Here is a 222230-nt window from a genome sequence, read left to right on the forward strand (position 1 = left end):
AACTAGCTTCTCTTCCCTAATACCCTTGTGGTACATCCAAAAACTAGCTTCTCTTCCCTAATACCCTTACGGTACATCCAAAAACTGGCTTCTCTTCTCTCATACCTATATGGTATATCCAAACACTAGCTTCTCTTCTCTCCTACCCTTGTGGTACATCCAAAAACTAGCTTCTCTCCTCTCATACCCTTGTGCTACAACAAGGGTACATCCAAAAGCTAGCTTCTCTCCTCTCATACCCTTGTGGTACATCAAAAAACTAGCTTCATTTCTCTCATACTCTTATTGTATATCTAAAAAGTAGCTTCTCTTCTCTCATACCCTTGTGGTACATCCAAACACTAGCTTCTCTTCTCTCATACCCTTGTGGTACAACAAGGGTACATCCAAAAACTAGCTTCTATTCTCTCATACTCTTGTGGTACATCCAAAAAACAAGATTCTCTTTTCTCATACACTTATGGTACAAAAACTAGCTTAGCTTCTCTTCTCTCATACCCTTGTGGTACATCCAAAAACTAGCTCTATTCTCTCATACCCTTGTGCTACAACAAGGGTACATCCAGAAACTAGCTTTTCTTCTATCATACCTTTGTGGTACATCCAAAAACTAGCTTCTCTTCCCTAATACCCTTGTGGTACATCCAAAAACTAGCTTCTCTTCTCTCATACCTTTGTGTTTTTTCCAAAAACTAGCTTTTTTTCTCATGCCCTTGTGGTACATCCCAAAATTATTATTATTATTATACCAGATTTATATAGCGCCCTTTTCATGATCAATTTCACGTTCAAAGGCGCTTTACATAGTTCAAATGCAGCCACACAGGGCGCATAATTCATCCTCTGCTAGTACAGACACAGAGCGATCTGAGAGGGAAAGAGTGAGACAAATCCCCAACGACAGAGAGATCAGAAATCAGATACAGGCTTGTCCGGCTAACTTAGCCTAGCTCGTTGCGAATAGAGAGTCTGGTTCTTTAACGTGCCCAGTGTATAGCACTGATTCACGCAAGGATTGCCTGGGTTCCTGACCAGTACACCTCTAGTTGGGTGGGAACCACTGAAAAGCGTTTCTGAAAATTCCCGAGTTGCTGCCGGGGATCGAACCCCCGACCTCAGGATTGGAAGGCCAGTGTGCAAACCACTGAGCTATCCGTCCACCCAAAAGAAGCTTCTCTTCTCTCATACCCTTATGGTATATCCAAACACTAGCTTCTCTTTTCTCATACCCTTGTGGTACACCCAAAAACTATTTTTTCTTCTCTCATACCCGTGTGGTACAACAAGAGTACATCTAAAACCTAGCTTCTCTTCTCTCGTACCCTTATGGTACATCCAAAAGCTAGCTTCTCTTCTCTCATACCCTTGTGTTTTTTCCAAAAACTAGCTTTTTTCCTCTCATACCCTTGTGGTACATCCAATAACTGGCTTCTCTTTTCTCATACCCTTGTGGTACATCCAAAATCTAGCTTCTCTTCTCTCATACCCTTGTGGTACATCTAAAACTAGCTTCTCTTACCTCATACCCTTGTGCTACAACAAGGGTACATCCATAAGCTAGCTTCTCTTCTCTCATACTCTTATGGTATATCTAAAAAGTATCTTCTCTTCTCTTATACCCCTGTGGTACATCCAAACACTAGCTTCTCTTCTCTCATACCCTTGTGCTATATACAAAAGCTAGCTTCTCTTTTCTCATACACTTATGGTACAAAAACTAGCTTAGCTTCTCTTCTCTCATACCCTTATGGTACATCCAAAAAATAGCTCTATTCTGTCATACCCTTGTGCTACAACAAGGGTACATCCAAAAACTAGCTTCTCTTCTATCATATCCTTGTGGTACATCCAAAAACTAGTTTCTCTTCCCTAATACCCTTGTGGTACATCCAAAAACTAGCGTCTCTTCTCTCATACCCATGTGGTTCATCCTATGGTACACCCAAAATCTAGTTTCTCTTCCCTAATACCCTTGTGGTACATCCAAAAACTAGCTTCTCTTCCCTAATACCATTGCGGTACATCCAAAACCTAGCTTCTCTCCTCTCATACCCTTGTGGTACATCCAAAAACTAGCTTCTCTTCTCTCATGCCCTTGTGGTACATCCTAAAACTAGCTTCTCTTCTCTCATACCCTTATGGTATATCCAAACACTAGCTTCTCTACCATTTTACGTCTTTGGTATGACGCGGCCACGGATCGAACCCATGGTCTCCCGCACTGGAAGCAGGCGCTCTATCTCTAGGCTATCGAGGCGGTAAATACTGCTAGGTTGAATGTATAACAATATATATAATGAAATGATGCATTACAAAAAAAACACAAGTTATTGCAAACGCAGTATCATTTTCAAAGCTATTAGATTAATGTACTTGCTTGGATTATTGACCAATTTTGACAGGAATTAGTGTGATCAAAACTCTACTTGCGAGTATCACGAGGTCAGTTATGACTATACAAGTTAAAATCAATGCTCAACTGTGACCTCATCCGATTTTTTCGATACAAACTATGTATATTTATTGTTAAACTAATGTACCTTGTAAATCAGAAGTGTATTAATGCATGTTTAAGCATACGGTTTGTCAACATTACCATGGATTTTTCATACTTATATATTTAAAGTCCAAATGCATTTCCTTGGACGAAGCTATATACAGCGGACGTATAGCAAATTCTCATGAATCTTGTGGTCTCATTGACAGAACATTCCACTCGACTGGCTACAAGAGTTTACATACATCACGCAGTCATGTGAAAAAGGAGCATTTTCGCCGAAGTTGTCAGTGGGAAGAGTGTGTTACGTTTTTTTCCGGAAAGACGTTAGAACCCAGATATTTCACACAGATGCTCCGAAAAGATACAGCTGTTAAACCAAATGAATAAAGCTTAAGTTTATTCACAAACAAAGACATTTGCGTAAAAGTTTGGAAAATTTGTTAGATTTTTCAGGAGTGAATTACTAAAAATATGACGCTTGTATTCAGACCAGAAGTTGTAAATGTAGGCCATGTCCATTCCTTAACAAAACTGCCGAGTTGAATTGCAAGGACTGGCTTCGTATCAATACAAATAAATGAAAACCTCTACTTACCCATTTACAGGGCGGGGATATTTCTCCAGCGGGCGTGGAATTTGTTGTAATATTATACCTAACAGTGCATATGGAGAAAGAAAGGTGGGATGGAAATGGTTTGACAGATCGTGGAAACTAATGACACAATTTGACAGGTGGAAAATGACTCTTGGCCATATTAAACATGTGCTGTTATTTCTATCTTCAGGTTCGATTTTCTTAAACAGGCTCTTCTATATTGTACCATACAATACAAAATGGCATAATTTTACGGCAAAATTGCCCGGGAGCCATTTTAAAACTAGATGTGCCATTATGGCTTGGAGTGGTCTGTAGGACCACATTCGCAACAGATCGCATTTGTAACAGGTGTTACAAATGCGATCGCATATATAACAGGTGTTACGAATGAGATCGCATATGTAACAGAAATCAAGCACATTTGTAACAATTTTTGAGACAAATGTGATCGATGCCGATTTTTGATGTGTCATCTGATCACATTTGTCACATGTCATTTTCAATCGGAAAAATGAACAAAAAAGTGCATTTTTACATCTGAAACACATTTGTAACATATTTTAGCTCACTTGTACGAAGTGACAAAGTAAGCTGTTGTGATCATCTTTTGTACGTCGTCCGTCGTCCGACCGTCCGTCCGTTCACATTTTTCTTGTAAATACGATAAAGACAACATTATTTTATTATTTGATTTTGACAAAACTTGCACAAACTTATATATACCTATGATATCTCGGTTCTTTTCAAAAACCAACCATATCACCTTATTCGTCTTAGAGTTATAGTCCCAGAGATGGCAATAATTACTGATTTTAGCTTTGTGAACGCGATAGAGACCATATTTTTTGTTTATTTTGACTTAACTTGCACACAACTTATATATCTATAAGATCTCGGTTCCTTTCAAAAACACTCGCATTGCATCATTTGACTTGGAAATACGGCCCCTGAATTGGCAATTTTGAAAACAATACTGTTTTTATCCTTGTCAACACAATGGAGACTACATTTGTTATTTAATTTTTATTAAACTTATGAACGATCTCACTTCCTTTAATAACGGCCATATCGCGCCATTCGTCTCGGAGTTATGGCTGAAATGGCAAAATTTGCTTATTTTAGTCTTGTGAAGACAATAGAGAGAGAGACCATATTTATTATTTCATTTTGACCAAACTTGTATAGAAGTTATATATCTATAATATCTCGGTTCCTTGCGAAAACCAGCTATATAGCACCATTTGTCCTGGAGTTATGGTTCTTAAAATGACAAAATTTGTTGACTTTAGCATTGTTAACATGACAGAGATCACATTTGTTATTTGATTTTGACCAGACTTGCATTGAAATATTATATTATTAAAGTCTGGCTTTTTTCTTCGAAGAGCAGCCACATCAGACTATTTGTCTTAGAGTTAGGGCCCCTGAAATGGCAAATATCGCAGATTTAATAACATGTATAATGTAGTATTACTCATGTGAGCGATAGTGGGTCATGACGACCCTCTTGTTGATTAGAGGGATATTTCCGGTCAGGTTAATATCTTGTTACAGGTTTGTTATCTGGCAATTAAACTTGGCAAGAATACAGTTATCATGACTGGTCTGTTCATAGTACCATGGTACTACATGTACATATCACTTATAAATTTCCCATATCGGTTTTGGTTTGTAAGATTTCATTTTTACTAAATGCATATGAATATGTATGATTAAAGGGGAAGATGCACACCACAAGCAATCCCTGTTCAACTTTTATAATCGGTAAATCGCTTGCTGATTGCTTCAACAACAAATAAAATGCACTAAAATCAAGATCAAGGCATTCTCAGCTAACACAGAAGTCTTGTAAAAGCTTGTTTCCGTAGAACACCGTGTATATATACATTTATGTATACTTTAAAATAGTGACTAGCTTGGCTATTCTTAGACTGCTCATGGCTATTGTTCTGATCCTGGTGTCGTCGGCGTCCGCGGGTTCGCTTCAAGATAGGTTTTTCGTTTTCGTTTTGTTTATCTTTGTCAATTCGCATTGCATTAAACATCAAAAATAAAAAACAAACTTAAACTGACGACAATTGATACATCAAATGAAATATGTCCCATTTAAAACCCTGACGTGAACTCTATTGGATTATATTTAATAAGAGAGTTTTCTTGCCAGGCCTGGTGTCTGCATTCGGGCCGGAATTTCCAGAGATATTGTGTTTCTCATCCACCCAGTTAAGACTTTACGTGTATCGGTGCGGTTTACCTGACCCGTAAACGAACGTACGAGTGTAAACTCGTATATGAGCCAGGGTATATTTTCAATTGAAATTAATGGGAAGAACTAACCATCGGCTAGAGTGTCAAGGGAAGAACGTTCGAGACCGGGTGAAAGCTACTCGTATCTGTTGCGATTTTCGCCTATCGGTGCTGTTTCAAGCTGGGAAGTTGTCAGTTACTAACAAAGATACTGTTGTACTGATTTTAATATTATTGACATTTTTATTATCTTTATCATCATCATCATCTTCATAATCATCATCATCATCTTGGACTGGTCCGTTGTAGGATCAATGGTAAGATTATAACTGCCCTAAACTGTATTACCTAAATACTGTTGAAAACAGGCGCTCTGAATCCAATAAACAAACATAATATTCATCAAAACCATTCTACAGGGTGCCAAAAATTTGAGACGTTTGCAGTAATAAGTGTAATATGATCACTACAGATTGTCACTAAATGGTGGTTATTTGTACCAAAGTATTTGGAAATCTGACTAAAGCGAGTTATGATCTGGACACAAACGTATATATTACAACAAAATAACAAAACAAATCTTAGTTCAAAGCTGTGACCTTGATCTTGGATATAGCAACATGGATCATGATCGCAACAAACCTTCTATCCATGCTGATCATTTGTACCAAATAATTTGAAATCTAATTATGCATGGGCAAGTTATACCAAGGACAAGAACCTATATATAACTGCACGAACGCACAAACTCCGCTATTTCACGGCGGGATTATAATAAAAGAAGGCCTATTACCTCTGAGGCGGGCTCAGTGGGGTGAGGGTAATAAAGAATAGAGTGTAATTTCTTAAAATCTCATAGACATTAGTCTGCAGCACAAGATCGGACCCTAGACTTAAGGCTAACGACTCCGTCCATGACAAGTTATATATAATTTGTCCCACGACATAGCAACTTTCTGTTTCTCACCCAACTTGAAACAGCAGTCTGGATAACGAAAGATAGCTACACATGTTGACGCCACCGGGTTCAAACTAGTGACCTGACCCTGTATGTCTACATTTCAGCTAGTCGAGGTAACAGTAGAAGTAGCTGAAGTTGTAATCATATTATAGTGGTAGTGGCAGTGGATGCAGAAATGATTATAAGAACTGAGCCACGTCACGGGCATTCGGACATTTTCGTGATTTTCCGGAAAGTCTATATTCAGGCTGACCTGTGCATTTATACACCTGAATTAGGGTCAGAAAATTCCATATTCAGGTAGAATAAGCCTTCTTTGAAATAACAGCGAACGGTGTGTTCCCGTGATCGGACTGCGTGGATGTACAGGCTGATCTGGGCCTGATTTGGGCCCACAATGGTTGCAAAGCCTCTAAGATTCCCGAAGGCCCATTTTCTCATGATGCAGCTCAAATAATTTATGACGTCGATGACAACGAACTTGTGATGGTGCTTATGGCAGTCATTTAATGATGTTGCGATGGCAACCGACTGATTGAACATTTGCAGTATAAAACTCAACATGATACATATGTGCTTCTCATGTCAACCCCCATGTTGGACAAACACATTCGTAACACATTTTACCTGTTACGAATGCGATCGCATAAGTACTGTTACAAATGTGATCTGTTACGAATGTGGTCCTACAGTGGGAAGAACAAATTTTAACATAATTAGCGAGAACGTTTCTCCGATCATAAAGTGGTTTAAGTCACACTAGTATAAGTTTGAATGATATAAATTCATATGATTTTCGCTGTTTTAATGCTGTATAAACGTTTCTAGATCAACCCTTAGTGTCCTTAGTGGGTAAGGTTCTGTTGTCACAATCATTTAGATTATCCATTTAGATGATATATAACAAAATGGTTGAACTTGATTAGTCTACAAAATATTAAGAACTGAGATGGATACTATAACAGCTGCGTCAGTTTTATAGCCTGAATCAAATATCATGTTTTACATAACATTTTTTGAATTTTCGTAATATATCAGATTTTTCGCCGCCAAGCTACTCAAATGCAGTTAGGATCAACGTCAATAAATGTTGAGTAATATCTCTTGGACTTACCGACCTATTGTGTTACGCCAACTCATATTGTTAATGAATATAAAAAAATCAAAGCCTTGAGATGTCTGGTGGTTGCGGGTTTTGCTAGATTTATTTTCATTTCAAATGCCAATCTATAAATATACATGTATAAGAAACAAATACTAATGTACCTCATATCTAAACTCATAAAAAATGTAATAAACTCTGCCTGACCTTACATGAACTTAACTTAATTGACAGCTGGAAGTCAGTGATGTAACCATAAGCTGGAATCCCTTATCATTGACAGATCTTATATAATCTAAATGGCCAGTGTGAATGGATAGAGGATGAATAAGAACTGCTTGATCATTGATAATTCATCCGCATTGTTCATGAATGGGACTATTTTGTGTAGCACATGAACATCCTTTGGATGTGATTTGGAATCAAATAAAGATGCTACATGATTGTCAGAAATACACTTAACTTTAGTAGCGGGATAAACCCGCAATCAAAAACAAGTTGAGGTAATGAGTTCTCAAATTTGACCCAGCTGTACAACGTTTGAAACTGCTCTGCAAAATGGGCCACATTTGTGCACACGTAACGTAAAACGGTATTAAGGATAATATGATGCTGAAATAAAACAGGTGTGTTTCAAGCATTATTAGCTCATATGAATTTAATTTAAAACTTGCACCCTGTGTTGTAAAGCTATGTATACATACAGTACAACAGAAATGACAACGATGTCCTGTTTAATATTTTCATATGATTTCACGTGTGTACTGTATTTAGGTTTATCAGTTTCTCTATCGAGATTAACTGATCAAAACAAACATACAACCTGTACTAGAAAAGACGATGTACTAACACGTCAATTTGATATCGAGTACCTTTATCTTGAGTGTGAGACCTTGGGATATCTTATGGTTATAATTGCAATCATAAAGTATTAAAGATAAATTCAATATAAGTGCTATGTAGATAGATTTGTTATATAGTAAAAAAAGTAATGAAGCAACTACGGACGGTGATAGTGTTTGCTTGCTTAGGCATGGCCTGCTGTCATATTTGTCTCATAACTCCAAGACAGAGAGGAACAATGGATATATCGATGGTATGTGTTCTATAATACGAAATAAACGTTGTTGTAGGGAAATAAACGTTGTTGTAGGGAGGCACACTGGTAGTGCCGGACCCCGATCCATTCTAGGTTCGATCTTTAGTGGTGGGAATTGTGGCGTCTACAAAACATCAAAAGCGGAATTTGGGTGATCGGACCTGGTGTAATTCACTGAAAATTAAAAATGTTTTAAAGTTTAATTTTCTTGAAAAATTTGAACGAACATAGAGAATCTTTCTGGTATATTTATGGTAAGTTTTCGCGCATTTCAGTTTTGACTCCTAATGAGTAAGTGATTGGGATATTTATGACAACAGTGGTCATTAGGTTTTTCTTTTCTTTTGCAAATAAGCTGATATACTTACAGCCAGGAAGTCCAACTTGTACCAGACATGCGGAACCGTGTGGCGGACAAGACATCGAGACGCCAAAGGTCACGTATATGGCGGGAGAATCCGCATTCTTCAAATGGCAACAGAACCTGAATCATTACGAATCTGGTTATCCAGGTATTTTTACGTCCACACAATCAATCCTTTTTTTTTGTCGTTTTCATAATTCTCTGATACATATACCCTCTGTCGTTTTCACATTTCACTATTCCCCTACCATCTGTATTTCCCCTACCATCCGTCGTTTTAATAATTCTCTGTCACCCACACCCTCTGTCGATTTCAAAATTGTCTGGTACCAACAACATCTGTAGTTTCCATAATTCTCTGTTGTGTTGCCAGTACCATCTGTCGTCTCTGATACTCGTTACAGCTGTCGTTATAATAATTATCTGTTACCTATACTATCTGCCGTTATAATAATTCTCTGTTACCTATACTATCTGTCGTTATAATAATTCTCTGTTACAGGATCTATACAATCTGTCGTTATAATAATTCTCTGATACTCATTACAACTGTCGTTATAATAATTCTCTGTTAACTATACTATCTGTTGTTTTCATAATCCTCTGTTACCTATACTATCTGTCATTATAATAATTCTCTGTTACCTATACTATTTGTCTTCATAATAATTCTCTGATACTCATTACCACTGTCGTTATAATAATTCTCTGTTACCTATACTATCTGTTGTTTTCATAATCCTCTGTTACCTATACTATTTGTCGTTTTCATAAATCTCTGATACTCATACCATCTTTCGCTTTCATAATTCTCTTACACCCATTCATAATTCTCTATTGCCCCCACCATCTGACGTTTTCATAATGTATGGTATCTATATCATCTGTCGTTTTCATAATTAATTCTTTGGTATCCATACCATCGATCGTTTTTATAATTGTCTTGATACATTTCGTTTGTTTGAAGAAACCGATTACTAAAGTATATTATTTGCTGTTTGACTTCACGAGTTTGATATTTAATATAGAAATATAGAGGGTATTCAATTTTCGTATTCTGTAGCTGCAAACAAACTGCTTTAACAGTATTTCAATTATGTGGCGGGCAGTTAACCGGACCAGTGTTTCTGGACGCCATACCGTTTTTACTGTGATCTCTGTAAATAACAGAATCTTCCCCACATGAATCAAAGGTTCGGAGGTAAATGTCTTCAGTCACTCATTACAGAGAACATACATCTCGCTCGGGATTTGAACCTATGACTTTCTGATTGGAAGCATCGTGCTCTACCCATTAATTTAACCGTGCAGGCTGTGTTGCGGTCCGAGAGGTTACATCGATCAGATCAAGAATATCACATAATGTTTTCCTATGCAAAGATCTTCAAATTTCCCTTTCAGGCTATATGGACATCGGTATTGCCCGATCAGAAAATAGCACCGACTTTACAACACTGGCGGTTGTCACAGATAAATATGTCCACAGACAAGATTATCAACAAAACTTTACTGTAGTCGTAGTAAGTAAAATATTTTGGACACTTCACTTTTTATTCTGTCTTTAATCACAACAAGGCTAAGTCTGCACAGTTTTATGACTAAACATTAGTTTCTATTAGATTTCAACGCAAACATCGCTTGAGAGAATGATATGAAAAACATTATATCAAAGAGGTCAATTTACAAAGATATGAAGAAAAGGAAATGTCCGCTTTTGCTACCAAGTGTTGTTTTATACCGAAAAACACTTGCTAACATAGAAAACGTAATGTATAAATATAATTTACGACCAACCACTTCTTTTCACGTTTTAATTGCGATTCCAGAAAATACCAAGCATTATGTGTGATCACTGCGTTGTGCGCATGCGTTATAACGCCCACAAACCTGGCGAAACCACTTTTCTGCAATGTGCCGACATCAAAATATCTCTTGGCTCCAAGTCCCACGATGGTCTCAAGTTTTCTCAGAACCATGAAGAAAGCCGAGCTGACAAACAGAAACTGTGGCCATTAAATCGCGCACTGCGGTTACGGAAACTTCACCAGAAACTACAAAAAGATGATGACACAGAAAATGCTATGAAATTATACGGTATTGCATACAATCCATTTGAACCCCAGAGGAGTCACTATATATCGATTGACACTATGTCTGGCCAAACCGAAATGGTCAACTCCTTCAAATTTGGTATCGATGCTCCAGGTACAGGAAACAACACCAAAATGTTCTTATTGGATGAAGTGCTGTCAATAGATTACGGAAGAAACACAACCAACTTCTTAGTGCATGAGACCGGAAGCAGAGATGATGTTGCAAAGCGACTTTATGTTGTTGGGACATATAATGGAAGTCTAGTACAGTACACAGATTTATTCCAGTTCAGCGGAGGAGCTATCAATGGTCTGTCTTGGTACACGTACGGAACATCGGCGGCATTTAGAATACAACCGGCGGAGACAGCGAGTAAGTTGTTTGCATGTGCTTTTGCGTGTTTCTATTTCGACCAATAGACTTAACACTCATTGAAGCACATTTCTGTCCTGTCATTGTGTTTTACGTGTAAAACGGGTAATAAAAAGAACAGCCAATGGAACACAGTGGATTTTCGGAAAGAAACAAGTTGCTGATGTAATGCTAAGTTATTAAATAGTTTCAAAACAGCGGTTAACATCTGAAAGTATAGAGATCTTATCAGATTTCCCTAGTACTTACTAAACTGACTAATTATAAAATATGCATTTCAGATAATTGGTATTTCGAGGTTGGGATGCTGGTGGATGGAGGTTATAAAATGGCGGCTCGTATCCCCAAGCCAGAGGGTCTATATGTCAATTTCCAATGGTTCGAGACAGATGTGAACAATTATCACAGGACCTACACTTTGATGGGAAATGAGAATGCACCTGATGAGCTGAACGCAAGAATATATATCTTTGATATTTACGATAGGTATAATCCGATGTTTTGTCCCTTGCTTTTCTAGCACAAGTAAAGGTTATTACTATTGAAAGGCATCGAGCCCAATGGCATTACATTACATTTCTGTGTAAGCACCAGCTCAATATTAAATGATTTAGAAAAACATTTAAATGTTTATTTAATGGAAAAAAAGAAACGACTTGTGCATTATATATACCGCCGATGTGACTAAAAAGGGAATCAAAGACAATATACGATAATATTATACGTACACTATACGACTGTAATGTGCAAAAGTATGTTTTAAAGTTCAATACCTTCCTAACAGAAATAACAATTCAAACATTTCAAAATTATTGAAGTATTTCTATAAATAGTTAACTTTTAATATGACTTCACAATTTTCATTGTTTTATAGTATTTTCAGTAAGTTTGTCAAGTACACGGAACTAGATGTCTCCAAATATACATTTATGTCTATGCACTCATATCCCGGAAGTGGTAGGTACCGCACCCATTTAAAACCATACAACAAAATAGTTCTCTTCATTTGTGTACTACTTCCTCATCAGTAAAAATGGGGGGAAAACAATATTTATTTCAAGCTGGCTAGACAACAGGAAGTTTTCAGTATAGTTTTGATTATAACTTTTGATCACTTAACTTTTCCTCCCGGACATATTTTATGGTTTAACTGGGAATTTTTACATGGGATTTTAACATCACCACATAAAGAAAGAGTTAGTTTATATGAAAATCTAATTTTTATTATGCTACAAAAGATGTTCATTTTATTGACATATGCCTTTAAATCCGGAAAAGGGCTGCAAGCAGGAGTCACACTTCCTACATGATTCAAGTTTTTTAATGCGATACTATAGTCCTAGAACGTATCTATTTTGAGGTATTTGAAATAATGTCCGCTCCCGAAAATTGGACAATAACTATGCTTTTCGTTCATTCAATCTTTCTTCTACGAGTACGCTATATATGCAACTTTTGACAGAAATGAATTGTGAAGTGCTTCTTTATTTACATTTGTATATACGTGTACACTTAGATCATTTTGCTCTCATTCCTCGTTTTACAATTACATATAAATGAAACAGACGGCATGAAGATTTTATGAAAACAACTCGTTCATTCTATGATTTAGTAGTGTTCAAATATGTTCATTTACATATTTTTTCAATTTTTCCTTTTGTTAAAGGGGCCTCCGTGGCCGAGTGTTTAAGATCGCTGACTTGAAATTACTTGCCCCTCATTGATGTGGGTTCGAGCCTCACTCGGGACGTTGAATTCTTCATTTGGGGAGGCCATCCAGCTGGCTCACGGAAGGTCGATGGTTCTACCCAGGTGCCCACTCTTGATGAAATAATGCACAGAGGGGCACCTGGGGTCTTCCTCCACCATAAAAGCTGGAAAGTCGCCATTTGACCTATAATTGTGTCGGTGCGACGTTAAACCCAACAAAATGAATAAATAAATTCCTTTTGTTTAAGTTCGCCGCATACGTATTTTAGTCAGTTTGCAGCGTAACTAACGGCTTGAATAATATAAATCTTAAAGTTTTGTTGTAATTGATAAATCGCTTTAACGTATTACACGGGTTTCCCTCGCTTTTATTATTGAAAGTTATGTTTTGCTTACTGTGTTGTATTCATAAAAACATGTTCATAGTTATCACTTTTATTATTTCTAGACGAATTATACGCATTTTCTCCTGGTCTATGGTTTGATGATCCGCATGCTTGGTATCTAGTCGCCATTAATCCAATGTCAGGAGAGGTTACGAAGAAATGTGACATTGCCCCACCTGGTAAAGTGCAAATAAATACGTTTTTTTTTTTCAGCATCATATTAATACATCAGCATATAACTAGCGTATTAGGAAAAAAGTCAAACGATATATGTTTACACTAAGCAAAATAAGTAACCGGTCTGTGCATTTTATCATTCACTTCAAAAGAGTTCTAAGATATCAGAAAATTTTCACTGAATTTTGTAACATCTGAAAAATGGACTGCACCAAAATAGCACACACAATATTGATATAATCACACATTTCTGGCATTTGTATGGAACAAATAGATGTATCCAAGCAAAGTCGATGAACGTAGACATTACCAAATCCAAGTGATTCAAATTCAAAGTTGAAAAGCCGACAGGGCAGATGCTTCAAGTGGCGCTTTTCGTAGTTCTCAGAATGTATTTTTATCCATTGAAAATTTAGACTATACTACATGCTAAGACAGATCAGTGGAACAGACTATTGAAAATTTCAACAGCTGTAATTGTTTCGATTAAAAACTAAAACAACCATTCAATAACTAATAAGCAAAAAAAAAAAAAAAAAAAAAAATACGCTGATAGAGAAATTTTCATTTTAACAAGAATTCTTCTTTACTGTGCAACGACTAGTTCAAACATTTGTATAAAAGGGAGGTAATTTCAAAATTTTAGATTTCAAAATGCTCCGGTTAACTGTATTACATTGTAATACATGTTACGCTTTTTCCACTACAATAACTGATTCTCAGTTCAAATAACCGGAAAATGTAACATTATGCAAATAACCGGAAAATGTAATATTATGCAAATAACCGGAAAATGTAACATTATGCAAATAATCGGAAAATGTAACATTATGCAATAAGCATTAGTAATAAATTTTGCTTTTACAGACTATTTTACAATTGTGAAACAATGAGTGATTAATGGTCTTAGACCACATGTGATCATTTTGCAGTCTCCACCAAAAATTAAAATTAGGAATGAATTATCATCCTCTGAAAGATATATTTTCGATTTGAAAATATGGCCGGTTAGAAATTTTGTTGAGTGTAGTACTGAACACAATCTGACTTAAGTACTTGATCTTCTAAACGAAGATCTGAGAACGACCCATTCACATTCGTCTTCAGTATATTTTGGATTTCCAGTATTGCTATTTTTATTTTATCCAGTCAGACGACTTGTTCGAATGTCAAAGAGTAAGAAAAATATCCAGTCATTCCAGGGCTCGAACCCGGGACCCCCCGCTTACTAAGCAAGTGGCCTACCGACTGAGCTAACCGGCTATCTGATACATTACGACATAAGAATTGTAAATATGAAAAGTCAAGACTACAGGTAGATTTGCAAGATGTTGTAAGTTAGGCTCTGATTGGCTAGCGAAAGGGTCGTCAGAACGAGGCAATGAATAGGTCGTTCTCAGATCCTATGCGTAGCGTAATAGGAGATGTACTTTAATCAGATTGGTACTGAACATATTTTCGTGGTTATATACGACCTTCAAGTATATTATTAAAACAATATCTATGAAAACAATCTATGTGAATATATACATATATATTTAAAATTTCTCACAACGGAATGTTTAATATCACTCAGATGCTTAGCGTAAGGTGCGATGTCATTAGATAGCTTCGTGTTAACTTTATATTGACTTGCCCCGTTTAATGATTATTATTTTGTTTTGTCTTTCAGGAATATTTCAACGATACTATGGAGGCACGGTTAACCAGGGATCCACAAACCATGGTGGATATCTGTACCACGTGCTACGTGTAGACGGCAGTGATGCAGACCTTATTGTGAAAATTCATCCTGGAACTTGTCAGATGACATTCTCAGAACCCACAAATCTAAGGCACATACACTCTCTTCAGATGCCAGCCATGTAAAAACAGGACAGAAATTGTGTAATTGGCTAATAAATAAACTTTTTTTTCGAGCTGTACCATGTGGCATTATCTTATGTCTGGAAATAGTTTATGAATATTTTTCATATTGTACGCACAGTTTCTTTCCATCGTGCTTTATACAAACTGTTTTCTGATTAAAACACTTCTTTTATCTGCAGTTACGTCGTCGTCTATGCTTTCATTGCCTGCTAGTTAGTTACTGCGATAATTACTGGAAAGTCGTCGATCAAGCATCTTTGGAATTAACAGAACAGAACATAAGTTTTTATTTCTAGGAATTGAACCGAAATTCCTTTTCCAATCACACAAATAATAATAATATACATCCAGATCAGATAACAATTGCATAACTAAATACATTTACATCACAACAAATAAATAAATTCTGAGAGTGAAAAACCATACTGACAATGTATTAAACAGCTCTCTTAACACGCGCTCTTTTACGCCCGTGAAAACTGACATATTATGTGATCACCAGAGGAGGTGGGCAAGGAGGGGGGAGGGGACAGGGGCCGGCAGTGTCCACTAAATTGTCCGCTCTCTATCTTAAGCAGTTCTTATCCAGAATTCACCAAACTTTGTCATAATGTTTATGGGCATAACATCTCTGGTAAGTTCGGTAACCAGCCGGATAATCCCAATCACTATTGTGTTATGGCCTTTGAAATACTTAACATTGGGACAATTGACAGTGTCCAGTTAAAATAACTTCAGCAGTTCTTATCACTAATCAGAATATTTATAGGCAGATTATCTCGGAGAAGTGCGATAACCAGCCAGGTAGACATTGTTGCTCTGAGTTATGACCCTTGAATTAGTCAGAATTTAGAAAACTAACAACTATTCCGGTAAGTTAATTATAACATTTAAAAGTCGACAGAAATTTGTTGTGACGACCGTACATTATGACAGAGTTAAGTTTAATGAGTTTTTGACTGCCGGAAGAAAATGCGAATAAAAATATACCACATATGAATCACAGGCTATCTTTAGCGTACATTTTTTCTCTGTGTAACGTAATTTGACACTTTAAACTAACTTAGAAATTGCAAGATGACTACTTCAGCTTCTTATTTTAAGTGGATTTTGTAGGGCCGAATTACTTCAGACCATATTGTTAACGGGATTTTTTATAAAATGTTTATGACACTAGATTGAAATGTTTGTAAAATGTTTGTACGGAAAGAATCAACATAAGTTGATAATTTTTTCCTTCCTCGTATGTTTGTTCCGTTTGACATACATATGCAATGCATCATGCTTGAACACTTGTCTTTTCTCTACAGCTGAATTAACAGTCATACTTCTATATTGCATCATTTGCTGATGTTTCCCTGATTTAAAAATAAACAACTGCATAGCCACGCCATTCTATAAGTAGTTGGTGAAATTTGCATACTTTTTCCATTATCCCAGTGTTTTCGGTTCTGAAACACTTGAACTGTTCTCAAGTGTTTCCTTCTTTTATCTGTCAGTTCACCACAAAAATAAAAATACCAGTATTTAAAGTACAGATATTTCCGCGAACATCAAAATATGTACTGTTAAATGACACACAAATTGTCTAAGATGCTTAAGAAGTCTCTATTGTTGAAAATACAAATCTCACGTTTTGAATTACAGTTTTATGTTTCCGCTTAAAAAACGATAATATCTCAGATACATTAATAAATTCGATTATAAATGATATCATCATGTTTAAAAACCACAAGATGCAACGGTTTTATCATAACTAATGATGCCATCAAGTGCAGCTGACCACACGTTTTCGGTGTTTCAAAGTTTGTGTTTTAAAAATTGCGAGGCAAGGAAGATTCTTGTAAATATGATTAGATGTTTTTGCTACTACCAAAATAACATTTAAACATATCTTTTATTTTGACTTGTGGTACAAGTTACAGTGGTTCCAAAATTTTAGAGCCTATTTTACCGTCATTACAAACAGTTAATAAAAATTTGAATTACCATGAGCCGAAAGAGCGAAAATCGTAGAAAGGAAAAAAACTGGACAATTGATATCAACATCAACATAAAATTTGAACTGATTTGCACAAAAATGTATATAGACGGATTTACAATGGGATTACATAAGGGGTCACGAGGGTCAAGGTCACCGTTAAAAAAAAGTAAAAAACAAAGTTTCAGTCTGCAGTCTCAGTATGTTCCATTTCATTATTGAACTATGCTTTTGTATCCGCATAACAAGAATTGAAAAGAAATTTGTAATTGGTGCATGTTAACAAGCTCACAGTAAAATAAAGAATGACTGCAGATATGAACAAGAAAATTGAGATACTTTTATTACAAGGCGCCAAAGAACTTAAAACGAAAGTAATACAAGAGCTCGTTTGCACAAGGAACAGAAATTATTTGCTCACTGTAAACAAAAGTTCTACTGTTCTGGTTCAATGTGACCATGACCTTTGACCTTCTGACCTCAAAATCAAAAGGGGTCATCTGCTGGTCATGATCAACCTCCCTATAAAGTTTCGTGATCCTATGCCCAAGCGTTCTCAAGTTATAGTCCGGAAACGGTTTAACTGTTCCGGGTCACTGTAACCTTGACCTTTGACCTACTGACCTCAAAATCAATAGGGGTCATCTGCTGGTCATGATTAACCTCTCTATCAACTTTCATGATCCTTGTTACAAGCGTTCTTCAGTTATCATCCAGAAACCGTTTAACTGTTCCTGGCCAATGTGACCTTGAACTTTGACCTAATGACCTCAAAATAAATAGGAGACCATCCTCCCTATCAATTTTCCTGATCCTTGGCCCAAGCATTCTTGAGTTATTATCCGGAAACCATTTAACTGTTCTGGGTCACTGTGACCTTGACCTTTGACATAATGATCTCAAAATCAATAGGGGTCATCTGCTGGTCATGAACAACTTCCCAATCAACTTTCATGATCCTAGGCCCAAGCGTTCTTGAGTTATCATCCGGAAACGGTTTGGTCTACAGATCGACCGACCGACATTCGCAAATCAATATACCCCTCCTTCGAAGGGGGGCATAATAAATGGAGGAAAATGTAATCAACAAGAAGAAATATTGGTTTTAATTTTTATTTCACGAACTGTCAACTGTACATATAAATTTTTCATATAAAAATAAGACGCGCAATAAAAATCAGAATTTAAGCAATCAAAAAATGTGGGCAAGTAACACTAGAGTAGACTATAATAGACTAAGATAAGAACTTAGAGACGCAAGGGAAATTTCCACGAAAACCAGGTTTTTCTTAACGTATTTTTTGACCAATTTTCTAAGTAAAATATTCTTATCAAACGCACGAGAGGGTCGATATATTTGATTTACTTTACTCGCCTAATGATGATAAATAGGTGTACAAAGTTTCAAAGCTTTAGCTCTTAAAGTGATCTTAACAATAAATACAAATAAGTACAACAAATAGCTCTTAACTAAAAGATAAAGAAATTATAATCTTAATAATAAACACTAATAAGTACAATAAGGGACATAAATAAGACAACATGCATCAGAGTTATCTTTGAACATTTCGTAGGAAACCCGAGACCAACCTTAAATAGAATACATACTGTACTTCGTGTTAAGATGATAATCAGCGCGTGAACAATGTTTTTTGGACAAAGCACAATCTAATGGCAGTGCAAGCATCTGTTCAAAAGAAATTGATAAAGTAGGAAAGTATAGTGCCGGTTAAATCCATATGAAGCGATTTTCACAGCTATACAGACACAAAAAGGCTAATGCATTCGAAAGAACCATACTTGTACCTCTATAAACTGGTACACGGTTAAAAAAGACCTTTCTACGATGTTTCAACTAGTTAAAATAACAAGAGCTGTCACAGGAGACAGCGCGCTCGACTATTTCGATGCTGGATTGTGAAACTGGGCCCATCTGAGGAAACTAGAGCTGTCACTGGAGTGTTTAATGACTCCAATTGTGGATGAAGATATTGCACAATAGCCCGAGTCTATGTCAAAAATATCAACAAAGTAATAAGAGAGGTAAAGATAAAATGTATCAAAACACTATATAAGTATATCCTAAGCAAAAAGGGGCATAATTCATTAAATATTGGTGCCAGAGTTATGCACCTTGTGTCATATAGTGTGGGTGATAATGTTGAACAACTATTTTAAGTTTTAATCAAATCCATTCAGTAATAACAGAGACAGAGTGAAAGTGCATCAAAACTTTAACTAAAATTCTAAGTAAAAAGGGGGAATAATTAATGAAAAATTGATGCCAGAGTTATGCACCTTGCATCATATGGTGTGGGTGATGATGTTTAACAACTATTTTAAGTTTGAATCAAATCCATTCAGTAATAACAAGGACAGAGTGAAAGTGCATCAAAACTTTAACCTAAAATTCTAAGTAAAAAGGGGAAATAATTCATAAAAAAATGGTCCCAGAGTTATGCACCTTGTGTCATATGATAAGGGTAATGATGCTGAACAATTGTTTAAGTTTGAATCAGATCCATTCAGTAATAACAGAGACAGAGTGAAAGTGCATAAAACTTTAACCTGAAATTCTAAGTAAAAAGGGGAATAATTCATGAAAAATTGTGCCAGAGTTATGCACCTTGTGTCATATGATGTGGGTGATGATGTTGAACAACTATTTCAAGTTTGAATCAAATCCATTCAGTAATAAGAGAGATAGAGTGAAAGTGCATCAAAACTTTAACCTGAAAATCTAAGTGAAAAGGGGGGATAATTCATGAAATATTGGTGCTAGAGTTATGGCCCTTATGTCAGATGATGTGGATGATGATGAGGAATAAGTATTTCAAGTTTGAATCAAATCCATCAAGTAATTACAGAGATAAGTTGAAAAAAGAGAAAGTGCACCAAAACTTTAACCAAGGTGGGGACGCGGAAAGACGCCGACGCCGACGCCGGGGTGAGTAGGATAGCTCTCCTTATACTTCGTATAGTCGAGCTAAAAATGGCTTCCAGATTGTTAACAAATTTTCCTATAAATTGACCTAGTCAATCCGTTTTTGATCCCAGATAACTCAAATTCGAAATCCGACACATTATTAATGGAAGCATTATGGCCAAGATTGACCTCTAGCCTCAAACTGCCGGCGATATGCACAACTTTGGTTGGTACTGATAACTCCTGTGATGTTTCGTTTAAATCCAGCCAACAGTTTGACCTGTGAAAGCCGGACAAGATTCTTCTATTTTTTTAGCTCTGGCGGCCATTTTTTGCAGCGAAGCAGAAAGTGCCGGCGACATGCACAACTAAGCTTGGTACTGATCACTCCTGTGACGTTTCGTTTAAATCCAGCCAGCACTTTGACCTGTGAAAGCCAGACAAGATTTTTCTATTTTTAGCTCGGGTGGTCATTTTGTTGAGCGAAGCGGAACGTACCGGCGATATGCATAACTAGGCTTGGCACTGATCACTCCTGTGAAGTTTCATCGAAATCCGGCCAGCAGTCTGACCTGCGAAAGCCGGACAAGCTTAATGCGGACGGACAGACGGACGGCGAAGGCAAAAACAATATGTGTATGGGTAGACATAATAATTCTAAAGGTCCAATACTAAGGAAAGTGAACATTTTAATTTCTTTTAAAAAGCACAGAAACTATTTCATTTTATTGGAAAATGAAAGTTGGTATGTAGAAATTCGAAATAAATCGCAGTATATGTATAATTATTTTTCTATGAAGTATGAAGAAAGTTAAAAAGACCTGGGGGTCATTTTGTCGATTCACTGAAATTTCAACATAATACACATACATTTCTTTGAATTCCAAAGACCTTCTGTAAATTTTGACCTGCTAATCTTCATTATTTAGTGTCTTGCAGAAGTCTATGCACTTGCTATGAAAAAAATTGCCAACTCACTTTCCCTTAGTATTGGACCTTTAACGTGGGAGGTTATTTCTAAGGCCACGGAGTTTAATTGGCCAGCTTGAAATGACAACAGCTTTCGAAGTCAGCCGCTCAGTCAAGTGTGACTTACCAATTTTAAGTGTTCCTTCTCAAGAGAAGACAAAACAAGGAGCTGCGTTCATTTATTTATTTATTTATTTGGGTTTTACGGCGCACCAACACAGTATAGGTTATACGGCGCCAAACAGGACTACAAATTTTGGTTTCACATCTCATTTACATCGAAATAAAAACATAGGTATGGAGTCAAAATTTGTATACCTGCTGGAATCACAGAGTTACAGCAAAACCAAGTGTTAAGACCCTATTAGTCGCCTCTTACGATCATGCAAGGGTAAGGCAGTGGTTCTAAGCTGCGTTCAATAAACGCTTGATGCCCCCGGTGGCATCCTTGTCGATACCAAGCAACCCAAGTCCAAAACGAGGTCAAGTTCAAAGTCAAGGTCAAACTGAGGTCAGGTGACGTCTGAATATGAGGAATGGTCACAGGTTACACAGTTCTGCATTAGTATCAAGTCATTCTAGTAAGGGGTATTGATGCTAGACGAAACGGTCCCATTTGGTTAACCTCGTACGGACGGACGGACGAACAGACAGGACAATCACTATATGCCTCCCGCATCAGTCGACGCCGGGGTCATAAAAAGGTCCATAATTCTCATAAAATGTAAGAGTTATGGTTCTTGACCTACATACTAAATCTAAAAATAATAAACAAGTGTACAAAGTTTCAAAGCTACAGTTGTTTTAGTTTTTGAGAAAGGTGGACCAAAACAAAAGTTTTAACCAACGCCGATCGTGTGACAATACCTCGTAGAATTTTTTTTAAAAATCAGACGAGCTGAAAACAATTATCAAAAGGAAACCATCATGTTCATATGCTAAGAGACAGATAATTGTTTTCATTGATGTATATTTAATATTACTTTTTTTCTCTATAAAACTTTCATACATCCTTAAAAATGTGCAGAACTTTGTTTGCGAAGTATAGTAAATACTATAGACGTTCGTGTTTATACCTTTGTTCAAAAATGAAATTACTGCAAGTATCTGCAACACATCTAAAAGATTTAGGGCATATGAAAGTATCTACATATGTAAAAATATTAGAACTGTCAACAAGAAATAAGAATAGCTGTTGTTTAATTCTTACTTAGGTATAAAATACACTGGTTTCTTTCGCCAGCAACATAAACATAAACAAACACGTATATATCATAAACAAATGTACACTCATAAACCCGTATCTACAACAGTGAGGAACTCTGGAGCCAGTTGTTCGAAACATTAACAGTTGATTATGCTAACAGTTGATTAACTTTTAGAATAATGTTTCGTCACTTTAGAAAACTTAGAAAAACAAATGTATGACTTAAGGATTACAAACACTAAAACATCTTTACAGTTAAATTAAAACATCATACAAGTGTTTCCCACCAAGACTAGTATTTTTAATCAAAATATAACAGGCGGTTAGTTTAACAGCCCGTTAAAGTTTCGAACAACTGGGCCCTGGACGAAAACTGTGAAACTGCTGACAGAAGATGGCCATAAAAATTTACAACAAATACTATAAAAGTGCAGATATTTTCTTTATTCTATGCAAAACAGAAGGTTATTTTATTATGTTCTGTTCATATTTTATGGGAGTCATCAAACGTGCTTTTTAATACAGAAGCAAAAATTTGTAGATTTAAACAATGTTTTATTCACACTGCACAGTTTTAACAGTACAGACAAAATAAGGAAACAAATATAGCATGATTACATATTTACAGCCCAGTTTATGATATACATGTACAAGAATCAGGGATCAATTCCGTTGTTACTTAATCAGAAGTGTTGTTATATGTAAAATCATAAAAGTAACTGTACAACATTAATAAATACTGGGATATACATCAAACTGTTAGTTCGTTCTAGATTCTAATATCAAATGCAACAAAATACAACAAAGTATGTGAAATTTATAAAAAATAAATTGGAAAGTCTTCCTGCGCTAAAACGTTATGAAATTCACATAAAAAATTCCGTAATATGATTAAACAAAATACCGATATACCAGATGTAGTAGATGACTTTTGTTACTTTTCTGGGAGAGGGTTTTATAAGGTTGATAGACTTTGTGCCAAATCCCGTTGTACACTATATATTAAACGCAAAAATATATTATTAAACTAAACCCAACACATATCATTATGTACACATATCACAGACTTAATTAACTTTCAATCCTTCAGTCAGAACAAACAAGCGAAACAAGAATATCATAATGCAAAGACTTGATAAGTTTTAATGTAAAACAAAAACGTACTTCTATACGTAACACGTAACAAAATCAAGCAGGTTATTACAGGTTAGTGGTAAATTGTATTTACACTGGCCTGCAAGTTTGAAACAATGTGCGATTGCTGCACTCTAAGAATGAGGCTTTTCCAACTGGATATTGGCTAAATATTTCTTTAAGATGAATTTTACACAAAACATCTGAATTCTGAAGATCAGTATCCTGAAAATGCATACATGCTCGCCCTCAAGCAATGCTAACTAATCACCTCGCCGCCTGCCTTATATAAATACAAGTCAATGTTTTTTACGCGAACTAATTTCTTTTGATAACCTGATAGCAATCTGTCATTGTTTTTTATTACAAACCTTAAATCTTTCAAAACGTACAAAGAAAGGAAACGCACTTATTCAGAACATATAAAACTGTTCGCTCTGTATAGATATAATTCTGTATACTCAATCAGCATCGTTTTGACTAACTTTAACATGCATAGGTCATATGAAACAAGTTAAGTATTTACAGGTGAATAATTCATTAATACAAAACATGTAACTCAATACGTTCCGTTAAAGGCAACTATATTAGTATGCGGTATTGTATTATATGTAATATGGCCACTTTCCGATTTTTTTATGGTTGATGAACACCCTAGCTGTCCCTCCAGTCATTATTTCACCACAGTCAGCATCCTTAACCACTTGGCCAAAGAGACTATGTGTGATACTGTTTCCAATAGACCACAAGAGATGAATATTCCGAAAGTCAGATATCCACTGGTAACGCAAGATAACACACGTGTAAATATTCTTTCTCTCCATAAAAGTTTTCATAATACAACAAAGCTGAAATTCTATTCTATTTATACACATGAAAGTCATATATTACAACGAATCTGTAAACTGTAAACCAAGTAGTGTCTCCGACTCCCACTTAGTTATGACTTCATCATAAATCCCTATTATAAGTCCCATAAAACTAATAAAGTCCTTAACAATGAACCCTTTTATAACTATTCCATTATGTACAAAGAACCCCTTTTATACTAGCATTTAAGTATTGGCAGCAGATCCCCCAAATATGGCATGCTAACCCATAAAGGTAGGCATCAGCTAGATAGCCTAAATACTATAAACTACTATAAATAACCAAACACAATTGTCCTTAATCGCTCAACTGAGTTTCAAAGATCAAAACAGGTAATAAATTTGGTAAATAGCAATACTGAAACAAGATTGATCCGTGTATGCCAAAGTTATGGTCCCGACAAAATCGGACGGACGCACGCACATACACCGACCCGCCAAAAGTGACGACCATATCGAGCTCACCGCAAACTTACTTTGAAAGAGGGCCTGTTTATTCCGAGAATTGGATTTTCGAAATATTGTATATTTATAGCCATATAGGGAAAACTAGCCCGGCCTATCTTTTTTATGAACAAAAATGACTTGAACAAAAGTGATAAAGGGTCACACAAAGAAAAAGTCCTTGAAAATAAATTCGTGCTCAGGTAAACTATAATATTCTCATTAACTAATGTTTTATTTGGCTAAGTGGGCTCCACTGAATATGGGAAATTTTGCTAAAATTTGAATTAGAGGGATCACAATAGCAGAGTTCTTCCTCCAGATAGAATATGTAAAAGAAATAAAAATTTACTTTGATTTATGCAAAAAAAAAAAAAAAAAAAAAAAAATACGTATCGCATTTGATTTATGCATGCATACAAGTCCTATCATAAAAAGCCGTAAATATCCATAAGATTGTTAGCATAGAGCTTTTCTCTGCTCAGCAGGATTACACCCTCTGTAACAGACTGACTGTGATTTGATGTCAGAAATAAACTTCGAAAGCAGTTCCATAAAATATTTTGTGACCCAGTATTACTAACAAACCTTTAGCTACTGTAGTATTTAGAACCCTTTTCAAGGTTTCTCAAATAACCGAATAACATACTGTTTATTACTCAAGAATAAATGTCCTAATGAATGTCAGTGCTTACGTAGTTGTGGGCGAGTAAATATAACATATTCCTGTTTTCATGAATTTAAATAGATCTGTTGAACAATATACTAATAGTCTCTATTAACAGAGGCATAAATTTACGTGTGACACTATCTACATTGTTCTTCCGATCTGAGAAGACACAATATGCATTTGTACTGTAAATAAGACTGTCCCATATATGTTTTCTGTTCGAGAAGAAACAAAGTACAACATATGATGTTTGTATACGCTTGTATTCACTATTAACTGCAAGTCATCAAGATGATTAGCGGAAACCATTTTGTCCAACAGATGTTCCCTGTAGCTCTAAATAACAAGTATTACAGTATCCACTTTTAGACGCATTACCAAAATTGCTACAACCAGTTCTTGATTTATTCTTACAAACACTACTCTTTTTACTACTTATTAACTTGTTGTAAGACTGTTCGAAAGAACCATCGTGAGGCGAACTATTCGCGACCTGATGGGTTGCAGCAGCAGCTCCAGTAACGACTTGACTTGTTCCGTTATGATGAGACGGTACTACTTCCGGTCTATGTCTTCTGTCGTGATGGCCGCTAGTTTCAATCCGATTTCTAGAAGTCTGCCTATTTGCTGTGGATGGTTGTTGGGGCTGTTGTTGCTGAGCTAAAATTTGACGTTGTTGTTCTAATGATGCTGGGGACATCGGCATGTATTGTGATATAGCACGCTCGTAGTGAGCTGAACATCTCTCCAGCTGGCTGGGATCCCCATATCGTGTGCAGTCTTTCTCTATACATAGTTTCGCTTTACTTGGTACTACAATAGGTACAGTGTGACGTGTTTCAGGTTGCTGATGTCCAGAAAGTATTGGTGCTGTGTTTGTAGCAGGGCGAGTTCTGCTCGTCAAAGGTGTTGTATGCCTTTGTGGTTGTACTAAAATTATGTGAAAAATTATACTGTTAAGTTTGCAATTTTGCAACCCCTATGTATTTATCACGAACCTCATTAAAAATTTGTTTCACACTTTACCATAACGACTTTTTTTAAACCATTCTTTTCTTTTTTAAAATCAAAACATTCACTCTATGAAAAATCATTGTCAAACAACTGATAATGTGCCATGAAATTAACCAGAAAAGAATGTACAGAAAAACCAATATTAGAGAGTATTCTGTAGCCTTTTTTATCAAAGAATTACCTTGTGCCTTAAAACACGACGAGCAATAGCCATTAGTTCCTTGCGATCCAAAGAATGTACAGCCTTTGGTTTTACATGGAAGTCCTTGCGCTCCAACTGAAAGCGACGGAGACAATTTACAAAACTGGTAATCAAATAAAACAGTATGACAAACTGCAGGTCACAAATACTTAAATATTCAATATTTTCAGAACGTGCTATAACCTGTTTCAAAGATGAAAATAACCAAAACTATTTTCGGTTCTTTCTTAGTTTTTGATAATTTTGATACACAATATTGGTCCTATAGTTTCTTATAAAGTATTTCTTTTGCGATTTTTTTTGTTGTTGTTGGATTTAACGTCGCACCGACACATTATAGGTCATATGGCGACTTTCCAGCTTTAATGATTTTTAAACACAAGTAAAACAGACAAATAAATACAAGAAAATGCAAATATAGATGCACATAGCTGCATGTATTAGCTAAAATTCTCGCAATGAACATTCAGGCATATCCATCAGATCTAGTGGTTGCAGTCTATCAGACGTTAGCCTGCAACATTTTCGTTTTTGTTGTGTTGAGCGACCTGTGGAGTTACCACTTTTTCTATTTCCAATAAATTTGTGTATCTAACAAAACGCTGACTCAAAATGACTATTACATTGCTGAATTTCCATCAAAACTATTATGCATATTACTTTGGCTAAAATGAAACACCCATGTAGCGTAAGCTCAGTGGAAGTAATCAGATAATAAACATTAAACGCCATACCTGATTTTCTATTTTCCGCTTTCGTTCTGTCAGCCTGAAACCTCTGCAGAACAGCGCTACAGGTGTCGCATAGTTTTTTAGGTGGATAAATTAAAGCATCACAGGTTGGCGAAGCACATTTTACTTTGTCCCTAGAGCTAACAACCACTGGATTTAGCTTTTTCATTTCTTCTTTTGACGGAGCTACAGGACTACACGACGGATATGCTGTAGATTCGTTAAGGTTGCTTCCAGATGGTGGCTGAGTTTCTGCTGTTTCAGCGCTCGGTATTTTTCTAATACATGTATAACAAAGTCCTTGTTCAGTGTCGGTGCGGATACCATCGCATCCAGGTGTTGCACAAATATATTTTCTTGCTTCTCCACTCTGGTATTTCAGTTCTTGTTCAGCTTGAAGACCTACAGTCATTGGAGCAATTAAAGGAGCCTGTGCACCAGTTTCGTCATGCTCAGTAGGTATAGATCGCATTGAGGCACCAGATAACGAAAACACACGAGCTTGGTCTGCCGTTCTTATATTTCCGGTAGGTCCACTGTTTAAAATCTTTTCTTCAGAAGTTGGAACTATATTCATTCCCACAGTCTGTGTGCGAGATCCAGTAAGAGAGTTGCACTGACTTCTATCGCCTTTCAGAAAACATGCAACACACTGTGTTGCCTCAGATAAAGTTATGCCTTCATTACAACCAGGAGTTCTACATTTAACTACTGCGGGTCCACTAGTCGGTGTATTTCCTGCAGGATTTCCACCTCCAAACAAGGTTAATTGGTAGCATGCCTCACAGTAACCACTGTTTCCCTTTAAAGCCAAGCTAGTACACTGAAGTGTAGTACACTTTTTATTCAGTACACCAGATCCAATCTGGACATCCATCGGTTCCGTTTGCCTCTGTGCCTCTGTATTCTGTGCCATCTGCAAATTTACAGGCACCCTATTACCTTGCTGAGGAAGTCTGGTCCCTGCTATGACTGCAGTTTCATCACTTGACTGCATTCTCATGTGTACATCTTGACTACTGCCTGGTGCCGGTACTGGGCTTGGGTTTGATCCTGATACAATAGGAATGGAAGGCGGAGGTGCTGTTGGTGCGGCATGAGTGGGACTACTAAAATTTGGAAAGCATCCATGACAGTAGGGATATGTAGCCTTGGAACACCTGTAAGAACAGTTCGGGTTATGACAGGTTTCGGGCATCATAGAAAAGTCTTGTTGCGTAGGTTGTCTTTGTGGTTCTACTTGTTGTGGCTGATGTGCAACCGTTCCAGTCCTCACAAACTTTGGGTAACATTCATGGCAATATGGGTATGTCTCTGTTGAACACTTAAACCCACAACCTGCATGACAATCTTCACCCATCATTGACAAGTCATGAAAATTTTCTCCCCTAGAGCCCTGTCTTGCTGGTACTATGCCCCCGGCAGGGATCTGCCCAAATGGAACTGCCTGTTCTGGCAAAATCGGTCGCCGTGTAGCAATCTTCCTTGCAGCCTCTTCCTGTCTAGCATACTGTATGGTAAAATCATTAAAACATTTAGAGCATAGATTCTGTGTCTCTGGGTTTGCAAAAAGTTCACAGCCTATTGTAGCACAACGTTTTCGTCGGTCATTTAAGCGCTCTGGAGGAACATCAGCACGCTGTCTATGGTGTGCAGGTGATCTTGGTTCTATGTTTTCCACCTGAAAATTAAATGGGGATACGGTTGTCTCAGGATCTGGGTCCATTAAACGCCTAAATTTTCTCTCACAGTCTTTCCTGCAAGCATCTACTATATTTACAGTCTCTGGCAGAGGAACCAAAGTCACTTTTGCAGCTGGGATACTTGTTGTTCCATAAAATACTTCTGTTGTATTAACATAATCCCGCAAAATGTTACTATAATTTGCTTCTTCATTAGGCATTAAGTATCGAGCTGGTAATGAGTCCATCTCCTTTGTAACTAATGGGATGGCTCTAACACTGGCATCACTATTATTCGGTGAAATATCTTCTTCAAAAAGTAAAGGAGCAAAATGATTCATGTTGTAGCCAATCACTAAAGGATTTTTATCACACTGCTCTGGCGGCCACTCTAAAGGGAGATAAATCCCATTTATCTGACTGTCCTGAATTGTCTCCCCATAAACTGTTCTTGCCATTGTATCTGCAAGCACTATGACAGGTCTTCGCAGCATGTTAGCAGATACATATAAATGAATAGACTCTAATGCTGTGTATGGTAGTCCATGACTCTGTGACCTTCCAAAATCATCTGTTGCTTTGATAACTGATTCCCATTCTTCGCTGCATTCCTAACATGAAAATAACCATACAGAATATTATGAAAAGTGTATACAGGTTCCAATATAGGTAAATATCTCATACAATTTTGTATACCCTTATGTCAGCTATATTATGGACACATGAAGGATGTTACGTATATATTATTTTTTGCAAAATTTAAGAGAGTTTAACTGAAAAATCATTTCAAACTAATCTATTATGTACATGATGTATTTATCCTTTTTTGTATCTGAAAAGCAGGAAGTTAGTATAATGAAACTCATTTTGGTTGTGATTAATAAATCAAACACCTTGGTGAGTGCATTCAATCATACCAAGTATTTATCATCGAATAAAATTAGACCAGTCCTGTGTATTACCTCAGAACATATCTGTTATGAAAGTAAACTCATTTTGCTTCTCATCAAATAATAACCTTTCACATGAAGAAAGCTCAGGAAGAATTTTTAAGCTATAATTTGGCATAAACGTAAATATACTCTAAAATGCAATAAAATGTCATAAGATTTTAATTTCATTAAACAGTCCTGTACCTGGCTTCCTTTCCTTTGCAAATATTGACATTATAAATAAAAGAACCAAACGCATCCTTGACAAGTAATACTAACTATTTCAATATACAGACCGGATGTAGCAATAATGCTACAATACATTTTTCCTCATGTACATAGATGTTCGTGGTATGCCTTCCCTATCTGATATCTAATAAAACTTCCTTAAGTACACAGTTTAACTTTTAATATATCTTTTACCAACAATTCTACAGCCAGTGATAATTTTCCTTTCAACAATTAAAGATTCTTGTTTAGAATTTCATTACTGCCTGTACTAAAATAAACATATAGTAAATATCTATGGACAGTGTAAAAAAAAAACATTTTATATAACAATGTTATTTAAACTAAAGCTTGCATTTTTAGCAAAGAATTATGTTGCTGTTGCAAATTTTCAAACATCAGTGGGAATTAAGCTATTTTTGCTGCTGTGACTGTATTTTAGTAAATTAATATCAATGGGTTCAGAGCTGACTTTACTCTACTAACTGTATCAAGGTAAACATCAATGGGTACAGAGCTTACTTTACTCTACTAACTGTATCAAGGTAAACATCAATGGGTTCAGAGCTTACTTTACTCTTTTAACTGTATCTAAGTAAACATCAATGGGTTCAGAGCTTACTTTACTCTACTAACTGTATCAAGGTAAACATCAATGGGTTCAGAGCTTACTTTACTCTTTTAACTGTATCTAAGTAAACATCAATGGGTACAGAGCTTACTTTACTCTACTAACTGTATCAAGGTAAACATCAATGGGTTCAGAGCTTACTTTACTCTTTTAACTGTATCTAAGTAAACATCAACAGGAACAGAGCTGACTTTACTCTTGTAACCGTATTTAGTAAACATTAATGGAAACAGAGCAGAATTTACTCTTGCAGCTGTTTCTAAGTAAACATCAACAGTAACAGAGCAGACTTTACTCTTGTAACTGTATTTAGTAAACATTAATGGAAACAGAGCAGAATTTACTCTTGTAGCTGTTTCTAAGTAAACATCAACAGTAACAGAGCAGACTTTACTCTTGTAACTGTATCTAAGTAAACATCAATGGAACCAGAGCTAACTTTACTCTTTTAACTGTATCTCAGTAAACATCAACAGGAACAGAGCTGACTTTACTCTTGTAACCGTATTTAGTAAACATTAATGGAAACAGAGCAGAATTTACTCTTGTAGCTGTTTCTAAGTGAACATCAACAGTAATAGAGCAGACTTTACTCTTGTAACTGTATCTAAGTAAACATCAACGAGCACAGAGCAGACTTTACTCTTGCAACTGTATCTAAGTAAACATCAACAGTAATAGAGCAGACTTTACTCTTGTAACTGTATCTAAGTAAACATAAACGGGAACAGAGCTGACTGTACTCTAACGGAATCTAAGTAAACATCAATAGTAACAGAGCTGACTTTACTCTTGTAACTGTTTCTAAGTAAACATCAATGGGTACAGAGCTTACTTTACTCTTGTAACTGTATCTAAGTAAACATCAACGGGAACAGAGCAGACTTTACTCTTGTAACTGTATCTAAGTAAACATCAAAGGAACCAGAGCTAACTTTACTGTTTTAACTGTATCTTAGTTAACATTAACAGTAACAGAGCTGACTTTACTCTTGTAACCGTACTTTAAGTAAACATTAATGGAAACAGAGCTGACTTTACTCTTGTAACTGTATTTAAGTAAACATTAACAGTAACAGAGCTGACTTTAGTCTTGTAACTGTATCTAAGTAAACATCAACAGTAATAGAGCAGACTTTTCTCTTGTAACTGTATCTAAGTAAACATCAACAGTAATAGAGCAGACTTTACTCTTGTAACTGTATCTAAGTAAACATTAACAGTAACAGAGCTGACTTTACTCTTGTAACTGTATCTAAGTAAACATCAATGGAACCTGAGCTAACTTTACTCTTTTAACTGTATCTAAGTTAACACCAACAGTAATAGAGCAGACTTTACTCTTGTAACTGTATCTAAGTAAACACCAACGGGAACAGAACTGACTTTACTCTTGTAACGGAATCTAAGTAAACATGAATGGAAATACAGCTGACTGTACTCTTTTACTGTATCAAAATAAACATCAATGGGAATAGAGTTGACTTTACTCTTGTCACAGTATCTAAGTAACCATTTATGAGAACACAGCTGACTTTACTTTTATAAATGTGTAAACATTAATCGGAACAGAGCTCACTTTGCACCTGTAAGTGTACCCTAGTAAATATTAATGGAAACACGTGCTAATATAACACTTGTAACTGTAGGATAGTAAATATTAATCAACACAGTGCTGATTTTACTTTTGTAACTGTATCTTAGTAAATTGAAAAAGCTGACTCTTGTTCTTGTAACTATCTTAGTAAACATCAATGAAAACAAAGCTGGTTTTGCACACGTAAGTTTCTTTGCAAAAATCAATGAGAAAAAAAGCTTATATTAGCTCTTCAGAAATAAATATTAATTGGAACACACCTAATGAATTGTAATGTAACTACTCCTAAGTACACATTAATGGATTAAATCTGGCATCATTTAACTCAACTTACCACTGTGTTAAGTCTAACATCAAATCTATGTAACTGGGATGAATTTCTCTGATGAAACATCCATCTTTTCTTGAAAGCTCCTTTTGGGTCTGTTACAAGGTTTACATATAACAATCTTCTCAGAAATAGTTCTGTATCTTCGATACCCCACATCCCTTGAGATACTGCATGAAGTAAGCAGTTTCCATCAGCTGTAACAGAAATCCTGTCAATTTATTACCATGATTGGACAAAGTTCCTTTTGTTATTATTATTAACCACACTCCACAGCTGTCATGTTTACCACAATTTAGCAAAGTTATCATGTTTTGCTGTTATTTAGCAACGTTGTCATGTTTTACCATGATTTAGTTACAGTGTAATATTTTCGCCTGATTTTGCATTGTTACACATGTATGATTTACCATTATTTAGGAATGGTGCAATCTTTTACCACAATTAGTAACATTGTCATGTTTCAACCATGACTTTGCACTTTGCAAAGTTAGCACATTTTACTAAGATTTAGCAAAGCTGCCATGTTTTACTATCATGGCATGATTTAGCAACAATGCCATTTTTTTACCATAATTTCGCAACATTGCCATGTTTCAACTATGATTTAGCAAAGCTGCCATGTTTTAAAAAGATTTAGCAAAACTGTCATGTTACACCATGATTTAACAAAAATTAAAATTTCTTCCAGCTGGTCCAGAGGAGAATCCATTTTTTACTATTCTTTATGTACAGCAAGTTAAGTTTAATTATCGTAACCACCAGCTGCCCATATGATTTTCTCCATCTAAAGAATATTAGTCCTTTTATGTTTCACAGGAAAAGACTCAATTCACTCCAATTTAAGAAGTTCTCCATGAAATAAACACCCTACAAAGGACCTATATTAAAAATCATATTTAACAGACTATGTAATTGGTAATTTTAGATGGAGATTGGGATAGAACTCTAAATCCCTGGGGTTTCATTGTCTGGCCCCTCATACCACTGGACCACTGTATCAGCTCTCTGTGTTCTCCTGAATCCAGTAGTCCTTTTAAACAGATATAGAACAAGTTCATTAATCCGCAAAAGAGAGAATTTTGCTGTCTTAACAACTGGTTCTCTAACTTGAAAATTATAAAAACAGATCAAGCCAAATCTGACATTGTTGTTCTTAAACATTACATCCTTTCATTTACAGCTTTAATACAATATCTACATAATAAAACAGATGAGAAATTCTAAAATTCTTTTGAAAAACCTCTTTAAATTCATGACAACAAAATCAATGAAGACGCTTTCGTCTTACTTCACTTATAAAGCACCTACTAGCAATATCTTTAGCCTTATATACCTGTTGTCCTTAGTGGCAGAACTGGTTTTGTTGTTCTGCACCAGTTGATTATCTCTACCCTTTCAAGGTCATCTTGCATGTCAAGGTCAACATACTTGTCCTTGAATAGATGACCAAACTCTTCTGGGAATTTCACCAAGGGGAGAAAGGGTATCAAAAATTTGTTGTATGTCCTGTAGTATATGTAAGGGGGAAAAAAGGAATCATAGTTAAACATGCATTAATACATGATAAGTAACATTAATATATACCGGTAACCATATTTATAAAATTTGCACACAATTAAAAATTGGAGATCTTGATATATCTATTTTATATAAATATGCAAAGCAGTATGTACAATGTATTATACAAGAAAAGCTGATATGAATTTTATCATGGAATTAGAGCACAGGTCAATTATCAAAAATTTTCCAAAATGGTTTTACTACTTCAAAAAATGTTTCTATACTATTTCTTTTATAACAGATGCATTCTATAAATTTAAACTGTCAACTACTGCAAAGTTTAATGCAAAACAGTAACTGTTATACTAAATATACAACAAATACATTATGTTGTTTCAGGCAGCATGATATATCTTATAAACTTCGTTCAGACCTCAAAATTGTGTAAGTATGTATGTATCACTTTCAAATGTTTAAAACAAATTCTATACAAAATCAAATAAGATTGAAAAAATGACAACTCAAAGCAACTTTAAATGCATATATCTAAACAACAGTTTACTGCTTCATACCGTATGATTATAATTTCCCCGTCTGTTTCTTTAACATCCCGCCGGATAGCCTGTCTCAACTGTGAAACCTTCTCTGGACATGCCTCTTGGAATTTCTCACAAAAACTGGTTTCATCATTACGATCCATGTTTTTTCTCAAGATCTGAAATATATGCAAGAAGAAAAACATTCTAAATACTTGTTTATTCGATATCCAATTTATGCCAATTTCAACATTTGATTATTCAACAGCTGTCAGTTAACCTTAGCAATGCAAACTTTCTTGATTCGGTACTAGTGCTATAAACTTATTCTGTGTAAGTAATTGGCAACATCTTCACAGGAAGTGGTAGAGAACATATAGACCTACTGAAATTACTGAGTTTGTAGGCAATCACAGTGAGACAGGTCACACAGATGCTCAAAAACAAAGTGATTACGATTTACAGAATGTTCAGTCCTTAAGAGATTTTGTTTTAAAAACTTCTGTAGTCAATTTTGTCAGTCATATAAAGTATACTACACTAAAAACCTAGATTTTAACCCGGAAGATTATGCTTATACAGTCAGACTTCATTCACTTGAACTCTGATAACTGGAATGTTAACCTTTGCTCGGACTCATCACCAAGTCAAGCGAAAATCCCTATATAATTTGTAATTTTCAATGGCTTCAATTAATGACAACTCATATTTTGTCATTCCCGTTGAGTTCGAGCAAACAAAGTTCCACTATATGAGGTATTTTTGAGGTAATGATTTTAATCAGACTACATAATGATTCAGTATATTCATTAGGTAAGAATATAGAGGACAGAGCAGCCCATTCAAAATATAATATACATGTAGAAAACATGTGTTGCACATGACTCTCTATTTTTGTTCTGTATTAAAGTGTCTGATTTTACCTGAAGTTCAAGTATTATGAACAAATTAAGATTTTGTCAAAGCTGAAATGAATTTATCTCAATTTGTTTGGCGTATATATACTCACACAAACACCAAATTCTTATCAAAAGTAAGTATATATAAATAGCATGAAATTAATAATTTCAAGATCACATGATAATAGATAATAATGATAAAAAATACACTTTCCCATGATAGAGTATCATAACTGACTAAAATAAACTGTATTATCACTAGCCTGGACACTTATTCATTTTCACTGAGCAACTGGTAATGCTGTGTATTCACTGGAAGTATAATGTTTTTTCTAAAAAACTGATTTTTCTAATCTTATTGCCAAACCAACCTGAGGGGTTTTTTAGCATTAAAATATTTTTTTGTAAAGCTACTTTGCATTGGGAATATTTGTACAATTTTGTAATGTTTGTATATTGATATACGTGTTCTTAAAAGTTTGATTATCACCCTTCCTTCTATACTGGATGCACTCCAAACACATATCAAAATCATTTAATGTTAAAGCTACAAACAGCTTTAGCCTCAGATTGTTCAGTTATCCCAATAACATGAATAAGTTATAACTAGTAAGTAATAACTATCAAATGGAAATTTTATTATACAAAGGAAATACTCATGCAATAATTAAAGTACAAAGCATTTTACAAGTTCTCCTCCATAAAGGGAGGTAATTATAAACTGTCACAAAATATAATAAAGACTATATTTCTGATAGGAATCTGGCTCTAGATATGAAATGGGTTTTTTTTCGTTCTTAAATCTCTGATATGATAACGGAAAACTGACTGACCTTCTTTATTGGTATTGTCATACTATTTCAAAAAAAATTAAGGAAATGCCTTAATTGTTACAGAAAAGATGAATCAAACAGTAGGGACTGTATCACGTCCAATTTGTTTCATGTGCCTTAACAGTTTTAATTCCCTCTTACAATAGGTAAAATGAAAGACTGGTCAGTCTCTAGGTCTGAAATCAAAACATTTGGAACACAAGGCAATATGCTACTTTAACGCATTGATGACCAATTTTTTCTTAAATGGAACATTTTAATGAAAAACATCATTTTTAACCCAATTTAGACGTTTTACCACTCATTTTTCCTGATTGCCCATTCTAGAATCAGTGGATAAAAATCACTGAGTAAATATACATATTTTGTTTAAATCAATAACAAATTAATAGCCAAAAATTATTTACCTGCAATGTGACTAAAATTTATAATTAAATTACTACAGTTTTACACCAAATATACATATACAAAATGTTATGTGAGCATTAAGTATTACTTGCCTTAAAACTAAATACTACTTAAAACTACTTTCACTACAAATTCTATCCAAATGTTAATATCAAAACTGATACAGTATATCAAAATTTTAACATTAATGATTAAACATTATAAAAAATGTTCTAAAGGCCTTTTTTCTCATATTATATCATAAAGAGCAGGTTCTTTCAGAAAATATTTTACTGTTATTTCATACTTAATTTTTTGCAAACTTTTTTCTAAGAATATATGATTCAGTTTTACTTTTAGACCATTATATAATAACTCAATCTTGATTGCTTATTTACTCTAATGTAATGGGGGAATCCTATGATATCAGCACATATTGATTTGTTGGAATTCACTTCCTCTTTCAAAAACATTTGCTAACCTATTCCACCTATTTTATTTTTCAAAAAGAAAAGAAACTGACTTATCTGTGATAATACGACAATAAATATTGGAATCTGTGTTAAAATAATGAATTATGTTACTTACTAATTCTCCATAAACCCTTTAAAATTTTGCATTACGAATCGAAAGTGTGATTTCCCATTGGCTGTCAAAATACTGGAAAATTATATGGGAATTCCCCAGGACATGACAAATTGGTTCTATATTACGCTAGTTCGATGGATATTTTTAAGAAGATTTGCTTGTAACCAGTCTACACTTGGAAAAGGGAGGCAACTTCGTAACGGGTCCGGAGTTATCGTCGGATATATTTTCTACCTATATTTTCCGGGTGTCTGCAAGTCATATTCAGTGTGTTTAAGAACGGTATTACATTTTAAAATTATTTGTTGTATGGAGGTGTTTATAATCCTTTATTTTATAACAGATTATAAAAGATTAGACGTGTGCCAGTTGAATCATTAACTGAAAGTTCTAAAGTTTCGGATGAGGCATAATTCGGACATTCCCTTGTCAAGTTACAGATAGATCACGATTAATCTATTATCGAATGCAGGCGTTGAAAGGGAAGCTGATTAAAGGCCTAGATTCACTACTATATAAGTGTCGCACCCCCCCCCCCCCCCAAAAAAAAAATTCCAATATACAACTCCCATCTTATCTGCTGCTTATCAGCGATTATGTAACAGTTACTGATAAGGGCAATTAGTAGTCCAAATAATTGTACTCAAGAGTTGAATATCGTTATATTATTTTGACTTGTCGATATCCGCCTCTTCTCTAGGTAGACAACGTAAAATATCAAAATGTAAAATCTGTCTGCCCGAGGTCTCATTATTTAGACTAGGCAATTAGCACAGCAGGGACCTCAACTAGACCATGAAGATGTGTGCTGTGGAGTTGAAAGAAATTAAAATTTCTTCTGTGAATGTGGAATGATAATAATAATAATTATTATTTTGATATTATATAGATGATAATAACTATTATAATTACTTTAATGTTATAATAATAATAATAATAATATATTACATATAGGATGATAAAAGATACAGTAATAATATTGAAAATAATAATGATAATAAAACACAAGTATATAGTGAAAACTTCATGAGTTCTTTGTGCTGAAAAAAAAAATAATATAGTTATTGTGTTCCATCTATACTCAATTTTCATTTTTAGTTTGTTGCCAAAAGTGACTTTTTTCATGCTTTGCTTTGTAACTTTGAAATGCACATACTGTTTTCAATTTTAGACAAATGTTATCTAAAGTATTCTGCCAGCTTTAGATGAGTGAAAGTCACTTTTTTTTCTAAAATATCACAATTCTCCAGAATGAATTTGAAAAAAAAACTTGCATATTTCTTTATGAAAGTTTCTGATTATTTTATTATTGTGAAAATAAGTTTCTGATTATTTCATTATTGTGTTTGATCAACAACATTTTTCTTTACATAGAAATGCCTAAAAAAACCTAGTATAACTTTAAATGTTATTATTTATTCATTAATTTAAAATAAATTACATTGTTTCCCCTTCTCACTAATTGATACACTTGAAAGGTAGACTGACTCTCCAATAAACAATGACTCTTGTTTATTGGAACCATACTGTGATGGTCATTAGCCCCCAAACTGTGCTGGTGAAGACAGAAATCCCTTGGCCCACTGCCAAAATCCATAAAATAGATCAAATGGATATGCATGAATGAATTAGTTAGATTAACCAAATTATCAGATTGTAAAAAGATAAGCTTAACTGCTTATGTTATTTTGTTGTACAGTCTTAAATAGACTATAAATAAATGTTGTATTGTATTGTGTTGTATTGTAGATGAGGTAACAGGACATCTAGCCTATCCACTAGGGTTTTTCTAGCCGTCCGGTAATCAGTGATAATAATGATTCTATTTATAAATTTAGAATAGTCTAATAAATCATAATATTAAATTGATTTATTTATCACATTTTGTATGCTTCCAAACATACCAATATTTACCTGTACACAAACACTAGTCTTAATTCAGATCAAATATTCAGTATATTTTTGATTTTGATTTTTCAACAGCAGGTAAAATCAGAGGTGTGACAAATATGATAAATGGCTAAAAAATCAAAATGTAGCAATAAATTATATCTAGTAATGTGTTCAATAAAGTAAATGTTTTAACATACTGACACTACCTTTATAGAAGAAATTACATAAATAAATATTTGTAGATACGAAACAAATTTTTTTAATTGTTTAATAATAATAATAGATAAATATGTAGAAGTTGGGGTAAAAACAATATTTTTTTGGAAAATATTTAATGACATTTTAAAAAAAAATTCTTATTTTTGTGATCATGTTTAGGGCATGCCATAATTAAGCATGCTAAAAGGGGATTTCTACATTTCTGTTTTCTTTCTCTGTACCAAATATTATGACTCGACACTTTATCTTTACCTTACCTTTGAAACTTCTGTTTGTCAAATATTTCTCGGGAGAACATTAACAACATCAACATAACTGAAACACTTTTGAACAATGAAATTTTATAAGCAGTGTCTTTAACATAAAAATTGATTATATGAAGGTAAGTGACTTATTATCTAAACTGAAGTATAATATTTTAACAGAAAAAGATACATATATTATTTAATAAATAGATTGATTACCTGATGCCTAGAAAAAGAACATAGGACAGGCTAGGGTCTGGTTACCAGCTGGCTAGAATGCAGGCTAGGCGTCGGTTACCGGATGGCCAGACACTTCCATTTTGATATTAGAAGTGTCTAGCATACCTATCCGAAACCTGTTAATGATTGTCTAGTATGGACCTCATTTTTCTATATATTGTGGGTAATTATGTCTCCCCCAGGAGACATATTGTTTTTGCCCTGTCCGTCCGTCCATCCTTCCGTCCGTATGTCACACTTCATTTCCGAGCAATAACTGGAGAACCATTTCACCTAGAACCTTCAAACTTTATAGGGTTGTAGGGCTGCTGGAGTAGACGACCCCTATTGTTTTTGGGGTCACTCTGTCAAAGGTCAAGGTCACAGGGGCCTGAACATTGAAAACCATTTCCGATCAATAACTAGAGAACCACTTGACCCAGAATGTTGAAACTTCATAGGATGATTGGTCATGAAGAGTAGATGACCCCTATTCATTTTGGGGTCACTCCGTCAAAGGTCAAGGTCACAGGGGCCTGAACATGGAAAACCATTTCCGATCAATAACTAGAGAACCACTTGACCCAGAATGTTGAAACTTCATAGGATGATTGGTCATGAAGAGTAGATGACCCCTATTGGTTTTGGGGTCACTCCGTCAAAGGTCAAGGTCACAGGGGCCTGAACATGGAAAACCATTTCCGATCAATAACTAGAGAACCACTTGACCCAGAATGTTGAAACTTCATAGGATGATTGGTCATGAAGAGTAGATGACCCCTATTGATTTTGGGGTCACTCCATCAAAGGTCAAGGTCACAGGGGCCTGAACATGGAAAACCATTTCCGATCAATAACTAGAGAACCACTTGACCCAGAATGTTGAAACTTTATAGGATGATTGGTCATGAAGAGTAGATGACCCCTATTCATTTTGGGGTCACTCCGTTAAAGGTCAAGGTCACAGGGGCCTGAACATGGAAAACCATTTCCGATCAATAACTAGAGAACCACTTGACCCAGAATGTTGAAACTTCATAGGATGATTGGTCATGAAGAGTAGATGACCCCCCCTATTGGTTTTGGGGTCACTCCGTCAAAGGTCAAGGTCACGGGCCTGAACATGGAAAACCATTTCCGATCAATAACTAGAGAACCACTTGACCCAGAATGTTGAAACTTCATAGGATGATTGGTCATGAAGAGTAGATGACCCCTATTGATTTTGGGGTCACTCCGTCAAAGGTCAAGGTCACAGGGGCCTGAACATGGAAAACCATTTCCGATCAATAACTAGAGAACCACTTGACCCAGAATGTTGAAACTTCATAGGATGATTGTGCATGCAAAGTAGATGACCCCTATCGATTTTGGGGTCACTCCATTCAAGGTCAAGGTCACAGGGGCCTGAACATTGAAAACCATTTCCGGTCAGTAACTTGAGAACCACGTGACCCAGAATGTTGAAACTTCATAGGATGATTGGTCATGCAGAGTAGATGACCCCTAACGATTTTGGGGTCACTCTGTTAAAGGTCAAGGCCACAGGGGCCTGAACATGGAAAACCATTTCCAATCAATAACTTGAGAACCTCTCGACCATGAATGTTGAAACTTCATAGGGTGATTGTTCAAGCAGAGTAAATGACCCCTATTGTTTTTGGGGTCACGCCGTTAAAGGTCAAGGTCACAGAGGCCTGAACATTGATAACCAGTTCAGATCAATAACTTGAGAACCACTTGACCCAGAATGTTGAAACTTCATAGGATGATTGAACATGCAGAGTAGATGACCCCTATTGATTTTGGGGTCAGTCTATTAAAGGTCAAGGTCACAATGGCCTGTTCATGTAAAATCATTTTTTGGAAATAACTTGAGAACCACTTGACCTACAATGTTGAAACTTAATAGGATGATTGGACATGCAGAGTAGATGACCTCTATTTATTTTGAGGTCACTTGATCAAAGGTCAAGGTCACAGGAGCCTGAACAGTGACTTGAGAACCACTAGGCCAAGAGTGTTGAAATTTAGCGGGATGACTGGACATGCCAAGTAGATGATCCCTATTGCAGCCAACCATCAGTGTCTCTTCGACTTTCGCTCCTGACCCCTATTGACTTCTTGCCTATAGGACTTTGCATTAGGGGAGACATGCGCTTTTTTACAAAAGCATTTTCTAGTTTACATTTTGAATTTGGTTGCAAATGACATAGCATATAAGATTTAAGCAACCATCCAAAAAATTTAACGCTGTCCTTATCGTCCTATTAGTTGCATTACCTGCCTGCCAGAGTGGGTATTCTTTCGTTTTAATGACTCATTTGGCGCATTCTGAAGCATTTGATAATACAAAAGTTTTGGAGTACTAAAACATACAAACATTTAAAAAGAAGAAGAGTCTAGTCATCCAATAAGTGTGGGCAGTAAGCCTGTGTTTTAGGAGTCCAGTAACCAGACTCCTAGCCTGTTCTCTAGGGCTTTTCTAGGTGTCTGGTAATCAATTTATTGAAGACTGACGTATTTTTCCTCTAAAATACTATATTATACTTTACTTACAATGTAAGACTTTAGATATAAGTTATTTATATCTGATAAATATTTTCTTTTAAAAATAGTGCTGCTTATGATGTTACTGTCATTGTTTAAAAGCAATCCAGTTTTATTGTACCCCCATCCAACAAAGTTGTAAGGATGGATATACTGGTTTCAGGTTGTCTGTCTGTCCGTCCGTAGACACAGTCTTGTGCGCTCCAACTCTCCTCCTCCCCTTGACACAATTTAATGGAACTTCACAAAAGTGATCAGTAACAACAGTAGTTGTGCATGATGCATGTTACGTTCTTTCAGAATTTTTTTTTTGCAGAGTTACGGGACTTTGTTTTTGGTTACTTATATACATAGACACAATATTGTGCACACCAACTCTCCTCATCCCCTTGACACAATTTAATGAAACTTCACACAAGTGATCAGTAACAACAGTAGTTGTGCATGATGCATGTTAGGTTCTTTCAGAATTTTTTTTTGCAGAGTTACGCGACTTTGTTTTTGGTTACTTATATACATAGACACAATCTTGTGCGCACCAACTCTCCTCATCCCCTTGACACAATTAAATGATACTTCACACAAGTGATCAGTAACAACAGTAATTGTGCATGATGCATATTAGGTTCTTTCAGAAAAAAAATGTGCAGAGTAATGGGACTTTGATTTTTGTTACTATACTATATACATAGTCTGCATATACAATCTTGTGCTCGCCTAATCTCCTGAGCCCATGCATACAATTTAATGAAACTTAACACAAGTGGTCAGTAGTAACCCTCATTGACATGGTGCTTGTTAGTTTCTTTCAGAAAAAAATCTGCACAGTTATGGGACTTTGTTTTTTGTTAATATACTATATACATACAGTCTGCATATGCAATCTTGTGCGCACCTAATCTCCCGAACCCTTGCACACAATTTAATGGAACTTCACACAAGTGATCAGTACCAACCCTACTTGTGCATGGTGCATGTTTAGTTCTTTTAGATAAATATTCTGCAGAGTTATGGGACTTTGGTTGTTTGTTACTATACTACATACATAGAGTCTTTATACATACAGTCCACATAATTGTGCAATCTTGTTTGCGTCAAATTGCAATGTACTGAGTCAGTGCATGTGGGGGGTACATTCATCACCTTCAGTGATAGCTCTAGTTGTTGTTGTTGTTGTGCCAAGACAAATTTAGATGAATAGAAGTTTCTATGGTGATGTAAAGATAGAAGATTTGATGTACAGAAAGTAATGAGAAATGTTCGAGAACCCTCTTTTAGCATGCTTATGACATGCCTTACAAATAATCACGAAAATAAGTTGCTTTTTTAGCTCACCTGTTACAAAGTGACAAGGTGAGCTTTTGTGATTGCGCGGTTTCTGTCGTCCGCCCGTGCGTACGTGCGTCCGTCCGTAAACTTTTGCTTGTGACCACTCTAGAGGTCACATTTTTCATGGGATCTGTATGAAAGTTGGTCAGAATGTTCATCTTGATGATATCTAGGTCAAGTTCGAAACTGGGTCACGTGCCATCAAAAACTAGGTCAGTAGGTCTAAAAATAGAAAAACCTTGTGACCTCTCTTGAGGCCATATATTTCACAAGATCTTCATGAAAATTGGTCAGAACTTTCACCTTGATGATATCTAGGTCAAGTTCGAAACTGGGTCATGTGCCATCAAAAACTAGGTCAGTAGGTCAAATAATAGAAAAACCTTGTGACCTCTCTAAAGGCCATGTTTTTCATGGGATCTATATGAAAGTTCTTCTTGATGATATCTAGGTCAAATTCGAAACTGGGTCACGTGCGGTCAAAAACTAGGTCAGAGGTCTAAAAATAGAAAAACCTTGTGACCTCTCTAGAGGCCATATATTTCATGAGATCTTCATGAAAATTGGTCAGAATGTTCACCTTGATGATATCTAGATCAACTTCGAAACTGGGTTACGTGCCTTCAAAAACTAGGTCAGTAGGGCTAAAAATAGAAAAACCTTGTGACCTTTCTAGAGGCCATAAATTTCACAAGATCTTCATGAAAATTGGTCAGAATGTTCACCTTGATGATATCTAGGTCAAGTTCGAAACTGGGTCACGTGCCATCAAAAACTAGGTCAGTAGGTCAAATAATAGAAAAACCTTGTGACCTCTCTAAAGGCCATGTTTTTCATGGGATCTGTATAAAAGTTGGTCTGAATGTTCATCTTGATGATATCTAGGTCAAATTCGAAACTGGGTCACGTGCGGTCAAAAAACTGGGTCACGTGCCATCAAAAACTAGGTCAGTAGGTCAAATAATAGAAAAACCTTGTGACCTCTCTAAAGGCCATGTTTTTCATGGGATCTGTTTGAATGTTCATCTTGATGATATCTAGGTCAAATTTGAAACTGGGTCACGTGCGGTCAAAAACTAGGTCAGTAGGTCTAAAAATAGAAAAACCTTGTGACCTCTCTAGAGGCCATATATTGCATGAGATCTTCATGAAAATTGGTCAGAATGTTCACTTTGATGATATCTAGGTCAAGTTCGAAACTGGGTTACGTGCCTTTAAAAACTAAGTCAGTAGGGCTAAAAAAAGAAAAACCTTGTGACCTTTCTAGAGGCCATAAATTTCACAAGATCTTCATGAAAGTTGATCAGAATGTTCACCTTGATGATATCTAGGTCAAGTTCGAAACTGGGTCACGTGGGGTCAAAAACTAGGTCAGTAGGTCAAATAATAGAAAAACCTTGTGACCTCTCTAAAGGCCATGCTTTTCATGGGATCTGTATGAAAGTTGGTCTGAATGTTCATCTTGATGATATCTAGGTCAAATTCGAAACTGGGTCACGTGCGGTCAAAAACTAGGTCAGTAGGTCTAAAAATAGAAAAACCTTGTGACCTCTCTAGAGGCCGTATTTTTCATGGGATCTGTATGAAAGTTGGTCTTAATTTTCATCTTGATGATATCTAGGTCAAGTTTGAAACTGGGTCACGTGCCATCAAAAACTAGGTCAGTAGGTCAAATAATAGAGAAACCTTTTGACCTCTCTTATGGCCATATTTTTCAAGGGATCTGTATGAAAGTTGGTCTGAATGTTTATCTTGATGATATCTAGATCAAGTTCGAAACTGGGTCATGTGCCATCAAAAACTAGGTCAGTAGGTCAAATAATAGAAAAACCTTGTGACCTCTCTAAAGGCCATATTTTTCAAGGGATCTGTATGAAAGTTGGTCTGAATGTTCATCTTGATGATATCTAAATCAAGTTCGAAACAGGGTCATGTGCGATCAAAACTAGGTCAGTAGGTCTAAAAATAGAAAAACCTTGTGACCTCTCTAGAGGCCATACTTGTGAATGGATCTCCATAAAAATTGGTCAGAATGATCATCTTGATGATATCTAGGTCAGGTTCGAAAGTGGGTCACGTGCTGTCAAAAAATAGGTCAGTAGGTCAAATAATGAAAAACATTGTGACCTCTCTAAAGGCCATATTTTTCATGGGATCTGTATGAAAGGTTGGTCTGAATGTTTATCTTGATGATATATAGGTCAAGTTTGAAACTGGGTCAACTGCGATAAAAAACTAGGTCAGTAGATCTTGAAATAGAAAAACCTTGTGACCTCTCTAGAGGCCATACCCTTGAATGGATCTTCATGAAAATTGGTCAGAATGTTCACCTTGATGATATCTAGGTCAAGTTTGAAACTGGGTCACATGCCTTAAAAATAGGTCAGTGGGTCAAATAATAAAAACACCTTGTGACCTCTCTAGAGGCCATACTTTTCGTGGGATCTGTATGAAAGCTGGTCTGAATGTTCATCTTGGTGATATCTAGGTCAAGTTTGAAACTGGGTCAACTGTGGTCAAAAACTAGGTCAGTAGGTCTAAAATTAAAAAAAATCTTTTGACCTCTCTAGAAGCCATATTTTTTAATGGATCTTCATGAAAATTGATCTGAATGTTCACCTTGATGATGTCTAGGTCAATTTCGAAACTGGGTCACGTGCGATCAAAAACTAGGCCAGTAGGTATAAAAGTAGAAAAACCTTGTGACCTCTCTAGAGGCCATATTTTTCATGAGATCTTCATGAAAATTAGTGAGAATGTTCAGCTTGATGATATCTAAGTAAAGTTCAAAACAGGGTCACGTACCTTCCAAAACTAGGTCAATAGGACAAATAATGGAAAAACCTTGTGACCTCTCTAGAGACCATATTTTTCAATGGATCTTCATGAAAATTGGTCAGAATGTTTATCTTGATAATATCTAGGTCAAGTTCAGAATTGGGTCACATGAGCTCTAAAACTAGGTCACTATGTCAAATAATAGAAAAAACGACGTCATACTCAAAACTGGGTCATGTGGGAAGAGGTGAGCGATTCAGGACCATCATGGTCCTCTTGTTAGCTCACCTGAGCTTGAAGTGCACAAGGTGAGCTTTTGTGATCGCCCTGTTTCTGTAGTCAACAATTTGACTGTTAACACTCTAGAGGTCACAAACTTGGTCAGAAATTTACCCTGACAATAAAATCTTGGACAAGTTTAATATTAACCTGACAATAAAATCTTGGACGAGTTCGATATTGGGTCATCTGGGATCAAAAACTAGGTCACCAGGTCAAATCAAAGGGAAAAGCTTGTTTCCACACTAGAGGCCACATTTATGACAATATCTCTATGAAACTTGGTCAGAATGTTAATCTTGATGGTCTTTAAATCAGGTTCAGATCTGGGTCATGTTGGGTCAAAAACTAGGTCACCAGGTCAAAAAATCAAAGGAAAAGCTTGTTAACACTACAGGCCACATTTATGACTACTGATATATCTTCATGAAACTTGGTCAGAATGTTAATCTTGATGATCTTAAGGTCAAGTTAAAATCTGGGTCATGTGGGGTCAAAAACTAGGTCACCAGGTCAAATCAGAGGAAAAGCTAGTTAACACTCTAGAGGCCACATTTGTGATCATATCTTAATGAAACTTGGTCAGAATGTTAATCTTGTTGATCTTTAGGTCAGGTTCAAATCTGGGTCAAAAACGAGGTCACCAGGTCAAATCAAAGGAAAAGCTAGTTAACACTCTAGAGGCCACATTTATGACCATATATTCACAATATGGGTCAGGTGGGGTCAAAAAAAAACTAGGCCACCAGGTCAGAACAAAGGAAAAGCTTGTTAACAGTCTAGAGGCCACATTTATGACAATATCCCTATGAAACTTGGTCAGAATGTTAATCTTGATGATCTTTAGGTCAAGTTGGAATCTGGGTCAAGTGGGATCAAAAGCTAGGTCACCAGGTCACAAAAGCAAAGAAAAAGCTTGTTAACATTCTAGAGGCCACATTTATAATTGTATCTTCATGAAACTTGGTCAGAATGTTAACCTTGATGATCTTTAGCCAAGTTCCAATCTGGGTCTTGTGGGGTCAGAAACGAGGTCACCAGGTCAAATCAAAGGAAAAGCTAATTTACACTCTAGAGGCCACATTTATGACCATATCGTAATGAAACTTAGGCAGAATGTTAATCTTGAAGATCTATAGTTCAGATTCCAATCCGGGGCAGGCGGGATCAAAAACTAGGTCACCAGGTCAAATCAAAGTTAAAGCTTGTTAACACTCTAGAGACCTACATTTTGTAATTTTAAGTTTGAAACTCATGAGAATTGATCAGAATGTTTGTCTTGATGACCTCTAGGTCAAGTTTGAATCTGGGTCATGTGGGGTCGAAAACTAGGTCACTAGGTCAAATCAAAAGGAAAAGCTTGTTAACGCTCTAGAGGTCACATTTATGACTGTATCTTCATGAAACTTGGTCAGACTGATAATCTTGATGATCTTTAGGTCAAGTTCGTATTTGGGTCATGTTGGGTCAAAAACTAGGTCACCAGGTCAAATCAAAGGAAAAGCTAGTTTACACTCTAGAGACCACATTTATGACCACATCTTAGTGCAACTTGGTCAGAATGTTAATCTTAATGATCTCAAGGTCAGGTTCCAATCTGGGTCAGGTGGGGTTAAAAACCAGGTCACCGTCAAATCAAAGGTAAAGCTTGTTAACAATCTAGAGGCCACATTTATGACTGTATCTTCATGAAACTTGGTCAGAATGTTAATCTTTATAATATTTAGGTCAAGTTCGAATCTGGGTCATGTGGGGTCAAAACCTAGGTCAAATCAGAGGAAAAACTAACACCATAGAGGCCACATTTATGACCATATCTTAATGAAACTTGGTCAGAAGAATTAGGTGAGGTGAGTGATACAGGGCCTTCAGGGCCCTCTTGTTTAAAATTAAAATGTCATTAAAAATCTTCCACAAAACATTATTGTTTCACAGAAGATCTACATAAGTTCTGTTATTCAAACAGCATTAAATATGTGTACATGAATATTTATTATGCCCCCCTTCAAAGAAGGAGGAGTATATTGTTTTGCAGATGTCTGTCGGTTGGTCTGTCAGTAGGTCGGTCGGTCTGTCGGTATGTAGACCAATTGGTTTTCCGGATGATAACTCAAGAACACTTGAGCCTAGGTTCATGAAACTTGATAGGGAGGTTGGTCATGACCAGCAGATGACCCCTATTGATTTTGAGGTCAGTCAGTCAAAGGTCAAGGTCACAGTGACCTGGGACAGTTAAACTGTTTACAGATGATAACTCAAGTATTCTTGGGCCTAGGATAATGAAAATTGATAGGGAGGTTGGTCATGACCAGCAGATGACCCCTATAGATTTTGAGGCCAGTAGGTCAAAGGTCAAGGTCACAGTGACCTGGGACAGTTAAACGGTTTATTGATGATAACGCAAGAACACTTGTGCCTAGGATCATGAAACTTGATAGGGAGGTTGTTCATGACCAGCAGATGACCCCTATTGATTTTGAGGTCAGTAGGTCAAAGGTCAAGGTCACAGTGACCTGGAACAGTTAAACGATTTCCGGATGATAATTCAAGAAATCTTGGACCTAGGATCATTAAAGTTGATAAGGAGGTTGGTCATGACCAGCAGATGACCTCTCTATTGATTTTGAGGCCAGTAGGTCAAAGATCAAGGTCACAGTGACCCAGAACAGTTAAACGGTTTCCTGATGATAACTCAAGAACGCTTGTGCCTAGGATCATGAAACTTGATAGGGAGATTGGTCATGACCAGCAGATGACTCCTATTGATTTGAGGCCAAAGGTCAAGGTCAGAGTGACCCGGAACAGTTAAATCATTTCAGCATGATAACTTGAGAACGCTTGGGCTTAGGATCACACAACTTAATAGGGAGGTTGATCACGACCAGCAGATGACCCCAAGTGATTTTGACGTCAGTAGGTCAAAGGTCAAGGTAACATTGACCCAGAATAGTAGAACTTTTGTGTACATTTACCAAATAATTTCTGTTCCTTGTGCAATTACTGAATGCATCAAGGGGGGCATTTCATGTTCTACGAGCTCTAGTTAAATGTACAGCTTGCATAAATGTAGTATCAATTTGATAGAACCTTCACTTTACATAATATGTCTGATAATAGGGGTATTTCAACAGTTAACCTTACGTTTTTACTGATTAAATACTATAATTAAAAACAAACCATCAAGTTTTAGGTCTGAATTCAGCCTATAGTAGTTCTGTACAAGTAAATGTTGCTACCTTAATTAAGCAAACAAAATATGATATGTTATATCAATTCCTTACTCTATTCACATAAAAATTTATTCCCAGTTGCCTAGGGAACCTTTAGATGATAGGCCAGGCATCTTTTTATCTGACAGCTAGACACTACTTTCAGAAAAATTATCATAAATGCCTTCCATTATTTATAAGCATCTGCCACAAAATTATGTCTTCCAGATGTAGATGTAGCTGTTTGGTTGTCTGTTACAAAATTTGTCCATGCAAAGGTCAAAGTCACACTTGGAGGCCAAAAGGTTTTGATTTTTTTCTGTCTGGCCCATTACTCTGTTATCCATCAAGGGATTTTAATATTACTTGACACAGATTTCCCTATAATGAGACAATTTGACATATATACAACACCAATGACATACAGGTTATGAAAAATACTATCAAACATTTACCCAAATATTACATAACAGTTACCACATCCATTCAAATGAAGCAGTATGGGAGGCATGCACTTTTTCAGAAGTAGTCTCTAACGTTACGTTCATACATCTTTCTCAATTTCAGGAAATGATGAAGTTGGCTAAGGCTATCCAGCAGATTCTTTACTACATCCTTACTGTAATTAGCTGGATTGTGACACCTGTAGCCAGCGCAATATTCTCCTGGATATATGATGGCTCCTCTAAGGTTGTACCCCCTGTTGAAGATGATGTCTTACTTCAAAGTGCTGTAACTCTTGCAAGAAAAATAAGGTCAAGGGAGGTAAAAAAGATCTTTTAAACATATTATATTCCTTGAGATAATTTCATTTTTTTCTGCAAGTGTTTAGGAATTTATTTAAATATTCAACCAGTATGAAATATATAAAAAAAAATTAATTTATTATGGTTGAAATTTTTGTTCATTTGATCCATGCTGTCAGAGTAAGAAGCTTTTTGATAAATTAAAATGGTAAAAATTTATTTTTAGTGGCTTCAAAATTGATATATTTTCACTTTGCTAAAATCACATCAAAATAAATTATTCAGGTATTCAATAAGTATGATATAATCTATACTGGTTTAATTACATGATTGTAAAGCAGAGTTGTGGAAACTTCCATTTAAATCTGATGCATTTTGGATAGTTGAGGGCAGTGGATGTAATGGAGAAGTATATAAGCCGAGTGACAGAGATGCATGATCATCTGAACACTGTTGTAGCAAGAAGGTTCTCTGAGGCGAGGGAAGAGGCTCAAGCTCTAGATGAGGAATTAGACAGGAAGGCTGCAGATGAAAAGTTCTCAGAGAAAAATAAACCTCTGCTTGGTGTTCCACTGTCTGTCAAAGAAGCATTTTGTGTCACTGGTAAGCCACTTTTTGAACCCGTTTACCAACTTTCCTAACACCTTTTGACAGTTACTGTGATCTGATTATTAAATTAAAGTACATTTTGTATTTTATTATTCTTTCAAATATGGAATATAATAGTCACTTGCATCAGGTCAGGCCCTTTTATATTCACTGAAATTTTAAGCGTTGTACATGTCAGCTTCAGCTTTCAACTATAAACTAAAATCTAAGAAAAACTCTCACTTAATTCTCTCAATATTACTATTCCTAGAAGCTTGATTGCAGCACATACAGTCAAACTTTGTTCACTCAGACTTAACATGACCAGTAAAATTTGTTCAAGTTATCTGTATTTCGAGACATGAACAAAATACATTATTTAGGAATTCTCGGGACTCAACATTGAGTTTGAATAGGGTAGTGTACAAATTATCTGAGTATGAGCAAATGTACGGTATGGTATGGTATGGTACGGTACGGATCGGATCAGATCAGATCAGAAAACATTATGTATAGCTATTTACCAACATTGATAACAAAACAAGTAATATGCAAATCAACACAATGTCATATATTTCACAACATTGGCATGTGCATAATAAATACATGTTAAGACCTGTAAGAATTGCGCTAATCTTGACCAAAGGCCTAAATACTTCTCTGAAAAGTGACAACATAAAACCCAAAAGGAAAAATAGACGCAACTGTGTATATTTAAGAAATATATTAAAAAATCAACTAATGTACATAAACAATCATTATTGTCTGTGTTGTTGTTTGTCTGAAAGAATCTTCAGTGTGGATAATACCTCACCTTGATGCAGCTGAACTCAAATTTAAAGATGATTCATGAATTTGCTGATAATTTTATGCAAGATTTTTGGAGTCAACTAGTTTTTTTGAGAAATTTACTGTGTTTCATTTCAGGAATGCCTAACTCAGGTGGTCTTGTATCTCGTGGTATATTCCGAGCAGAGAGTGATTGTCCAGTTGTTGGCAGGTTGAGAGAAGCAGGAGCTATACCATACTGTATGACCAATGTTAGTGAACTCTGTATGTGGTATGAGTCAGCTAATAGACTTTATGGGCGCTCTAATAACCCCTACCATACTGGGAGAATTGTTGGAGGAAGCTCTGGTAGTGTACTAATAATTCTCCCAATTCTTTTAATACTGGCTTTGTTGAAATATTTGTTAGGTATTTTCTGTATTATGTTCTTTAGAATGCCCGTTTTATACCTTCACATTTTATTTCTTCATCATGTGCAAATTTTGTCTTTAATGTTTGAGGATTCGTGTATAGTATATTGTAAAATCATTGATATTCTTAAGTGACTAATTTTTGTAGTTGCATCAGTTCAAACTGGTCACGTGGGGTCAAAAACTAGGTCACCAGGTCAGATCAAAGAAAAAGCTTGTTAACACCTTAGAGGCCACATCTATGTCCCTATCTTCATGAAACTTGGTCAAAATGTTTATCTTGATGATTCCTATGCCAAGTTCAGAACTGAGTTAAATGGTATCAAAAACTAGGTCTCAGGGTCAGATCAAAGGAAAAGCTTGTTACCACTCTTGAGGCCACATTTATGACCCCATCTTCATGGAACTTGGTCAGAATGTTTATCTTGATGATTCCTGGGCCAGGTTCGAAACTGGGTCATGTGGGGTCAAAAACTAGGTCACCTCAAATCAAAGGAAAAGCTTGTTAACACTGTAGAGGCCACATTTATGACCCTATCTTTATGAAACTTAAGAGGGTTATCTTGTCTTCATCCAAGGCCAAGTTCAACAGGTGAGTGATATAGGTCATCATGACCCTCTTGTTTAGTACAATAATAATGTCATGCATTTCATTTGTTTATTATTGACCTCCCTTTAATATGATCAAATATTTCATTACATTTTTATTAGCCCACCATCATCAGATGGTGGGCTATTAAAATCACTCTGCGTCCGTGGTCCGTCCGTCCGTCATTCCGTCCGTCCGTCCGTCCGTCCGTCCGTTAACAATTTCTCGTTATCGCATCTCCTCAGAAACTACTGGGGGGATTTTGACCAAACTTTGTCAGAATCATGTATTGGTACCCTAGTTGTGTCCCCCTGAAAATCAGACTGGTTCAACAATTTATGAGTGAGTTATGACCCTTTGTTTATTTCAATATTTTACATAGATTTATATAGGGAAAAACTTTGAAAACCTTCTTATCCAAAACCACAGAGCCTAGAGCTTTGATATTTGGTTTGAAGCATCATCTAGTGGTCCTCTACCAAGATGATTCAAATTATTTCTCTGGGGTCAAATATGGCCCCGCCCTGGGGGTCACATAGTTTATAATGACTTATATGGGGAAAAACTTTGAATAACCCCTTGTCCAAAACCACAGGGCCTAGGGCGTTGATATTTTGTATGTGACATCATCTAGTGGTCTTCAACTAAGATTGTTCATATTATACCCCTAGGGTCAAATATGGCCCCGCCCTGGGGGTCATATGGTTTACATAGACTTACATAGGGAAAAACTTTGAAAATCTTCTTGTCCAAACCACAAAGCCTAAGGCTTTGATACTTGTAATGTAGCATCATCTAGAAGTTCTCTACCAAGTTTGTTCAAATTATCGCCCTAGGGTCAAAAATGTCCCCGCCCCAGGGGTCACATGGTTCATATAGACTTATATAGGGAAAAGCTTTTAAAATGTTCTTGTCAATAACTACAACATTCAAATATGGACCACATGTATATTTTTGAGTGGCAAGATGAACCTTGACATGAGTTGACCTTGATTTTGACCTTGTGACCTACTTTCACATTTCTGTAGCTACAGCCTTCAAATTTGGACCACATGTATATTTTTGAGTGGCAAGATGAACCTTGACATGAGTTGACCTTGATTTTGACCAAGTGACCTACTTTCACATTTCTGTAGCTACAGCCTTCAAATTTGGACCACATGTATATTTTTGAGTGGCAAGATGAACCTTGACATGAGTTGACCTTGATTTTGACCTAGTGACCTACTTTCACATTTCTGTAGCTACAGCCTTCAAATTTGGACCACATGCATAGTTTTGTGCACTGGAAAAATCTTTGACCTTGATTTTGACCTAGTGACCTACTTTCACATTTTTGAAGGTACAGGCGTCAAATTTGGACCATATGCATAGTTCCATGTTTCAAAATGAAATTTGACATTGATTTTGACCTAGTGACCTACTTTCACATTTCTCAAGCTACAGCCTTCAAATTTGGACCACATGCATAGTTTTTGTACCGAAAAAAACTTTGACCTTCACATTGACCTAGTGACCTACTTTCACATTTTTAAGGTACAGGCTTCAAATTTGGACCACATGCATAGTTTTGTATTCCGAAATAAAATTTGACCATGATTTTGACCTAGTGACCTACTTTTACATTTCTCAAGCTACAGCCTTCAAATTTGGACCACTTGCATAGTTTTGTGTACCGAAATGAACTTTGACCTTAAGATTGACCTAGTGACCTACTTTCACATTTTTAAGGTACAGGCTTCAAATTTGGACCACATGCATAGTTTTGTATTCCGAAATAAAATTTGACCTTGATTTTGACCTAGTGACTAGCTTTTACATTTCTCAAGCTAGAGCCTTCAAATTTGGACCACTTGCATAGTTTTGTGTACCGAAATGAACTTTGACCTTTACATTGACCTAGTGACCTACTTTCACATTTTTGAAGGTACAGGCTTCAAATTTAGACCACATGCATAGTTTTGTATTCCAAATAGAATTTGAACTTGATTTTGACCTAGTGACCTACGTTTACATTTCTCAAGCTACAGCCTTCAAATTTGGACCACTTGCATAGTTTTGTGTACCAAAATGAACTTTGACCTTAAGATTGACCTAGTGACCTACTTTCACATTTCTGTAGCTACAGGCTTCAAATTTGGACCACATGCATAGGATTGTGTACCGAAACAAACTTTGACCTTGACATTGACCTAGTGACCTACTTTCACATTTCTCAAGCTACAGCTTTCGAATTTGGACCACATGCACAGTGTTGTGTATGGAAATGAAATTTGACCTTGAGGTAGTCAATAAATCTTGAAATTTGGAACACTCAAAAATGGCACATTGGTGGGCGCCAAGATCACTCTGTGATCTCTTGTTTCTTTTTGCTTACGATTTTGAAAATAAAATTGCATTAAATCTTGAAAATACAGATATATTAACATTTGAAATTATTCATCAGTTATAGATTTCCTGACATTTTCAAACTAAATACCTCATCTAGAATTTTATGAGATATAGTTATGATTTATGAATAGTTTTAATATGTCCCCCCCCCACCCTTACTTTGAAGAAGATGTTGTACTGGCATGCAATATGTTTTGTGAGAAATGTCCTTAAGTGGGGGACATGGGTAACTCTTACAGTTTCTTGTTCTCTGAAGCCAGTTGCATTTTTTTCCATCTGAATAGATGCTGATACTACAGTAAGGTTTTGTCAAGCAGTTCAGTGCACATTGGTGGTAGATAAATGTAAAATGTTACAAATTTTTGGATTTCACTCTGTTTTACAGGAGGTGAGGGTTGTAATATAGCCTCAGGAGGAGCAGTTGTTGGTATTGGTTCGGATATAGGAGGTAGTATTCGTATGCCTGCTTTCTTTAATGGTATCTTTGGACACAAACCTTCAAGAGGTGAGTATGTATAAATTAACCTTGTAAAAAAAATTAAAAAATTTAACAGTATATTTTAGACATTGTTACTAAGGGGCTAAATAACTGGCTCCAGTGAAAGATGAGAATAGAAAGTACCAAAATTAAGTTGGATATAAGGACAAAATTTGATCAAGGTGGACAAATGTTCCTTTAATTTTGTTTAATAAAAACTTCAGAAATTAAACAAAGATGAACAGAAACTAAGATATTACAATTTTAAGATGACAGTTATCAATTCTTAAATGGAATGGAGTGAAAATTTGGATATAGTAAAAAATATTTAAGGGTGGTCAAATCAAACAGGAGGGGTTTTGTTCAAAGGGGTTGTCCATACTCCATAAAAGTATACTGTAAAATATGAAAAAATGGGGAAAACTTTATGAGCTTTGACAAAAACACAGATTTTTGTTTAATAGTCTGAAATTTGACTGTTCTTATTTATCTCAAAAGTACAGTATAATGTTAGGTTGAATCACTTCAGAAAACCCATACAGGTGTTGTATAAGGATGTGTGATTGTGAAGCGAACAATATTCAAACCTCCAACCTCAACTAGACAACAGCTGTCCTTGTGGTGTATGCATGTCTATAATCAATGAATCATTTACTGTGGGATTGTAATTAGAATTTACCAGTTAGCGATTTTGGTTTGTGATTGGCAATTTTCTGTTACAGAAACTTGTAACAAAACCACCTCCAGTTGGCAAAGGAAGATAGTCACACTTCAAGACCACTAACTAGGTTCAAAAACAAATATTTAGTTGTAAATTCAGACACTTTTGAGCATGTTGAGTGTAACTAGTACTTTTGTGCCCAAAATATTTTTCTAGTTACATCATCTAGGGTCTCCCAGGTAATATCATTCATTATTCGTGTTCCTGCTATTGTAATGCAAAATGTGTCATGTAGACTTGTACAATTTAAAGTCAGAAAAGCAAATTTACCATTCGTTTGCAGGGTTAGTACCGAATGATGGCCAGTTTCCAATAGCAACAGGTAAAGATAGAGATCTGATGAGTACAGGACCTATGTGTAGGTACATGGATGATATTCTGCCCATGCTGAAAGTAATGGCAGGCTCCAACAAGCAGGCAAACCTTGGAAGACAGGTATTTTTAATTTCATGAGCCTAACATTTCATGGTTTCAGTCAAAATGTTAATTTTGTGCACACACACAAATTTGTGAATTGATCATTGTGTACTTGTAAGAAAATGAATAGGAATTCTGTACTATCGTTAGGACTGGATTGGTTAAACCATGAAATCCACAAAAATTAGTTTCCCTCGGATAATAATGATTCAACAGTATTAATTCACAGAAATATTTATTTGCTTCTCATAAAATATTAATTAGTGCTCGTGCTTTGTGCAGAGTTATTTTCATTACTGTTAAATTTGCATTCAAATTGCAACGTCTAGATGAGGAATCTGTGCTGCTGCACCATTGCACCCTAATATCTGATGGATGTTTCCCTTTATAAACAGAATTATGTCTCCCTGTTTGTGGGGGAGATTGATTTTGTGCAGTCATTCAGTTTGCCTGTCCATCAGTTTATATGAAACTTTATTGGATTGGTAAGTACCAAGCCCAGCTGTGCATATTTTATGGATTTTTTTGGTTAATTTTGGTGTAGTTACAGGCCTTTGAGAAAGTATAATACCCTCAAGAAAATTGACCAGATGCCGGGTGTCAATCAAACTAATAAATCGATAAGCGATCAACCAATCAATGCGCTTGATTCGACGCACACCTCCAGACGGTGGTAGTGTAAATATTACCCTCCGACATTGCGATCTCGACACCGATAAAAATAACTGATAAATTCCTTTTAAAAATGATTATATATACAAGTAAACTTATTAGAAATGGTAAAAAGGTGTCAGTAGGGACTTTGCAAGTCCGATAGTCGCTTCCCAGAACGCCTAGATTATTCCTTTTCCAAAACCTAAGTAAAGTTTTGAGAAGTATTTTCGCTGGATTAAGACTTGTGGACGTCCTCACAGACAATTGAAAGTGGATAAAATCGACGGAAACTACCACATATTTGTTTATACAATGGTATAAATATATCTAGCTTTCACTTAATTCACATTTGACCCGGGCGCCGTGCGATAAATTAGTCTAAATTTGGCATCGTAGGTGGCTACGAGCTACGGTGTATGTGTTCACATTAAATACGGGCATCGTGCCATATCTTCTTTTTTTTACGTGCTGAAGATGACCAATATATATAACCATCTGAAAAATGTTATGCCATATAAAGGCCGCCGCACGGAAATGATGTGGCCGGGCGATGATTGCTCAATATCCATGCAATTTCATTCAGTACTGCAGCAAAAGGAACCTTGTGGCAGCTCTGCGAGTGCCGTGCGAAGGTCTCAGGTGTCTACAATCTCCGTACGATTTCTTTTAGGCACTTTGTCCACGGAATATCGTGCGTTGGCTGCACGATCAGCGCATGGCTTCCTAACGATGCCTGTGGGGAGATTGTGCAATGCCACCTACGACATGTCTACGGTCTACGGGCTTTCAATTAATTCAAATATGTATAAATTTTCGCTAAACAAAGTCGTAGAGGCTGCGGAGCCCGTACGAAAATCGCACATCCATACCGCCCTCCCCCCTCCCCCATCCCCACCCCACTGCCTCCGCAGTCACACAGAAAGGAGGATACGGGCAGTCTACGGGTTCTGCAGACACATCGTAGGCCATAGATAAACTAGGCATTGTTGGTTTATTTCTCAGCCATAGCACTTCTTATTGGGCATTTACATAACGAGAAACTGTGAAGAGAAAGTGCCAAAATGTTCAAGTAGCAAAAATATGAACTAAAAGTGCTACATTATTCGTGCCCAAACTTTTCAGTTGCCTCGATCAACATGTACGTGAAAAGACATCGGTGATGTGAATTCTTTTTAGGTTGAGGGAGAAGGGCTATTTATACCTAAAATGTAAATGTATCATTATCCTTCAATGCATTTTTTCCAGTTTTGCACACGGGGCATAAGTACTGATAGAGTACAAGTCGAGAAAATACTAAGGAGATATCAAACTGAATGATAAACAAATATTTTTATAATAATAAAAACACGCATAAACTTGTCAGTGATTTATTAAAGAAGCAACACAAAATTTTCAACAATAAATATCATCAGTAATTGTCGTCGTGTAGCCTTCTTCCGTCTTCTGAATATACATGCTTTCTCAACTAATTCCGTCCCCGAATGTCGGAAAATCCCAAAACTATCAATGTAAGACTCCTAACAGTACTTTCTCGAAATTCATCTAAATGTTTTAAAGACACATAATAAGACAGAAATTTCTTGCCAATCTCTTCAGAAATATCGCGTAAAGTAGCAGCAGCAGCCATTATCGATCTAAATGTCGGAGGTTTAGTATTTTGTGGTACCACGTGACCTGTAGGCGGAGCCTGGCGTCTGGTCAATTAAAAATGCAACATCCATTTCTTTGTAATACTTGATGCTTGATCTTTTTCATATGTGCACAATGAGCTCATGTTGTAATTCATGCAACTACCACAGGTGAAACTCATATTCCGTTAAATTTTATTTAACTATTTATTATTTTTTACCTATTTTTAGCTTGACTATACGAAGTATGGAGAGCTGTCATACTCAACCCAGTGTCGGCGTCCTTACGCGTCCGCACTTTGGTTAAAGTTTTGATGCACTTTCTCTTTATCTTTGTTATTACTTGATGGATTTACTTCAAACTTAAAACAGTTGTTCCTCATCATCACCCACATCATATGGCACAAGGGTCATAACTCTTGCACCAATATTTCATGAATTATCCACCCTTTTTACTTAGAATTTCAGGTTAAAGTTTTGGTGCACTTTCCCCCTATCTCAGTTATTACTAAATGAATTTGATTCAAACTTAAAATAGTTGTTCAACATCATCACTCACATCATATGACACAAGGGCCATAACTCTGGCACCATTATTTCATGAATTTTTCCCCCTTTTTAGCTCACCTGTCACAAAGTGACAAGGTGAGCTTTTGTGATCGCGCGGTGTCCGTCGTCCGTGCGTCCGTCCATAAACTTTTGCTTGTGACCACTCTAGAGGTCACATTTTTCATGGGATCTTTATGAAAATTGGTCAGAATGTTCATCTTGATGATATCTAGGTCATGTTCGAAACTGGGTCACGTGCGGTCAAAAACTAGGTCAGTAGGTCTAAAAATAGAAAAACCTTGTGACCACTCTAGAGGTCACATTTTTCATGGGATCTTCATGAAAGTTAATCAGAATGTTCATCTTGATGATATCTAGGTCAAGTTCGAAACTGGGTCACATGCGGTCAAAAACTAGGTCAGTAGGTCTAAAAATAGAAAAACGTTGTGACCACTCTAGAGGTCACATTTTTCATGGGATCTTTATGAAAGTTAGTCTGAATGTTCATCTTGATGATATCTAGGTCAAGTTCGAAACTGGGTCACGTGCCGTCAAAAACTAGGTCAGTAGGTCTAAAAATAGAAAAACCTTGTGACCTCTCTAAAGGCCATATTTTTCATAGGATCTGTATGAAAGTTAATCAGAATGTTCATCTTGATGATATCTAGGTCAAGTTCGAAACTCGGTCACGTGCCTTCAAAAACTAGGTCAGTAGGTCAAATAATAGAAAAACCTTGTGACCTCTCTAAAGGCCATATTTTTCATGGGATCTGTATGAAAGTTGGTCTGAATGTTCATCTTGATGATATCTAGATCAAGTTCGAAACTGGGTCACGTGCTGTCAAAAACTAGGTCAGTAGGTCTAAAAATAGAAAAACCTTGTGACCTCTCTAGAGGCCATATATTTCATGACATCTTCATGAAAATTGGTCAGAACGTTCACCTTGATGATATCTAGGTCAAGTTCTAAAGTGGGTCACGTGCCGTCAAAAACTAAGTCAGTAGGTCAAATAATAGAAAAACCTTGTGAGCTCTCTAGAGGCCATATTTTTCATGGGATCTGTATGAAAGTTAATCTAAATGTTCATCTTGATGATATCTAGGTCAAGTTCGAAACTGGGTCACGTGCCATCAAAAACTAGGTCAGTAGGTCAAATAATAGAAAAACCTTGTGACCTCTCTAAAGGCCATATTTTTCATTGGATCTGTATGAAAATTGGTCTGAATGTTCATCTTGATGATATCTAGGTCAAGTTCGAAACAGGGTCATGTGCGGTCAAAAACTAGGTCAGTAGGTCTAAAAATAGAAAAACCTTGTGACCTCTCTAGAGGCCATACTTATGAATGGATCTCCATAAAAATTGGTCAGAATGTTCACCTTGATGATATCTAGGTCAAGTTTGAAACTGGGTCACGTGCCGTAAAAAACTAGGTCAGTAGGTCAAATAATAAAAAACCTTGTGACCTCTCTAGAGGCCATACTTTTCATAGGATCTGTATGAAAGTTGGTCTGAATGTTCATCTTGATGATATCTAGGTCAAGTTTGAAACTGAGTCAACTGTGGTCAAAAACTAGGTCAGTAGGTCTAAAATTATTAAAATCTTTTGACCTCTCTAGAGGCCATATTTTTCAATGGATCTTCATGAAAATTGATCTGAATGTTCACCTTGATGATATCTAGGTCAGTTTCGAAACTGGGTCATGTGCGGTCAAAAACTAGGCCAGTAGGTATAAAAATAGAAAAACCTTGTGACCTCTCTAGAGGCCATATTTTTCATGAGATCTTCATGAAAATTAGTGAGAATGTTCACCTTGATGATATCTAGGTAAAGTTCAAAACAGGGTCACGTACCTTCGAAAACTAGGTCAATAGGTCAAATAATAGAAAAACCTAGAGACCATATTTTTCAATGGATCTTCATGAAAATTGGTCAGAATTTTTATCTTGATAATATCTAGGTCAAGTTCAAAACTGGGTCACATGAGCTCAAAAACTAGGTCACTATATCAAATAATAGAAAAAACGACGTCATACTCAAAACTGGGTCATGTGGGAAGAGGTGAGCGATTCAGGACCATCATGGTCCTCTTGTTACTTATAATTTCAGGTTAAAGTTTTGATGCACTTTCATTCTAACTTAGTTATTAATGAATGGATTTGATTCAAACTTAAAATAGTTGTTCCACCTTATCACCCACATCATATGACACAAGGTCAATAACTCTGGCACCAATTTTTCATGAATTATGCCCCTTTTACTTAGAATTAAAGGTTAATTTTGATGCATTTTCACTATATCTGAAGTTATTACAAAATGGATTTTTTCAACATGACACAAGGTGCATCGCTGTTGCATCAATATTTCATGAATTATGCCCCTCTTTTTGCTAAAAATTATACTTAATACAGGGTTCCACTGGCCCTGATTTTTTTTCCGCCACAAAATATCAAAGTCAATGACACATAGGGGGAGGGGGCATCCAGGGGGTTGTATTCTCTAATACACTGTGCATGTTGCAACAATTTGTCATTTTTATAGTTTTTTTTCATTATTTGATTGTAAAACTCTTATGGGGTGGGTGGGGTTAGGGGGCTCTCCCCTTGGAAAATTTTGAAATACAGGCATGAAATGGTGGCCTCTGGTGCATTTTTAGGTCCAAAATTTTGAGGTAATAGAGAGGTTAGTACCCTTTTGATGAGGGGTGGGTGGGTCAGGGGGCTTTCCCCCTGGGAAATTTTGAAATACAGGAATGAAATGGTGGCCTCTGGTGCATTTTTAGGTCCAAAATTTTGAGGTAAAGGAGGGTTAATACCCTCTTTATCAAAGTGGGGGGGTCAGGGGGCTTTCCCCATGGAAAATTATAAAATACAGGTACATGGAATGGTTGCCTCTGGTGAGTTTCTTGGTCTAAATTTTGAGAAAATATTATTATTATTCCTTTGCCAAAATAGTAGGGTACTTTTCAGCAAAAATTAAAAATACATTTAATCGGAAATTGGGGTCGCGAAAATGTGTGAAAAACGAAAAAAAGGCAATCAAGACTAGCATTATTTATAAAATGAAAATTAATAACGTATTTTCTATGACCAGGGTTAATTTTTACCATTGATTTCTGCTTGTTTACTGCAGTTTTTCATTGGAATTTGCCAAAATCAATCTACGATCATGATTTAAAAATTATTGGAAATTATCGCGGATGTCCCGTCAGTTGTTCATTCCGAAGTTTTGCTACAAAATATAACTTTGAAACGGCTACTTTGATACTACTTTCGTGATTCCGCTGGTTAAAACATTGCCGCGAAATTATAACTGATGTGCGTTTTTCATTTAACACAAAGTCTTGTCATTGCCTTTTACGTCAGTCTGTGAAATGTGATTTTCATTTTTTTTGACGATATCAGTAATTACTTCAATCAACGATGACGTGTAAAGGCGGAGCTAAATAATTTTGCCGATAAAATACGTCACGTGTTCTACATCCAAAGCTGTCATTGGTTTAACGCATGTTTAAATTAAAGTCAAAGATCGAGAGACACGTGGCAGCGTTATGTAATGGATGTCAAATCGCTAGTCCCTCGGTTGGTGACACGCTGTGTATAGTGTTTTATGACGGAAACGGCCGCGGGTAATACTGATTTTTAGGCTAGATAGAGAGTACTTAAGACAAAGAAATACACATTTTAAAAAATACATTTACGGCTAAATATTTTTCCGCTACTTTTTTATTTTTTTCGCCATTGGCGTATTTGGCGAATTGCAGCTGAAACCCTGTAATATTTACTGTTTTGGTACACTTGATCCTCATCTCTCTTATTACTTAATACTTTTGACACAGACTCAGGCTATTATCCAATATTACATCCATGTTGGAGTCATTAAACACTTCAGTGACAGCTCCAGCTTCGTCAAATGTGCCTAGTTTCACTATCCAGCATCGAAATAGTCGAGCGCGCTGTCTCCTGTGACATCTCTTGCTTTTAAAGTGTACACTTTTATAAATGGTGTTAATATATCAAATTATTCTTTAATTCCTTACTGTATATACCTAATTTCATAAACGAATTTTTTTTCAGTGTTAAATATATTTAAGGTAATTTTGTTCAAACATATTTTGCAAGGTTGATGTGTCCCAGTTATGTGTTTATAACATTGTGGATGATGGTGGTAGTTTACTGGTGTCTAAAGTTGATACGCAGCTCAAACAAGCTCAGGCTAAGGTTAGTATTCAGATTTTTAGCTTGACTATACAAAGTATATGGAGGACTATCCTACTCAACCCAGCCATCTACGTCAATGTCGGCGCATTCACACCTTGATTAAAGTTTTTGATGCACTTTCTCTTTATCTCTGTAATTACTGGATGGATTTGCTTCAAACTTAAAATAGTTGTTCCACATCATCACTCACATTACATGTCACAATGGCCATAAAACTTGCATCAATATTTTATTAATGATTTCCCTTTTTACTTAGAATTTTATGTTAGGGTTTTGAGCACTTTCACTCTATCTCTGTTATTACCAAATGGATTCGATTCAAACTCAAAATGGTCATTCCACATCATCACCCACATCATATTGCACAAAGTCCATAACTCTTTCACCAATATTTCATGAATTATGTCCCTTGTTTCATAGAATTATGTCTCCCACGAATTGATTGACTCCTGTCTTTGTGTGTGTGTGTGTGTGTGTGTGTGTGTGTGTGTCTGTCTGTCTGTGTGTCACAAATCTTTTCCGATCTCTAAGTCGAACATTTCTCATCCAATCTTCACCAAACTTGAACAAAATGTGTTTGCCAATAAGTCCTCGGCCAAGTTCGATAACTAGCCAAATCGGCCCAGGCACATCGGAATTATGGGCCTTGAATTACTGAAAATACTAATGCCAGTGATACAGGTCTTGGTGCATGTCTGTCACAAATCTTGTCCATGCTCTAAGTCGAACATTTCTCATCTTATGTTTGCCAATAAGTCCTCGGCCAAGTTCAATAACTTGCCAAATCGGCCCAGGCACTTAGGAATTATTGTCCTTGAATTACCGAAAATACTGATGCCAGTGATACAGGTCTTGGTGCATGGTTGACTCAGAAACATAATGGAGAAGAAATGCCAATCTAGATGATTACTGTGAAATCATTAATATTCGTGGGGGATTAATTTTCGTGGATTTCGTGGTTGAGTCAATCCACGAAATTTAATCCCAATGAACAAGTGAAATTCCCATTCATTTTATGTTCAAAAGTTGAAATCCACGAATTCATATCCCCACGAAATTGCCATTCTGACCAAAACCACGAAATTTCATGCCCACGAAATTAAATGATTTTACAGTAGGCAGTTGTGGGAGACATGCGCTTTTTTCAAAAGCACTCTAGTTTCAGTTTGATTCGATGCACTTTTACTATATCTTTGTTATTACTTAATGAATTTGATCACAACTTTATTTATGTTCAGGTGGTACATTTCCTGGAGACGTCATTGGGTGCCAAGGTGAAGACCATTAGTATACCAAAGTTCAAGTTTGCTGTAGATATTTGGGCAGCTAAAATGACCACATCAGGTGGTACAACATTCTGCGAGTACATGGGGTATGAGGGACCAGCCATCAATCCACATCTAGAATTCCTTAAGTGGTGTATTGGTCGGTCTAAACACACCTTACCAGCAATTGCCCTCGGCTGTGTAGAAAAATTGGACCATCTATTAGAAGGGGTTAATCGAAAGGCACTGGAAAGTTTTGAGAAACTTGAGACAGAAATGAATGAATTGTTGGATGAAAATAGTGTAATAATTTATCCGTCTCATCCGAAAGTAGCACCTTACCATAACCAACCGTTAATGTACCCCTTCAACTGGGCATATACAGGATTGTTCAATACGCTTGGACTTCCAGTGACCCAGGTCCCATTGGGTTTGAGTAAAGAAGGACTGCCCCTTGGAGTACAAATTGTAGCTGGTATGAACCAGGATGCAGTCAGTATAGCCGTGGCACAGGAACTAGAAGATGGTCAAATTGCTGGCTGGGTTAACCCTGGCACAGACTCATTCTAGTCTTATTTACAATTTTCTTAACTACTTAGATATGAAATAGATATTTTAATGATAAGTAGAAATTATTCTATTATTATTTATTTACTCCTTATATCAGTAATCACTTTTAGATCAATCATTTAGGTTTTTTTTTTCACAATAGCTTGATCTGGGATGTTGTATTCGGCTCGAGTAAAGTTTTCTGCAGTTGTAATCATAGAGGTACCGAAGGTGATCCAGCTGTTGCAAATTCCACAAGAGCTGGTTGCATCCCAGATCTAGCTTCTTTTTCTTTGTCAAGCACACCTGTGATGAGCTCAAAACAGCCATCAAAAAGTGACAAAGTCAAAAAGTTTTGTGTTTATGTGTTAGTGCATGTGTCCCTCTGTCCAGTTATGCCTTGCCATAGCTTTATCATACATAGAGCATTGTTCAGTTTGACTATTCGAAGAACAGGTAAAACTGTTGCTCTCAGTTGTGTGTCAGCATCTGTGTCAAAGTCTATGTCCCATTTGGTTAGTTTTTGTTTTGTAAGCTGGTAACTTAGTAACGGATTGTAACGTAACACAATTGTTCACTGTGACATGCATTGCACGGGTTCTATAATTACTTTTTTGTTTTACGAATTTATGCCCATTTTTAAAGGTGATAGAGGTCACTTTAGGTCTTGTCAGTGTTGTAACTGTATGGATTAATATTTTTAATTGGCTGTATTAATTGAGTCATTGAGGTGTTGTGTCAGCAAAGAATGGACTTGACATTGTTGCCCTTTGGACATTAAAGTTATATCTTGTTGTTTTTGTTCTAGCAAACAATTACTATTATTACATGACTGTATTCTATTGTTTCTCTGATTGGCTGAAAACGGTTTGAAAAGTAATGAGTACATATCATATCAACTTATCTTTGGTTATAAATAGTAAGAAAATTAAAATAGATCAAAGAAGGTGCTTGGAAAACCAATATCAACCTGATTTGGTCTAAATTGATTCCTTATTTCTTTATTAAAGATACAGTTATAATAATAAGACTGACTATACATTTATTCATGTAATAAAACAATTATTGACTTTTTCATAGGTTGATATCAACCTTCGGCTCAGTGAATATAACTCTTTTCGGGTTGATAAATCCTGATGAATCCTATCAACCTATGAAAAAGCCGGTAATTGTATATAATCTGAGAACTGTTTATGTGTAAAATGAATGTTGATGAAAGTAGACCAGGCAAACAGAATTCCCATCTAGTGCAATATTGCTATTAAGTTTTCAGTCTATATTTATTTCTGTAATCATGCTATACTTAAATAGAGTATTATAGTATATAATATTATATTATATGATCATTATATGCTATTAAAGACCTCATAGACTGTTGTAAGAAAACCTTGTTTTATTAATAGTAGGGATGGCAACAGTTAACCGGTTAACCGAGTACTAGTTCGGTGTTCCGAATATCAATTAAGAAATTTAGTAATCGAGTACTCGGGGAAAAAAAAGAAGACTAGATACATTTCAATTTTAACGTGGCCGTTTAAACGACACCAAAGTGTCTACCTGTCATCTTTTCGATCAGTTACCCGGATTATACAAACACGAAGGTGTGAATTGATGCACAATAGTCAATTATACCCCTGACAGGTAACACGTGTTTGAAAAATCGTGATCGCTGTAAATTGTAATTATGCCGCTTATTGCAGTACCGCTTATATCATAAACAATTAGAAAATCACACTACATCTTTGTTCAAACATTACAATTAGCAGTACATCATAAAGAACATATCCTTTATAATTTAAAAAGTAAACCAGTCCAATTTTATGCCAACTTCACAGTTTGCTTGCAGTTTAAAATATAGCATAGCTGACAAGAAACATAAAGACACATTTTTTTTGTGTTTTGATATTTCTTACATTATTACTTGGACATAAAAAGTTACTTGTAATATATCAATCAACTGTGATCATCTGTGTTGGTTCTACATTCTCAAGTTTTCCCTTTAGCACAAAGTAATTATTATGTCTCCCCAGGAGACATATTGTTTTTGCCCTGTCCGTCCGTCCGTCTGTCCATCCGTCCTTCCGTCCGTACGTCACACTTCATTTCCGAGCAATAACTGGAGAACCATTTGACCTAGAACCTTCAAACTTCATAGGGTTGTAGGGCTGCTGGAGTAGACGACCCCTATTGTTTTTGGGGTCACTCCGTCAAAGGTCAAGGTCACAGGGGCCTGAACATTGAAAACCATTTCCGATCAATAACTAGAGAACCACGTGACCCAGAATGTTGAAACTTCATAGGATGATTGGTCATGAAGAGTAGATGACCCCTATTGATTTTGGAGTCACTCCGTCAAAGGCCAAGGTCACAGGGGCCTGAACATTGAAAACCATTTTCGATCAGTAACTAGAGAACCACTTGACCAGGAATGTTGAAACTTCATAGGATGATTGGTCATGAAGAGTAGATGACCCCTATTGATTTTGGGGTCACTCTGTCAAAGGTCAAGGTCACAGGGGCCTGAACATGGAAAACCATTTCCGATCAGTAACTAGAGAACCACTTGACCCGGAATGTTGAAACTTCATAGGATGATTGGTCATGAAGAGTAGATGACCCCTATTGATTTTGGGGTCACTCCGTCAAAGGTCAAGGTCACAGGGGCCTGAACATTGAAAACCATTTCTGATCAGTAACTAGAGAACCACTTGACCCGGAATGTTGAAACTTCATAGGATGATTGGTCATGAAGAGTAGATGACCCCTATTGATTTTGGGGTCACTCTGTCAAAGGTCAAGGTCACAGGGGCCTGAACATTGAAAACCATTTCCGATCAATAACTAGAGAACCACTTGACCCGGAATGTTGAAACTTCATAGGATGATTGGTCATGAAGAGTAGATGACCCCTATTGATTTTGGGGTCACTCCGTCAAAGGTCAAGGTCACAGGGGCCTGAGCATGGAAAACCATTTCCGATCAGTAACTAGAGAACCACTTGACCCAGAATGTTGAAACTTCATAGGATGATTGTACATGCAAAGTAAATGACCCCTATCGATTTTGGGGTCACTCCATTAAAGGTCAAGGACACAGGGGTTTGAACATTGAAAACCATTTCCGGTCAGTAACTTGAGAACCACTTGACCCAGAATGTTGAAACTTAATAGGATGATTGGTCATGCAGAGTAGATGACCCCTATTGATTTTGGGGTCAGTCTATTAAAGGTCAAGGTCACAGTGGCCTGTTCATGTAAAATCATTTTTTGGAAATAACTTGAGAACCACTTGACCTACAATGTTGAAACTTAATAGGATGATTGGACATGCAGAGTAGATGACCCCTATTTATTTCGAGGTCACTTGATCAAAGGTCAAGGTCACAGGAGCCTGAACAGTGACTTGAGAACCACTAGGCCAAGAGTGTTGAAATTTAGCGGGATGACTGGACATGCCAAGTAGATGATCCCTATTGCAGCCAACCATCAGTGTCTCTTTGACTTTCGCTCCTGACCCCTATTGACTTCTTGCCTATAGGACTTTGCATTGGGGGAGACATGCGCTTTTTTACAAAAGCATTTTCTAGTTTACAACTGTATCCAACAAAAGAATGGTTTTGAAACATTATATCATTGCTTACGGGAGGTGTGGTAAAACAGCTAATGATTTTGACTTATCTCCCTTTATTAGTGAACAAAGGCTAAATACAGCCAATTCTTCCCTGTTCTGGTTACGTACACCACTTTTAACGAGTAACCGGGTACTCGATCGAAAAAATCGGCAAGTACTCGAGTACCAAAATCGTTACTTGTTGCCATCCCTAATTAATAGAATTCACTGTGCAACTCTGACAGTATTTAATATATTTTGTCATGTGTACACACCAGTTTAGGGTATAAAATTACCTCTCTGATTTAGGTGTTCAAATTTTGTTTAAATGTATATTGTATAAGTTTGGATACTTAGATGAACATTTACAAACATGTATATATATATATACACGGATGTTGTCTTTCAATGTATAGGCAATCATTTTGTATTTGAATTATTGCTATCTTTTTAATGCCATGTATATTTTGTGTATATTTATATTGAGTACATATAGAACAAGAATGGTATGTTCCTGGGTATACTTAAAGGTTGTCATGGGATGGCAACAAATAGCATTTTCAGGTACTTGAATATTCAGTCAACCTTCCAAACCAACATTCAAATATTCAGTCATCAACTAATCAACAAAGGAACTCAAAGTCTTACGTGTTTAACATACCCTGATGAGTGGCGCACATAAATTCTGCTTTCATGTACACCGGAAATGATCTATCAGTTTTATTTCTTGCATGTATGTAGCCTCTGTGTAAGTAAGATTCTGTCTACACAAATTACATGTAGCTGATTTCTTATCGGATGATCATGTGAAATACTTCCAAACGGGAGATGGAATAGGTAGCATTTTGACATTAGATTAATGTCATAGCTTGAAGAATATTTTCAATCAAATAAGGTGTTATAGACTGTATGGGAGTCTAATGAGGGCAGTATAAAGAAATATTTGGTTTAAGTACGCCACTTGCCTGAATATTGAGTAATCATATTAATTAAAATGTTAATTACATTAAAATGCATTTATTTATGCCATTTTGCGTAAATAATTTTTAAAGTCACATTGATTGGATAGTGTGATTTATGTCAAAAGATAAATATGCATTACATTTGACTTGTTTTTCTTAAACTACTTTTCAATATTTTTCTTCAGTCAAATGCACCTTTGCTCAACTCTTAAAGTCATAAGACTGAGTGCTGTCTGATATTTTTTAATAAACAGGAGTTCCCACCTTCCAAAAACAGTTCTGATTTGTAACCAACTTGCATCATTTTTTGTGGCAATTAAAGTTTTCTTAAGGCAAACAATTAGTGGTATTAACTACAGAGTGCACTGCTATCACCACAATCTTGGTACGCTAACATACAAAATGACACATGTAACAGCAGCGGAAGTCCTTTTCAGGCATATTTATAATGAATGCTGGTTTTTGCAACATTTCTATCATTCATTTAGCTTTTATTTATTTGTGATGATTTTTTTTTTTCGAATATTCGAATAGTGAAACAGTATTTGAATATTCGTGTAATGAACGAATATTCGTATAATTGTTGCCATCCCCAGTTTTCATTTATGATTGGGTAGCAATTTTGTACACTTTTGTATATTGTATTGTCAGAGATTGGTTTTACGAACAATGACTGATACAGTGAAATCCCTCTAAATGGGATAGCCTCCTGACCAGACTGAAAATTCCATTTGGAGGGGTAATAACTTAGAGGCCTGTACTGGTTCTTCCCAGGAAAGACGGTTTCGCGTGTATTGGTGCTATACACCAGGCACGTTAAAGAACCAGACTGTCTATTCCCAAAGAGCTAGGCTAAGTTAGATGGACAAGTCTGTATCTTAAAAGTTCTCTCTATCTGTTCTGGGGTCTTTGTCTCACTCTGTCCCTCTGGTCAGATCGCTCTGTGTCTGTACTAGTAGAGGATGAATTTCGCGCCCTGTGTGGCTGCGTTTGTTATATGTAAAGCGCCTTTGAACGTGTTTAACATGAAAAGGGCGCTATATAAATCTGGTATAATAATAATATTACTAGGTTTAATGGGGTTTTGTTGGTGGAATGTGTGTTACATTACATAAATAGGTAAACAACTACCAAGCAGACTGGATCATTTTTAGCTCATCTGATTTTTTTAGAAAAAAAAAGATGAGTTATTGTCATCACTTGATCGTCGTCTGCGTCGGCATTGCCTGGTTAAGTTTTATGTTTAGGTCAGCTTTTCTCCTAAACTATCAAAGCTATTGCTTTAAAACTTACAACACTTGTTCACCATCAATAGCTGACTCTGTACAGCAAGAAACAAAACTCCATCAGGCTTTTTGCAAGAACTATGGCCCCTTTTGGACGTAGAAAATATCAGATTTCTTGGTTAAGTTTTATGTTTAGGTCAACTTTTCTCATAAACTATCAAAACTTTAAAACTTGCAACACATGTTCACCATCAAAAGCTGACTTTGTGCAGCAAGAAACATAACTCCATCAGTTAGGATGGGTGTCTGGTATTCAGGGGTCCTGGATTAGATGGGTTTCACTGTATTTAATTATTTTGTCCCATCCAGAATATATGTTAAATTTTCACTCAAAGTGTTTTTAAAATCCTTGTTGGCCAACCAAGACAGCCTTATTTAAGCATAAGTGTAAATTTAATAAACATATTTTGCCTAAGGAATGATATGAATATAAGCACTTTTGTATTAAATTTGTCTAATATTTGCATTGACAAGTATATATTTTGCTAAAATTCATTAGAAATGCAAGTTTATGAAATTATTATTGCCTCCCTTTGCCTATCTCGGTTGTGCAACCAAGATAAATTGGAAATAGATGAATTCCAGAGCTACATGATGTTTTAAAACTTGCTTTTTGTTTCAGGTAGTTTAATTATCACAATATTTATCGAATGCAAATGTAAAACTAGAAATTATATTGAAATCTAAAGAATAGTCAAATTTTTTAATACCTTTATATTAAAGGGAAGTAATTACAAAGTTTCATGAAAAGTATTAAAATACACATTTCGAGTAGGATCTTAACTCTATGTAAAAGGTCTTTCTGTTCCTTAAATAGATCTCTAACAAAATATATGGAAAGTGAAAAATGTCATAAAATGTTGCTGGAAAGTGATTGACCACCTTAAAAACCTTGTTTGGTATTATCAGATTGTTTTATAAGTCAGAACTTTCTTACATTTTTACCTTCCAACATAGTTGCACTACAACAACTGATAGCATGTGCTGTTTTTCTTATCTGTTAGTGTGAAACTACTATCTAGATAATAGATTAGAAATTATGTGTCTCAATCGTTATTTTGAGATATGATATACTGCTGCTTTACCCATGCTTGTCTGTTAGTATTGATGTCAAAAAATGGTTTGTTGTTTGCATAATCAGTATGAGCCACGCCATGAGAAAACCAACATAGAGGGTTTGCGACCAGCATGGATCCAGACCAGCCTGCGCATCCGCACAGTCTGGTCAGGATCCATGCTGTTCGCTAACAGTTTCTCTAATTACTATAGGCTTTGAAAGCGAACAGCATGGATCCTGACCAGACTGCGCGGATGCGCAGGCTGGTCTGGATCCATGCTGGTCGCAAACCCACTATGTTGGTTTTCTCATGGCGCAGCTCATATTAACTTTTCATTAAGTCTTATAATCAGTCTTTTTGTAATTTTATTTTTGATGGGTTTAGCAAAACATTGACACAGTTATAGGTCATATGGCTACTTTCCAGCTTTTGATGGTGGAGGAAGACCCCAGGTGCCCTTTTTGGCATTATTTCATCACAGGTGGGCACCTGGATAGAACCACTGACCTTCCGTAATTCAGCAATTCAAAGTTATATTTGGTAAAATATTAAGGAGCTTTGATCAAGTCCTACCAATTAAGTTATATTGCCTCTTATGCTCTTGAAGGGAGGCATATAGTAATCACTCATTAGTAGTTTGTTTGTTTGCATCCAAACCATCTATGATTTAAGGGATTCCAACAAAACTTTACATCAATGTTCAGCATGATAAGAGGTGTTATGCACACAATGCAGATCTTAACCTCCCCCAAACTAAATTTCTTGTTGCAAACTATCGGCCCCTTTTACCACAAGTAGTAATATAGGGAATGGTGATATGACCCCACTTTTGTCTTGATTTTGACATGACATCAATACTGACTTTTCTCATAGTGCACACTTAAAGTAAAAGGCTACACTATGAAAATATTGTAACATGATGTTTGAATAGTATTTGACAAGGTCAAAATTTAAGACTTTGTATATCTTAGTGCTATTGTACTGCTGACTTTTACAGAAAATGAAATAACCATTGATTTGTTAAGCTGGTCTTTACTTGAACTTTTTTGTGTTAATATTGTTATAAACAGACTGTGATACTCATGGGAACAAATGTTGATGTAGCGCATGTATCTTCTCAATCAAAACTAAAGAAGATTGGTTGACATTCACTGATGTTAAAGATGCAAAATGTAACATACATCAGAATAAAACATGTAAACTGGTGAAAATAATGAAGACCAAACAAAAAGAATACAACTGACATAATGAGTTATATGGCATTTTGCAAATCTGACATTGTCTGTGATTTTTGATAATGTCATTACCAAAAAATGGAGGTTGTGTCTAAATTATGTTTAATAAAATGAGATATATTATTTCAGTATTTAGATTTGAATTAAGTAATATGATTTTGAGTTTCTGTGACCACATCAAGAAAGTATTTAGAGGGAGGAAATAATATGTCTTCAATGTATATTGTATGATTTTTAGCTGACCTGAGCATAAATTGCTCAAGGTGAGTTAATGTGATCACCCTGTGCCCGTGTTGTTTTATGCCTCGTCCGTCAACAGTTTGACTGTTACTCTAGAGGTCATAATTTCAGCCCAACCTTAATGAAACTTGGTCAGAGCATTACACTTGGTCAAACCTTGGACAAGTTCATTAATGGGTCATTCGTCGTCAAAAACTAGGTCACTGCTTAATTGATAGAAAAACCTTGTTAACACGCTAGAGGCCACATTTTCTGCCTCATCTTTGTGAAACTTCGTCAGAACGTTTGTTTGTATGAAGTCTAGGACAAGCTCATAACTGGGTTTCTGAGGACCTAATCTAGGTGATTAGATCAAATCAAAGGAAAACCTTGATTACACCCTAGAGGCCTCATTTTCTGTTTGATCTTAAAACTTTCTGAGAATGTTTGTCTGTATGATGTCTAGGTCGAATTTAAAACTTGGTTATCAAAGGTCAAAACCTAGATCACTAGGTTAAATCATAGAAGAACCTTGTTAACACTCTTCCTGTTAAAAGTTTCTGAGAATGTTTATTATGGCCCTCTTCGAAGAAGGAGGGGTATATTGTTTTGCAAATGTCGGTCGGTCTGTATGTAGACCAATCCGTTTCCAGATGATAACTCAAGAACGCTTTAGCCTAGGACCATAAAAGTTTATAGGATGGTTGGTCATAACCAGCAGATGACCCCTATTGATTTTGAGAGTAGTAGGTCAAAGGTCAAGGACACAGTGACCCAAAACAGTTAAACAGTTTCCGGATGATAACTCAAGAACGCTTGGGCTTAGGATCATGAAAGTTGATAGGGAGGTTGATCATGATCAGCAGATAGCCCCTATTGATTTTGAGGTCAGTAGGTCAAAGGTCAAGGTCACAATGACCCGAAACAGTTAAACAGTTTCCGGATGATAACTCAAGAACGCTTGGTCCTAGGATCACGAAACTTGATAGAGAGGTTGAACATGAACAGCAGATGACCCTATTGATTTTGAGGTCAGTAGGTCAAAGGTCAAGGTCACATTGACCTGGAACAGTTAAACCGTTTCCAGATGGTAACTTGAGAACGCTTGGGCCTAGTATCATGAAACTTAATAGGGAGGTTGATCATGACCGGCGGATGACCCCTGTTGATTTTGAGGTCAGTAGGACAAAGGTCAAGGTCACATTGACCAGTAGAACTTTTGTGTACAGTGAGCAAATAATTTCTGTTTCTTGTGCAATTACTGAATGCATCAAGGAGTCATTTTGTGTTCTAGGAGATCTTGTCTCTATGAAATTTAGGTCAAGATCAAAACTTGCCTGCGGTCAAAAACTAGATCACAAGGTCAGATCATAGAAAAACATTGTTAATGCTCAAGAGACCACATTTTCTGTTTGAAACTTTGTGAGAATGTTTGTCTCTTTAAAATCAAGGATAAGTTCAAAAAAGAGTTACACGAGGTCAGAAACTAGGTCACTAGGTCAATGAAATCTAGGAAAAGTTCAGAATTGGTTAAAAACTAGGAAACTAGGTCAAACCATAGAAAAACCTGTTTAACACTCTAGAGGCCACATTTTCTACTTGATCTTCATAAAACATTGTCAGAATATTTGTCTCTATGAAATCTAGGTCATTAGGTGGTAAGCATTAGGTCGCGTGAGCCATACAGGGCTTTTAGGGCCATTTTGTTTAAAAAGAAATACTTGCTTCTGTGATTAAAGAAACTCTACTTGATTACTTAATGTATATGCTTAATGCCAACAATTTGCTTCCACAGAATGAAAACTAATTACTAGTAGATAGCAAAATAAGGATAAATACTAAGATATGTTTTTTGTTGAAAGACACAAAATAATATGTGTTGCTAAGTAATGCCAGATGTTTCTGTTTGCATCTACTTTAAGCTCACCTGAATTTTTTCAGTGTGAGTTGATAGTATAGTTGGATAGTCTGGTGTCCTTCATCCTGTGTCAACATGTCTTCTGAAACTACTTGTCGTAATTACACCAAAGCTAGTCTGCAGCATCCTGGTATTGACCTGTCTCAAATTTGATCTAATGTTTTGCCTTGCCCCTTGTAGGGGCCACAAGAGCTAAATTTTAAAAAATGGCTTTAAACAACTTGTGAACCTCTGAATGGATCTTCACCAAACTTGGCCTTTTGCATCCTTGCATGGACCTCCCTTAAATTTGTTCAAATGGTTCCTCCTGGCCCCTTTTAGGGGCTGCCAGAGCTAAAAAAGAAACTCCTTTAAACAATTTCTCATGAACTGTCTGATAGATTTTCACCATATTTGATCCATAAAGTCCTTGTAAGGATCTCTCTCAAGATTGTTCAAATGGTTCCACTTGGTCCATTTTTGGGAGTGTCAGTGCTAAAAATAGAAAAACCTTAAAAAAACTTCAACTGTATGTATTGTCACCAAATTTGGGCTGTTGCATTTATGGCACAGATCTCTCTGAATTTGGTTTTGCTAACATCATAACAATCAAGTAGTTCATGAGAAGTAGTTGAAAGATAGATATAACCAGCCTCTCAAGTTTGTTCTAACAGTAACACATTTTTGAGCTGCACAGCAAAAAAGGAAAAGAAAAAAAACATTTCAATTACATTGCCAGAAGCAAGGTCATATGGTCTAGGTTCTTCGCTGATGAGCTACTTAGGCCTATTTTGGCCTTTTTGTTTTTGATATAAATGTGTAGGTATTGAAAGTTTTATTTATTTATTTATTTATTTATTTGCTGAAAAATAAATTTTGTCTGCTAATGATTTGCTGAAATAAATGTCTACAAAGGATTATTGTCTGTGTTTAGTTAATCTTTTAGCAATTCATTCTCCAATACAATGAATTCTACAGTAGGGATATAAAAAGTTTATTCTTTGTGACTATACATCATCACATTTTCCTTTTTATACACCTTTGAAATGGGATGTATTATGCGATCACCTAAGACAGGCAGACGCACCCTCATAATTTGAGCCATTTTTATCTAATATTTTGTTCATAGTGTTTATGGGCATAATATCTCGGAGGAATTTGATATCCAGTCGATACTCCCAGTCACTCTTGAGTTATGGCCCTTGAATTCTACTTAAAACTGTAAATTGAGTGTCCACTTACTTAAGTAACTTAAGCAGTTCTTATCCAGTGTTCCCCAAACCTTGAATTAGTCAAAACTGATGTAACTGACAACTAGTTTGCTCAATAAGTAGAGTATTTTAAAAAATGTAATTTTATGTGCGTATAAATTGTGACAGCTTGGCACTCTAGTTGGATATCATATCAAACATACAGATGTAATAGAAGCAGAATTAGGGAAGGAGGTAGACCAGCGTAAAAAAAAATACTGAACAGTCGATATTGATTTTCTCAGTATTAACACGGCGTAAATACATGTGTTGAAAGAATTGATTTCAATTCAAAAGCAGATATAGTATCAAAAGGTATATAATACATAAGTTGCATTAAAATTTTATATTTAACTTAATTTAACCATAAACACCGTATTTGGTAATGACTATATTTGGACAGGACGATGGGAGCAGTGGACTAAACGGCTGACCTCACTGAAATGCAAATATTCAAATGCTTCACAATTTATACTATTTTGCTCATCTCTATCTAAACGACAAGTAAAATTCCCATTTAATTATTTCTATTTTTATGTGAAGTATTTGAACACACCCAGTAACAGAAAAAATCGATATATATATTTACATGATATATTATACAAGATTTATATAGCGAATTTGTAATTAGACGTTCAGCATACATAGGCAGTTACTCAGAGCGCCAAATTTATCCTCGGGGGCGATCTCGCCAGAAGAAGCCAAGAGTCTGAAGAGAGAGAGAGATACCTGCTCAGCTAACTTATCCTAGCACTTTGCGAACTATAACTTGCCCGTGTATGGCACCAATATACACGAAGCCGTCTTTCTTTGGAAGAAGCAGTACTGGTCTCTTCAGTTAGTTGGAGACACTCAAGAGCATCTAAGAAATTTCCAGTACCTGTTCCAGGATTGGAGCCCTGAATGTCTGGATTGACAGTTAAACGTATGACCACTAAACCATGTTCACAGGAATACCCTAAAAGATGATACTTTTCAGTAAATTTTACTTACCACTGTTTGAAAATGGCTCTTTTGTTCTCTTCTGTGCTATTTAATTAAAGTTAACATATGTTGCATGAAAACCAATCATGCAATATTGACGGGATATGAATTGTTAACTTGTAAAACAATTTATTGTATCGGTAAGATATTGATTTGAACTTTTGTAATCTCGGTCTATAAATTGATCAAATGTATATGAAAAATCTGTAAAAATATATGTATAATGTAAAATATATATGGTAATTTCTCAGTCAGAAAGATTAAATTTAAGTATTAACTGTCAACTCTCTTGCTGGTACGGACAAAATGGGTAAAATTTTACTTAAATCACTGAGAAGACTTGGAATAAAGAAGAATTTGTTTTATATGTAATACGTCACTGCAATTACAGTGAAAAATGTCACTGGTAGTAAACAACAAAATAAGCTATTTAAATAAAACATGAATTAAAAAGAAAATGTGTGTTTTACATATATCTGCTTCCGGAATATAAGAGGATCTTCCGGTCTGTCTGTCTTTTCTGCCGCTATATGAAGTTTTTACTGGTGAAAATCGCAGCAAAAATTGAAGAAATCGCAGACCATAGCAACAGAAAATCAAGAATTGTACGCACGAACAGAACTGTTCGAACAAATCCAGCGACTGTATGCAAGATATTAATTTTCAGTTCTGATATGTACGAACAAATGTGAGAACTGAAAAAGAATCTGTATGCATTTGGAATATTGTTCGTACGTACGAACAAATCTGGGGACTGTATGCATTTGAAAAATGTTAAGACATCCAAACAATTTCTAAAACAGCCTTTCTCAGTTCTCATATTTGTTCGTACGTACATACGTACATAATCTGTATATATTAGCTTACCCTTTCTGTGTGTTACTCCTTGAAACATAAAAACTTCCGTTAATCCAGTTTTGTTTTTGTGTTTTATTTTCGTGCAGTTTTTGTCAAAAGCTCCCAAATTCTGTATCCAAGCTTGTTGTAAAGTATTCTATTCCAGTTCCAGAGTAACAATATTGATAACAAGTTATATTAATAATAGTTTTAAGATGTTACTAACATGTATACAAATATGAGCGGATAAAACAAGGTTAGTGTTCCGATGTGTATATCGACTGGAAATTCCTTAGTTTTTCCCCTAAACCTATTTTCGTTTTAAAAAGACGATTTATATTACGGCTGTTAAAATGCAATTATTTCGTTTAACCGTGATCTACAGCTAGAAACAAGTCCTAGGAACCTCCCTGACCGAGTGGTTAAGGTCACTGACTTTGTATCACTTTCCCCACACCGATGTGGGTTCGCGCCTCACTCGGGGCGTTCAGTTCATCATGTGTACCAAATAAAATAATTTATGGTGGGGCACCTAGGTCTTCCACCACCATCGAAGCTGGAAAGTCGCCATATGACCTATAATTATGTCGGTGAGACGTTAAACCCCACAAAAAAAAGAAACTACGCCTGTTTGAAGGAGTAACCTTGACATAATTTTACTCATCCCGATAACAATACAAACAGCAACCTAATTGTAAAATGTTTTGATATTTGATACCACTGAGGTCAAATACGTATTTTTTATTCAGGTATTGCATTAATGATAACTTAATTATATTTATTCGGTGGAAATGTAGGTTACTATTACTTTATATTAAAGAAGAGTGCAAACATAATAGAGGAATAGTGCAAACTTCGTGCAGTCATGTCAGAAGAGTGCAAATATGACACGATATGGAAGAAGAAAAGTGCAAATATGGAAGGAGAGTGCAAATATGGCAGAAGAGTGCAAATATGGAAGGAGAGTGCAAACATGGAATGAGAGTGCAAATATGGAAGGAGAATGCAAATGCAAATATGGAAGGAGAATGCAAATATGGGTGGAGAGTGCAAATTTGAAATTGAAAATTCAAGGTTCTTTGGTCTGAGTTCTTTGATAACAGTGGCAAGTTAATATTATTGAGCCCGGCCCTTGTCTCACATTTAATCATTTCTTTCAATGCCTATACGGAAATTGTTCTACGTCTGTTATATTTTACAAGACTTTGACAATTGTTGTGTTATATTGGTCACTGTTCTTGTTCATTAGAAGATAGAATTGTTAAATTTGCAAGGTATTCCTTGAATCATTTCCGAAAGGGTTTCTTTTAAAAAAGCTGTTTTAAGAAAAAATCTACAAAAGTTTACAAGTTTACAAGTCTATATGACCTGTCTCTAGTTTACGTCAGAAATATATTTACTTTCAGTTCAGGCAATTAAAGCAGGACATTAATTCAGATCCTCCCTTCTAATTTACATATTTACCATCCGAAACCTAAAATTGAAATATTCAGAAAGACATTTTGTAAATTGGAATGTTCTACCAAATTACCTTTAAATGCACCTTGAGGTAGACTATTCAAGTCACTATATGTAAAGTGGAGCAATAAGTTCAATTTTTCATATGATGGTGTTTGTATATCTAATACAACTCTTTGACTTTTGTGGCTACATGCCTGTTGAACCTTTTTTCCTTCAGAGGTCGTGGATGTACGTGAATAAGCGTAAATGTAAATATTTGTTATATGAGAACCTCAGGGAAGATTGATTTTATCACATAGGTTTTTCCTCTTTAAAGAAAGGCTTTATTATAATTATTATTATATTATTTTTATTATTATTATTATTATTATTATTGCAAAATTAAGTTTACTTCTGGGCTCTTTGAAAACAGGACAATACAATAGGACCTTGCTTTACTCCTGGGTTATTTGATAACATCGGCAAGACAATGTATAAATAAGACGAAATGAGCTGAATGCGCGTGCATATGAGTTTATGACACGAATATTTTTGCCTCATCCCCAGATATTGGTACTATTTTGTAGGAAGTCCGTATATAGCGTTGTATGTAGCAGGCTGACATCGAAACTGTATCTTATGCCTATGATGTGCATGACTGTACGTTAAAAGTAAAAGTAACGCTCACATTTAGACAAAATGCATGACTTTGTATAGTCACAAAATGAGAAAATGAAACATTCTGTCTGGCTCTGCTTTTACTTTTGCTATGAAAGCGGATTTTGCCTTCCTGTAAAGGCAAAATTAGGTACTTCCTATATGCGATCAAAAACTTGTTATGTACATTAGCCAACGTAAACTTTCCAGTTTATCATTTAACATATCTATATCACTCATATATCGGGATAAAATTCAGGTATGATAATGAATTCTATGAAAAAAAACCGGATTAACACGCAAGGCCTGATACCGGTTTTATTTTGTTTGCTTCTATTCAATTACATAGGGATTATCCATGTGAAAACTTAGATAAACCAGACGAACATTCAAATGCTATATGAATTCATTTTTTTTTTGAAACGTAATTTGATATGCAAAAGCTTTTCACACTTACTCTTGTACGATTTTACATATACCTGCCATCATTTTGACTGATGTTGTTTATTCTTTGCACTTTTAATTTTTTGTCATTTTCCTTAAAATATAAGTATTTAAGCTGCCCATAATGTATTATGATATATGTGGACCATTGCGGAGGCATGTCTCCAGCTTTACTGAGCTTTCAAAGCAATCCATGTCAGCTTAAATTCACTTTTTATTTCATATTTTCTCCTAACTACTTCTCATTTTGTACCACTTGTAAAATGCATAATTATATAAGTAAATCATACGGTATTTATCATAACTGAGATATGACCTGTGGTCTGTCTGTCTGTCTGTCTGTCTACCTACCTACCTACCTAGATCTATATTTGTCCGTCCACCATGCCCACTCTCCCCCTTCTTGTCATATAGGTGCGTATCAAGATAGTAAAAACATGAAAGAAGTGATTTTGTAAATGGGATATATAAAGATACCTTTTCTGTCACACTTTTCCTATCTACTAAAATAATTCGCCTTTATCGACCCGGTTAGGCCTATTTAAAAATCTATTCAGTATCAGTGAAATTAGGCGCTGTTTATTTAACGTGAACCATTGATCTTGTAAACTCTTTGCAGTTATTTTACACGTAAAAGGGTCGAATCCTTACTTTTCATGAAAATGGGGAAATTGCTCCTTTTCGGTAATTTCCGAGCGGCAGACCATGAAGCTACGTCCATCGGAAGTAAATAAACACAAAACGAACTACCTGAATTGAGTAGGTTTATTTCAAATATACATGACACAGTAAAAACCCTTCGGTTTTTCCGCATAAAGGAAATTTGGAAATTTTTCGTGCACGTTTTAACTGCATCATCAATTGATTGTATTAAACGAAAATGCAAACGTGAAACAGTTTAAAGGTTATTAGTTCTGTAGTCACATGTATAGGATAGACAACGAGTGCTGTTGTCTACGGGATATATACAACGAGCAAAGCGAGTTGTATATATCCCGTAGACAACGGCACGAGTTGTCTATCCGACTTAGACCACGTGACATAAAACACTGCAATTATTGAAAACTCTCCCACGCGTTCTATATAAATTTTTATAAGAGTAATATCATCTTTGTACCGTTAGCGCTTAATTGTCAGTAGGGCATATGAAAGAATGCAGGTTATTTGTATAAATTCAGTTTTACTCAAATACCGGATATACTAAGATTTAACGTTCATTAACACTTTGAGTCATTTGCAGTCACAAAATTCATGCTAAACAGTTAAATATGGATTTCTCAAAAATACTCAAAATTGGACAATTAGTTTTGTGAGGAGTTTGCATGTTGGCGAAACAGGATGACAGATACGTTGATTCAAGAAGATAGCCAGGTTATTTATTTATTTATTTATTTATTTATTTAGTTAGTTAGTTATTTTTTTATTTGTTTACTTTGTCTAATAGGATATTGTTAGTGCGTAGATGCTCGTAGGACTACGAATACCTTTTACTATATCGTGCCCTCCTTGTAAGAATGACGTAGTTGTTTTACTTTCTAACTGGGCCAAGTTGTTCGAAACTTTAACGGGATGTAATTTAGTTTAGTTTAGTTTAGTTTATACTAATTTGTTTTAGCTCGATTGTGATGAAAGCTTTAACTGTTTAAGCTTATTGTAACCACTCTCAGGTCCGTTTCCTATGAAAACTAGTGCTGGGGTCATATGAGAAGTCATGGTCGTGACCCCAATGATGCTCGAACCCACGACCACTGCATTAAACTACTAAACTAACCGCCTGTTAAATTTCTATTCAGGATACTAGTCTTTTTGGGTGGGAAACACTAGTATGATGTTTTAATTTTACTGTAAAGATGATTTAGTGTTTATAATCTTTAACAAGTACATTTGAGTTTTCTAAACTGTCGAAATCTACTGATAAAGTTAATCAACCGTTAACTCAGTCGCCTGTTAAAGTTTCGAACAAATGGATCCAGTTGTTTGCAAATGTAAAGATCGTGCTGACATGTTTTTTTTTTATAACAAGTGAACATAAAAGGTTACAAATGATGGAAACGTTTCAGTGAATGTGTAAATTAAGTTTTTACCAAGTTGGTTCCACACTACAAATATGTAGTTTATTGTAATTCAATTTTATTGATATCTAATAACATGGGGTCATTTTTACGATATTAATATTTAGACGTTGTCAACTGAATTTACCTCCAAGTCAGTCTTATTTTTTTTTATCCCATTGATAACTGGTGAGAATATTGCAAGGTCATTTAACTCCGGCGTTAGCCTGTATTGTTAGATAGTAAATTGACACGAAATTCACGCGTTTTTGCCTAAGTTTCCCCCGATATATATACAACGCTACTGTTGTATATGAAATATAGACGGGTACAAGTCTGCTTTGCGATTGGCTATTTACGGATTATCGTGGTCTAATCATATATAAACATCAATATAAAGCATATAAACAATAGCATTAAAATCTGTAAATGGGCATTCTTTTGTTCAGATTACAAGAGACTTATACATGTACAGTTATAAATTGTACATTTGAGTGGAGTGAGGGCGATTCTGTCATGTTTATTCAAGGCTGTTGCAATTTATTTAAAAAAAAGATTGGATGGTCTGTGCTGTTTACACTCCTAAATGTTTTGAGTGTTAAGAATGTTGTAAATGCACATGGTAAATATAAACAAAACGATGGCTTCTTGAAACTGTTCATTAGGATGGTAATCGCCTATCAAGTAACATTTTCATTGAAACACATCCAAAGAAACTTACTATTTTTATTGTTGACGGTTTCGGTTACAAACTGCAACCTTCCTCAGAACTGTCTCACGACTGACTGACTTCGTGGATCGTCGGGAATTTCCGCCACTTTTCGACATTGTGGCGAAAATCGGGTCGTAGATGTGGGAGAGACTATAGGCCCCCTCGTCCCGGTTCATGGCGGATCCTTGAATACGAATGTGCATTGCTTCTTTTATTTGTCTAGTCCTTGTGTCACCCTCTCTTTCAACTACGCGCGAACCCTCCTAGTCAATAACGTGATTTGTACAACTGATGTGATCTGTTATTGCACTTTTGTTGCATTCTGTTAAGGATTGCTTTCATTCATTCCTGGTGAAACACCTTTTCTCATTTTGATCACAATCTTTTTTATGTTCCATCTACAGTTACATACCGGAATGAAGTTGGAGATTGTAGCAGAGTTGATCTAAAGATCTACCTGCCTACCTACCTGTCCGTCCGTCCGACGCAGAGATAATCTACGGCTTATATCATTTAACCCTGCCAACTTTGATTGTATGTATCAATATGATAACCTACTGGCGAAATCAGCTAATCAGATATTAACTGAATTAGTTATTTATACATATGTATTTTTCTTGGCTAGTTTTCCTTTGAACACAAACGAATCAAAACAATTTTTATCTGATTAACACTAATATGGCTTAAGCCAGTTGATAATCCTATAACAAGTTTGGTGCCTCTAGACTTTCTAATCGAGAAAATCGAAAGTTTGTTAATTTTGTTCAGAAAAGTATTCGCAAAATGAGGAAACATTTGCTTACTGATATTATCAGATTTTGTTCCACACACCAGTGCCCGGGAACGTGATTTATAGCAAAATAAACAAATATTTGTTTTGTTCGCGGTTTTATAATTGATGTTATCACATAGGAAAAACTGTCAGACCTTAGCACCGCTCGCCAGTGCCATGCAACGTGACTTATAGCGGAAGTTGCACGGGCTCTCTGGAAACATGCTTACTGAACTGTTCCATTTTTTTGCGATATCATATAGCAACTGCTTTATCTGTGAGGATCAAATTTGAAAAACAATTGAATGAATATACGAATTATAATACTTTAGTCTTCCCAACAGCGAGGAGCATGCGGGCTTTTACAAACCGGCACATAGAATTACTGTTTGATCCAACAGCTTGTTTTTAACTAACATTAAATCGTCTAGTCCCTTTGTCATAAATTTTATAACTTAATACGGGTCAATATTATACTGATAAGAGCTTTGGTGCATATTCATCAATATGTTGATACTTTGATTTCACTGTCAACATCAGCGGACAGAAATAAAATATGCAAACTACAAAGGAACCGGTGTAAGGCATTTCATAATATGAAGACCCATAATTATAAGTGTTGAAATTTTGAACTGCAAAAGGCTGACAAGATTTTTTGTTTTTGGTTTTAGATTCAATTATCTAAAGTGCATGCAAACTGATCCAAAACATGGGTATGATAACAGGTGAAAGTTCGCACGACTATCCTTGACAACAGCCTGATTTTAATGTTTGTGTTATTGAAAACTAACTACAAAATTGACTGGGTTTTTTTCGTACAAAAATACCGGTATACTTAAAGCAAAAAATGCAAAGTTGTTCTGATTAATGCCGTCAGCTATATCGCCTTAAGTCAAATTAATAAATGAAAGAATTTACATAAACGGCTTAACAGTGAGACAGTTATGAACATTAGAATATTTGATATAAATGACAGCCAGTTTGCTTCCATAGCAACAAATTAAATGTAAGATTTTAACTGTATTTTCTATATTCTGTAGAAAATCTTTGCTTTCAGCTTTCAGAAAGGCAATTTTAATGTTTTACATCTTACCCACAAAAAAAAAAAACAACTTAAATTAATCTATCAAATAACATGGTAATTGTGCAAACTACATTTATGATATGTTGGATCAGAAAAACAGCAAGTAAATGCTTATATTAATTCCTTTCCATATAGTTATTATATACTTTAATGAAACAAAACAAGAAATACACCATCATGATTCGCAATCTTTCTATTGACTGCACTGCAAATTTGACGTGATTATGATCAAAAAGTCACTTACACGAGCCCGGTGCACGATAATCGTACTTCAATGACGTTTACGACGTCATGACTTCGTCGAGATGCTTTCATTACGTTTGCATTAATTAATACTTGCAAATTTCTTTTATTAAATTTTATAGATAATAGCTAAGTCATATTAATTTGTTAGGTTAGAATACTGAAAACAGTATGAACAATTATGACAAGCATCTGAGACAGGATACGCACTGTGAATAGTTGGTCTTTATGCAGGACGTCAATGATTGAAGTTAGCGTCGAATCATGAATTCTTTGTTTTCTCTCTCTATTTTCGCCGTCTTTTAGCAATTCTGGGTCATTTGTGAATCGTTTGTACCACTTGAAGATCAAAAACATTTGTTGTGATGTCTGATTCATTAGTTTATAAATTCAGTTGGTGTTTGCCAACTTATCCACATGACTTAAAAACTGTCTGATTAGCTGTGCAAGCAGATAACAAAATAACATGCGTTATAAACAACTACTCACTTAGTTAAAACGTTGTTTTTTTCGCCTCCCACGTCCGAATGACGCCATACTTTCTGTGCATTTAAAGCAGGACATTAATTCAGATCCTCTCACCAAATTTACATGATATTTACCATCCGAAACATATAACTGAAATATTCAGAAAAAAAACTTTATATATTGGAATGTTCTACCAAATTACATTAAATTTCATCTTGAGGTAGACTATTCAAGTCACTATATGTAAAGTGGAGCAATAAATTCAATTTCATATGATGGTGTTTGTATATCTAATGCAACTCTTTAAGTTTTATGGCTACATACCTGTTGAACCTTTTTTCCTTCAGAGGTCATGGATGTACGTGAATAAGCGTAAATGTATATATTTGTTAAATGAGGACCTCAGGGAAGATTGATTTTATCACATAAGTTTTTCCTCTTTAAACAAAGGCTTTATCATTATGATTTTATTATGATTTTATTATTATTATTATTATTATTATTATTATTATTATAGTAAAATTAAGTTTTATTTCTGGGCTGCTCTTTGAAAACAGGGCAATACAATAGGACCTTGCATTACCCCTCGGTTATTTGATAACATCGGCAAGACAATGTATAAAAAAGACGAAATGTCAGACTCTTCGAATTGCTACTAAATGAGCTGAATGCGCGTTCATAGATCTGATGTAAATGAGTGTATGACACGAATATTTTTGCCTCATCCCCAGATATTGGGACCATTTTGTAGGAAGTTCGCTTGTATGTAGCAGGCTGACATCGAAACTGTATCATATACCTATGACGTTATTAGGTTGAAAAATGACAAATAAAAGTAACGCTCACAATTAGACAAAATACATGTCACAGAATGAGAAAATGAAACCTTTCTGTCTGGTTTTGCTTTGATGAAAGCGGATTTTCCTTCATGTAAAGGCAAAATTACGTACTACCTATAGGCGATATATAACAGCCAACCGTATAACATCCAACCGTTGCAAACTTTCCCGTTTATCATTTAACATATTTATGCCATTCATATATCGGGATAAAATGCATTTATGATAATGAATTCTATGAAAAATAACCCGGATTGATAACATTTATTTGCATTTCTATTTACTGTATCGACCAATTCGAATTCCTAAAACACACGCAAGGCCATGTGCGTGAAATTAGCCAGAGCAGCCAGAGTAGCCAGAGTTCGGCCAGAGTTCGGCCAGAGTTCAGCCAGAGTAGCCAGAGTTCAGCCAGAGTTCGGCCAGAGTTCAGCCAGAGTAGCCAGAGTTCAGCCAGAGTTTAGCCAGAGTAGCCAGAGAAGTCAAAACTCTGGTTACTCTGGCTAGCCAGAGTAGCCAGAGTTCAGCCAGAGAAGTCATAACTGTGGTTAATCTGGCTGGCCAGAGTAGCCAGAGTTCAGCCAGAGTAGCCAGAGTTCAGCCAGAGTAGCCAGAACTCTAGTTACTCTGGCTGGCCAGAGTAGCCAGAGTTCAGCCAGAGTAGCCAGAACTCTAGTTACCCTGGCTGGCCAGAGTAGCCAGAGTTCAGCAAGAAAAGCCAGAGTTTGTAGGATGTTAAAATGTTCTGGCTACTCTGGTCAGCCATAGTATCCAGAATAGCCCGAGTCACCTGGATTTTATTTGCTTTGGTTAGTCTGGCCAGAGTAGCCAGAGTTTCTATGATTTAAAGAGCAGGCAGAGTAACCTGGTTCACAAAACATTTTCCGTCTTAGCTGAATTTGATTATGAAACTTAATATGTAATTTCTATCTAAATAGCATGTTTAAACTGAATTTCAAGTTAATTACTATTTTTAAGTGGCTATTTAGAGTAGCCAGAGTAGCTAGAAATCTGGTTAATCTAGAGTAGCCAGAGTAGCTAGAACCCTTGTTACTCAGGCTGGCCAGAGTAGCCAGAGTTCAGCCAAAGTTCAGCCATAGTAGGAAGAGTTTCTAGGATTTTAACATGTTCTGACTACTCTGGTCAGCCAGAGTATCCAGAGTAGCCCGAGTCACCAGGATTCCTTTTGCTCTGGTTACTTTGGCTGGCCAGAGAAGTCAGAGTTTGTAAGATTTTAACATGTTTTTGCAAATCTGGTCAGCCAGAGTAGCCAGAGTAACCAGGTCCCATGTTCACAAAAGTTTTTCAGTCTTAGCTGGATTTGATTATGAAATTTAATAATTGAGCCGTGCCATAAGAAAACAAACATAGTGGCTTTGGGACCAGCATGGATCCAGACCAGGCTGCGCATACGTGCAGTTTTGTCAGCTTCCATGTTGTTTGCTTTTAAAGCGTATTGGACTTTGAGAAACTGTTAGCGAACAGTATGGATCCTAACGCTCAGGCTGGTCTGGATCCATTATGGTCTCAAACCACTATGTTGGTTTTCTCATGGCACGACTCATATGTCATTTCTATCTAAATAGCATGTTCAGAACTGAATTTTAAGTTAATAACTATCTTCAAGTGGCTATTTAGAGTAGCCAGAGTAGCCAGGACTCTGGTCACTATAGCTGGCCAGAGTTCAGCCAGAGTTTAGCCAGAGTAGCCAGAGTTCAGCCAGAGTAGCCAGTCCTGGTTACTCTGGCTGGCCAGAATATCCAGAGTTCAGCCAGAGTAGCCAGAAACCTGGTTGCTCTGGCTGGCCAGAGTGGCCGAGTAACCAGGATGTCAATTGCTCTGGCTACTTTGCTTAGGCAGAACAGCCAGAATTTCCGAAATGTCCATTGGTTCTAGCTACCTAGGCTAGCCCGAATAGCCAGAGAAAATACTGTAATACCTATTGCGAAATGACCCTTTTGGTTCTCTCAGGTTTGATTTTTGAGTGTTTTATATATATCAAGTGATTCATAAAACGGACTTCAAAGAATTGTCTTATCTTTTAGACTGCAGCCAGAGTAGCCAGACGTTCTAGGATTTTAATATGTTCTAGCTAGTCTGGTCAGCCAGAGTAGTCAGAGTGACCATGATTTCATTTGGTCTGGCTACTCTGGCTAGCCAGAACAGCCAGAATTTTCGAGATGGCCATTGGTACAAGCTACCCTGCTAATCAGAAATAGCCAAAGAAAATACAGTAAAACCTGTTGCCAGAGTAGCCAGATTAATCAGAACTCTGGTTACTGTTGCTGACCAGGACAGTCTGTTTAATAATTTTCACATAGTCTGGCTACTCTGGCTGGCCAGAGTAACCAGAAATAACTGAAATGCGCACGGGTTCTGGTTACTCTGGCTGGCCAGAAAAGCCAGAGAAAATACAGACAAACATGTAAACTAGAGCCATTTTTAAAATGTATGACCCTTTTTCATAAAAATCATATTATACATGATTAGGCTGCACTAACTGTTGTATATAATTATAATGTAAATAAAAAGTTAGACCTGTTGCGTTTTGTGTGTGTGGTATATGAAGGCTGAAATTCACAAAGATTAAAGCGGACAGGTCTATATATTTATGGTAGATTGAAAGTCTTTAAAACACGCCTAAAAATATAAAATAACAACAACAACAACAAAGAAACTGTAAGACGGCATGATTTTCGAACAAAGTTAAGAGTAACACGAAACAGAAAATGACACTTTCCAAAAAAAAAAAAGTAACAGGGTATATGCAAAGGCTGTTTGTTTATATATACTCAGCGTCACTGAAAAGTTACCACCATAATGACCCTTATATTTTAAAAATCGCACTGGACTGTGTTAAAGGTATAACACGACTACATTTTTGACGCAGCTGAGACGTCACTGGTGTAAAGATTTGTCAAATTCGATTAACTCCATTTGAGGCACGGGCTGCACTTGCAAAATGACTTTTTCCAGCAATGTTGACATGTACGAATTTTCTATCGCAAATCATTCATCGCACTTAAAAGTTAGTCGACAGACTAAAAGGAATACGTCAAAAAACCCAGAATATCCTTGCTAAGAAGGCCACGTTTAAGGCACGATCAACGCCATCAGGCCATTGGCATGGTTGACGCCGAACTTTCATGTCGCGAAATTGCACGTCGTATATGCTGTTCTCACCTGAAAGTCATGAAATGAGTTAGGAGACATGATCAGACAGGGTCTATGAGTAATAAACCGCGCACAGGCCATGAAAAAGTGACGTCGATATTGTATAAATAAGTAAAGAGGTATATATTAGGTGGTAACTTTTCAGTGACGCCGAGTATACATTGTAAATAATGCTTAGGTATGTTTTCTTTTTCTATAATTGTAATTATACAAAGTAGCCTGCAAGGTCTGTGGCAGAATATATCAGCATTGATATTTGATATTACAGCCCACACCTAATTTATTTTGAACTGGTAGGCGTCCAGGATTTTGGACGTTTTCAATCCACTACTTTTGAAAATATTTTAAAAAATATTAAATTGACTACTAAGATACAAAAACAAAATTTTGATATTCCTTCAAATTTCTTCAAAAATGACTTTAGTTTCAACGTACCTCAAATCGGGTTGTACAGTTTTCTATAAGCTTATACAATGCATTTCCAAATTCATTGTTCTCAGGACTCTTAATGTAAAACTAAGAAGTCGTAAAAACATTGCGAGTCCGGATATTCAAGGCTATACTATACTAGTAATATGCCTGTATCATGTCAAAAGGTATTTTTCGATACAAGTTCTTAGAATATCCTTTAGCAGTTTATACAGGTCCTGGCAACTTATTTATTACACACGATGTCAACCATCCACACGATAGCTACATTTCGGTTGCCCATGGCTAAAACCAAGTTACTAATTGATATATTGCAAATACCATTTTGTATGATGTTGCACCTTTTTGAGAAACCTTGTTTAAATAATTCCGCCTCCATTGCTCAGTGACTAGAGCGTCTGTCATCTAATCCGACCGTCGCGATTTTGAGCCCTGGCGGAAACGGACATATATGTGCCTGCCATGTTGGGGTCAAAATTACATCATGGCGAATAAAGGCTAAGCCCGGCACGGCACGACGATTAATGGAGCACAATTTTTAAAAAAATTTTGTCAATGTTCAGTTTTGAGCATGCCTTGAAAATAGCGTTGTCATACAAACAGTACAGATATTTCCCCATAAGTACGATGTTCCGTTTGGACAGTCATGACTTTTTATCTAATACTAAATCGTGATGCACAATGGTACAATGACGAAAACGCGATGGCACGATGATGAAACAACGGTTGTATGATGGTGAAAACAATGGCGCGATGGTGAAATGTCGATGTAATATCGCGTTTTCACCGTCGTGTTTTCGTCATCGTACCATCGTGTTTTCATCATCGTACCATCGCATTGTCACCATCCGGAGGTCATGCGCAGTGGTACAATACATGTTTCAGTAAAATACAGGCTTGATACAATCTCATTTTCACATTGCAATTTTACAGTTTTATTAAACAGAGCACTGAACATTTTGGAAAACAACAGAATCTAAATGGTAAATTTCTTCTCTCAAAATACATTTAGATACATTCATCTATTGTTGACAAAAAAAAATGTGTACGGGACTACGCATTTCTAACTGGAAGGCTATGGTACGATGGTGAAACCACGATGGTACGATGATGATAACGCGATGGCACGATGGTGAAACCACGATGGTACGGTGATGATAACGCGATGGCACGATGGTGAAAACGCGATGATATGATGGTGAAAACGCGATGGTACGATGTTGAAAACGCGATGGTACGATGATTGAAACGCGATATTACATCGACATCGCAAAATCGCGATTGCAGCATCGTACCATCGCGTTTTTACAGTCGTACCATCGTTGTTTCATCAGTCGTGTCATCGCGCCATCGCGTTTTCGTCATCGTACCATCGTGCATTGCGGTTTAGTATTAAATAAAAAGTCACGATTGTCCAAACGGAACGCCGTACGTAACAGTGTGAAAATGGTGAAAAGTCAAATTACATTACTGAACAAAATTAATAGGTAAGACTAAGTCAGATTAAATGATATTTAATAGTTACCATTATATATTGAGTGACCCTCATACACTATACTTAAATTTTTTAGCTCTTGTCACTGTGTGAGGTTTTAAGATCAACTTTTGTCTTGTCTATCAGATTGAGTCAGGCTCTTTGACTGAACTCGGTACTTATTCCATTTTGTATTGTGAAACCTTAAAAATCTTCTCAAGTATCGCAAGACCCAGAGCTTAGGTATTTTGCAAGAAGCATTGGCAAGTACATCTCTTTCAAAATTGTTCAAATCATGGACTTCGGGGTCATATTGGATCTGCCTTGGGGCTATAAGTTTCATATAGAGTAATATATTAAATCCTATAAAAATAGTCTTATTTTCCTTTAGGCCCAGACTATATATATTTTGTATGTAGCATGGCCTAGTGAATGCCTCTCTTAAAATTGAGCAAATCATGTCCCCTGATATCAAACTTGCCCCCGCTTGTGCTAATGAGCTTGCAAAGTCTTTCAGGAAAATCTTTTAAAATCTTCTCATAAGAATTGCAATGACAAGAGTAAAGATATTTTACATGTTCAAACCAATACCCCAGAGTCAAAATGGATCCTACATAAGTTTTACATAGAAAAAAACATGATATACTTACATAGCAAACATCTTTCAGAGCCACAAGGGTACTAGTAAGAGCTGAAATAGTTTGCATGTAAATTAGCAAAATTTATAATGGAGTTCTTTCAAACTTGATTGAATCACCACCCCGGGGCAATATAAGTCTCTCTCTGTGGATTATCAAGTATACTTTTAATCTTATACAATATAAGTTTAAAATTTCCAGAATACCCAGAATTTAGAGTTGACAATTACAAATTGTGAATTTTTACTATGACTGTCATATCCCACAAAGTCCAGGTAAGCGATTCAGGACCACAAATGTCCTGTAGTTTATACTGATATCCTAAACAATTTCAGTGAATTCCATATAACTTTGAGTGTAAAAATAAAGAATATTTATTTGAAGGCTTCTTGTTTTGTATTTATTTAACTTCAGTGTTTGCCTTGAATTTGTACCAAATAAATTAACTTGAAGACATAACGCTAATATAAAGAAATTGAAGAATAAATTTTTCATACATGTTGACAACAACCAATTCCTGAAATTTGCATATTAAAGTTGTGGAAGTTGACGAAATGTTGACATGTGAACACATACACTTAAAGCGGCTTAATAACGGTATTTCATCTAAACCCTTGGAAAAAGGTAGGTACCTGTGGCATGAAATCAAAACGCAAAATGCCATTCAAAAATTGATTGTGGTCACCTTATGCCATCAGACAATCAACATTCCATGTTGTATTAACTCGGTATCACTTGTGTATGAGTATGAAACGATACTCACTGTGTTCGGATTAAACAGTTATAGGACTGCTAAATGATAAGACTATTCTTTGAAGTCCGTTTGATGAAACACTTGATACATGAAACACTAAAAAACCCTGAGGGTACAAAAAAGGGTCATTTCGCAACATGTTAAAGCCTTAGAAACTCTGGCTACTCCGGCAGAAGTCCGTTTTATGAATCACTTGATACATAAAACACAAAAAAAAAAAACAACCCTGAGAGAACCCAAATAGTCAACAATCTTCTCACGCCTTTCCAATATAGCTTCCGTTCCAAACATAGCTGTGAGGCTCACCTATTATCCTTTAAAGAAGGAAATTTTGACAATATCCAATCTGGAAACAAACAGGTCTCATTGTAATGGATTTCTAGAAAACTTTCGACAAGATTCTCTATAAAATCGTGAAACTTTGTGTCGATAGAATCTCTCTATCCTGGATTCAATTTCCTTAGTAACCGTTCTCAATCTGTAGTAATTGAAGGCTCACACACTTTACCAGTTCTTTCAGGGGATTCCTCAAGGTTCAGTGTTGGGTCCTTGTCTCTTTCTTTATTTTATCAATGACCTTCCTGACTCTGTTAAAGGCAGAATACGCTTATTTGCTGATGACACTATCATATACCTCAACATAGACTCGTTAATAGACTCTTAAAAGTTCAAGATGATTTGACAAAATTAGAATAATGGGAACGTAACTGGTCTATGGAATTCAATCCTGATAAATGCGAAGTAATAGGAATCTCAAAAAAAAAAAATCATCTTACCATATATATTACTTAATCAAGACCTAAAAACTACAGAAAATGCTTCATATCTTAGTGATGTCTTAACTTTGAAACACTTACTGAAATATTACATCTTCAAAAGCTAGTAACACTCTCAAATTTATACAAAAATGTGTTCAATTTTATAACAATAATATTAAATAAACTGCCTAAAAACATACGTTCGCCCACAATTAGAATACTGTAACACCATATTGCATCCATTGCAGAAAAAACTTAGTATATGAGATTATTATCATTATTATTATTATTATTATTACTAATCCAAATTTGTTGAGCGCCCATTTAATATAAAATATACGTTCAAGGGCGCTTAACTATTAAACATGTGACATATCGCAGATATGTAGGTAAATCTTAAAAACATGGCATATACAGTAATTAAACTGAAAGTGAATGATTTGATTAATGGTTATTTGTATAACATTAATCGGGATGCATGTATTCTTCTATGTTCCAGTGTCTGCCATTAAGTTTCAAACATTGATGTTACGCTGCTTTGGTATGAGTAGCCAGAACATGTTAAAATCCTAATAAAGTCGTGTTACTCTGGCTGAACTCTGGTTACTCTGGCCAGCCAGAGTAATCAGACTTCTGGCTACTCTGGCTGAACTCTGCCTGCTCTTGCCAGCCAGAGTAACCAGAGTTCTGGCTTCTCTGGCTACTATAAATAGCTAACTGAAAATAGTTATTATCTTGAAATTCAGTTTTAAACATGCTATTTAGAAAGAAATAACATACTAAGTTTCAAGATCGAATTCAGCTAAGACTGAAAATGTTTTGCGAACACGGGACCTGATTACTGTGGCTACTCTTGCTGACCAGAGTAGCCAGAACATGTTAAAACCCTAGAAACTCTGGCTAGCCAGAGTAACCAGAGCTACTTTAATTAACCTCTTGAAAATAGTTATTAACTTGAAATTCAGTTTTAAATACGCTATTTAGATAGAAATGACATATTAAGTTTCATAATTAAACTTAGCTAAGACTGAAAATACATGGTACCTGGTTACTCTGGCTACACTGGCTAGTCTGGCTGATCAGAGTAGCAAGAACATGTTAAAATCCTAGAAACTCTAGCTTCTCTGGCTAAACTCTGGCTACTCTGTTAGAAACAGCCAGAGTGACCAGAGCAAATGATATCCTGGTGACTCGGGCTACTGTTGCTACTTTGGCTGAACAGAGTAGCCAGAACATGTTAAAAATCTAGAAACTCTGCCTACTCTGGTTGAATTATGGCTACTCTGGCCAGCCAGAGTAACCAGAGTTCTGGATACTGGATGAACTCTTGCTTAACTCTGGCTACTCTGGCCAGCCAGAGTAACTAACCAGAGTTCTGGCTACTCCAGCTGAACTCTGGCTACTCTGGCTAGCCAGAGTAACCAGAATTATGGCTACTCTGACTGAACTCTGACTACTCTGGCCAGCCAGAGTAACCTGAGTTATGACTTCTCTGGCTGAACTCTGGCTGAACTCTGGCTACTCTGGCCAGCCAGAGTAACCAGAGTTATGACTTCTCTGGCTAAACTCTGGCTGAACTCTGGCCAGCCAGAGTAACCAGAGTTTTGACTTCTCTGGCTGAACTCTGGCTACTCTGGCTAGCCAGAGTAACCAGAGTTTTGACTTCTCTGGCTACTCTGGCTAAACTCTGGCTGAACTCTGGCTGAACTCTGGCTACTCTGGCTGAACTCTGGCCGAACTCTGGCTGAACTCTGGCTACTCTGGCTGCTCTGGCTTATTTCACGCACATCGCAAGGCCTGATACCGGTTTTATTGTGTTTGCTTCTATTCAATTTCATAGGGATTATCCAGTTACAATCTTAGATAAACCAGACGAACATTCCAATGCTATATGAATTCATTTATTTTTTTGAAAAGTTATTTGATATGCAAAAGCTTTTCACCCTTACTCTTGTACGATTTTACATATACCTGCCATCATTTTGATCGATGTTATTTATTCTTTGCACTTTTAATCATTTGTCATTTTCATTAAATTGTTTGTTATAAGTATTTAAGCTGCCCATATTGTGTTATAATATATGTGGACCACTGCTGATGCATGTCTACAACTTTACTGAGCTTTCAAAGCAATTCATGTCAGCTTAAATTCACCTTAATTTCATATTTCAGCCGAACTTGTTCTTATGTACCACTTGTAAAATGCATAATTATATAAGTAAATTATAAGGTACTTATTATAACTGAGATATGACCTATGGACTGTCTGTCTGTCTGTCTGTCTGTCTGCCTTCCTACCTATATCCGTCCGCCCGTCCACCACCGTCCCCACTCCCCATCTTGTCATATAGGTGGGTATCAAGATAGTAAAAACACGAAAGAAGTGATTTTGTAAATGGGATATATAAAGATACATTTTCTGTCACACTGTTACTATTTACTAAAATAATGCGTCTTTATTGACCCGAATATTTGAAAAATCTGTTTCAATATGAATTAGGTACGGTTTATTTACGCGAAACCCTGATCTTGTATGTTAATCGTTACTTTCCGGGAAAATGATGAAATTGCTCCTTTTTGGTAATTTCGAGCGGCAAATAAACCATGAAGCTTCGTCCATCGGAAGTAAATAAAACACAAAACGAACTACCTGAATGGAGCAGGTTTATCTTAAAAACACATACGGTAAAAACCCTTCGGTTTTCCCGTATAAAAGTAATTTGGAAATTTTACGTGCACGTGTTAGCTGCATACTATGCAAAGGTGAAATAGTTTAAAGGTTATTCTTATGAGTTCTATAGTCCCAGTCATCTACAAACATCCATATAAAGAATATGCCCAATAGCATTAAAATCTGTAAATGGTTATTCTTTTTTCACAATTACAAGAAACTTATACATACTGTTATAAAATGTACAATCAAACATTCAATTTGACTGGAGTGAGGGCGGGGGTTGTGGTAGTGCAGACGATTCTGTCACGTTTATTTGAGGCTGTTGCAACCTTTCTTTTTCCAAAATTTACTTTTTAATTAAATTTACAATTGCTTGCTGATATTATCACATAGATTTTATACTGCACACCAGTGCACTGAAACGTGATTTATAGCAAAATAAGAAAACATGTGTTCGCAGTTTTATGACAGAGGATATCACATATGAAAAATTGCCAGACCTTAGCACCGCTCGCCAGTGCCATGCAACGTGACTTATAGCGGAAGTTGCACGCGCTCTCTGGAAACATGCTAACTGAACTGTTCCTTTTTGGCGGTATATTTTATCAACTGCTTCGTCTGTGAGGATCAAATTTGAAAATCAACGTGTGTTTTGAATGAATATACGAATTATAATACTAAATGGTCTTCCCAACAGCGAGGAGCATGCAAGTTGATCCAACAGCTACATTAAATCATCCCTTTGTCATAAATTTTATGACTTAATTTGGGTCAATATTATATATTATAGATGATAAGAGCTTTCATTCTATTAAAGATACAGAAGACAGTCTGGTGTATATCTCGACTATTTATCCTTTTTTCTGGAATATGATTAAGTACTAGACAAACATGTAATGTTTTTTATTATATTTTAAAGAGCCCAACAACGGCGTTATTTTGTTTTCGTTATCATTTCCCCCGCAGAGTTTTTGTTCGTTTATAACTAGTGTATTCTGTTACCTTTCATAAAAGGGTTGCAGACATCAATTGAATAAAAATATTGTAGTGAAATTTTGTCAAACCTTTGATATTTGCATCTATAAAATATTGTTCTAAAAGTGTGCTGAATTAAAAAAGATACTTCTATCCATGTATGTTTAAGATTTTGGCGGTGACTGATTTCTATACAACAATCTAGTGTTTTGATTTTTACCGATTTGCTATGGCTCTGGTCCAGGTCATAACTTTAACACTGATATGGAACGTCTCCATACGGTCAAGAGCACGGTAATAGTTCAGTGTGAGCTATCAAGTTCATTTTTAATAGACAAAAGGGTTCATTAGCAACGTTGCCAGTACTTGTGAATATATTGTCACAGCTGTACACATGTTGAGACTGAGTAGATGACGCATTGAAATGTGATTTAGACAATAACTGACGTTCTTCTGATTTTATGCGTCTTGATAAATAAGATCCGGTCAGGAAGTTAAACTGTATTTCGAACACAGCGTTGCAGTCTCAAGGGAAACATGTTTATATACGAGGGCTGTTTAAAAAATAACGTAGACTTTTTCTCTACCTTTTATACACTTTAGTTTAAACATATTTTATTTCGTTCGATCAAATAACATAGTCATTGTGCATTTTAACTACATTTATGAAATGCTGGATCAGAAAACAAGCAAGTCAATGCTTATATTAATTCCTTTCCTTATAATAATTATATACTTAAATGAAGCAAAACTAGAAATACACCATAATGATTCGCGATCTTTCTATTGACTGTACTGCAAATTTGACGTGATTATAATAAAAACAGTCAGGAGTTACGCCTCCTCGAAAACAGTCACTTATCCGAACCCAGTCATTAATTTGTTAGGTTAGAATACTGAAAACAGTATGAACAATTATGACAAGCATCTGAGACAGGATGCGCACCGTGAATAGTTGGTCTTTATGCAGGACGTCAATGATTGACGTTAGCGTCGAATCATGGATTCTTTGTTTTCTCTCTCTATCTTCGCCGTCTTTTAGCAATTCTTGGTCATTTGTGAATCGTTTGTACCACTTGAAAATCAAGACCATTGTTAGGACATCTGATTCTTTAGTTTATAAAATCAATTGGTTATAAGCGCAAATAGACTGAAGTATTTTTATATGAACGAAATGCATTGCATATATAATATTGATAGGCACAAAAAGATACCATTAGATAAAAACCACATTACAGTATATAATTTGTGTAGCAGTGCTGACAATTTTGTGGCATGTATATTACATATTTTATTTACTTTGTATAAAGAAAGTAGACAAAGAGCACAGACAACCATGCGACAGAGAAGAAAGGACTAAATACCTACTGGAAATCAAATTTAGAGTAGACATGCGAAGAAGGTTACGGCAGCAAACATTTTTTTAAATTTTCACTTTGTGATGCGCGTTGCGGCATGCGCACCATCTGATGGGCGAAACCAGATCGCACATCTACATATTAATTGCAGTTAACGCATACAAGTTTCGATAGGAAATTAACTGGATAGTACTGCAACTTTATTCATTTTAAGGTGATCTTGTATCTACATCTACGGGGATACTCACAACAATCAATTTCTGATCATAACTGGGAGGTATAGATTACATACATACATGTATATAGATTTGTATAACTGATCTCAAAGGAGAAGGTAAAAGTCACACATATTTCACCTAAAATACACGTGACCGAAATTTACGATTTTGTTGCAAATTGTCATGTACAAAACGTTATGATGAGACGGGCTTGCATTGCAGTTGCAATTACCAGCTTCATTAACGTAAGGGTGGTAATTCTAGCATATCATATTAAAAATATTATACCATATTAAAAAAATGTCTACCTGCCCTACCTAGTGATTTCTGGGCCGTTACCCTAAAACAATTTTTTAGGCATTCGCTTCAGCTTAGGTCTGTTAAGTAAAGTGATCGGATTCATGGCGACAGCCCCATCTAGGTCTATTAAGTATGTTGACAGTTAGTGACCTATTTTTTAGCTTCAGTCTCCACTCACGAAACAACGAAACGAGTCATAGATGAAATAGCACAGCAGTAACGAATATTCGAGAGACCTATTTGTAGGAAGTCTGAATGTAGGCCGCAGACTGATATCGAAAATATATCGTATGCATATGATATGCATGGACGTAAATAATAAGGTTAAAAAGAAAATAAAACTTGCGAACAAGTGTAGACAAACAGATGTATGTTCAGTCACTGAATGAGAACGCTACTTTCACTTTTGGTATGATCCTTCACAAAAGCAAACAAAATTACGCAATCAAAAATTTTGAATTTATTACTCCATGAATAACTTTATCGGGAAAAATGCAGATCTGATGAAAATAGAAAACGTATGATAATATTTTTTCTAAAATAGAAAAGTGGAAACTCCACAGGTCGCTCAACACAACAAAAACGAAAATGTTGCAGGTTCGGTTTGATTGAGCCTGTTCATGGACTTTAGTGGAATGCATGCTACCGTCCACGCCCTGTAGCCCCGGTTTGAGCAGACCTCAACATTTACACAAACTACAAGTACAAAAATCAATTTAGAAACATCCGCAAATGTATTAAAACGGCGGTGCACATGGAACCTTCAATGATACACTACCGTGTAATTCCATAAAAAGAAGCGTATGGTCCCAAATTAAAATAATGGGCTTGTCCTAAACGAAAAAACAATGGCCTGCATATCACAGGAACTGCCAAAAGACAAAATTAAAAAGCAGGCAACCTATCCAAGGGGTGATTATACAATACCCAAAGCTATGAAAGCAGGAGTATTGGAACCACTCAGACCGAAATGTTCAAGCTGATAAACTAAACAGTACCAATAACACGACATAAAAGTCGTGCTGAACGATCTGAGAAGATCGAAATATAACAACCCTGATTGTCTTCAGATTCGAACTCATTAAATTGTAATTTTGTATAGGCTATATTTTTCTTACAATACTTATAACTTTAATTTTTAACATTAACATAATATTATAACTACATTGTGTATTTTGCTAATGTATGTGGTAGTTTGTACTCGTGTTGTAATATGTGGACCACGCGGAAACAATTCTTCGGACTTGAACAATTCATGTCAGTTAACGGCGTAAATATATGGTACTCATCATAATCATTATGATAAATGCTGTGAAGAGGTACACATAACCTTCTCTACATTTTATTGTAGTATATTGTATAACTATTGCCCAATGTCAAAAATTGTTTTAATTTAAGTTACTAATTCATACCTCTGTACATATATACATTATGACATATCTGCTGAACTACCAACACCTGTCTGTCTGTCTGTCCGTAATTCATTCATTCATTCATCTAAAATTACAAATCAGAATTAAAGTGGAGAATGTACCAGAAGTGATCTATACCTACCTATCGACATACATACATACATATATACATACCACTTGCCTACCTCTGGTGTCTCTGGGTAGTCTTTCTGTTCGAGAAAATCGACAGTTTGTTAATTTTGTTCAGAAAAGTATTCGCAAAATAAGAAAACAAACTTGTTTTGTTCGCAGTTATGTAACTGATGATATCGCTAGTGCCATGGAACGTGACTTATAGCAGCTGGATGTTGAACGCGCTTGAAACATACCTATTGAACTGTTCCTTTTTTGCGGTATATATCAACTGCGTTATCTGTGAGGATCACATTTGAAAATCAACGTGTGTTTTGAATGAATATCCGAATTATAATACTTTAATCTTCCCAACAGCGAGGAGCATGCGGGCTTTTACAAACTGGCACATACATAATCACTGTTTGATCCAACAGCTTGCTTTTGATTAGCATTAAATCGTCCCTTTGTCATAAATGTTATCACTTAATACGGGAACATATTATACTGATAAGAGCTTTGAGGCATATTTATCACTATGTTGATACTTTGTTGATACTTTGGTATCACTGTCAACATCAGCGGACAGAAATAAAATATGCAAGAAGCACAAACTACAAAGGCATCAGTGTCAGACATTTCATTATATAAAGATTCATATAGTTCGACAAAAGGCTGACAAGATCTTTTGTTTTTGGTTTAGATTCAATTATCCAATACGCATGGAAAATGATCGATAACTTGTACAGGTGATAGTTCGCACAACTATTTTTGACAACAGACAGAGTTTAATGTTTGTGTTACTGAAAACGTACTACAAAATTGACGTTTTTTTTTGTAATTATATACAGGGAGTAGGACGTAAATGGTGTCTTTCGGTGGTTTAAGTGAGAAAATTTTGTTTATCGGGTAAATATGGCGGATTCTGTTGGCAAATCATCACCTTAGGGCGGATATTTTGCCAAGTATGTGAGTATTTCTGTTACTTTGGAAACATTGCATGCGTGCATTCACTGACCACGCTATTTATCTCCTCCCGACAATTTACCTTGAGTCTGTACCTGGCGCTGTAAAAAGTTATTGAACGCTTCATAGTTCAAGTCCTGCTTCAACCAATATAAACAGCGGGACTGCATGGGTGACTAACCTTTCCGCGACCCACCTAGGTCCAAATCTAAACTCTTGTCTCGAACCAAATTTCTATATTCTTGAACCACTGCTTCAAACTCGAAGCCTAACAGTGTTTCGTTTCAAACCTTTGTTTTAAATCTTGTCTCAAACACTTTTTACGTTTCAGTCTTAAACCATAAGCTGAAACTGCGAACCGGACCAGTAGAATAAGACAGATACCACCGAAGCCGGAAATATGAGGGGAACTCGATCAAAGGCCAAGTAATAATTATGGCATGATTTTAATCATTTTTCTCCAAATTCTCTATTATGTTCACCATTGGAATTCCTCCGATGATCTGACCAAACTATGTATATATGTATTTGAATTTAATCACGGTCCATCCGGTCGTTAAAGCATGGTGAAACATTTTGTTTTGTAGAGTACGGACCGCCGACATGTCACCGGGCATGCCGTTTAAGAGAATTTGTGAACCCGAAAGATGAAGATAATTTACCTCTATGCAATTTCCATAGAGTATAAGCCGAAAAGTCCAATAACCTTTGAAGCCAAAATGGGGTACTGTTCACGGCTAGTGAAACTAAAACGACAGTGATCTGGGAGACGTTGTTGCATCATAATATAAAAAGGTAGCAAGGTCACCCTTACAGTTGCGGTTGTTGCTGCAAGGTGCTAGCTCCATCGCAATGTTGTTGTGCCCCTCCCCTCCTGCACCCTCACTTCAGCGTAGGAAAAACAAAACTCGGGGACTTCTCTCCATGCTGTATGGACGTCACCAAGTTCGTCATTCTTTCACAAAATGTCCCTGTTAGGGCCACTCCCACAGGGGACTCTTGTCCCAGTGATAGTGATTATTAGTTGGATGAGCGGTGGCTCGAGCTCACTACCCCTGGTATCGTAGTCGTAAACAAACTAAGATACGCTATGCGTTATTATCGCTAGCTGTAACCATACACCGCGTAAATAACACATTGATTGTGAAAGTCAAAAATCTTTTTTTGTCAGATGTCATACATATAACAGTCAAACTAGGTTGTGTGTAGGCTTTATAGATGCTATACATCAACGACCAGATGGATGCTTAACATAACCGATGATTTTAATTCAGTGATAAATTATACAATATGAATCAAGCTCATTTGGGATCCAGCTTATATTATAAATAAAATTCAATGAATATTTGACGTAATAGGTGTTAATAGAGTCGAGATAGAAAAATATCTTCTAAGTTTTTGGTCATAACGGAATAAAGAAACTCCTTTTGGGTTGTTTTACAATATAAAATATAAAATCAAATATTAACTGTTTTCAGATTCATTCAAAGTCTTGCTAAAATGTGATGGAGACAAGTCTATATTAAGATAAACAAAAACAAACGCACATGTTCTACACAGCTATTTTAGTAGGTCATAAACTTCCAATAATATCTGTATTATAGTATATAAATAGAATATTTATAGTCTATTTCAAAAATTACCCACAGTAAAGTGACTGTCAAAACTATTAATCGGTCAAGTCATAATGAGTTTCAACATAGGCTATATAATTGGTGATTACATTTTTACAACATTTCCCCCTCTCCCTCTGTTCTTATTACATAGTTTCCTTCTGTAAGCATTCAATTTTTTCACTCAGTTACTTTGAGCAATTGATTGTTACTTAATGTGTCTTATTTTCTTTCTCCAAATTGTACCATGCTATATGTAAACCTTTTTTTTTCTTTCCAATGTACACACAACAATCACCATGTCATGTGAATCTGTATAATTGTATCGCATTGTATACTCATATACCTGTACTGTTTTTTTTTTTTTTTGAGTTAATAAAGGTATGTTCTGTTCTGTTCTGTTCAAGATGTCATTCTGAAATAACTTGAAAGAACTATTACAATATCTGATCTGTCTAAATGGAACAACACCATTTAATTATATTTGTGGACTGAGCATTTACATGGACACTTTTTGCAAATAGTGCACCATCTGTTACACACGTTGTTTTCTATTACTTTTCTGATGTGCAGTAAAAAAGCAATGAAACTGTTACAACAATCTATTTATGATGTAGTCAATTTGCTTGTTTAAAAGAAAATTAATTGTAATACACACATATGCTTAAGTCTAGCAAAATTAAACTTTATAAATATTTTGTGATTAAAACCTGACCTGCCGTTATGAAATATTACGCACTATCTATATTTAACATGGATCAAACTGTTAGATATTTTACAAGTCTGAAAAAAATCAAGAAAGGAACCTGGCAATAGAAATAATGATTAATGAAACGATATAAAGATAAAACTAGAAGACGTTTTTGTAGAAAAGCACATGTCTCCCCCAAAGCATAGTAGAAATAAGCAAAGAAACACTGATTGCTGGCTTAATCTTTGAAATGCAATAGGGATCATCTACTCGGCATGTTGACTCATCTCTGGCCGAGTGGTTAAGGTCGCTGACTTCATTTGCCACTCACCGATGTGGGTTCGAGTCTCACTCGGGGCGTTGAATTCTTCGTGTGAGGACGCCATCCAGCTGGCTTTCGGAAGGTCATTGGTTCTACCCAGATGCCCACCCGTGATGAGATAATACATCTGGGGTCTTCATCAACTATCAAAACTGTTTTGTTGGTTTTCAATAATTTTAGCCCCATTTACAGTCAAGTTACAACCGGCTATATAATAGTCACTCTCATGATCAAGTTATAGCGCTATTTCATGTATCTTCTTTACACACTTTGAAAATGATGGAACCTCAGTATTGTTCATAAAGATGCAGCTGTTTGGTGAATGGGGTAGATTCTCTACTTCTGTTGTGGGCAGTGCGTATGTTCAGATAGGAACATGTTGCTCGGAATAAATAGCAACACATGCTGAGTTTGTGATGTGTGTTGCGTCATGTGCATCGTGTGCCCGCTGGTAACAGATCGAACGATTACAATCCAAAAGTCAACATGCCTTGCTCGTAAATATAAAACTTGCAAGCCAAATGTTCGTACAGGATATTCATATAAAGACAGGATTGCACATTTATAAAACATGAAAATCCATTTAGATTCAGTTGTCCGAAAGGCCATTAAATTTAACAACTCGTTATATTTGAAAACGACTCGTTAAATTAAACCTTTTCGTAAAATAATACTGAATCCAAATTTATCTGATCAAACTATTGTTGGTGTGTTTAAGCTTATTGATACAGGAAGTTTGGTGTCATCTGCTGTGCGTTAAGCTAATTTATTCATAATAAGTTGTAAACGGCGAAATGGGTGATACATGCTATTAAAGCAGATTGAGTATCTTGCAGCCGACTGACACAAGATTCGTAATTGATGAAGTCGTAAGAGAGTAAAAGATTGTCACACCTGTATGCCGCATGTCTGACCAAACACGTGACTTATAGAAGCTATTGCACGTGTTTACTGGTTACATGTTTACATAATTTGATCAATTTCTGCAATTTGTAATACGATATCCTACATAACTTAATTTTATCTTTCAGAATTAAATTTGAAATTTAAGTGAGTTTAAACGAACGGGAAGCTAGGAAGTGTGCCGATGTTTTCAAACTGTCATAAGGAAGCACTGTAAAAGGCAATAATAATGTGTTACTCATATCAATTAGTTACTTTAAACGAGTTTATGATTTTACTACTTACGGACAGACTTGTAAATCAAAGGTTGCTGTGTCTTTATCATACAGTGACCGCGGCGTCTCTCAAAAACTCGTACACTTAGTGAACAGATATACAATTATTAAGCAGGGTTGTGCCCAGTAGTCTTCAATAATGTCTAGTTTCTAAGTTTGTGTCGAGCATTTAAACCAATGCCTAGTCTTTAAGCTTGTGTCGAGCATCTTAACCACTGTCTGGTCTCTAAGTTTGTGTTGAATATCTACAACAATGTAAAGTTTCTAAGTTTGTGTCCTGCAGTCTACAATAATGTCTAGTTTCTAAGTTTGTGTCGAACATCTTAACCACTGTCTAGTCTCTTAGTTTGTGTTGAAAGTTTATGTCCTGCAGTCTACACCAGTTTCAAGGTTTTAAGTTTGTGTCCAGCAGTCTACACCAATTTCAAGTTTTTAAGTTTGTTTAATGTCAAGTTTCTAAGTTTGTCTCCAGCAGTCTACACTAATGTCTGTCAAGTTTCTAAGTTTGTGTCCAGCAGTCTACACCAAAGTAACCATATTTCTGTAGTTCTGTAAATCATAATATCCAGGTTGCTAAATTTAATCTCATCTATGTATGTTATGGTTCCTGGCTACACCCCCCTCTATTTCTTGTATTTGTACTTGTATTAAGGCTTTGGTCCCATTATTCCGTTGATGATATAATCAGGTTCCTAACTTAAATATTCACATTTAGTTCTTAAGGACCGCGGCTTTAGCCATGTCTATGATGCCATGCACGTTATTTATGAAATGATAAGCTAACTGGCTCTAGTCTCCTTTAGTTTACTTGAATATATTGACCATGTTCTTGGCTTCATTTTCTTCTAGTTAGTATAGTGTATCAGATTCTAGGCTATAGTCTCACCTAGTTATGTTACATGTATAATTTTCTGTAGTTTTGTTATGTATATTATAATCGCCAGGTTCTTGGCTTCAGTCCCCTAGATCTGGTAAGTATATTGCCAAGGTTCGCACCTTCAGTTTAGGTCTGTTAAGTAAAGCTTCATGGTGACAGCCTCATCTAGGTCTGCTAAGTATATTGACTGTTAGTGACCTAGTTATTGGCTTCAGTCTCCACTAGCTACTAGGTTCCTAGGGTTGTCACGAAACGACGAAACTAGTATTAGATGGGATAACATAGATGTAACGACTGACTGGTATCGAAATATATCTTGTGCATATGATATGCATTGATTGTACTTAATTACTTTAAAAAGAAAATAAAAGAAGTGAACAAATGTATACAGATAAATGCATGTATGTTCAGAGAAAATTTAATCCTTCCTGACGCTACTTCCACTTTTGTTTTGATGGAAACGGGGTTTCCTTCACAAAAGCAAACACAATTACGTGATTTATACAATCAAAATCTCTGTGTATAACTTTATCGGGGTAATGCAGATCCGATCAAGAATTTTACATTTTTTTCATAAAATTGTATTTATAATAGGTTATAGTTTTTTTAAAAATATATATAACTTAAAGTTTTAACAATAACATATAGCTATTATGAATTAATTGTATTTTCTTTGCAACATAAATGCTAAAAGTGATTTATATATTTAGTTTTCCTTTGAACAAACGAATCAAAACAGATTTTGTCTGACTTACACAAAATTTAATATGGCTTAAGGTTGTTGATAATACTATAAGGGATTCGGTGCCTCTTGTTCTTTCTAATCGAGGAAATCGAAAGTTCGTCAAGTTCAGAAAGTATTAGCAAAATAAGCAAGCGTTTGTTTTGTACGCAGTTTCATAATAGGAAAACTATCAGACCTTAGTACCGCTCGCCAGTGCCATGGGATGTGACTTATAGCAGTAGTTGCACGTGCTTACTGCGAACATGCTAACTGAATTTGTTTAGTTTTTTTTCTCTCTCTTTTTTTGTAGTAACATATATCAATTGATGTATCTGTAACATGTGTGTTGAATGATTAAAAAAATTGCAATACTTTAATCTTTTCAAAGCGAGAAGCATACAGGCTTTTACAAACCGGCACATAGAATCACTGTTTGATGCAACAGCATGCTTTTAACTAAAATTAAATTGTCCCTTTATTATAAAATTTATTACTTAATATAGGTCAATATAATGCTGGGCTTTGTGGCACATCCATCAATATGTTGGTCCTTTGATATCATTGTCAAATAATAGCGGAGAGAAATAAAATATGCAAGTAACACAAACTACAAAGGAAGCAGTGTAAGGCATTTCATTATGTAAAGATCCATATTATCATATAGTTCTTGAAAGTTTGAACGGCAAATGGCTGACAAGATTTTTTGTTTGGGTTTCAGATGCAATTTTTCAAAGTGCATGCAAAACTTTCCAAAACATGGGTATGATAACATATAGGTGATAGTTCGCACATCTATACTTGACATCAGCCAAATTTTGATGTAAGTGTTGCTGAATACTTACTACCAGATTGACGTGTTTCATACATATATACTTAAGGTAGTTCTGCACGTTTGATAAACCGGAAGTGATAGCGTAACTTCGTTTTTCCGGAACACGTAGAATAAAACCTGGATATGAAAATCATTTTGTGAATTAATGACAACCCGTGAGTAAATTTATTTCAATGACAATGTTACTATCTTTCTAAAGTTAAGATATGATATTAAAACATCTGACACGTTAAATAATTTAAAATAATGTCTTCAAATTATCTTGAAATTTGCGATTCACTTTAAGTATGGTTAAATATCTCAAAAACAAGCACACGGAACGATACATTTTATTTCACCACATAATAGACCATATGTTTATTTACGATTGTGAGAAGTTTCACTAAAATCTACATTGAAGAAAAATTTCTATTCGCGAAAATGTTATGAAAGTTGTGATTTTCCCGTAGACTACCATTATGAAAAATTGCGTGAGGTCCAAAGTTTTGAAATCAGTCTAGCAAAAATCAAGCACACGATCCTATCTTTTTTCTTTGTTGAATTCTCTAAGCATATTCTAAAGTTTTGAAAAATCAGGGTTGAATCAAATTCTACATTGTAGAAAAAAATCGATCCGAACGTGCAGAACTACCTTATAGCATGTTCTAATTTATGTTGTCTGCTCTATATCTTCTTAAATCATTTAAGTAAGTGAAAGAATTTTCAAAGTCGGCTAAACAATGTGAAAGTTATGAACATTTCTATATTTGATATAAATGAAAGCCATTTTGTTTCAATGTCAACATAAACGAAAGGGAGGCTTTAATTGGTTTAAACATTCACCTTTATTCTGTGAAATAACTTCTCTACTTTTCCCGTATTGTTTCGACGAAAAAACCATAAGCTAAGTCTACTCTACAAAATGAAAAACTCCTGACTAACTTTCTTCTCTTTCTTCTCTTGTCCTACCATCTGTAGGGGAAACGTCTAGGTATAAGTTACGTAACGCCACTGATATTCCGCCTATACGCACCGGAACATCTCTTTACTACAATGCCTTTATACCATCGGCTATTGGAACACACTTTCAAGAGATTTGCAAAATTCAGCTTCATTAGCTTCCTTCAAAATGCAGTTGAAAAATAACGCTCCGACATACCCTAATTATTTCTACACAGGCGATAGAAAATGGCAAGTATATCATGCTCGGCTCCGTACCGAATGCAGCTCCCTAAACCTGCATTTGTTCAGAAAACCATTTTTCCAACACCTCTTTGCCAATGTGGTCTTCCAGATAGTAACCATCCTTTCTTCTTTGAATGTCACCACTATGATGATATCAGAGTCCGTCTTCTTGAAACTACTTCCAACTATTGCAAAATGGAGACCGGAATCTCAGCGATGGATTTTCATGAGCATCTGTTCACTGAATGCTACTTGCTATACTGCTACCATTGACGATCAGAATGAATATATTTTCCTATTCATCCTGTTTCCATGTTTTCCTCTTTCTATGTTAATCTCATATAATTTACACAACAACTTAATAGATATATGTTTATCTCTCTTAAGTACATTTGTATTTTAAAAACTTTTGTTCTAATTTTTCGCTCATTAATTAAGGTTCTACTACTCCTACTTTTTTCCTTATTAAAATGTGTTATTTCAGACAAGACATTAAGCACTGCCATAACGTTTTTACTACAGTACTTCATTATAGGAGAAGACCCTTATAAGCTTTAGCTTTCGGATCTAATCCTTTTTCATACATTTATCTTCTGTATTGCGTAATGTAAGTGTGTATATGTTGTAACCATTGCTTGAAATAAAATTACGTTTAAACTAAACTACTTTCCTTACTTTAAGGAAGGAAATTATGATACTTTACATCTTAAACTAAATACAAAATAAGAAATTAGTCTATTAAAAAGAGTATTTGCCAAAACCATAATTTACCAGTGTGTAAATGACACTATTGTATATATTATATTATAGGCCTACCAGATTTATAACTATACCAGATTTATATAGCGCTCTTTTCATGATAAAAACGTCCAAAGGCGCTTTACATAGCGCAAAAAAGGCCACTCAGGGCGCCAAATTCATCCTCTACTAGTACAAACACAGAGCGACCTGACCATAGGGACAGAGTGAGACAAAACCCCCAGAACAGAAAGAGAGGATCCTTTTAGATACAGGTTTGTCCGGCTAACTTAGCCTAGCTGTTTGTAAATAGACAGCCAGGTGTATAGCACACGCGGAGAAGAACGAGTACTGGCCTCTTAGTTAGATTGGAAACTCCCAAGAGCATCTAAGAAATTTCAAGTGCCTGAATAGGGATTCGAACCCCGGACTTCTGGATTGACAGTCAATCGTAGTACCACCAGACCGGCGAGCCACTAAAATGGCTATCCCTATGGTTATTCATTTTCTTAATTTTAAACTGCAAAATATATTCAAACAATTCAGTTTCCTCTTCAGTAAAATTTGGCTTACTTACAGATCAAAATTTGCTATTTTGTCTATTTCCTATAAAGTACTTTCAAGTCAAGACTTATTTTTAAAAACATATACTTTTATATATTGCATTAAGAAATGATATCATATTGATAATTTATAACTACATCCCATTTTTAAAAGGTCACAAAAATACACATAAAAGTTTTCTTTTTATAAAACGAGCGAATTCCATTAATAAGAATACAGAGGTGTACATCTTCTTTCATTAGAATATGATTAAAAATCAGTAAAATATAAGGGCTTTAGATAGGACCCGTTAACGACGTTATGCCCAATGTGGTTATGGGACGATCTATGTATGAAAAGAATTGGAACCACTGCCTTACTCTTGCATGATCGTAAGAGGCGACTAATAGGGTCTTAACACTTGGTTTTGGTGAAACTGTGATTCCAGCAGGTATGCAAATTTTGATTCCATACCTCATGTTTTTATTTCGATGTAAATGAGATGTGAAACCAAAATTTGTAGTCCTGTTTGGCGCCATATAACCTATACTGTGTTGGTGCGCCGTAAAACCCAAATAAATAAATAAATCAACGACGTTATTTTCTTTTTGTTAACATTCCTAAACTCCTCCTTGCTCATAACTGTTTTTCGCTGTTCATTTGTAACTAGTGTTTTAGTCCCCTTTAAAAATAGGTTGAAGTCATAAAAGGAATAAAGTTGTATGATAGTACAGTGTAATTTTATTGAAATTTTGATATGTCATCAATCATGTATTCTTTTAATGTTACGCTAAATAGAACAAATACTTGTATTTATGTTTTTGATTTTGGCAAAAACAGTAAAATGGTGATTTGATCTAGCATTTTGATTTTTACCGCCCTGTTATCGCTTTGGTCCAGGTCATTACTTTACCACTGATATGGAACATGACCATACAGTCAAAAGCACGGTAATATTGCAATGTGAAATATCTGGTACATCAGCAGCTTACAAAAGTGCTCTTTAGCAACGCTACCAGTACTTGCGAATAAAGTGTCAAAGTTGTGCACATGATGACGCATTGAAATGGCTGCGTATGCTCATGACTAGATAATCACATGTGATCTTCTGCTTTTATTCAACTTGATATATCTGAGCTGGTGTAACTAATTATATAAGATCCAGTCCGAAAGTTTAAAACTGTATTTCGACCACAACATTTCAGTCTGAAGGGATACACTTTTGATATATCAAACGGTCACGTAAAATCTTTCTTAGAATGACTCTACTCTTGTCCAAAATTTGGCATATTGATAACTGAATAAGCTGTAATGATTTATTTTCCATTCGAAATAAGTATATTGGTCAAACAAAGGTGAACTAAGGGAAAAATATCAAAACATAAGCTAATTGACCTAAATTAACTGATAGCTAAGTTTCATGAAAAATGAAATAGTGTAAAGAGCTCTTATGTCCATAAAACAATTGTTGATTCAGGTCAACAAAGTTTAACTGAATCATCTACAGGTCACAACAAGTACATAGGAACTGTGGACAATTTTGATACTAATAAGTGCCACTTACATGGAAAATGCCAATAACTTAATAAAAGAAGACGAAAGTTCACTAAACGTTTGAAACTGAACCTAAGCACAATTGACTGTAACAAAACAGTTATGTGCGTACAAAACTGAGTATAAAAAACATATCATTAAGAGACGCTATGCATTATTATTGCAAGCTGTTGAAAATGTTATAAGCTGTAATCATACACCGCGTAAATAACACATTGATTGTGAAAGTCAAAAAAAAAATTCTTTTTAGACGTCGGACATATAAGAGTCAAACTAAGTTATGTGTAGGCTTTATAGATGCTGTACAACAGCGATCTAAATGTTCATTTTAATTCAATGATAAATTGTACAATATGAATCAAGCTCATTCGGGATCCAGATTATATTATAAATGAAATAAAACTTTGACATAATAATTAAATAAGTATTAACAGACGAGATACATACACTTTGTGAGAAAAATAACTTCTAAATTTCTGGTCATAACGGAATAAAGAAACTCTTTTTGGGTTGTTTTACAATATAAATATAAAATCAAATATTTACTGTTTTCAGGCTCATTCAAAGTCTCGCTAAAATGTGGTGGAGTAAGATGTCATTCTAAAATAACTTGAAAAAACTATTACAACATCTGATCTGTCTAAATAGAACACCAACATCCAATTATATTTGTAGACTGAGCATTTACATGGTAAAATTTTGCAAATAGTGTACCCTCTGTTACACACGTTATTTTCTTATTACCTTTCTGATGTGCAGTAATAAGCAATGAAACTGTTATAACAAGCTATTCCTGATGAAGCCAATATGCTTATGTAAAAAAGAATGAATTGTAATACACATATGCATACGTCTAGCAAAAGTAAACTTAATAAATATTTTGTGATTAAAATCTGACCTGCCGTTATGAAATATTACGCGCTATCCATATTTAACAAGGATGAGACTGTTAAAAAAAAGAACAGTTACAATTCTAAAAAAAATCAAAACAGAAACCTGACAATAGAAATAATGATTCCTTTAATACATGTGTATACAGGGGTGAAACGATATAAAGATAAAACAAGATGTGCTTGTAGAAAAGCACGCCCCCACCCCCCTACCCGCCTCCCGCTCCCCCACCCCCAAATCATAGTAGAAATAGGCAAAGAGACACTGATGGTTGACTCAGTCTTTGAAATGCTATAGGGGTCATTTACTCGGCATGTCCAATCATCTCATGACGTTTCAACGTTCTGGATCAAGTGGTTCTCAAGTTATGGATCGTAAACAGGTTTCCATGTTCTGGCCCCTTGGAAACGGGTTTCCATGTTCTGATCCCTGTGATATTGACCTTTGATCGAGCAACCGCAAACTCAATAGGGGTCATCTACTTTGCAATGTCCAATCATCCTATGAAGTTTCAACCTTCTGGGTCAAGAGGTTCTCAAGTTATTGATCAGAAACGGTTTTCCTTTTTCAAGCCCCTGTGACCTTGACCTTTGATTGAGTGGCCCCAAAACACTAGGGGTCAATTTCTTGGTAAGCTCTATCAACCTATGAGATTTGAAGGTTCTAAGTCAAAAGGTTATCGAAACGGTTTTCCATGGTTTGGCCCCAGCGACATTGCCTTTAATCGAGTTACTCCCAAAACAATAGTGGTCATTTACTCTGTAAGCCGTATCACCGTATGAAGTTTGAAGGTTTTAGGTCAAATGGTTCTCCAGTTATTGATCTGAAATGAAATGTGACGGACGGACTGACTGACGGACAGGACAAAATCAATATGTCTCCCTTAATGGGGAGGGGGAGACATAATTATGACATATGAAAGCCAGTCATCTCAATATTCGTGGGAGAACTGCCACCTTCCAATATTGACTCTGGTTAGTTTTGTTGTTGAATTGTACATGTATATCATAATTATGACAAGCAAAGGAGGAGTGTCTAGGCAAAAAGTCTTAAACACAACAGTTAATGAAAACTAGCTTCTTGTAACTTCTATTGTACACATTAAGTATGCACATTGATAAACAAAGTGGAAAATAGAATTATTTATCTAACACCTAAGACAGTATTTTTATGTATACATAATGGTAAAACAATAGATTGCTATAAAAGCAAGTTTATTAGGGAGGGAGTACCGTGAAAATAAACCAAATATTTGGCCGCTCCATGTATCCTGTACAGTTTTGAATAAATATACTAGTACTTTCTGAAACTAGAGCGCAACTTGATGGTTCCGACTAATTCTCCTGCGAGTAATTTTTGAAATAAAATAGTAATGATAGTAATAATGATGATTTGGAGAAAGTAGACCGACAAGCTTTTAGGGCTTCCTTCGATATCTTTTTACAAAGTATCAACAGAACAAACGTTCAAGCTATACTATTCTATATTGTTACTTTTAACTGCTTTGTTGGAGGGGCCTCCGTTGTCGAGTGGTTACGGTCGCTGACTTTACTTGCCCCTCACTGATGTGGGTTCGAGTTTCACTCGGGGCGTTAAATTCTTCGTGTGAGGAAGCCATCCAGCTGGCTTCCGGAAGGTCAATGTATCTACCCAGATGCCCACCCGTGCTGAAATAATGCATCTGGGGTCTTCCTCCACCATCAAAGAAATAACATATAATTGTGTTGGCACGACGTTAAACCCAACAAAAACGAAACAAAACTGTTTTGTTGGTTTGCAGTACTTTTTAGCCCTATATACAGTCAAGTTACAACCGGCTACATAGTAGTCACTCTCATGATCAAGTTATAGCGTTATTTCATGTCCCTTCTTTACACACATGATCTTTGTGGAACCTCGGTATTGAACTTCATAAAGATGCAGCTGTTGGATTAATGGGGGTAGATTCTCCACTTTTGTTGCAGGCAGTCCGTATGTTCAGATAGGAACATGTTGCTCGGAATAAATAGCAACACATGCTGACTTTGTGATGCATGTTGTGCCACGTGCGTCGTATGCTCGCTGGAAACAGATCGCACCATTGCAACCCAAAAGACCACATGCATTGCTCGTAAATATAAAACTTGCAAGGCAAATGTCCGGACAGGATATTCATATAAAGATAGGGTTGCACATTTATAAACTATATTTGGTTGTTCGAAAGGCCGTTAAATTTAAAAGCTCGTTATATTTGAAAACGTGTCGTTAAATTAAATATCTTCGTTAAATAATACTGAATCCAAATTTATCTGATCAAACTATTGTTGGTAAGTTTAACCCTATTGATATACGGGAAGTTTGGTGTCATCTGCTGTGCGTCATAATTAGTTTTAAAATGATTAAGAAAATTATTATTATAGAAATGTTTTTACTGCAGATGAGTATCATGCAGTTGACTGAGAAAAGATTCGTAATTGATGAAGTCGCAAGAGAGTAAAGATTGTCACACCTGTGTGCCGCATGCATGTGGTCAAACACGTGACTTATTGAAGCTGTTGAACGTGTTCACTGGTTACATGTTTGCATCTTCAATTTGTAATACAATATCCTACATAATTTAATTTGATCTTTTAAGATTACATTTGAAAATATTAGTGAGTTTCAACGAACGGGAAGCGAGAAAATGTGCATACTTTTTTCAAACATATCAATTAGTTGCTTAAAACGAGTATATGATTTTACTACTTACGGATAGAGTACGGGCTTCTGTGTCTATTTATCATACAGTGACTGTCGCGCCTCCCGATAAATCATACACTGAGTGAACAGACACACAACACAACATGTCCAGCAGTCTACACTTATGCCAAGTTTCTAAGTTTGTGTCTCGCAGTCTACACCAATGACTAGTTTCTAGGTTTGTGTCCGCAGTCTACACCAATGACAAATTTCTAAGTTTGTTCCAGGCAGTCTTCACTAGTGTCAAGTTTCTAAGTTTGTGTCCAGTTATCTATATCAATAACAAGTTTCTATAAGTTTGTGTCCAGAAGTCTACGTCAGTGGCAAGTTTCTAAGTTTGTGTTCAGTAGTGTGCACCATTGTCAAGTTTCTAGGTTTGTGTCCAGCAATCTACACTAATGTGAAGTTTCTGGATTTGTGTTAACAGTCGTTCGTTTTGCAGAATTCATTGGCCAACAGACACATGGCTGTCGATAGTTTGAAATTCATTGTAAAGAAGAACATCTGATTGTTGGCTTTCCTAATTCAGCTTTTAAACGTTATATAACTTTATTGATTAGACTGATGCGCGTCATTGAAGTGTAAAAAAGGACACAAGACTGTAAAATTTGAAAACAAGGCAACAATATAATAGGAAAAATCGCGTTCCGAGAATGTTGAAACGCAACACCAGTGTTTGTATTATATGAATGTGTATTTGACAGACATTTAAACAAAAAAAATGCAGTCAAACACAAGAACAAATACAAACAAATAAAGAAACACTGTGAGGCACCGAGCTTAAACGGTCAATGATAAAATACTACGTTGGAGCTGAAACAAAATTACAGTTACCGGTAAGTGATGCGCACCAGACTATAGACGACATAACTTAATATATGGGCCTATAAGTAATTGGTTTCCATATATAACGCACTAAGTATGGTACTATTTGCTTGCGCAATGTTTTGATGGAGGAGCATGATAGATCTAAGAATAAGAAATCTAAGAAAGGCTTGAGGTTGTCACAAGTTTTTTGGGTCTTTTGACATCACACATACAGATGAATCCATGTTTTTTTTTAAATTTTTGTGCTGAGATTATATAAATTTCATCTGGCAGTGTGTATGACATTGATTTTGTCAACCCGAGAGTTGACAATGTCATTGTCACACACGCTGCCATATGATATCTATTTTATTATACCGAACAAAATTAATTAATTAAGTACATAAAAAAGTTGAAAAATGTTTTTAATTCATTTAATTTAACAGTTTCATCTTTTCAACATCGTCATCAACAAGTTCATTGCAAGTGTTTTTGATAGTCAAAATATCTCCTTCGCGGGTAATGAGATTTTATCATTGTCGACAAAAGTGAGGTATAATAATCATAGATATAGTAATGTTTGCTTATTTTTTGCTTTGAGCGTTTAACTTGTAACGATTATTTTTATCAATGTCAGTGCAAACATTTCTTTAGATAGGAGAAACCTCTAACATAAGTATTATATATTCCCTTATTCCTTTTTTTTCTTTTATATTCATTTTCAATGCCTTTATCTTTTGACTTGCAGGAGTGATTACTAAGTTGAACTACATTCATTACACATTACAACTGTAATGAAATGTCCTGCAATGTTAACATACTAGATGTTAAGTAGCGGTTTTATCATGTTTAAATTGTGAATAAGGTAACTCATGGCGTATTTTAAACTTTTGGGCTATTGAGGCGGGTGATTCTACTAAACATTTGGGGAAAAAATTATTAGAAAATAAATGATTAACTATACCCATTACGCTTCCATTGGATGTGGCATTCAGGTCTAATGGTCAAGTAATGGATTTGCAGACTTTGGTCAAGTAATGGATTTGCAGACTTTGGTCAAGCAATGGATTTGCAGACTTTGGTCAAGCTATGGATATGCAGACTTTGGTCAAGTTATGGATTTGCAGCCATTGGTCAAGCAATGAATTTGCAAACTTTGGTCAAGTAATGGATTTGCACACTTTGGTCAAGCAATGGATTTGCAGATTTTGGTCAAGCAATGGATTTGCAGGTTTGGTCAAGCAATGGATTTGCAGACTTTGGTCAAGTAATGGATTTGCAGACTTTGGTCAAGTAATGGATTTGCAGACTTTGGTCAAGCAATGGATTTGCAGACTTTGGTCAAGTAATGGATTTGCAAACTTTTGTCAAGTAATGGATTTGCACACTTTGGTCAAGTAATGGATTTGCACACTTCAAGTAATGGATTTGCAGACTTTGGTCAAGTAATGGATTTGCAAACTTTGTTCAAGTAATGGATTTGCAGGCTTTGGTCAAGCAATAGATTTGCACACTTTGTTCAAGTAATGGATTTGCAGACTTTGGCCAAGAAATGGATTTGTAGACTTTGGTCAAGCAATGCATTTGCAGATGTTGGTCAAGTAATGGATTTGCAGACTTTGTTCAGATAATGGATTTGCAGACTTTGATCAAGCAATGGATTTAAAGACTTTGGTCAAGTAATGGATTTGCACACTTAGTTCAAGTAATGCATTTGCAGATGTTGGTCAAGTAATGGATTTGCAGACTTTGTTCAGGTAATGGATTTGCAGACTTTGGTCAAGCAATGGATTTAAAGACTTTGGTCAAGTAATGGATTTGCATACTTAGTTCAAGCAATGCATTTGCAGATGTTGGTCAAGTAATGGATTTGCAGACTTTGTTCAGGTAATGGATTTGCAGACTTTGATCAAGCAATGGATTTAAAGACTTTGGTCAAGTAATGAATTTGCACACTTAGTTCAAGCAATGCATTTGCAGATGTTGGTCAAGTAATGGATTTGCAGACTTTGTTCAGGTAATGGATTTGCAGACTTTGATCAAGCAATGGATTTAAAGACTTTGGTCAAGTAATGGATTTGCACACTTAGTTCAAGTAATGGATTTGAAGACTTTGGTCAAGCAATGGATTTGCAATCTTCGGTCAAGTAATGGATTTGCACACTTAGTTCAAGTAATGGATTTGAAGACTTTGGTCAAGCAATGGATTTGCAATCTTCGGTCAAGTAATGGATTTGCAACTTTGTTCAAGTAATGGATTTGCACACTTTGGTCAAGCAATGGATTTCAGACTTTGGTCAAGCAATGCATGGAGATTACACATTGTTCAAGTAATGGATTTGCACACTTTGGTCAAAGCAATGGATTTCCAGACTTTGGTCAAGCAATGGATTTACAGACTTGGTCAGCAATGATTTGCACACTTTGTCAAGAATGGATTTGCACGGTAGTTATTGCCATCAAGAATGGATTTGCAGACTTTGGTCAAGTATTGGATTTGCAACTTTGGGTTCAAGAATGATTTGCAGACTTTGGTCAAGCAATGATTTGCACACTTTGTTCAAGTAATGGATTTGCAGACTTTGGCCAAGAATGGATTTTAGACTTTGGTCAAGCAATGCATTTGCAGATGTTGGTCAAGTAATGGATTTGCAGACTTTGTTCAGATAATGGATTTGCAGACTTTGATCAAGCAATGGATTTAAAGACTTTGGTCAAGTAATGGATTTGCACACTTAGTTCAAGTAATGCATTTGCAGATGTTGGTCAAGTAATGGATTTGCAGACTTTGTTCAGGTAATGGATTTGCAGACTTTGGTCAAGCAATGGATTTAAAGACTTTGGTCAAGTAATGGATTTGCATACTTAGTTCAAGCAATGCATTTGCAGATGTTGGTCAAGTAATGGATTTGCAGACTTTGTTCAGGTAATGGATTTGCAGACTTTGATCAAGCAATGGATTTAAAGACTTTGGTCAAGTAATGAATTTGCACACTTAGTTCAAGCAATGCATTTGCAGATGTTGGTCAAGTAATGGATTTGCAGACTTTGTTCAGGTAATGGATTTGCAGACTTTGATCAAGCAATGGATTTAAAGACTTTGGTCAAGTAATGGATTTGCATACTTAGTTCAAGTTATGGATTTGCAGACTTTGGTCAAGCAATGGATTTGCAATCTTCGGCCAAGTAATGGATTTGCACACTTAGTTCAAGTAATGGATTTGAAGACTTTGGTCAAGCAATGGATTTGCAATCTTCGGTCAAGTAATGGATTTGCACACTTTGTTCAAGTAATGGATTTGCACACTTTGGTCAAACAATGGATTTCCAGACTTTGGTCAAGCAATGGATTTACAGACATTGGTCAAGTAATGGATTTGCACACTTTGGTCAAACAATGGATTTCCAGACTTTGGTCAAGCAATGGATTTACAGACCTTGGTCAGGCAATGGATTTGCACACTTTGGTCAAGCAATGGATTTGCAGACTTTAGCCAAGTAATGGGTTTGCAGACTTTGGTCAAGTATTGGATTTGCAGACTTTGGTCAAACAATGCATTTGCAGACTTTGGTCAAGTAATGGATTTGCACACTTTGTTAAAGTAATGGATTTGCAGACTTTGGTCAAGCAATGGATTTCCAGACTTTGGTCAAGCAATGGATTTACAGACCTTGGTCAAGCAATGGATTTGCACACTTTGGTCAAGCAATGGATTTGCAGACTTTAGCCAAGTAATGGATTTGCAGACTTTGGTCAAGTATTGGATTTGCAGACTTTGGTCAAGCAATGGATTTGCAGACTTTGGTCAAGCAATGGATTTGCAGACTTTAGCCAAGTAATGGATTTGCAGACTTTTGTCAAGCAATGGATTTGCAGACTTTGGTAAAGCAATGGATTTACACACTTTGGTCAAGAAATGCATTTGCACACTTTGGTCAAGCAATGGATTTGCAGACGTTGGTCAGGCAGTGGATTTGCAGACTTTGGTCGGCAATGGATTTGCAGACTTTGGTGAAGCAATGGATTTGCAGACTTTGGTCAAGCAATGGATTTGCAGACTTCGGTCAAGTAATGGATTTGCACACTTTGTTCAAGTAATGGATTTGCACACTTTGGTCAAGCAATGGATTACCAGACTTTGGTCAAGCAATGGATTTACAGACCTTGGTCAAGCAATGGATTTGCAGACTTTGTTCAAGCAATGGATTTGCAGACTTTGGTCAAGTAATGGATTTGCAGACTTTGGTCAAGCAATGGATTTGCAGACTTTGGTCAAGCAATGGATTTGCAGACTTTGGTCAAGCAATGGATTTCCAGACTTTGTTCAAGCAATGGATTTGCAGACTTTGGCCAAGTAATGGATTTGCACACTTTGGTCAAGTATTGGATTTGCAGACTTTGGTCAAGTAATGGATTTGCAGACTTTGGTCAAGCAATGGATTTGCAGACTTTGGTCAGGCAATGCATTTGCAGACTTTGGTCAAGGAATGGATTTGCAGATTTTGGTCAAGCAATGGATTTGGAGACTTTGATCAAGCAATGGATTTGCAGACTTTGGTCAAGCAATAGATTTGCAGACTTTGGTCAAGCAGTGGATTTGCAGACTTTGGTCAAGCAATGGATTTGCACACTTTGGTCAAGCAATGGATTTGCAGACTTTGGTCAAGCAATGGATTTGCAGACTTTGGTCAAGCAATGGATTTGCAGACTTTGGTCAAGCAATGGATTTGCAGACTTTGGTCAAGTAATGGATTTGCAGACTTTGTTCAAGCAATGGATCTGCAGGTTTGGTCAAGTAATTGATTTGCACACTTTGGTCAAGTAATGGATTTACAACTTTGTTCAGCAATTGGATTTGCAGACTTTGGTCAAGCAATGGATTTGCAACTTTGGTCAGCAATGGATTTGCAGACTTTGGTCAAGCAATGGATTTGCACACTTTGGTCAAGCAATGGATTGTCAGACTTTGGTCAAGCAATGGATTTGCAGACTTTGGTCAAGTAATGGATTTGCAGACTTTGGTCAAGCAATGGATTTGCAGACTTTGGCCAAGTAATGGATTTGCAGACTTTGGTCAAGTAATGGATTTGCAGACTTTGGTCAAGCAATGGATTTGCAGACTTTGGTCAAGTAATGGATTTGCACACTTTGGTCAAGTAATGGATTTGCACACTTTGGTCAAGTAATGGATTTGCACTTTGGTCAAGCAATGGATTTGCAGACTTTGGTCAAGCAATGGATTTGCAGACTTTGGTCAAGCAATGGATTTGCAGACTTTGGTCAAGTAATGGATTTGCAGACTTTGGTCAAGCAATGGATTTGCAGACTTTGGTCAAGCAATGGATTTGCAGACTTTGGTCAAGCAATGGATTGCAGACTTTGGTCAAGCAATGGATTTGCAGACTTTGGTCAAGCAATGATTTGCAGACTTTGGTCAAGTAATGGATTGCAACTTTGGTCAAGTAATGGATTTGCAACTTTGGTCAAGCAATGATTTGCAGACTTTGGTCAAGCAATAGATTTGCAGACTTTGGTCAAGCAGATGGATTTGCACACTTTGGTCAAGCAATGGATTTGCACACTTTGTCAAGCAAATGGATTTGCACACTTTGGTCAAGCAATGGATTTGCAGACGTTGGTCAGCAGTGGATTTGCAGACTTTGGTCAGCAATGGATTTCAGACTTTGTTCAAGCAATGGATTTGCAGACTTTGGTCAAGTAATGGATGAGCAATGGATACAACTTTGGTCAAGCAATGGATTTGCAACTTTGGTCAAGTAATGGATTAGCAGACTTTGGTCAAGCAATGGATTTGCAGACTTTGGTCTAGTAATGGATTTGCAGACTTTGGTCAAATAATGGATTTGTACACTTTGGTCAAGCAATGGACTTGCAGACTTTGGTCAGGCAGTGGATTTGCAGACTTTGGTCAGGCAATGGATTTACAGACTTTATTCAAGCAATGGATTTGCATACTTTGGTCAAGTAATGGATTAGCAGACTTTGGTCAAGCAATGGATTTGCAGACTTTGGTCAAGCAATGGATTTGCAGACTTTGGTCAAGCAACGGATTTGCAGACTTTGGTCAAGTATGGATTTGCAGACTTTGGTCAATCAATGGATTTGCAGACTTTGGTCAAGTAATGGATTAACAGACTTTGTTCAAGCAATGGATTTGCAGACTTTGGTCAAGCAATGGATTTGCACACTTTGGTCAAGCAATAGATTTGCAGACTTTGGTCAAGCAGTGGATTTGCACACTTTGGTCAAGCAATGGATTTGCACACTTTGGTCAAGAAATGGATTTGCACACTTTGGTCAAGCAATGGATTTGCAGACGTTGGTCAGGCAATGGATTTGCAGACTTTGTTCAAGCAATGGATTTGCAGACTTTGGTCAAGTAATGGATTAGCAGACTTTGGTCAAGCAATGGATTTGCAGACTTTGGTCAAGCAATAGATTTGCAGACTCTGGTCAAGTAATGGATTTGCACCCTTTGGTCAAGCAATGGATTTGCACACTTTGGTCAAGCAATATATTTGCAGACTTTGGTCAAGCAATAGATTTGCAGACTTTGGTCAAGCAGTGGATTTGCACACTTTGGTCAAGCAATGGATTTGCACACTTTGGTCAAGAAATGGATTTGCACACTTTGGTCAAGCAATGGATTTGCAGACGTTGGTCAGGCAGTGGATTTGCAGACTTTGGTCAGGCAATGGATTTACAGACTTTGTTCAAGCAATGGATTTGCAGACTTTGGTCAAGTAATGGATAGCAGACTTTGGTCATGCAATAGATTTGCACACTTTGGTCAAGCAATAGATTTGCAGACTTTTGTCAAGCAGTGGATTTGCACACTTTGGTCAAGCAATGGATTTACACACTTTGGTCATGAAATGGATTTGCACACTTTGGTCAAGCAATGGATTTGCAGACGTTGGTCAGGCAGTGGATTTGCAGACTTTGGTCAGGCAATGGATTTACAGACTTTGTTCAAGCAATGGATTTGCAGACTTTGGTCAAGTAATGGATAGCAGACTTTGTTCAAGCAATGGATTTGCACACTTTGGTCAAGCAATGGATTTGCAGACTTTGGTCAAGCAACGGATTTGCAGACTTTGGTCAAGTATGGATTTGCAGACTTTGGTCAATCAATGGATTTGTAGACTTTGGTCAAGCAATGGATTTGCAGGCTTTGGTCAAGTCACGGATTTGCAGACTTTGGTCGAGCAATGGATATGCAGACTTTGGTCAGGCAATGGATTTGCACACTTTGGTCAAGCAATGGATTTGCAGACTTTGGTCAAGTAATGGATTTGTTCAAAACATTTACACTTATTTTTGGTCGCTGGTGCTTCATTCATGGTTGATTTCCATTGGAGGTATTTTAAAGGTTTGATATCCCTATGTTGGTAGATATATTAAGGATAAGTATTTATTTGATAAACATACTTAACCCAGGGAAGTATATGAATATATGAACTGTTGTACTATATTTGTCAAAGATTTGCTTTGACAAATATATATTTGGCAGAAATTGTTGGTAAAATAATAATTACCTCCCTTCGCCTATATTATTGGCGCAACCAAGCTAGATTGACAACAACTGAATTCTAATGCTACACACAGCAGATACGAATACGTATATCATTATTAAGTTAAAATGTTGACGGAAGGCTCAGGTGTCTATAGTCCGCGAGACTAGGAAGTCTAAAAATAGATGAAGAAGTATGAACATATTACATTCTACTCAAGTATGCTTAAATTCAACTTTGTCATAAGTTCATCGCCTGCATTTTCATTTACATATACTAAATACATTTTGAATAATTGATGATGCAAGTTCACAGATTACATTCGAAATTGGTAATATATTTTGTACAAACACACCTGCATTTTACTATGCAAATTAGCAAATTTAATTTTAGAACCGTGAAGATAGAGATGAAACCGCATCTACTATGAAATGCACATTTAAGAAAGTTAAAAAAAGGCTTTCCCCTTCTGATTAAACTTGCAATAAGCTTATACACTGACGAGATATGAAAACGCAACAAACATACACCTGAATATATATTCACACTGGCCATAGCTTTATCAGATCAAGTGGTTCCAACGTTGTTTGAGCGGTGAATTTTACGCCGATCAGATGGAGAAATATGGCCGATACTACAAATTTCCGGCATTGTAAGTATGATTTAAAGGAATTTCTACCCGTTAAATAACGAATCAAATGAAAACGATGGGTGCACCTGGAGCGCAAGTGTGTCTATGTTTTAGCACATGTATCCATTTAGCTGAGATTTGTGCCGTTTATTCAAACACTTCTGTACAGTCCGGCGGGGGAAGGAGATTTTTGACAGTTTTTGACAATATCGCATCAAATATACTGTTAATCGGGAACAAGTAACTGTTAAAACAGTTTTTATGTAAAGGGCTACCTCTTAAAACAAAGCGTGTATATTTTTATAGAATTATTCAGGGTTATTTCTGAAAAATCGGCCGAAAACCTAATGCAACGCCGTTTCGAGTGGGTCGCTATGCAACGCAATCAAGTGGATACCGTTCTGTGTCTTACTTGCGAAGTCTTATCCGTCTTAAAAACAGTAATTAATGCCTAACAATGAATAAATTTAGAGAGTTTTATAGCATTATAATGATCCCGCCATTTCTAATATATTGTACTTTTACATTTTATGCTCGCTTAACATTTAATATATTTTTGCGGACATTGTCAAAAAACATCAACACAAAAACATAAAGCAAGGATGAACATCGAACAATATCATTAAGTGAATAATAGTACTAGTTCGTAAAAACAAGAACCAGTTCATGGATATTTATCTCCTCCACGAATGGTACTGAACAGCAAAATCGGGTTGACTCTTTAAATCAGTATAGTTACAGTTCGTTACTTTTTAGTCCCTTAAAACCAAAACATTGCGATTTCATTACTGAGTTGTTTTGCATTTAAGCTGTTCATACAAAATAAATAAAATTTGGTCCATGATAAAAGTATTGATCAGTTGTTTGTATATATTTTCATCCATATTGCTGGTGTAGCGTTCATTTATTTTCAGAGAGATAAATCACAGAGAACGTTAAAATTCGCCAGGGAAAAGACAATATTTTATTTGTCCTCCATAAAACAGAAAAGACGTAATAAACCTCTATGGTCGCCGTTCAAAAATGAAAATACAAATGAAATACAGACACCGATGAAAGAAATTAAACGGAAATGTAAAAGTACAATATATTAGAAATGGCGGGATCATTATAATGCTATAAAACTCTCTAAATTTATTCATTGTTAGGCTTTAATTACTGTTTTTAAGACGGATAAGACTCCGCAAGTAAGACACAGAACGGTATACACTTGATTGCGTTGCATAGCGACCCACTCGAAACGGCGTTGCAATAGGTTTTCGGCCGATTTTTCAGAAATAACCCTGAATAATTCTATGAAAATACACACTCTTTGTTTTAAGAGGTAGCCCTTTACATAAAAACTGTTTTAACAGTTACTTGTTCCCGATTAACACTATATTTGAGGCGATATTGTCAAAAACTGTACAAAATCTCCTTCCCCCGCCGGACTGTACAGAAGTGTTTGAATAAACGGCACAAATCTCAGCTAAATGGACACATGTGCTAAAACATAGACACATTTGCGCTCCAGGTGCACCCATCGTTTTCATTTGATTCGTTATTTAATGGGTAGAAATTCCTTTAAATCATACTTACAATGCCGGAAATTTGTAGTATCGGCCATATTTCTCCATCTGATCGGCGTAAAATTCACCGCTTAAAGAACGTTGGAACCACTTGATCTGATAAAGCTATGGCCAGTGTGATATTTTACTACAAAAAGCATCACCTTGAAATGTTCAACACATATACATCTCGATACTCTATACCCATTGTGTTCAAATTTAATCAGCACAACATACTGTAAACTTAACACAATGGGTAAGGATATCGAGATGTGTATGTGTTGAACATTTCAAAGTGATGCTTTTTGTAGTAAAAATATATTCAGGCATATGTTTGTTGCGTTTACATATCTCGTCAGTGTATAACTTTTTTACTACTGCTTACTCTAATTAAAAAAGAGCAAGGTTATATTTCAGTATTGGATATCTGGTGTCGGTAGTTGCGTGTGCCATGCCGTGAATTCCCAGTCCAATATTACCACTTTGTATTTTCGCAGTAGCGAACTGTGGTAAGTCTATATGTGCATGTAATTCTCGTGTGGCTACCGGTGTGTAACATTATCGTGTTCGCATTAACCGTTAATTAAAGGCTATAGCATTTATTTTTATCCATCGGTATTAAAGAAATTAGAAGTGTTAAAGACCCACCAATACCCAGTGGTCCACTTTTCCCTCTCATATGAACTTGGTGCAAATAATCGTGCATACTACTACTTTGATGGAATAATATATTTAGACATTAAACACATTGTCTTAGCCCTATATCTGTAAATTTCAAATTGTAACTAGATACTTGTTATTTCTCATTTCTTCATATAAAAAATGTATAATTACCATCATGGAAATACAAAAGATTACAGTTATTTTGTGGTGTGTCTTAAAGGTAACTTAACAATAGTTACTACTGACCTTGACATTTTATAGGGAAATTAAAAGTATATACAACTCTCAATCTGACTTAAGTACTATGCCCCAACGATAACTTGATATTTACAAACATGACTATAAATAGATTAAAATGGAACAAGGAATTCAACATTTTGCTAACATGTTACAATCTAAATATTTTGTACCAACTACGAATTAGCTCAGTGGTAAAACATACTGTCCATGTTCAACAATCTTTTGCCATGTGGGTTCGAAATTTAGCATCGACATTTAATTTTTATTTCACTTTTGCATAAAAAATAAGATTCCTTCTTGAGCTTTGTGGCAACACGACAGAGAGGTATCTACTGCGGTATGGCAGTTTATTATATATCAAAGATGATATTGATAAAATGCATGCACTTAAGCCATACAAATAATAAACATACTATTGTATTATATAAAGACATATATACAATACAAACCATCAAAGAAAGAAACAAAAATACAGAAGCAAAATTGAAAACGAATTGGAAAAAAATGAAATCTGAAAAAAAAACTCTTCAGGGTTCGAACCCATAAAACGATTCGCATATATCCAGTTGTTTTCTGCATTATACCCAACTGAGCTATGTTGCCATATACACAGTGGATATCTAAAATGAAAGAAATACTAATATTTGCTTGTCAAGTAATGTGTAAGCATTATGAAATGTTATTACATCAGTTATAGTAGTCGCAACTTGACCGCGATGGTTGACCTTCGGCTGATTATTCATATCGATTATTTCATTGTAGAAATAAAGGGTGATTAGGGTAGCCATGTATATTTATATGGAATTAGTTTGTATACAGTGCAGTATCAAAGTATGTATACTTACATTAGATCAGTTAAAACTTTCCAATACACTAATTTATAATTATACAAATTTATATTTCCACTTTCTCATGCAGCTCGTGTTTTACGTACACTCCTTTTCAATAATAGGTTGTGCCTCATTATGTATTATAATACAAAGGTCAACCATCTGGGTCAAGTTGCGTCATGAATTAGACTAGTCCTCGCGTTTCGGCGGGAATCACGGGGTACTTGATATTCTAAATGAAGATCTGAGAACGACTCATTCACATACGTCTTCTGTATATTTTGGATTTCCAGTATCGCTATTTTTATTTTAACCAATCAGACGACTTGTTCGAATGTCAAAGAGAAAAGAAAAAAATGCAGTCATTCCAGGGCTCGAACCCGGGACCCCTCGAATACAAAACAAGTGTGGTACCATCGGAGCTAACCGGCTATCAGACACATTAAGGCATAAGAATTGTAAATATCAAAAGTCAAGGCTACAGGTACATTTGCAAAATGTTGTAAGAGTTAAGCTCTGAATGGCTAGCGAAATGGTCGTCAGAAGGTCGTTCTCAGATCTTATGCGTAGCGTAATAGGAGATGTACTTTAGTCAGACTGATACAACTCTCGTAATATACTAAGTATTTAAAATTAAAGCTCAAATAAGAGCTGGCACTATTAGTGACTAACGCCCCCGAAGTCACGAAGTGTGAACAAAAATGCTACAGTTGTCTGTGCAAAATATGCCAGCATAGTTTAGGTATGACTCATTTTGCGACCAGATTAAACAAGTTCTCCGAAGGTAACCTTGATCTTGGAGCTAGGGTCTGGGTTTTGAGCATGGCACACCAGCTCATCATAGAGAAGAATTGTGGCAAGAAATTTCTGATGAATGGCAGAGTTATTGACTGCACAAGAAGGATACAATGTTAAGTCTAAGTGTGACTTTGACCTTGAAGCTAGGCGTCTTGGGCTTGTGTCTGATACGTCATTTCGATATAGGGGACGTTTATGCCATGTAATTTTAAAATCTCTTAATCGATGGAAGAGTTATGGAACGGATAAGAAACATACCATGTAAACTGTCAACCTCTAAATGTGACCTTGACCTTAGAGCCAGTGGTCTGTTTGTTATGCATGACACGTTTTCTCGTTATGAGGAATATTTATGCCAAGTAATTTCGAAATTCTTTGATGAATGACAAAGTAACGAACCGGACATGAAACAAACCCTACAAAACTTTGACTTGATTTCTAAGTGTAAACTTGATCTTGGAGCTGGGGGTCTGGGTCTTGAGCGTAACACATTACCTCATTATGGTCAACATTTATGCCAAGTTGTTTCAAAATACCTTCATGGATAACAGAGTTATATACCGGACACGAAAAAGATCCTATTAACCTATGACTTCTAAGTATGACCTTGACCTTGGAGCAAGGGATCTGGGTCTTGCGCATGACACATTGTCTGATTATGGTTACCATTTATGCTAAGGTATTTTAAAATCCCTTCACCGATGGCAGAAATATGGAAAGGACACAAAAACAGATCCTGTTAACATTTGAACTCTAAGTCTGACCTTGACCTTGGAGCTAGGGGTCTGAGTCTTGCCCATGACATGTCGTCTGATGAAGATAAACATTTATGCTAAGTTATTTGAAAACCTCGTGATGAATGGCAAAGTAACGAACCGGACACGAAACAAACCCTATTAACGTTTGACTTCTAAGTGTGACCTTGACCTTGTAGCTAGGGGTCTGAGTATTGCACACGAAATGTTGTCTCATTAAGGTCTCATTAAGGTTAATGTTTATGCCAAACTATTTCAAAATTCCTTCATGGATGGCAGATCGAATTACAGTCCGGACAAGAATTTACAAAATTACAGTAACGGACGGACGGACAAGGCGAAGTTAATATGCCCACCTTCGAGGCATAAAAATCAAAAACATACTGTACTATATACAGTGTAAATAAGAAGTTATTTGCTGTAACAACGTTAAAAGATGTAAGGATGTTTTTGATAAATAAAACCTGAAATTATCAATTGATTTTGTAAAATTCTTGAAATTCCAAATAACTTAATACTAACAAAATATATTATCAAAATCTGAAAAGTGGATTCCGCAATATTGCAAACTCAATTTGATTGAGACCGCATTAACTGTAGTTGGTTTATTTTGTACACTAGTCAGCAGTGTACATGTATCTAGATAATTTGCAATCATGCTTTGCATGGAATGTCACGGATCAGAGGGATAGACTGGCTATATTCATAACTACAACCCGGCAAACTGTATAAAATCTAAAGTGGTAGTATATTCATGGCATGTCATCAAGACTAAGCAAATGTTACTGTCATTATGCGAACAGAAAATACAACACAGTCTATAAAACAATACTTTAATATAACACAACAATTCTCCATACAATAAATATATTTCATGGCGCAGGGATCTGCAGAGATCAAACAAAAATAATATAATGCCGAAGAGATCAAACAGAACCAAATTTAGATCGAAGAGATCAAATAAAATATACCAAAGAGATCAAATAAAACTTAAGTCAGACAGATGAGATCAAGACCGACATAGACTCAAAACTTGTTCGTTTAAAATTAGACGTCGTTCAAATAACCTATCAAATGTATAAATTTAACACAATCTGATCAGAGAAAAGGAATATAACTCTGTCAATAATAATTTATAGGGGAAAGGAACTAGTAATCGTGCGCATTGAGAATGCATATTGCAGTTTATTTTAAATAAGAAAGATAGATACGTAACGTACCAAATCTCCCTATGAAAAATTATAAACTTTCTGAATGAATTCAAAGGAAAACGCCGTTCAGTTAAAGGATTATAATTCAACCAAAACTTTTTGGCCAATGCAAAAGTGTCTGCCTTACATTTGCTTTCATTCCGTATACGGAATTTCAATTTAATCTGAATGTATTTTTAGAGATGCGCTAAACAGTATTTAACTATTTTTATTTAAAACGACCATAGCCTGTCCAAAATATAAACGGTTCAACAATAGAATTCGTGAAATTTCAGCCACATTTTGAAGATTCTGTAGCAATTTTCTGTATCAGAAAAGCTGATAGCTTAATCATTTAATAACAGCTCCCTTAAAACTGACTAAACTGAAAATATACAACGGTGAGCAAATCAATTTAACACTAAAATGTCTAGACTCACTGACAAGGCACATACGACGAATAGTACATTTCTTGCATACCAGACGGGGATTTCCGGTATGTTTACCGGTGCTGGAAAAATCCATCTTACACCCCGGGGTGTAAGATGACTCTCGTGCTTTAAATGACGTATTATGAACTACATATATGTAGAAGATTTATGTAATTATTTATATTTTATTTCGAAAAACGGAATAAAAATCCAGTACCTTGACAGTTCCTCTTTGTTCCTGATAGTATATTTCTCGATTCAAAACACGTTATTTTATCAAAAATTCATAACGTTACGCTGGAACTGATAAAACAAAAGTGAAACTAAACATTGTTATTTGTCTTTGAAACGTCATGACGTCTTTCCTGTTCTCGGACGTTGATTTCTCGCGCTTTGTTTAAATACGCTGCTATAAGAAATAGTTCTAAAAAGAAAGCCGTTTGACTGATTTTATTTTTATTATTATATCTTGATATCGGTATGCAAGAAAAAGATTCTGTCACAGGTTATAGGTGCAGATGGGAATATCCGGCTCTCGGGTAACTGTTTAGGCGGCAACTCGGTCTCGTTACCTTCTAAACAGTTACCCTCGAGGCCGGAAATTCCCATCTGCACCTATAACCAGTGAAAGAATCTTATAATCTTAATGGTATGCGCAAATGAAATGAAGCAAAAAAGAAAACACGACGAGGTGCAAACTGACAGGAACAAAAACTTTTTACATTGGACAAGATTTTCTGACGAAACGAATGCAAGAATCATAACCCAAGACAAATGCACTGAAAATACCTCAATCAAATGGGCCAATAGACTATATAAAACATAACCACATTCAGATATAACTCCTTAGCGACCAAGAAGGAACCCTGCTGACATGCTTGGGACATGCGTAAAGGCACAATCCAAATAATAAACACAGGTAGGTTCTTCATAGGAAGGAAAATCTATTAATTAAAATAAAATAGGAAATATTGTTATTTGTCTATCGCCGAAAGAGAGTAAAAAGACAATCGTAGAACGCAGATGATGAATGATGGAGTAGAAAGAATACTGAATGAAATTCGGGAACAGAATTTCCTTAAACTTAAACATTTAGCCTTTAGCCTGCTGGCGGCAAGTGATTCTGCCTTTGCGACCAGTGCAGACCAAGATCAGCCTGCACATCATGGACTGCACTGTTCGCTATTCAGTCAGTAAATTTTCAGTGAACACCCATTCTAATAATAAATGGTATTGCCCAAACTGAATGATGGCCAGTCCATTTTAGAACTTTAGCAAGGTAAAGGTTAATTAATTTTCATATTACTCGGTAAATGGTAATTAAAGATAGTTGGAGGACATCAATTGCCGATCAGCGTATTGACGCTTGCTCTCTTCCATAGATGGAAACTGACTACGGCGTAAGCTTTCATTTCTTGAAGAAAATCAATGTTTTATATATGATGGTAAAACTATAGTTAATCTCAATTATGTCTACATGTAACTTGAACCTGTTGTAAATATAAAATGTACAATTCTAAACAAAGAAGAAATATGTATGTAAAAAGTAACATTTGAAATAAATAGTTTTGTAAAAATAAAACCAAAGATATTCAACAGAAACATAAAGAAATACTAAGGTTCGATCATTTCTTCGAAGCCTTCGTCAGCACTTTCATTCTCAATGTCGGTATCACTCCAGTAATCTAGATCACCTTGCTCTTCGATGACATCATCTTGACCTTGAAGTAGAGAGTAGATTTCCTCAGCAAGTGCTACAGCTACCTTGTAAGCTTCAGGTGAAAGTTCAGTTTCAGAGTCATTTTCCTGATCCTCAAACATTGGACTTTTTACAGACTGTTCTTCGAAATTACTCGAAATACCTTTGTTGTTTTTCTGTACACTGTCTGTGTTAGCTGTAAAAGAGCATTCTTGTACATTTTTCTCACATTTTGGCACAGATTCTGATTGTATTGCACACTTAGTGACGCTTTCTTTAGCGCCATTTAGTATCACATCAAAGGTATCTACATCGTTTTCTCTCTCTTGATTAAGCTTTGTACCGGGTAGTGCTTTATACATATCTTCTTCATTACACATTTGTAAGGCATTTCTGAGCATATGTTGCATCCGGAACAAACGATATTCTTCATAAAGATGTTCCTTTAGTCCTACAACTGTAGAATGATCTGGAGGTAACTTCTCTACTTCTGTAAGGTACCACAGTGCCTCTTGCGCGCAGTCCTTATATCCATGTAGGAACATGTTGGTCGGGATAAAAGGTTGCCTCTGCTGGCTTTGCGATGCGTATTGTGCCGCTTCCACCGGACGATCGGCTTTGTCAGGCCGCATGTGCTCCATCGAAACGTCCATATACATTGCACTGAAAGTACAAAAAACACAGTATCAATCAGGTGTTTGATAGGTATTTATGCCATGAAGGGGTGGTACTTTACATAGATGAATTATTATCGCCATATGATGTCCATAGGAAGGTAAAGGTCACACATATGTCAACTCAATTAAACGTGAGCCGACTTTGTTGAGAACTTTTGTGACATTCGGTATTTGCAAAAATGTGAAAAAGTATGTCACTGTGAAACGCGACCAATTATGATTAAAAGCTGTTGCCAGTTTTTCTAACCGTAACAAAACAGTACGCAAATAACATATTGGGTGTATTTGAATATGTTATAGAAGATATTTGTTTGTTTTAGTGCAAGATTGAAATATGAAGACCAGATGCAATATTTTCACGAATATGTATAAAAATGTAAAACATGGTGTTCACAGGTGAAAAATATTACCATCCCACATGTAAAACAAACACATTTTCTTTCTATTTCATGTGGATCTATTTGCAATTTACAATGGTTTCTGACCAAATTGTTCCCCGGCATATTTTACAAGCGCTAGGTCACATGTATTGCGTCATAACGTCACTATGTCAAGATGTCGCAAAATAGTTTTATTAAATTCCTAGATTCCTTTCATAGATCATGTATCTTTCTTCATGTTGGTGTAGGTATGTACATAAATGTACCATAGTTTCTACTATTAACCGGTGTATAGTCCAAAAGGTTTGCTTGATTTGAGAGAGAAAAAAAATTGTAATTTATTTCTGATGTCATGTAAAAAAAAACCACTTACTGAATAGTCAACACTATTGCCAGAGGTCCATATTCTATTGCTTTCCGATAAAATGTTGACAAAACTACTTGCACCCAATGGATTGTCGGTCAATAGTCAAGACTATTTCCCCAATGTTCGAATAATTGAATTCAGAACTAAAGCAAATAGTATACACAATGTATAATGAATAACTTGTCAGACAATTGTCCATACTATCTGGGAAAATAGTTTTGACTATTGTCAGTCAATTATTTTTTTAATATTGACTGGCAATCCATTCAATAAGTATTTATAATATAACATCATAAATAGATTATCACATATTTTATTTCGTCAACTGCAAACATGTGTTGACCTTTCATACAGAACAAACTAAGAACCGGCTATTTATATATGGAATCCTGAAATACTGTACACTTATCAAATGACTTGCCGGTCAACAGTCAAAACCATTTTCCTAAATGACTGCATTTGTAAATAAATATGAACATGAATATTTTAGCGTAAAAACATGACAACTTACAAAATGAAATACAGTGAAAACATCTGTCGAAAAGCCAAGTATAAAACTAGTAAAACAAATTGGTATTACCGGTATTACGATACAAAATGTATTCAAGTATTGTACTAAGCTGAATAAAATTAAGGTAGTTCTGCGCGTTCGGATATTATTTTTCTACAATGTAGAATTTAATTAATCTCCGATTTTTCAAATCTTCAGATTGTACTTAGAAAATAAGATAAATAAAAAGATAGAGTCGTATGCTTGGTAATTAGCTCGATTGATCTGAAAATTTTGGACACACATACAAATTTTCACAGTGGGAGTCTATGGGAAAATCACAGTTTTGATGACATTTTCGCGGTATTTTTTATACCATGTAGATTTTAATGAAACTTCGCATGATTATAAACTAACATATGTTTTATAATACGGTGAAATAAAATGTATAACTCGTGTGCTTGTTTTTAAGATATTTGATCTTGCTTAAATGGATTTCGCACATTTCAAGCTGATTTTGAGCCATTATTTGGAAATACTGAATGTATGTACAATGATGAGACTCAAATAAAGATTATTGTATATTGAACGTGTATCATATTTTTACCTCTAGAAAGATAGTTACATTGCCATTTTAATAATTTTACTCACAGATTGCCATTTATTAATGAAATTATTTTCGTTACCGTTTGCAGAGTCCAGATTTTATTTTAGATTATCCGGATAACTGACGTTACGCCATTACTCCGGTTTTTTTTCAAACGTGCAAAACTACCTACAAACAATGAAGGGCTTTCTCGGGGAGCAAAATATATACTTTGCATTAATCAAAAATATTCTTTTCAGATTTCTAGGACAAGAGAACTTCAAACTTTTTTTATTTGCGGAGTGATGATAGAAATGCGGTTTAAAGAAATTCGTTGTTTGATCAAGACAAACTAGAAAAATGAAATTCATTTCCAATCGCATGAACATAAATTCCCTTTAATGCATTTTAAATACAATTCGCTTTCGTACTAATTTATGAACTTTAAATTCGTTCAATGTGTTTAAAATCTGTTAGATGTAAAAAACCTGACTGCAGTTAGTTAGCAATTACTTCATCAGGGGTGACTAGTATTAACTTCATATATTTTGTATCATTTATTCGCCATTTCAATGAATTTCCTAAGCATAATTATAATTAACTGAAGGTTATACCTATTAATGCAGACCTTATGTCTTTAAGAATTTCAAACAAGTAACAAATAATGTAGGTAGCAGTTAGATATGAACGCATTTATTAACTTACTTACTTTTACGCACACTTACGATCTTAACTGTTGAGGTGACTTTTAGGTCCACTGAGCCGGATGCTTGTTGTCTTTGTATATAACAATTTGTCTGTAGTTTATGATATGCACATGCCACTATTATTGAACATTTACTTACTATTTAATTATTTACTGATCAAGAAAATGTTTACATTTTCTTTACTGACAGATCATTGTTTAGACTAGCTCTTAGACTATGATATATATGTTGTTGTTTTTTAAATTGTATTATGTAAATCATGTTTAACAAAGTACCTGTAGTGTACTCGTTAATAAAATTTCTGTTCTGTTCTGTTCTGTTTTTTAAAATTTATTTCTAAAATTGCGAATATAGCGAGTCTATATCCTAAGTGCAATATCACAATACTAGAATCAGTTCTCTGAGAAAATCTGCAAAAGGTTTAATCAAATATCTTAAATTTTTTAAGCTGCTGTGGATTGTCTTTTTGTGGGTGTTCGGGTGGGCGCGCAGTGTCATTGCTGATGGCGGTTTTTGTAGCGTACCTATGTGTTTTTAAAAGTGGCAAAAAATTCAATTGCTTTATAATTACATACAAGATAAGTATATCTTTATATTTTAGTTAATCGTCTTTTAGGGAAATAAATGACAATTTCACTCATGCTGTTTTGGTGATTTATTTCCATCATTTTGGAACACATATGAACTCACACCCAATATCGCAATCCACAGTATTGTAATTAACATATTGCAGGAGGTGGAAGGGAAGATTCAAATGGACTTGCTTTGTCACTATTACATAGAATAAAAGGAGAATCACAAAAAAAAAAACAGAAATTTTGTGACAAATTCTTTATTATCAGTCTAGTGGCTAGTCTATTAAGTACTAATCATTTCCGAACAATGGCAGCTAGATAGATTATTTATAATTGATATAGCCGAACGTTAAATTGTTCTTGGTCGATAATTAGTCCACTCATGTTTCATTAAAAAAAAGCAAGTCTAGTACGTGTTTTTTCGTGAATAATCGAAATATTATAGTGAAATATATCTGGTATTTTCACAGTGAAAAATATCAATTATACTTTTCACTGGTAAGAAAGTATAAAAAGGGAAAATTAAGTCAAAACATGAAATAAAAAGATTTTTTTTACATGTAGACCTAAGATTAAAATATCTTTTACTAGTTGCTATGCCCCTCGTGAAAATATTGCATCTGGTGTTCACTCGTGTAAGATATTTCAATCTTACACCGAAACAACAAATAATCTCTACTGATATCAAAGTGCTCATCTGCCAATTATAAATAACAAGTGTTGATATTTATCTGCTAAACTGCCACGTATTCTTAAATTATCAGTACCGATGCTTTGACAAAAAATATAAACAGGCCTATTCAAAAATTTGAAATCGGCCTTAATTTAACAGCTGAAAAAATTTACTTGTTAATTTAATTAGAATTGCACCTACCTGTATTTTATATGATATAACACAATATATTATGCTCTATCCATTTTAAACACAGTTGATTTTCTTTCTTTTATAAATAATCACAACCTTGCAAAGAAGAAAATCTAAACTGATATTCGAAATAAATTTTCTTTAATGTTTATTTCAGCAATGTATACACAAGAGTGATTGCATATCCAGCTAACATTTTACTACTATTTACATTTTCCATTATGTTGATTCACGCGTTTGAACGACAGATGTTTTCCCAACCGACAGCTGGTCCCTTTAACACGCCGGGTTTACCCAATAAGGGACAAAGGCTCGGTAGCGAACGCTCTATTCATTTGTGTGAAGTCGGCATATGTGAAGGAATTTAAGCGGGTTACTGTATCGATAGTATTGGAGAAAACTGATAAATTGACAATTTGTAAACCAACCCGTTGTTTGGGTAAACGATAAAAATCACCTTTGTTTGAGAGAGAGAAAAAACAGTGGTACACATGTGATACAATATTTAATTTAATGTAATCTCATTTTTAAAGCGAATGGAGAGACAGCCGCAGCTCAATCCGAATAAAACGTGTATGTATTACAACAACAACAGCAACAATAATAATGATAACAATTATTTACTGATACCTTGTTCTAAAAACAGGAAATTGTAGTCAATTCCTCAGTAAAACAAATAAATCAACTTAAGTTCACTGTTGAGGATAAAACACCACGTGTTCGGCTTGAAAATTACATGTAATTTACACAGTTAGTCATACCTACTTATCTTTTATAGTTATCTTATTAAAATATCTTTAAAGCATAAATTTTAAGTTAGCATAAACCCACGATATACAAAAAGCTACAAATAACCTTTTTCCCCATTTGAGACGCGCCATGAAAAAATCAACATAGTGGCTTTGCGACCAGCATGGATTCACGCACATCCGCGCAGTCTGGTCAGGATCCATGCTGTTCGCTAACGGTTTCTCGAATTGCAATAGGCTTTAAAAGCGAACAGCATGGATCCAGACCAGCCTGCGTAGCATGAATCCTGACCAGACTGCGCAGATGCGCAGGCTGGTCTGGATCCATGCTGGTCGCAAAGCCACTATGTTGGTTTTCTCATGGTGCGGCTCATTTTATTATTGTTAAAGTAACCGCGACGTATAAAAATACGCTTCATCATCCTTTTACTACGCAACCTTACTCTGTAGTAATCGAGCCCACTTTACCGTGACGGGCTTGACAAAGACCCGTTTTCTCATTTTTCATAATCATTGTTCAAAAGTTGCAGCTTTTTAAAACTTTTTCATGGAATAAATATTAACATGTATACTGTTCTCTATAATTGACTTTATTATTATAAAAATGACATATCGCAGATACATTACACATATTATACATAGCTATTCATATTTGAATTGTAAGAGACACTAATATACAGTATCTGCTGTACATGTTTAAATAACATATATTATTTATTGTGCACTGCAGAAACTGCACAAATTTATATTATGGAAAAAGACATACAACAGGGGGAAACATTTTCCCACAGACGTCGGTAGTTTAAGTGGCAGGCAATTTTAAATGGCAGGCAGTAGTTTTATGCATGGGATTTTAAATTGCTAATTTTGTTACATTCATTGTTAACGTAAATTGTTACTTTAAATACCGACACGGCTAATAAAAGGCTATTTAGGGAGCAGATGCGAAAGGGTCTAGTGTCACTGGGACCGTGACAGTTTGGGAACTTTGAAATTGCTATGTTCTTGCTCTCTGAGAAAATTTGTACGTCTCGAGCTCGCTGCTCATCCGCGCTCTTCTTTTTAGAGTCATTTATAACATTTTTTGTGTGACCTGCTATAAAACAGATCGGATAAAGGCGGTTTCAAGTCATATAAAACTGAATAGATAATAAATTTTGTAATTCCATTAAATCCAAACCCGCATCCAAACGTCTCGATAAGAATCCTGCTTTTTTCTAAAAGGACTGTCATAAAAGACCCGACTGTATCAGATTAGAGGATATATGGGGCGGGCACGCGAGCTGATTAACACTGATTTTATAAATTAACAGCAGTTGCGTATTAACTGTTTATAACTAAAGATATAATCCAAAATCAATGTTTTAGTCATGCTGCAGTTAGAAGATTGATATTTTACGACAAAAGGTTATATCTACCAATATTTTTAATGAAACAATACTACAACAACATAATTTCGCCTTAGGCTTTGAATTGAAGTTGTTTGGAAATATACTCAGCTGTAAAATGCATAGTGACACAATTTCCTTTGACATATTATTTCGAGCGTACGATATCTTATCTCGACCGCACGGAATATTAGGTCAAAATCGAAAAAGATTAACGTGTGCGAGTCCTAAACCTACCACCTAAAATATTAACGTCTTGACATGCACACTTACTGAAATACTTGCCGGACAATAGTTAAAAATGTATTACCCGAGGTTCGAAGGGTTTCAACTACTGACCGACGAGCCATTCAATAAGTGTTTTATTACAAGGGATCATAAATAGATTTCAGTCAATTCGTTTTAAAGTTCTGACTTAAGCCCAACAAAATACGGTGTCGAACATAACACTAACTAGGGATCGGCAATTTATATAGAATTTTACTATTTCAAAAAAAAAAAAAAAACCAATATCGCAGTCTTTAACGATTATGCACAGGAACTGTTAACTGTTTGCAGCAGCACGAGGAGCAGTGACTGAGCAATGAAGCCTATCCAGAGGTTGTGAGAATTATTCTCAATCCCCGTTTGCAGAGTCGATGTCACAGGAAGCAGTCGTCACCTCTTACGAAACATATATTTAGGAACTTTAAATGAAATAAGTATGTTAGTTTGTTTTGATTCTTTCCAAGTTGAACCCGCTTATGTGGTATTAACTTTTTGTAGTTAGTACTACTAGTTACAGTATTTGATGCATGTTAGGACCACCGCCATTTTGCACGCTGCTGGTATCGCGTCCTACTATAATTAGGAAGAATATGTCTCAAGGCGAGGCTCGCACCTACATTTAATGATTTATGAGACAAGCGATTCGAAGTCAGCAACAATGAACTCACGGCCGCAAAGACACCTAATGAAATAATCAACTGTTTAAATCCTTTTCTTATCAATGCTAAGAGAACAATGAAAAAAATCTAAAACGAGAGATATTCTACATTATTTCATAACAAAGTTTTACATATACGTCATAATGTGTGCACAACTTCTAAAACTGGCATTGTGAAACACCGCACACCTCGGCAGCAAATACTATAATGTTCAGTCATATAAAATGTATTCGTATTTTAAATACAATAGCACGAGGTATATACATGTGAATACTATCCCGTCTCTAACTCAGCAGTAATTCAACGTGCCAAGCAGGAACAGTCCCATATAAAATGTATACGGGTTTTAGACACAACAGCACGCGGTATTTACGCGTGGATACCTTACCCTAGTCTGGCTACCGACTAGATAATCTTTTTTTTTTTAGAATAAAAATCTGTAAATAATTCTGATTTCCTCAGTCCTGGCTCTGATTACCTAATGTTTTGAGAAGAAAAGGGACATAATACTACAGAATTTGAATAGTCTCAAGAGTTCTCTCCTATGAACAAAACATTAGGTCTGAACACAGACTAACCTTACCCATACCATCGATAATTGAAAATGATCTCATCCGGTTATGTAAGTCTCTAACTCAGCTGTAACTCAACGTGCCAAGCAGGGACTGTCACAAATGTGCGTCAGGGAGTGACTACATGTACACATTTAGCATTGAGGGTAAAATACGCTCACATTTGACTGTGTTCCATGGTATCTATGCGTTGATATTTTTGACCTGTGCAGACAATTATATTGTTAAGTACGAAAATGATGGTGACCTGGACGTAGAAATGGATTGATTTAAGAAATAAACCGTTTAGCTTTAACGATATAAAACTACTATCTCACATATTTATTTTTCCGTTCGTGACGTTCATAACACACATATGTATTTTCCACTTTTTCATTATATTTATCTGCTTGAAGCAAATTAACAGATTGGTTGAGATGCTCATATACAGTCTGAATTGGCAAATGCCCTCGCTATCCTTTTCCGACAACGCTTAACATCAAAGGATCTACCGGACAATAGAAGACGCGTGTGATTTAACTCTTTAATATGAAATATTTAACTAAACTCTTTTGATCTTTATTGCAGACAACAGTATAATTCTAACCACCATACGCGAAACAAGCAAGAAGCGCGTGCCCGCGTGCCACCTGCTCGTTTTGCGACCCAATGAATTGGCGCGTGCAGCTGATAATGGAGTCAGCCAATCGTGACACTATCTAGTTCATGCTACGCGGTACGCGATAAAACACTTCATGCGGGACCGCTCTACTTTAATGCATATTATGATATTAATTGATAAAGTACGCCTGTGTCGTGATTACGCACATTTTTACAACTCCTCCGAAAATATTCTGTTGGGAATATGTTTAAATATCAGGTGATAAACTTCCTTTTAAACTACACGTGTCTCAGTAAGATTTTATATGAAAAATAAAACCGTTTCATATCTCATACTGGCGATTATTTCCAGCTTAATTTTGCCAAAATTGCCGCATGGTTGTAAGTCGGAGATTTCTGTTCGAGACAATTAAAAGCTCTTCAAATAATACAATTTAAGCATTTATCTCCAAAATGAATTTTAAATTATATATTTCTAAATTGTATAAGACAATATGTGTAAACATTGAATGTTCAAATAACAAATATTAGTAAATAAAACTCTTCTACGGGCGTTATTCAGTAGAACTGGCCCGGCCTCTCAATTTCCAAGCTTCAAAACCTGTAGCATAACACCCAAAACGCAATAATTTTTATCACAGTATATACAGTGGAATCATTTATTGCAGAAACGCCAAAAGCACCATCACGGTCGGTTAGCTAGGCAGATAAACCACAACAAATGGATAAAAAAAAATGCGAATTCGACCACCGGCTATGTGTTTTACTTTTCCAGCAGAGAACACATTATCAACCCCCTCGATAGCCTAGTGGTAGAGCGTCCGCTTCGAGTGCGGGAGGTCGTGGGTTCGATCCCCGGCCGTGTCGTACCAAAGACGTAAAAATGGTACCAGTATCTCCCTTGCTTGGCGCTCAGCATTAAAAGGGAAACTGGCCTCTTCTCTCATACCCTCGTGGCGATGGATTCCATCAGGAATGAGGTGTCGAGAGTGATTCATTTAAGTTAAAAAACTTCCTTCACAATCGACCTAAAATAAATTGTGTGTAAACTAACACGTTATTACACTGGTCAGGTTAATTGAGAGAATTTCTTAGTTTATTCATAGTCATACAGAAGAAAATTATAGTCATTTCAGATTGTGCATCATGGTGTAAAGAACAGAAAATTTGCTTCGATTCCTGGCTTCAAAGCAGCCAACACGGAACACATCCCAAAGAAGGTATAAGTATTGTTTAGAAAAGCGGAGAAATGGGGTGGGAGGTCAAATCCGCAAGCCATGCGTTTTAACATTGGACCACTGCGACCGCACTTAGTCGTAACATTAAGTAAACCTACGAACAAAGTTGCAATGGAACCTAAAACATCAATATTTCCCGAACCAACGTTCTTAGTATTTTTGTGATTAAGTAAAATGTGTACATGCTCTTCTTATTTCTAAGTCTGACCGCTATCTATTATCGGTCGGAGGAATATTCAGGCTTCGAGATGCGTCATTTCTAACGTCGTCTCCATATATGTCGTCGCATTTATTTGTTCATTAACAACAATATTTTCTCTTTAATCCAGGCTTGATAACAAATTGATACCATTTATATAATATTCATAACTGTAGATGTAAATTGCATCGATAAATTTATATGCGCTCGTTCTTTCGCGGAATAATATTTCGTTCCTTAAGTCGTGCAATATTTCCGCTGCACATGTAATGCATATTTGTCAACAAAAATCTTATAACCTATAGATATCACCTGCATACACTCTTTCATTATATTGCCGGAATACCTGAAACTGAAAAACACTGTATGAACACTGTTTAATTTGCCGGGGTTTTTAAAGACCCACGTAGAAGCAGGTATTTTGTATTGAGAGCAGACTCGGTTTGAAAATGAAAAAAAAATGAAAGAAAAAATCAAAGGAAGCAAAACATGTACAAGGTCCTGCTGTTTGCGGATAACGATGCTATCGCGGCATATTAGTTTGCTACTACAATGTACGTACAGCGAATTCTTTGAACTCTTTAAAATGTTTGTATGGAATTTATTTCTGATGAAAAAATCAAAATGATTTCAAATTGTCACTTTCTGACAGGTTCCGTATTTAGAAGTCCATGTTGCAACTTGCAGATTCGGGACACATGTCAGTGTATGATTGCAAGGACAACTTCCGGCCCACTCCTTGGCTGCAGCGTAACATGGACCACCGACGTCGCTGACTGGTTTACAGTAAAACTGTCCTGTTTGTGTGGGGTCCTCGCAGCAGCACGAATTAGGTGGGCATGTACTGTAACGTGTGGATAGATTGGACATATTGCAGTCATGTGCCTGGAAAAGAGTTACACAAAGACATGAAAAAATTTACTCCAAAGTTCGCTACTTCTTGTCTTACTTGTTATTTTTCCTAGGTACATCTGATCACAGCGAAATATAACTTTTAAAGATATGCATATATTTAAAGAACTCCAAGTGACCTATAATAATAGCTTAAGAAGTTCAAAATGACCTTCTTCAATCCCTGGATCAAAACGAAATCACAACTTTGGTAAAGATTCTATAAAGAAAAGAACCCTGATAACAGGGAACTTCACTTGAAACATGTTTCAGAAGATTTTGTTCTTAAGGAGTTGCGTGCCTTGAATGCAAGTAAAAGTACAGGATTGGATGGCATACCTGCTAGGTTTTTAAGAGATGGCGCTGATGTTTTGAAATTTCCAATCACTTTTATTGTAAAAATGTCTATCTCTGAAGGAGTGGTTCCTTCTGATTTTCAAGCTAGAGTCAAACCTTTACACAAGAAAGGCAGTGCATTGGATGTAGGTAATTGTAGACCTGTCAGCATCTTAAGTATTGTTTCAAATGGAATCTTTTTTGACAAAGCACAATATTATTTATGATTATCAGTCAGGTTTTAGAAAGTCTTATCCTACAGATAGTTTTTTAATTCATCTGTTAGATACTATTAAGTGGAATACTTCAAAAAATCATTATACAGGTATGATAATGTTAGACCTTCAGAAACCTTTTGATACAGTTAATCATGATATCCTGTTTTGAAAATTAGAGCGGATGGGGGTCAGGTCAATTCCATGGTTTAAGTCCTATCTATCAGATAGAAGTCAGGGGGCCCCTCCTGTTCCTATGCTATGTTAATGACATGATTACTAGCATAGAAAAAGGCTGTAGACTTATCTTATATGCTGATGACAGCACAATTTTGTTTAGTCATAAAAATCCAGATTTTATTTCTGTCAAACTTGGTCAAGTACTGGAAAGTTGCTCAGACTGGTTAATAGACAATAAGTTATCCCTTCACCTAGGTAAAACAGAATACATTCTCTTTGGCCCAAAGCGCAAGGAAACTTTTATGTTCTGCACTTTTACAATGTCATTTTCATTATTCTTGTTCGTCCTGGTATGAAGATCTGAATAAAGTTTTAAAACACAAATTACAGGTGATGCAAAACAAAATAATTAGATTCATGAAGGGTTATTCTCCTAGGGATTCTGTTACTTGGCAAGATTATGTGCACCTAAATATGTTAAATGTTGAAAATAGAGTGGAGCAACTACAACTCAATCATATGCATAGAGTGTTTTATGGCAATTGTCCTTCATACTTGAGTGATAATTTTGTTAAAAGTTCCAGATCCACTCAGAAGAATTTTATGTTACCTAGTTTTAATAATAACACTAGTAAACAGATATTTTGTTATACCGGATGTAAGGAATGGAATTTTTTTCCTGAAAACATAAAAAAATATTAAGAATATTAAAACTTTCAAAAGTTTAGTTAAGAAATTTCTCTTGGATAAACAAACTGCAGAAAGTAAAAGTGACTTTGTATATTACTGATCTGTATGTGATATGTGTATCTGTGATAAATAAGTTTAACACACATGTGATAATGTTGATAACAACATACACTTTTTTGTAATGTATAAATTTTATGTAATGTGTTATGCATACTTTTAGTAATCCCGTTTTGTACCAAAATCTGGGTATTTTTTTATTTTATTTTTCCTTTATAACACTGTATCTTTTAGTAGATTAGCATGGACCCCATTAGAAATAAGCTTTTAGCTTAATGGGTTATCCATAGGTCTCATGCTTTCTTTAAAGTATAACACCTGGCTTAGAATTCTCAGTTTTATTGAAAAGTATGCATCTTACCCTAGTCTTAAATACAGATTTGTTTTTATAACCATGTAAAGAAATTGTTTTTATATGCTGTGTTTTTATATTTATTGCTTTGTGTTGTTTTTTATGCTATTGATCTTAAATGTCAATAAATAAATAGATAAATAAATGCTTGACTTATCAACTGTGTTTGATACTATCGACCATGAAATGTTTCTAAAACGCTTGAAAAAGGACTTCGAGATCATTGGTAAACCACTAGAGTGGATGACTTGTCTCAGTTAATGGCGAACTTTCTACTCCAGTCCACATGAAATACAGTGTACCACAAGGATCTGTCATAGGACCGACAAACTATATCATGTACACAAAACCCGAAGCTATGGACTGAATCATCACTTTTATGCTGATGACTCACAACTTTACTTGTCGTTTAAGCCAAAAAATGTTTCCTACCAACATGAAGCCCTATCTCGAATAGAGATCTGTCTCAAAGACATAGTTTCTTGGATGCATCAGAACAAGCTGAAGCTCAATACTAACAAAACGTCAGTCATTTTGTATCACACAAATCACACAAAAAAAACCAAAGATATCTGCGTGAAAGTAGGAACCCCTCGGATAAAACCAACAATTTGTGTGAAGAATCTCGGTGCTAGAATGGATTCAAATATGGTCATGACACATCATGTTAACTCTCTATGTAGAGCTAGTTATGCACAACTTCGGCAAATAGGCCACATTAGGCAGTACATCACAGCTGATGCTACCAAGTCTCTTGTGAACTCTCTGGTTACATCTAAAGTAGACTACTGTAACTCGCTGCTGTATGGAATTTCCAAAGACACACTGCAAAATCTTTAGTGTGTACAAAACACAGCGGCCCGCATCATAACCAAGACTCCGCGATACAATCTCATCACACAAATTCTTGAAGGAGTTGCATTGGCTTCCGGGTCAGCACAGAATTGATTTCAAACTCTTGACACATACATACAAAGTCATGCACAATGAATCTCCCAAGTACATTGTCGATATGCTGGACGTGTACAAGCCTCGTAGAGACTTAAGGTCGGCAAATTGCCCAGTGCTTTGGTTGTTCCGAGGAGTCGAACAGTAAAGTATGGTGACAGAAGTTTAAAGCATGCAGCTCCAAAGCTTTTAAACGCCCTCCCAGCAAGCATCAGAGATTCAAGCTCACTGTCCGCATTTAAAAAATCTCTGAAAACACACCCCTATCGCATATGTTATATAAAATAACAAAATGTTAAATACTGTTGAAAAATGGCGTTAAACCCAAAACAGACAAACGAACAAACAAACAAAAATAACAAAATCATGACAGGTTTGTTTCGTGTTATGAAAGGGATTGCTCTCCTTTAATAGAGTTGTGATTTAACGTTGAGCAAAATTTAAGTATGATCTTGTTTCAATTACTATTCCTTTTAAGCTTGTACCAATGTATTTGTATGTATGTGTTCTTTAATGTTTTTGTAAAGCACTTTTGAACGCACATAGTTTGTATGAAAAGAGTGCTATATAAATGTGGTATAATAATAATAATAAATATGAATGGTACATTACTCTACCCGTTAGCTAGTTGGTGACCAAATACAGTTCGTCAATAATTTGTCTAAAATAATATTATTAGTTACACGCTTTGTTGATGACCGGATAAGGGATATGTATACGCTGTCTCCAAAATTCCGCCTAATACGGAATTATTCGACAGCATATATCACGAATAGGTCACCAACAACCATGTTAAGATTTTATCTTGCCGACTACCCTTTACGTCCGCATTTCCTGAATTTGGACAGACATTACTTGTGCACTTAAAAATTCCATGTCTTGCCAGCTACTTTGTTTTTCAATACTTGCTGAATGGATCATAACTGGATAATCTTAACGGTAACTGGTCATAAAATGATACAGGCTAAATACGTGCAAACTGGTGGGTAATGTTATTATAATCAAAACATTTCGTAAACTAACATACCTATTTACTGTACAGACAATCATCTGATCATAACTTGTTGGGTTTTTTTTATTGTTTTTTTTTATATCATGCTTTGTTTATAGTTGGTTAGCATCAGCCATCAATTGCATAATGAGTTGTATTTTGACTGAGTCACAAAACACAAACGTTCTATTCAATAATATTGAAAACCTTTTGTTCCATCCTTTTGAAAGTCATCAGATTTCACGATGTCAGAAATGTCTCGAAATTTTCGCTTTCGTCCTATTTCCTGTTAAATCTAGATCAAATGATCCTATACTTACCCTTACCAGGCTGGACGCTATTGATTTTGCCTTTGCGACCAGTGTAGATCATGATCAGCCTGCACAACCGTGCAGTCTGATCATAATCTGCACTGTTCGCCATTCCGTCAGTATCTTTTTGGTAAGCACCCCTTTTAACAGTTTGAAAAATGGACACGTTCATTATAGAAATTTAGCAGGGTAAGGGCTAAAGAAAAGGTTCACTCCCTTGCCTTTTAAAGAAACAGTTGTAGTTTCTCAGGTTGATATTTCTAAGGTTTTTACAGAAATACAGGGTTTAGGGTTTCGTATGAGCAGAAGCGTTTCGATATGCTTTTTGCAATATAAATAATTTTCATAAAACTTAAATACATCTTGCATTGTACTGGTAAAATATTTATAAAAAAAATAGATCTAAATAGGCACGAGACGACAGTTCATAAGGAAGTGGTCTCGCGGAAAATAGTTCTTCTGTTTGATTGTGAATATTGACGAAGTTTTGAATGAAAAACCTGCAATAAATGGCTTAATTTAATAGAGAAAATATGAATTAGTAGGTACATGTACAATTTGACAGAATATCAAAATGCGCATTACATTACCTTTTGATAGGGCCATTTAGAGAGTATACTTCACACTTTGTTAAAGATGACGGAAAAAGAGCCGATCAACCCCATGTTTATTATGGCTGGAACTTTTTCTCTTGAGTAGTTCTGTTGAGTGCAGGTTTTTTTTGTTGTTTTCTTTGTGTGTGTGTGTGGGGGGGGGGGGGGGGGGGGACAAAATTGCGACAGTGTATATTTTCCATATGGAACATATATAAAAAAATCTGTATCTGCACTTGATTCGACTACGCCAGCGATGCGGCTGCCATTTTGTTTTAATCAAATTTCATGCCGGAAAATTACTAAACAGATATGGAATATATCTGGTCTGCAAGTGATAGAAATGCAAGAAACTTGTAGAATGCAAGATAATACTGAATATCATGTTGAAAAGCAGCAGCAGTTTACTTCTAATGGAGAAATTATTTGAGGTTCAAGAAGAAAACGTGCAAGTACATGTGCAAACTTGATAATGTTTCTACCATAAGTTTCTAGAAAAGTAGAAAATTGTTCTTACCAGAAATATACAACTGGCTGCGGTAAACGAATAAAACAAAAACAAAAGTTGTATTTTCGCCATTTTGTTAAACTACGTTCAAACAAAGATAAGAATTCGCCGTTAAAAACTAGGGTCCTGATTTAGAAAGTGTTATCTTAACTGGCATTTTTCGTAAGTTTTGGCAGTGCATATTGGCCAAATCTAAGATGAAATAATTTGTGACTCGATTATATATATAGAGGATATTACATGAGTGTCTTTTTATATTGGGTTTATTAAACGAGTTGAATAAAATAATAAAATGCGAGGCTCTGCCGAGCATTTTATCAATTTTATTTAACGAGTTTAATAAATTCAATGTGGAAAGTCACAAATATAATATTCTTTTCATCACATGTTAGCTTTTCCTGTTGAAACATCAGAATTTCTACTTTCTTTTACTACATAAACAAGTCAATTTGACCAACGTCTCCTGTACTATAAATGACGTCGACGTCAAACCTTTATTACACTACTAACTGGTGTATTATCATTTTTATGAAATGGCTTTATTACTCCGGCGACGTGAGTCATGTGATAAGTATGAATGTATGGGATCATTTCGTTATATATGGTTTAGATACAAAAGTGACAAATCAAATGGATGCTCAAGAAAAAGGGTCAAACTATTTTATTTTCATGCATCATTTCACCAAAGAAAATAAAAAAGAAAAACAACAATTTTATGACATGTTGGCAATGGTATTTTTCTCGCAAGTTGAGAGGAATTTTTCCGTCCTAAAATATATATACTCAAGGATCTATCCTAAACCACTTTGCACATTCGCCTTATCTGTTGAAAATTCTTCATTTGTAGACTCTGTTGTGTAGTCCAAGTTCAGATGACATTTTCCGAAATGGGAAAGGTGATGATCTCCGGCGAGATTGCTTTTACAGTAATAGTTCTGCGCACAAGGACACTCAAAGAACGACGGTTTGGTAACACATGCATCCCCATCTTGTCCGAAAGGCTTGCAGTAAGTCTCGGAGAACAAGTATGTATCTCGGACACAGCAATAACCATTCGGGCATTTACTGTTCACATCGTTCAGAACACAGGGAATCGGGTCCTGAAATATACATGCACATTTATTGATACAAGATTGGCTTTGTCAAGGGCATGTTCATTATTACTGCCGGCAAAAAAAAAAAAACATCTGATAAATATTGAAAAGCACAATTGTGGAAAGAAAACTATTTTTTAAAAGGTTTAACCTTTTTAGATTTAAATCTATCTTTCATTGAGTTGTAACGTTACCTCATGCCGAATCACGTACACATATTATACACGTAGCATAGAAATATCAAACATTTTGCATTTAGAAAGTCTCTTTTGTTTTTTATTGCAACAGCTTATTCTCAGTTTGCCGCTCAGCTCGGCTCGTCAGTAAGTCGCTTATAACGCATGGTAAAACACTCCATAGAAGCCTTCGGACTTCTTCGTTGTTTTCAAGCTAACATCCTGTCCTTATACTGACCGATCGAGACGGACAGGGAGATATATGTCTTTTTAAAGTTCATGTACTTGTGGATCGGGACTTTTGACTTACTTGCGAACGAAATGTGTGAACTTCGCGTAGATAGTGGTGTGTATACACGTCATTGTTGAAAGACAGGGTGGTTAGGATAAGGCTATTCACATAATGTTCATTTATCAAAATGTTCAAAAGTATAGGCAGTTTAGTTAATTTAAAGAGGGGAGAATTTACGATATTCGTGCTGAAAGACGGTGTTTTAAATACTTATTATTGTTCAATGATAACAACGATGGTTATCACAAGTTCCGTGTTCGTATGAATGGATGCGTTGTAAAGAAAAATTATCTTGGTCAGTAATTCAGTATCAACAGACTATAGAAGTGTTTCATAAAAAAAAAACTGACAGGGGCCTTCTACAACGTATTGTGACAGATTCTTTCTTTTGTTTACCTAGAAAAACATGCAGTGTATATTTACATAACGTGTAATTACAGAATTACATTGAAAAGGTCCTGTTATGGTCATTCTAGTATCAGTATGCTCATCGCGACAAGGCAACACGTTTTTGTTCTTGCCGCGTGGCTGTCCAGTTGTCTAATCCTTTTTCCTCACGACGTGTAATACTTAAAGACACCGCAGTGCGAAAATGATGGGTGTTTTGTTTTTCAAGGCAAGTGATTTTGTAATACAATTATCAATCAACATGTGTTTTTACCGAAGGACTGGTAATAAATCAATACGACAGATCTTTGATCGATTATATGGCATTAAATTGTGTGGATGTGAAGTTAAGTCAATGGATTAATTTAAGGATCATTATTAAGCAGACTTTGACAATTATTATACAGATGTTTTGGGCCTCCGTGGCCAAATGGTTAAGATCACTGATTTAGAATCTCTTGTCCCTCACCGCTGTGGGCTCGAATCCTTTCCTGGGCTGTAGACTTCTTTTACCGGTATGTGATGAAGTTTACAAGCTGGCATTCAGAATCTCGATGGTTCTACTCAGATGCCCGTTTATATCTGAAAAACTATAGCAATACGATTGACCATGTGACAAACTATGTAGTATACATGTAGTTATATACTTACTGTGTCGCAGAGAACAGTAGCCGTGATTGAAAAAGAAATTGCAAACACTCTTAATGCGTCCATTATTTTACAGCGTTTTAAGACCAGTAAAATCTAGTGTATTTATCTCTAGAAGCGCATGCGTCAGGGTGCATTTTACAGGTGTACAACAATTAAATAATCAACAAAAATATTTCGAGATACTCTTTCATGGATACCCGGTTTGTTTTTGGTATTCACTTGTGCCGGTATCTTCTTGTTAAGATTGAAATCATGAATCAATACAAAACACTGCGTGATGAGTTGTTATCTAGGTTCATACCGGTACAACTCGGCATCTACGGTTAAAAATGTTGTGTGTTTGCAAAACAGATAACGCTTGTATCATTTGATACTGCAAAAAATACGTAAAAAACGTAATAACTTGAATATGTGAGTATACAAAACGAATGTGAGATTGAAAATACAAAACATTGCGTAATGAGTTGTTATCTAGGTTCATACCGGTACAACTCGGCATCTACGGTTAAAAAAGTCGGTACAACTCGGAATGGATTTGAAGGCATCTACGGTTAAAAAAGTTGTAAATGAGAAACAAGTTTTGTATCGTGATGCAAGTTTATACACTAAATTGGCAGAGTATATCTAGTATTATTTGTTACAGTTGGTTACAATAACATTTTATGATAGTATGTGAGTTTGCAAAACAGATAGCGCTAGTATTATATGATACTGCAAAAAAAAAAAAGAAATTAAAAAAAAAAAAAAAAAGATAATGGTGGTATAAGAGGCTGCAAAACGTACTAACGTGAATACTAGAAACGAATTAATGCGAGTATGTTAGATTGAAAAACTAATAACTCTGGTACGTTAGACTGCAAAACGAAATTAAGCGTTTCTGGAGACATGTGGTAGTTCAGAAGATAAGGTTGATACTAGTAGAGAATGAGACCTGTAGTTTGTCACATTGTCATTACTTATAAACCGTCGACCTTCTATAAGCCAGGGGCATACTAGAAATTAGGCAATAATAGGAGATGACACGTTCTAACTTTTAAAGAAGTGTAAAAGTGCTTGAAAGGCGTTTTAGCATGTTTTATATTGTAAAAAATACGTGTATATAAAAGAAATAGTTGAATTTACCTTATTATAACTTTTAATTATGCTAGCTTTCCTCTAAATTTGTGATATTATGTAGATTGTTCAAGTTTACCTAATTTCATTAAGCCACCTTATATGAGATGAATGCAACGCTTCTGCGCATTATCATCGTAAGCTGTGTTATACTAAGAATTACTAATTTTCTCAGAAACTTGTATTAGAAAGGTGTGTTCCACGGAAACAATTGTCATAAATATTGCTTTTCTGAGATAGGTGCTACATCGCTAATGTTACTAAACAAATATCCATATATCCTTTCCGCACCTGTAACGAAATAAAAATTCATTTTGAAAGTATTTCTGAAATGTCTAGGTCTACAGCTCTCAAATACGGAAACATCTTACATCCGAGGCATATACTCACCCTTTCAGACAACATCAAAAAGGACCTTTTGAACGATTTGACGAAGTTCCAAAAATCTCCATATACCCTTGCTCCGTTACGGATCCCTGTGGGTTCGTAGATGAAAAGCTGACATGTCGTGCTTAAGTGTGTCTGTAGAGCTGCATTCATAATTAAATGGCACAATCAGTTTTTAGTGGCTGTACACTAATATTTATACTGTGTTTAGCTATGCATGTATACAGTGTATACTACTTTAAGTCTAGTGGATTGTACTGTCAATACATATAAACATTTTAATTTTATATTCATATATACTATATGTAGTAACTGTGCATGTTTTCGTATACGAAATTTGAATCTAATATCTTTAAGAGTTATACAAGTTGGAATTTTCATTATCGATGAACAGGAGTGTTGTTCGCTGCAAGCAAAAGTGATTTACTTGTAATAGTCGCACGTTTATACTTCAAAGTAAATTTTAATTAATTTTTGATGTTTCGCAAAACTTTTATCCAAAGGCATTCAAAATAAACAAGTCACTACAATTTAATTAACATATACCTGTCTGAAATATAGCAGTACATAATAAGGCAATAGCACGATTTAATTTCAGGAAATTTATTGTTTTGCTGACAATAACGGGAATATCTGGGACTTTTACGGTAGAATCATGTTCTTGAAAGTGAGTAGATCGGTTTTTTTATAATGTACCTCCTAAACTTGGTAGGTTTTCCTTTCGTACTTAACCAATCTGACTTAAGTACTTGATCTTCTAAACGAAGATCTGAGAACGACCTATTCACATACGTCTTCTGTATATTTTGGATTTCCAGTATTGTTATTTTTATTTTCACAAATCTATTTTTATTTGAACCAATCAGACGAGTTGTTCGAATGTTAAAGAGAAAGAAAAAATTACAGTCAGTCCAAGGCTCGAACCCGGGATCCCTCGCTTACAAAGCTACCGACTGAGCTAGCCGGCCATCTGACATCTTACCACATAAGAATTGTAGATATCAAAACCCAACGCTTTTTTAAGCTTGCAGAATGTTGTAAGTTAGTTTTTGATTGGCCAGCGGAAGGGTCGTCAGAACGAAGCTATCAATAGCTCGTGTTCAGATCCTAAGCGTAGCGTAATAGGAGGTGTACTTTAGTCAGATTGGTACTTAACATACTGAAGATTTTTATGACTTGTTTTTGTTTCTATTCTTCTATTCTTAAAGTATTTCTTAGAGTTGTGGTAATGTAACTTTTAAAACATTACCACAACTCTAAGAAATACTTCAAGAATAGAAGATTAGAAACAAAAACAAGTCACAAAAACTTCAGTATGTTAAGAAGCGGAAGTACCAAAGGAAAACCTACCAAATTTAGGAGTTACATTATAAAAATATATATAGAGAGAGTTTAATAAGAAACTACATAATTTTTTTATGAACTTTAAATCATATTATATGGGCTCGTCATTGAACAATGAATTGCTCGATAAGCTTTTAATTTCTTTTCTCTGTGTCAAATGAAAATACATAGTATAAGAACATTATACATTGGTATACATAAACTTGTAAATCTTTTTTTCCCCGTACATTTCAGATGCGATTGGTAGAGTTTATAACTGTGTTGCTGCTCGTTTTTTCGTGTGAAGGGAAAAAGAAGGAAAAGAAATCTTTGAACGTACGTATATAAAGTTCATAATTTCTAGTGGAAGCTTTGTAAAATCTAATTACTCTGAATTAATCTTTGTGTCATTTTTGAGACCTGGCCATACTTGTTAAAAGGCATATCTCGGTACATCTGTTACACGAAAGAACACGTCAAGTTCAAGTATTTTTCCATTCAGGTTCTGACATATAACGTATGGTTTACCGAGTCTGACATAGAGGCCATTACAACGAAAAAAGCAAGGAAGAAGAAAATTATCAGCGCACTGAAGAAATCGGACGCTGATTTAGTTTGTCTGCAAGAGGTGAGCCCTTAGAAAATGTCATAATGAAACATAATATAAATTATGTTTCTTCTTTCTTCTAACACGATCTTTTTTGTCTTGACAATTTTCTTCCGATCGATTCTATACAGGACGCAGTTGGAAGGTTTATTAGTAATTTGGCATAACCCCTTTGCTGATTATTTCATGAAAATTTGTGATGTGACTTTGTGTGTAATGCATAAACTATGTAATGAATGTATGCAAAGAGTTGTTATCAAATCAGTCCACGAATCACTATGCATAATACCGCAAAAACATCAACAAATTATGTGGACCAATTTACACACACATCAAGGGCAATTAAACTAGTGGTTAAGATGTCGGCCGCTCAAAGCGGGGATCATGGGTTCGAGTCCTACTGGGGTCACGACCATGCTTTCTCATATGACAACAGTACCGGTTCGTTCAGGAAGCAAACTCGAGAGTGGTTCAGATAAGCTTAAGACTTTCATCACAATCGAGCTCAAATATAATAGTATAAACTAAACTAATGTTTCTGATTTCATACGAGACCAACGTCGCTGCTGTCCAGTCAATATATGTGTAATGTTACATCATTTTATGAACGCTACAGGAGCGTTATGTTTGGAAATTGATTACTTGAAATTGTTTAATTTACGCCTGGCTTCCCAATTTGTATGTTAAGTAAAAACGTTTAATATCGTTAACATGCCTATTAATTAAGATGTATAAATGACTACTTATTTTAGGTTTTTACTGCACAAGATGTAGAAGATATAGTTGACGGCGTCCAGAAGAACTTTCCTTATTCATTCAGTGGCGTACATAAGGCTGTTAATAAGTTGCCGCCACAGAAGCTAGGAAAAAGACGTATGTTTCTTTACTCTTTGTGATGTAAATTGTTTCCTACACTTTAAGCTGAGAATCAGTTTGAAAATAATTTATTTCCCACTAAATCCAAGTATGTATTGATATATGAAATACAAGGGCCATTCTAAAAATAATGATAATCGCTCGCTTCCGGAAAAGTTTGACAAGCAAGAAATACGTGTTTTATCTAGATGGTACACGAATGACTCTTAATCATGCGAAGTTTTATTGAAAACCTTCCAAATCGTTTTGGAGATATTAAGTTTTTATCACTTGGCTGAATACATGTACATGTAGCTATGAAAAGCGAACAAACGTCTGAAAATAGAGCTTACATTAAAGTGCATTAAAGAACGTTGTTCTTTAAAATACATGCAAGGCATAAACTCAGTGAACTACATGCTTCTTGTTGGAAGGCTGCAGTATCAGAGAAAATAGTTTTCAGGTGGGTATGTAAACAAAAAAATGATCAGACAGTCCTTAAAGACAGGGGTGTCATGGTAGGCCCCAACAAGCAATGCCGTAAAAGAACATTGCTACTGTAAGACGTCTGATTGATGAAGACGCCATGTACATAGTATCCAAGATAGCGTCTTTTCTTGGCATGTCAACAGGGAGAACTCACGAGATTCTCACAAGGTACTTTGGTTTAAGAACGTTTTGTGTCCGAATCGTGCCTCGTGTTAACCGAACCGGAGAGCAAAAGTCCGTGCTATAGAAACGCTAAAAATGTTTCTAAATTTAGATGATGCACATTTCCACTCCTCCTAATAGGAGATGAGCGAGGATATACTTTATGACTGTTGACCAGTAATTGCAAAAAGAACTAAAAGTATCAAAATAGTTTTGTATTCCATCTTTTTAAGTCAATTTCTTGAATAAATTCATGCACAGTCAGGAAATTTAGTCACTAAAAAGTTTTAAAGAATCTGTTAAACGAAAATGCAAATACAAATGCGTTTTCGGACTGGTCTTCACGGTCTCCAGTTGATCCGTGACAACGCTGCGGCACACAAGTGTCATCGTTCAAACGTTTCTGAGTGATGAAAAAGTGGTACAAATTAATCATCCCGCTTATTTAACAATTCTAAGTCATTGTGACATTTTCCTCTTTCAAAGACTGAAAACAAGATGCTGGATGGGCACAAACATTTATCGAATAAAGCAATTGGGTGTGGTATTTTTCAGTTAATTAAGACAATATCAAGGGGAGATTAACCTGCAGCGTTCACCTGCATAGTGTATACCATGTTCCAGCACGATGGTCATTATTTTTAGAATGGCCCTTGCATTATGATATACATATACACAAAAATAGATTAACAAGGTAGAAAATTTATCAGATACTTATTCTAACGTTGCTATAGGTATTCGTTTTGACATTTTGTATAATATACAATTCAACATATTCTTGATTTTACATTTTTGATATTGCTGCGATTTCTGAGTGAAATGTTTTCAGCGCAAAACACATAACATATGTCAAAGCGATATCTTTGCTTCAGTAAGAGAGTTCTAGAAGTCTTGCAAAAAAACGGAAGTGAAACCTTAACTAAATGCTCTAATCGGGCATACATAAGCATAAATCACATCACATTTTTTTAATTGATGAAATGGCAACGTTTCCATTTTAGTAATGATCTGATAATCCCTATTTGATTATACATTTATTGACCCCTATTTGATTATACATTTATTGACTTATGACGAGTAAAATACACATATTAACCGAAACATAGGTCTGTAATTGTTATATTACATGCCCTTCTCAAATTCATTCCTTTGACTGGCCCATATTTCATACATATAAGAAAAAGTGATATCACAAGAGCTATTATCACTTTTGCAGGTCAATATCGCTTTTTGCGGACCCGCTCGTGCACTCATTTCGACCAATGAAATGAGCGCAGTTGAGAAGGGTATATAATATTAAGCCTTATTTTTCTCAGTATATATTATTGTTTTGAGAAAACGGGTTTGAATGAGTTCTTATTGCAAAAAAATATATATCTGAACATGCAGAATTATTTAAAATATATATATTTTTTGAAAATCTTTTGGAATATATCTGTTTATTTCGTAGTTTTATTCAATATATTAATAAACAAATTTTCCATTTCTAAGTAAGGATTTGCTTTTGTCGTTCAAGTATTCTTTTGTTTCTGCTTTTAAAATTATAAGAAATTCTGTAAAACATTACAAAGAGCGCAAAAATTGAAATAGAGCGCTTTTATATTACCCAGTTTTATGTTGTTCTGCTAATTTAAAGTTTCTTTTATTTGGAATATATACAAAAAAAATCAGTTGTTTTAATACAAAAGGTATCAAATGAGCTTATACTTTTTGGATTTAAAATGTAAATGATTTATGAATGCGTAGCTTTACAGTCATCGCCTGATACCGATGACCAATCAGTTCCTTTACCCTCCATTCACCGCCAGGTCAAAGGGAAGTAACTAACAGGGCGTTTGATTGGTTGAAAAAGTATATGGTATTCCGAGACAAATATTTAAGACGTAAAGTGGTCTCTCATTGGTGAAATATCTGTTGAATATGTTTGAAAACTGTTTTATTTCTTAAATTGAGGTTCTAAGCCGTGATTAATGGAGGAAAAAATATTTGAAGATGTATTTTGCTTGAAAATTTTGCTTGTTTTAGTGATATAGTATTTTCATGAAATGTAAACAAAAATTAACTGCCGGACTGGGGGTTACTGACTTGCGGGTGAAAAAAGTGCCCAAAAATGATGGCCAACATATATATTTCTGGCTGTTTTCTTTTAGGTCTTGAATAGTTCTTTCATCCTGGGTAGGTGGCATCAAAAGTTTAAATGTTAATAAAAAAGGGCTATAACCCAAAACATTACAATGTAAGTCTATGGGAAAACTGTAACTTCCCTTTGACCTAAAGGACACCGTGAATTGCTATATTGCCATGCCATGTGAGTGGCTGTAAACAGAGAAATACACGATGAATGTGTTTTATTTTCATGATAATGCCTCGTTTAAAACTTTTAAAACATAAAACGTGTCTTCACATAGATTTTTCATGAAAATTTATCATAAAAATGGGATTACTACTGGTACTGGTGTGACGTAGAGGTACTTTTCTGCCTCAGAAAGCTATATTGCAGCGTATATGCTGTTCTATGCATATTTATATGATTTCGACTGAATTTTAAGCTTATATATGTACAATTGTGAATACAGTAAGCAATAACTGGAACTAGATAGCTCTGTGTAAATCGGAAATCCGATAAATGAATATTATTTGGCAAAAGGAATAAAGATAGCGTTCTTTTTATAAAAAAAAGTATAAGCCCAGTGAATGTCTGAAATGATACTTCATTCTCATACATTTTGTGTTAATTTACATAATATTTAGACAAATCTGTATTTGAAACAGTCGCTGGTGTCAATTTTACTTTATTTTTTGTACTATTTTCGAAAAATGAAAAAGTACCTCTTTCAAAGTTTTATTTGAACGGTAAATAGGGGGCTTTATAGTTAAAATAACTGCTGATTTATTGAAATATAGTCACGTAATTGCGTCAGCACATCGCTCATTATGTGAGAAATACGGAATGAACGGTATTTAACCATAAAGGGAAACAATTTATCAATCGCGATTGACAATAGATGATAATACGAATCTGAATTACCTCCCTTTAATAGCAAAATACTTATTTTTTGCTTATTTTTATGATGTCCCGTTTATTTTGAGTGACTTAAATGACATTTTTCGTTAGATTGTGTTAACACATTGACGAAAATGCATGGTGCTTCCCCTGTAATGCATTTGTTCTTTTACAGAAACTGAAAAAGGCATTAAAAATGGTGTTCATTTGAGAATTTTCCTACTTTTATCCTTAATCTTCGGGATTACATGAAGATTTATGTCAATATTTTTTGCCAGTCTGATAAAACGTAAATATCTAACAGTGACATTACACTTTTAACAACTTCTGCACGTCATATTTTCTAATACAGGCTGTAGAATGTAGCATCAGCAGTCAAATTCCTACAATTTCTGGACGTCAGGTGCTTATTTTGACTGCTCCCTGGGTACATTTAACGTATATAGAGATTTCAATTTATTAGTTTTCTTGACTGTACCACTTATTGCTATAATCGTTCAGTTTTGATACACTCTTACATCCTAAAGTTGCCTGATAGGCGCATAAGGTGCAAAATCTATGAAAACACGCGATTTTGGTGGTGGGTGGGGTAAGAAATAGACCCAACGTCGACATAAATATCAGCGTATTCATGAAATATACACGCAAGCAATTAGACGGGTCATTTATTAGTTCGCATGCTTCATTTGAACCATATGGGTAAAATAATAGGAGTACGGTGACTGAAATATCATGAATTTCTTGATTCAAGTGAAATATTATCTCTAAGAATGCAGGCAGGTCCCGCCACCAAAATTTCGTCAGCGATTTTCAGCATATGGGTATCCGAGTAAAAAGGTAATCATATCTCAGTTCGTTAATGTTTATTTTATCATTCTGAGCAATATTTTGTTCATATAAAAAGAAAAAAAGTATCTCTTTAGGTCAAAGGGAAGTAACTAACAGGGCGTTTGATTGGTTGAAAAAGTATATGGTATTCCGAGACAAATATTTAAGACGTAAAGTGGTCTCTCATTGGTGAAATATCTGTTGAATATGTTTGAAAACTGTTTTATTTCTTAAATTGAGGTTCTAAGCCGTGATTAATGGAGGAAAAAATATTTGAAGATGTATTTTGCTTGAAAATTTTGCTTGTTTTAGTGATATAGTATTTTCATGAAATGTAAACAAAAATTAACTGCCGGACTGGGGGTTACTGACTTGCGGGTGAAAAAAGTGCCCAAAAATGATGGTCAACATATATATTTCTGGCTGTTTTCTTTTAGGTCTTGAATAGTTCTTTCACCCTGGGTAGGTGGCATCAAAAGTTTAAATGTTAAGAAAGGGCTATAACCCAAAACATTACAATGTAAGTCTATGGGAAAACTGTTACTTCCCTTTGACCCAGCGGAATATTACGTTAATATTTTCTCGTAGTGTGCTGTATAATATCCACTGCAGCCTTTTTATTGGTCACTTCATGATTTGATGAAAACATTTGAACAAATCACTATACACATAAACAGCATTTTAATTGGTCGGTATTTGTTTCATTCCATTGACAGGTGACAACAACGGAATGCTAGCTAATTAACCCAAAGTTAATACATAAGGCCATCGAGCATAAGGCCATTGAGGGTATCCGACAATGCTTTCACTGTGCTGTATTATATATTGCATTTATTTTTACAATCGATCTTGAATGACGTTTATTTGAAACAAAATAACTTTATTATGCGTTAAATATGAAGAAACTGAATTTTAATGTTTATACAGAGGATGATTGAATAGTTTGATAATTTCAATTTACTTCTTTATTGCATGACTTTAACTCTAATACGCAAGATAATTAGTTTTAAAATTGTTTTCTTCATCTCGCAAGTTCATTGATTTACTGGTTCCGTATGCTGATTTCCACGATTCAAAAGTACTTGTAAACACTACTAATTTGTGATGAAATAAGTAAACACATGGAAACAGTAACAAAAAATAGACCTTTTATTTCAGGACCACCCTGTGATTATACAAGACTCTCGAACTATATAGCATGTGCCACGAGTAACGGCTGCACCGTCACCACGGACATCAACAGTATTACGGCATGTGTACTTTCTAATTGTCTGCCAGAAGTTCAAAATATATTTCTAAATGATAATCAAGCATGTCGCAACTGCATAACTACTTCAAGTTTCAATATCGCCCAGTAAGTAGTGACAACAATATCTCAAGAACTGATAGCTCAATGCCTTGTATAAATAGACATACTCACGAGATAAGTTATTATGACCGTTCATTGTCCGTCGTACGTACGTACATACGTCCTATAAGATTCTTTCACTGGTTGTATATGCAGATCGGAATATCCGGCCTCGAGGGTAACTGTTTAGGCGGTAATGAGGCCCCCTGCCGAGTTACCGCCTAAACAGTTACCCGAGAGCCGGATATTTCCATCTGCACCTATAACCAGTGACAGAATCTTTTTCTTGCATATCGATTTCAAGAAATATTAATAAGAATAAAATCAATCAAATGGCTTTCTTTTTAAAACTATTTCTTATAGCAGTGTATCTAAACAAAGCGCAGGAAACCAACGTCCGTAAGCAGGAAAGACGTCATGATGTTTCAAAACAAATAACAACGTTTAGTTCCGGTTTTGTTTTATCAGTTGTAGCGTAACGTTATGAATTTTTCATAAATTAACGTGATTTGAATCGAGAAATATACTATCAGGAACCAATAGGAACTGTCAAGGAATTGATTTTTTATTCAATTTATTTAAATTACTACATAAATCTTCTACATATATGTAGTTCGTAATACGTCATTTACGGCACGAGAGTCATCTTACACGCCGGGGTGTAAGATCCTTATATTCTTGCCTACCTAGCAGAGAAAGTATACATTTATCCGAATTGATATTCCTGTCTCTCCCTAGGGAAAAACCTTGTCTAAAATAGCGTGCACTAAGGTGACATCATATAGTACTGGTACCATTGTGACGTCATAAACTTTATAAATAATGTCAGGAAATACCCAAACCTATTTGTCTCCACGATCTATTTTGAACATGATAGGCAAAATGATATAACATGTCTGCCTGTGTAAGACAGCTGTTTTCACTACCCTCGGGACAGCATGGATAAAAAACCTCGCTAAAGCTCGGTTTTCCATTCCACACTGTCCCTCGGGTAGGGAAAACCCCGTCTTACACAGACAGGCATGTAAGATCCTTATATTCTTGCCTACCTAGCGGGGAAGTATACATTTATCCGAGCGCGCGCCGTGGATAGATATTCCTGTCTTTCCCTAGGGAAAAACCTTGTCTAAAATAGCGTGCACTAAGGTGACGTCACATAGTACTGGTACCATTGTGACGTCATAAACTTTATAAATAATGTCAGGAAATACCCAAACCTATTTGTCTCCACGATTTATTTTGAACATGATAGGCAAGAAAAATGATCTAACATGTCTGCCTGTGTAAGACTAATAATATTTGTCATGTGTTTACGAATCGGATAGAAATATCCGTCCCGAGGGCACCTGCGCATTGGCAAGCCTCATTACCGCCCATGCGCAGGTGGCCGAGGGACGGATATTTCTATCTGATTCGTAAACACATGACTGATTTTTTTTCTTGCATATCGTATACATTCTAGCATTTTATTCTGGCAGATTATTTTTCTTGCATACCGTATTTTACAAATTACAGGTAGAAATACTTACGTAGCACTCTTTCTTATAGTAGAGAATAAACACGAAGCGCGGGAACTTAACGTCCGTAAGCAGAAGTGACGTCATGGTGTTTTGCGTTACGCACAATAACAAAGTTCCACTTTAGTTTTATCGCTTGTAGCGTAATGTTTTGTTCTTACGATAAACTAACGTATTTTGAATCGAGAAATATACTATAAGGAATGGAGAGAAACTATCAAGGTACCTGCTTTTTTTTCGTATTTTACATAAACAATATTTTATCAGTGCATGAACAACTAGTTGTCATTAACAGCACGAGAGTCATCTGGCATGGGGGCTGCCAGATGGGTTTTGCCGGCATGGGTAAAATCACCGGAAACGCCAGTCCGGTGTGCAAGAAAGCTGTTTTCCCTACCCTCGGGACGGCATGGATAAAAAACTCGCTAACGCTCGGTTTTCCATTCCACACTGTCCCTCGGGTAGGGAAAACACCGTCTTACACAGGCAGGCATGTAAGATCTTTATATTCCAGCACCGGTAAAAATACCGGAAATCCCCGTCTGGTATGCAAGAAATATTGTTCTCAAAACGACGTCTTGTCTTAAACCAATAGGTGGAAGTTGATAATACTTAGCATAATTATATAAATATTATAGAAATTATTAAAATCTTCTTATCAGAAATAGTCTATACAATTTTAAGATTATTTCACATATACCCTCTATCAAGAGTACTTTAATTATTTCGATTAGTCCAAAAGCAACTGTGTGGAGTTGGCGAGAAGTTCGACATTCGACAATGGACATTCAAAGCTTGAAGTTGGCGAGAAGTTAAACATTCTACATTGGACATTCGCTGGAATAACGGCATTAAAGCCCAGAATGACATTTGGACATTCAAACCCAAAACGACATTTGACATTCGAAACAAGAACAACATTGAACAGTCAAACTGAAAACGACATTGGACATTCAAACCCATTAAAAGTTCAAATTCAGAACGTCATTGGACATCTGAAACTAGGACGACATTGGACATCTAAATGCAGAACAACATTGGACATTCAAACCTAGAACGACGTTGGACATTCGAAACAAGAACGCTGTTAGACACTCAAATCCAGATCGACATTGGACATTCGAAACAAGAACGATATTTGACATTCGAAACAAATACGACATTAGACATTCAAACCCAGAGTGACCTTGGGCATTCGAAAAAAGAACGACACTGGACATTCAAATTGATAACGACATTAGACGTACAAACACAGAAAGATATTGGACATTCAAATTCAGAACGACATTGAGCATTTGAAACTAGAACGACACTGGACATTCAAATTGAGAATGAAAATGAACATTCAAACCAATAACAACATTGGACATTTGAAACAAGAACGACATTAGACATTCAAACACAGGGCGACTTTGGACATTCGAAAAAAGAACGACATTTGACATTCAAACCCAGATTGATATTGAACATTCGAAAAAAGAACGGCATTGGATATTAGACACAAGAACGACATTAGACATTTCGTTCTTGTTTCGAATGTCCAGTTTTGTTCTGGATTCGAAGTCCAGTTCTTACTACAAAATTTTACAGGTGTGCTGCAGAGAAACCCGTCGTCGGTGGTCGGCAAATGAATGAAGGATGCCTTGTCCTACTGTCCAAGAAGAAGCTTCGTGACGCGTCTTTCAACGAGTATTACCCCAAAACGAGAGTATCCTTCACAAGGGGATACATTGAAGCAGAGGTTACCTTTAATATATTTTCAAACATGTTAAATTCTAAAGCCTCGTTCAATAGGGATGGTGCAGGTCTATGGGCGAGGCGTATGTTTTACGTGACGATTTGGCAGAAGAAATTATGCTTAAAATCGTTTGTCATCCACCTCTGATTCATGTGGGAAAATATAGTTATGCGGAGAATAGGTAAATGCTGATAAATAATCACGGAACACTGGTTAGATTAGCTGCTGGACATTACCAAAGTGGAATACTGTTGGAAAATGGCGTGAGACCTAAAGCAAACTAAATATTATGTTATAGCAAAACAGTCTTTATTGAATGTAAGTTTTAAGTATCCCCTTATTGATTTGATATCGAACAGTTTGCAACAATTTAACAATATACTTATTGTTGTGTGCAAAGTACTGGAGTATTGGAGTAAAATAAATATTGTAATATTAAGAATGTTTTGTACCTTTACGGAACGTCATAACTAGAAGAATTTAGTACAAAATGAAAACTAAATGTAAAATGTATTTTATTTGATATAACATTTAGATATCGTGCAAGTATGAACATCATATCTTACATGTATTAAAGCTACACCTCTCATTAGATATTGAATCTGCTGTTCAATTGACGGAAGATATTTCGATCTTTCACCTACAGACTTCTCTACCGCCCTTCGCACATGCGATGAAAATAAAACCTGAAGATCCTTTGGAAGCATAGTCATTTTGTTTAATATATATGGGATTTAAAATATATGAGACGTAATGAAATATTGAGTTTTTAAAATGACTGCAATCTACCCCAGTATTATGTATCCATAACAGGTTGAGGACATTGCAACTGTACGTTGCACACACTTGAGCACTTCAACCTTTCAGTTCTTCGAACGTAAGTAGACCGTCATAGTTGAAATATTTCACAGACAGTATATTCCAGTAATTGTAAATACATAAGGAAGTGGATTATATTTACATTCAATAATAGTGTTTAAACACTACTCTAATATGAAACATCCATGCATACTTCCGTTAAAACACGGAAATCTGATGTTTTGTAGCCCTTACAGGCGCCGTAAAAGTGTGCTGCTATAATTTGATCTGTTATTATATATAAAAGACGTTTCATTATCGAAATGATATAACGGAATGGTGGTACACTTAATTCACACACTGTACATGTAAACAGTTCATTAGACGTCTACGCGGAAGTTATTCCGCGAGATGTGTTACTTATTTTAACACTATTAAAACAGTATTACGTGTTGATGTCACGTCGATCTATTATATTTGGTGACGCAGTACTGCTTCCCTTTTCCAAATTGTTTGATTAGGAGACATCTTTGTATCGAAATATTATTTAGCAGAACCTTGAACATATTTCCCCAATAGGCTGTATTTTAATTCTATTGAACTGCCGATTGTTTCTACATGTCTATTGTTATAAATATATTTAAGAAGATATAGTATGAGAGTGTTTTAATATATTAAAAACGCTTATAAAAGCCTGCGGAATAATTACACGAGGGCATTGCCAAAGAAAACTATTTTGCACGACGTGCACACGTATAACCGATTCAAAGTGCTAACATCCCACTACCTCTCGTGAACAGACTCAATCAAACTGAGTATCCTGTTATTTTGTAAAGTTGCGTCCAATTAATTATGAATGTGTAGTTTAAGTGTAACGCGGTTCTCTTGTATCATTTCCATTCTATGTCTTTTATATAAAACAGTCCTGTTTGTGTCAAATGATTCATTGACGTGACGTCAATATAATATTGTTTAATGACAGTAAATATGATTTTTCTCATATTATCAATATAATACCTATGCACCCGCCTTCGTACACAAAGGCAAAAATATCATAGAAGAAGAGTTGTTCCGTATAACGGTGCCCCTAAAGTGACATGTTACACATTTTTTCCACTTGAAATAACTTCGTTTAAACGAAATCATTTCGTTTTAACGAAATAAGTTTAAACGAAATCATTTCGTTTGAACGAAATAACTATTCGTTTAAACGAATGAAATAGTTATTTCGTAAAAACGAAATGATTTCGTTTAAACGAAATAACATTTCGTAAAAACGTAATGATTTCGTTTAAACGAAATAAATGTTATTTCGTTTAAACGAAATAGTTATTACGTTAAAACGAAATGATTTCGTTTAAACGAAATAGTTATTTCGTTTAAACGAAATAGTTATTTCGTTCAAACGAAATGATTTCGTTTAAACTTATTTCGTTAAAACGAAATGATTTCGTTTAAACGAAATAAAAAAAGTCTCACATTACCTAAGTGGAAAAAAAGTGTGTAACATGTCACTTTAGGGGCACCGTAATAACCTACAATTATTAACTAATTTGTAACAAAACTTCATGTTAGCTTTATACCTTTGACCATTACAGCGGAACTTTCACAAGAAGGATTTACGTCATACGATGAAATGAATGCATATGAAGCGAGAACGCTTATAAAAAGTCTACGGGGAATTCAACCAGCCATTATTATGGGTGGTTTCAACTCGGGGCTTGCATTTACGCCGAAGCTTGTCCAGCAAGTACCAGGTTTGCAAAATTGTACCAAGTTGTTTAATCGGCTGTCAATAAAACGGATAAACCGTCTGTATCAGTCAATTATGTTGTTACAATTCTATTCAAAACCAGAGATTGTCCTTGTGGACAGAGTCTATAGATAAACTTGTGGATTAACAAAACGGGTAAGATCAATAGATCATCTGTGACAAATCTTATCGCGATAAGAATAAAACAGAAACAAAACTTTCAACATTCACTGCTTTCGAGGACTTTAGGAAAAGGGGTTAGAAGCTTAGTAATATGGGGGTTAATGGGAAAATGTTTGAAGCAGTAAAGTCTCTTTATAATTAAACTTCAGCTTGCACCAAGTTCAGCTCAAGATTTTCTGAATTTTTCGAAACAAAATCTATCCCGAGATAAGGATCTGGCCTCAGTGTGTTTGTAAATGATCTAGCTTTGCAATTACAAGCACCAGGGCGTGGTATTGTAATAGGTAATGTTGAAAAGTATGCATTTTACTTTATGCAGACGATATAGTGTTTCTGGCTGAAAATGACACCGATCTGTTTTTGCAAAGTCTGCAAGCAGAACTTTAGGTCTGTAAACAGCAACTTTTAAAAGTACTGGCAGAATGCCATACAATGAGTTCACTAGGTTGTTTGACTAAATGGTGTAGTCGTTCGTGGTACACATAATTTTGCATGTATAAAATCTGTTATACACGTGGCAATGTGCCTTTACATGGAAACGTGTAAACATGCCCCTGCAACTAAGGTAGCTGGGATATGGCTTGGAAACCAGCAACAGTTAGACAAGCAACATGTGTATATGCATACTGGTTTCTCGTTTTTAATATGCTTACATCTAGAATTAATAATAGAATGTTTATGTATTATATGACTAAGAACGGTTCTGGATGTAAAAACTGGAATTATAGAGTTTTGCAGTCATTTGATAAGTTAGAATGTGCTGGTATAGGTAATGATATTGATATTTCCAAGGCTTTGTTAATTGATAAAACCGGAAAACTTAGCACGAGTAGTTATGTAACATTTTGGAAAATTTAGTGAATAATCCCGTTCGACCCAGTAGAAATGGAGGGAAGAAACTGCATACATATAAAAAGTTTAAGGAGGAATATTTGGTCGAGAATTATTGTACAATGATTCTTACCCGTACCCATAGAGCTGCGTTTGCAAATTCCAGAACTGGTACTGCCCCAATCATATTAGAAACCGAAAGATATGAAAGGTTAAATGTTTATCAAAAGTTTGCCCTTTTTGCGCTAATCAAGTGGAAAATGAGTGTCGTGTTTCGACGAACTGTCTTTTTATATAATGATCTGGGTGAAATTCTATTTACTTATGCTTTAAATAATCTTGAAAACTTTACGGCCCTAAGAGACGATGAAGAATTTAAAGAATTTTGTAAAAGGGACTCTTAATTTTGATAGGATTAACGCTAATTTATAAGAGTGAAGAAATAGGTCTATCATAAATATGATGCAGTGATAAGTGTTTTAATATTGTTTGGACAAAACTTTTAATGTATTTTATTATTAAACATCAATTTAACTTAAAACAGATATTGTCAATAGTATGAATTTATTTTAAGTCTCCTGTAATTCTGTAAAACAATGACCAGTTTGCATATATCGATGCTATTGTGTATATGTATTTATTGATGTTTGTAAATGGATGAGACTCTTATAAACAGTATATATTCAAACACGGTCTATCTTACTTTAAGTACTTTTCAATAAGCTGGTAAATCTCCTGTGTATGTCCATTTTGAACACATTATAACATAAAGTAAATAATCAATTCATCACTGATTAATGCATTGTGTAAATGACTGATTTCTAAATATGCAAATAATTGATTGGTAAAGTGAAAAAAAACCCGCTATTTCCACTTCTGTCGGCAACGTGTTTAGGCACAATTAATATATTCACAGAATCATACCAGCAACTGTTGAAAAGATTTACGACCAGACCAGCACTGCAGTTCACACACCGTAACCCACCAGACAGAAAAACGAAGAGCGTGATTGATCACGTGTTTGTCAAGAACCTTATCATACGTAAAACCAAGGTAAATAATTGAACTAACTCAACGATATGTATATTTTAGCAGCAATGTTACACATCGCGTAGAAAACAAATTTTCTTCCAAGAACATTCAATGGTTTTTTGTTGTTGTATTTTTGTCATTGTATTTGCATATTCGCTGCAAATGTGTATTTGCAATTGAGTGTAAGTATCGTTACTGTATATGTATTAAGATGTAACATAAAGGTCGGTAACTGGTTATGATCATTCTCCGTTAAAGCATTAACATATAAATGGTGTCACATATATCATTTTGAAAAGAATAAATAAATTCGGCGAAAGTTGATCCCTTTGTTTTAAGCCCAGAGTTACATCGAAAATAAAACATCAGATAAAGCATTGATGAAGAAAGTTTCACATAAAGGATACACAGAAACATTCACTTTAACATATTTGCCATCTTACAAATAATGCCTTTTCTAGGCAGCTTTCCCATAATTACTTAGATTTCCTATTACATTGCAATCACAGTTCATCTGATCTGTAAACAGGTTAGTGTTTATTATAGTAAGCAATTATCAAATTAAAATAGTCCAATTTAATTTGATAAATGTTTAGTAATAAACACTAACCTATACTTAAATTCATGATAAATATTTTGGAAACAATTTTCGGTAATTGTTCTGTATGTCAACTGTTGATTCTTAAACCAACTGTTGATTCGGTAAAAAGAATCAGCAGAAACTTCAATAGAATGACGTCTGTGAAATGGGTTATAATACTTGTAATATATATTTTTTTTGTAAAACAACGTTTTTAAATATGCGATAAAACAGTCAAAAGGTTAGGGTTAGAGTTAGGCGCTTAGACAACATACCATTTCGTCTTGGAAGTGTCACAAAACCGGTAAACCTTGGCGAGGCTGCCGCAAATTCACATTATTTCTTTTCAATTCTTTGCACTTGTTTTACAGAGAGTGTTTGTTCCAAAAGAGGGAGAGGCTCCAATGAGTGATCACGTAGGTGTGCAGTCAGTGGTGAAGGCAGCACAGTAACTTGGAATAGATATGGTTCAAACCAGATTCCTTCTACGAGCTATTGAGCCTCGATTTTTGAAGATCAGTAAAAAATAAAGATATCATTCCACAGGTTAACTTGTGTTTCTCGTTTGTTTTCAACTTTGCCGAATAAATTGGGCAAACGATTCTACGAGTTTAACGTTACATAGCAATGTTGATATACTTATTTATTTCTCTATCTTTGATTTGTAGCTTTTTAAAAATACTGTTGTAGGTATCATTTCTGTAAGCAGCGACGAAGATACCATATAAAAAACTAAACCACATAAATCCGATACTATGAAAAGTGAAATATGCAACATTTGACAATATTTCGATTTTGAACATTAAATTGGCAAAAATAATATGAAATAAAACTACAATATATGTTACAGACATTTAGATATTATCAATCGTAAGAAATAGGAACTCCTTTAGTTACAATGACACCACTGTTTTGTCCTTGTATAGGAATTTCAACACGTGGTATTTATGGCAATATTATGCTGAATACAAATAAATATGGAATTTTAATACAAAGTTAAGACTTTTACATTCAAACTTATATCCATAATGTATTGTTACCTACAAAGTATGCTTTTTAGTTGTTATTCGTACGTTTGACATGATTGTATGGTTGTATGGAAAAGCATATATAAGGAAAATACAAGTCGTTTCATTACATGAATAGTTTTCAACAAATGACTACATATTTTTTTTTATTTCTTGTCTGATTTTCACATTTTAAACAATTGTTTTGGTGTCACTATAAGACACACGGACAGAGTCAATGCCATGAAGCCAATTTCTAGCTTCAGTAAAGGAAGAAGACCCCAGGTGAACATATGAGCACAATTCCAAGCTGGACAGTGCTCCCAGCATAATAGGCCTTCCGCCCGCATGTCAGCTGGATAGCTTATTCAATATAGAAATGTATATGAAAAGGAAAAACAACTGATAGGTCTCTTTTCCGCGAGTTACTAATAGAGGATAGGACAACATATTCATATATATGTATATATATTGAGCACTGTAGCTAGAAACACAAACTTCAAGTATGCAATACGTATTTTAGATACTTGTGTAAATGTATGTTAACTGCATCAAAGTACATAATTTGAGAAAAACAAAACAAGAGCTGTCACTATTAGTGACAAATGCCTCCGAGCATTAATGTCAAGTAATTTTAAAATCCCTTCATCGATGGCAAAGTTATGGGCCGGACAGGAAACAGACCATGTTAACCTTTAACCTTTAAGTATGACATTGACCCTAGAGCTAGGGGTCTGAATCTTGCGCCTAACACCTCGTCTCATTATGGGGAACTTGTATGCCAAGTAATTTCAAAGTCTCTTGATGAAAGGCAGGATTATGTCCCGGACACGAAACAGTCTCTGTTAACCTTTGACCGCTAAGTCTGACATTGATTTTGGAGCTAGGGGTCTAATAAAGCCGCTGTAGGAACACTGTTGGTATAATTTGTTTTGTTTTTCTAAAAGACTCACGTAGAAGAAGCATCTTGTCTTAATCATGACACATCGTCTTATTATGGTAAACATTTATGCCAAGTTATTTCAAAATCACTTCATGGATGGCAAAGTTATGAACCGGACACAAAACAGTCCCTGATAGATAGATAGATAGATAGTTTTTATTTGGTAAAAGTGTGCACAAATCAAGCATTAAACATGGCAATAGAACAGATGCATGATATATAACAACAATATGGTGGCAAACAGACTAATTACAATCATACATATATTCTAAACCATGAAATGCACAAAAATACCAGGGATAACACAAATAGAGAAACAAAGTTCCCCTTATTTCCATTGTGGTCCCTGATATTGGCGGCATTACACAGAAAGTCATGTATTTGTTTTAACTATAAAATTGCACATTAAATCTTTAAACAAGTGTGTCACAGATAATTTAGTTTTATGTATTATCACAGTATTTGATGTCACATATTACTATCACAGTATTTAGTATTAGACATCTAGAGGTCAGTATAAAAACAGAAATAAATCATTCACAACATAAAAGTGACTAATTAAAAAGGAAATAAGAAAGTATGAAAACTAACTGGCCATTAATTGGATTTTGATGGCATGTTTGAACTTTGAAGAACAAGTGATATATCTAAGATCCTGGGGAATGTGATTCCACAAAGCAATACCGTTGAACGCAAATGTTTTTTTTGTCAACCTTCAAAATGTAGTAAGTTAATACATGTTTTCGGGTTGACAATATCAATAACACACTCACAGCCATGTGTTATTTATCTAAGAGCCATAAGAGAGACGCTACCTACTTAACTATACAACAAGAGTTATTTAATTATAACTTTTACCTATTTGTTATTGCCTGTCTGATCTTAATATCACTCACGTAACAAAAGATACAAGTCGGAACATCGATCTTAAGTATAAGACCCCAAAAATGGTATAAGTATTGTTTAGAAAAGCGGAGGAGTAGGGTGGAGGGGAAGGGGGGAGAGTTGTCAAATCCGCAAGCCATGCGTTTTAACATTGGACCACTGCGACCGCACTTAGCTGTAACATTAAGTAAACCTACGAACCAAGTTGCAATGGAACCTAAAACATCAATATTTCCCGAATCGACGTCGGGAGTTTCTTATTCTTAGTATTTGTGATTAAGTAAAATGTGTACATGCCCTTCTTATTTCTAAATCTGACCGCTATCTGTTATTGGCCGGGGGAATATTTAGGCTTCGGGGTGCGTCATTTCTAACGTCGTTACCATATATGTCGTCGCATTTATTTGTTCATTAACAACAATATTTTTACTTTAATAACAAATTGATACCATTCATATAATATTCATTAGTGTAGATGCGTATGTAAATTGCATCGATAAATATGCGCTCGTTCTTTCGCGGAATAATATTTCGTTCCTAAAGTCGTGCAATATTTCCGCTGCACATGTAATGCATATTTGTCAATAAAAATCTTATAGCCTATAGTACAGTGCCAGTGGAATATGTAGAATTGAAAGCCGCTGTAGGAACACTGTTGGTATAATTTGTTTTGTTTTTCTAAAAGACTCACGTAGAAGAAGCATCTTGTATTGTTAAAAAATTGATAATAGACTCGGTTTGAAAATGAAAAAAAAAAGAGAAAAAAAAAAGAAAAAGAAAAAATCAAAGGAAGCAAAACATGTACAAGGTCCTGCTGTTTGCGGATAACAAATGCTATCATGGCATGTTAGTTTACTACTATCACTGATGTATACGCACAGTGAATTCTTTGAACGCTTTGAAATATTTGTATGAAATTTATTTCTGAAGAAAAAGTCAAAATGATTTCAAATTTTTACATTCTGACAGGTTCCGTATTTAGAAGTCCATGTTGCAACTTGCAGATTCGGGACACATGTCAGTGTATGATTGCAAGGACAACTTCCGGCCCACTCCTTGGCTGCAGCGTAACATGGACCACCGACGTCGCTGATTGGTTTACAGTAAACCTGTCTAGGTTCTGTGGGGTCCTCGCAGCAGCACGAATCAGGTGGGCATGTACTGTAACGTGTGGATAAATTGGACATATTACAGTCATGTGCCTGGAAAAGATGTACACAAAACATGAAATAGTTTACTCCAAAGCAAACAAACAGAGCTCGCTACTTCTTGTCTTACTTGTTGTTTTTCCTAGGTATATCTGATCACTGCGAAATATAACTTTTACAGATATTCATATATTTTAAAGAACTCCAAGTGACTTATAGTAGTTCAAAATGACATTCTTCAATCCCTGAATCAAAACGAAATCACAATTTTGATAATGCTTGACTTATCTGTTGCGTTTGATACTATCGACCATGAAACGTTGCTAAACCGCTTGAAAAAGGACTTCGGGATCATTAGAGTGGATGACTTCTTATCTGAATGACAGCTACCAAACTGTCTTAGTAAATGGCGAACCGTCTACTCCAGTCCACATGAAATACAGTGTACCACAAGGATCTGTCCTAGGACCGAAAAACTATATCATGTACACATAACCCGTCGGTTCAATATGTAGAAGCCATACACTGAATCATCACTTTATGCGGATGACTCACAACTGTATTTGTCGTTTAAGCCAAAAATGTTTCCTACCAACATGAAGCCCTATCTCGAATTGAGATCTGTCTCAAAGACATAGTCTCTTGGATGTATCAGAACATGCTGAAGCTCAATACTGACAAAACATCGGTCATTTTGTTTCACACAAAGCGCACAAAAATACCGGAAGATATCTGCGTGAAAGTAGGACCGTCTCGGATTAAACCATCAATTTGTGTGAAGAATCTGGGTTCTAGAATGGATTCAAACATGGACATGACACTGCATGTTAACTCTCTATGTAGAGCTAGTTATACACAACTTCGACAAATAGGTCACACTAGGCAGTACATCACAGCTGATGCTACTAAGTCTCTTGTGAACTCTCTGGTTACATTTAAAGTAGACTACTGTAACTCGCTGCTGTATGGAATTTCCAAAGACACACTGCAAAATCTTCAATGTGTACAAAACACAGCGGCCCGCATTATAACCAAGACTCCGCGATACAATCACATCACACCAGTCTTGAAGGAGTTGCTTTGGCTTCCAAGCTTGACACTTACATACAAAGCCATGCACAATGAACCTCCCAAGTATATTGTCGATATGCTGACCGTGTATAAGCCTCGTAGAGACTTAAGGTCGGCAAATGGCCCAGTGTCTTTGGTTGGTCTGAGGAGTCGAACAGTAAAGTATGGTGGCAGAAGTTTCAAGCATGCAGCTCCAAAGCCTTGGAATGCCCTCCCATCAAACATCAGGGATTCAAGCTCATTGTCCGCATTTAACTAGAATGTGTGCGTGTGCCCCAACTGGTACATTTGTCACAAATAAGGGGCAATAATTCAAATGTTTGCAGTCTTAAGGAGGTATAGCCTCAACAAACATTTTATAAAAAAAAAAAGGATTCATTATTCTAGGCCAAATACGTTTTAAGCCATGAGCATCACAACAAAAGTTCCACTATTTCGGCTATCTTAAGGGCCATAACTCTATAATAAGCGCTACGATTCCGAAGCAGAATGCCAAGTGTGCAATATCACGTCATGATAAAGACTCAAGCAAGGTTTCATGAATTTACTTCAAATACTTTTTGAGCTAGGAACATTATTAGATGAAAACGTGCACTTTTGACTATTTTAGGGGCCATAACTTTAAAAATAAGAGCTGCGCAAGTTTTATCATGATAAAGACTCATGCAAGTTTTCATCTACTTATGTCATATACCTTTTGGGCTAGGTCCGTCACAAGATAAAAATGTGCATTCTTTTTACTATTTCAGGGGTAATAACTCTAGAAATAGTGGCGGATCCAGATGAAGAAAAGGAGATGCGCAAGTCATATCACGATAAAGACTCGTGCAAAGTATAATCAATTATATTAAATACTTTTTGAGCTAGACGCTTCGCAAGGTAAAAATGTGCTTATTTTTACTATTTCAGGGATAATAACTCTGGAAATAGGGGGCGGAGCCAGATGAAAAATAGAAGGTGCGCAAGTTCATACCATGATTAAGACTCATGCAAGGTTTTATGAATCTATATTAAATACTTTTTGAGCTAGGCGTGTCACATGGTGAAAATGTTCACTTTTGGCTATTTCAGGGGCCATAACTCTAGAATCAGGGGGTGGAGCCAGACGAAAAATAAAAGGTGCGCAAGTTCATATCATGATAAAGACTCATGCAAGGTTTCATCAATTTATATTAAATACTTTTTGAGCTAGGCGCGTCACGAACTTCGGACGGACGGACGGACGCTCGGACAAGACCAAATCTATATGCCCCACCACTCATGGCAGGTGGGGAGGGGGGTGGGGGCACAAAAATCTTTGAAAACACACCTCTTTTACACATGTTATATAAAATAACAAAATCTGAAATACTGTTGAAAAATGGCGTTAAACCCAAAACAAACAAACAAAAATCTCGCCTAATTTTAATACGGAATTCTTGCACAGCGTATATCTCGTATATGGTCACCAACAACCATGTTAAGACTACCCTTTATTTCCACATTTCCTGAATTTGGACATTGCCATTACTTGTGCATTAAAAAACCCATGTCTTGCCATCTACTCTGTTCTTCAATATTTGCTGAATGAATCATAACTGGATATCTGAACGGTAACTGGTCATAAAATGATACAGGCTATATACGTGCAAACTGGTGGGTAATGCTTTCAGATTTATTTTGTAATACATCTTGCATTCTACTGGTAAAATATTTTTCATTTTTAAGAGAAAAATGTGTGTCTAAATAGGCACATGAGGACAGTTCTTTGCCCTTGATTGACTACAAAAAGGAAGTGGTTACACGGAAAATAGTTCTTCTGTTTGATGGTGAATATCAAGCTCCTCACAGCGGTTATCTTCCCTCGCGTTCATTATAATATGTATCGTAAGGGGAGGTAATCGCTGCGGGGAGCTTGGGTGAATATTAACGAAGTTTTGAATGAAAGGCATAATTTGCTAGAGCAGATATGAATTAGTAGGTAAATGTACAATTTGACAGAAAGTCAGAATGCGCATTACATTACCTTTTGATAGGGCCAGTTCGACATGCCTGTTTACGGCCATTTAGAGAGTATACTGAATTCATACGCATGTGATTTAGTTAAAGATGGTGGAAAAAGAACCGATCAACCCAATGTTTATTATGGCTGTATATTTCTCTCTCTGATAGTTCTGTTGAGTGCAGGTATTTTTGGGGCAAATTGCGATAGTGTACAGGTTCCATACAGAACATATAGTAAAATTTTTTATCTTGCCTCCTACAAGTTTCTTGCATTTCTATTGGTCAATAGACGTCACGTGGAGACAGGATATATTCCATATCCTGCTAGTATATTTCAGATATGAATTTTGATTGAAACAAAATAGCTGCCACACTGCTGTCGTAATTGAATCAAGTCAGATTATTTATTAGCTCCAGCGTTAGTACCATTTCCGAGAGTAAATTTAGTGTTTTCTTGCCGATTTCATTCTACTTAAGTTGAAGCTCATGAAGTTTGACAAAAGTTAGCCGTAAAAGCGGAATAACTCTGTATAGGATACGCGGACGTTGAAATCTTGTTTTTAGTTAAATCATCGTAAAATAAAGGAATTGACATATTTGTTACTCGGCAGTTTGTTGTAGGATCATTTAATCTACGTGCAAGATAAATGATTTAACAGGAAACGGGATGAAAGCGGACGTATCAAGGCATTTGTGACATCGTGAAATCTGGTGACTTTCAAAGGGATGGAGCAAGAAGTTTTTTTAGTGTTTCTGATCAAAACCAGTTCATAACCTGTGTAAATTAGCTTTTGTGTTTTGTGATTTAACCAAAACACAGGTCATTGTGCATTTTATGGCTGGTATAAATCAACTATAAACAAAACATGACGACCAAACGTGAGTGTAGGATTCCTGTCTGCACTGTAAGTAGCTTTGTTAATTTACAAATTTGTTGATTATACATGTAGCATGTAAGTAAAGGGTAGTCGGCAAGATAAAATCGTTACACTGCTTGTATCACGTATCCTGTCACCAACAAGCAGTGTAACTAATAGTATCAGCAGCTATATACTAGTATACGACTTGATTCGACTACGTCAGCGATGCGGCTGCTATTTTGTTTTAATCAAATTTCATGCCGGAAAATTACTAACCAGATATGGAATATATCTGGTGTGCATGTGACGTCTCTTGACAAGTAGAAATGCAAAAAACTTGTAGAATGCAAGATAATACTGAATATCATGTTGAAAAGCAGCAGTTTACTTCTAATGGATAAACTATTTGAGGTTCAAGAAGAACACGTGCAAGTACACGTGTAAATTTGATAATGTTTCTACCATAAGTTTCTAGAAAAGAAGAAGATTGTTCTTACCAGAAATATACAACTGGCTGTGGTAAAAGAATGAATCAAAAACAAAAGTTGTATTGTCGCCATTTTGTTAAACTACGTTCAAACAAAGATAAGAATTCGCCGTTAAAAACTAGGGTCCTGATTTAGAAAGTGTTATCTTAACTGGCCTTTTTCCGTAAGTTAAGTCAGTGCATATTGGCCAAATCTAAGATGAAATAAGTCGTGGCTCGATTACATATGTATGGATGTATGGGGGTCATTTCGTTATATATGGTTTAGATACAAAAGTGAAAAATCAAATGATGCTCAAGAAAAAGGGTAAACCCGTTTTATTTTCATGCATCATTTCACATTTTATGACATGTTGGCAATGGTATTTTTCTTGCAAGTTGAGAGGGCTTTTTCTGTCCTAAAATATATATACTCAGAGATCTATCCTACAACACCTTCAAAATTCGGTTTTTCAGTTGAAAAGTCTTCAGATGTAGACTCTGTTATGTGCAACTGTGCAGGTGCCACTTCTGTTGTGTAGTCCAAGATCAGACGACATTTTCCGAAATGAGAAAGAATATGAGATACGAGATTGCTTTTACAGTAATAGTTCTGCACACAAGGACACTCAAAGAACGACGGTTTGGTAACACATGCATCCCCATCTTGTCCGAAAGGCTTGCAGTAAGTCTCGGAGAACAAGTATGTATCTCGGACACAGCAATAACCATTCGGGCATTTACTGTTCACATCGTTCAGAACACAGGGAATCGGGTCCTGAAATATACAAGCACATTTATTGATACAAGATTGGCTTTGAGAAAAGCTAGTCACCGGCATGTTCATTATTATTCTATAACATGATTAGAGAGTTACTGGCAAAAAAAACACCCATCTCATAAATATTGAAAAGCACAAAATACTTTTGAAAAGACTGGGCTTTTTAGATTTAAATTTACCTTTCAATGAGCTGTAACGTTACTTCATGTCGAATCACATATTATACACGTAATATAGAAATATTAAACATTTTTCATTTAGAAAAAGTCTTTTTTGTTTTTTGTTGCAACAGCTTATACTCAGCTTGCCGCTTAGCTCGGCTCGTCAATAAGTCGCTTATAACGCATGATAAAACACTCCATGACACTGGAAAGCTTCGGACGTTTTCGTTGTTTTCAAGCAAACATCATATCCATACACAGACTGACCGAGACGATACATGTCTTTTTAAAGTTCATGTACTTGTTGATGAGGACTTTTGACTTACTTGCAGCTTTCATAATAAAAAACGAAATGTGTGAACTGCACGTAGATGGTGGTGTGTGTACACGTAATTGTTGAAAGACAGGGTGGTTAGGATGAACATTTATGGTTATTCACATAATATTCATTTATCAAAAAGTTCAAAAGTATACTGGTAGGCAGTTTAGTTAATTTAAAGAGGGGAAAAATATCGACATTCGTACTTAAAGACGGTGTTTAAAATACTTATCATTGGTCAATGATAATTGAAAGTTAGACACAACGATGGTTATCACAAGTTCCGTGGTGGTATAAATGGATGCGTTGTAAAGAAACATTATCTGGGCCTGTAATCAGTATCAACAGACTAAAGAAGTCTTGTAATCATAAGCTTTAGGGTCCTTCTACAACGTATTGTGACGGATTCTTTCTTTAGTTAACTTAGAGCAATACACAATGTATATTTAGATAACGTGTTCTCACAGAATTACATTGAAAAGGCCATGTTATGGACATTCTAATCGATGCATTATCATATCAGTATGCTCATCATTTGACAGGTCTGAAACGACAAGGCAATACGTTTTGTTCTTGCCTCGTGGCTGTCCAGTTGTCTAATCATGCTACAAAATTCAGTAAAAGCGAAAATGATGGGTGTTTTGTTTTTCAAGGCGAGTGGTTTTGTAATACAGTTATCAATCAACATGTGTTTTTACCGAAGGACTGGTAATAAATCAATACGACAGATCTTGGATCAATTATATGGCATTAAATTGTGTGGATGTGACGTTAAGCCAATGGACTAATTTCAGGATCATTATTAAGCAGACTTTGACAATTATTATACAGACGTTTTGGGCCTCCGTGGCCAAATGGTTAAGATCAATGACTTAGAATCTCTTGCCCCTCACCGCTGTGGGTTCGAAACGTTTCCCGGTTTGTAGACATCTTTTATGTGAAGAAATCATCCAGCTGGCATTCAAAATGACGGTGGTTCTACCCAGGTGCCCGCCAGTGTCTGAAAAAAATGCCTGGATTGGCATCGGGAGTTTTCCTCAACCATCTAAATCTGCGAAGTAGCCGTATTACCTACATTACATACAAATACTATATTTATGTTTGTCAGCCGATCAAAAAGAGAGCATCTTTCAACCAGTCATTTTTGTTTTTGTAATTATTATAAAAACTATAGCAGTACAATTGACCATGTGACAAACTACGTAGTATACATGTAGTTATATACTTACTGTGTCGCAGAGAACAGTAGCCAGGATTGAAAAAGAAATTGCAAACACTCTTAATGCGTCCATTATTTTACAGCGTTTTAAGACTAGTAAAATCTAGTGTATTTATCTCTAGAAGCACATGCGCCAGAGTGCATTTTACAGGTGTACAACAATTAAAAATCAACAAAACTGTTTCGAGATAATCTTTCATGGATACCCGGTTTGTTTTTGGTATTCCCTTGTGTTGGTATCTTCTTGTTAAGATTGAAATCATGAATCAATACAAAACACTGCGTAATGAATTGTTATCTAGGTTCATACCGGTACAACTCGGAATGGATTTGAAGGCATCTACGGTTAAAAAAGTTGTGTGTTTGCAAAATAGATAACGCTAGTATCATGTGATACTGCAAAAAATACGTAAAAAAAACGTAATAACGTGACTATGTGAGTATACAAAACGAATGTGAGATTGAAAAAGAAATAACGCTGGTACTTCAGACTGCAAAGAGAAATTTATGCGTTTCTGGAGACGTGATAGTGTAGAAGATAAGGTTGTCAGGATAATTGAAATACTAGTAGAAAATGAGACCTAGAGTAAGTCACATTGTTAATGATCTTCTATAAGCCAGGTGTATTAGGTAATAGTAGTAGACGAGGCATTCTAACTTTTAAAGAAGTGTAAAAGTGCTTGAAAGGCGTTTAAAAGAATGTTTTATATTGTGGAAAATACGTGTATATATAAGAAATAGTTGAATTTACCTTATTATAATTTTTGATTGTGCTGGCATCCTCTAAGATTGTGATATTATGTAGATTGCTGTTTACCTAACTTCATTAAGCTACCTTATCTAAGATGAATGCAACGCTTCTGCGCATTATCATCGTCAGTTCTATTACTTCATTAGACATAAAACTAATGTACTCAGAAACTTTTATTAAAAAGGTGTGCTCCACGAAAACAGAAAATATTGCAATTCTGAGGCAGGTGCTACATCGCTAATGTTGCTAAACAAATATCCATATTTATCCTGTCACTTGCAGTATTTTCGACCCGATATCAGGGTGCCGTATATCTTTCTTGATATACCGTCAGTTGATCATGTGACCAGTGATATACGGTCAGTTGATCATGTGACCTTATGATCGATATTGTTGTCATAAGAAATTTTGCAACGAAACCATCATCATTGTGTTGGAAATGTCCGAACTAAGAAAATGAGTGGTCAAATAATGAGTTTTGATTCAAAAACGAAGAAGTTATTGCGATTTTGCCGGTAATCACGTCATTATATAAGTGACGTCATTACGAATATGACGTCATTAAAGCGGTTGCCGCACACTTATTTTTGTAAAATAAATTGCCAAATATCGGAAAATGAAGTAATGACAAGATAAATAGAATAATAGGTTAGTGCCTAAGATGGAGAAAGTTTATCTGGCTCGGCTCCGGACGTTATCAGGTTCGCCTTCGGCTCACCCGATAACCTCCTCCACCTCGCCAGATAAACTTTCTCATCTACGGCACTAACCTATTATTCTCTATATCCACGTTTTGCTATTGCTCCTGCTACTGCCGATTTCACGTTTTTGTTACTGCTGCTACTGCCACTGTCCATTTCACGTTTTTGCTATTGCCCCTGCTTCTGCTACTGCCGACTACACGTTTTTGCTACAAACTGAGACCACTTATATAATATCCATTACTGTAGATGCGTATGTAAATTGCAGGATAATTTATGCAATCGTTTTTTCGCGGAACATGAAGTCGTGCAATATTTCTCAATAAAAAGCATATTACCTATAAGTATCAAGTGCATACACTCTTTCATTATATTGCCAGTGGGATATCTAAAATTGAAAGCCAGTGTATAAACACTGTATTTTTAATTTGTTTTTTCAAAGACTCACGTAGATGTAGGCATTTTCAAATGATAGCAGACTCGATTTGAAAATGAAAAAAAAGAAGAAAAAGGAAAACGAAAACGAAAAAAAAAAAAGCAAAAAAAAAACAAAAAAAAAAACAAAACAAGAAACTGTAACAGAATTACCAGCGTCTTTTTTCCAGCCAACGCAGCATCCTTTTCAAAGAGCCAACATTAAACATGATTATATATATCGGTCATGATTATATAACTAACGAAAATGTTTGTGATTTAAAAATATCTGTTGAACGCTTTTAAATGTAAATATCAGAATTTTAAAGATTAAACGCGAATTTATTTTTAAACTTGTAAGAAAAAAGAAGTAAAAATGTAATGGAATATTTTATCATATTAAAGGGAAGCAATTAATAAACAAGTGAAAAAAGGAGACCACATTTATATGTATTTCATAATTAAAGTGAAACTTAATATGCAATCATAATAATGTGTTTACGCAATGTACTTAAACAAGTGAAAATCATTAGACAAGAAGAATAAATCAGACAGGCACAGACAAGGGAAATCAAACAAACAACGAGATTAAAACAGATGTAGATAGACCTATAGACAAAGAGGATACAACAAATATGCACAGACAAGGAAAAAAAGCTGTAGACAAAGCGGATAGAACAAATATGCACAGACAAGGGAAAACCTATAGACGAAGAGGATAGAACAAATATGCACAGACAAGGCAAAAACCTAAAGACAAAGGGGATAAACAAATATGCACAGACAAGGGAAAATTCTATAAACAAAGGGATAAAATAAATAAGCACAGACAAGGGAAAAGCCTATAAACAAAGGAGATAAAACAAATATGCACAGACAAGGGAAAAACCTGTAGATAAAGCGGATAGAACAAATTGCACAGACAAGGGAAAACCTATAGACGAAGAGGATAGAACAAATATGCACAGACAAGGCAAAAACCTAAAGACAAAGGGGATAAACAAATATGCACAAACAAGGGAAAATTCTATAAACAAAGGGATAAAATAAATAAGCACAGACAAGGGAAAAACCGAGAGACAAAGGGGATAAAAAAAACAAGCACAGACAAGGGAAAACCAATAGACAACCAAGATAACACAAGGGGAAATACTACAGACAACGAAGATAAAACATATATGCATACACAAGGGAAAACCTATAGACAAGGAAGATAAAACAGACATGCATACACAAAGGAAAATACTATAGACAATGAAGATAAAACAGATATGCATACACAAGGGAAAACCTATAGACAAGGAAGATAAAACAGACATGCATACACAAAGGAAAATACTATAGACAATGAAGATAAAACAGATATGCATACACAAGCGAAGACCTATAGACAAGGAAGATAAAACAGACATGCATACACAAAGGAAAATACTATAGACAATGAAGATAAAACAGATATGCATACACAAGGGAAAACCTATAGACAAGGAAGATAAAACAGATATGCATACACAAAGGAAAATACTAGAGACAAGGAAGATAAAACAGACATGCATACACAAGGGAAAATACTATAGACAAGGAAGATAAAACATATAAAACCTAGACCGAGTTCGAAAATGGGTCATCTGGGGTCAAAAACTAGGTAACTAGGTCAAATCAAGGAAAAACCGTGTGTATAAGATAGAGGCTGTATTTTTCAATTGGTCTTATGAATTTTTGTCAGAATGATAATCTTGATGAAATCGATGCTGAATTCGAAAATGGGTCATCTGGGATCAAAAACTAGGTCACTAGGTCAAATCAAAGAAAAACCTTGTGTATGCGATAGAGGCTTTATTTTTCAATTGATCTTCATGAATTTTGGTCAGAATGATTACTTTGATGAAATCTAGGTCGAGTATGAAAATAAGTTATCTGGGATCAAAAACTAGGTCACTAGGTCAAATCAAAGAAAAACCTTATGTATGCGATAGAGGCTGTATTTTTCAACTGATCATCATGAAATTTAGTCAGAATAATAACCTTGATAAAATTTAGTATGAGTTTGAAAATGGATTATCTGGGATCAAAAACTAGGTCACTAGATTAAATCAAAGAAAAAACCTTGTGTATGCGATAGAGGCTGTATTTTTCAATTGCTCTTCATGAGTTTTGGCCAGAATGCCTTGATAAAATCTAGGGTAGATTTGAATAAGAGTTATCTGGGATCAAAAACTAGGTCACTAGGTCAAATCAAAGAAAATCTTGTGTATATGATAGAGGCTGTATTTTTCAATTGATCTTCATGAAATTTGGTAATTATGATTGCCTTAATGAAATCTAGGTCAAGTTTGAATATGGGTCATCTGTGGTCAAAATGTAGGTCACTAGGTCAACTCAAAGAAATACCCTGTGTATGCGATAGAAGCTGTATTTTTCAATTGATCTTCATAAAATTTGGTCAGAATGATTGCCTTGATGAAATCTAAGTCAAATTTGAATATGGGTCATCTGGCTTCAAAAACTAGGTCACTAGGTCATATCAAATAAAATACTTGTTTAAACTCAAGAGACCACATTTTTGGTCCAATTTTAATGAAAATTGGCCAGAATATTTGTTTCCATGAAATCTCTAGGTCAAACATGTTTACACTGTTATGGTGTGTTTCTCAGGTGAGCGACCTAGGGCCATCTTGGCCCTCTTGTTAAAAAGTCACAAAAACACAAATATGAAACTTCACACCAAAACAAATCATAAAACGCACAGTAACACCATTGTTTTGTTAAATCTAGAACGAAAATCCAAACGATTCAGATTTTCAGAAAAGTAGGCATCTACCCCTTTGTGTCCGTTTCAGACAGTTTAGGTAATTTAAAGATATCCGCATATACGTTCGGTTACTCTTGTGAACGAATTCATTTACTCATAGTCTTATGTAGGAAGTATTTCTGATATTGAAAGGTAAACAATAACTGAATTCCCGCGATGAATACTTGTCAAACATACACAACTTCCTGTTAAAATTGTCTTCGGAAAAATTACTTCCGTTTTGAGATATTATGACCATAACGGGGTCAATGTCGGATTAACTATTTATCGTGTCAGTTTCAAAACTGTAGTTTGAAATAATATTATTGGATAACTCTTATTTACCAAAAACATGTGACAAGGTAACTTAAATAAATGCAGTTTATTTATGAAAATCGTAGTTCGTGCCATTTTCAGAATTATTTAAGGTAATATAATAGGTGTACTTTTGTGATTAAATCAATGTGACAATTCATTTTTGCTTCAATTTTTATATCTTTCAACAGTATTGTTTTCCAAATCTTTGTAAAAAAGTTCAAAAGTGTTGTGTTTCGTAAGATTTGCACATGCATACTTAATATACATACGAAATATGCTTACGGAATGTGCATATAGAATATGCTTACGGAATGTGCATATAGAATATGCATACAGAATATGCATGTAGAATATGCATATGGAATATGCATATGAATACGTACTAGTATACAGAATGTACTAACCAAATATACATATAAATTATGCATACAGAATATGCATATGAAATATGAATATAAAATATGCAATAAAAAAAAATCACACGGAATATGCATCCGGTGTATTTGCTATTTTTAGAACTGATAAGAAAGCGATCGGGTGGGCAGAAGCCAATCGTCCATGTTTTTTGTAAACGGTGATGTTTTTCTAACGGTCTACACTTTATCAAAACACAAATTACATCAATAATTTTTTGATCAATGCAAAGGTTATAAAACAAGCAATTTATTGATTACTTTAATTGTTATTTCGAAATAAAATGGATTAATTATGAACGCTTAACTTACACTGTTTTTCTAAAAGTTTTGAACATCACTACGCCGCTTTAAAAATTGTATGTCATTTAAAACGGTTGTTCATTGAAAAAAAGATATTTGGAAAAAAAAATTATGAAAACTGTAAGTATTTCAAATCTTTTTGAATTTTGAAAATCCATAAATGAACAAAGAAGTTATTAAAAATTAAAAATTCTGATTCCATACGCAAACGGTGTAAAAACATTTGTTTTGCCAACCACCAGATAAACAGATGTTAGCGCGTGACGTCACGGCGATCACTCCTATTAGCTAATATGAAATGACGACTCAAACGGTCATCCTTGATCCAAATTTACCTATACTCAAAACGTAAATTTTATAATTGTTACATTCAAGAGACAGTTTTCACCTCTTACTTGAATCGTTAATCATTCTTTGGTCTAGTTTTTATAAACATGTCTATATTCAGGCTTACTGGGGAAAAGTATTGACATTTCCTATGTTGGAATTGTGGCAACCTCCAAAGATGGTCAGATTGATTAAATAATTCACATTTAAAAACGGGTACATGGGCCCTTTAATGAATTCGATGAAATGATTTCTTAATGTAATGGTATTTACAACTTAACGTGGGCCGACATCGGGCTGACTATACAAGGCTGAATATATGAATCACCAGACTATGTAAATGCTTCACTCCGTATGATATGCACCGTTTAACCAAAATTTACTAATATATAAAACAAATGTTTGTTATAGTACATTGGTTAAATGACTATTGTCCAGTTTTATTTTCTTCAGATGTATCCTTGTCCTTGTTGAAAGCATCATTTATGTAATATACAGTAGAAGGAGTGTCTTTGCTGCCCAGATCGTCTCTGAAATTAAATGCATGTATAAGGTATAGATTGGTTCAGAGAAAAAATCGTTTAAATGCTTTTTTTCTATTGCCAACTCTGATGGCCCCTATAAGAGGCTACGCGGAACCAATTCTACAACAATGTGAATAGCCTTTACAAGAATGCTACAGAATCCATCAGGTGGAAGTGATTCATGAGAAAAAAAATCACATTAAGGTTTTTCTATTTTAGCTCTGGTGGCCCGTAAAAGGTGTCATGCAGAACTATTTGAATAAATGTGACAGAAGGCCTTACAGCAATCCTACAGATCAAGTTTGGTGATGAAACATAGAGTGATACATGAAAAGAAGTTTGTGTTCCTTTTTTAGCTATGACGACCTCTAAAATGGACCAAGTAATATTATTGAATAATTTTGAGAAAGATCTGTGAAAAGATACTACAGATCAAGGTTGGCGAATATCCATCAAGTGTTTATGAGAATAAGTTGACTGTTTAAATGTATTTTCTTAACTACTGCGGCCACTAAATGAGGTAACGCGAAACTTTAGAGAGGTGAATGTTAGGATACTACAAATGTAATTCTGACGAGAAGCTGTTTAGTACGGAATCCTGTTTCCGCCATCGACTTTTCGCCTAGACAGAAACGCGAAAACTTGAAATTAAGCATCTAATTTATACTTTTCGTGCTATAAATTTACCGCGAAAAGTCGAAATCTTTAAGTTTTTGACCCGACAATTGTCGTGCAAACGTCAACTTTTCGACCTAGAATCAAGCGCGAAAAGTAGAAATTAAGAGAGCTAATTTCAACTTCTCGTGGTAAGATATTTCCTCGAAAAGTTGAAAAGTCGAAGTTTGTAACGCGACAATTGTCGTGCAAATTTCAACTTATCGACTGAATTTGTAGGGCGAAAAGTATAAATTAAAGTCTTAACTTCTACTTTTCGTGCCAGTTCTTTGGCCGATAATTTCGCGATATTATCGCTTAAATTTCGACTTTTCGTTGTAGGACTAATTTGAGTGAGCATAACCCTACATCGGTAAGAGGTGTCTTGGTAAAAAACTGTATACTATCACCGTTTTTCGAAATGTCGTTGGAAGAAGACATTCGGCATTATTTTATGCAGAATCATACATACAGGGAAATATTGGTACTTTTACACCTGGAAAAGAATGTCAGTATCAGGTAAGCTTCATAATATGAAATTAGGCGCTGCCTATCTGACGGGAAAACCTAGTCATACGGATTCTTTATTCTTTCTGCATAAAGTGTTCCTTCTGATATTTTCAGTTTTGACTGTAAGCCTAGTGGTTTTGCTCTTGTTATATTACATAATATATTTTAAACTGTTCAGTATACCCCCTTCGGTACATACCTACACTCGGTGCCATGCGCCCTTTAACGATCATGCCTTTGCTCTCAGTTTGTTTCTCTAATACAAATTTCTGAATCCAGGAATGCACAGTTTCTTTTCAGTTCATTTCTTACAAATAGTTTTTAAAAAAGACCAAAATAAAAACACAAAACCGCTAATCGCTCTCAGGCAATAAACATCACAAACTGTATGTTATCTTTACATTTCTTTGACTATCAAATACTATATGATAGACCCACAGAATATTTCTGCTTCAACATAATTAATGGTCTCAGATTTGCCTGTCGTGATATGTCTAAAAAAATACTCTAAAATGTGACTTATTATTTATCACACGATAAAGTCTGTAAGTTCTTGATGAAGTCAGCTGCTGAAAGTACAAATGTACTTTGATACGGTCGCCAGGAAGGAAAGCAGCATTTTAAATATGATACGACGCACAACAATGGCATCATATGGACTTGTAATAGCTTAAATGTAAAGGCAAGTCATCTACAAACATATCCATATATGGTATAGGTAGGTACCTGGGGTGTAGAGACTCGAAGAAGGGTCAAAATCTAACATAGTGTCATTGTCAACTGAAATTCCGTATAAATTACAATAATAATAATAATAAAAATAGGACAGGTATCAGAAAATGACGAAACTTGTTATATGCGGTAGGGTGCTGGCCAAGACTAAGCTGCCCTGACCCGTGAAGCTCTGAGAATTGCTCCAATGGTGTCATTGGACTGAGTAAAGGTAGTGCTTGGGCTTTCAGGACTTCATTGACTGCTCTAACAAGTCAATATTTTGAGAATTTTACCTGAATTTGACCTATGACCTTGACCCCTAGTTGACCGGATACGAGCCGGACGTGGCCACTTTTCTCTAGGTATTGGCTTGCCCTTTGCAACAAAGTATCATGTATTAAAGTCAGACATCAGGTTATGAAGATATAGCTCCTCAGACAAGGACCACCCCTGTATTTAATATATGAAGTATGTATATTTTCACGAAAAATGATACATTTTGAGACGGTCCTCCGACGAAACCGTCGGTGGTAAAATTATACAAATTACGTATCCGTTTAGACAATGTTAAAATTATATTTATAAAAGTAATACCATTTAAATATCTTGTGTTTGGAACATTCTACAATTTTTTAAAGTTAATGAAAAAAACGGACATTTTACGTACGGAAATACAGCTTTTATCCTAAATTACGTACAGACGGATGAACAGATGTTGTCTTTTTTGTCACAGACATTCAGATTTTGTCATTTTCTTTCAAAACAAGTTTTTATTTGCAGTTATTTACCCAAAATAAATCTGTTATAAGCACTTTTTCCTTATTTTACTGGTAATGTTTTAAGCAAAAAATGGCAAACCCGACAGCGTGCCCATCGGGGAAGAACATTTGTTTTTAATATTCGATTTGACAATACTACTTCTTAAAAGAAATTTCAGTTTGATACCTTACTTTTACCGCTTTTAATGATAAATTGAAATTGATGAATTGTTAAAAAAAATGCCACAAAGATTAGGCGTTTTCTTTAGTGAACACCGCTATTTATTCAAGTGAACACCAGTTGACGCACGACAATGCGATACGACATCGCGACAATGTCGTTTGTCGTATCGCATTTTCGCGCGTCGTATCATATTGTTGTGATGTCGTATTGCATTGTCGTGTTTTGTATTACGATGTCGCATCGTGCTATTGACGACAATGCGACACGACATCGCGACAATGTCGTTTGAGAATGTACGAAAACGTTTATGGGCCTCGCAATGTCGTGTAAGATAACGCAGATATCGACATATTTTCGCGAGAAATCAACATATTATCATAACAAGTCGTTATATTTTATTGACATATTGCATTCATTTTTTCAATGTTTAATCATTTTTTCTCGAGATCCGCGTAAGCTGTAATGATACCTCGACATATTATGTCGATATAAACCATCCATTTCTTGATTTTCTAACGCAAGTTCTCGACTTTACCCGACTATATGTATACAAAGTCACTTCAATGACAGTGAGCAGGGATGTAGGAAAGGTGTGTTTGGTTATGATTCAGTATGTATGCGTGGATCAGGGGACTCGTCAAGCAGATTATACGAATACACAATGAACATAAACATAAAATAAAAACGTGTAGTATCTCTAGACAAAAATTTGGATTCACAGTATAGGCAGTTTACGAGTATTTAGGCACCAAATTTTCACTCGGCGGATCATTTGCCTTTCTATAAAGAGACTCGGCAGAGCTGCTTGTAATAGCAAGACTAAAAATTTATTTCTGGTTTACTGCAATTTGTAAGTGCCTTAATGCTACTCGTTGACAGGTAGTATGAAGCAGAGAATAACTGCATACACAGTTTGGTTTGTCTGTGAACAAATAACATATCACTAGCACATAACACATTTTTATCAACCTTTTCTGAGTGCATGTTCTTTCAAAAAAAGCAACAACTAACAAATTAAATAGATAAAGAAAATTAGAAAAAATAAGTCTCACAGTAAAATATCCACAGTTTTACTTTCACAACAGACGTCCGTCAGGTGTTGTGAAAGTGAGACAATTCTTTGATTTTTTTTCTATTTTTATGGATTTCATAAATGAACACCAAGACACTTTTATATTAAATAACAAAAATGTTTTTCATAAAGTAGATCTAGGTTAAACATGGATTTCGTAATAAAAAGTAAATATTCAAATTTTTAAAAAAAAATACAATGATTATGTTTCATGAATGTATTTTATTTAGTTTAAAGAACGTTCGAAAATAACAACACTTTCTTAAACTAAAAATATAAACAAGTTTTAATATTTTTATGAAGTACATCTAGAATACAGTCGAATTTCTTTAAAAAGATGATTAAGGGAAATAAATAAATAAAATGTTGAGTATTAAGACTGCTTGGGTTTCCTAAATATCTGTTGCATTGCATTTGGCGGACCAATGTGTTTGTAACACTATCTGCTCTCTATGTCATCTCACATGGATTAGGAACTTACATACTATAAGTGGTCAGCTTGAATAGTGTATACTTTTCCATCGATAATTTCTACATGTTTTATTCATGACAGGAAATATGGAACTTGTTTCTTTTTTGTGTACATTCATATATCTTTTGTGTGTTGTCAGAATTTAAAGGAATTATGGTAACGTTACTGTTGTTTTTAGGAACCGCTTTTTTAACACATCCCGCTCCCAGAAATTGCAAACTAAGTGCTGATTTATAGTTGTAAAAGTACAGTCTAACCTGCCGTACGGTCACTTTATATTGGCGGTAAGCCAGGCTTCTAGGAACAGGGTCAGTGCAACAATTCCCGAAATAATTTCCAAAATTGCGTTTATTCTACTGATTGAACTTCCAGCTAGTTGATTTGTCTTACTAGCATGGTATTGGAAATGTCCACCCAATATGAAAATACTTCGTACGGGCCTGTAAACCCAAATTCCATATTTCTAAAGAGAGCAAATACTATATATTACGAGAACTCACTTTAGTAAATCAAGAAAGGGTCGTTTCATATCGTCATTATATGTCGAAATATTTTTATAGTTTACGCGGATCACGAGAAAAAGTGGTTAAACATTGGAAAAATGAATGCAATATGTAAATAAAATATATCGACTTGTTGTGATAATATGTTGATTTCTCGCGATATTATGTCGATATTTGCGTTATCTAAAGCGACATTGCAAGGTCCAAAAACGTTTCCGTAAGAATGTCATGTGTCGTATCGCATTGTCGTGCGTCGCTAAAATGCAAGACACGATGCGCTACAATGCGATACGAAGCGCGACAATGCGATACGACGGACAACAACGTGACGCGGTACTGCGACATATCGTGCCAAAATTGCCAACTCAACGCACGACACTGCGAAGCGACATCGCGACATTTTGACGAATGTCATATTGCATTGTCTCGCGTCGTATCTCATTGTTGTGTGTCGTATCGCATTGTCCCGTGTTGTATCGCATTGTCGTGATGTGGTATCGCAATGTCGTGCATCGCCTTTGAGGGGCGAGGGACAACATTTCACATGGCACTAACAGGATTCCGTAGCTAACTGATAGCAAACAAGACTCACACACCAAGCTTAAAAGCCCACATGTCCATCAGCCGTGCATGCCATGATATTTAATTAGTTTAAAAAGATAAATGCTGTCGGGTGCAAACAATTCAACACCATTGAATTATTTGAATAAAATTGATATCGAATTCATGTAAACAGTAGTACAGTAGTAGATATGAGGAATGCATTTTTTATATTAAGAAATAGTAATGTTTTATAGATCTATCTACTAGTATATAAAAAAGAAGAAAGAAAAAAGAAAACAATGTGCACAAAGTAAATGTACATTGTTTCATTTCAGAGACGTATAGATCATATATTTATATGTCTGTGATTGTTTCAATACCTTCATGTATTTTACAGATTCATAACACATGATTTAAAACTGTGATAATATATATTCCGAAATTATTTTTTTTAATTTAAACTTTTATTATTTTAACGCTTAGATTAGAAATGTAACACACATAATTATTTGAAAAATCCTCTTATTTTGTGACATATACATCACATAAAATTACAAGTTAGGGAACTTCATTAGAATATGTACTTGAGTAATAACCTCTAATAAGGTGTGAATTACATAATACCATGAAAAGTAAGTTCTAAGTCCACCAAACTCTGATGCAATATATAATGACCTCTATAGGGCTAGCAGATGACTCTAATATAAATGACATTATCATTACTGGTGACTTCAACTACAATGTCCTCAACTCATCTTCGAATCGCAAAATTCTTTCTATTACAGAGCAGTTCAACCTTCAACAGGTGATTGATGAACCTACACATTTTACCGAAGTATCAGTGTCTGTACTTGATCTTATAATGGTCTCCAATACTAAAAATATTCTACTTTCTGGTGTTGGCGATCATTTTCTTGAACAAGACCAGCGCTATCATTGTCCTGTTTATGGAGTACTTAAATTCAAAAAACCAAAGCAAAAATGCTTTGATCGACAAATCTGGAAATATGATCAGGGTAATTATGACCAATTACGCTCTGACATCTCCAACTTCAACTGGACTACTTGTGTTGACGTAGACATCGACAAATATGCTTCAAATGTTTCCTCCATAATTCTATCACTAGCAAAACAAAATATACCTACTAGCAAAATTACAGTGAGACCAAATGACCAGCCATGGATTACCAACACCATCAAGAGGAACATATGCAGTCGAAAAAGGGCATATCGAAAGGCAAAGAAGACACAGTCAGTATACCAATGGCAAAAATTTAGAACTCTTCGAAACAGGACCAATCTTCTTATTCGCGAATCCAAAAATGAATATTTTTCTAAACTCGCAGTTAAGCTTAAAGATGGATCCTTTTCCTCAAAGGACTGGTGGAAGACTCTAAAATCATTTATATCTACACAATCAAGTAATACAATACCTCCCTTACAACATCCAATTACCCAACAGCCTACTTTCTCTGACACTGATAAGGCGAATCTTCTGAATGACTATTTTCAAAAGCAGACCTTCATTGAAGATGACAACCGTGAAGTACCCGATCTCGGCCCTCCTATGTCTCAGTCTCTTCTCTCTGAAATATCTCTTAACCCAGGTGAAATAAAGGAAGTGTTGAAGTCTCTAAATGTCGACAAGGCTGCAGGACCAGATGGCATTAATAATCGAATTCTTCATGAAGCATCTTATGAGCTTTCACGTCCTCTTTGTGATCTTTTCAATGCATCTTTACAAAGTAGCAAAGTCCCAAATACATGGAAAGAAGCTCATGTCTGTGCTGTTTACAAAAAAGGTGATGCTTCACTACCGAGTAACTACCGTCCTATTTCTCTTTTGAATACTATCGAAAAGGTTTTTGAACGTCTTATCTTTAAATATATTTTCAATCATTTGAGAGATATTCAATACCTCACACCTGCCCAGTCTGGTTTTATACCGGGTGACTCCACTGTGAATCAATTAACCTACATATATAACACATTTTCTAAAGCACTGGATGATGGACTTGAAGTACGTACTGTATTTTTTGACATAAGTAAAGCCTTTGACAAAGTATGGCATAAGGGCCTTCTATCAAAACTCGTACACGCAGGTATAAGTGGCTCTCTTCTCTCCTGGATATCGGATTATCTTTCAAACCGACGTCAACGCGTTGTTCTTCCTGGCACTTTATCTTCTTGGATGTCTGTGGGAGCAGGTGTTCCTCAAGTATCCATCTTGGGTCCTCTTCTCTTTCTCGTGTTTATAAATGATATTGTTGTTGAGATTGATTCATCAGTTAACTTATTTGCTGACGATACTAGTCTGTATATTGTCGTTGATAAACCAAATGTTGCTGCCAATCTTCTTCAAAGTGACATTCACAAAATTTCATCCTGGGCGGAAAAATGGTTAGTAACATTCAACCCTTCCAAATCGGAGTCTGTCCTTATCTCCCGTAAAATCAGCCAACAACAACACCCTGCCCTGTTTATGTATGGTCAGCAGATTCTCGAGGTACCTGAACATAAACATCTTGGTATCTTCCTTTCAAATGATTGCAGTTGGCATTCTCATATCGACTACATCACGAGTAAGGCATGGAAGAGAGTCAATATTATGCGTAAACTAAAGTTCTCTCTTGATCGTAGATCACTCGAGGTCATATATACCTCTTTTATAAGACCAATTCTTGAATATGCTGATGTTGTCTGGAGTAATTGTACTCTATATGAAATGGACCAACTTGACAAAATTCAGAACGAATGCGCCCGCATCTCGACTGGAGCTACAAAACTTGTCTCTTTAGAAAACTTAAAGAACGAAACAAAATGGGAATCCCTTGCAGAAAGAAGGTATAAGCATAAACTAATTCTCTTCTATAAAATGGTTAATAATCAGACACCCGACTACCTCTCTTCTCTTGTTCCCCACTCAAATGAGCCTCGATATAACCTTAGAAACTCGGAAGATGTCCGCGGAGTTCAAGCTCGCACCACATTTTATTTTAATTCATTTTTACCTTCGGTAATTCGGGACTGGAATTTACTGCCTCTAAATGTTCAACAATCTGCATCACTTTCTTCATTTAAAAATTACCTGAACAAAGACAAAAACAAAGTCCCATCCTACTACTATGTAGGTACTAGAAGATTACAGGTCCTTCACACACGTCTTCGTACAAAATGTAGTTCTCTCAACTATCATCTGTTTCTGAAAAACGTATCCCCTACACCTTTGTGCAACTGTGGTGAAATTGAGACAAACTTTCACTTTTTCTTCGACTGCAGGTTTTATAATGACATTCGTACGATTCTGCTTGGCAGTCTTCAAAATCTTAATATTAACCTGGATACACTATTATTTGGGGACCCAGCTCTTTCAGATCAAGATAATTCTCTCATTTTTACATTAGTACAATCTTATATATCAAGCAGCAAGAGATTTCTCAACTGATTCAAACATATCCAACTCACCGGAAATGAGGCATTGCTTTTCCCTTCCTCTTTTCTTCCTTTCTTTCCTTTCCACTTTCAGTCAAAGAATTTCTTTCGTTAGAGTTTTGGTCTTTTTCATTTTTTTTTTCAATCAGATATTCCATATTTCGTTAATCTTAAAGCTCAGGGCAGTAGAAATAATAAAGTACAAATATACCAGACATAGGAGAAGAACTCTATAAGACATTGTCTTTCGTTCTAATCCTGTCCATACAAATGTAATATATGCTTATGTAACTATATGTACATATATATGGAATAAATATGTTTAAACTAAGTAAGTTTGATGAACCGGCAGTATAAATTAAGTTTTATTTAATGTATTACAGTCTTAGAAGTCTTGAGAAAATTCTTCGTAGCCTTGGTTTGAGAAGAAGGAGAACTTTGGTTGTGCCCAGAGTTCAGGCAGCATTAATGGTATATACTTTTATCTGTTTTCTGTGTTTTGTTTAAAAAAGATGATCTTGACATGCTTGAAGGCTTTGAAACCTATATAGCTAATGGCTACTTGTTGACTCTGCTATTTTTGAGCCGCAGTGAAATTGCCAGCTATTAATTATCCAATATGTGAAAACATCAGATTCTGGTCCTATCCTTCGGTGTACTATTTGTCTAAAAAAAAATTGATAGCCATTTTTTATACCACTTGTACCAAAGTACCAAATGCATAATAGTAACTTTCAACAAAGGATGGTAACCATTATCACATACTAGTCAGACAAAATTCACAAGAAATAGTCATGTGATTGCTAAATAAATTTACTCACAAACTAGTTCAGAAACACTTTTAGAGAAATGTGTGCCTGATGGAAATACCTTATTTTACAATAACACACATCACAGGAAAATGGGCAATTTTGAGCCTTGTCCAAGATCTGTCTGAAGTTGTGAAAGCTGACCATACCCATATTATACATGTATTTCTTTTTGTTCTTTACTTTTTTTTTATTCAAAACCAATTTATATTTTTCTTGTCATTGCATAATAATCTCTGTACATGTACAGATATGGTAAATGGACTGATATATTTTAGCCACTTAATGACTCAACTTGTAAACAAACATATAAAATGGACGCTTGCAGTGGTTTGGTTGATTACTGGATCTGTGCCACATGAGACTGGCCAAATAAGCACTGCTGGCTTGATGCATACTTGTAGGTACTTGTCTATGATTCATTATGGAAGTGCATATCAAGACTGATAACTCAACAGCAATTAGGAATGAGTACTAAGCTAATAGGTAGACCTTTTGCCTTCCCAACAATGTTAATGTTTATCATGGAACTTTTTTCAGTCATCAAGAATAATGTATGTTGACTGTTTAAACCTACCAAGTTTGAAGCAAGGATAGTGGAATTTTAAATTGTTTTTATAATTTCTAGAGAATCGAGTCGTGGTGGAGGCTAATGCGGCAAATGGGAATAGGCTACTGGATTGACTATTTCAAAGATCTGGATGACAATGGGGTATTGTCCACTGAAAGTCCAGTTCATGTGTGAGTATTTTCTCAACCATAGTATAATGCACAAAGTGTATAAATAATTATTGACAAATATGCAGGTAAGAAACCTCAACAAGAAGATGTACAGATATTTTCGCAAATAGTGTAAAAAGTAACTTATTTAAGCTCTACTTAGATGATAGTGTGTGGGAGTTACTTATATAATAATAGTGTGAAGAATTTCCAATGAAATCGGATTTTCTCATTGTTTCTTGATTTCAAGGGCAGATAACTCAAAAGCAAGGATGGCGACCTATATTTTTTATTTCATTTTCTCTCTGTGTGGGAAATTTTTCACACTATTACATGTATTATATAGGGATCTCCCAGACTTTTTTTTGTGTGTGTTTTTTATAAATTTTTGTGTACACGTGTGTACTTTGTGACGTTACTTGGCAACGCCACATTTTCATTGTCTGCCGTAACGATTTTACATGAAACCGGTTGTTAGACGAAATACATATTAAAAACGCATTTGATGTTTTTTTTTTTATCATTTTTAGCTCGACTATTCTAAGAATAGGGAAGCTATTCTACTCGCCCCGGCGTCGGCGTGAGCGTTAGCGTGAGCGTCACACAAATGTTAAAGTTTGCGTACCACCCCAAATATTTTCAAAGTCCATTGAGATATTGCTTTCATATTTTGCATACTTGTTTTCCATCATGACCCCATTCTGTAAACAGGAGCAGACAACTCTATCAAGTATTTTGACTGAATTATGGCCCCTTTTCGACTTAGAATATGCTTATTGTAATGTTGAAGTTTTACTCATAGCTTATATTATACTATCAAGCACTGAGAATAGTCGAGCGCGCTGTCAACTGACAGCTCTTGTTTATATATATACACACACATGTTCAAAAATATTTGAACTGATTGTATAAATTAATACAATTAATGGGTGTTTTAGCTCACCTGTCACACTGTGACAAGGTAAGCCTTTGTGATCACATTTTGTCGTTCCTCCGTCCGTGTGTGCGTCCGTGCGTAAACAATCGATGTCTGCGCTGTAGTGGCCACAATTCTTCTTCAATTTTCACCAAACCTGGTCAGAAGTTGTGTCTGGATGATATCTAGGTCAAGTTCGAATATGGGTCAGATGGGGTAAAAAAAGCTAGGTCACACGGTCACGAAGTACATTGAAAATTAGCTTTTTAATGCTGTAGCGGCTACAACTTTGATTAGATTTTCAACAAACCTGGTCAGAAGTTGCTTCTAGGTGTGTTCTAGGTCTTTGTTTAAATATTTGTCATGTCTTGTCAAAAACTAGGTCATGGAGTCACTTAATACATTAAAAAAAAGCCTTTAAACACTCTAGCAGCTACAATTTTCATTGGAATTTCACCAAACCTGCTCATAAATTGCTTCTAGATGATCTCTAGGTAAAGTTCGAATATGGGTCATGTTTGGTCTAAAACTAGGTCACAGGTTTACTATGTACATTATAAAATAGCCTGTGAACGCTCTAGCGGCTACAATTTTCGATGGATTTTCACCAAACTTGGTTAAATGCGACATCTAGGTGATACGTAGATCGATCAAGTGTCAAAAAATCGGACACATGGTTACTTAGTACATTGAAAAAATGAAACAGTCTACTTCAACAGGTGAGCGACCTTAAGATCATCTATGATGACCCTCTTGTTTGTTACCCATTTTTTTCAGGGAGTGTCTGAGGTTTTGTTTTACGAAGTTGCTTCAGAAAGAACTTGATGAATTGAGAGAACAGTGGAATTTGCATCGTGTTAGAACTTCGTCAAGTTTTGCTGGAAAGCCAGACCTGCTCTATCACCACCCAGAACTTTTTGGTTAGTTGTTCAGTTCCTTCGTTCCTACATGAACAGATTGAAACATAAAGAAGCAGTACTGTACATACTTAATTATAATTAGCAGATTTTTTTTACCATATCTCAACTTCACTGTCCAATAATCATAGTAATTATTGCTTTATTTTTTTAAGATCTAATAGGACATAGTTCATTACTTTTAATATATCGCTAGTTAAGTTGTCTTAGGGATAAATTTAACCTGGAATATACATGTCTGATGATGGTGGACAATTGAACCAAGTTATGTCATAATTTATGACAGTCTAGACAAGTTCTGTTTAATGCAAAATTGACCTATAACCTCTATATGTGCATTTGAAGTATGGACCTAGGACTTAAGCAAGACACATGGTCTCATTTCGGTGAGCATTTGTGCCAAGTAATTGCAAAGTCCTTAATTGCGTAAGAGATACAGTTTTTACAAAGTGATCTGGGCACACACTGTTAGCAAGCTTCTGAAGGTCTTTATATTGTGTCACTGTGCAACAAGTATTGATGGCAATTTTGCCACTCATTCAAGGTTGTTTTTTTATTTTTAAGGTGCAAGAGACTACAAATTTCCAGTAGAGTTTGAGGATATTGATGCTCTAGAAAGATTCACTGTTAGGACACCACAGTATGGTTGTCTTGATGCGTATGTTGAAGAATTTCAAATCCTTCTTGAAAGGAATGGAAAGGAAATGCCAGAAACCTGTCATGAAGCTATAACCCTTTATTTATGGTTAATACAACAAATCTGAAATTGTAATCTTTGTCCTGCAAGCATGGCTTGAGTTTGAGGAGGATATGTAGCAAAGATCAAGAGCTAAGTAAAGCAAACTTTATAGCTCATGTAAAGAGCAACAACATTGTCATACATTTTAGATACTAGTAGCATAAATATTGGAAATGTAATTGCTAGAAATATACCAGATCACTCTTTTTTTCTTTGGAAAATCAATGTAAATGTTGGATTGCATTCACAGGCTCACTGCATGCCATCGCAAAGTTATGACAATTCCAACTTCAGTAATATCCCAGGAAATTTTCTGTCTGACCAAAGTATAGTTACACAGTTAAATGACCTAATAGCTAAACTAGTAACTAGCCTTAGAATGCAGTCGGACATAGATGTTGCATACAACCAATGGTGTGATATTGGTAAGTCAGAGATGTATGAGAAAATACCTTTTATAACCATTTGTAGTAATAACATTTTATCTTGTTCCAAATATAGAACGTTTAAACCTTGGTGGAATGATAAATCGTCTGATCTGTGGCGAAATGTTCATACAGCAGAAAGAAATTGGTTAAATTGTTCTTCCAAATCTTTGAAAAATGATTTAAGCATGTATATGTTAATGTTAAAGAACAATTTGATAGAGAGGTACAACGTTCTATAAGGTTTTATTGGTATAAAACACAAAATAATATTTTATCTGATCTACATTGTGATAGTAACCAGTTTTGGAAAACAATGGGCAAAACAGGTATTGCAAATGAAAAAAGTAAGACTATACCTATGCAGGTAGCTCATATTGTAACTGACAATGTTTTAGATACTGATATGTGTTTTAGAAGTAAAGAAAGCAGAACAGCGTCTGGTTTTGATATGTTACCATGAGAGGTTTTAAAGAATGATACTTCAATTTTTATTTTGCATAGTCTTTTCAATATATGTTTTAAAACTGGTCAGGTTCTAGCACTCTGGTCAAAAACTATTATAAACCCAATACCAAAGTCATCTTCTAATGATCCTAGAAACCCTATGTCATATAGAGGTATATCATTGGTCTGTTCTATTAGATATACATACCTTGGTTTAACCTTAACTGAACATCTTGATTTAAACATTACAGCCAAGATGGTCGCTCAGAGTGCTGGCCGTGCCCTGGGACTACTCATTGCCAAATACAAAAGCTTTGTTGGGTTACCTTATGATGTTTATACAAAATTGTATTATTCAAATGTGGTACCAATTATACGCTATGGAGCCGCTGTTTGGGGTGCAAGAAGATTTTCCTGTATCAATGCAATACACCACAGGGCTATGAGATTTTTCCTAGGCACCGGCAAATATACACCCAATGCTGCTATACAAGGTGACATGGGTTGGCAACCTATTATTGTTGAGCAATGGAAAAATATATGTTATCACTGGAACCATTGTTTACATTAACATGATTATAGAATTAACAGTAAGATTTTTCAATGGTGTTTAAGAAAAGGTAATCAAAGGTGTATTCTAAAAAGTCACAAAGGTAAATAACGACATAGAATTTTGGTAATATCTTTGATAAACTTGTCACTGTTGTCTACATGATGATGCACTGTAAAATGTTGCATGTAAAGTAGTCACAAGGCTTAAAATGAACATTCTGACCATGTTTCGTGAAACTCTGATAAAAAATGTGGCCTTTAAAATGGTTGCAAGGTTTTCCTCAAATTTGACATAGTGACCTAATTTTTGACCCCAGTTGACCCATATATAAACTGAACTGGATCTACATATCATCAAGAGAAACATTATGACCAAGATTCATGAAAATCCACTGAAAATTATAGCCTAATCCTACTTGACACAGATTCAAACTTGACCTAGGTATCATTAAGCTAAACATTCTGACAAAGTTTCATGAAGATCCATTGAAAAAACATAGCCTCTAGATTGGTCACAGTGTTTTCCTACTTGGTTACGTAGGTATTGACCCCACTTGACCTAGATTCAAACTCGACCTAGATATCGAGATAAACATTCGGACCTAATTACCCTTGAAAAATGTGGCATTTGCAGTGAGTGATCACAAGCAGAAGTTTATGCATGCATGGCCAACGGATAATCACAAAAGCTCAACCTGCCACTTTGCAACAGGTGAGCTAATACTAGGTAAGTACATGTAGGTCATGGTAAAGATTATTCAAGGTAATTACTGAAAAAATCATGCAGGTGTTCCGGATCTGTGATCTTGTTAAAAAACAAGAGCTGTCTGATGACAGCGCGCTCGACTATTCGAAGAATAGATTGAAGAATGGGGTCAAAATGTTTCCACAGATATTCAGACAAAAGAAATAAATAGATTAGACAAACAATGTTCATGTATTTCTTTGATTTCGATAAGTCTTGCACTAAATGGCAATGTAAGAACTAATTTCAAAGTCCAAAAAGGGCCATAATTCAGTCAAAATAGTTATGTACTCTTGCCTACAGATAGAAATCATAATGATAAACAAGTGTTTAAAGTTAAAAAAAAACATATGTCAAATAGTTTTGACAAAACGTGGACTTGTATGAAAACAGAACCAATTTCAAAGTCCAAATAATGCCATAATTCAGCCAAAACAGATGACAGAGTAATGTACTCTTTCCTACAGATAGAGACTATTATACTGAACAAGTGATAAAAGTTTCAAAGCCATATGTCAAACACTTCACAAAAAATATGAACTGGTACGGAAAACTTAACCAAGACTTCTAAGTCAAAAGGGGCCATAATTCAGCAAAAATCCTTGATGGAGTTATGTACTATTGCCTATACCTGGATATGGTGATGGTAAACAGGTGTTGAAAGTTTCAAAGCTTTATCTCAAAAGACTTTGTCAAAATACAAACTGGTACGAAAAACTAAACCAAGAATTCTAAGTTGAAAGGGGCCATAATTCAGCCAAAATCCTTGATGGAGTTATGTGCTCTTGCCTATAACTGGCCATGGTGATAGTAAACAAGTGTTGAAAGTTTCAAAGCTTTATCTCAAAAGACTTTCTCAAAATGTGGACTGGTACGAAAAACTTAACCAAGGTGTGACGCCGACGCCGTGGTGAGTAGGATAGCTCTACTTATTCTTCGAATAGTCGAGCTAAAAGGTGGGTCAGTTACACAAGAGTAAGACTATTCACGATGATTAACCCTCCCTTTTCATACTATCGGCTGATGGGCATAATTTGAGCTTTTTCATAGGCGACGTCGCTTATCAGATATCCATGCTTTTCACCTTGTAGCTGGAGACAATTGCTCCAATGTGTTACAAAAAACATTTAAAGAAACACTGTCTTTTTTAGTTTTATTGCAAAGGATATGCCTTATCCTTATATGATCAAAATTTTAACTATACGAGTCAAAAGTTCAAACGCCCATATGTACATAAGTATCGATATTTCATTTAATATTATACAAAATACACTGAAATTTAACATGAGTATCACATAAATATCCTGTAACAGAATAAAAAACAAAAACTTATCAAATACCACAGTAGACTGCGATAAAATGCATTAATTGATTGAAGGGGGCATTTTTAAAGTTTGCAGGATAGGTCAGAAGCGCGTAACGGTAACATGAACGGTCAGCGATACCAAAAGGACATCTTGTGTGCTGTGGTGGTACCTTACATCAACGCACATCCGGCGTACAATCTCATTTTCCAACAGGACAACGCACGTCCGCACGTGGCTCGTATAAATATGGCATACCTGCAGCAGAACGGCGTCAACATTCTTGATTGGCCTGCGTTATCTTCCGACATGTCGCCAATTGAGCACTTGTGGGACGCGCTCGACAAGGCGATCCGCCAGCGTCACAGACAGCCTAGAAACCTACAGGAACTAACCAATGCGATTATCCAGGAGTGGCGTAACATTCCAATTAACTGTGTGCGTCGTTTGATCGCATCAACGCGAAGAAGATGTTTAGCTGTGGTGAATGCTGCTGGTGGCCACACCCGCTATTGACTGATCCTGCGAACTTTAAAAATGCACCATTCAATCAATTAATACATTTTATTGTTATGTACTATGTTTTTCTGTTAAGTTAATTAAATAAAATATCAAAAATTATGTACATATGGGCGTTGGAACTTTTGACTAGTATATAATTTTACTCGCCCTTCAGGGAGCATCAAAATCAAGAGCAACATTTAGTATGAAAATTATTTTTCCAAAATAGGCCTACACAACATTTATACTGAAATAAATGAGTAACCGACAGCTTAAGTATGAAACACTTAGGGCTGTTCCAGGAAAAAAGGCATGGAGTGTGTGTGGGGAGGGGGGGGGGGGGGGGTGCAGAATGCCATTCTAAACAAGAGCTCCGCCAAGCGGGGCAATATACACCCGAAGGGTTATATCAGAGGAGGATGGGAGTAAAATTTAAAGAACTTAACTGTTGAAGCCCAAAGGACAGGAAGAACAAAAAGAAGAAATTCAAAAAAAAAATTCTAAGTCAACAGCAAAAACTATAAGTCCACAAAAAATCCTTACCAGGTATAGATATGTCAAAATGCACCTAAAAATTGGAGATACCATCCATGTTGTACCACAGAAAGGTGGTCTCGGTTTTTCCCTATGACCAATAATAGAATAGTTACACAATAAGCTATTTATAGTAACATAAAAGGGAAGTAATTCAACAAAAGGGTCATGATGACCCTGAATCGCTCACCTGAGTAATATGAGCCACATGTTTCAAATGGCAAACTGACTCTAAAATATTATAAAGTAGGTCACATTCATGGTCACTGAAAGTCAGTTTTAAGATTGGTGTGCAAAACTGTACATGTCATCCAAATTTCATGCCTGTATCTTAAAAAACAAGAAAGAAGGTCAAGGTCACAGTCAAGTGACTCCTAATTGCTTAGGGTCATCAGGTAATTATAATTAAACAGTCTAGGAAATATAATCTGATAATATTCGAAGTATTTATTCCTATATAACTCATATAACAAATGAACCCCAGGGCGGGGCCTCTTTCCATCCCAGGGTCATAATTTGAACAACATTGTTACAGATCCACTAGGCAATGCTACACACCAAATATCAAAGGCCTTGAACTTTCAGACACGAAGATTTTTAATTTTTTTCCTATATAAGTCTATGTAAAAATTGGGACCCCCGGGGCGGGGCCTCTTTTCACCCCAGGGGCATAATTTTAACAATCTTGGTAGAGGAGCACAAGGCAATGCTTGATATCAAATATCAAAGGCCTAGGTCTTGCGGTATCAGACAAGAAGATTTTCCTATACAAGTCTATGTAAAACTTGGGACCCCCGGGGCGGGGCCTCTATTCACCCCAGGGGCACAATTTGAACAATTTTCATAGAGGACCATTAGATAATGTCACATATCAAATATCAAGACTCTATGCCCTCCCCGGTAAATTAGTCCTACAACGAAAAGTCGAAATTTAAGCGATAATATCGTGAAATTATCGGCCAAAGAACCGGCACGAAAAGTAGAAGTTAAGACTTTAATTTATACTTTTCGCCCTACAAATTCAGTCGATAAGTTGAAATTTGCACGACAATTGTCGCGTTACAAACTTCGACTTTTCAACTTTTCGAGGAAATATCTTACCACGAGAAGTTGAAATTAGCTCTCTTAATTTCTACTTTTCGCGCTTGATTCTAGGTCGAAAAGTTGACGTTTGCACGACAATTGTCGGGTCAAAAACTTCAAGATTTCGACTTTTCGCGGTAAATTTATAGCACGAAAAGTATAAATTAGATGCTTAATTTCAAGTTTTCGCGTTTCTGTCTAGGCGAAAAGTCGATGGCGGAAACAGGATTCCGTAGTTTAGGTAAAAATGTTGACGCAGGACGACGGATGCAGAAAACAGGAATATGGACGCCTGGCCCCTGTAATAATAGCTCACTCTACATGCATTTACTGACTGTTTCAGACATTGTAAGGGTTATAACTTAAAGTTTATAAAGGTATGATTCAAAATTAACATAAACATTATTTCACAGCTGACATATACTTAAACATGCAATCAGTAATATATCATTCTTTCTGGTTTTATTTCGTGCTCATACTTAAGACCATCATGCCTTGCATTTCATAAATGGTTTCCAATATGAGCTGCACCATGAGAAGACAAACATAGTGCGTTTGCGACCAGCATGGATCCTAACCAACCTGCGCATCCGCGCAGTCTGGTTAGGGTCCATGCTGTTCGCTAACAGTTTCTCTATTTGCAATAGGCTTTGAAAGCGAACAGCATGGATCCTGACCAGACTGCGCCGATGCGCAGGCTGGTTTTGATCCATGCTGGCCACAAAGCCACTATGTTGGTTTTCTCATGGTGCGGCTCAAATAGTTTCTAATATCATCATCATTTACATACTTTACATACATAATTTATAAAAGAAAGAAAAATGGGCATTTCCGTTAACAGTACGACATGTCATTTTGAAGATGTCGAGTAATATAATTTAATAATGACTCACCAAGTTGAACCAGAATTTGATGAAAAAATAGTTTTATTTAAAGTCCATACACTTTTATGTAAATTAACATACTTTCCGAATTTGACAGCGTCGAGTACAGTTTCCGGTAGTATTCTTCCATTAGTCTCTGGTAGAACCAGTGACAACAGACCGGCTAGGACAGAAAGGCTACCAAGTACGATCGGCGGCAACACCTTACCAAAACGTCCATGTATATACTTTTCCTGCAGTCAAACGATATTAGTTTTGAAAATGGAGGTACAGAGCTGTTGAACCCAAGCACACAGTAAGACGTGAATATCACCTGATGATTGTTTCACTGAGTGAAATATTAAACAAGATTTTGGTTATCATTGCAGTGAACGATCGTTTAAAGTTTGAACAAAACTGTCATGAGCATTACGCTTAAAACATACTTTTTGTAAACTTTGCACGATTCTCACATTCCATTGTCGTACATTTTGTGAAATATATTCTAAATAATTTATGAATGACATAAGTGCACACAAATGAGGGCTACAGATGTATGTATCTGCATAAACAGATGTCTTATTATCGCACTATGCGTCTCTTATTAATTTAGAACAATTAGCAGGACATGTTAGGAAATGGCACATGAAAGTGTGATGTAATTGAACAGGATGAATAATAAAAACAAATACTTCTGAGTCGTAAATGTAGATAAGGTAACGCAACGCCAACTAAATTACAATTAATGTAAGGAAGTGTCGCGATTAAGTGTACTTATCGTAGAGACACGACAGGAAAATGAATGGGGAATAATGGCAGATGGATGGTTTCTGCCACTGGCACCAGACCAAAAATAAAAAAAAGAACACTGTACATGTTATATCCTACATTTAGGTATACTATAAAAACCATGGTCATGAATGGGAAAACGTACTAACCCATTTTAATCACGCATTTATCACCTAAAGCGCACATTTTGGTAAATGGGTACTTTGCATAATGGAAAAGTGGTAATTTATCTTCCATCATGCACCAGTCACATTGTCTCAATATTTCATATCAAAGAGATACGCTTTAGTCAATGTTACAGAAAAAAAATGGATTTAAGTGATTATAACATTTATTCTAGGTTATATACCGCACTATTAGATCTACTTACCAAATCAGCAATATAGGGAGAAACCATACTACCAACGAATGCAATCATTGTGCTGGATCCCATCCCCGAGTTACGAACTTTGGTCGGAAACAGTTCTTCTGCGCACCATAAATAGATAATACCATGTGCTGCTGCAACCCCTAGCTTTCCAATGTTCGTCAAAACCACCGTGATCCAATACAGAGCTAAAATGTAAAATATGGCCAGACCATCCTATTTTTTTATTCATAAAGCATTTATTCTTATCCAGTTGCACAGAGAAAATTACAATAATAAAAGTTAATACAAAACATGAATGCAGAAAATTTGTTTTAAGAAAAAAGACTAACTCTTTTATAAAAAAGTCCTATTTTCTCTAACGAATAAGCAAATTACTGTGTATAGACTTTGGCTGCACCAATGTGAACCAAAGGTCCGTCCAGGTTAGCCCTGGTTCACTACAATGCAGAAATGGATTATTTATACATTATCTTCGTGCAATCGATCATATGCTACAAGAACTCATAAAGACCACACCGAGACAGTTTGATTGCTTTGCAGGAGTTTAAGTCATATAGCGCGACTTTCCAGACTAAATACCGGAGGAAGATCCCAGGTGAACCCTCCAGATATTATTTCTGTCAGTGACAGGCAACTAGGTAACCACCAAGCTTTCGCAAGCCATCTGGATTGCTTTCTTCCATCTGCATTGCTTTCTTACACGACACATTTTAAACAAGAGGGTCATGATGACCCTGAATCGTTCACCTGAGTAATATGAGCCACATGTTTCAAATGACAAACTGATGCTAAAATATTAGAAAGTAAGTCAGTAGGTCTCATTCATGGTCAATGAAAGACAGTTTTAAGATTGGTGTGCAAAACAGTACATGTCATCCAAATTTCAAGGCTGTATCATAAAAAACAAGAAAGTAGGTCAGTAGGTTAAGGTCACAGTCAAGTGATCCCTAATCGCTTGGGTCATCAGGTAATTATAATTAAACAGTCTAGGAAATATGACCTGATAATTTTTGAAGTATTTTTTTTTATATAACTCATAATTATAACAAATGACTCCCAGGGCGGGGCCTTTTTTCACCCCAGGGGCATAATTTGAAAACAAGAAAGTAGGTCAGTAGGTCATGATTAAGACTTTTCAAGATGAGTATTTAAATCTATATCAAACATTATACATGTGGTCCAAATTTCTTTGCTGTAACTTCAAAAACAAGAAAGTAGGTCAGTAGGTCACGATTTAAAGTATTAAGAAAGTAGGTCAGTAGGTCACATTCATGGTCACTGAAAGTCAGTGTTAAGATCGGTGTGCAAAACTGTTTATGCAAAACTGCAATTTAGATCGTTTATAATACATGTAATATATTTTGTTATCACTTTAACAGCAGAATGAATTAAAACTGGACACTTACATTTATCAGCGTACCACATTGTGAAAATGGTCGAAAGACAAGCGACACCACAAAGAATCATTGTGCTAGCGTGGAGAACTTTCCGCCCTAATTTGTTGAGTGTAAAAAAGCACACGGTGTAAGCAATTAGCTCCATACTACTGGTAATTGCGAAGTTTACGTATACATCACCTTTCAAGTTGCCGATATTCAAGGTAAGGCCAAAGTTTACCATTGTGACAACACACCTAGTTAATGTAGTGATACAAAATTGTACTCATATTTCCAAAGGTATGTTATAATTGCATGTTACCACAACGGAATTACACAGAAAGAATACTCGCAATGCACATTTCACAAAAAAACGTATGAAAACGTTTTTACTTATTACGTAAAATAATCATTATTTAGCGAACACATTGAAATAGATGCTAGAAATTGAATCACAGTTCGGGGGTAATTTATGCGGCCCCAGAAGCTAGGTCGGTACGGGACTGTAAAAGCTATTTCGAGTGGCAAGGTTCGAAACCTGATATTGAGTTTTTTCACCCTGCGAGAAGTGACCGTCGCTGAAATAAGTTACACAAACTTTACAGATGGTGTAAATGCAACAAACAAAATTTTTAAAAAAGGCTTTTTTTTTAATCTTTAAAATTAAAGATAAATGAGCACGGTCTATTTTAAAATGTATATGTTACCAGTTGAGGTGCATAATGAGAGTTCGTATCAACAACGTCGGTATGGTAAGCATTTTAAGTACACTTTCTGTTCCCATAGTATCCTGTGCATCTTTTCTCGAATTATTCTCAGGTAAATTCTCATTTGATGTTGTCCACTTCTGAATAATCTTTTTTTGCATCGTTATGGCGCCCCTTCGATTTCAGCCACCGGGGTGACTCTGGTATGATACTGTAACATACACATATGGTTGTAAAAAACCGATATCACCAAGTTATTTTGTAAAAACACTGAAACTGCTAGTTACATTTATTAATATTTATTAATACGATGCATTGGCACATATATGTATTAGTTTGCATACACTATCAACATTAAAATAACGATAAATAAGACAAGAACTACTCAGTGCGCCGTCAAATTGTTGTTGGATTTAACGTCACACCAACACAATTATAGGTCTTATAGCGACTGACTTTCCAGCTTTTCGTGGTGAAAGAAGAACCGCGGTGCCCCTCCGGGCATTATTTCAACACAGGTACCTAGGTAGAACCACAGACCTTCCGCAAGCCAGCTGGATGACTTCCTCACATGAAGAATTCTACGCATCAAGCAAGGCTCGTACCCACATCGTTTAGGGGCAAGTAAAACAGTATTAAACACACTGAAGATGAAGCTGAATGTTCAAAATAAAAGTGTTATATAATATTTGTACATAGTTGTATCATGAAACCGACTTACAACAAACAGGCAAAAAGTAGCACTGTAGGGCTTGTCATAGCAAGCAGTAGCTTGTTCCAAAGGCGAACATAAAAGGCAAAGAAACACAGCAGATAAAGTCCAATACACCACAAAACTTCAATAGCGAACCCGGCTGCAACGCGTTGTGCTGGATCTACAAGTTCCATCACTAAAACGGGAAATAGAAACACTGAAATTTTGCTTTGAAACTTATATCCAAAAGTGTAGCATTAATACTAAAAAATGTAATATTAGAAGATGCATTTTGAGTGTTACTTACCTATAACAAATGTTGTTACATACATTCCTACGCTGGAGAAGCCAACGACGAACCGAATAGAGACAAATAAGATATAGCCTGAAACAAAAGCCGAGCCAAACGCACTTCCTATGTGCAAAAAGACACACATCATCAATACTTTCTTACGTCCGAATCTGAAATATTAGAAATGCAAATGAATTAGTCCTTAGCAGGAGTTGACTAAAACCTAAAGATCTTCTGACATATTTTCCATTTTACAGATAATACAACGTAACTATTATAAAAGAACTTTGAAATGACATAAACAATAACAACACGACCGGTACCATTGCAGAACATCAACGATAATTGAAATTAAGGAAGCTATTTTTCGCAAAGAAATCATCTGAATTTGACAATATAGAAAACCTTATGTATAATAGATCAATTAAATGCACATTTGCAATTTTCTTGTCAAACAGACAAGCATGATAGAAATGCATGGCCACATTTTGAATTTCTTTCTAATCTTATATGCAAGCGTTTCTAATCAAAAGCATGCGCTAATGCACTTTCTACATTTTACACACTAAATTCTACTTAATAATACAGCTTCTACATTTGGTTTGATGTAATAAGAAAAACTTCGAAGTACAAGAACTAATATTCTTTTCATTAGCATAATTAAATTGATAAAAATATAGACATGCTTACATGTCTGAAAATATTCCTGTTGCTATGGCACCAGTCAGAACTCCACTCATGTATATCATGTTAGCGTTAGCTCTAGCAATCTCCCGCTCACACACTAAATTTTCCTGAAAACAAAAGTAATGTTTGTTTGATGACATATATGGAAATGAGATAAAAGGAATACTAGTATAACTATATAAAGCTTTCTTTTAATGCTGGCTCGTCACGGCGACAAAGTATTACGATAGGATTTTACTATGAAAACTAGCTAAAACTGAACATCTCCAATTCCTGGCTCCAGACTTTTTCCTTCAATTACAAAGAGCAAGCCAGCAACCTAAAACAAAATGTCGGTTCGTTTATGAAAAGTGACCAATCGAAAGCTGGTTTACAAAAGCCATAGTGTCCTACTAGGCCGCGGCCATCTTTAATGAACAAAAAGAGCTCAATGACACGCAAAGGACCAATCTATCGCAAGTAGAATATTGCATCAATCGCAGAAAGGAGCTTAACAGTTAGGGAAACTTTGGGTAACTGAGCCAGTTGAGCTCTTAGAAGCACGCGTATTTGAAACGAATTCCATTAGGATATCTTAACCGTTGTGACTGAAAATATTCCAGGGACTGGATATATGTTTATATTCATTTTTAGGCGGAATGATTCAGGTTGCTTCTTTGGTGGTAATAATGAGTGGTGACAAAATTTGCATCGGGACTATGTGAACACCTCTAATATTGAGGTAGTATTATTAACGTCCATAAACCATTTTTCAATGGCATATCACTTTGGGCTCCGTCCCTGCCCTTTCATAACAAGAGCTAAGCGAGCCACTTTCTAGCTTTTTTAAAAGCTATACTTGTTTATTGTCTCGGACACCAACATAACCCAAGGGCTTCTTCAGACGTTAATACGCAAAACAAACGTGTTTTGTCGCTATTCTTGCATAAATATCACGACACAAATATTAAAAGTGTTGTTTTATAGGTGATGACTTTACGATTCCGGTATAAATTTTATTTACCATTCTGTTGTTCGTGGAAATGTTCAACATGTTTTTAACATCCATAGCTGGGACGCACAAATCAACAACACTACCAAATATGTATACGTGAAATGAATTTAAATTTCATGCAACCTGGATATTTTTATTGAATGCTGTTAATTATAAGGATTCTAAAAGGAATTGGATATAGGGCGTTGGAAATATTCCAATAAGAGTACTAAAATACAAATTCTCTTTGAACCATGCTCTTAGAATCATAAATCATCGTTTCAAGTGATGCTTATATTTCATTGATGGTGTTTGGAAGCTGATTTTCAATGATAAAACAAAGGCTTGTTTACTCATTCATCGAGAATTAGAGCATATGGATCTGGAATACTTTTTGAGGAATTACAAAACATGACAAGTTTCAGTACACTCGCATGTATGAATCGCTCCCGATAAAATTAACTTGAAATTTCCCGTGCTACTTCCTATTTAGAGAGAAAACTCCAATGGCGACGAGAAATTACAATGGAGGACAACCGTTGGAAGTATAAATTTACCATTTATTTGGATTTGGGGCAAAGCAGACAAAAGAAGCGTTTAAATTTTCTAGGGTGACAGTTTAATTCATCAAATCATCTTTACTTTGCCAATAAGTGTCGTGATTTTGTCACATCACATCGAGGGCGCGGACGGTAGCATGCATTTCCACTTTCGTCAGTGAAACAGGCTCAAACAAACCGATCCTGCAACATTTTACTTTTCTGTCGTGTTGGGCGACCTGTTGAGTTTCAACTTTTTCTAATCTTGTAAGTCATATTTGGCTTAAACATTTTACACATATTTTGTTATTGTATTTGTTATTACCTTTGTTATGAAGGTTTCATCAAAGGCAAAGTTATCGTAAACCCATTTGTTACATTTTATTGTGCTTGTATTTATGGGCCTGTTCAGGGAATTGTACGTTGTATTTTGGTTTGTCTCAAACATTTCACACTCTGCATAATCGAACATGTCATCATCACCTTTGACCAATGGAATTGATCTGTTGGTGATTATCTCGTGCCAATGTCCTTGAACTTTGTAGGTATCGTTATCAATTTCCGGAATGCTGCATCTGTAATTTCAAAATTTCTAAAATTATGTTACATATTTATACGCTCTTGGACCAAAACCAAATTTTATCTGTAATGGTCTTGTTGTATTAGCAATAAATTTCACTAGCCGATTCAAACTTTCAATAATTTAGTTATAACTTTTCATTACATAGCTGGCACATTTGATCGGTCTTATGTCTGAGTCAACTGTAAACGACTTATTTGTATTTCTTTTTTTAGCAGCATTTGTATGCTTAAGTACTTAAGGTTTACGTACAAACAAAAATTAGTTGATATCATTATTCGAAATTTATATGCTGAAACACAGATCCCGGTTAATTTAATAGATTGCAGGAATATGGCCAATCAGGGTGTTAAGATAAAATATAGACAAACGAAAATGTAATAATTCATAAATGTCATAATCAGTAACTGCATATTAACAGTGACGTTTTAAAATTATACATTAACGCCCTGCATTTTCTCCTTTATACATAATGATGACATGACAGTATCAATTCGTTGTTGATTTGATTTACGGTGTACGGCTCTTGCTTCTTTTGGTGAGCAGAATGCTTTCATGGTTCATTTTTCTATGCATGTTGGGAAATGTTTTACTATGATATGTACTAGTAGAGCTAATACTTAAGTCAGCGAGATGTACCTTCCTGTTACATGTTCGAATCACAAAAAGGCAGTGCTAAAATCGTTTATAACAATGATGGAACCTGTACTTAAAAAAAAGAACTTTATCCATATCGTGGCATCGTCTAATCTAGTCATACAGTAATATAGATGAGCTTACAGAGAGAAGAAATAACAAAGTTGAAAATCCTTTCGAATATTAAACCAAACAATGTTGTGATCTGATGGTTTACCTGTGTTTGGGTATGAATAATGTGAACACGGTAGAGAACATCTGCATTCCTGAAAACATCGCCGGTAAACAAACCAAGGCATACACAAGTTTCTGGCACTTTTCAAATTCGCATGACAAACGAGTTATTTTGTCAGTTTTCATTTTGATTTTAGAAACTATTTTATCGGTGCAACTATTTATTTCTAATATATCAATTCCATTTATTTCCTCAAACACAGAAATAGCGCTTTCAAATTTGATCAAATATTTTACATAACCATAACGAAAATGTCACATTGCACAACTGTCTTGATTAATTTACGCACATACAAAGCACAAAGGTAGCATGGTATAGAGTAAAACATGTAAACTTAAAAGATTGTTAACAGAAGAGTACATGAATATAATACTAAAGCTGACATCTAGTCGATATTTAAGTAACCGTAACGTCTGTTAGATAATGTTACCATGGTATTCTTGTATTACTAGTAAAATTAACAAAACACTGAATATATTATAGAAAAGAACTAGATACTTCATCTTTTAGTCCCCCTTCGCTCGAATGCAAAATACAAAGCTTTAGCTAGGCACTGTTTTGATTTTCTTAATTTCGAAGATAAAAGAGTTTCAAACTTATTCAAGGATGGCCATCGGCAGAAGTAGTTAGATAAATACTTTACACGCAAGTCTCTATTTAGGGCATATCAGAGTTTCTATTTGGTTCATGTTACAAAATCTACATAGTGGCATGTTTTCTTATCTCCCTGATTCAATTAGTAACTTATGTGATGACGTTCTGAATTTCGTGAAATTCTGTATTTGCATGGTATACATGAAAAATATTTCTCTGTACAGAAATCATGTTTGAAAAGAGCACTTAGGACTGTAAGCGGCTTGAATTGTTAATAAATATGCTACTGAAAAAATAGTGGTATAAAAATGTCATTCGTTTGATTTTAGTTTTAATGGAATATGGTATGTAGGAAAAAGAAAATATCACTGGTTGTAGGTGCCAGTAGGAGTATCTTGCTCGATGGTAAATGTTTTATATAAAGAGTTGGAGACGAACATTCTTTCCAAATTATTGTGTTTAACATTGTGTCAGTGGCCCTAGTGTTTTGCCTGCAATACTTGTTAAGTGAGAAAATGTATTTGTTAATTCGGTTTTTTAACAATATCTAAATGTGAAGTAATGATCTGCATAATGACTGTATTAACTTAACTGTTTATCGAAGACATATGAGCCGTGCCATGAGAAAACCAACATAGTGGCTTTGCGACCAGCATGGATCCAGACCAGCCTGCGCATCCGCGCAGTCTGGTCAGGCTCCATGCTGTTCGCTAACAGTTTCTCCGATTCCAATAGGTTTTAAAAGCGAACATCATGGATCCTGATCAGACTGCGCGGATGCGCAGGCTGGTCTGGATCCATACTGGTCGCAAACCCACTATGTTGGTTTTCTCATGGCACGGCTCATATAATAAACTCACACCCTGATTGTTTGAGACATGTTTCATTCCGCTTAATTATGTGTACCAAAATAGCTAAAGGTTACAATGCGAAGTTTGTAATAACAATGTGCTTCGTATTTATAAAGCTGTTTTAAAGTTTCATGAATTTCCTAAAATCACTTGTTGAAAAAAAGTTTTAACATGAAAGATGAATGATGTATTGAATAAACTACGAAGTCTGTTGCTCATGCAAATTACATTTCTGATTTTCTAGACGTTACTCATATATTTACGTCGTGTTCCTCTATATGTTCTAACGACTTAATTATTTACATCCTTACCAAAATAACTACAGTAATATGAAATATTTTACCGTTTGCCTTACAGAATATAAATCAAAGGGAATGTGTAAGCTAATATGACATGCATTTTGGAGAGATTTGATGAACTTTTATCTGTACTTTTATCCGAATTAGACACTAAAGTAGACATAGCAGCAATCAATTACTCAAAATATATATTATAATTAGATACTTGTGTCTTATTGCTCCACGGTTTTTTTGTCAAATCGTATGTTTCCTAAGAACAAATATAATATTCCGGTCCTTGCTTTTCAAACACTATTATGTTAAGCATTTTGACTCTTAACAAAAAATAAAAAATAATCTAGCCAAAGGTACCAAGAAGTCTTTTCAATTATTCCACACAGACTTTCTAAACTGAGTAATTTTGCAAGATTTCGATATTCAAAGGCAATATACAATCAGTACACACTAGATATACAGTAATACATTTGAAAAACAAGACAATTATATGGCATATACATGTTTTAAATATCACATACCATGTTTATATAAATTTGCAGACAGCGAGAGAACATAGTTCTTATGGCAAAGTACAACATACATTTTCTTTTCAAAACTTTTGAATATATATATTACTACCTTATCATCTTTGTCTTTCATTTAGCCGAAAGGGAATGAATAATTTAAATGTGATCGTGTAGGGCTAGTTTATCATTTAGGATTTGTTAGATTACTAGTAGCACATATAAAGAGTGACCGACGTTCGCTTCTTATCAATCTTCGGTTGTTTTTTTTTTTTTGTTTTTTTGTAATGTATGTCTAAGACTTTCTTCAGACCAGACTTACACATGGTCCAACGCATTTTCTCTTGCGAAAGATAAAACAAATAGGTACATAACCAATTTCCAAACACATGGTGTAGCCTGTTTCCACAAAGTTGGATGTTAATAGTCACCAGGCTACATAACGAATGCACAGCTGAACCAGCATTTTCCCATTTATATAAATCAAATATATGTATCATTTTTGAAAAGCAGAATATTTATGAAATGTCTATGGACCAACATATCATCCTCCAAATGTATCCATGTCTTTATTATAAGCATCTTTTATGTATATGGTAGTAACAGTAGCCTGCCTGGGTCGTCTCTGAAATGAATATAAGGTATAGATAAAGTGTTGTTTATTATAGTTTCGATTTCCTTGCGTTAGTATACCTCTATAATCCTTTCCGTTAAAGTCAGTCATCAGGTAGGATAGCACTTGGTAACCATTCCTAAACTAGCTGACGACACACCACCCTTTGATACGAGGGTCTTGAACCTTTGACTTTACCCACTGGGCCACGATGTGGTTAGAACTGTTTTACCATAGACTTCTGTTATAACATTATGGCGTGTACGGCCTTCCATAAATCGAAACCATGTATATCTGATCACATTTTTTCAAGAACTATCTTTGGTCCACCAAATATCGGACGAAAATATATGAATAGTGATACTTTATTTAAGGACACGTCACGGCTGAGATATTTATGCATTAGTGCAATACACAATCAGTATTCAAATTGTGTTTCCAATACATGTACTCATTTGATAAATCCTCAATATCTATGTAAAAATAAGGGATGTGCTTTGTATGATTGCAACAGTGTGAATTGCTCTTATCAGTGACAAATGACTGAAACAATAGGAATTCTTACGTGATTTGGACAGACAAAACGACAGTAAGGTAACAACATATTCTTTTATTGTTTTATTTTATGAGTTGTAAGCTACAATATAGAAGATCCATTTTAGAAAATCAAACTGGAAGGTAGAAATAATACACCTGTCAAAATTTGTCATTAGTTTTCACGAGCTGTCAAAATTATTTTTAACTCTCCATTCTGCATTGTTTTTATAAGTATCTTGGTAGGGCATTGTAGTGTGTAACTTACTTTACAATCCACACTAATATTTGTGCTTGAAATTGCTTTGTTGAGCTCACTGAAGTCACATAAGAATTTCTATTGTTTTAGTTTCTTGTCTGTAATAAAGGTACCAAACCTCAATATTATGAAACAAGAATTGTTCCTTTCTGGTGGACAAAGGGAACTATTTGGTTGAATCATAACATAACAATTTTTGGAAAGAACTGAATATTCTTTGTTTTCTACCATTCACCGGAAATTCAAAACGTGATACCACCTTAAGTTATTTTCGTGTGAATGAGGTGACCCCTGTTTAGATAGTTGGAATGGCTTGAGATATTCGTTTGATAAAACCTTTTTCCAATACACATTGAATATTGCAATTTTTGTCAAAATGTATAATAAACTACTGTAAATGCAGTATTCAATTTTTAAAACAATAATCACTTCTTGGATTTCTTTACATGACTGACCAATCATAACGGACAGACATTACCTTATACGCGTACCTTATTCTCAGTAGGTTCACTATACATTTTTAATAGGTTTTTAAGCCTAAATACACATGCTAAAAGAAGACATCACATTATAACATGATAAAACTCGAATATGATTAATAAAACACGATCTTCAGTCGTGTATCGGTGCATTTATAACATTTTTGTTCTGAATTTATGTTTCTGCTCATAACATAATTCGGACCATTATTCCGGCTTGTACTGACTGGCCGGTTTTGCTTTAAAAATGGGTAAGACGGAAGCTTTCGATCCCATGGAATGGAGGATTTTTACCTTGCTTTCTGTAAAATTCTAACATTTGATCTTTAGCATATAATAAACGGACCGCTTACTAGCTTTTTCAAAAGCTAACCTTGAGCTATTTATTTTATAGATGAAGTCTAATGTAGTAAACAAGTTGAATATTATACATAAAATCTGTGATTCTTTAAAAGAAGTAGTACATTCAGTCTATTTTCTTAGGATTCGTAAGGTCAATATTTTATGTGAATTAACATACTTTCCAAATTTAACAGCGTCCAGTTCAGTTTCCGGTAGTACTCTTCCATTAGCCTCTGGTAGTTCCTGTGACAACAGACCAGCTAGGACAGAAAGGCTACCAAATTCAATTGACTGCAACACCTCACCAAAGGGGATATGTATATATTTTGCCTGTTGTAAAACGAAAGATTTTTGTAAAAAGAGGAGCGTTTACAGTTGCACCTGATGAAAGTCTACATATATATTAAGATGTATGTAGAACTGCGATAACACATATTGATATCCCTCTGTAATATTACGAAATAAATTGCATACCAATGTCATTTTCCAAGAGCACTAACTTAACAACGAGAAAAAGTAAATGCTAAAATGTAGTGATTTCTACAAAAGCGATACAATATGAAAGTGTTTGTCATTTTTTTTGCAGTAATTTTCTGACATTTGCCATGCTATTGAGGTCAGTGACAAATGTTTAGTTTTGAAAGAACATTCAATGATAATACTCTTGGTAAGATAAGCCGAGTTGTAAATGCATGAATCAAATGATGAATGTCTGAATACTGTCTGAACTATTGAAACACTGGCGCCAGAATAGAAAGAAAAGAAAGAAAATGCATCTGTACATGTTATACCCTACCCCTAAGTATACTATAGGT

The 222230-nt window shown here is 35.5% G+C and overlaps 11 protein-coding genes across 16 annotated transcripts; 4 read left to right on the top strand and 7 right to left on the bottom strand.

Annotated features, from left to right (window-relative positions):
* Positions 1-8240: 8240 nt before the first annotated feature.
* LOC123553031 (uncharacterized) lies at positions 8241-15657 on the top strand. 3 transcript variants are annotated; one of them, XM_053541800.1, is made up of 8 exons: positions 8241-8504; positions 8878-9019; positions 10273-10385; positions 10698-11337; positions 11619-11823; positions 12212-12294; positions 13496-13612; positions 15283-15657. In XM_053541800.1, the coding sequence occupies exons 1-8, from the start codon at positions 8400-8402 to the stop codon at positions 15477-15479; spliced, it is 1602 nt and encodes a 533-aa protein (XP_053397775.1). In that variant the 5' UTR covers positions 8241-8399; the 3' UTR covers positions 15480-15657. The 3 variants fall into 3 exon arrangements, with proteins under 3 accessions (XP_053397775.1, XP_053397776.1, XP_053397774.1); XM_053541801.1 differs by having other exon boundaries at positions 8244-8504; positions 10273-10391; positions 12221-12294; XM_053541799.1 differs by having other exon boundaries at positions 8246-8504; positions 10273-10391.
* A 5867-nt stretch (positions 15658-21524) lies between these two features.
* Positions 21525-80074, bottom strand: LOC123553032 (tumor necrosis factor alpha-induced protein 3-like). Of its 3 annotated transcripts, none has more exons than XM_053541804.1 (7): positions 79853-80074; positions 35100-35242; positions 34361-34533; positions 33031-33221; positions 27630-29919; positions 26875-26970; positions 21525-26609 (listed from the first exon to the last, which is right to left on the bottom strand). In XM_053541804.1, exons 2-7 carry the CDS (start codon positions 35225-35227, stop codon positions 25975-25977), a joined length of 3513 nt encoding a protein of 1170 aa, XP_053397779.1. In that variant the 5' UTR covers positions 35228-35242; positions 79853-80074; the 3' UTR covers positions 21525-25974. The 3 variants fall into 3 exon arrangements, with proteins under 3 accessions (XP_053397779.1, XP_053397778.1, XP_053397780.1); XM_053541803.1 differs by lacking the exon at positions 79853-80074 and adding an exon at positions 37771-37906; XM_053541805.1 differs by lacking the exons at positions 34361-34533; positions 79853-80074 and having other exon boundaries at positions 35100-35239.
* On the top strand, positions 37840-68448 carry LOC123552294 (fatty-acid amide hydrolase 2-like). Its single transcript, XM_045341842.2, has 8 exons — positions 37840-38052; positions 51059-51256; positions 51621-51840; positions 52753-52962; positions 56390-56509; positions 57487-57638; positions 64573-64671; positions 65910-68448. The coding sequence occupies exons 1-8, from the start codon at positions 37855-37857 to the stop codon at positions 66504-66506; spliced, it is 1794 nt and encodes a 597-aa protein (XP_045197777.1). The 5' UTR covers positions 37840-37854; the 3' UTR covers positions 66507-68448.
* Positions 80075-83457: 3383 nt separating the features above from the next.
* LOC123552295 (uncharacterized) lies at positions 83458-173159 on the top strand. Of its 2 annotated transcripts, none has more exons than XM_053541806.1 (10): positions 83458-83734; positions 156815-156895; positions 157062-157187; positions 157919-158039; positions 163663-163858; positions 166960-167110; positions 167921-167984; positions 169504-169662; positions 171589-171725; positions 172656-173159. In XM_053541806.1, the coding sequence occupies exons 1-10, from the start codon at positions 83702-83704 to the stop codon at positions 172734-172736; spliced, it is 1149 nt and encodes a 382-aa protein (XP_053397781.1). In that variant the 5' UTR covers positions 83458-83701; the 3' UTR covers positions 172737-173159. The 2 variants fall into 2 exon arrangements, with proteins under 2 accessions (XP_053397781.1, XP_045197778.1); XM_045341843.2 differs by lacking the exon at positions 83458-83734 and adding an exon at positions 153948-155903.
* LOC123553535 (uncharacterized) lies at positions 132024-139676 on the bottom strand. Its single transcript, XM_045343239.2, has 2 exons — positions 139402-139676; positions 132024-135408 (listed from the first exon to the last, which is right to left on the bottom strand). The coding sequence occupies exon 2, from the start codon at positions 135402-135404 to the stop codon at positions 134661-134663; it is 744 nt and encodes a 247-aa protein (XP_045199174.2). The 5' UTR covers positions 135405-135408; positions 139402-139676; the 3' UTR covers positions 132024-134660.
* LOC123553536 (uncharacterized) lies at positions 145645-151327 on the bottom strand. Its single transcript, XM_045343241.2, has 2 exons — positions 151146-151327; positions 145645-145949 (listed from the first exon to the last, which is right to left on the bottom strand). The coding sequence occupies exons 1-2, from the start codon at positions 151206-151208 to the stop codon at positions 145695-145697; spliced, it is 318 nt and encodes a 105-aa protein (XP_045199176.1). The 5' UTR covers positions 151209-151327; the 3' UTR covers positions 145645-145694.
* On the bottom strand, positions 151782-153894 carry LOC123552296 (uncharacterized). Its single transcript, XM_045341844.2, has 2 exons — positions 153737-153894; positions 151782-152236 (listed from the first exon to the last, which is right to left on the bottom strand). Exons 1-2 carry the CDS (start codon positions 153797-153799, stop codon positions 151928-151930), a joined length of 372 nt encoding a protein of 123 aa, XP_045197779.1. The 5' UTR covers positions 153800-153894; the 3' UTR covers positions 151782-151927.
* A 2864-nt stretch (positions 173160-176023) lies between the features above and the next one.
* Positions 176024-180833, bottom strand: LOC123553538 (uncharacterized). The gene is made up of 2 exons (XM_045343243.2): positions 180679-180833; positions 176024-176321 (listed from the first exon to the last, which is right to left on the bottom strand). Exons 1-2 carry the CDS (start codon positions 180739-180741, stop codon positions 176067-176069), a joined length of 318 nt encoding a protein of 105 aa, XP_045199178.1. The 5' UTR covers positions 180742-180833; the 3' UTR covers positions 176024-176066.
* A 129-nt stretch (positions 180834-180962) lies between these two features.
* LOC123553537 (uncharacterized) lies at positions 180963-183295 on the bottom strand. Its single transcript, XM_045343242.2, has 2 exons — positions 183138-183295; positions 180963-181425 (listed from the first exon to the last, which is right to left on the bottom strand). The coding sequence occupies exons 1-2, from the start codon at positions 183198-183200 to the stop codon at positions 181090-181092; spliced, it is 399 nt and encodes a 132-aa protein (XP_045199177.2). The 5' UTR covers positions 183201-183295; the 3' UTR covers positions 180963-181089.
* A 6251-nt stretch (positions 183296-189546) lies between these two features.
* LOC123553033 (organic cation transporter protein-like) lies at positions 189547-217236 on the bottom strand. The gene is made up of 8 exons (XM_053542305.1): positions 216927-217236; positions 215819-216068; positions 213985-214088; positions 212309-212482; positions 211632-211858; positions 210226-210410; positions 209169-209320; positions 189547-189675 (listed from the first exon to the last, which is right to left on the bottom strand). Exons 1-8 carry the CDS (start codon positions 217067-217069, stop codon positions 189573-189575), a joined length of 1338 nt encoding a protein of 445 aa, XP_053398280.1. The 5' UTR covers positions 217070-217236; the 3' UTR covers positions 189547-189572.
* Positions 190682-202980, top strand: LOC128556489 (uncharacterized). Its single transcript, XM_053541807.1, has 5 exons — positions 190682-190842; positions 198895-198982; positions 199949-200061; positions 201734-201876; positions 202438-202980. Exons 1-5 carry the CDS (start codon positions 190745-190747, stop codon positions 202635-202637), a joined length of 642 nt encoding a protein of 213 aa, XP_053397782.1. The 5' UTR covers positions 190682-190744; the 3' UTR covers positions 202638-202980.
* Positions 217237-222230: the final 4994 nt, after the last annotated feature.

Source organism: Mercenaria mercenaria, chromosome 4 (genome assembly GCF_021730395.1).
Source record: "Mercenaria mercenaria strain notata chromosome 4, MADL_Memer_1, whole genome shotgun sequence".
Lineage (NCBI taxonomy): Eukaryota > Metazoa > Mollusca > Bivalvia > Venerida > Veneridae > Mercenaria > Mercenaria mercenaria.

What these genes read in the sequence shown, in the direction of transcription:
- LOC123552296 (XM_045341844.2), bottom strand. Translation starts at nt 153,799, where the DNA reads ATGGACGCATTAAGAGTGTTTGCAATTTCTTTTTCAATCACGGCTACT. An exon ending in CTACTGTTCTCTGCGACACA is followed by an intron (nt 152,237 to 153,736) that starts GTAAGTATATAA and finishes TGTATATTTCAG; the next exon opens with GACCCGATTCCCTGTGTTCT.
- LOC123553538 (XM_045343243.2), bottom strand. Translation starts at nt 180,741, where the DNA reads ATGGCGACAATACAACTTTTGTTTTTGATTCATTCTTTTACCACAGCC. An exon ending in CAGCCAGTTGTATATTTCTG is followed by an intron (nt 176,322 to 180,678) that starts GTAAGAACAATC and finishes CATCTTTTCCAG; the next exon opens with GCACATGACTGTAATATGTC.
- LOC123552295 (XM_053541806.1), top strand. Translation starts at nt 83,702, where the DNA reads ATGACAGATACGTTGATTCAAGAAGATAGCCAG. An exon ending in AGGAAAAGAAATCTTTGAAC is followed by an intron (nt 156,896 to 157,061) that starts GTACGTATATAA and finishes TTTTCCATTCAG; the next exon opens with GTTCTGACATATAACGTATG. An exon ending in AACCTTTCAGTTCTTCGAAC is followed by an intron (nt 167,985 to 169,503) that starts GTAAGTAGACCG and finishes TGACCATTACAG; the next exon opens with CGGAACTTTCACAAGAAGGA.
- LOC123553536 (XM_045343241.2), bottom strand. Translation starts at nt 151,208, where the DNA reads ATGGCGAAAATACAACTTTTGTTTTTGTTTTATTCGTTTACCGCAGCC. An exon ending in CAGCCAGTTGTATATTTCTG is followed by an intron (nt 145,950 to 151,145) that starts GTAAGAACAATT and finishes ACTCTTTTCCAG; the next exon opens with GCACATGACTGCAATATGTC.
- LOC123552294 (XM_045341842.2), top strand. Translation starts at nt 37,855, where the DNA reads ATGGGAATTCCCCAGGACATGACAAATTGGTTCTATATTACGCTAGTT. An exon ending in AGGCAAACCTTGGAAGACAG is followed by an intron (nt 57,639 to 64,572) that starts GTATTTTTAATT and finishes ATATTTTGCAAG; the next exon opens with GTTGATGTGTCCCAGTTATG. An exon ending in TCAAACAAGCTCAGGCTAAG is followed by an intron (nt 64,672 to 65,909) that starts GTTAGTATTCAG and finishes ATTTATGTTCAG; the next exon opens with GTGGTACATTTCCTGGAGAC.
- LOC123553031 (XM_053541799.1), top strand. Translation starts at nt 8,400, where the DNA reads ATGAAGCAACTACGGACGGTGATAGTGTTTGCTTGCTTAGGCATGGCC. An exon ending in TTACGAATCTGGTTATCCAG is followed by an intron (nt 9,020 to 10,272) that starts GTATTTTTACGT and finishes TTTCCCTTTCAG; the next exon opens with GCTATATGGACATCGGTATT. An exon ending in ACAACCGGCGGAGACAGCGA is followed by an intron (nt 11,338 to 11,618) that starts GTAAGTTGTTTG and finishes TATGCATTTCAG; the next exon opens with ATAATTGGTATTTCGAGGTT.
- LOC128556489 (XM_053541807.1), top strand. Translation starts at nt 190,745, where the DNA reads ATGTCGTTGGAAGAAGACATTCGGCATTATTTTATGCAGAATCATACA. An exon ending in GAAAAGAATGTCAGTATCAG is followed by an intron (nt 190,843 to 198,894) that starts GTAAGCTTCATA and finishes AATGTATTACAG; the next exon opens with TCTTAGAAGTCTTGAGAAAA. An exon ending in ACTGAAAGTCCAGTTCATGT is followed by an intron (nt 200,062 to 201,733) that starts GTGAGTATTTTC and finishes CATTTTTTTCAG; the next exon opens with GGAGTGTCTGAGGTTTTGTT.
- LOC123553535 (XM_045343239.2), bottom strand. Translation starts at nt 135,404, where the DNA reads ATGTATATGGACGTTTCGATGGAGCACATGCGGCCTGACAAAGCCGAT.
- LOC123553032 (XM_053541804.1), bottom strand. Translation starts at nt 35,227, where the DNA reads ATGGATCGTAATGATGAAACCAGTTTTTGTGAGAAATTCCAAGAGGCA. An exon ending in GGGGAAATTATAATCATACG is followed by an intron (nt 34,534 to 35,099) that starts GTATGAAGCAGT and finishes CATATACTACAG; the next exon opens with GACATACAACAAATTTTTGA. An exon ending in GTCGTGTTTTAAGGCACAAG is followed by an intron (nt 26,610 to 26,874) that starts GTAATTCTTTGA and finishes ACATAATTTTAG; the next exon opens with TACAACCACAAAGGCATACA.
- LOC123553537 (XM_045343242.2), bottom strand. Translation starts at nt 183,200, where the DNA reads ATGGACGCATTAAGAGTGTTTGCAATTTCTTTTTCAATCCTGGCTACT. An exon ending in CTACTGTTCTCTGCGACACA is followed by an intron (nt 181,426 to 183,137) that starts GTAAGTATATAA and finishes TGTATATTTCAG; the next exon opens with GACCCGATTCCCTGTGTTCT.
- LOC123553033 (XM_053542305.1), bottom strand. Translation starts at nt 217,069, where the DNA reads ATGAAAACTGACAAAATAACTCGTTTGTCATGCGAATTTGAAAAGTGC. An exon ending in ACAGGAATATTTTCAGACAT is followed by an intron (nt 212,483 to 213,984) that starts GTAAGCATGTCT and finishes CTGAAATCGAAG; the next exon opens with GGGCGCCATAACGATGCAAA. An exon ending in CTCCCTATATTGCTGATTTG is followed by an intron (nt 209,321 to 210,225) that starts GTAAGTAGATCT and finishes GTTTGACTGCAG; the next exon opens with GAAAAGTATATACATGGACG.